The sequence below is a fragment of the Barbatula barbatula genome, assembly GCF_947034865.1.
Source record: "Barbatula barbatula genome assembly, chromosome: 7".
NCBI lineage: Eukaryota > Metazoa > Chordata > Actinopteri > Cypriniformes > Nemacheilidae > Barbatula > Barbatula barbatula.
In genome coordinates this window covers 14,504,753-14,715,587 of record NC_136770.1, presented here as the reverse complement: position 1 = coordinate 14,715,587, position 210,835 = coordinate 14,504,753, and the positions used below count along the sequence as shown (strand labels likewise).

The 210,835-nt window shown below is 39.3% G+C and overlaps 15 protein-coding genes across 19 annotated transcripts; 8 read left to right on the top strand and 7 right to left on the bottom strand.

The window, feature by feature from the left end:
- The first annotated feature begins 4,948 nt into the window (after positions 1 to 4,948).
- eif4bb (eukaryotic translation initiation factor 4Bb) lies at positions 4,949 to 14,123 on the top strand. 4 transcript variants are annotated; one of them, XM_079460185.1, is made up of 13 exons: positions 4,949 to 5,036; positions 5,920 to 6,060; positions 6,175 to 6,380; positions 6,471 to 6,587; positions 6,707 to 6,761; positions 6,847 to 6,999; positions 8,145 to 8,306; positions 8,435 to 8,542; positions 8,679 to 8,931; positions 9,042 to 9,115; positions 9,671 to 9,911; positions 11,458 to 11,530; positions 11,913 to 14,123. In XM_079460185.1, the coding sequence occupies exons 1-13, from the start codon at positions 5,024 to 5,026 to the stop codon at positions 11,988 to 11,990; spliced, it is 1,674 nt and encodes a 557-aa protein (XP_079316311.1). In that variant the 5' UTR covers positions 4,949 to 5,023; the 3' UTR covers positions 11,991 to 14,123. The 4 variants fall into 4 exon arrangements, with proteins under 4 accessions (XP_079316311.1, XP_079316313.1, XP_079316312.1 ...); XM_079460184.1 differs by having other exon boundaries at positions 4,977 to 5,036; positions 8,435 to 8,560; positions 11,913 to 12,375; XM_079460187.1 differs by lacking the exon at positions 11,458 to 11,530.
- Positions 14,124 to 15,537: 1,414 nt separating this feature from the next.
- On the top strand, positions 15,538 to 31,747 carry tns2b (tensin 2b; the record flags this gene model as incomplete). The annotated part of the gene is made up of 26 exons (XM_079461027.1): positions 15,538 to 15,651; positions 18,339 to 18,444; positions 18,689 to 18,726; positions 20,684 to 20,716; positions 20,851 to 20,885; positions 21,216 to 21,399; positions 21,484 to 21,534; positions 21,644 to 21,766; positions 21,999 to 22,063; positions 22,348 to 22,431; positions 22,514 to 22,626; positions 22,875 to 22,971; positions 23,396 to 23,471; positions 23,693 to 23,822; positions 24,256 to 24,321; positions 24,409 to 24,519; positions 26,368 to 27,612; positions 27,681 to 27,741; positions 27,829 to 28,685; positions 29,008 to 29,232; positions 29,317 to 29,394; positions 29,486 to 29,563; positions 29,721 to 29,889; positions 30,213 to 30,281; positions 30,566 to 30,595; positions 30,785 to 31,747. 26 exons carry the CDS (start codon positions 15,538 to 15,540, stop codon positions 30,927 to 30,929), a joined length of 4,383 nt encoding a protein of 1,460 aa, XP_079317153.1. The 3' UTR covers positions 30,930 to 31,747.
- Positions 31,748 to 34,820: 3,073 nt separating this feature from the next.
- On the top strand, positions 34,821 to 55,020 carry vdrb (vitamin D receptor b). The gene is made up of 9 exons (XM_079460854.1): positions 34,821 to 35,333; positions 42,547 to 42,694; positions 42,819 to 42,949; positions 43,450 to 43,634; positions 44,232 to 44,331; positions 46,186 to 46,372; positions 46,770 to 46,921; positions 49,456 to 49,572; positions 50,050 to 55,020. Exons 2-9 carry the CDS (start codon positions 42,549 to 42,551, stop codon positions 50,301 to 50,303), a joined length of 1,272 nt encoding a protein of 423 aa, XP_079316980.1. The 5' UTR covers positions 34,821 to 35,333; positions 42,547 to 42,548; the 3' UTR covers positions 50,304 to 55,020.
- A 12,828-nt stretch (positions 55,021 to 67,848) lies between these two features.
- Positions 67,849 to 70,820, top strand: gpr84 (G protein-coupled receptor 84). The gene is made up of 2 exons (XM_079460726.1): positions 67,849 to 67,910; positions 68,540 to 70,820. Exon 2 carries the CDS (start codon positions 68,541 to 68,543, stop codon positions 69,777 to 69,779), a length of 1,239 nt encoding a protein of 412 aa, XP_079316852.1. The 5' UTR covers positions 67,849 to 67,910; position 68,540; the 3' UTR covers positions 69,780 to 70,820.
- Positions 70,821 to 71,158: 338 nt separating this feature from the next.
- Positions 71,159 to 84,408, bottom strand: stat2 (signal transducer and activator of transcription 2). Its single transcript, XM_079460724.1, has 24 exons — positions 84,239 to 84,408; positions 83,492 to 83,623; positions 83,192 to 83,339; positions 83,009 to 83,104; positions 82,833 to 82,925; positions 82,677 to 82,755; positions 82,485 to 82,561; positions 81,859 to 82,010; positions 81,608 to 81,766; positions 81,444 to 81,533; positions 80,940 to 80,999; positions 80,588 to 80,608; positions 79,996 to 80,089; positions 79,679 to 79,726; positions 79,244 to 79,327; positions 79,062 to 79,160; positions 78,814 to 78,949; positions 78,660 to 78,712; positions 78,486 to 78,580; positions 78,220 to 78,359; positions 77,912 to 78,100; positions 77,008 to 77,062; positions 75,176 to 75,228; positions 71,159 to 74,597 (listed from the first exon to the last, which is right to left on the bottom strand). The coding sequence occupies exons 1-24, from the start codon at positions 84,292 to 84,294 to the stop codon at positions 74,218 to 74,220; spliced, it is 2,589 nt and encodes an 862-aa protein (XP_079316850.1). The 5' UTR covers positions 84,295 to 84,408; the 3' UTR covers positions 71,159 to 74,217.
- Positions 84,239 to 87,157, bottom strand: apof (apolipoprotein F). Its single transcript, XM_079460725.1, has 2 exons — positions 87,041 to 87,157; positions 84,239 to 86,546 (listed from the first exon to the last, which is right to left on the bottom strand). Exon 2 carries the CDS (start codon positions 86,505 to 86,507, stop codon positions 85,260 to 85,262), a length of 1,248 nt encoding a protein of 415 aa, XP_079316851.1. The 5' UTR covers positions 86,508 to 86,546; positions 87,041 to 87,157; the 3' UTR covers positions 84,239 to 85,259.
- Positions 87,158 to 96,058: 8,901 nt separating this feature from the next.
- On the top strand, positions 96,059 to 99,101 carry tac3b (tachykinin precursor 3b). The gene is made up of 7 exons (XM_079460790.1): positions 96,059 to 96,204; positions 96,312 to 96,430; positions 97,041 to 97,134; positions 97,722 to 97,754; positions 97,844 to 97,897; positions 98,109 to 98,169; positions 98,577 to 99,101. Exons 2-7 carry the CDS (start codon positions 96,338 to 96,340, stop codon positions 98,593 to 98,595), a joined length of 354 nt encoding a protein of 117 aa, XP_079316916.1. The 5' UTR covers positions 96,059 to 96,204; positions 96,312 to 96,337; the 3' UTR covers positions 98,596 to 99,101.
- On the bottom strand, positions 98,999 to 104,409 carry c1galt1lb (core 1 synthase, glycoprotein-N-acetylgalactosamine 3-beta-galactosyltransferase 1, like b). 2 transcript variants are annotated; one of them, XM_079460788.1, is made up of 4 exons: positions 103,917 to 104,409; positions 103,330 to 103,585; positions 101,818 to 102,482; positions 98,999 to 101,328 (listed from the first exon to the last, which is right to left on the bottom strand). In XM_079460788.1, the coding sequence occupies exons 2-4, from the start codon at positions 103,547 to 103,549 to the stop codon at positions 101,074 to 101,076; spliced, it is 1,140 nt and encodes a 379-aa protein (XP_079316914.1). In that variant the 5' UTR covers positions 103,550 to 103,585; positions 103,917 to 104,409; the 3' UTR covers positions 98,999 to 101,073. The 2 variants fall into 2 exon arrangements, with proteins under 2 accessions (XP_079316914.1, XP_079316915.1); XM_079460789.1 differs by lacking the exon at positions 103,917 to 104,409 and having other exon boundaries at positions 103,330 to 103,700.
- A 658-nt stretch (positions 104,410 to 105,067) lies between these two features.
- os9 (OS9 endoplasmic reticulum lectin) lies at positions 105,068 to 117,805 on the bottom strand. Its single transcript, XM_079460787.1, has 15 exons — positions 117,607 to 117,805; positions 117,035 to 117,211; positions 115,122 to 115,185; positions 113,731 to 113,807; positions 113,474 to 113,572; positions 113,094 to 113,295; positions 112,614 to 112,766; positions 111,779 to 111,885; positions 111,650 to 111,689; positions 111,413 to 111,504; positions 108,836 to 109,060; positions 108,528 to 108,762; positions 107,677 to 107,883; positions 106,884 to 106,993; positions 105,068 to 106,595 (listed from the first exon to the last, which is right to left on the bottom strand). The coding sequence occupies exons 1-15, from the start codon at positions 117,754 to 117,756 to the stop codon at positions 106,458 to 106,460; spliced, it is 2,076 nt and encodes a 691-aa protein (XP_079316913.1). The 5' UTR covers positions 117,757 to 117,805; the 3' UTR covers positions 105,068 to 106,457.
- An 833-nt stretch (positions 117,806 to 118,638) lies between these two features.
- Positions 118,639 to 133,618, top strand: b4galnt1b (beta-1,4-N-acetyl-galactosaminyl transferase 1b). The gene is made up of 12 exons (XM_079461342.1): positions 118,639 to 118,849; positions 120,336 to 120,464; positions 120,649 to 120,871; positions 121,116 to 121,292; positions 121,519 to 121,625; positions 122,201 to 122,238; positions 122,435 to 122,615; positions 122,770 to 122,868; positions 123,245 to 123,432; positions 123,528 to 123,668; positions 128,777 to 129,014; positions 131,669 to 133,618. Exons 3-12 carry the CDS (start codon positions 120,657 to 120,659, stop codon positions 131,881 to 131,883), a joined length of 1,599 nt encoding a protein of 532 aa, XP_079317468.1. The 5' UTR covers positions 118,639 to 118,849; positions 120,336 to 120,464; positions 120,649 to 120,656; the 3' UTR covers positions 131,884 to 133,618.
- A 4,036-nt stretch (positions 133,619 to 137,654) lies between these two features.
- Positions 137,655 to 147,979, bottom strand: arhgef25b (Rho guanine nucleotide exchange factor (GEF) 25b; the record flags this gene model as incomplete). The annotated part of the gene is made up of 14 exons (XM_079461026.1): positions 137,655 to 138,776; positions 138,870 to 139,050; positions 139,162 to 139,353; positions 140,193 to 140,270; positions 141,004 to 141,054; positions 141,179 to 141,271; positions 141,346 to 141,435; positions 141,555 to 141,624; positions 141,724 to 141,827; positions 142,371 to 142,437; positions 142,590 to 142,714; positions 146,627 to 146,701; positions 146,820 to 147,163; positions 147,973 to 147,979. 14 exons carry the CDS (start codon positions 147,977 to 147,979, stop codon positions 138,595 to 138,597), a joined length of 1,659 nt encoding a protein of 552 aa, XP_079317152.1. The 3' UTR covers positions 137,655 to 138,594.
- Positions 147,980 to 168,624: 20,645 nt separating this feature from the next.
- Positions 168,625 to 173,566, top strand: ankrd33ab (ankyrin repeat domain 33Ab). Its single transcript, XM_079460585.1, has 5 exons — positions 168,625 to 168,858; positions 169,416 to 169,822; positions 170,936 to 171,065; positions 171,144 to 171,284; positions 171,475 to 173,566. Exons 2-5 carry the CDS (start codon positions 169,544 to 169,546, stop codon positions 172,308 to 172,310), a joined length of 1,386 nt encoding a protein of 461 aa, XP_079316711.1. The 5' UTR covers positions 168,625 to 168,858; positions 169,416 to 169,543; the 3' UTR covers positions 172,311 to 173,566.
- Positions 173,231 to 181,121, top strand: LOC306896507 (uncharacterized protein). The gene is made up of 8 exons (XM_079460584.1): positions 173,231 to 173,284; positions 176,324 to 176,374; positions 176,620 to 176,940; positions 177,032 to 177,346; positions 178,094 to 178,432; positions 178,515 to 178,642; positions 178,751 to 178,922; positions 180,428 to 181,121. The coding sequence occupies exons 1-8, from the start codon at positions 173,263 to 173,265 to the stop codon at positions 180,628 to 180,630; spliced, it is 1,551 nt and encodes a 516-aa protein (XP_079316710.1). The 5' UTR covers positions 173,231 to 173,262; the 3' UTR covers positions 180,631 to 181,121.
- On the bottom strand, positions 181,041 to 186,070 carry krt4 (keratin 4). Its single transcript, XM_079460582.1, has 9 exons — positions 185,233 to 186,070; positions 183,550 to 183,758; positions 183,403 to 183,463; positions 183,210 to 183,305; positions 182,950 to 183,114; positions 182,712 to 182,837; positions 182,404 to 182,624; positions 182,268 to 182,326; positions 181,041 to 182,177 (listed from the first exon to the last, which is right to left on the bottom strand). Exons 1-9 carry the CDS (start codon positions 185,704 to 185,706, stop codon positions 181,978 to 181,980), a joined length of 1,611 nt encoding a protein of 536 aa, XP_079316708.1. The 5' UTR covers positions 185,707 to 186,070; the 3' UTR covers positions 181,041 to 181,977.
- An 11,635-nt stretch (positions 186,071 to 197,705) lies between these two features.
- On the bottom strand, positions 197,706 to 210,272 carry LOC306896506 (keratin, type II cytoskeletal 8). The gene is made up of 9 exons (XM_079460583.1): positions 209,856 to 210,272; positions 203,038 to 203,246; positions 202,860 to 202,920; positions 202,655 to 202,750; positions 202,331 to 202,495; positions 201,984 to 202,109; positions 200,440 to 200,660; positions 200,279 to 200,322; positions 197,706 to 200,182 (listed from the first exon to the last, which is right to left on the bottom strand). The coding sequence occupies exons 1-9, from the start codon at positions 210,216 to 210,218 to the stop codon at positions 199,917 to 199,919; spliced, it is 1,551 nt and encodes a 516-aa protein (XP_079316709.1). The 5' UTR covers positions 210,219 to 210,272; the 3' UTR covers positions 197,706 to 199,916.
- Between the last annotated feature and the right edge of the window lie 563 nt (positions 210,273 to 210,835).

Below are 210,835 nucleotides of genomic sequence, written 5' to 3'. Positions count from 1 at the left end.
GCTATTTGTGGCCTTTCAATTGTCGAGTGTCGGAGCGTGCATAGCTTTTGCTGCCTGAAGTTGTCGCTGCAACAAGAGCTTTTTTATTTAATATTTAACTTCAATCGTTTAAGTTTTCATTATTTACTGATGTTTATTTAAATGTGTTATATGCTGTAGTGAAATTTTTTTAAGCAGTCCTTGGTGGGCCATGAGTTGCAAAAGGTTGAGAACCCCTAGCCTAGGCCATCTTTACGTAGAGCAGGGCTGTCCAAAGTCGGTCCTGGAGGGCCGGTGTCCTGCAAAGTTTAGCTTCAACCTTAATCAAACACACCTGAACCAGCTAATCAAGGTCTCGGTAGGCAGACTAGAAACTTCAAGACAGGCTGTTGAGCCAAGTTAGAGCTAAACTCTGCAGGACACCAGCCCTCCAGGACCGACTTTGGACACCCCTGATGTAGAGCAACAATTCTTTTTTTTCAGATGCTCAGAGAGTTCTTTGCCATGTTGAACTTCCAGTGACCAGTATGAGAGCGATAACACCAAACACACCTGCTCCCCATTCACACCTGAGACCTTGTAACACTAACGAATCACGTGACACCGTGGAGGGAAAATGGCTAATTGGGCCCAATTTGGATATTTTCACTGAGGGGTGTACTCACTTTTGTTGCCAACAGGTAAGACATTAATGGCTGTGTTGAGTTATTTTGAGGGTACAGCAAATTTACACTTTTATTCAAGCTGCACACTCACTACTTTACATTGTAGCAAAGTGTCATTTCTTCAGTGTTGTCACATGAAAAGATATAATAAAATATGTACTAAAATGTGAGGGGTGTACTCACTTCTGTGAGACACTGTATGTAGTCATGTTTTGCTGTAATTTGTAATGTGCCTTACAAGCACAATGGGCCCTAGACATATTAAACTATTCTACTATCATCTGGGAAAAACCAAACCTCATTCTCGCTAATAATGGAGATTAATCAAGATCATGTTGCATTCTCCAGCTCTTCCTCAGTGACCAGAGGTCTACGCCTTGGTGCCACCACCCTTACATTAATCATTCATTACATTAATCAGTGGACCCACTCTTCCCCCCAGTGAGCCTCCTTGCACAGGTCCTGTGCAGGGTCAGGGAAGAGGGGCATCAGGTTCTGGTAGTGGCGCCATACTGGCCCAACCAGACCTGGCTCTCGGATCGAATAGATCTGACGACTGCCCCCCCCTGGCCCATTCCCCGACGAAGGAACTTTTGTCGCAGGGGAAGGGCACGGTTTGGCCCCCCAACCCGGGCCTCTGGAACCTCCATGCCTGGCCCCTGGACGGGACGAAGAGACCCTAAGGGGCTTGTCAGTAGCGGTCTGGGAGACCGTCTTGCAGGCTAGAGCCCCTGCCACTAGGCGGCTGTACGCCTATAAGTGGCGCCTCTTTTCGTCCTGGTGTTCTCCCCGGGAGGAGAACCCACGGAGTTGCCTGATCGGGTCAGTGCTTGCTTTTCTACAGCAGAGACTTGAGAGTAATCTCTGCCCTTCCACGTTGAGAGTGTATGTTGCGGCTATTGCCGCGCATCACGATCTCGTAGAGGGTAAGTCTCTCGGGCAGCACGACCTGGTCACCAGGTTCCTCAGGGGCGCGAGAAGGGTGAATCCACCTCGACCACGCTCCGTACCCTCTTGGGACCTGTCGATGAAAGCTCCATCAAGAGGGTGGGGGACCTACAGGCATTCTCCGTGTCCCAAGGGTGCCTAGAGTTCGGGGCTGCCGATTCTCACGTTGTCTTGAGACCCCGTCCCGGTTACGTGCCCAAGGTTCCCACCACTCCCTTCCGGGACTAGGTGGTGAACCTGCAGGCGCTCCCCTCAGGGGAGGAAGACCCAACCTCCAATGTGTTGTGTCCAGTACGCGCGCTGCGTCTCTATCTGGACCGCACACGGAGCCTAAGAAGCTCCGAGCAGCTCTTTGTCTGTTACGGAGGACAGCACCCCGGGAGGGCTGTCTCCAAACAGAGATTGGCGCACTGGATTGTGGATGCCATCACGGTGGCATACCAGTCCCAAGATCGCCCGTGCCCGCTTGCAGTGAGGGCCCACTCCACTCGGAGTGTGGCCTCCTCGTGGGCACTGGCACAGGGCGCCTCTCTGGCAGACGTCTGCAGTGCTGCGGGTTGGGGCTACGCCCAGTACCTTCGCGAGATTTTACAATCTCCGCGTGGAACCAGTTGCAGCCCATGTCCTTAATGTCCCAGGCTTATAGGACGGACTCCTGGTTTGGGCGTATGCCTGCGAAAGCGCCTTCTCCCCTCACCAGGTGAGACTAGCGCGCTATTCTAGCCTCCCTACTTTCCCCTCTCGTGGCGAAGTATAGGCATTCCATCCATCACTAAGCATTTGCCATTTGGTAACAGATGGGGCGGAGCCATCTGTTGGAACCAGGTCCAGTATAGGTAGAGTCATCCCTACTCAAGTAGACCCCTGTACTAGGGCTAGTGCCCCATACGTAGGACTCCCCTCTGGGTCGTCCCGTGTGTTGTATTCCTCACTCCTGATTTCCCGATTGGTGAATCTGTGACCTCCCTGCCGGTGGTTTCCCACCTGTATTTATCCCCCTACTCGGGCTGACACCTTTTTTCGCATGTTGTTCTCCCCACCGGTGAGACCATGTTAGTGTCTCCACATGTAACCTCCCCTCTGGGTAGAATGTGGCCTCCGTAACACACTCTTCAAAGAGGAGAGCAGTGTTTCCCCAGGATTCGGCTCCCGACAGCTCCTCGCTACTAGAGGCGTCTGCCACTGTCCGTGTTGCCGTCAGTACAGGCTTCTCAGTATGACCAATACTATGTGACTGGAAGATTACATCTCGTGGTAGCACTCTTGTGACTCGCTAGCCTAGTCAGGGTCGCTCCGCTGGAGGTCGTGATATCGGTGCAAGCGCTGGGGCGTTTTAGATAGATCCCCAGTCAGTCTCTCACAATGTCGAGAGACCGACTGAATGGGAACGTCTCGGTTACGTCTGTAACCTCCGTTCCCTGATGGAGGGAACGAGACGTTGTGTCTTCATGCCCCAACACTGCGCCGAATCACTGCAGTGACCGGGATGCCCTCTCAGGTTCCTCAGTACAAAGGGTGAGTGAATGACCGCCGCCATCTTCCTTTATACCCGTATGTACGGGGCGGAGACTGGCGTGCGCGTGCCATTCGCCAAGCCCATTGGCGTTTTATAATTAATTATCTCGGAGAAGGTAGGTTCTCAAGATCAAACCCCAGTCAGTCTCTCACAACGTCTCGTTCCCTCCATCAGGGAACAGAGGTTACAGACATAACCGAGACGTTCTGTGCTGCCAGACAGTCGGGTTTAATGTAGTCATTAAAGGTGATTGGGGTGGACAGGTGAAGTAAAGCTATGTCGTTGTCATAGGAGTCGTCGCTGAAGGAGGGGTGATTAATGATCTCTGAAACAGTTCTGATGATTTCATGGGCATTAACTCCAAAGAGCAAGTTAACTCCCTTCCCAAAGTAAACGTGTAGGTTGGCCGTGGTAATCCTAAAGACAGCAATGAAAGAAGATAATGAAGAAAAAAAATGAAACCATGATGAATTTGGCTGGCTGGATGAGCTGTCCTTACCCAGGAAAGCAGTGAGCTGCTCATAGCACCCATTCGCTGTTGATCAGGAAGCCTCCGCAAAAATTACCTTCGTAGATTGGGCTGTGCAGACTGACCTGCCATGGCCAATCCCCCTCAGATGCATTTGCACCACCCACAATTTGAATGGGGTAAAGTGTGGCTTGTCCACTAACTGTGATAATTAAAGAGATGGTTAACATAAGCCTTTCTATTCTAAAAGTATGTAACTTAATATCAACATCTGAATTAAAAGAGCTCTTACCATTGAACTGAGAGAGGAAACCTGCCAACGGAGGAGACATTAAAATGAAATATTTCTAATAAAGAACAACAGATGTAATTTTATACACGATTAATATCAAGAAAAGCACGTCGAGAAAAGTTCAATTGTTGTACTTTTTTGTTCTGTAAAAATGTTTGTATCCATATATATTATGAGACTAAAAACGTACCTTTAACACAAATGAGCAGGGTCAAAGCGATACACGTTAACCTCCACATTGTCAAACAAACTACCTCTCTGATAGCAAAATGGAAATTGTTTGGTTTCTTTCTGCTGCTCACCATCCCTTTTTATATTCATTTGTCCAATCTTATCGTGTCACTTATCTCACTCTTAAGTCACAATAAACACTGCTTAAGAACTAAGGAATTTCTTAAATTTTCTGAATCCCTGTTTTAGGGTTTTCCAGTTTTAGCTGTTTTAAGTGTTAGATAATGATTAGTTAAACATTTTTTAACATGTTAATAGTCACTCTCTAGGATGCCTTACATGAAGCCAAATATCTTAAAAACACGCAAAACATTTTTTTATGAAACGCATATCTAAAGTAACTAGTTTTAGTTTGATTTTATTCTGTTTCAAGTCCCTTTTAGGAGACTGGCTTAAGGAAAAAGATTACATTACACCAGTAGTAATTATGTGATACTATTTTACATTTTTTAAGACGGCCTAAAATGACACTCTTGATATAAGAATTTCCCTTGTGTATGTATATTTACTCTTATGCTTAATATGTTATATTTATTTGTTTTGTGTGTTTTTGTCTTATTTCTATTTGACATTTTTGTAAAAACTCCTCCAAGTGGATTTAAGCAAAACACAACCAGCTGATATTAGTCAGATAAGATCAGATAAGTATTCACATCTACATCATTTCACAAAAAAAGTTTATAAATATCAACACACAATAGTGTAAATGTAATAAATAAGATATGTTTTGAAAAGGTTATTTGGGCGGGTTCTCTGGATAAAAGAAACTTTTGCATTTTCAAGTTGTTTCGCATATTTTTATATATATTAAATATATATTTTTGCCAGTTATTTTCTAAACTGATTTCATGGGCTGTTGAGGCTGTCCGTGACAAGTCTCTGACGCCCTCATCCGGGACTCTTCCAACACATCACTCTTCAACATGGCGGCGTCAGGTAAGAATAATGCGCTCTCGCGCTCTGCCTATATTTCTAGAATTCAAGTTTGTAGAAACCCGTCGCGTTTATTGATAGTTATAATCGCCGTCACTGTATGATATTTTCAACCATTATGCGCGTAAATTAATTGAGAAGATACATTGAAAACAGGAAGGATTAGTTGAACGTTGGAGCGTTATGCTCAGACGAATTAGCCACTTTGCTAGCGGCCAAATCATGTGCCTCGCATGTACTGTTGTTCTACGTCAATTTACGACCGGACATTCTTTTATTTACAAGAGTTTATTATGGATTGGCGTATTTTGATATCTTATGAAATTAACGCTAGGCCACTTGGGGTATTTAAAAAAATGTTCCTGCTTGAAGTTGTGGACGGCGCTAATAACCCGTGTTTACTGCGCTTGCGCAGTAGGGTCCAGAGGAGGGACGGAAGGGTCACCACGTGTGTAGAAATGGAGCTGGGTCGTCTAGTTTATTTTAAACGACGGATCCAATATGTTAGCGGTCAGGAATCTGTGTTGCTAAGTTTAATCAAATTTTTTCTTGGGCGAGACCCAGTAACGTAGTGTCACCTAAGAGGGCCTCCCCAACAATCCCCCGTTGTCTTCAACTGGTCAATTTAAACTCACCAACGCCCTTAGTCCTTATGGCATTTCATGAGTGTTATGAAAACGTTTACCAACGTATCTAGAGTAGAACATTTTAAACAATCCTGATCATTATTGCTTAGTCATCCTATATCTCCTTTCTGATCTGTGTCGCCATATTGCACAGTGAAGTTTAAGGGGGGAGGGGAGTCATTACATTATGTCTTTATCCTAAATGTAAAGTTGTTTTAGGTGAGAAATGCATTATTGTGCTTTTGCTCCTTATCATGTAGCTAAGAAGAAAAATAAGAAGGGCAAGACCCTCACCCTAAATGACTTCCTTGCGGATGATAAGGGTGGCAATGCACCCCCCAGTTACCCCAGCACAAAGACCACCAGCTGGGCAGATGAGACTGATGACTTGGATGGAGATGGTGAGTAGGAGGCCAAAATGTATTATTATCTACATCAAAATTTCTCCATGGGCCTTAAAAAATGGAAATCTCTTGAGTTAAACCTGTTTTCTGATGTTCTTTTTCACTCTTCAGTCTCGACCTCCTGGCATACCGAGGAAGATTCATATCGAGCTCCTCCAATTGATCGCTCCATCTTGCCAACTGCTCCTCGTGCAGCACGGGAACCGAACATCGACCGCTCTCGGCTGCCACGTGGCCCACCCTACACAGCCTTCCTGGGTAATCTACCCTATGATGTCAGTGAGGAATCCATTAAAGAATTCTTCAGGGGGCTTGCGGTCAGTGGTGGTATTTATATGTTCAGCTACAAATGCCAAATTAAAAGTGCTTAGTTATTTGCAACTGTACATTTTTGTGCATGTTTTCAGATCAGTGCTGTGCGTTTGCCAAGGGAAGCTAGCAACCCAGAGAGGCTCAAGGGGTTTGGTTATGCTGAATTTGATGATGTGGATTCGATCTTGCGTGCACTCACTCTGAATGAAGAGGTGAGTTGATGGTGAAACACTGAGCAAAGGTTTGGCACAGTAGTGAGCTTTGTGCGTTGTGTTTGTCCTTTGAAAAATTATTTAGACGATTAACGTAACCAAGTAACCTTTGTGTGTAGAACCTTGGAAACAGGCGGATCCGGGTGGATATTGCAGATCAATCCAATGACAAAGGTAAATGGATGACATCCCTTTCGTGCTCTCTGTCCATACCATGAAAGTGTGTTGAATCACCTGTTTCTATTTCACATTCCTATAGAGAGAGATAATGGTTCAATGATGGGACGGGACAGGAATCGAGACCGTGGTGGTGGAATGGACAGCGGCCCTGATAAGACCGATTCTGACTGGAGGGCACGACCGAGTGGGGAGCAGGATGAGGGACCTCGCAAAGATGATAGTTATGGAGACAGTAAGTTCAGCACCAGAATAATGTTTCAAATCCTGTATTAAAGTTTAAAATACGATTGCATTTATTTTAACTGCATTTTATGCACGTTTTCTTCATAAAATTCTTATATCGGCTTATGTTAGCGGATATCATCTTAAGGGATGCACCGAAATGAAAATTCTTGGCCGAAACCGAAAAAGAGCAAACAAAGGCCGAAAACCGAAATAAATTATGCGAATCAAGGTATTACAATTGCATAAATTAATATTAAAGTTTCAAAGAATTAATCAATTACAAATTATGCAAATATTTATTTAGCGCATTGCAACAATGCACAGTATAAAATACATTTCAAACTTAAATGTTTAACTTGACCCTACTCATTAAATAATAATGTACAGCACTTCTGCTGGGGACTTCAGATAGACAACGCTGAGCGGTTGAGCTTGTCATCTGCATGACATTTTAGAAAGATTTGAGCTAGTGTATTTAAATAGGGCCAGTGCATAAACATTTTTATCAAAAAATATATATCTAGCAGAAATATGGCTACAATCTCATAGTCACATATATAGAAGCCTAAGAACAGAATAGACTACCTATTATTTGAGGCATTTTCTTGCAGGATTTCACTGAACATATCAGACAACGAGGGTGCATGTCCCTCATCTGGTGCAGAGAGACAAGTCTTTTTTTCTCCGCTATGATCTCCTCCGTCTGCACGCGGGTTCTCCGCATACATCGCGGCCCGGATCGCGATGACCTACCCTTGAAAATTTGCACCGCATTAACCAATCAGTACCTCCCATGACGCGAATCCGCGAATTTCACACACGAATGATGCGAGTAAACACAAAGTGTACAAGCGTCCATTAAAAGCGTTTGGTGTGAACACTCTATAAGAGTATATACGAGATTTACTGAAATACGTCCACACCACAGACTTGTCGCTTCAGACAAGCACGTGCAGGTCGCGGTTTCTGTTTGCGTCATCACATCATTTCGGCCGTATTGTTTCGGTGATAAGTCTTTTGGGCTGAAACCGAAAATGCCCATTTGGGCCATTTTCGGACGAAAATTTTCGGTGGCCGAATGTTCGGTGCATCCCTAATCATCTTGTGTGTAGATATATGGTGTGGCCCATTTTTTAAATTCACTTTTCGCAGGGTCTCGAGATCGTTTCGAGTCGGATCGATTCAGAGATGCTCCAAGGCGAGATGATCGCTATGACAGTGGTCGAGATCGCTATGGTGGTAGGGATTCCCATGATGATAGGGACCGTCGAGATCGATATGGTGATAGAGGTAGCAGAGACTACGATCGTGGAGGTTGGTTTCATATACAGTTTAAAAAGTTCAAGTAAATCTCTCTTTGGTCCTACATACTTTGGGTGTGTTACCTGTAAGTTCTTGCCATTTTTCTTTTAAAATATGCTGTGACCATGTGGTTGATTTAGGTTTTGAGTCGCGTGGTGGAGGCCAGTGGAGGAGCACTAGCTTCAAACGAGATGATGACCGAAAGGATGGCGATCAAGAAAAAAGGGATGATAGACTAGAAGAGAGAGGTACTCATGAAGTGATTGGTAAACGTTATGTCAATTTGTTTCAAATTTATTGAATAATCCTTGTTAATATTTGCTTTAGTTTTTTACTTGTGTGTTATACTAAAGGATGTCAAAATTGTCGTCATTGTGTTTGCAGCCCCTCTTCAGAGACCCAAGCTAAACCTGAAGCCACGTAGCGTCCCAAAAGAGGAGGAACAGAGTGGAAGCTTGCCCCCACCGAGCAGCACCACAAGTTCCAGCAGGGCCTCTATATTCGGGGCCGCTAAACCTGTGGACACAGCTGCCAAGGAGCGGGAAATGGAGGAGAGGCTGAAGAAAGAGCAAGAACGACTCCAGAAGCAGTTGGAGGAAGATAAGAACAGGGGCTCAGAAAGGAGACCAAGGGACCGGTAAGGGGGGAGGCCAGAATAGTGGGATTTGAGTGTCAGAATTAAGCACAGTTTAAATGGTGATGTAAAAGACATAGGATGCTTAGTAGAGCCTTGTTGTGTTTGTTCAGAGACCCAAGTTGGCGGAGTGAGGGCCCGTCTAAGGAGCGTGAGCTCACAGGAAGTGAATCCTCTCATGCTAAAGGTAATTTATGCATTTGTGTTCTTTACATCAAAATTACCTGTATTTGAGATGTAATTATTGTAAATGAGAAGAAATTGTGGATCTGTTGCTCTTTGCTAAATTAATGGGAAGGCATGTTGCTTGAAGTTTATAAAACAGTCATACAGTTGCTACAGAAAAGGAATTTGGGTATAGTAAAATTCTCATCATTTACTCACCTTTCGTCATTTCAAACCTGTATGACTTTTTCCACAGAACACAAAATATATTTTGAAGAACTTTGGTAACAAAACAAAGGCGGTACCCATTGACTTTCATTTAGTTTGGTTTCCATACCATGGAAGTGAATGGGTGCTATCGCTGTTTGTTTACAAACTTTCTTCAAATTATCTCCTTTTCTGTTCTATGGATGAATGTGAGTCATAGATTTTGAAATGACAAGAGTAAATGATGACAGAATCTTAATTTTTTGATTAAGATTCACTTTAAGTGAATTATTCCAGCTGCACAGTTAATACAGATTTTCATCTAAAAGACCTCTTAAAACTGAACCAAATCATTATCTGTGTTGTTTAGGATCGAGATCTAGAGATGGTAATCATTCCGAGAATGAAATCTTGAGTGGGCAAGAGGATGAGCCCATCCCTCCTGCATCTCAATCACCTTCCAATCAAGGAGTTCTCCCACCAAAAGTTATGCCGGCCCCTCCCCCTAAAGAAAATGCCTGGGCTAAACGTAGTACAGGGGCCGGTGCTAATGAAGGCGAAGTGCCACCCTTAGTGTCTCCAACCAGCAGAAGTGCTCCCTCACTCGGCAGGTGCGATTTTGTCTCATTAAGTTACAGAGAAAGACTATCACATAAAACTTATATTGTAGGGCTGGGGTAAACGATTATTTATTAAACGATGAATTGGTTGATCATTTTAACAATTAGTTACGATTAGGTGACTAATCTAACGACTAGTTTGGCGATTAATCTAGAGGTTGTTTTTCTGTTGCTCGATTAATAAATATCATATTTTATCTAAAAAAATTCTTACTATACTTTATTAAACAACAGTTTTGCAAAGCAAAAACATTCTGCTTTACACAAAATAAAATAATTTTACTGTTATACAAAATGAAAGACCAGCCTGTTGGTCAAATGAGACCATCTCCCATGATAGGACGCCAAGGTTCTTTGCTTTGTCCTAGAAAACAAAAGCAAAGCATATTAGAACAACAGCTATGACAGTGGGGCATTTTAAATATTCTCTGAACCTCATTGCAGTGCTATGCTGTGATTAGTTTATTTGAATGATAACGTGGCTATCAAGCAGATGTGCACTTTGGTGGTGCTAGGCTAACCAAGTAACCAATGCATCTTGGCTCTCTGTGTAGTTTGTTCGTGCTAGGTTAGTAGTTGACGTTCACGTTAGCTAACGTCAGCTTCTATAGATAGCTGTGTTCTGCATCCGTAAGCTAGCTTCCATTCAAGCCAACATTAGATGATAACTAAACAAAGCTGTCTAGGTGCCAGTAGCTACCTAGCACGAACAAACTGCACGGAGAGCTAAGATAGTTAGCTAGCACCACTGAAGTGTGCAGAGCTCAAGCTACTCAACACACTACACAAACATGAAATTAATTTAGCCAACCTTAGTACTTATTTGTTAATGTCTCCTTCACGAGTGACAATGGGGTACTTCCGTTTCGGATGCTCCAACATTGCTGTTGTGCTGGTGTGGTATTCCAACTATTTTTGGCAAAGCGTGCAAATAACGACACCTTTACGTTTGTGACTTAATTTGAAGGGTTTCCATACCTTTGAAGATTTAGGGCGAGCAGTTTTTTTAGGATTCTTTCTTTTATTGGGCCTTTGTGCGGAATTATGTGAGGAGATTGCTGTTTCGTCCTCCATTCTGCAATGTTTTGGTGGTGAGCTGTGGCGAAGCATGGACGTCATTGATGGGTCGCTACAGGACTAATGTATAGGCAAACATACGATAGTATAGTGACATAGACATTACATTTCCAATTGCTCTACTAGATCAACAGATAAGAGAGTATCAAACAAAGGTAAAATACTTACAGCAAAACTTTACAGACCAGGTTTTGACTAGACTGTGGATTCACTACTGTCTCGGGTAGATGAAAATCGGGTTGATATGGGGTTCGAAGGTAAGGTGGGAAGAGGAGGATAAGGTGCAGTTGGGAGAGGAGGGGGCTGGGTCGAGGTCGAGGAATTGAACCGGCAGATAGGTGAGAGCCATTGCTCTAATGTAGTGATATGAATTAGTGCAGTGATAACACAATATGTGACTTAAGATTAGTCTGCTATTAGATTGTTCTAATGTTAATTTAAAAGTTGTGTGGATTTACAGGAAAGAGGTCAGGGGAGAGAGAGAGCCCAGATTAGCGTCAGAACCAAAGAAAAATGAAGAGACTGCTCCTCCTGTGAGTATTGTACCTGGTTCTCAAGCCATAGCTTTTTAATGAGATATTGCTGTTCATCATTTGATTGAGCTTTCCATAAATTGAGCAAACCTCATGGATTTGATTCCCATGAAACATACACCCTGGTAAACTATATGTAATTGTAAAATGCTTTGTTTAGATGGTTAACTTCCGTGTTTGGTTATAACAATTTTCTATACTTAATTTACATTATGCTGTCAATATACAATAAAATATCAGATATAAATTACAATCTATATTATGTTATGTCTATAAGAGCAAAATTTATGCCAAATGAGTTAAATTAAATTCCTTACAATACACTGTGTTACTATCACTGTGATTTGCAAACCTTGAGACTTTAAACTTTTTGTCCCTACAGCAATTCAGTTCAGCCAGTAAGTATGCTGCCCTACTGACGGATGGAGACCAAGGAGATGACAACAACCAAGAAGAATGAAGCTGATGAGGATCAGCTAAATACATTGAAACAAAACAGAGGAAAAGAGTACATTTCGATGATCAAGGGGGTCAATTAGGGGGAAAAAAGCCGTTTTGTGTTGGGAGAATGGCATGGGTTAAGGGGGAGCAATTTTGGCTATGGTATCCACAATGTTGGTATGTCATGTTTATGAATTTATGATATTCCCAAAACAGGGCTGTTTTAAAAAGTTAAAATCAGTGCAGTGAGTAGCTAAACAATGTCACATGTAGACATTTGAAAATCATTAATTTGAAAGCCATTGTTATAAATAAAAAGTATGTAAGATACTGTAACTTGTCTTTGAATCTGTTTTGTTCAATTTATTTATACGCAGTGATGCAATTATATAATTTAAATGCTCAGTATTGTGTTGTCAAGCTTTATACAAGTTGCTCCATTTGAAGGTGTTGAACCAGACAATCTGACTGTAAAGCAGAATAGGCCCTGATAGAAAGGTTCTGTACTTTCAATCACATCCTTCAATGCCTTCTACAAATGCATATTCTGTTTATTCTTTTAAGCAGAACTGTGTTGCATTATGTTCCAAGATTAGGAAATCGGTCTGAATGCTTTTAAATCGCTGTCATGGTCCGAAATCATGACGCTATGTGGACCCTCCCGCTCCCCTGCTGATTCAGTATTGAACTCGGCTGTCCAAAGCCATGCATAGTTTGGTAATCATTCATGAGGAATAGATTTATTTTATTGGGTTATTGACAGTCTTCCCGGCAGTTAAAATATGTCCCAAAATTGTTTGCTAACATTGACATCAAGTTTCTGTATGTTTTAAGATTTCCTCCAACAACGTAAGAACAACCGTTTCATACCAATGTTTTAGAACGTTTAGCAATAAACATAAAATACAGCAAGAATGTATTTTATGATTTTGGGAGATCTTAAATGTTCCAAATTTAGCAGATCATAGCATAGTTGACAGAATCGTTAATATAGAATTCGATCAGCATCAGGTTCACACTCCAACAAGATAGGTGGTGGTTTTGCAACCATTTAAAATGTTTGAGCTTTAATGGTTGCAAACTCTCTTCCCTTCCATACACTCAGAATTGGAATGTTGATTCGTTGGTCAAAATATAAGTGCAAAATCAAAGATGACAATTAGACAGTATTTGTGTAGCCTGCTTAAGGTCTGATATCCTCTCAGCCCCTTTCTCAAGATATTTACCTAAAATATTTTATAGAGTGGGCTTAATGTGCTATTGCCCCAAGTTCTTTCAGCTGCCCTATCTGAAACCTTTAGGTGTGTATTAAACCTGATGTGAAGGTGCACAAAACTGGTTAGTTCTACATAACACACTATCCATTATGTTAGTTAGTGATATTGCTTTAACTAAGGCATTGCGAATGTTTCCACATGGAAATATTGAAGAATAGCGTCAATTAAGAACATTCCATGGTCCCTGTGGTATCTTATTTGCAAGAGCTCAATGGTTTAATGTTATCCTGATGGCTTAGATTAACAGGCCAAGTATTTGTTTTGGCTTCAGATGCACATACAATAGAAAATACAGAATGTTCAAAATTGTTTTTAAAAATGCATGTGCATAAATGTTGAAAAGCTTTAGAGTTCTTGGTTGTAAAAGCATCAGAGATAAAGTTATTAAGATTAGATTAGTCCGATATGGCAAAAACTATAGGCTTCTATGGTAAAGTTGTAGTTTATCAGATGCATGTTGTCCTGGAATTCTCAGCGATAAACAAAGGAACTTGCCATAGCATGCGACAAAAACATGTCACCAGAAAAAGCTGAAATAATGAACTGCACAGTATTTTATGATCCATTGATATGTGATTTTAACAGCTTTGAGCATCACAGCATGTTTTAAACATGAGACTGCAGCTCACTGTGATTTCAGCCTCCAGTGACAGATGCAACTCTGTGTGTTTAGAGTTTGTTTCTGCTGTGTCAGGTGTATGTGTGTGTTGTTTCTGTTGTCTGTAAAGTGACAGTTGGTGTTAACTGGTGGTCTCCGAACACAGAAACTACTAGAATGTTGAGTGTAACAGCATTTGTAATGCATGGTAAATGCTAGATTCTGAAAATGCATTTTAACTGACTAATATACTATATGTATAAACTGGTCTAAGATCAAAATGATTTGTATTGTAATTAATTGAAGTGATTTATAAAATAATTCAGACATTCCTTAAGGGATGTTGTGAGGACAGGGGCTATATAACAAGCTCTGTAATACAGACATTTTATTGTGAATGGGGTTTTATTCATGGAAGAATTATCGCCCTTGGCTTGTGTTCTCCATCGGCTCTTTATTCTGTATGTATTACACCCACTCATGCAGATGGAGTACAAGCACTGCTTGGAAACCAGCAGATGTAGAGTAAGAGAACAAAAACTTTGTTGTATCATTCTGTCAATGAAAGATGGAAATGAGGAAGAACAGACGACCTTATGCTTTTCTCTGTTGTAAGGTTTTGGTGAGAGCGCATGCATGGCGACTGTAGGATTGGGTGGTGCAGGGATGTTTGAATACAAGCTTTAGTTTGCACATGAAACACTTTTGTCGGTCCTTGTGGGCCAGATACTTTTAAAATGTTCTCACAAATAGTGCAGGGACACATACATTTACAAATTAAAATCAAATGCGTACAGGAAATTGATATAAGAAAAGAGCAGAGTATTTCTTATTAATTTTATGTCATATTTATTTGATAAATATTTTATTTGTCATAATCCTAAAGCTTCTAGGCAGGGCTGAAGGCAATGTGGTTTAATGTGAGTGATTTCAGTTTTGCCTTTTTAAAGGTAAAGGACACAGCATTTCAAGCTCTGTGCACAAAAAAATAGATAATTTCACAATTATGAGTGGCCTTTAGTTTCTAAATTGGGACGTATGTGCAAAACTGGCCATCCATTATGTTATCTCATTACAGTCTGAGAACGTACCAAAGAGCATCTATTGTGGAGAAAATGTATGTTGACTTTTGTTGCCAAGTTTCTTCAATCATTCTGTGCTATTATGTTTCTTTAAATTCTTAACATTACAATTTCATATCAAGACCCCGAATAACATTTTGTATGCACGATTTTTAATGTGTGCTCAGAATAAATGGCATTGGATTGTGTGTGAATCTATGGTCTCTCTCAGTGGGTGAGCAGAGTTTGAGTGCCAGAGAAGAGGAAGGGTCTGACGTAAACCTGCCAAAAACAGCTGCGGGAGAGACGCAGGAAGGCGTTACATAGAGAGCATGTGAGGGGGCAAGAGCCAAATAGAGGGAGGACACCCCAAGAGAGACTAAGAAGGAGAGAATGTATGTGAAGGAAAGTGGAGGAGACATGATTCTGGGCTGGAAGTGAAGAGCAAAGCATTGAGGAACACATCTGAAGAGGAGAGGTCCTGGAGAAATAAACTAAAAAGGAATAACATTAAAGGAAAAAGTTTCTTGGTGCAACCTGGAGTGGAAACTGAAGGACACGAGGACTAAGCAAGTGATAGAAAGGGACAGGATTTCCAAGCAAAAAAAATAAGGGACGGAAAGACAAAACATGGGTTGTGTATTCAGTAAACAACGGTGGGGTGAAGAGAGGGATCCCCAATCCTTGGAGCCTCTGAAGACACGGGACTGCACAGAGGATGCAGAGATTCTCAGCTTAACAGAGGTATGCATGTGTACGTCTACATTAGGTCAAATAAATACAGTGGTCTCTGTTTCCCAACCTTTAGATAAATCATAAAACTATTAGAGGACTAAATATCTTAAGAAGCTACGAACTAAGAATTTTTAGACAGGAGGAAGACTACATAGGAAACGTAACGTGTGATGCAACTGAAGTGACTTTTAATCATTTAATAATATAATATTTACATAAATTATTTATATATATAAGTATTTATAAATTTAGATGAAGTATAAACATGCCACACCAACAGACTTGCGGCTGCTGTCACCTGTTGAAACTTCATGTCTGCTACCCAAATGCCATTTGAGATAGTGAAAGAATAAGCAATTTAGTTTTGATTTAAATGTTCATTATATGCATCAATCATGAATATCAAATCCTTTTATTGTCACTCAACCATATGCACAAGCGCAACAGTAGGTGAAAAGCTTGTGTGCAGTTCTGGTCGACAAGGCAGTATATAGAGATCGAATATTTAAGAATATTAGCTTAAATGATCACCATTGAAATGTGTTCTCATACCCTCCACACACATAGCATGGGACACTATGGTAGCATTGCCCTGTCACTCATACAGTGGCAAGCTGTCTCTTTCAGGATTGGACCGCTTTAATATGTTGTGTAGAATGGAAAATTAAAACCATTCGAACTTTACATAAATAGACTAAGTGAACATTTCCACTCCACACGCCTACTCTTTGTAACAAACCCTTATATGTGGTATGCACGGTGTGTTAGTGACCAAAAAAACAGTTGTCATTGCCAAATTACCAAATTATCACACACATGCAAGTATACACACAAACACGTACGTTTCCTAGTGGTCAGAAAGACTGGATAAAAATAGACTGGAATTCTGGGACAGTGGAAGCATACCTCGGCCTTCCCACCTGCTCCTGTCTGCTCCTGCCTGGATTGTAAATGTGCCTGTATTGCAGTAAGAACAAGAGATTGACGGCCAAAACCCCTTAAATGTCATAATATGGCAGAGAAAAACGTTTTGTTGTTCCTCTGTCACTGTGTTGCACTGTCATAGTGCATATTTGTGCCACATTGATATTTCCTGTAATCTCATCCTGCACTCTTCAAAGTGAAAAGCATTACAATTCTGCTGTGTGTGTTGGATATGTGGTGAAATGCTTGGTCTATGGCCAAACACAGAGAGAGAGACAGAAAGTCTGGTTGGCTGAATCATTGAAAAGTGTTTTGTAAAGAATTGTTAGTACCCAAAGTTACAAATCTGATTTACATTTAATGTTTTGATGTCAGTGGCATGCAAGTATGTAAATATAACCAAGTCATAGGAACCTTTGGACTGGTCGATGAATGAACAGCAGTATTATGAAACAATCTCTGTGCTTAAGTGCATACATTACACAGACGGCATACATTTAATTCAGAAATAAATGGCATAACCGGCAATGAGTAAAGGTTGTTAAATAACTTCAGCAATTCCTTTGCTCTTTTTTGTCGACTACATTTCATTTACATTTATTTGCACAATATTGAAACAATAATTTGCTTCAAAATAAGCCTGTAGATGGCAGCATTTTAACATCATAATAAATATTCTCATATTAAGGCCATTGCTGGAGTGTTAAATAGGTTGACTGTGAAATATATCAGTATTTACACTATATTAGTGTATAAATGAGTGTTGTTGTAGTAAAACCTGAGATCACATTGTGGCAACCATGGCCCACATGAGGTCAATGTAAAAATGGAGAAATGTTTCTGTGAGGGTTAGGTTTAGGGGTGTTCTTGAGGGTAGAAAATACCATTAGGACAGTATAAATGACCATACCCGTCTATGACCAGTCCCCACAAAAAGATCAAAACAAACGTTTGTGAGTGGTCTTGGTTAACCCTGCAGTCCCCACAAATATAGTAATACAGTAGTTTTTTACCTTGCTCATGAAGAAAAAAGCTAGCATTTAAATCAATATATATATATATATATATATATACACTAGTAGATTATAATAAAATATCATATAATTATTAGGTTTAGGGTAGTGTGAAAAAATCTATCCCCATAAAACACAGAAACATACTGTACCTGTGTTTGTATGTCATTTCTTGAATGAATGGATGTAGCTTTAAAAAGAGTTCTGTCATCATAGAGTTATCCTCTAATACAAACATGCTCTTCTTCTTCATATCCCGTATGAATGATTGATTTATGGTCATATCACAGCGACTGGGGGTGTATGGACATGTGTACTTATTGTTCTTTAATATCTAGACACACAAGAGCAGATGTGTTTTACAAACAATGGCTTAATACACAAATGAAATGACTTAGCCACACATGTCACAATATAACAACATATGTAACCATAAATAACATATAATAGCATATGTATCAAAAGTTTCCATTATCCAACAAGGTAATTATAGATTGATTTTGTCAAGCAAACATGTTAATGTGTTTAGGAATATTGTTGCTCACTTATTCATGTAACTCACATGTTTTTTAGAACTCAATGATTACAATGAAAAGGATTGGTTCTGTTGAGCTTGTGCAAGTAGTTTTGGAGGATATTGATTATCCCCAACATTTGATTTGGCATTAACAAAATGTCTGTCACCTCACTGCGATAGAATTTCGCCACTGTATAATTTATAAGTATTAATATAAACTGTATTATTGCTATTCTGAGCAGCTGGGGAAAATGGGTTCACACGCGTTTAAAGAAAGGACCTTCAAGAAGAAGCATCACTGTGCTGTCTGCAAACAAACGCTCGACAGCCATGGCATGTATTGCAGAGGTGAATTTGATTTTCATAACATCATTGTTTCACATCTTAAGTAAGCCATTATTCCTGCGATGGCCATTGGCTGGTCCAAGCAATGCAGGTGATTTTGACATCTTATGTTAGTCCCCTCAATGTTGTAAATTGGTATTGAAACATGTAGCAGGTATGCATTATTACATATAATATTGTATCAATTTAATTCAACATATATTTATACAATATGTATTTAACACAATACTTATTTTTTTCATCGCAGAATGTAAAACCGCTGTACATAAGATATGTGAGGAAAAGGTAAGATATTGCTTAATAATCTCTCTCTCTTTCTCTCTCTCTCTCTCTCTTCTCTTCTCTTCTCTTCTATTTCTCGCTCTCTCAAATGTTATTATCTCTATTCATGTTACTACTATGAAGTACAGTGGATCACTTTACACGTTGGCTGAACTTCCATTTTGACTGTAACCACACTGGACATGTGTTGGAAAGATCAATATTCTCTTTGTCTGTGTCAGTGTGTTTCTAGTAGCCTCGTAGTAGCCTGTAATACTTAGCTCATGGATTCAATCTCAGGCATGTGTCTGGCAAATTTCTAAATGTAAATGTTTTTGTCTTTCCTTGGATTTTGGCCTTACGCGTGAGGTATTGAACTCTGGTTATCTTTGGTATTAATAGAAATTGCATTCAGTCACCGGATGCCAGTATACCATCATACTGGATATAAACCAGTATATCTGCATGCTACACACCGCAGCTGTTCTCCTCTCTCTCTTCTCCTCTTTCTCACTCCATCTTTCTTTTTCTATTTTATATCAGGGTTCTCTGTTTTTTTTTGTCACCACACAAACCAGAGGTAGCGAGTGGAAGGTCTTTCTGAGAGAGAGAGAGAGAGAGAGAGAGAGAGAGATACAGTGAGCGGGAGAAAGAGTCAGACAGTTAAAAGTGAGAGAGATGCAGACAGAAAGAGAGAACGCTTGTTACATGCATGCTACAGGAACTATAGAAAATTGAACTTTCATCTCGGACAGGTATTGATGCTTTTAGTTTTTGAATAAAGCATGAAAATTTGATTTCATTCTGCTTTCGTAGAAGTTTTTGTGTAGCCTGCTTTTGATTTTGGAATGAATAATTAAATTGTATTTGTAGCAAGATAATCATTCATGCCGTTTGTCATGAAATGTAATAGAAACCATAGAAAACTATTTACAGGATGAAAGTGGATCACGACTTTAAGAGGCAGTAAATAAAACATTGTTATGATCATTGTTAGATGTTTGTTTAGTTTAGATGTGTGTGTGTCTGGCAGTCAGTTGCTACCTGGCAGAACAGGATGTAGTTAATAGACCCCTATGTGTTCCCTTATCCTTGATATCCTAGGGTTTGTTTTTCTAAAAGAAAAATCGTAAACTTCAGTGTAATGTGTGGTGAATATTTGCATCGTATTTGTGAAAATTGCTCTTACACCCTGTTGTTGAGATTATTAGATTTATAGTAAACATGATGTGACCTATTTGTAAGCGCCTATTAAAATATCCAATTTCACTTTGTTGGTGAGAATGTTTTTAAAAATGTGTACTCACAAATAGAACTACACACACACACAACAGAATCAAAAGAGGCACAGGCCAGCTGTTCATCTGAAATAGAGTTGGAGTGGAAATAGTTCATAAAGCCAGTAGGCATGTCACCTATCCTGTGATTTAAGGTCAACTGCTTTAGTTCCTCTTAATACTTCATATTTGGTTTCACATTTTATGAATAGTTTCTGTCCACATTAACCTCTATGCATGCAAAGAAAACATGAAATATTTGATCAAATGTTCAAGTCAAAGTTAATCTACTGTACATGCAGATCAGTATTTTTGCAAGAAACACGACCTATAGTAAATGCGTCCTCAAAATCTCAAGTGTGTAGACATGTATGCTCCCAAAATTTAGGCAAGACAAGTCTGTACGTTAAAATGTGAGCTAGTTACTGCAAAGGAAGCTAAATAAACATGTGCAATACACACACTGTGTTAAACAGTACCAGATGTTCCCTGGTGTGATAATAACCTAATGAGGACAGAGAGGATGTATTTAAATGGAGAGTCACCCAGTCGCCCCAAAGTATGTGGACGTAAGAGACTGTTGTGTGACTCTGCTGTCTAAACCTTTTAAATTATTCATTCAAGATTTCGTGTTTTTGGTTGTCCGATTTACCATCTCATATACTACCTACAGTATGATCGTTTTGTTTCTTACTCTATTTCAGGTGTCTTTCCCCTGTGAATCAATTGCAGATCCAGTAAGAATTGGCACTGTATACATACAGTATCAACATCTTTTGACTAACAATCAGCAGTGAAAGTGTAATCTTTTAGTTACAATTCAGCAATCATTTTTGTGGAATGTCAGGTTTCCTGTCCTTTTCTCTTATAGCCCCCATTTCCAAACCAGATGGACATCCCTCCCAGGTAAGAAAAGAGAAATGTTCTCCGAACATTTTATCAGTCAGTGTCCTAAAAGATTGAATTGTTCCGCCAAATAGAAAAGGGCTACTTTTTTAATAAAATGTTGGTTTTGTCACTTATGAAACCAATATTGTTTGCACAATTTTAGTTTTTGTCTACAAAACTAATTTCAGACATTTAAGCATGGCTTTTTAAAAACAGGTCAAGAGAAAATTTCACTCTAGTTAAACTGTATGAGTTGTATTTTATTATAAATATTGTGTTAACTACGTTCAAGTTTGGATGTTTTTGTATACGAGTTTAACTTTTCTTGATGTTTTGTTTGGATTGCAGTAGAAACAGCATAGAGAGTGTTATGGAGAGGGTGATGGACAACCAGTATGACTTTGACTTGACCTACATCACTGAGCGCATCATCTCTGTCCTCTACCTGCCCAACCTGGAAGAGCAACGGTACAACGTCAACATGATGGAAGTGGCGGCCATGTTGAAATCTAAACATCAAGATAAATTCTTGGTCAGTTGCACAGCCGTTTGTAATGTTAATGCATTGTTGAGTTCTAATACCATATGAATCATCACTCTTATTCCTCTTTCTTAGCTTATAAACCTGTCAGAAAAACGACATGACATCTGCAGGCTCAATCCAAAGGTACCAAAACATTATTTTATTAAATCACATCTGTATATAATTTCATGCACCAGATTGAAGATTGCAGATTGCAGATTGAATTCTGTTTATGCGTTATTTTATGTCTCAGGTTGAGGAGTTTGCCTGGCCTGATCTGCATGCTCCGCCGCTCGATAAGATATGTGCTATGTGCAAGACCATGGAGAGCTGGCTTACCTCTGACGCCCAAAACGTGGTGGTACTGCACTGCAAGGTTAGAAGTCAGACATTGTTTGATATTTCATATCGCAGCTGTTGGACGGAAATCTTTTATCAACAGATTTTGTCCTTATTTTTGTTTTTATATTTTTATTATTGTCAGTAAAACCTCATAACTCAACTGCACCTTTATTGTGATTGAGTTATCTGCGACAAATGCCTAAGTGTTTTCACCGGTGAATAATTCTTTTCTTTTCTGACTCTCTCCTTGCATATCACTTCTTCAGGGAAACAAAGGGAAAGCCGGAGTGATTGTAGCCGCTTACATGCACTACAGCAAGATATCAGCTGGGTACTTACACACAAGCACATTTACCAATTAAGGAGATTGAAAATGTGTACACCACCGCAGATAGCAAATCATCACCCAAAGACAGATCTTGTTCCTCTCAAGAAATAAAGCTAGTATGCATTAATAGTCCTAGTGCTAGTAACACCAAGATCCTAGATTTGATTCCCAATATTGTAAGTCAGTTGGTTAAAGATGAAATGCACAAATACTGCATCTTTTAGAAGCATTTTATTGTTGTTCATTATTTAAATGTGTTGACAATGGATGCTTGTGTTTGTGTGCAGTGCCGAACAGGCTCTCTCGACCGTTGCTATGAGGAAATTCTGTGAGGATAAAATCTCTCCCTTTCTACAGCCCTCTCAAAACAGGTACAACCAAGTGTTCTATCTGCATTTTCCAGGACAACTTGTTCTAGCTTCATGATGCTCTCTATTTGTCTGTCTGTCACAGGTACATACATTATTTTGCCGGCCTTCTCTCGGGTACAATAAAGATGAACAGCTCACCCCTGTTCCTCCATCAGGTTTATATTCCAGCTTTGCTAAACTACCAGTCAGAACAAGGTACAACATCAATTTCGCATGAATACACACACTCACAAACTACACAAATCGACAGACTTACAGTACATGCAATCTGCACATGCAGTGTCCTACTGACTCAAAATGTTCACAAGTTATTTTTGTCAAACTTTTCATTCATGGCTATGCTCTAAACAGCCATGTTTTAACCCATTATTTCAAATAGAAAAAGTCCCTGCAGATTTCACGTGGGCCTATTATATCTGTAAATATTGCACAGTTCTGTTGAGGTACAGCATCAGCATATATCCCACTGCAATTCGCAGGTTACTCTCCTTTCCTGAAGATCTATCAGTCATTACAGTTGGTCTATTCTTCCAGAAAATAGTAAGTGTCTATTAAATCAAAATATTAGGTTGGGATTTTTGTCAGAGTTGCCTTTGCCTGACTGTTGGCACATTTGATAGTTGCTCTGGATACAGTAAGGTTAAACAAAATAAAAAAAATTAAATGCTCTGCTATATTGAGCTGGTAAGCTAGCGGGCCTGGCTATGTCCCAGGCCTGTTTTTTTCTTCTTACCATTAATTTTGGTTGTCAATATTAATATACTATATAAAGTATATATAAATATCATTTGTAACTGGTAAGGAAAGTTGCTGGCTGAGGCCATGGGTTCCATTCACACAAATGTAATTCGGATAAATGCATCTGGCAAATGCTTAAATGCGTAAATGCATTTAAAGTTTTGTTACTTTGTCTGATTCTTGTACATCTTTGTTTACTGACTGTTGATCGATATGTATGTTGCAGTGATATTCAGGGTCCTAATGGTAAGATGCTCTGTGTGAAAATTGAACCAGCTCTACTGCTGAAGGGAGACATCCTGGTAAGCAACCCTCATAAATTCATTCTTGTATTAGAAACCCAATTTCTACATCATCCTGCCAATGGCATTCTTAAATAAACATTTTAAACTATAGGGCCTATGTCTTCGAGTTGGTTGCAAAGGCATTAATAGGTAGTTGCAATGATGTTCTGGTTAAGTACTGACCACAAGACATCAGTATTACCCCAAACTGACCTTTCTCTCTTTCTGTCTGTACATAGATTAAGGGTTTTCAACACCATTCGGGTGCGTGTAAGAGGGAATGCGTATTTAGGGTTCAGTTTCACACCTGCAGTGTTCATGGATCTCAGCTTACCTTTGCAAAAGGGGAACTAGACCAAGCTTGCACAGGTAAACACAAACATACAGTCAGTGGTGCAAATTTCTATTTAACTTTGTAGGGACACACACTTTGGGTTTCAGATATGTCTATATCTCAAAATACTAATCATATTATTATTCACATTTGCTTACAATGCAACCATGTCACAAGCTGAATGTAGCCTATACGAAGAATATCGCTGTATGTATAAATACTTGATGTTTCATGTGCTGTGATGCAATGTAGATATTTTCGTTCTTAGTCATGGTCAATACTGAATTTACTAACATTTAATAGCAAGTTATTTTATACATTGAGTAATAAATACAAATGTATGATTGTATGGGACGATTTATTCCCTTTCAAGCAAACCCCACAAATCTTCAGTATACATCTTAATCAGAACTTTAAAAAATTATGTTTTCTGTATTATGTTGTTGATTTGTGTGTAAATATTTGTAGATGACAGTTTCCCGGTAGATGCCAGGGTGGAGTTTCTGTTCTCTTCTGGGCCGCAGAGGGTGAGAGGTACAGATCTATCTGTTACACTTTTCACCATAACTCCTACCATTAGCACGTTCTTAATACTCCATCTGGGTGTGTTGTGGGCAACAGAGGTGCAGGGGAATGAGACAGGAGTTTCTGTGGATTACGGCAATGCAGACCCTGTTGTGCGATGGGACTCGTATGAAAACTTTAACCTTCATCATCAGGATAGTATTGAAAGTATGTATGCTTATTTCTCAACCTAAACATGAAACACATACAGTATATCCAGATATAATAAAATACAATGCTGCTCACTAAAGTTCCTTTTCCAATGTTGGGCCAAATGTAATACATTACATTTATTATACACTCACCTAAAGGATTATTAGAACACCTGTTCAATTTCTCATTAATGCAATTATCTAATCAACCAATCACATGGCAGTTGCTTCAATGCATTTAGGGGTGTGGTCCTGGACAAGACAATCTCCTGAACTCCAAACTGAATGTCAGAATGGAAAAGAAAGGTGATTAAAGTCATTTTGAGCGTGGCATGGTTGTTGGTGCCAGACGGGCCGGTCTGAGTATTTCACAATCTGCTCAATTACTGGGATTTTCACGTACAACCATTTCTAGGGTTTACAAAGAATGGTGTGAAAAGGGAAAAACATCCAGTATGCAGAAGTCATGTGGGCGAAAATGCCTTGTTGATGCAAGAGGTCATTGGAGAATGGGCCGACTGATTCAAGCTGATAGAAGAGCAACTTTGAACAACTTTTTCGTTACAACCGAGGTATGCAGCAAAGCATTTGTGAAGCCACAACACGCACAACCTTGAGGCGGATGGGCTACAACAGCAGAAGACCCCACCGGGTACCAGTCATCTTCACTACAAATAAGAAAAAGAGGCTACAATTTGCACGAGCTCACCAAAATTGGACAGTTGAAGACTGGAAAAATGTTGCCTGGTCTGATGAGTCTCGATTTCTGTTGAGACATTCAGATGGTATAGTCAGAATTTGGCATAAACAAAATGAGAACATGGATCCATCATGCCTTGTTACCACTGTGCACTGTGGTGGTGGTGTAATGGTGTGGGGGATGTTTTCTTGGCACACTTTAGGCCTCTTTGTGCCAATTGGGCATTGTTTAAATGCCACGGCCTACCTGACCATGTCCATCCCTTTATGACCACCATGTACCCGTCCTCTGATGGCTACTTCCAGCAGGATAATGCACCATGTCACAAGGCTCGAATCATTTCAAATTGGTTTCTTGAACATGACAATGAGTTCACTATACTAAAATGTCCCCCACAGTCACCAGATCTCCACCCAATAGAGCATCTTTGGGATGTGGTGGAACGGGAGCTTCGTGCCCTGGATGTGCATCCCACAAATCTCCATCAACTGCAAGATGCTATCCTATCAATATGGGCCAACATTTCTAAAGAATGCTTTCAGCACCTTGTTGAATCAATGCCATGTAGAATTAAGGCAGTTCTGAAGGCGAAAGAGGGTCAAACACAGTATTAGTATGGTGTTCCTAATAATCCTTTAGGTGAGTGTATGTACACTTGTAATAAAGTAATACATTTACAGACAGAATGAGATGTTCATTGCGACTGTGTTATGAAGGATGATCAGATATTTATTTTTATAGGACTAACTTTTTACTTGATTTGTGTTTACTTTGCTCAAATAGCACACTTGTACAGTGAGACAGAAATTGGAATCAAAAAAACAAACCAGTGACAAATTGTGAGTGGCAACATGCATTCTGCCATTAGACAACAGGGCTGAAAATTCCCAGCCTATAACTGTTTGTAAACCGTACCATGCCGAACCAGGCTCAAGTTGAAATATAACTGTAACCTCTCCTTACTGTTCGGCCCTACTGTGGAAACGTTACTTAAGTATGTGCATTCAATACACTATGTGGTCAAAGTACATTGACACCTAAATTCTTTAGGAGAGGGTGTCCACATCCTTTTGGCCATGTGGTTAACATGCATTCAACACAGCTAATGTATTCAAAACAAAAGTAACCTGGTTGTCTCTGTGTATTTATTCCTGTAACACACAGATATCTGTCACACACGTGGGCCTTTGGATGGTAGTCTGTACGCTCAGGTGAAAAAGCGGCGTGCGCCAGGGTCCAGTCCCAGCAGTTGCCTTGCCTCCATCACAAACTTCACACACTCGCCCAGCCATTCCACTTCTGCTCCTATGCCACTCAGCCCAAACACAACTCACTCCTCTCCACTTCCTTCCCGTGCTGAAAGGGATAAAAGTGAGAAGGACAGACACAGAGAAACAGCAATACTGGATGATGGCGACTGCTCTCCTCTCAGACAAGAACGTTCAGCTCAACCCTGTTACGGTCGCCCATATTCCCACACTCATTCATTCTGTGGCCCGGATCTGACCAATCCACATGCGCATGCACAAACACACCAACCCAAACACCATACACTTCCCTGCAATCGAACCACCCAAGTGCCCATTCGAGATCTTTGTGTATCCCAACAGGATCTTTTATGGGAGAGAGGGCGCTGTTTGCGCCACCATCCCTGCACTGAAGCAATCAGACAACTGTACTCATACCCTCTTGAAGAATCCCTCTTACACTCACCACTTTCCCACCCACTGTCTTCCCATTCCCACACACTTCCTCCACAAACATGCACATTTTTTTCTGGGGAGGCATGTCCTTTGATCCATTGCTCCGCCCTCTCTCATGGCCACACCCACATGTTTCCGTCTCTCCCCACCAACCAGTCACTGCTTCCTAGCCCCTACCGAGAGCTACATTTTAGCTCAACTCCACCAACATCGTGTTCCTGCCGGGACTGTTCTCGCCTGCGGGAGGATGTTGCTCTCCACTCCTTACGAGAAAGAGAATTTGAGGGTCTTCCATGGTCTCGAGAGTGTGGATTTAGGAGGGAGGCGCCTGTGCACTGGAGGGATAGAAGGGCAGAGAACCATTGGGAGGGCGTACAGGAGGCTGATTTCTGGCGACGCAAAACAATGATGTCTCCAGTGATGTCATCATATGGACACTGCCAGACCATCCCAAAACACGACCCCGCATTGTGTGTTGCAGACACCCAACCTGAACATATTACCCCAATAAGTCCATTTCCCAGCCCCCAAAGCAGTGGCTACCACAGCCCTTATCTGCCCTGTCCCTGCTCTCCACAAGTGCTCAGAGAAAGTCCCAGTTACGCATCTATCAATCATTCTCCAGACTCCGCCCCCTTTGCTCTCATTCCATCCCCACAACAAGCCAATCACAACAATGCTGAAAAGAGTAAGCATATTCTCAATGGTAATCACACAATTACATTGTTAGAATCTGATAAAAAACTCCTTAACTCTTTTTTGTGTGTTTTATAGGTGGTGGTATTAAGGTTTCAGAAGCTGATAAAAGTCACATTAAGGCCCTTACACAGGACAGGTACATTTTCTTTCTTCATGTGCATTAATTTCATGGCATGAGCTTTCCTGCACCCATTAACTCAAATCCATCTGTGTATTTTAACAGTGGACCATTAGAAGTAGGAGATCCAGTAAGAAGTACTGGTGCAGAGGGTGCAATTCTTGAAGGGTCTCTAATCACTGTTGTCTCTGCTGTTAATGGTGCAAAAGAAAATACCGAACCAGAGTGCTCTCAGGTCAACAAGACACCTAGCAGGAAGTCTACCACAGAATCTACCACAGCTCTCATCATTGACCCACCATCATGCCCAAACCCAGACCTCACATCCAAGCTGGTGGAGGTACAGGTACAAACAGAAAAACACAGCCAGCTCAGCAACAGTCTCCTAGAGACTGACAAGGATACAATAGAGATCCAAGACTTGTGTCACATCATAACTTCAAACTCAACAAGTTCTCAACCTACTGTTTGCTCTTCAGAGAGGAGCTCCATCAGTGTTGAAGGGCAAAGCTTGACACCCTTGACTGACTGTAATTCATCCAATGAGGAAAGCAGCAACAGTGACCTGAGAGCTTCGTCTCCTGACCCTGATGGCTATGTCACACCCTCATTTCCTATAGGGTCATACAACTACACTCTACTGACTGTGCCTCATGTGCCATATACAGGCTACACCGCTATCACCATTCCTGCCTCCTTGCTTCAACCTCCTCTTCCAGAAAAACAACGCACATTGGCCCTTCAAAGCGTAGCTGATTGCACTGGTGTCGTCTCATTGAAATCTGATGCTAAAATTTCTTCTTTGACTGGCCAGTTACCTGTCATCAATGAACTGCTTCCTGCAACTAAATGCAAGGTTCCTCCCTCTAATGGAGTGGAGGAACCAGAAAGCCGCCTAAGCTCTAAGTTTGTCCAAGATAGCTCCAAGTACTGGTACAAACCAGGCATCTCTAGAGACCAGGGTGAGAGCATCTGAATTTGCATCCTTACTATTCCTTACTTCAATTCCATTTCTAGGGTTAGGAATGCCATTCCCCTCAATTTGCGAAAAAGTCCACTCATGCTATGGACATAACTTCTGATAATTCTCTTGATAAGAAAACAAGTATGCCATTTAATTTCCAAGCCATCAGAATAACAATACACCACCTAGCGGACATCCACTTCAATATATTATATTCTAAGCATTCCTTAAGACCTGTTCTACACTGAATCACACACGTTTTGCTGCAGTTGACAGAGGTACAGTTAACAGTATATTTCTCTCCTACTCTCCTATTTTAGCTATTGCAGTATTAAGGGATAAAGAGCCTGGCTGCTTCCTCATTAGGGATAGTAATTCTTTCCAGGGCGCATATGGATTGGCCCTCAAAGTCGCCAAACCTCCAGCCCATGCAAGTAATCGCGGTGAGACAGGCAACACTCAGGAGCAGCTGGTTAGGCACTTCCTGATTGAGAGTGGAGCTAAAGGAGTGAAGATCAAAGGCTGCCAAAATGAAACATATTTTGGTGAGAAAAATAACTTGTACTAATCAGTGCCCAAAATAGCGCCTTCTTCTGGTTTTATTCAGATTATTCGTTTTCTACTCACAGGCTCCCTCTCTGCTTTGGTGTATCAGCACTCCATCACACCCGTGTCTCTTCCATGTGTACTGCATATCCCAGATAAAGGTCATACACACAGTTAGCCACATAACAATGCATAGAAGGCACATTTTTTTGATGATGAGTGGGTAAGAACTGTCTGATGTGCGTGTTTTAGATCTTGTTGGAGAATTACAGGAGCTGCAAAGTGGAACGAACACCAGCACAGCTGCGGACCTGTTAAAACAGGGGGCAGGTAAAAACATGCTATGCGTTAACATTGAGATGTTACGTTGAGATGTTACGTACATGCACTTTGTAAAGGTGGTGGGAAAAAGAACGTTTTTGCATACTGTCTGACTCCTTCCCCATCTAATGTTTTTTTTATTTTCTTTCTTCTCCCTTTTTGCCAGCTTGTAATGTTTTGTACCTAAACTCAGTGGAAACGGAATCTTTGACTGGCCCGCAAGCCGTCTCCAAGGCAACCAAGTGTACTTTGACCCAGGAGCGTCATTCTTTGTCAACAGTTGTCCACTTCAAAGTGTCCACACAAGGGATTACCCTCACTGATAATCAGCGCCGGTACGCAGACAAAAACACACATACACTCAATAACACTTACAAATAGTTAATCAACTTGCATTGTTAACTGATGCCCTAATTATTATCATTCTCCAAACAAATATTCAGCATTATCCTACAAATATGTGATTACTTTATTCTTTAGTCATTCAAGTAAACTTCATGCCTTCCAGGCTCATGTCTAAGACAATCTGATACTGCCCATTTAGACATTGAAAAGGGATTAAAACAGTCCTTCTTGTTCTTTCCGTGTCTTTGAAAGAAAAACACATGCACATGCACATCTAATCTATATTCTCTCTTTTTTATGTCTCGCTCTTTAGCTTGTTTTTCAGGCGACATTACCCTATTCACAGTGTGACTTTCAGCAGTGTGGATCCTCTGGATCAAAGGTATATGTAAAGCTTATACAAACATGAAAAAGCTGAAAATATGAATACATACAAAATGCTGATGTCATTGTATGACCCACAAGCACTCGTTTTGTATTGTTTTGTCAGTTTCTAAATGTTTTTAGACCAATGGTTTTGCCTCTCATGCTGATCTAAGACCGCCAATGTTGCCTTCAGATGTTTTTGTGCACGGGCTCTCATGCCTTCTTTTATGTTCCTATCTTGCTTGCTTTGCTTGTACACATTGCTTAGTCAGTATGTGTGTTTGTATTTGTGTGCGCCAGGTGGATTGATGCTGATAACACATCCCACAAGTAAGTATACAAAATCATATTCTCTTACGTCACAGGCAGGTATTTCCAAATTCATTTTAAAGCAAGGCAAGGGTATATTTGTTTCTATCGAGAACAAGCAAATACCAAAGTGATTTTTAAATAAAGCAAAATAAAGTTAAATTAATGATGTATCATAAGCTCTAACCCTTTACTTCTTGTGTTGTATAGGATGTTTGGATTCGTAGCACGGCGCAGTGGTGCTTTGGGAAATGTGTGTCACTTGTTTGCAGAGCTTGACCCAGAGCAACCAGCCACAGCCATTGTGAACTTCATCAATAAAGTCATGCTGGGACTTCAACATCTGCGAAAATGAATGCAGCATAGGGAAGGTAAAGAGAAAAATAGAGAGGAAAACTGACATTTATAGAGAGCAGTAGTGGGTAATTTCAGTGTTAGGTTTACAGCATAAGATACATTTTTATAAGGTATACAGAAATGTATTTTTTATTACAACTTTTTCCAATTCTCTTTTGTTCTGATTTTTTTTTGTAATTTTAATTATTGAAATGGAGTTCATTATAAAGTAAAAAATCTGTGTAATTTTATAAAACAAACAACAATGAACAAGATAGATAGTGAAGAAAATGTAAATGATTAAAAATTAATGAGAGAGAGAGTTTTACCACAAAAATCAATTATTAATTATTTTTGTGAAATAACAAGCTTTATTTCATTTTCCATTGTTTTGTTTTAAAATGTTCTGCTGCCCTTATGCATTTGAGTAAAAGGTCAGAATTTATTTGTATGTTTTGGTTGTTTGTTTTATACTTACAGTGGCTGTTTTGCCTTTTTACTTGCTTTTTTGTATTTATGTCATTTTAATTCTTCATTGTTCTGTTTTAAAATGTTCTGCTGCCCTAATGCATTTGTGTAAAAGGTCAGAATTTATGTATATTTTTTGATTGTTTGTTTTATATTTACAGTGGCTGTTTTGCATTTTTACTTGCTTTTTGGTATTTATTTGATTTTTCTATTGTTCTGTTTTAAAATGTGCTGCTGCTCTAATGCATTTGTGTAAAAGGTTAGAATTTATTTATGTTTTGGTTGTTTGTTTTATATTTACAGTGGCTGTTTTGCATACTTGCTTTTTTGCTATATGTTGGTTGTTGATCAAAATAAATAAAGTCTCATTTTTACATCCTGATTACAGTTATTTAATAAAGGTTTGCAGTAATAATGAGTGCATTTCTCTGTTATTAAAGCAATATTTTATTGAAAAAGAGAAAGGTTATTACAATACACTGATCTGTAACATTATTTCCCTATAGCCTTTGTCTCTAGGATGCCCTTTGCAGATTTTTCTTCTGTCCATCAAGTAATAAACCTGCTTACTTGAATGAACATGTTGAAATTTTAGGTCTCTAGATTAAGGTTCTAAATTGTGAATCACCTCATGGAAACTCCTTTAAATTAGGCAATGACAAGAAAAGCAGTACTAGTCTTTGCTTGTTGTCGGTTAAGCATATTTTGCCTAGGTGTGGTTTGCCATCACAATAGTGTTCAGAATAGATGCATTTTTGTTGTAACATTTATGAAGTGTTAGAAATCTGAAACACGACGTGCTTCTGCACCAATGTTGTTGTTGTCTTTAAAAAGTGCATATTATTTGGGTTATAAATTTATAATAATTTAAATAATTATACAAAATAATAATTGTTATTACAAATTATTGTTGATTGTTGTAAACTGTTAGGTTAAAGATCTGAAAAAGAAGAATAAATTGTTAACAACTTTACTATGTTTCTATTTGAAAAGAAATACTGTTTCAATAGCAATTGAGATGTGGTGTTTTGACAGCATTTTTGTGGAGGAACACTAGATTGTTGACAGTAATTGTGAACACATCAAACTGTCGGATCTTGATTGTGTTACACCCGGATATTACTGACATGTGTTGTCTAATCTGGATTTAGCTGTCACAAATTGTAAGGACTTGACGATATCAAAACCATCTCCCATCATATAAATAAATAATAATGTTCTAATATGAAAGAACTATAACATCATTAACCTAATCCCTCTCCTTTGAATGACTCCGTCTGCGAGGTTGAACATTCGCTCTTTAATTATTTGTTCATTTTTCAACACAACAGTTTTTAACTTCAATTAAATTTTCGATTACAGTGGGGATTTTTTAACATTCTCAAAAGGACGAGGTCCCACCGAGATTTGAACTCGGATCGCTGGATTCAAAGTCCAGAGTGCTAACCATTACACCATGGGACCGGGATGCCATACCTCTGAACAAAGGGGAGTTGTTTGTCTGTACACGTGTGCAAAATCGCTATCGTTATTTTTAAATTATTGTTGTATACATTGTAGGAGTATAATTGCATGCGTGTTAAATAGATACTTTCAGTCAGGGATGGTGCTAAACCTAGCTAGCTTCAATTAGCTAAATCCACGCATGTACCCACGCGGCTCTGACAAATTTACAGCAGTAAATAATCTCACGATTGTGTATTTATGTTTGTAAGCGTATAGCATATTAGCCTTCAGTGTTGTTTAATGGTTATCATGGCATGTTTTCATTTTTTCGTAGGTTTCCTTACTGCTTCATTGTGTCTTTGTTCGTTTATTAACTACTGCTGATTATTTGTAATGATTTATTTTAATGCCAACAAACCTGTTTAGCGGATGACCGCGACGCTCTACAAAAGCACTGCAACGGCTCTAGTTCTCGGATACTTATCATGTGACAACAGATCCACTTTTGATATACGAATCTCCAACTTCTCACAAGGAATATTTGATCACTGCATTCAGCTGTAACAACAATCCACAGTTGTAGACTGTCATTTTGAGCTAAAACATAATATCCTAATTTTGGCTTTCCCCTTTTTAGCTTTTACTAACATTATAACCAATCTATTTATACAGCTGGTACAATAAGTTTTTAAAAATAGTCCTAAAGCACAACTATCTGCTTCACTTTGGATGATGCAATTCAATTGTTTTTGTTGTGCATTTGTAGCTGTTATTTTCTGCTCATTAGATTGCAAAATACCGATTATTTTTTAACTTTGACCTACTATGAACACATTCCATAATGATCTTTGTGAGGTTATGACCTATTACACAATGTCCCCATCGGAACACTTTGTACATAGGAAACGGGAGAGATGAAAAGGAGAACATTTACAAAAATTTAAACTGTATGAAAAAAGTAGTCAGCTGTGAGAGGAATTGGGGTAAACACGATGACAGAGCGAAAGTTACCATATCTGTTTTTAAGCAAATGTATCTTTATCTTTTCTACTTTGCGTTCCTGTTTCTATAGTGGATGTACGACAAATACACAATACCCTATAGGGTGCCCCTACATAATTACAGACATAGCCCAAATAATCCAGCGCGAGTGCTACGGAAACATGGACTGATCAGAGCAGACATCTCTTCCAGCCCCGCTTGCTAGCGTTTTTTTGACGCATAATGCGCAATTTCCCCCCACATATGGACGCAAGCAGTACAAACGCACTACACAGCATTCTACTCACAGCTAGTGCCGCAAGGCCGACCATCATGTGATCGAGTCTCGCACAATCAAACTTGTTCCGTATCTCATTTTTTACGTATGCACACACAATACAGCGTTTAGGACATAAAATCAGACGCCTCTGCTAAAGGCCTACAGGCAGACACACCCGAGTAAACCATGAACTCATAACCCAAAATATTATATTTTAAAAGGCTGCCCGTCGCAGGCGATTGAACATTTCCATTACTCACTGGCGACCGGAAAACGCCTACTGCTATTAAGTTAAGTAGGTTGTTGGCTCGGTCATTGTTTGTTTTGTATTAATAACGTTTTTCTTAGTGTCGAGGCTGCCGCGTGGACCAGCCTAACAATGCTGAATTAAGTGCCTGACACGTTTCACCTTATTTATAGACTAATGTGATGCTCGACCTCATGCGGACAAACTGTTTACATCTTAGGCGTCTCTGACGTCATGACACACCCCTCGTGCGCGTGAGTGAGTATGTGTATGTGCGCGCGCGATTGCTCGCCTCTGAATGCAGAGGGGGCCGTGCGTCTGCGTGTGTTTTGCTTGTGGAATGTGGGAGTTGTCCCCACGCGCGTTACGAACAACCGACCTGTCCAAACAGTGCGCGCGTGGCAGAGGATGTCACACCAACCAAAACAGAGGACGCACCGTTACAGAGTCTATGATCCGTTATTGGAGGAAAATCGGCCGTGTAGGGTAGAGTCGGGGCGGGGCATACTTACACGGAGTCCCATCCATTTAGGGTGAAGTGCAACATTTTTACAGTTCTAAAGCTAGCGTGAGTTCAAAGTTTGCTTTGTACCCGGAAACCCATCGCGGCGAGTCGCTCAGATAGGGCGATATATCTGTGTTCAGATTCGATTTGGTTTTTATTGTTCTCTTGTTAAGACGCAGGCTCGTGATAAATCGGCACGTGATGGATATCGAAGCAGTCCTAATAGCCAGTGTAATTCGTTAGCATCGCACGGACTACCTCGATCACAGGCTCGTCCGTGTGTAAGGGGCTGCGATACGCTGGACGTGGAACGCGGCGACCCTCTGCGGGCTGCGCTGTCGAGGCAGTGGGCGTGTTTTCTCTCCGTGTCTCGGCGTGCTAGCATGTGAGCTGGCGCCAAGTTCTAGGCGTGAAAAAAGAAACAAGATTTACAAGTTACGGGCAGAAGTAAACCAGGAGAAGTCACGTCACGCTTGATCGGAAAAGTTACACGCAGGTATGAAGCGACCAGTTGACTCCTGCACGCATATTATCAAAGTGAACATTGTGCACACTAATGCAATTCAAAACAAAGCTGCTAGTCTGCTAATGTTAGGTAACCTACTCAAGTGACTGTTTTTTTTTGTCAGCATCAACTTGGCACATGATACCCGAAGCGTGGTAGTTTTTGACTGTGAATGTATGTTATCGGGTTGTTTATCTCACACGCTTCTTATACAAAAGGGGTTGAGCGTCGATTTGAGTTTTTTACAATTCTCGTTGCACTGATTGAAAGCAATTTAAAGACCGACCTTGAGTTATTCAACGTGGAAAACTTCGCGCATGTCCCTGAATACAGCTAACGTTACTATCGAAAAATACTCCAAAGCAGCCTATTTTTTTTAATGAATCATTCAGTCATTATATTTAGAGCAATGTTAAAATGCGAGTTCATTAGTATAGCTGCGCATCGGCTCATCTGTTGCAGTAATTTCCAACTGCGACATCATCCAGTCACAGCGACAATAACCCCTGTATAATTTTTATATACACACACACACAAATACTTTAAAAACGTAGTTTTCCCTTCGAGTTCCGTGGCTCAAGAAATATTTGTAACTAATTAACACCAGAAGATTATGAATCTGCTGAATCGGGTTTTTTCGGAAACATTTAATTATTTAACATTTAAATAGTAATTCCAACACACGATTGCATTATGTAATCGCCAATAGATCATTCATTAATGTACAGTGTCATTGTTATGATGTCAATTTTTCAGTGTACGTAAACAACTTGCCTGTTCGGTATTTGGTTTATGTTTTACAACCCAAGTTGCAGTTATTGTATTATTTAAGTATTTGAATAACGGTTTGTACTGTATTTGTTAGTCATGTCTCTGTAATAATTCACTTCTGCCATTCACCTTAAATGCAGTTAAGTCATAACTGCATGTTTGTGGCGTTTTTATAATGTGTTATGAAAATAAAATCTTTTTTTTTTTTTACGAAAAGTCATAACAGCCTTGACAGTATTGTTTAACATAATGCCCTTGTGGACTCTATGGCAGAAAAAGCGTGTGGCTCTTTGACATGGAAGCATATTGTGCTTTTGGTATGTTGAGAATCTGTAGTAGTGTGCATTGTTTGTTAAACATGTCTGTTGAACTGGGCTTTGGAGTTAGTGGCTAACACAACCAGTTTGTGCATGTCACATAAATTTGACTTACCACAAAAAAGTCCATATTTTTTTGTTAAATGGACACTATTAATGTCAGTTTCCCAATGTTGATAGATTTGTTTTGCCTATAGAACTATTACTACTATGTGGTTTTAATCAATTAGCGGTACTTGTTTTGTGAACTCCGCTTCATTGTGCAAATTCAACACTTAGATGTGCTCATTTGAGAGGAAATAGTCTGACATTGTGTATCCGGACAAATTTCTAAACCCTTCCTCTGTTTTGTTTGGGATCACCAGCTTTCAAAGGTACTATATTAAATATATATATATATAAGCAACATGTTTATCTAATTTCTAAAGTAATGTTTTTCTTTCTCATCTTGCTGACCTGATCAACTATCAAAGTCACTTGTCTAATTTATACTTAGAACAAGGCTCATATGCATGCCATGGACAATGACCACATTTGTTATCTGTCAAATCTGTCAAACTTGTTAATTTACTTAAACTTGGTACTTTACAAATATTGTGTATATACTATATATAAGTAATACAGTTAAATAGTAAAAGGTCAATTGAAAGTGAATTAAAGTGTGTAAACAACAACGGTCTGACGGTAATGGAACAGGCGCACAGAGAAACCCCCTGAGGTGCCGTATTGCAATAATTTGTAAATGGTCTCATCAGATGTAAGAGTACAATAAAGTGACTTGCTGTTTAATTCCAATGCAAATGTAAATAAACCTGTAAACCGAAGTGTTTATTAGTATTAATAATAAACAAAGTGAATTTCTGTATTTCACTATGCTAGTTCTAGTATGTCTTTCTCAGCATGTATATAAGTCCACACTCCTACTGGAAATGTATATGTTCTATGACGTCTTGAGAAACCCACGCACCTGTACATTTAGCTCATAATCTCATAGTCTTTAGTGCCGCCCGCGTATATGTGCACATCTCACTTTGTATAGGTTGCATTTGTGTTACGTGTTTTTTGTTTAAAGGAACTGGATTGTGATGTTTTGGTTGTTATTGTGGCGGTGCTCATTTTACAGGCTGGAATGTTTGTGCCTGTGTGTAGTTTCTGTTACTCCAGGCAGAAGCTGTGAGGCTTTGACTGTAGAGAGGCCCGTTGAAGGGGAAGTTGGCTGTATGTGTGTGTGCGTGTATGCAGACCTCTGGGATTGGACACAGGGTAGAAAGACCCCCTGTACGGAAGGAGGGAAAAGGGAGGAAAGAGGAAGGAGGAGTCAATTACACTTCTGGTCATGTGCGTCTGTATGAAGAGAGCGGAGTGGTCGCGTTACGGAAAGGGTAACCAAAGATGAGCACGTAAAGAAACTATTCACAGTTTTCTGGTTTGTAAACAACCTGATTTTGACTTCAGGCTGTTTTGCAACATATGCATTGTTGGTTGATGTTTGTTTATTTAGTGTGGCAAATCCTTACCTTAGAAAGTAATGTTTGTTTGCCTAAGATGAATTTAACAGTTCAGAAATAATTCATGTTTTTCAGGAGGGTTTTCGGCAGGATGGAATGATGAATGATTAATGTGTCTTTCCATAGCATATCTACAGCCACTGATGTGCATTGCTTCTGTTAACTCAATGCTATAAATTGCTCTATATATCTACTTCAAAGCTTCTTTGAGTATTAAAAATGACTTATGTTTAGATGCTGTTGACATTCTTTATTGTACTACACTGTGTGAGGGTCTTTACGTTGGCGTCCTGATCGAACAGTCAGGTTTTAGGCCTATTTGGTGAGATAATGACTGGTTTATTTTATTATCATACTTATATCTTCCAAATAAATTATTGCATTTAATTATCTGAAAAGTTAAATATTGCGGAATCATATGTGAGTAGTAAAGAGTAGCTATGTAGGATATCACAGGTGACAATAGTCAAATATATTGAATTAAGCATTTTTTATTTAATTAAATCTAAATAAATTAAAAATATAGTATGTATTATGCTGATATAGTGTCAATGTTCTGTGTGTTTTTTTAGCGTGTATATGTTTTATGTAAAGAATGAAATTTAGATGAGATTTCTAGAGTGTTTTTAAGATACACTCAAATGGAAAACAACTTGGGCTTTTCAGGAAATTCACATTTGATGCATAAATCATTTTATATGGTTCGCATTGCATTCCTTCTATAATATGCCGATGTTTAAGTAAGAAAAAAGCTGCGACGTTATGGCCTTCTCTACTCCATAAGCTGTGTTTATGTTAAAGAGTGACTTGTGAGGTTGGCCTACATGGATCAAATTTGCCCTGCTCCACAAATGTATCTTATTTCTTGAGTTTAAAACTAAACCAGTTTGATTGCTACGAGTTCCTCATTCGTTCCTGCCCCCCGAGAGGTCCGTTAATGTAAAGGCCTCTTGTGGCAAACATCAAGCATAGATAATTACTTATAAGCAGGACCACACAGAATCTGCTCTGCCTGAACCCCGCAGTAAGTTCTGCAGATATCCGCAGAATTGGAATGCCGTCGTTCACAAGCGCCTGCGTTTGTCTATATATTTGTTTTTTTACAATGTGGAATTCCAAAGATTTTGTCGTCTTCTATAGATGTAAGCAAGGTGTGTAAAAGTTTCTAGCCTATGCAAATGGAAATTTCTGATCTTTTTTGAAGGAGTTGTCTGAAAACAATGACTTTACCATGTCTTCATAGAGTGTTGTCTGGCACGGGAATTGGTTTGTCTGTGGAATTTTTGTGCGTTGTTTGCGCTTAAAAGAAAGTGAGACGGCGAGAGTTGTGTGTGTTTGAGCATGTGGCCGTGTGTTTCCAGTACGGTTCGTTTGAGGACAGCAGAATTTTCTGTGTGTCCTGGACCCGGACTGACCCTTCTGGCTCCGCGCTACATATTTCACGTGGATACACATTGCCCTGTTTTGTGGGCATGTGCGTTGGAAACTCTATTGTCTCTCTTTGTATTTTTGTATTGTTTTATAGCCCCGCTGATCGGTCGCGTGTTACAGCCATTAAATCCAGTTTCCTTCAAGTTTGGGAACGGTTCTTTGGATCTTTAGTATGTGCTTTTCTAGGTTTTTCTGTGTTTTCCACATGGTTTCTATGCCAAGCTTGGCATTCCTGCAGCGTGACTGTCTCTGTCTGTCGTAGCTAATGAAGGTTTATGAAACCCTGACAGCATTTCTATCCCATCTCCACATCTATAAAGACCAATGAGCTTTTCTCTGTTTACCCAAATTTGTGATACTTTAATGCCACACTAGTTACAAAGTCCAAATGAACTCGGGTATTCAGATACTTTAAGTATTTATTGCAGCGATACCATTGTTACGTATGACAAGTTACGCATCTCCGTAGCTACAAAGAGTTAGAACGTACTGTAGAGTTACTATAGCACGAATGTATGTTACACAATAACCATGGCAGAATGTTATTGAATGTTAATCTGCTTTTATCTAACCAATCACATTTTTTTACTCGCAATACAAAAACGACCTGACCATGTTATTTCAAGGTCAACCACCTCCTTTGCTCTAGTCATAAGTTGGCCTACATATATTTGCAATCACAACCAGTTCATACCGCTCAAGATGGAAGCGCTTTCTCATACACCTTGGCCTACATAGTCATCAGAGCTATGTGATGCTTCGGTCAGTTTAATCATTAACTCTGAAGTACCTTAAAGGGCATCATGATCACACATATATAGCGAAACGGAGCCATTGCTGCCCATGCTGTCCTCACGTGTTAAGACCTAAATTATCCCAGTGTGCCCTTAAGGTTTAAAGATTTCCTTGGACGCTATGTGGTATGGCATAAAACATTAACCTAAGCACACAGTTAAGGCACATTTCACATGTCTGAAAATCTCTTATCTCCTTTACGCTATGTGTGTGTTGATAAGAGGAGCTATATACTAAACTGGTGAGTCGACGTCACCTTCACAGTCCAAAAGCCTTTAGAAAACACACAGCATCCGCCGTTAATGATTTTGGAGGCTTGTGAAAGCTAATTTCTTGTAATGGTCCTACAAAGGTCTGAGATTTGCAGTTTGCAGCCCTTTTTAAATGAATGTATTTAATCAGTCATAGCTACTCTACTGTTAATCAGTCATAGCTACTCTACTCTACTACTCTAAAGATTTGTTCTGCAGGCTAAGAAGTCAGATAAAATCCAAAATAATCAAACTTACTTAACGTGTTTACTTACTTACTTGATGCATTTCACTGCTTTGATATGTAAGTTAATATATTAATTGTGTAAGTTAAAATCACTTAGCAATCCATAATTGACAACGTATCAATTGCAGCATCTGCAAACAAATGATGCTAGTTCTTTACTCTGAAGAAGGGGAATTATTTTTGTTAATCCAAAGGACATTATTTGGTATCATTTAAGCCTTTCTTCTTTTTTAAGGCTGCCAGGGTGTCTTATAAATTTGAATTGGGAAAAAATAGAAATTTATGAAGTAATTGTAATTTCCATCTGAAGTTTACTCTCCAAAGGATGCACATAAGTAGTGCCATGTTTACGGCTTCCAGCCAACCAAATCTTCACAAAACAGACTGCAAATGTGTCTCACATTTTGAATAGTTAAATAAACGAAGGGTCCCGTTTAGATAAATGCATCATTATGCGGTGAAGTCTTATGAAATACTTTTATTGGCGTTATTTGTTTTGTGTGCAGTAATCTGAGAACCTTTATTCAAAAAAGGGTCATATTTTGTGTCTGTTCCTGATCTGCTATTTCTTTAGGGAAACTAAACGAACGTTCTGCATATTTTCCCAATTAAAGAGTGTATGTTTATTTTATAGAGGCCACAAAAAAGACAATTTTCCCTTTTGTTGGAATTTCCTTAGAACTTGGGAAACAGGAAGACCATGACATCACTTTCTATGCCGAGGTGTGTTTATTTGGTTCGTGCTGTTCCTGTTTGTACCTACAGTGTGCTGATGTCCCTTTGGCAAATATGTTCACAAGGAACGAAATGTTCTCAATCTTTTTTTACCACTTTATTGAGGATCACCCTTTGCACGGTAGTGAATGGGTTATTCATGTGTATATATATGTTACCTTGTAATCCAGCTCATCAGGTTCTTTATAAACTCATTTATTGTCACAATATTCTTATCATCTGACGTTTTTAAATGTTTTACTTGCATGTCACCGTGAACCTGACTAATGTCAGCATGACAAACATTTGTCGTCAGACCACTCACATGGGTTATAATGATTTTAAATGCCTACATGTTTGCTAACCTTGTTCTTTTTTTTTAATGCATAAAAAGCATTCTGATGGCTTCAATGTGCTATTTAAGTTCACAGCGGTTTGTTTTGATTGTCACTCATCTTGCCTCTGACAGTACAGCTTTTCTTTAACTGTGAAGCACCGATATAGCTAATTTATATTCTCATCTATCTTGTGCCGTGCGCTCTTTATCGATGCGCATACATTAGTGAAGCTTATATAAAGAACCTTTTTTCGCCATTCTGTTGGTGATACTGGCCTCATGGCTTTAATCCGAATGATTTACTGTTCTATTAAAGGATTGTTAATTATTCAAAGCTTGCAAAAGAATGTCATTTATGATTTGTGGGTCTGTTATGCTGTCGGTCAGTGTTAGAAGAAATGCGTAACTCACTTTAGTTTTTTCTGCTTGGACATGTGGCCTGTCGGTCAGTTCCTTATTTCAAAAATCAGGATGGTACCACAAGTACACGCTAGACAGTCATGCAAATTAAATCCAGCAAACTTTTTTAACGGTTGCGTTAATATGTAATAGAATTGTTCTACGAACAGTCGTAAACCAAACAAATAACAAAAAGAAAGCCAGTCGTTGATATACCAGTGACTTTTTCCTGTTTATTGAGGCCATTGGGACTCGTAGTCCCTGTCTGTGCTCGAATTTGTGTGTGCGACAGACTGCTTCACGATCTAGGGATGTGATTAACACACACCTGTTTTCTTTTCCCTGTAATGGTACCCACAAATGCACTACTTTGTACATATGACAACATCTGTGTCTCTTCCTCTCTCTCTCTTGCTCTTCTTCGGTGTATCCAGTAATGATGGAGTCTGCTGTTAGTACATCCACTCAAGTGCCAGATGAGTTTGACCGGAATGTTCCTCGGATATGTGGTGTGTGTGGGGACAAAGCTTCTGGCTTTCACTTTAATGCGATGACCTGCGAGGGCTGCAAAGGCTTCTTCAGGTACACAGACCCAGAATTGCATTCACGCATTAACACGTATAATCTGTTACCAGTATGATACTGCCAGGTTATTTATAGTTCCGTGTGTGCTTGTGTGTAAATGTGTGTGGGGGATGTTCATTAGACGCAGCATGAAGCGGAAAGCCAGTTTTACCTGTCCATTTAATGGAAGCTGCACCATCACTAAAGACAACCGTCGACACTGCCAGGCCTGCAGACTCAAGCGTTGCCTGGATATTGGCATGATGAAAGAGTGTGAGTTACTAGCCTACATGCATCTGAGTGGCACCACAGATCAGCATCAGCTAAGAAATCCATCATTTCACTTTAATTCTAGATTTAAATCATTCTTGTTTGAGAGATTAAAATAATGTCTTATTAATTGCTAACGTCTTTGCTGTGACCTCAGTGGACACTTGCAGGAAGCGAATGCTATTTGTAGAGTTGTCTCAAACATAAGAAAGTAATGTGATCTGTTCACAAAAGTCCTATACACAAAGCTGCTGGCAAAGGCTTCAGAGGATGATTCAAGTCATTTTTCGGTTTGTGATCACATGATCCTTAGAGACAATTCCTTGCAATTGATTCTGAAACTGTGAATTGCTTTAGGTCTTGCCTAGGATTTCAAACCGCTTTACTCCCTTCAAATAAAAAAATGCATTCAGAACCAATTTTCTTTTTTTGCCAACCTATTGAACATGTAATGCACCTGTTGTCACAGAGAAGATGCACTTGTAAATGTATTTGCTTTTTAGTTATTTTGACAGATGAGGAGGTTCAGAGAAAAAAGGAACTGATCCAGAGGAGGAAGGAGGAGGAGGCGCAGAAAGAGGCCCAGAAGCCCCGCCTCACGGAGGAGGAGCGCAACATCATCAGCACGCTGGTGGAGGCGCACCACAAAACTTACGATGATTCTTACTCCGACTTCTCGCGCTTCAGAGTAAATAATAACATTTTCTCGTACTATCCATCTCTTCTGCATAACAGTTTTTAAATACACTTAAAGTGATAGTTCACCCAGAAATGAAAATTATGTCATTTCCTCTCCCTCATGTCATTTCAAACCTTTATGACTTTATATCGTCCATAGAACACAAAAAGGGGATTTTGGTAACCGAAAAGCACTGGCCCCCATTCACTTCTGTTGTATGGACACAAAACCAATGCAAGTGAATGGGGGCCAGTTAACGTTCTTCAAAATATCTTCTTTTGTGTTCTGCAGAAGAAACTTAAGTTGCGTAAATGACAACAGTATTTTTTATCTTTCAGTTCAAGGCTTGTTCACACACAGACAAATGTTCGTCGTGAGATTTAACGTTCAGATCTATGTGAAAAAACAACTGGGCAAACAACTGGGCTGGATGAAATTGCAGTACCCCAGAACACATTGTGCCACAACAATGCTTGTCTTAACAGACAACCATTGATTTAACATGACTATAGTGCAAAATGTACTTGTTGGAAATGAGTCTTTGTGTGAATAGGCTATTTTTGCACCATACATCATGTGAATGCGTTTTTGCGTGTTGTGTTGCAGCCTCCGGTTAGAGAGGGTCCAGTTACACGTAGTGCAAGCCGTGCCGCGTCTCTCCACTCACTATCAGATGCCTCCTCGGACTCCTTTAGCCACTCTCCAGGTGACACACATACATATTAATACATATAACATATTAAATGCATGTATACACACCCACACACTTAAACTCATCCGTGTGAATCATCCATAAAGTTTATTCCGAGAAATGTTTTTCGGTTTGGTGGTGGCATGTGTGTGTGTTAGGTGGTTGTGTGTCTAATCTGCGCAGCAGGCGCCGTCCATCCCACCATGTCTGACGTCACAGGAGAGCCTCTTTAATGACAAATAGATTATTCACATGCACACACGAACACATATAAATAACTCATCCTGGAAGCAGCAGTTTGTTTATATGTCAAACGCTATATATAATCTAAATTGTCGGTAATTTGTTTAAATTATACATCATTTCTGATCATGTTATGTATATAATATTTTTAATACATTTATATTGCCTCTTGAACTCTTATGTAAATTCCATAATAAGGGATTTACCTGCTATGAAATCAATATGAGCAGAAACATAATTCAAGGCTCATAAGATTAACATTTTTGTTAAACTTCACAGTGTTTTTAAAAATATCAAGCCAAATAGCAAGACATATGACGCAAGAGCATAAAATGTCATTCTAGATGTGTTCATTAACGAAAAATAAAAAATGTCCAAATGGGCTGTGTTTGGTCTCAATCTACTTCAGATGGATTGATGAACCTGATTTTTAAATGGATTGCTGGACTGTAGGTCAGTAAATGGCTGCTGTTGAGATTTTTTCAAAATGATACAAATATATGGACTTTTAAAGCCACTTTTTGTCATGCCAGTTCAGTTCCGCCACAATGATGTAACATCGTTTGGGCTTTTCACAGCAATGACTGTGATGTATTAATTAATTGCATTAACACATAATAAATTAGTTTGACAGAGCTTATTTCTTTCCTAGATCCTTGTGTCAGAATTAAATCCAAACCATACCCATATGTCACACCCCTTTCCCCTTAACATCTAACTCCGTTTGACTAGTTTGGGACACAATGTACTTTAACTTCCACATGTTAAAGGGAAAGTTCACCCAAAAATAATTCTGTTATCATTTACTCACTTTTAAGTTGTTTCAAATCTGTATAAATGTCCTTGTTCTAATCGATACATAGAAAGATATTTGGAGGAATACTTATAACCAAACCGTCCTTGGACCCCATTTACTACAATAACCTTATAGTTTCTTATTTTATTGAACACAAAAGAAGATATTTTGAAGAATGTAGGAAAGCAAACCGTTCTGGGGCACTTTTGACTACCATTGTAATTTTTCCTACTATGGAAGTCAATGGGGTCCAAGAACTGTTTGGCTAAAATGTCTTTGAATATTCTTTATTTATACAGGTTTTGGAACAACTAGTGTTAATTTTTGGGTGAACCATGCCTTCAATAACAACTTATAGATATATATAGTGAGAGTTGAACGGTATAGCTGAACTACTGGTTGAAACATTTTCAATATAACAATCAAAATGTCCATAATTTCAGTATGATGACGATACTTTCTTCCTTAAAGCAATATTTAAATAAACAAATAGTAAAAAATAGATGTTCAGGCAGGTCATCAAATTGTTTCTGAGAATAGGTTGGAACTTCCCTGTTAGATAACATTATCTAAAGAGCATGGAAGCCAGTAAGCTTATACCTGTATAATGCTGATTTATACTTCCTGTATTCACTTACTTATCATTATTGTCCAAATTGCGTACTTATAAAAACAATTTTTTAAAGATATTTGCAAAACCCAGTGACAAACATAAAGGGTGAATAATAATAATGATTTAGGGCAAAAGTGATGAAACAAGATATAAGGTTTCAGAAGGACAGTACCAATATGCTGATTTTTTTACTGACTCTCTCTCTCCACTTTTATAGAGTCAGGAGATCGCAAGTTGAATCTGAGCAACATATTCATGATGTATCAGGAGCAGGGTTTAAACTCCAGTCCTGATTCAAAGAAGGATGAGGGTTCTAGTCTCTCTATGCTTCCTCACCTGGCTGATCTGGTTTCCTACAGCATTCAGAAAGTCATCGGCTTTGCCAAGATGATTCCTGGATTCAGGTATGGCGATGTGTATGTAGGGAAGGGTAGCAGCATTACTTTATTTAAATGGAAGAAAAGATCCACAGTTGTTCACAACTACACCCCTAAAAGCCTTTGAGCTAAGGTTGTTCCGTCCATTTATTTTATCCACTTAGTGAAAGACATGACTGTTTGTGTAGCCTTCCACCTTTTACTCAACCCGCATATGATGACTTGAAAATCATCAATTATATTTTTTCAGGAACATGTTTCTTGCCTTCCTATGTGTTCTTATAAATGTTTTCAGCAGCTTTCATAATGCTCGTACACACATGCGTCACGGACCTCATGTTGCTATGGTAACCCATAGGAATGTCACATCTGCCATTCACAGAATCATGAGTTGATGTCTTTTTTTGGTTCATGTTTGTCTCAGGGATCTTACAGCTGAAGATCAGATCGCTCTGCTGAAGTCTAGTGCTATAGAAGTGATCATGCTGAGGTCCAACCAGTCCTTCAATCTAGAGGATATGAGCTGGAGCTGCGGAGGACCAGACTTCAAATACGGTGTCAATGATGTCACAAAAGGTGTGCTCAAACTCAAGCATACACGTGTTTTACTGCAAAATTTACTGTGATTTGTTCCGTGACTTCTTTTTTAAAAATGCTGTCTTGTGAGAGCCATTTGTTGGTTGACTTGAAGGCATAGTTCACCCAAAAATGAAAATTCTGTCTTCATTTAGTTGTTCCAAATCTGTATAAATTTCTTTGTTCTGATGAACCGTACCCACTGTATATATATATATATATATATATATATATATATATATATATATATATATATATACAGACAATATCTCGCAGAAGTGAGTACACCCCCTTTGTAAATATTTTATTGTATCTTTTCATGTGACAACACTGAAGAAATGACACTTTGCTACAATGTAAAGTAGTGAGTGTACAGCTTTATAACAGTGTAAATTTGCTGTCCCCTCAAAATAATTTAACACAGCCATTAATGTCTTAACCGTTGGCAACAAAAGTGAGTACACCCCTTAGTGAAAATATCCTAATTGGGCCCAATTAGCCATTTTCTCTCCACGGTGTCACATGATTCGTTAGTGTTACAAGGTCTCAGGTGTGAATGAGGTGTGTTATATTTGGTGTTATGCTCTCACCCTCTCATACTGGTCACTGAAAGTTCAACATGGCAAAGAACTCTCTGAGGGTCAGAATTTTTTTTGTTGCTCTACATAAAGATGGCCTAGGCTATGTGAAGATTACCAAGACCCTATAACTGAGCTGCAGCACAGTGTCAAGACAATACGGCGGGGATGACAGGTTCCACTCAGAACAGGCCTTGCCATGGTCGACCAAAGAAGTTGAGTGAACATGTTCAGCTTCCTTTCCAGAGGTTGTCTTTGGGAAATAGACGTATGAGTACTGCCAGCATTGCTGCACAGGTTGAAGGGGTGGGGGGGTCAGGCTGTCAGTGCTCATACCATACACTGCATCATATAGATCCTAGAAGCAACATTCTTCTAAAGATGATGCACGAGAAAGCCTGAGGACAGTTTGCTGAAGACAAGCAGACCAAGGACATGGATTTCTGGAACCATGTCCTGTGGTCTGATGAGACCAAGATAAACTTATTTGGTTGAGATGGTGTCAAGCGTGTGTGGCGGCAACCTGGTGAGGAGTACAAAGACAAGTGTGTCTTGCCATCAGTCAAGCATGCTGGTGAGTGTCATGGTCTGGGACTGCATAAGTGCCGGAGCAACAGTCCATTGAGGGAACCATGAATGCCAACATGTACACAACTGTGACATACTGAAGCAGAGCATGATCCCCTCCCTTCGGAGATAACAACTCCAAACACACCTCCAAGACGACCACTGTCTTGATAAAGAAGCTGAGGGTAAAGGTGAGGGTCTGGCCAAGCATGTGTCCAGACCTAAACCCTATTGAGCATCTGTGGGGCATCGTCAAACGGAAGGTGGAGGGGCGTAAGGACGTCGTCATGGAGGAGTGGAAGAGGACTCCAGTGGCCACCTGCGTAGCTCTGGTGAACTCCATGCCCAAGAGGGTTCAGGCGATGCTGGAAAATAATGGTGGCCAACAAAATATTGACACTGAGCCCAATTTGGACATTAGTTATTTTGAGGAGACAGCAAATTTACACTATTATACAAGCTATATAAAATATATTAAAAGAAGCAAAACATACCTGTATATGACAGATTGAGATCAATAGATCAGATTATAAATTTAACAAGCCTGCTTTTAAAAAACATCAATTACCACAAATTAATGGTTTCCATTGAAATAGCTTTTTGCATTATAAACCATTACAAAATTGTAGTGTTTTGGGCATTTTTTCAAAGGGATTTATCTGCCAGATCGCGAAAACCGTGTGCGTTTAATTAACACGAGGAAGAGTTTATTCGCAGTTTATAATACAGACGCAACGTGGTGTCATTTGCCCGTGAAAATAGCGGTTTACATCTTTAATAACTGTCAGCAGCTTTAAACAGCTGTCCAAGTTCATAAATATTTGAAAATGCACTTGATTTACACGCCACTCCCTTCATGCACACTCTGAACTCATCGGGAGAGAGACTTGCGCTTATTCTGAAATTACAGTCTGAAAGACAAACATACTTACATGATCTAGATGATGTAGAGGTAATTGCTGCTGCTTCCTGAGTGAACGTTTGCCTTCTTTGTAGATATTAAGCTTTTGTCCACAGCCTTAAATTGCACTGCGGAGGACCTACATATAGGGAATTTCAAAATACCTTTATTCGTGTACAGAATAAAGAAAGACATGGTTTGGAATGACATAAGGGTGAGAAAAGTGTTCTCGCAGGTCAGTTTGACCTGTTCTGTACTTTAACACAGAGTTCCTGCAACTTCATATGTTCTCAGCCTACCTTACAAACTATGGCGCAAAGAGGGGAGTTTGGGAAACCTGTTTGTCAACTTTCACAATTTTTTATGAAAAGTTATTTTACTCTCACACATAGAGATGGTTTGTAGGTGTTTTTACAAACATAAATGGCTTCTCTGTTAATTATGAGTAATGAAAACCTCATGTTTTTGTGCATGTCTGGGCTTTACAGCTGGACACACTGTGGACCTGCTGGAGCCTCTGGTGAAATTTCAGGTGGGATTGAAAAAGCTCAACCTACAAGAGGAGGAACATGTGCTGCTGATGGCTATCTGCCTGCTGTCTCCAGGTCAGCACCTACTCTCTGTACAGCAAGGAATTAAAAATATTATATCTGTAGCTGAGTTACAATACAGTTATTGGGATTCTTGTTTTGTGTATTATGATTTAAAACCGTTCTCCATTTTGATATTTTCACTCGTTTCTTATTTTTCCCCACTGGAATTTAGTCTGTAGTTATTTTGTTAGCTCAATTTGATCTAGTCCAATAGGAATAAAGTGCAATGTGATTTATTTTAAAAAATTTCCCCTCCACATTTAGTCTATGGCGAACAGTCCACTGCTACGTTCCTTCAAAACAGTCACATATAAAAAAAAGAATGCAAGCTTACTGAAATACTAACATCAGTCAGTAAACGCGATGGAGCGGATGTTAACATCAACTTCCATTCCGTCCTGCTCTGCTCATGTGCTCCGCCCACAGTACGTGTCACAGACTCATGTGGTGGCTGGTAATCTAATTTCGCCTGTGTTCGTGTGATCATAGACCGACCAGGAGTGCAGGACCACGAGCGAGTGGAAGCTCTGCAGGACAAACTGTCTGAAGTTCTGCAGGCACACATCCGTGCACATCACCCGGGGGGCCATCTGCTCTACGCTAAGATGATACAAAAGCTGGCAGACCTCCGCAGCCTCAATGAAGAACACTCAAAACAGTACCGCTCACTCTCTTTCCAGCCCGAACACAGCATGCAGCTGACTCCCCTCGTGCTGGAAGTCTTCGGCGGACAGGTTACTTAGTGGCCGTGCCCGAGTCAGGTCAAGATGAATGGGTCAGACGGCGTGACCCATAGGGGCGTTGTGAGGGTGGAGTGAATGTACGGACAATCACCTTAAAACATACATACAGAGTTTTCAGGACGACGTTTGTGAGTGCTTGAGGGTGTCTGCGCGTGTGTGAGCGTTTTCCTCCTATTAAGGCCCAGATGGAAAGTGCTGGTTTATTTCACACTTTTGGGGGAAAGTCTGCAATGGCTTTAAACATTATAAAATGTGTTAAAAAAAGCATTAAGCGCTTATTACTCAAATAAGCCAAATTATTTTAAAGACCGTAATGCCTGTAGAAAAGTGCAGAACTTTTAAATAGAGAATGGCCAATTTTTCTGTTGAGGCCACAGATTCAATGTGTGCCTACTATACAGTTCCGGCTAGTGAGCTTCGTAGATATTCCATTTTCTAAATGTAATATGGTCATGGTGTTTTTTTTCCATCTGGCAAGTAAATATAGTATATCTTATATATCTGTATTTTCAATAGCCAACAGTATTACACTGCATGTGTAGCCCTTAACAGGATGAGTGTGTGTACGTGTGTTTGGTCCTGGTCTAAACGTCTGTACGCTTCCCCAATCGCGCTGTCCACCTCTGCTGATCTCTCCTGTCTCTTCACCTCCTTGCCTTTAAATGCACAGGGTTGAAAGTACTAATGCAAGCACATAGCTCTAACTCACTCCTTACCTAGCCACTTCACCAATTACATGGCAGCTCCGCCCGCTCTCCTCTGCATCCAGGGCTGTAAATTTAGTGGTTCCCAACCTTTTCCTTCGAGTCCCCCAGTACATTTACAACAAATTTGAAATGTTTATTTTAAATTATTAAAAGAATTCAATGAAACAAATGTCTTGACTGCATTATCGTGACATTGATAGCAAACAAATAACATATATTTATATAAACCTATTAGGCATCTATGTCTGACCTCAAAGCATTAAGGGGGCTGAGGAGGACCCCCAGGTTGGGAACCACTGCTGCTGAACCGATGGCTGTCTTCTTTACTGTTCTTCGCCTGTGCTGTGATTGGTCAATTACCCTGACGCCTGCGCAAGTGGCCAGTGCTGCATTAGCACGCATCACACAGTAAACCTGTAAATATTAGTAACTAGATTCTTACTTTCTCGAAAAGGTGTAAATACAGTTTGATATAAGCTTACAGAGGGAGACCCTGCAGCCCTGGCTAGTTATAATGAATATGTTATGATGAATATCAAGTACTACAGTAACTGTGTTAAATCAAACGTATAGGGATTGGATTCATTCATTGTTTATAATGAAACTTGAGAGCTTTACCTCCAAACTTTACATTGTTGTATATCATATATAGTCCTTTAGGTGTAGGTCATCATTCTAAGTTTGTCTAGTGCGTTCCCTCTCTTGCATTCCATTATTAATTTTTCTCATGGACAGACTTTTCTCAATCATGACCTTTCTGAGAAAGACTGAAGGCTATTTATCATTTATATTGATTGTTTTTTATTTTACTTGCTGCTTCACTTCCAAAACAGATTGATAAAGATACAATAGAATAAACGCATACAATTTCTGGGACACATTTCACTTCTAAATGAAAAAAAAAAACATTTATAATTCAAGAATGTTTTTTTCTGAACTTTTCTTATATTGGGGTGAAATGTGATCCAGACCTGTTGACGGGTTTGTGATATAACTGTTCAGTTACACAACAATGGTTGTTTGCGCCACACAGTCGAGGAAGCTCGACTGACTGAGAAAATAAGTCACGCTATCAGAATCTCTTTCTCTTCTTATTTAAGGTTTCTTTAATAGCAGTGTGTGAGAATTGATGATTGTCTGTAACTACAGTGTTACATGGTACCTGTTGCCACAGGCTGGTTTTTCAAAGCATAATTTAAGTACTGCATAACACAGCTCGGCACATTCATTTCTTAGGCTGGCTGTTATTACCTAAACAAGTGGTCCTCAAACTTTTTCGTTGTAAGGCCCCCTTTGTGTAGAGTGTATTGCTTCACGGCCCCCTCAAATAAAAACGTATAGTCTTAAACGTAGAAATGTAATAAAACCAAAAACATATTCATATACAATACAATCAATATTTATCGTGCATGGTCTTATTTTTCTGATTGATTGCATAAAAGCTATGATAGAAATCTATATTTAAAAAAATGCCACAAACTCTGTGGTCCCCTTGGATCCATCTTGGGGCCCCTCCTGTTTGAGGACCACTGACCAAAACACAATATTTAGACTCGCACGAAGCCATTTTGGCCATGTCTACGCAACTGTATCAGTCTCACAATAGCCACTGCCCGTGTTGAAACACATCTGCCTCAGTTTTTACACGGATAATGTAAATAATAATGTAAAAAATACCTGTACAATTACAGAAAATAGACCACAAATTTAAAGAAAAACACAACCGCTGCTGCCAGAAAATTACAATTCTTTACAGGATTTTTTTTAAATAGTCAAAAGCTGTAAAATTACAGAAAAAACTACAAATTTGCAAAGAATATTTTTATGGTTTATCTCTGGCGCCCCAGCTGCCAGAAAATGTAGTTTTTTTAACGTGATTTTTTTACAGTGGTATTGTTAGCTGTTCATTGGTAATTTTAATTTATCTTTACCTTATGCATTTAAAGTGCGCTAAGTTTTTCAGTCTGGGGTGTTTGTAGGGAGCGATGTTCTTTACTCCGCCGTATGTAATAGCTCTACGTGATATTTGTGGGACTGACGTCAAGGCCTCTCGAGTCAAATTAGAGGGCTGAACTTTCTGATTCCTCTGAATCTGATCCACTTCTCTGTCAGGGCTCAGGGTGATTTAGAAAACATTTCTGTGGTATGGGAGTTAAATATAGAAAATGAAGATTGTCTTTAGCGTTGAGATTCGTCTTGCAACCGGGTTGATGATTTATTGATCACGTAGGCTGAATTTAACTACCTGGAAACCTCTCTCGCTCTGTAGAGCGATGCTGGTTCGCGTGTCTGTAGTTGTGAGCGTTTATATATCGAGCGAGATGTATAGCATTTATCTTTACACCAAGTATATTCATAAATGACCGGGCATTGTATATTTGGCCCAGTCCGAGATGGATTGTGTGGGTGGGTGTGTGTGTGTGAAGGAGTGAGGTGTGAAGAAAGTCATTTCCTCAGTACACACTTGTTATTACTAATAAATAACTTAGTCATGACACTTAAAATGTAATGATAACGAAGGTTTGTGATATATATATACACGAGTATTTCTTTGAAACTGAAGAGATTTAAGATATTTTCTTATAGACTAGTTTTGATATTATGGTATTAGTGTACAGGTGGTGGCACAGGGCAGAGGTTATGTATGTATGCGTGGATATGCAAACTATAGGAAAACAAGTGGAATGCTAACTTCCTGCCCAGTGTAGGATATATATCCTTACTTTCACCTTTTTTCGCTCTTCGACTGTCTATTTTGTTGTCTTTATGCCTTTTCTCCATACTAAGCTACTCAGTTCTTTGTAGAATGAGGGCTTTGATTGAATTTTAAACTGGAAAACACTGAAATCTTCCAGTCTTCAGTAATGTAGTAATCATACACGACTTGTTTTGTACTGATTTACTGATACAAGATGATATCCCTGCAACATCTGGCATAAACACAGATCAGATGAACCAATAAACGAATGCACAAGTTGCATTTTAAATGACGAATAGGGCGAGGCATGAAAAAGACAGAGATGAAAATGATGTTGGTCTCTTTTCTGAGTCCAAAATGTAACCATAGCAAACTACCTCTCTGGGGAACAGACACATATGATTTGTATTTTTTTATGATTCATGTTTGTATTTATTGCTGTGCAGTGGCTCACATGGACAACACAGTACCTCATTTATGAATCTCACTTAACAACAACAGACGCCTTAACAGTTTTTTTAAACTGTTATTATCTTTGTGTACAGTATTTGTATCCGTAGCTTTCTTCAACATTTTCATGCACAGATTTACAGACAAACTCCTATACATACTCATTCACAAACAAAGCTGAGCTGTTTAAGTCACTTCCATGATTGACAGTGTTCAGTTGCTGCTGGGATTGGTTGGCCCCTCCTCAGGCCCCTCCCCCTTTCGTTCTGACTGCTCGGTTGGATTTTGCTGCTCCACAAAAATATTTACACAAATGAACATAACCATGACAGAGCATGACCTCGCTCTTTCTCTTTTTGAAAGGTTGTATTATGTCATCTTTTGTACACTTCAAAACACACATACTCAAACCGTACCTCATGCGAAAGCCTAGTTCCTCTACCATCAATACCTCAAGCCAGGTCAATCCTAAAATGTAGTCGATGGATGACAGATGTACCCGTAAGAAAGAGAAAGAATGTGACATGCTCTTTACCTCCTCTCTTCTGTTTCACCGAAAGACTGGAGACCAATTGTGGCACTAAATGGCTTATAAGTGCTGGTAGCACTTCTGTCTCTCAGTGAATGGGAACCGTAAGAGAACTGTAATACAAATATGCTAGCTGTTTACAGGCAAACGCAAGTATGCCTGCTCACCAGTACAAAACCTCTTGAATATTACCATTCATCAAAGTCAATGGTTGAAATTGCCTGTTTTTTTCCTTTTAGTTTTCTTTTTCATTATAAGGTATTGTAAATTCATGTTCACGATTTCATGTAATATTGGTCAAATGTTTTACAAATCAATAAAAGAATATAATACTAAACGATGTTGGTTTTCCTGAAATTTAGGGGAGGAATATTATTTTATGACACTGACGTGTTGATTATTTCAGAATATGACTAACCGTTTTGAGAAATAGGTTCAGAATGTGTGTCCTAAGTAATTAGAGCATTAAGACTTCACGATGAGAGACTAGATCATAATATTGAATTTAATACAATACATTTTTACAATGGCTTCTGTAAGGAGACGTAATATTACATAAAAATGATAAACCCTTTGAATTTCAGATAAGAGAATATATCAAAGTAATAATATCAATATTAATACTTATATTACGGAATGTAATTTTACAGTTGGCCTACTCTTTATATTGCTCCAGTTCTTTAAGGACAGTTTCTGTCAGGAATTTCTTTAACACAAAAGTATGAGCTACTTCATCATCATTTAAAATTCATTACTTTCTTTCAAGTAAAACATATAAGTCATGACAATTGAAGAACATGGCGAGGCTTCAAATAAAATAAAATTGTTCATTACCATTTGTAACCAATAAATTTCAACGCTCTGTTTCTGTTGCCTAACTTATTGCCCTGGCCTCATAGCAGAGCATATCTGTGAAAGCCACCAAAAGATACCAAAATACCTTAAATATATACATTTTTTGACGTGCTCACATATCTCACTAGGATTGTAGGTCGCTAGGATGTATCACTTTAAGTCTCTTTATAATAAAGGTCTGTGTTGATTAAAATCTTGCAACTTGAAAGGTTAATCATGATGTGTCATGGCTGATAAACAACGTTTTTGAACATTTTATCGAAATATTTGTCATTGTCTTTAAAGGATTTCATCTGAAGGTGTATTCTTAAATGTCTGCCATTAGTGCAAATGTAAACATTTTTCATTATCAACCAATCAAATTTAATTGAATCAAAAATGACTTTGAAATTAATGACTTTGACTAAATAATGTAAAAAGATCAGCCAGTAAGCGCACAGAATATATGGGAACTCCTTTAATATTATAGTAAGTAGATGCTTGAGAAAATGAGAACATTGCTGCAAATTGTAGGCAAAAGATGACTACATTGAAGATGCTTAATAGTTATAGTTTAGTTTTTTGTTCAGATTATTTTGTTGAAACATAAGCCTGATAATCGCGTCTTTGTTATTCTACAGTTTACTATTTTTCTTAAATGTGGAAAAAATATGAATAAGTGAGTGAGTACGTGTTCAAAAACGTTTGACCGGTGGTGTACGCTTTAAATTGTTTGTGAATTATTATTCACTTATTATGCAGTGAAAAATCTATTTCACTTGCGTCTCATATATTTGGTCGCTAGATGGCGACGTTTTACATATAAAGCAACTTTCTCAATCACTGACCCATAATTCATGAAACAATTCACAATTTTCTCAACTTTTTGAACAACTATAAACACATTCTCAGAACTTGTACAAACCTCAAACTTCCCGGTCAAAATCAAACATATCCTGTTCTGTCAAAATCAAACTTTTGGTCTCAAATGATAAAATAAATCTACAAATACATAGATTCTGTCTAGTAACCACTAGTGAGATCAATTCAAAACACTGTCACAAAAACCTCTCATTGGAATTGAAGAAATAAACGTACAGCTCTGTGTCTATTACAATATACAACATAAAAGAGTGCTGATAGAGCGATATTCAACAAGCTTTAGGAAAATAAATCTTCATTAGGCTATACTACTCTAGATGAAAATAGAGGAAGAAGATGATCTTACAAGACAAGTTAAAAAACTAAAGAACAATATGAACTGGGTATGCAACACATTACAGTATACTCTCAATTACTCAAATAAATAAAGCATCATCTTCACCTTTGACCCAATTTCGTAAAAGTAAACTATAGCAGTTCCTTGTTCTTCTGACAAAAGATTTTCTTTAATTCAATACAATTTATAAATATAGCGCTTTTCACAATGTGCATTGTTCCACAGCAGCTTTCAAGGAGAAAATACGAAAAACAGAAAAACACAGAAATGGTATAACACAGCCCATGCATGGTGTTTATGGAACAAGCAGGATCATTCTAGCAAATAATATCTAATAAATGCAGTCTCCTGGTGAGCCCTCCATCACGGCCCTGTGGCGAGGAACCCCAACGCCAATGATAAATAAATGGTGAAAAAGTGACTCTGATTAAAAGTAACAGAGTATTTTTTTATGAAAAATAGGGAGAGTTAATTGTAACAGTGCTGCTGCGAAAATACAGAACGTGTAAAAAAGGCTACACATACAAATTTGTACATTTGACAACCTCAGATGTGAGGATGCAGACAGATGTGCTACTGTTTGCTGGAAACAGAATAGTGAAATGTATCTTATATAAAGTTATGTTATGGTGTACTGTAATTACACATTTACATTAAGTAATTTAGCAGACGCTTTTATCCAAAGCGACTTACAAAGAGTTCAGGGTGCAATAAAGAGATAAGTCATACAGGAGCTATAATACAATAGGTACTAATACAAAGTTACTAGTTTCAACAAAAGCTAGACTAATACCTGTTGAGAGAAACAGAGTGGGTTAGTATTTTTTCTCTCATTTGTCTGTCAAGTATTCACTGAAGAGATGGGTTTTAAGTAGTTTTTTGAATATTGATCGAGATGTGGTTGGGGTGGCCATTTCCATAACACCAAAAAGGAGGACACTTGGCGGCATTTAGTGAGGCTAGAATAACTGCATCTAGTGTACTCGCAAATACAATACAATTTTGTCTATCATATCGATGGTATCATGATACAGTGATTCTGAAATAGCCTACTCTATTCATTGCCAGACAATTTGATCTAGGACATATCTTGATGTAGACCTATGTGTGTTTGTTCACAGTATTTGTATTTATTCAAGACATTTATGATAGACTTTACAAAGCTCTGCTGCAGAGATTTTGTGATCCTGAGGTGATGCCTCTCGAAAATAAGACCTAAGGGAAGACGTACCAGCAGCTCGTCAGTTACCTTTATGTTTTTCAGCGCTGGCATGTCGGTCAATGACGGCTTTCCCTTTAATACTAACGTCTACTTCACAGCGACATAGTGTGCAAAATCCATGGAAAGCATCTCTACTGCTTTTTTTATATAAATTTGTGCTCTTTTGTCCATTCCGGACTAAATGATGTCTGACGTTTCGGCATGTTAACGTTATGATGTGAGGTAACCAGTACGTGGACTCCACCTCCACGTCGTGGAGGCTTGTTTACGTTTTTAACCAATGATATATCAGATATTTATTTGACATCTCTTTCAGCCAATCGTTTGTTTGATCTTACGGCGTCAGATGCTATGCTGTTGCGTCCCAATAAAGGTTTTACAGCGCGTTTTTAAAGGCCGATTCAGCGCAACTCCGAAAAGGAGAACAAATGAGTGTCCGGCTTGAAGCTGCGCCGGAGAGAGGGCTTAAAATCCGGACTGTCCGGCCGAAATCCGGACGTATGGCCACCCTACTTCAACCGGATGAAAGAGAGATGAAAAGGGGTGTCAATTATACTATGATGATTCTAGGATGCGATTCTGTTTGGCGTGTTAGTACACAATGTAAATGTGTGTTATTCAGCTGTGCCCTAGTGGTTAGAGCGTTGGGCTTGTGAGCAGAAGGTTGCCTGTTGGAATCTCAGTGCCAGCAGGTCATGACTGAAGGGCCCTTGAGCAAGACACCTTACCCCTGATTGCTCTGCAGTAATGTGCCACTGTAAAAAAACTACTTCTAAGTCGCTTTGGATTCAAGCATCTGCCAAATGAATAAATGTAAATGTTATTCGAGTTTACATTGTGACACTTCAGTAACTTACAGTATATATATTGTGTATTTGTGTTTTCTGAAAATGGATATATTATACTGTGGAGTTTTGCAGAAATCACTAATGAAATTGATATGTGAGTGAAAACAAGTGAAATGTGATAAATGTTTTCAGAGATGTGTCCTTTTTGAGAACTGAATGAATGGTTTGCGGTTATTGTAACTTCTACTAACTGTGTGCTGAAACTGTTAATGTCAATAGTTTTACTTTTCACAACATCAAGAAGAGAACCTAATGATCTTGTTTAAAATACTCATGTTAGCTCCCCATTAGTATAATGCAACAGTTACACCTGCTTATTCTAACACCAGTCCAATGTCATCGCATAAATATGAAGTTAAATAATCAATAATCTATATAATGATATGTTCTGTACCTGAACCAGTATTAAATGGATAATATATTTATAACAGACATTATTGTTTCCAATCACAATAGTACCTTTGTTTCATCAGAGTGTGAAAGAATAAAAAGAATGGTTGATGATTTTCATGTGTGTTTTTAGCCTCAAGCTCTTGTCATAGGAGATGTAATGAGATTATTAGATTGCACAGTCTAAGGGTGAATGTTAGTACGGCGCATGCTCTTTATCTTTCAGGCTGTTCAGACTGATAACATTTAAATTACACTAGAAAATCACCTAAAGCACATTGTAAACGCACACAAAGGCTAAATAAACATAACACATTTTCAGAGAATTTTGGTTCCCTTCATCAAAGTAAAAGTTTCTTTATTACAAAGAATATTAACCTACACTGTAAAACGTTTTGCAGCAGACTGCCAGTAACTTAGTGTAAATGAATCAATTTTTTGAAAAACATAAACTTACCTAGTTTTTTATATTTTCTTTCATAAAATAGTATACTCGGTCTGGTCAACCACATCACTCACAATCTTCAAAAAACTACTTAAAACCCATCTCTTCTGTGAATACTTGACAGACAAATGAAAATATTTTTTTTATGTATACCAACCCTCTCCTTTTCTCTCAACAGGTAGTGATCTAGCTTTTGCTTAAACTATTAACTTTGTTTTAGCACCTATTGTATTATAGCTCCTGTATGACATATCACTTATTTCTCCCTGAAGTCTTTGTAAATCACTTTGGATAAAAGCGTCTGCTAAATTAAGAATGATAAATAAGTTTGAGGAAAATTTTAAAATCTGCAAATCTATAATACAAAATCCTTATTTAAGACAGAAACCATAAAGTCTTATCGTCATTAGCCATATCGTCATGGTCTTGCTTGTAACATGTAGATTCAATATTCTCAAATATTTTGTTCTTGGTGTTTACAACATGTCATGCTGCTTGGCAAATACTGTGGAATGTAGCCCCAAGGGGACGATTGTTTAAAACTTTGAGTGATTTCATCCTCATGTACCTTCGCAAGTACCCATAGGGCGTTCACATTTTATAGGTTTATATTTCATTTAAATCGCATTATCACTGTGAACACAAGGTAGGTCAATCCCCTGGTCAGATAAAAGCATGCTTGTTTAAATTCTAATGGACTACAAAATTAAACAGTAGTTTACAGTACAAAAAACATTCTAAAACACAATGTTTGGACATTTTTAAGCTTTTTTTCTATGAATTCTACACACAAAACATTCATACAACATGTTAAATGTCTCGCACATCTCTTTCAGAAGCAAACACTTACAATTGAACATTTTTAACTGGGAATATTAAAGGGATATTCTGTCATCATTTACGCTCATCATCACTAACTCACAAACAGTTGTAGCACAAGTATAAAACGTCTGTTATATTAGAATGTTAAAATATTTATGTTTAGTTTATCCTAAGTAATTAGAGCATTAAGACTTCATGATGAGCGACTAGATCATAATATTGAATTTAATACAATACATTTTTACAATGGCTTCTGTAAGGAGCAGTAACATTACATAAAAAATGATAAACCCTTTGAATTTCAGATAAGAGAATATATCAAAGTAATAATATCAATATTAATACTTATATTACGGAATGTAATTTTACAGTTGGCCTACTCCTTATATTGCTCCAGTTCTTTAAGGACAGTTTCTGTCAGGAATTTCTTTAACACAAAAGTATGAGCTACTTCATCATCATTTAAAATTCATTACTTTCTTTCAAGTAAAACATAAGTCATGACAATTGAAGAAAATGGCGAGGCTTCAAATAAAATTGTTCATTACCATTTGTAACCAATAAATTTCAAAGCTGGTACTGTTGCCTAATTTATTGCCCTGGCCTCATAGCAGAGCATATCTGTGAAAGCCACCAAAAGATACCAAAATACCTTAAAAATATACATATTTTTGACGTGCTCACATATCTCACTAGGATTGTAGGTCGCTAGGATGTATCACTTTAAGTCTCTTTATAATAAAGGTCTGTGTTGATCAAATCTGGGAACTTGAAAGGTTAATCATGATGTGTCATGGCTGATAAACAACGTTTTTGAACATTTTATCGAAATATTTTTCATTGTCTTTAAAGGATTTCATCTGAAGGTGTATTCTTAAATGTCTGCCATTAGTGCAAATGTAAACATAGTATATCAAATGTTACAGTTATAATTGAGTTTTTCTGTTAAATTTTATCTGAGTTCTGTGTTTTCAATAATTTTTCCTATGCAACATATATATATAAAATATTAATATATTATATATTAAACATAAATTACATTTGCACTGAACTATTTCCCCTATCTCCCACCCGTGGCAGACACACTCGCTAGATGCATTTTTGCCTCGACTTTGATGTCCGACCATTTCTTTTTTATTTCGGCCACGGTCCGAGGATGTGAGGCTACAGCATTTACGGCGTCTGCAACCTTTTGACTCTCAAGTAGTAATGCCCACACTGTGCCCTCCAAACAACATTTTTCTCCTCTTTTCCACTTCGCCAAAGATAATTTCTACTTCACATTGAGTGAAGTTACGTTTTTTTGATTTCCTCTCTGTGTTTGCCATGATTTCGCAATCGATGAATATGAACTTGTGGCGTTTCACGGACTATTTATGGGCAACTATGTGCGTGACATGAAGCCGCAAAAGCTGCGCTACATTTAGAATTGATTGTGTCAATGCCTATGTTTCATCCGTACGCCACCTCTGACGCAAATCCTACGCAAAGTTTTATAAATGAGACCACTGGTCCTTATTAATATATAAGCACAACTTTTCTCCGCACCAAATTATTTGTGGATTAATAAGGATATTCTTTATAAGAATAAATCCATTTTCTTTTACAACTGGTTCAAAAACAGCCCAATCTAGTTGGACTATTTTTTTACTCGCAAGGCAGCCTTTATAATTATTCAGAATTCTTGCAGAAATACAATATTCCTGTATCTGCTGAGGAATATTCTGTTTCAAAGCCATTCCTTCTGGTGTGTCTTTTCTTTTGCAAGGCACCACCTTTCCATGGCCAACTTATTCTCTCTCTTTAATTGACACAATCATCGGAAGTGTGTGCTTTTCTAGACCAACAAAAGAATAACTATAAAATCAAAGCTCTCTTTCAGAAAGAGTAAACAACAACACCTTATATAATACCACATTGGAGTAATATTGTGGAGAATATTGGGAGAAAGTATGGACTTTACCTCATACATATCTGCTTACCAATAAAATAAAATAAATAACATTTAAACTGACTCATAAATATTACCCGACTAAAGCCTTTCTCTGGAAATATAAGTCAGACATTGAAGTTGACTGCACTTTTATCAATCTGATAAATCTGATGAAGAAGACTTCATTAATTTGTTTTGGCAATGCACCTACTCAAAAAGATTTTGGTCATACTTTCTAGTGTTTTCCAATCTTATTTTGTAAGCGACTTTTCTTTTTGTTTCTTTTTTATTCACTTTGTGGCTCTCAGATCAGTGTAGCACACGGTCACAGAGGAACAACGACTAGTGATACCATCCCAAAAAGGAAAAAAGTCACTCTCGCGTACCTTCTCTGGATCTGTTCCACATTGGTGGAATGATCTACCTGCTGCTACAAGATCAGCAGACTCTGTTGCCATCTTTAAAATACCCCTGAAAAAAAAACACTAACCTCACTATTCTTAGCTTTGTATACTGTGCTAGGCTTTAATGGACTAGTTTGATGCACTTATGTATTTTGTTTCCTATGTTGTTATAATTGCTTCCAATGTTTCCTCATCTGTAAGTCGCTTTGGATAAAAGCGTCTGCTTAATGACTAAATGTAAATGTTCTATTCAATTTGGAATAAACAATGTTGGATGCCAATTACATTAGTCAGTTTCAAGTTATTTCAGAGAATACTTTGCGTTCTTCATTTTTTGTGGAGGGGTACCAATATATTTGAGCATGTCTATACAAAGAAAAGTTTGAAAATATGCATAATTTTCCATTGAACACAATGTTAAGATCAGTCGTCAGTTAACTGCCAAAGCACAGAAACAACAGTAACGCGCTTCACTCTGGCAACATTCCTTTTGGATAAGTGCCTACTGGTACACTAGAAGACTTTTATTTGTCACATGTATCGGTTGAGCAGTTCCTTTATCATGTTGTGGTACATTGAGTCAATATACTGTACTCTCTATTGTCCTGATTTAAAAGGTTTCAGGATCACTGGGGAGATCCAGAGGTCATACCCAGCTCCTTGGTTTTGTGGACATTCATGGAAACACATGGTGTCAGTTTCTCAAGGCCAGGACTGTTTTCATCCACATTTACTATTATAAGTTTTCTATCAACATTGCACTGGTAACCTATTAAGCAACGCATTATTTTAAAATCTTCCTGATTACCTATAAAGCCCTTCATGGTTTAGCTCCTCATTTCCTGAGTGAGCTTCTCTTGTATTACAGTCCTTCATACGCTCTCGGGGCTCCGGTCAGTTGGTTATACCTAGAGTTTCAAAATCAAGTGCAGGCGGTAGATCCTTTTCCTATAGCGTCTAAACTTTGGCACAGTCTTTCCTGTACTGCCCATTTGGCAGACACACACAGTTTAAATCTAGATTTAAGACACATATTTTCAACCTTGCATATACACTTCCACAATACAAATCCTCTAAGGGTTTAGGTTGCAATAGCAACCAGGAAAACTTCCCATAACAACCGATGTACTTGTTGCATCAAAGAGTGTAGAACAGTACTCAACTCTCACCACGGGGAGCCAGACATGATGGTGGAGTTGACAGAGGGAACCGAAGACCCTTCCGCACTAAAAATAGGATATTAATGATCATTTTAAACCTATTATCTACCTTTTTACCATGTTTGCAAGTGTGCAAGCACTGTCGAGTTTTGGATTCCTCGTTTGCATACTGTTTTCCACTGTTTGCATGAGGGGTTGCTGACATCAGCTTTCAGTTTTTGTATTTATTAATATCACTTTAAATGTAGCTTCATTTTTTATTATTAGATATAGGAATTTGTAGTCCATATAATATTCGACCTGTGTTTCTCTCTCCGTAATCATAAATGCTTCTCTGTGATAACCACGTTGTGTGTGCGCATACCTGCATTGTCAGCGCGTTTGTATTTGTGTTCTGTGAGTGTGGTGTGTCCGTGTTTTATCCATTCCGTGTGTTCACTTTTTTTGTTTTTACTTGAATGTTTTGCTTATATTCAATATGTTTCATGGACAGCTGCTTTGTAACAATGAAAAAAGCCCTATTTAAATAAAGTTGAGTTGAGTGTTAGGCCTATTTCATCAATCTGCCTATTGTATGCAGGTATCGATCAATGTAAATTATAACAACAAAACTTTCTGTGATACTTCAGTTTAGGCAATTCACACTATTAACCATTCGCATGGCTATTAATGGCCAATTGGCTGTCTATTAGCACATTCTCTAGATGATGATACTCTACATCCCTAATCCTAGTCAATACCTAAACCTAACAACTACCTTACTAACTCTCACTAGGCAACAAGTGAAGAGTTATTGAGGAAAAATTCATAGTCAATGGTTTGTTAATAGCGAGAATTTCCCCCTATACTGAAGTGTGACCCTTTCGGTATCGTGAATGCAGCCATTGGCATTGAAGCTAAGCTAGAATGAGTTTTACAATTACTCAAAAATGTTATTTAGATATACATTATAGTGTAGATATATATATTAAAGATGTAATAGAGATTTGTATATAAAAAACAGTTGACCACTGAGCAATGTGTTTTTCCACTGAGCAATGTGTTTTTCGGTTTCTATTTTCCCCGTAAACGCGGCTTTGGAACAATGCACATTGTGAAAAGCGCTACATAAATAAAATTGAATTGAATTGAATCAATGTTCCATGATAGAGAAGAAAGCTTACAGAAACCTAATCTTTTGTTATATTACCTTAAAAGAAATAACTTTGTAAATCATGTTGTATTTTCTGGGTTGATCTGTGATGTATATAGACGTCTTGTATTTCTAATTGATTGAATAAAAGCTATGATGACAATCTATATTTCATAAAATGCCACAAAATATGTGGTCCCCCTGATCCATCTTGGGGTCCCCCAAGTTTGAGAACCATTGATCTAAACACAATATTTAGACTCCCATGAAGCCATTTTGGCCATGTCTAGGCAACGGCATTCATCTCACAATTGAAACACATTTGCCTTCACTGTGAAATACAAAATTCTTTACAGTTTTCTACGTACAATGTAAAAAACCCTTGTAAAATACAGAAAATGTAAGAAAATTTTAAAGAAAAACTGACACTCAAAATGGTACAATTACAGAAACAGGAAAATACAATTTTACGGGAAAAATTATCTTTTTGTGGGTTCTTTCTGGCACCCCAGCTGCCAGAAATGTCAGTGTTTTAACAGGATTTTTTGACAGTGGTATTGTTAGCTGTTCATTGGTAATTTTTATTTATCTTTACCATATGCATTTAAAGTGCGCTAAGTTTTTCGGGGTGTTTGTAGGGAGCTATGTCCTTTACTTCTCTGCATGTAATAGCTGTACATGATATTTGTAGGACTGACGTCAAGGCCTCTGGAGTCAAACTAGAGGGCTGAACTTTCTGATTCCTATGAATCTGATCCATTTACATTTCATTTTAGGCATTTGGCAGAAGCTTTTATCCAAAGCGGTTCACAGCATAATCCTATACATTTATACATAGGTATGTATCCACTTCTCTGTCAGGGCTCAGGGTCATTAGGAAAACCTCAGGAGTTAAATATAGTAGCTTAAAATGTAATGATATGAAAAGTTTGTGATATATATATATATACACAAGTATTTCTTAGAAACTGAAGAGATTTAAGATATTTTCTTATAGACTAGTTTTGATATTATGGTATTAGTGTACAGGTGGTGGCACAGGGCAGAGGTTATGTATGTATGCGTGGATATGCAAACTATAGGAAAACAAGTGGAATGCTAACTTCCTGCCCAGTGTAGGATATATATCCTTACTTTCACCTTTTTTCGCTCTTCGACTGTCTATTTTGTTGTCTTTATGCCTTTTCTCCATACTAAGCTGCTCAGTTCTTTGTAGAATAAGGGCTTTGATTACATTTAAAACTAGATACACTCCACTTCCATAATACAAATCCTCTCAGGGTTTAGGCTGCATTATTTAGATCAACCATAACCAGGACACTTGCCATAACAACAGATGTACTTGTTGCATCATAGAGTGTAGAACAATACAGTAGAGGCAAACAAAGCTGGTTCAACACTGGTCCAGTTTTGGACTTTTTTACGTTACACAAGCGTTTGAACAAAATACAACCAGCAGAACATTCATACCTGAATCAGAATGTTAAATTCATATTTCTAAGATTTGACAATGTACATGTATGTAAGATTTAAAAAAAAAATATGAAGCCAGTAAATTATTTATATATTATAAGTCAATACTGTCAACATATATGACATCTATTCTTTCACCATTTAGTGTGATGTTGTGAACACCTTCTTTTTTAAATTAAAGGTGTCATAAGCAATTTCAGAAAATTCTTTAAAGGTGTATTTTTTGAAGGATCTAATGCAATATAATATACATAACTATGTATTCAGAGATGTATAAAGACCTTACATAATGACATGTTTGAATGACCTATATCTGTCTACATACACTGCCGGTCCCCTTACATGGAATTCGCCATGTTGTGTCTACAATAGGCCTAAACGGACAAACTGCTGTACAGAGCAATGTTTCATTAATACATTATCTTCCCCCGGAAAAGTATGAAAATGTGACAACAGTCCTGTGTCAGCCACAGCAGTGCTTCGAAAGGGAGGGGTGGAGTGAGCCGCTGGTTGCAATTCGCAACCTCACCGCTAGATGCCGCAACATTTCATACACTGGACCTTTAAGTAAATTTCAACTGTTTCTAACATATTGCAATTGTGGTATACAATTTTTAACAGCTGCTGCTAATTTATGTTTAGAAATAGACTGACTTGCGGCTGTTCAATCTGAACCATTTTTCTGTATCTGACAGTATAGTTCAGTAATCTAGCTTTCTGTGTTCTGTGTTCAGGTGCCGGTGCTAATTTATGCTACCCTGTCAAATTTTGCTCCCTCCTTACAAAACAGGACTAACCCCCCCCTACCCTTACACCTAAATTATGTACTATCATGCCCCAACAAAGCTGTTCAAAATAGTTTGAACATTCTTATCCTTTACAACCTCTCGCACAAAAGACAAACATGATACAGAACAATTACTGAGTGACTATATTTGAAATTTATAAAAGCAAACATTAAATATCAAAGGAAGACTATCAGCACAGTTGCCTTTATTTCTTCACTGGCTTCCCCTGTTGTATTTCATATCTATTAGCAAAATACCCATGCTGCGTACATTTCTTCCAGGATTGTGAAACTCTCTCAGTGACTTCACATCTGAGCAAACTTTAAACACACCCATACCTTAAAATATCAGAACCAGAAGTGAGGCTGAAGGAGAGAATTGGGGTGTGGCAAGAGAGTCTCTTCCATAAAAGAAAAAGAAAAGAAACATACACAGGCGGGGTCAAAGGTAAACTGCGTTAGAAGGGGAACAGGAGGAGGATATAAAAGCAGACCAAAACTCAGAATAGCAGAAGAAACACAGCAGAAAGACACCAGAGATTTTTGGCTGAAAGGTAAAACATTCTTGTTCATTCATACAAGTTTAATTTTCAGTGGTTCAGACTTACTTAAAACTGTATTTAACTTTCTTTAACTTTTAGTGTATTGGATAAATGTCACAAATAATTTCTAGTTGAATTAACATTAAGGTGTTTAAACAAATTGTATTGTTTTATAAATTGTGAGATGTTTCTTGCAGTTAGAGGACCTTTTACCTAATGATTGTACTATTTCATGTTTTTCAGGTTCCATATATTTTAATATAAATGTTTTTAAAAAACATAATTATCAACCTAGTTGAGATTGGTCTCTCTGTATTGTATTTAGTACAGAGGCACATATAGGCATTTTTATTATGACAGCTATTAGTTAATTTACCAAACGACAAATCGCTTTTTTATTATTTAAAATATCTATTTCAAATGTATTATATTTCATTTTACATTCAAGTTAGTCCAAGTTGTGTAATGGCTAAAAGAAGTAGGATATTTCAAAAACAGGATGTGGTCGTATTACCTTATATGTTACTGCTTCCAGTTCAACTTACCTAATTATAGGCGTGCAAGTAAAACTGCTATCTATTGATCTGGACTACACACAGTTTCCAAAATGCTTAATCTTTTTTTTTTCAATTTAATTGCAGAATGTGGAACGACACGGATCTTCTGAGAAATGATACGTTATCTTGTGCCTCCCCCTCTGTGGAGGGCTACCGTTATTTTGGTGTCCTGTTGGGATCAGCGGTCACCATAGTGGGAACGATTGGAAATATTCTGACAGTGCTAGCCTTTGCTACTGACGTCAACCTGAGGACGCGTTTCAACGTTCTTATTGTAAACCTAGCTTTTGCCGACATCCTCTACTGCACTATGCTTCAGCCAGTCAGCGTCGACTCATACCTGCACCTGCAGTGGAGGGGCGGAGCCACGTGGTGCCGGATGTTTGGACTCCTTCTGTTCCTGTCAAACAGTGTGTCAATTATTACATTATGTCTCATCGCTATGAGTCGCTACCTGGTTGTTGCTCATCGCACATCGCGCTGCGCCCGTCTGTTACTGTCTCACCGTGGTGTGGCTGCGCTCGTTGTCTCATCCTGGGTACTGGGTCTGGCCAGTTTCGGTCCACTTTGGCCAGTCTACGTGTTTGCACCGCAGGTCTGCACTTGCAGTTTCCACCGCACTAAGGGACGACCTTACACCACCGTGCTGCTTTTCCTCTATTTCTTTTTGGGCTTGGGCTTCGTTGGGCTTTTCTACTTTCTGATCTACCGCAAGGTCCGAGTAGCTTCAAAGGCGTTTCTTAAGTACAGGCCAAGTCGACAATCATCAAAACGTAAGCCTGCAGAAGCTGAGGGTACCACGGATGATAGTGGGATTAGCGGGGGCACCTCAACAACTCAAAGCTGTGAGATCAGCAATGATGCGACGGGAACAGAACAGGACAAGACCAAAGCACTTGAAGGCAATTCTAAGGTTCCTGAGGTCAGCAAAACCACACAAGAGTCACCAAACGTTTCAAATGAGGTGAAGGTATCTTCAAAGCCATTTCCAGCACAAATTCAGACCACAACCCCTGCATCTACCACAGGAGAGGATAGTGAATTCAAACGTGTGACTCGAATGTGTTTCACAGTTTTCCTGTGCTTTGTTGGGTGTTTTGCGCCATTTCTGTTATTGAATGTGGCTGATAAGGCAAACCGTGCTCCTCAGGTGGTTCACATGTTCTGCGCAAACCTTACCTGGTTAAACAGTTGCATTAACCCCTTGTTGTACGCAGCCATGAACCGGCAGTTCAATCAGGCTTATAAAGACCTACTACAGAAAGCCGTACAACCACTGACCAAGATTTGGAGATCCAAACGATACACAACAGGATTCAAATGAAGGGTGAAAAGTTGGCAAAATGAACTATGGAACTGTGAACCACAGCAAGCACATTTTTAAGGCTTTCGATGAACCCATTTCTTTCCGTATTATACTAAATGAATATATATAAGATGAATGAAGATGGTGACTTTTCATTCATTGTGTGGTCAAGATCACAGTTAATTTCCATTAATATCTGACAGATGCAGGTTTTATATGATAAGCACAGACAAAGTATATAGTAGTAACTTAAATCATATTTACAAGCTCATTATTTGTCATATACACATGTTTTGTATATTCTCTGTGTTGAAACAACACTGTAATTTTTTAAATGATTACATGGTGTGTTTGTCAAAGTTGACACACACTTTAGACATTTGCAAACACCAGTGACAAACATAAAGGGTGATTAATAATAATTATTTATTGCAAAAAAGAAATATCAGGAAATATGGAGATACAAAGCTTCAGAAGGAGAGACAGGTCATTTTTTATTAGACAGACATTACAGTGTCAAACCTTGTGGGAATGTTCTGTAAAAAGAATATAAAGAATATCCGCCGGATAAAATCTTTATTGATTGGGTTGTTTCATTTGTACAAATCCAATGTTTCTATAGTGTAAGCATTTCTTTTTTAAAGCTGTGGGATATTCCAGCTTTACCAAAGATGTAAAGGGCTTTATAATGTGCACACACAAAAACTTTCTCCTTGAATCAGTTCCTCTTTGGATTGATTACATAAGGCAGAGGAACTGTTGTGTGCAATAACCGGAATGAATCATAATGACATACAGATCATATTTGTAACCAACAAATGAACATGGAAGTTTAAAGTGGTGCAATATAGACAATCAAGAACAAACTGATGTGCATAACCGCTTCATAATTTCACACATAAAACCACCATACAGTATTTACCTACTTTTGGCGTTTCTGATTTCATTTGCTAACTGTTTTGTACTGGGCCCATAAAGCCCTTTTTTACTCAAATAATATTTGCACAAATGTTAATGAATGTCAATATGTACTTTGTGTATTAAACAATTTTTTTCTCCAAATTGACAACATTTTCTCAATCTTAAATGACAAGCAATAAAGATTTAACTTAAAATAAGCAAAGTTAAAAAAAATATGTCATTCGCCATAATGCTTGGCTTGTGTTTGACAGCTAGTTCTTCTATAAAATATGAAATAGCAGCTTCATCCAATTTCCATATAGTGCTTGACACACAAAACTGAAAATGTGCAGTACTGCCAGTAAACCAAGCATTTCACAAGCTTAGACGTGTTTATGACTGCGTAACCAGTACACAAATTCTTAACATCGCAACAAAGGAACAGGCACATGAGTGAAGGCAAAGATGGAGTGTGATGAAAATGAGAAACTATGATGTCACCAGAAATACACAATTTTATTAATTTTAAACAAGACAGGAGTTTCCGGATTACAAATACAGAATTGGTGTGCATATTATTAACAGATAAACTGAATATACATCATAGTGGAAAATGTGACAAATCAAACAAAAAATTAGAATTTTGGCTAACTGTAATAGAATGGATACTGACTGGTTGTACATTCTAGCTTCGTAACTGTTGAGAGACAACACATTTCTGACTATATACACATGGCATGGAATTCAATCCATTTATCACATAAACAAATAAAACCGAAAAGACACACAAAAACATGCTCTATTAATATAAATGAATGAATAAATGTCTGCAAAGCTATGAAGAACAAAAACTAGAGTAAATATAATTTAGTTAAGCAAGGAATCAAAAGCATTCTATGCTTTCAAATTCCCACTGAAGTGCATTTCTTTGCCACTCTGCCAATGGCAGTATTTTCAAGCATACATTCTGACTCAAATTCATGTATAGTAAAGGATTACTAACATTGACAATTTCAAAGTCAATGACGGGATAAAAGTACATTACCAGTTTACACATACAGAAAATTCTTAATCAAGTCTTTCATTATGGGAAAATAAACAGACTGACAAATCAACACAACTGAGACCAAAAATCACCATTGACAATATTAAAAAAAAAATTGAAAGTGCATATAAATGTCCTGAATAAAAGTGCCACTTCCTGTTTTACCAACGCTATAAATGGTTTCTGACTAATCATGATATTGTATATGATGGTCAGTTCAGGAAACAGGAACATTTTATATTTGTATTTTCGTGAGCTTGTGCAATTTAGTAAAAGTCATCGAATGCTTTTTTTAAATTATAAAAAAATTCAGTGGACTTGCAATAAAAGTGCTGTATTTCAAAAATATGCGCAATAGACCCCTTTATGGTCAAGGTCATAATTATGGTCACGGCACCAGCTGGACGCAAAACAAAGGGAAACAAACCAGTACACACCAGCACAGATTCGGCTGCATGCAGAGTTTAAAATATCATCTTGTTGTGCTGTTTAGTGCTACAATCGATAGAATACAGTCTCCAATTTTATATTTGAACACATAACTTTACCTGCTGCCTAACAAAAACACTGATGACAGCTTTAGGTAACATGGATTATGGCGTGGGTGTGTCTTTAGACTTATCGTGTTTTCCCACCTAATCACAACAACAGGGAAACAAGTTAAGTTATTTTCCCGTATTAGCGCATATTTAAGCTAACTCTGTAAGCAGTTTGCCAGAGACCAGAGACTAATCATAAAGGAAACTGTTTGACGTTGCTGTTTCTAGAGTATTCATAAGTGCATTAGTAGAATTGGGGAGAGAACAGTGAGTAGGTTCACGTTATGTGTCAAGTGTGTTAAGTAAAGTTAGTTGCATTTGGTACTGTTTGCCACTGTGAGTACATATAAGCTTTTAAAGATGTATACGCTCTCAGTTTATCTTTAGTATACACGCTTGGTTTCTTTGTATGGTATGTGTGGATGTCAGACAACTAAATTGGCGTGGCAGGTTATCCAGACAGTTTGTCCATCTATTACGTGGGTGTATACAGGTTGGCCAATTTGGTTCCTTCCGTTAAAGTTCACATTTTAAGCAACAGTCCCAGTCCCAGACAGTTACTGACCGTACACATTCCAATTAAATCAGAGCTATCAAAACATGCTTGCCAACGTTACTAAAGTGTCCAGGGGAATCTTTCTGATTCACAAAACACTCGCAAAACGCGCCACAATGTTTACTTACAAAAAACGGCCTATAGTGATTAAAAAAAGGAAAACTAGAGGTTCATGTTCTAACAGAAGGCAAGAGAAAACGTTGATTGTCACTAGACATTCACAACTTCACAAGCAAGGTTAAAGATCACTGCTATAGTTTTTCATTGAAAAATATCATGATTTGCAGAAATATTAAGCCTCATCTTACTATTAGAAGATTAGCATCATATACATATTACCTCTTGTTACAAAAGAAACATTGTGAAATAAAGAACCAAGCATCTGTTTAGGGTATTCCCACAAATATATTAAGTGTTAAAAATGGATGGAGACAAATGTGTTTTACAATTCACTTTTTCAATTAAGTAAGTCCACTTGTGAGTTTATTCTATATTATTAAACAGCGTTCTTGAATACTATATTCTGACGGGCTAGCCATGAAATTTCTAGGTCTGTTATTCCTTGATAACAAGTGCTCAAATCTAATAACAAAGGGTCATCCGGGGACTGTGTGTCAGTTTAATATTACACATAAATTCACTAGTTCGCCCTCGCCAATAAACAGCTCCTTGTTGGGATAGATGGTAAAGCTTGGGAATGCAGGTTATGCGTATTTGGCGTGTTGTACAGGGAGTGGGCTCCGAGCTCGCCGGATCTATCCGAACCCGGAGCACTCTGCCCTGCTCAGAGCAAGTGCTCCGGGCTCAGAACCGGCTCGAGCCCAGAACACACCCCCCCCCCCGAGGGTCCTGCGGGACTTAGAGAAAATGAGAGGAGCTGGGGTGGAGGAGGGATGCTTATCTGGCAAGATGCAACAGGTAAGATTGTTTGTCTATTAATGATAGAGCTTGCTGGAGCTGATAGGGTAGATACAGTGATTGCTGATGGTGAACCAGCCTAGATAATTAAGTAGAGATTGCGTGCTCGGCTGATAGGTGATTGCTGCTGGAACATCGGGCTGATTTATATGCTTAGGTTCCTCCCGAACTTTGTTAATAAAACATCATTTCAATATGCACAATTAATAAGTGGAAGCACGTAAAGCTGGCTGCTTAGTACATAATATACCACGATGGGGTGATAAGAAGCCAACGTGAAGCGATTTAACAAATAACGATCTGACAGATATCACCACAGAAACATCTGTGCTATGATATTCTCACAATTCCCAATGTCCGATTTACATAGCAGGTGTTAACACATGACTAGTAATTCAATAAAGTGTATAGTTTTCAGTAAGCCATATGTTTGTGTAATTATATGTGAACGTAAAATTAAAATAAGCCTGTCATTGGTTATGAATTAAAAGCAAAAATTCAGGGGGTAAGTGGATTGCTGAGAGAATAGTTAAGTTCCTCCACAAAATGATCTAAAATAAGTTCCTCTTGATCTTCCTGCAAGAAGCGATGGTTTACTTCACTCAGCATGTTTGGACTGTTTAGAAAATTTCGCAATGCATCACTAACATCTGTGTCTGGTGACAGTGCATCCGGAAAAAGGTCTTCCACATTAATCTGAGGAGCAGCATCTTGGAGGCCTGAAGATGAAAAGTGGCTAACTGTATCTGTACCGCTGCTAAAATCGTGTTCCAATATGCTGTTGATTAAATCGTTATCATTGGGAAAGCTGGGGAACATTGGTGAGTTTTCGGACCCTGGGAGCACGTCATCACTGTCCACCTCAGGACCAGGAGAGTCTTTAAAAAAGAAAATAAGAGAAAAGATGGAAAGAGTTGTTTTAGATCAGTGCGGTAATAAAACAATATCGACTTCTAAATGACCCAACAAAAAGGTTTGTACCAAATTTTGACTGGCAATGTCCTTTTTGGTTGAATTTAGTAACTGGTCTCGTGCAATAGGCTTTAATCAGAATATCAGTGTATGTAAAAGGCATTCAACCCGAAGGGTAAACTCAAGTCGTGCACCCATGCTCAAAAATCTCTTACATTCGTTATTGAATGATTATGTGTGTTGTATCGAAGCAGAGAAGGATAAATGCCCACAGACACAAAACAGTCAAAGCCCATTAAACAATGTCAAGATTCCCTAATGCAATCTACATCACAAGCACTTGGATGGGTAGGATGAGATCAGAGAGACTGTAAACAAGTTGCCAAGAAAGAGGACTTTCTGAAGAAATTTTATTTGGTCTATTCGTTCGTATATTCATTTGAAGGTAACAGACAGTAAGAATCCAGCCATTGATCATGCAAAGAGTAAGACTCATGACAGGGACGTGCTGATTGGCTAGATGGGCCGTGGAGGCGGGACTCACCATTGTGCTGTGGGTCAGAAACTGGCTCTTCTCTGGAGCTTGTACATCCGTTCCTGCAGCAACCAAGCATAGAGCACTCAGTTTACTATGGAGATCAGCAATCCAAGAAACTATGACTATTTTACCAGAACACAACTGTCTAGCCCTGAATTTCTTAAAATCAAATATGTGGTACAGAAATGTTTAAAGTAACAAAATATTGTGCAAAAGTCTAAAGACACAATTGTCAAAAATTAAACGTATAGAAGTGATTTATCTATGAAAGTCAGTATGCACCTGCATGTGTGCAAAACATCGACACTAATTCAAATAAATGCCGTTTGTCACACAAAGCATCAATAATATTAAACAGCTTTTTTGTTATTTGCTTTAACATCAATGCACCGTATGACCTTTATACTGAATAGACACAGTCCTTATAATAACCATATATTCAGGAAGGCCAAAGGAGGCACACACGACCCCATCCACATTAATGGGATGGCTGTTGAACGTGTTTCTAGTTTTAAGTTCCTGGGGACTCATATTTCGGAGGACCTGTCCTGGACCACCAACACCTCATGCCTGGTCAAGAAGGCTCACCAGCGTCTCTTCTTTCTGAGGACACTGAAGAAGAACCAACTGTCTTCAACTATCCTGGTGAACTTCTATCGCTGCACGATAGAGAGCATCCTGACCAACTGTGTCACAGTTTGGTACGGGATCTGTTCTGTTGCTGAGCGCATGGCACTGCAGCGGGTGGTGAAAACAGCCCAGCGCATCACAGGGACTACACTTTCTCCCATTGAGGACATCCAGAAGAAACGCTGTCTGCGTCGACTATAGTATATAGTCATCTGTATATATTGTTCATAGTACATACCTACTGTCATATTTTAATATAACATACCTACTGTAAAATATTTTCATAACTGTATAATATTTTATCAATATTGTATTCTGTATTTATTCTAACTGTATATCCTGCACTTGCTAATTGCACTTCTGGTTAGAACAACTACATTTCGTTACACTGTACTTGTATATGTGTAATGACAATAAAGTTGAATCTAATCTAAAAAAAAAAATGATTCAACTTTTTTTGCTCCTTTCACTTCTCATTTACTTCCTCTGTATTTATACAGTCATTGCAGACCTGTTATCTATACTGCATTATCACTGTACATAGCACCTTTCCTATTTACATCTCCTGTCAACTGCACTATACTGTTCACCTGTTTCTATACAAAGAGCATTTGCATTTACACCCTTTCAGTTTTTGTATCAATCGAAGATGCGTTTACACAGAAGGCACTCCGGCAATGTTTAGGCAATTTTCTGGTCTGTGTGATGGGGTATAAGTGTGGGGTTTTTCTTTTGCTCCAAGTCTCTTTACTCTCCTGTCTTTCACAGAACTCGACCCTGTCTAAGAAAAGGCACCAAGGATATAAATGAAACTTTAAAACCTTTAGGGAAGCTTTCTGCTGTTCTTGTGATGTTCCTTTGTTATTTCCACTAGTTTGTTCTCTGAATTGCGTTGTGCCTTAATGTACACACCTGTCATTTTTGTGTATAAATAAAAGTGATTTCCAACTTTGGCAACGGACGTCTCTGCCCATTATACAGTACATTTTTACATGCATGTACCAGATGAGTGTTGTTTGTGTACACAAGGCTTTATCTAGATTATGCAGTAGATAGGGAGATTTTCTTATCAAGGTTTGTGTTATCTCTGTTGTTTATCTATTTACGCAACTACTAAAATATTCTAGGTGAATATGCAAACACCTTCCATGCATCATCTGAAATGCACATACCACAGCAAAAAAAGGCAAAAAATAAAACAAACTTACTCTTTAGAGACAAATACCAGTTTGGTTCTGAGGTACTTCAGGTAAGGATTCTCTTCTGAAACAGGATAGAGATTAAGGTGAGATTTGGGCATGTAGTTTAATGGTAATGCTTGCTAAACCTCAGACTGAAAGCAAAAGAAATGTCTTTGACTGTCCATTGAACGTAAACAAAGACAAAAAGGTCTTGTTGTATTTATATAGGTCAGGAGTATTCATATCTTATTTTGCCCCTTTAGTTGCAAGAGGGTCTCAAATCATATTTTCATCAAATGTTTTGAAAGCTGGTCACGGTTAAAGGGATAGTTCCCCCAAAAATGACAATTCTGTCATCATTTACACTTTTTTACTCACTCTCAGGTTGTTTCAAACCTGTATACGTTTATTTGTTGAACACAATAAAATATATTTAGAAGAATGTTAGCAATTTAATGTTCTGGGACATCATTGACTACCAAAGTAGGAAAAAGGTATCTTTTTGGTTCTGTGGCAGAATTGTTTTGGGGTGATTTATTCCTTTAAACTCTGCCTTTTATATGACAGAAGACCAGAGTCAAGCCCCGTTCAGACCGCCAGCAATGAAGCTATACCATTCACTGGTAGCCTAGTGACACAAGCGACAGTGACCACTGGAAACAGGAAGTGGGCATGTCTAGTGACTCGACAAAGTTGAGATTGGCTCAATTTTATGCAAATGATGAGCGACTTTCGGAAGCGACTACCAATAGGAGTACAGTATCGGAGCTCAAATCATCAGTCTCTCATCTGTTACTGCAGGGTTTGTGAATATATGTTTCTAGGACAACAAAAGCTAGGAAGGCCTTCTAACAACCTGGTGGCGAGAGACTGGCGACAGTCGCTGGCGGTCTGAACCTTTGAGTTTTGGTGTGTAGTTGACAACACTCACCTCCAGTCTTTTCGCTGTAATACTTCCCGAACGCCTGGTCTTTATGAGTGTTGGGGTATAGGTAACAGAGCGGGTTGACCGGAACATTTTCTGCTTGCATGATCTGAAAGGTGCGAATAATGTCGGGCAAAGAAATCTGCTTCAGGTCTGTGCCTGTGAACGGCTGAACTGCACGCACATTTGGAGTGCCTGAATGATAAAGAAGAGAGCATCGAAAAGATTAGTTTTTGACAGAATTGCAATGTTAACAAAACGAAGAGCAGCATGTCCTATGTCCTGTTTCTAGAACAGTATGTTTAAAGGTTTACCGTTGTCGGAATTCTCCACCCAGCTGAATGTGATTCCACCATCTCTGATACTCTCACTAAAACGCAGCAGGAAAGTGCCATGCTGTTTCTTCTTCAATAAAACTTTTTCCTTCCCCTTACTCACGAATCCCATTATTGACCTATTGGCACAAGCATACGGGAAATAAAAACACAATCCTATAAATCCCTCCCCACCATCTATCCGTTCATCCCTTCTATCCCCTATCTAACTCCAGTAAGGATGTTTCTAATGTATCCATCCTTACCCATCACTCCACAGCTCAGACAGGTAGGTTTTAACCAGGTTGAGAACACCATCCAGCCACACCCACAGGGTAAAGTTTGTACCAGGGATGTTCTCCTAAAACAAACACCGGAGTAAAACAAACATATATATGCTATGGACATTTAAAAAGTAGCTTGTGTTAATCTGTTTTTACCTTACTGAACCTTGCCCAGGATATTGTACAGTTGTCATAGCTGCTTTGTTTACCTGATTTATACAGACATTTGCATTATTATCAAAGAGAAGAATACTGGTCTCCATTTGCGAAGTTGTACATTTGGTTGATCAAAAATGTTTTGCAAGCTTACCGAAGAGTTTGATGGCGAGGGTTTCCAACTGATCGCTGTCCAGACCAAGGTTCCCACATGAATGAAACTGCCAACTCAACATCTCGCCGAACTGTGGCCACGTGGCGACAGGACAGCTTTCAAAAAATGTAACATTCTAGACACATACACAAATTCAACAGTTACGTTATGTTTAACTTTCTTATTGCCATGATCATTTGCAAATAATCCAAACAAACCATAAACCATGTATAACTATTGCTTCTAACCTTGGGATCTGAGCACAGCATGTTAAACCACAAAACAGATGCAGAGGCGCTTTGCTGTTGACTGGAGTTTGAAATGACCACAAGAGGAAGAGAAGAGGTCTAAGAGACAGAAAGGAGATAATATAAGAACATATTTGTGCCAGGTCTCGGCAACAGGAATACTTTGAATGAGGATGATTCACCTCCAAGGACACGGAAAGGCCTTGATACTCAAACTGTGTCTCAAAATGTATTTTGTGCAGTTCCTCTGTCACACTCAATGAAAGCTGTAAGAACAGACAAAAAAGATATAATACAAAACACATACAGAACAACACCTATTGCCTTTCCATTCAATTTTAAACTTAAATTAGATCAAAATCTAAACAAAATGTATTTCATATTAAGTTAATTTCAATTAGCCATTAAATGCAATATTTCGTATAATAAGCGTTCAAACTAACCATAAATTGTACTAAACAATTGTTCATCACAAGAAACATACCTATTATATTGTATTTTCACAGTTGTTATGTAACGCGTTTTATTTGGGGTTTATTTGAACCTGCATTGAATCCAGATCTGTTGGCTTGTTTAAAATGAATTGTTTTTATTTTTAATGACATCCGTAAACTTACATCACTGATTCCTTTTCCTCCACCACCTACTTTCTGATCTTTCAAAGTCTGAAAACAAACACAAACATACAGTTATTCTATGTTAACGTTATCATACAGTATGTACATGTATGACTACAATATTAGCAGTTTCTCATAGTACAAGACAACTGGACAGGACATGATGAGTTATATAAAATGATCAAGCAAGCAGATTAGCACCCAAACCCCACAGCAGTAACTCAAGATACAGGATTTCGTCACTACTGTCGTATAACTGTTTTTATAATGGCAATCATGCTGAAAACTGATCCATTTATTTCTCTTTTATCACTTACCAAATGTCTGAAATCAGCCACCATACCCCCACTCAAACTTTCAGTCATGTTAAGGGCTTTACTTATAGTTCCCAGAACGTTAAACCTTCGAAACCTACGAGAAACACACACGGTAGGGTGGAATAGTCAGGATAGTCTGAATCTCTTCATGCGGTGAAACTCTACATTATTACTTATATCATTATCATTTCATTTCAACAAACTAGGGCAAAGTGATTAGAAAACGTATTTTTCGGTCCTAACTTTTTTCTCTGTATTGTACTGTTCTTCTCCAAATGTTTTGCTTGTTTATCATATGTTGTTAAACACTATGGCATGCTGCTGGATTGAGAGATCATACGACAAAGTAGCGAGTTCAATGTTTGTGAGGGTGTGCCAGAACAAGCTTCATATTTTATGGGTTGCACAACAGCACCGTTGACGTGGATCCTGCATATTTCACCTGGCAGCTATTTTTATGGTTTAAATGCATGCTCTAAAATGTTCCATTGTAGACTAATGCAGCTGATTCACATGATTGTGAATCTTTCTGTTTTCAGTTACAGTGCAAGTTGACAAAGAACAAGTATTTATATAGTAAAGAGACACTTACCCATTTACTTTTGCAGCAGCCCTTTATTAAAGTACAGGGAGAAGAGAACAAGAGAGACAAAGAAAGATTTATTGAAAAGTTGCACACCTTTTGCACACGCTTGATTATAGTAGCTTACTTGCTTATAAGCAACAAATCTGTTTAAACAAGGTGTTGAAATATCACTTGTTGTCATTGTTAACATAGATTGTTTCTTCCTCATGAAACTCTGAGCTATTAGCCGCCAAAACACTTTCTAACAAATCTAACCAGCAAACACAATACATTTAACTCTTAGAGTATTAGACTCTTGGGTCTGAAAAAGAAACATTTGAATAAACAAAAAGAGAAGGAAAACAGGCAGATATCTTACTTATCAACGAAGACGTTCACTTTCATAACATGGTTGAGCTCAGGAACTTTATACAAGAATCTGCACAGAATATAAAATTTCAGACCGTTTTCTGTGTTCCTGTCTTTACATAAACAAATTAAAAAAGGTGTGTTTTGAAGTGTTTTGAATAAAAGGACAGTGTTTTCAGACATGCTTGTGATTTCTGCTGTTATTAGAAGAATTAAAATTAAAATTTTACAATTGTTATTACAATGTTGGCCACACTAATTCAGAATTCTTAAGGACTGAGTAATTCCACACACCCTAGGAAGTGGGCACATTGACAAGAATGGAAAAAAACGGATTTATTCACATGAACAAAAATAAAAAATAAGCCAAAAAAGCACTGTTCCTTAAAACTAGTAGGGGTGTGTACACCTATGACGACAACTAACCATTAGTGTTTTAAATATGTAGCTATGGGCAAAACTGTTATTTTACACTTAATGTGTTATGTGTTTTGTACTGCTGTTAGAACCTCACCTGACTTTTACTGAGAACTGGGAATTTGTGCGTAGCAACAGTGGCCCTCGACCTTGAGATATGTTTGGCTGAGACTCCACCACAAATGCGCTGAAAAATGACACATAAATAATGCAACATACACGCATCAAAGCAGAATATGCCCTGTATGTGATGGCGTATACCTCTTCAGCAAACGAGTCAGGAGACCTTCTGTTGCTTCCTTTAAGGGTGTTTTTTGGACAACGATGGGGTCATTTACGTAGGTCATCTTCTCCCCCAGCTCATCAAGCTTCTGTAAGAACTTCAGAAGCTGAAACATACACTCTATTGTCTGAGTGAACCTTAAAAAAAGACCAGAAAGAGATTCAAAATGCATTCAAACGGGCCTTACAACTGTGAAAATAGCTGTGCTGCTATGGAATTTCTGGTTTACCATTTCTCTAATTGTTCCAGACTTGTATCATCTGGAGCACCAATGCAAGATATCTGTTGCCTTCGCTTCCAATCCACCAGTTCCTCGTCTACGAGCACCGAGCACAGACAATTCGCAGAGTTCATCATAGTCGAAATATCAGACAGGAATTTCTGAGACAAGAATAAAAAAACGGGAACATAGAAAAGACATGGATGTTAACAGTGCAGACAGTTATCAGGGAAACTAGAATAGAATATTTTCCATGGCAACAACTTCCTGTAGATCTCTGCAAATATTCTATAATATAATATACACCAAAATATAAATTAAACATAAAATAAATGGTTATATTATAGCCAAAACCCAGACCGGAACTCTAGGCCAGGCGCGTGTCCGATGAAACAGTCTATATATTTAATTCAGATATATATACAGTTTATATACACGTTTTATTATATATTATGTCATGAATGTGGTGCTATGTTGGGAAACATGTCAGGTTTCCTGTTTGCATTATATTACCTTATTCACTGTAGTGTATTCACTTTTTGTCATTTAATTCTGTAATAAATCCAAATTCTGCAATCTAAACCTTAATATAATCCTATAATAAATAACGTAACATACACAATAAATGCTCTCACCCTTCTGGATTTATCAAGTGCATTGAGCATATTTTGCAGTACATGCTCTTGCGCCTTCTTTTCCTCTGCTGGGCCAGCTAAAAAAAGCCACATTGACATGAACACACAAATCACTCTTTTCAGATGACCATATACTGTGCAATAAGATTGACAAAAAGGGAAAGTGTAAAAATATATAGTGTGTGATCTCACAGTCCATTTTGTTTGTCTGATATTTAAAATCAAACTCGTCCTGCTGCTCCTCCAAACATCTAATGTAGTGCTCCATCACCTGTCAAAAAAAATCATCATCTTTCTCTGGAACAAACACACACAAACATGCACATAGAATTATAATCAAACACTCACCTCTGCTTTGAGTTTAAGCTCCGTCACTTTTTTTTCTATTTTTCTCTGACTCTCCATCTCCATCGCAGCTGGCTGAACCTGCAACATCTGCACCTGAGATGACAGAATCAGATGATAATGATGAGTCGCCAATCACGATGATGATGATGATGATAAAGAGGCTTTTAATAACTCACTTTCTGTGCAAGCTCTGCATCATTCAAGATCTCCTTCTCCTTTGTCAAGAACCAGTGAATAATAGTAGCCAGATTATAAGGCTCCTCTTGATACATCTGGAGGCCAACAAACATCGTCACACATCTGTGATGGCTCAAACTCGATCAGCCTTAACAAAGGCGATATTTGCGAGGTTAACATACCTGAAAATTTTGTTTGTAGCGTCTGAAATTACGCTGCAGTAGGAAACTCTCTCTCTCTTGAGCGAAGCGGCTGAACTGGTTATCCAGATTCTCCAAAAGCACCTGAAACAAAAGCACTGCTAGGGAAGGGTCCCGGGACGCACGTTCCCTATAACACAAACACATGATGATTGGTATAGAGTGTGAATAAATACCGACTAATACAATTCTGATTATGAAGCGTTTTTAGTATAAACAGGTGATCACATTTCAGGTAGTTCTGCAGGTTCTACTAGTTTCTCATGCAGATAAACTGCTTACCAGTCCTGGCCTTCAATCCAGGGGGCCAGGTAATGTCTCACATCCATAGGGAATTCATCTCTGTTGTACAGATCAGAAACTCTCTTCTGATACACTGTATCCAGCTGCCGCAAGTTTTGCCACTGTGACATTCTAAAAACATAACAAAAAAGCACGCATGTATAATAACGTATATTAGAAAGACCATTGGCATAATATGCACCCATTGACAACTAGTCTCACAGGTTCAAATGACAACGTGTGGCTTGTAAAGCAAATAACATTTTCAATGCTATCATATGACTTCATTATAGTGCACGAGTGTGGACTAAATATTGACAACTTTTATGGGGGTTTCACGGAGTTAGCTATTATAAAAAGTGTTTGAAAGAACTGGATGCATATTTTTTTCTAAACACGTCTGTTTATTATATTAGGATTTAAACACACACGAGGCTGAATAGAAATGTAAAAATCTTTCATTTTCAAGGAAAGAACACCCACAACATGCACCGTGCGCTTCAGTCCTCTCCTTGCTCACAGCACCCCCCGAAGAACAACGGTGGAAAAAATAAAGCTTAAAATGCGTCACTGCTCTACTAACATACACAAATATGTTAAAGAAGACCTCTCATGACAGTCATATACAGCAGAAGCACTGCGTAATACATCTCTTACAAGGTAACACGCATAACCTCAATTCGTAGTCGCAGACAACTTATGGCTGTTGTCATCTGACACAAAATATTCTATCCATTACTGACTTACCTGGAACAATCGACTGGACGTTTAGAGAAGTGATCGTCAAACGCTCTTTTGCACATATACTGGCAAGACAATAACACCGCACGCTCACGGGGCGAGCATCGTCGTTTTACGAATAAGTAAACACACTTCTCAGGAAACCCTTGGCTTTTTAGTCAACCTCCCTCTGCTGTGTCTTCTCCGCTGGGACTCCTGCCTGCCCACTAAACGCTTGGTCCCGCCCCATTTAGGTACGTACATTTAGCAAGCGCTTCCGCTATTTGTCGTCGGATAGCGTTTGCGTTTGTTCATTGGTGCAAGCGGAGCAGTTGCTCTACGGAATTGGTTAAAGCAGCCGTCAGTCATATCTCTCAAGGCGGAGGGGTGTTGACGCAACAGCGGTAGAAACGAAACTTAAGGCTTGTCTGTTTTCACTTTCCAAGAAATGACGAAGCGAAAGAGGTGTGTTGTGGGAAGCGGCAATTTAAATAGTCGCGGACTTCGAAATCAACACGGGCAAGATGTAACGGGTGTATTCCACTGGAATGTTTATTCTTTATTTCAATCTGTGCATATAAAATGATGGCATGCATCTACAAGAACAGTCAAATCTAAAAGTGTCAGATACATTCTCGATATGACTGTTGTGCTATTAACTTTTATATTCATTGTCAAATAACTCAAATTAACTTACTATGATTAAAACGAGAAGATCTTTTACTGTTTGTTTTCCGTTTATCCGTCTACCATTTGATTCGATATGGATCATTTTGATGTATGACGTTACGAGATCAGGACTCCAGTCAATCATATCAGTGAGCTGACAATGAGTCGCAAGTATACAAATAATACAATTATTGCTTTTACTATACATACCATGTCTGACATTGTAAATTGTCAATGCGCATGTTATCTAATTTGTCCATAAGCAAATAGAGTTTCCTAAACATAATGTACATAATGTACTGCAGGTGTTTACTGGAGCAGTTCTGCCATCCTCTAGTCTCATCTTTCTGTCAATGGCCATCATTCCTCTGTACATTTCTTATTGGACGTATAGGGTTCCATCCTCCCAGCTATTCAGATTCATCAACAGGTCATCATCTTCTTTCATGCTGTTTAGCAGGTATTTAACCCCTGCCCTCACCCCTGTTTTCAGACCTGCTCCAAACGCGTATCCAGCAACCCCTGCGGTTCCTCCAGTCACAGCCATGAGGGCGTCTGTGCCCATATCCACAGTACTGAGGATTGCTCTTTCTTTTGCGATGTCATAGCAGTTAACCGATGCATAGTAAACAGCCGTTCCCAGATTATAAAGAGTAGAGACCCCAGGGATCCACTCCACCACAGTATACACTTGCTTCTCTTTTTTGTTCGTGCAGTTATTCTGAGGAACTGTATTTCTACGCCAGCGTACAGGTGCCATCTTGCAGTTCTGGATCCAGCTCAGCGAGGATGATGAAGGCACTACTCGACTGCCAGTCCTTAAGATAACACGATAATATTCAGGATTGTAACTACCGTCTTGGGTCACACCTGCACAGCGGAGTCCCAAGCGTCGACAGGCCTTCTGCGCCCTGTCAAGGCGCAATGGTTCCATCTGTTCTGCAGCCACCCCCAATAATTGTGTGCCCTTCACCCTAACCCAGCCCTTGCATTGTCCCCCGGGTCCATCTTCACCTTCATAAATATCTACGCCTTTTCCCAGTTCGGCCAGCTGGTTAATGTTAAAAATCAAAGCTTGCAGATGGTGCTGTGACTCTTGTCTTAGTATTGTGTGAGAGGAGGTGCTGTGGCTAGTGTTTCTAAATGTGTGATTAGCGGCATTTGTCGAATCTTTCTCTTTGCCTCTTTTGATTAAAATCAGCACGTCCTGCACAAGTTCACGCGTATCCTCCTGGCCCAGCACGGTGTAGAGTTTCATGACCAATTCCTGGGCTTTAACCAAACATCCCGCCGATACCAACACAGGCACCATTGCCAACCCCAGCAGCTCCTGAGAGAAACCATTTCCTCTCCAGCTTCCATTAGCGAGCTCCACACAGCTTGCATTGCTGTGAAGATGCAGTTGACCTTTTAGAGAGTCAGAGAGGTTTAAGACCAGCTTATAGGCAGGATGGACATCACCACCTTCTAAATGGATTTGAGACTCTGGCAAACTCGATTGGGATGAAGTGATTGGCCCCAGGTTGCTTTGGGGTCTCTGTGGAAGGGGACCTCTAGAATAAACCACATCAGACAGTAAAATGTTGACCAGAAGGAACCATTTGAGCTTTGAGTTCCATTTAGCCATGCTGAGTTGTGAATACCCACACGCGCAAAAACACAGGCTCTGAACAAACAAGGGAGGAATGGAGAAAAATTAGTAATGTGTGTGTGCAGTGCTTGTAGAGCTTTTTTTATGCATGTTACTACATAAATATCTGCAGCTGTAGCCATACCACAGGGGGTTATGTACATGAGATTCCTAAAAGTGTTATTGTTTGCTCGTGTGTGTATTTGTGGATAAAATTAAGATTTAATTTTACACAGATCTATTTTCTACCCCTTTGAGAATACTGTACTTTGTAGCTTTTCTGCATACACTGATTTTCTTATGTTACAGATATATCATGTACAATATTAAATTCAACGTCATTTGTATAATTGACAATTTTAACTAGAATAACATTATTTCTTCTAACAAGATTTCAACCTATGCAATTTCTAAAATGTGGTTTTATGTTTTTTGTTCAAGTTATAGGGGGAATGCTTTACCAGCTCATTTAAATAACAGTTAATTTAATAATATCGGTATTTAGATTAGGAAGATAATAATGCTCTTACCTTCTTACAATCCAGATAATACCACAGTGGTACAATCCAATGTTCACAAATACGTATACATCCTCTCTCTCTCTCTCTCTTTCTCTCTCTCTCTCTCTCTCTCTCTCTCTCTCTCTCTCTCTCCCCCCCCCGTCTTTTAATCACTTGCTCATTTCTGGCCCCACTGAAAAACATGTCATCACGTGGAGTGGGTCGATGTGTTCTATTGGTGGTTTGTTTGTTTATCCTCATGCCCCCTGATTTCCTCTCATTCTATCTCTCCTTTCTCTCTTGAAGACCGGAGGGGCTGCTTTGTGTTTGACCCAGATAAAATGCAGCACACTTGTTTTATGTCTGGGAAGACATAGAAAAAGAGAGAAAGAAGGAGAGGGAGGGCAGGATTGTGCATTCGTGGATGTGTTTTTATTGATACAAATAATCGAGGATTTTATCATTTGTTTACAGGTCATAACCTAATACAATGACCCAGTCAGATCAGTCATGTTAAACATTACTGCACTGCTCAAAGATCACATTTTCATCAATGCAAAGTTTTCAAAATCTGTTCACAGTTGAGAAAAAACGGACAAAAAGAATCGATCACAAAACTTTCATCAGCTTTAAGGTACTTGAAAAGAATTGGTCTTGTATCATTTTGTATGAATATTATAATTCTTATAATAATGTCTGAACTGCACACAAAGTAGAATTATTTTACTCTGATTTTAGAAGTAAATCGTTTTCAAAGAGCAAATTCGATCATTCAAAGACATCAAAACATTTAATGTTTTTTAAGTTCTTTTAACCATCAATCTTTCTGCTGGTATATTGTATATTTGCAAAACTGGCCATTAGAGGGCATTATAGCTTTTCAAAAACTTCTCTCTGATGTTTCCAGGCTCAGTGACAGGGTTGTAAGTAATAAAAAGAAGTTTGTCTTCACAAAACGGAAAAAACATTAGTTTAAAAGTTTAGCAACTGTATGCTGTGTTGGCGGCACAGATTTGTTTTACAGATTTCTATTTGAGTCATGACAAATCGGTCACGTGTCATAGCATGTTTAGCCAGACAAAACCTTTTCAATTGATGATTTTAGTGGATTGATATCAGAACAAGAAAAGTAGCAAATCGTCTCTGATCTTCATTATAAAAGGTCCAACCATCGGTTTTCATCTTTGGGATGACCTTTGATGCTTTTAAGAAACTATATTCTGCTAAAAAATAAAATTAACCTTAGCCTTTCTCCTTTATTCTTCCTTCACCCGTGACCGTGGGTGCCCTTCATTTTAATGCTGATAAATAACTGGAGGCAACGTACTGATTAAACACACACACACACACACAAAGAACATAAGAAACTCCTACAAGCTTAGATGCATTATGACCCAACAAATGTGCCATCAGTTGTTTGAGAACCACATCGATCTGATTAAAAAGGCTGTTCAAACTTACATAAATCAATGGGACCTGACAACCAGGAATTGAGGAACAGCTCCAACAAATTAATTTGAAAACATGTGTGAACCTGTGTGAACCATTTCTTATGGGTCACTTTTTCGAATTTTAGATTTTTACATCACCTGAAAGCTGAATAATAATAAAGCTGAACCTAAAGCTTTCTTTTGATGTATGGTTTGGAATCTGAGGTTGCAAGAAAATCTAAATATTGAGAAAATTATATTTATATAAGTTTTTATATATATTATTAGGGTAGAAAATTTACTTCATGGAACATGATCTTTATTTAATATCCTCATGATTTTTGGCATAAAAGAAACAACAATAATTTTGACGCATAAAATATATTTTTTGGCTTTTACTGGTTTTGTGAAACAGGGTCACATATTAAGGTATAAAAATCTTATATTGTGAATCTAAAAAAATATTTTGCACAACACTTGCCTAATCTTACACCTGATTTCTTGAAAGGTTACAATTTAAAAAGTTAATTTCCTCCCAAAAAAGCATTTATATTTTAATGAATCTAATGGGACTTACTGACAAAGGGACAGGCACTAAAAGAGTGAAAAGTGAACTGAATAAATACTCAAAAACATACCACATACCCACTGACCAACAGTGTGCCGTCGTGTTTGGGTAAATGGTGCTTATTAAATCCCACTGACAGCTCCACGTCAATGCCGTCAATTCTCATTGAAGTGAGAAAGAGAGGAACATGTGGGAGGAGTGAGATACAAGCAGAAATATGGACAAGTGTGATTCTCATTTTCACATTATAATTGGCCCAAAACACAAATGGGATTTTTGCACATTCAAGTCACATGTAAGACATGCTATGACCATACACACAGTGCCATTTCAGGTGATAATAACCACCTTTAGGGGAATTAAATATATCACAGATTTAAAAAAGCTTCAGGTTATTTTGTGTGTGGATAAATGATGTCACATTAAATTGAATTTGATTTAGTTGTAATTGATTAGTAATATACCTGTGAGAATCCAGAATTCTCTGTGTCCCAGCTGTTCCAACATGCAAGGACAGATATATGTTTTGTCTAAGGGATCTCTATTATGACGGCGTGCTCCGTTGACCTAACAAATGTCAGATTTATTGTGTTAACTTGTTATTGTGTGAGATGTTCAGAGATAAGTGATGTGTTCATCACTTCCTCATTTACGCATATATTTATACTGAACCCATTTTTAGTAAACTTTGACTTTGAGTGAACTACACGTCTGTGTCATTCTTGGTCCCCGGATCCGGTTCCTCTGATTGCTCCGTCAACTAGACCCTCCAACTCATAAAAGCTGTACAGCTAGACAAAGTAATAAACTTACAATCTGGGTAACAGTGCAGTGTACATGCTGTTATCACCATAGCCCTAATAGGGCATCCACAGGCCAATGATGAGCAAATTAATCGAACATATTTCAGAAATTAAATTTTGTGTCTTTAATGTTACCTTAGTGTCTCGGATTTATTATTTGAATTTTGTATAAACTGTTACAGAACACCGTAATTTACGTAAAACCCAAGATAAGCTTTCATGTGTGCTTGTGGGTTTTTAGTTGGATTGATCTGTATCAGAACATTGTGTGTTCTGTCACACTTTTTCAGTAGATGCTTTGATTTGTAAGGGACGGACAGTGAAACTGTCTCTATTTGATTGTGTCAGATGCCTGCCTATATTAATGTGAAATATAGGGGGAATATGCCTATATAGTACACTTTACAGCAATGCCGTAGAAGAACCATTTTTGGTTCCACAAAGAACTATTCAGTTAAAGATCTCTTTCTTACCTTTTGAAGAAAGTTTTTTTTTTTGCCACAAAGAGTGAAACAGAAAAGTTTTTCGGATTTTAATGGTTCTTTATGTAACCATTTAGACAAAAAAGGTTCAATATGAAGCACATCATTTATTTTTAAGAAGGTAGATTCTCAGATGCCACGCCTCTTATGAACATTGGCTGAATGTTGAATGGTTATGGTTATGGTTATCTTTCTTACAAAATAACAACATGCACGAAAAATTTCAGTCAGGCTTTAGATCGCATCATAGCACTGAAACTGCGCTCGTTAAAATTACAAACGACCTGCTTATAGCATCAGATAAAGGTCACATCTCACTCCTGGTCCTGCTTGACCTTAGTGCTGCGTTCGATACCGTAGACCATAACATACTTCTAGATCGCTTACACAATTATACCGGTATTGAGGGACAGGCACTACAGTGGTTTAGATCCTACTTGTCAGACAGACATCAATTTGTCCATTTAATGTGTAACAAGCTTAACGTGAGACTTTTCTTATTGCCGGAATAAGTGCTTGTTCTTTTAACAGCTAGTGTTTGTTACAATCAAGGTTCAATAGAAATTTGTTTTTTAGTGGTCTTTGTTTCAGTACGTTAAGCTGTTTCATTATAATGGACTTATATGGGCGAGATTTGGCTGATACCTCTTTGTATACTGTGTTAGGCTTTAATGGACTAGTTTGATGCACTTATGTATTTTGTTGCCTATGTTGTTATAATTGCTTCCAATGTTTCCTCATCTGTAAGTCGCTTTGGATAAAAGCGTCTGCCAAATGACTAAATGTAAATGTAAATTTATCACTTTGTACGTTTAATCAGAACTCGATCTTTGCAGTGCCATGACAAAGTAAATTTGAGCTCATATGGTCATTGTTTAGGTACATTAAACCTCGTGCCAACCACAGATTCAGGTTTACAAGCCACCTTAGTCTCAGTTTCCCAGTCAATAGTGCCATTTTACCCCTTCATGAACATCAACTTCTGCTACACAATAAAAACACCTCTCATGGTTTGATCGATTTGAACATTCAAAAACGATGCAAAACACAGGTGTTTGGAGTTTGTTACTGAACCCTCCATCGGCACTTCGCACATGCTGTGACGTTATGTGCAAACAACCTGTTTTACCTATCAGACTGACTTCCGAAATCCTCTAGTGTTTCCAGTGTTGTGTGCCTGTCCCATTCAATTCAATTGTATTTATATAGGGCTTTTCACAATTTGCATTGTTCCAAAGCAGCTTTACAGGGGAAAGAAAGGGTAAAACACACTACATGGTGTGTTAAATAATAAATCCAATTATTCTAGTAAATAATATCTAATGTCAGCATCTCCTGGTGGTTTATTTAGCATATTTGCTTTAAGTGAATGCTTGGCTGAAAAGATGTGTCTTTAATCTAGATTTAAATTGGGCGAGTGTGTCTGATCCTCGAATAGTATCAGGAAGGCTATTCCAGAGTTTAGGTGCTACGTATGAGAAAGCTCGACCCCCTTTGGTGGATTTAGTTATTCTAGGTATTATCAAAAGTCCTGCATTTTGAGATCTTAGACAGCGTGATGGGTTGTAGTGTGATAGAAGCTCTGTTAGGTAGGTAGGGGCTAAACCCTTTAAGGCTTTATAAGTGATTAAAAGAACTTTAAAGTCAATACGATACTTAATGGGTAGCCAGTGAAGGGTTGATAAAATTGGGGTAATGTGATCGTATTTTCTGGACCTGGTTAGAACTCTGGCAGCTGGGTTCTGAACTAACTGTAGTTTGTTTATTGATGATGTAGGACAACCACTAAGTAGTGCATTACAGTAGTCAAGTCTTGAGGTCATAAATGCATGAATAAGCTTCTCCACGTCAGCAACACACAGAATATTTCGTAACTTGGCAACATTTCTTAGGTGGAAAAAGGCTGTTTTTGTGACATTTGAGATGTGATTTCGAAATGACAGGTTGCTGTCTAATATAACGCCTAGATCTTTTACTGTATTTGTTGGAGTAACAGTACATTCAACTTGCAACTTGCAGTTTATAATCAGAAATATTTGTTTTGCGTGTCTTTGGTCCGATAAGTAATATTTCAGTTTTATTAGAATTTAAAAGAAGGAAATTACAGGTCATCCAATGTTGTATATCTTTAATGCACTCTGCCAATTTGGATAGCTGGGAGGAATCATCTGGTCTTGATGAGATATATAGCTGAGTATCATCTGCATAGCAATGGAAGCTAATTCCCTGTTTTTTAATAATGTTTCCGAGGGGAAGCATGTATATGGAGAACAGCACTGGTCCCAGAACCGATCCCTGAGGTAATCCATAATTTACTTGCGTTAGGTTGGATGATTCCCCATTTAAAGTTCATTATAAAGAAACCACATGATGTGGCTCAAGGCAGCGACAAACTGAGAACATAAAACTTTTTTCTTATCATGTTTATGTTTATGACACCAGCGCATTTACAGTAGGCTACGGATAAACAAGGAGTTTCATACTGCCATTGTTTTAACTGAAATGCACCACAACAGCCAAGTGACCCAGGTGACCCACCTTATTCCTCTGTGCTACCCACTTGAGGGGCGCAATCCACAGTTTGGGAACCCAAATCTCTGATCTAAAGGCCATGCATCGCAAATCATGGACACTCTGCAGAGGTAAGGGATGTTTTACTTATCCTTACAGAAAACCACAGGTGGTGCACAGCATGTTGTATTTCTAGCTCTACTTTTAACATTTTCTATTTAAAGTGTTGCAATATATCGCAAATGTGTATTGTATCGAAATACATAGCAATATATTGCATCGTGACCCATCTATACACAGCCCTCATCAGTGATAAACAAATGTATTTATTTTTTTAGTTTTCCGTGGTGGATGTTTCCTTATAATGCACTTCTATAGGAAAGATTTTTCACTTTCTCCATTTAAAAAGGACTCGTTTTTTTAATGGAAGCTAGTATTTATTACAAGTAAGGGTTGACAGGGCTTACCTGGTCGTTGTTCAGGTCGTTAAACATAGGTACTTTGAGTTTGTGAATTCCTATGGAAGAAAATCACAAGGTTGTGGGTTCAATCCCAGGGGGTTGCACATACCTATGTATAAATGTATAGGATAATGCTATGTAAGTTGCTTTGGATAAAAGCTGAACTGTAATTGGTGGCGTTACATGTCAAAGAGATGGCCTCTTGGCCAATGAAAGCCACAATGAAGATCAGGCAATAGTGAGACTACCCCTTAGACTAGAGTCTACCTGGGGCTACACTAGTAGGCTGTGGTATGCCTCCTAGGCATGTCAAAAAGAGGTCATATGACACAGTTAAAACTTGTTTTAGATGGAATGCAATGTGTATACACTATTTAAGGTTTAAAAAGTGCTGTATTTTCCATACCTTGCATGTTTCTATCTCCTCTTTGCCCCGCCTCTATGAAACGCACAGAGTTTTCACAAAGCTCGTCGCTCTGAAAAGCGAGGTGTGCTATGATTGGTCAGTTAACCAGTGTGTAGTGATTGGTCGAGTACTGCAAGCGTGTGACAGAAATGTAACGCCTCTTTGGAACAAATATTCCAAATATTCCATATTTGGAACATCAGGTTCCAAAGCAATTGTACAGACAGGTACGCCCACCTTACTCGCATATACAGTTGGGTGGTCTTAGTCCAATCATACCACGAACTGATGTAGATTTGTGGGGGTGTGGTTCCCCAAGCGTTTCAGGCAGGTCTAGCATTCTCTTTCGATAGAATGTCTAATGCATGTGCGGGCAGCTTATAACACACCAAAGACACAGAAAAACACGTATTCACGCTATATGACCACTTTAAAATTATTTTTAATTAGTTGGATCGACTTGTGTGTAGATAGTTTAGTTATTTCCATGAACATTGCCTTAGATGCTAGAATGGTGTTAAGAATGAAACAATAAAATCAATTTATTTATTGAATAAATAAATCAATTGAAATATGTTGAGTAAAAAATTTACTTTGAGGGACCTTGTAGATAGAAAGGTAAAGACAACTCCCCTCTGTATCATTTTGAATACTTTCCTAAATCAATCCAATTTATTTTAAATGAAGACATTTTTTTCAATGCCATTTATGCCATCCTACATACCATTCAAGTGACACATGCTGTTTTCAGACAATGAAGTGACCTTGAATTAAAATAAAATGGCTGCAAATACTAGCCTACAGTACATAGTAACAACTGCTGACCATAACACATGAATAATAAGCCTTCTTTTCAAAAAGCATTTCACATTTTATTTTGTTATTAGTACTGAAATCTGGCAACTCAATCTATAAGAATGTAGTTGACCACTAAATAACTGACACACACACAAAGTGTATGGTTTAGCAGTGTTGCATTTTCAGCCATTTCTGTCGTTTAATTTCCATATTTCCTTTACATTGTACCATACGATTTCATATTATTGCATAAAAACACATTTAAATATTGATTTAAATTACTGTATAAATTGAGAGATCTCTTCCCTCCCAACACATTATGAAATTACTGCTGTTATTTGCATTAGTGACATTACATCAGTCACAACAATGTACAGAGAGAAAATGAGAAACAGAGAGAGGGTGAAGAGTTTGTGAAAGTTTGTTTGCGTAAGTGCTAGGTGCCATTCACCATTGAGAAACACTGACAGAACTGGAGTAGGCCTGCTTCTGAACCTTTCTAATATTTCACATCCACTTCAACAGGCACATGCGCACTTTCGCATAAATACAAAAACAAATAAGTCAGAGCACATTATTCAGGACTTCTTATTTCCATTGACATATCAGTTGTTCTGATGGTAACGTAATTATGTATTTATAACTAGGACTTTGTTTACAATTCAGGTTTAATCGCTCAAATTTCAATTTATATTTATGACATATACTGTATTTCATATATTGTTCTGTTCAGCTCATGCTTCTTGTTTACAGAAAATCCATCAAAAGGAAGGGGGAGTTCACTGGGTTTTTATATGGACACTGGTGCTTTGATGTACCACTAAGAGCTTCCCTGCATGCTGTGGAAACAAAAGAGAGAAATTATAGTCGTTTAAAAAACCAATTAAATTCTAACATGTTCAGGGCTAAGTTATGTAAATGAGTTGAGTTGACTTTCATATTGTGGAAAAACCTGGAGAACAATCAAATCAAGTGCAATAAGGCAATAAGGTACGAGAACGTGTTTGTGTGTGAAGGAGATAAAGAGATTATGGGAGAGCATACAAGACTGGAAAGAAAGCAAGAAAGACACGAGTTTATCTTGTGATTTAGATCGTAAATGTTAAATCTAAGCCATAAATTCAATCAGGTTTCCTGGATTTTATTCATAGTGCTGCCCTTTCTATAGCTACTGACAGCTCGGATGAAAGACATCAATTATGAGATAAAGTAAATGGAAGGACCAGTGTGACTCATAATCCCACAGGGTAATGAACATTGACCCCCGATCCACACACACATGTTCATCTGAATTAAAAGGTGCTAAGCCTTACAGACCCCTTAAAAGACTTAATGCCAAAAACCTTGACCGTGTTGTCAGAGGTGAAAACTCTATATTGTTCTTTGCATACTGACTTCTGCTTTATTTCCAATAAGACATTTTTACCGAGAATTAAAAAAGGATCCGATTGAATCAGATTTAGCCGTGATGTGAAGCTCAAGAGACAAGTTGGAGGTGGGAGTTTGACCGCACAAAAACGTCAAGGCTCTAGTGTTAATGACTTTGCGTCACTAGAATATGTTATCATCATTATATGGTCCGTATTGGAGAGTCATCTGGCCCGAGCTTGTGTGAGCGGAGCGCGCAAACGCTGCACATAAAGGAACACGCACACCTGCAAGTCTCAGAGAATAGCTGCAACGCATCTTTCTCCTAAGACAAACTGAATACCGGCTTATTCTGTTTATTTATAAGGTATTGTCTTGTGTGTTTGTAATATTTAAATATGCATTGTATATTTAGACGTCGTTCTGAAGGCATGGTCTGCAATTCAAGTTCCTGAAGGAGGTTTTATTCAACAGGCGTGTGCTGAGCAGCGGGTTCGAGGATGTCTTGCGGTTGGGTTTTGCTGCTGGTCTCTCAGGTATTTTTGCTGCTCCTGTGCCCTGGACGCTCGCGCTGTGCCCTCGATTATCCGCACGTGAGTATCCTTTTTGAGAAGTGTGCGATAAAAAGCGCGTTAAACAACATGCAAAAACGTTTTGCTATGCCTCGTTGTTTAGCTAAACTTTATTTTTGTTTATACAAATGAAACAAAAGAATTTCACTCTTTTTGAATAACATATAGAGATATATAACAGAGATATTAGCTTGTTGTCTTTTAGCATTATTCTCTGCTTCTTTGTTGGTTGGAGAAAATACAGCTAAAATCCATTTGATGTGGCGAAGACAATGAAACGATAGTTGGGAAGGGGGAAGGATGATTCTATTAAATCCTTAATGATTCCATTAATGTGGTGTCTAACTGTTAAATGGGCTCACACCGATGTTCAGTCATGTGTTTACTGTATCTTCTTGCCCTTGGGTGACTAAGAAACTTTTTTATTGCTAGATCACGAACAAACAACATACAGTATAGATATACGTACATACAATTTGTTTATTAACATTTGTTCTTAATTTGTGGCCAGTTTATGTTATCTTTTATCATGTGAGTTTAATGATCATCACAGTGTTGATGGTATTGAGTCATTCACCTTAATGAGTCAGACATGAGTTCTTGAATCAGCCTGTTTTTGTATTGTGTACAGGATGGCAGCGAGGCTCAGCCTAAACACTTTGAGAAGCGTTATGATGATGTTGATAATGACAGTTTCATCGGCCTGATGGGGAGGAGGAGTACAGGTGAGACAGAATGAGAAAATATAAAATAAAAAATGTATTAAATTCTAAAAGAAAGTTCTTAGACAGCCAATGTCTGTTATCAAAATGAAAATAAACATTTCACAATTCAATTCTTCCAACATAAAACGATCAACACTCTTTAAAATGGTGCTTCAGACGGTTCTTCGATGCCATAGATAGAAGAACCTTTTGGTTCCAAGAACTGTTGACATCTGAAGAACTTTTCTGTTTCACAAAAGGTTCTTTATGGCGAAATAAGATTTTTCAGATTATGACAAGTCGATCCAGAGGGTTCTTTAAAGAACCTTCGACTAAATAGTTCTTTATGGAACCAAAAATGGTTCTTATGGCATTACTGTGTAGAGCCTTTTGAGCACCTGAGTGTATTGCAGGTTTGTTGGCTTTTTACATTATAGATCTGTGTGCTATAATAATTTTGTAACAAGTTTAAGATGAAATGCTAAGACAATATATATATAGTAGTACTGAAAAAAAGACCCATGAAATAAGTAGCCCTATCATCTAAGGTAATAAATATCAATTTTAAGGATTTTGTATATCAGGTTTATTATTTTTCTTCTTCACAGGTCCAAATCATTCCAAAAATTCACCATTTAGACGTAAGTGCCTATTGTTATTTTGTTTCAATATTTGCAGCGTGTGAATTAAGATGAACCAGATGACAGCTTTGTCACTTTGTCCCCTTTAGATAATATGAATGATATTTTTGTTGGACTGTTAGGACGCAGAAACACTTTGTCCGGTAAGTCTGTGTGATGGTGTGTAATGTCATTTGTAGTAGGAGATAAATGACAAATAGTTCTGCAGCATAACAGCTTTGATGTGTAGACTGAAACAGAGACTTGTATATGGACATCTAGTGGTCAGTATGGAGAGTTTTGTAATATTGCTTCTAGTAGCTTGAATAATGCTAAAATAATAGTTTTCCATTGTTTTTCTGTCTTGACAAACAGCTGTTCCTGCTTGGAAAGGGGAAAGGAAATGTAACTTTTTCTTGAAAGACAGAAAGCTGAGGTGAGTTTTGTTGGAATCCAAATAAGCATCATTTTAACAAGCAATAAGATCAGTGCCTTCATGTGATTCCTTAGAAAGACCTTTCATTAAGATCACGTGGCAAATACATTTGGCCCTTTCCAAGTATTCAAGATATAAATTATTATAAAAAATTATCATAAGCTTTATAAATGTTAAAAAAGGATTGCAATGCAATGAATGTTTCTTTGGATAAAAGTGTCTAACAAATGCATTAATGTACAATAAATGTGTCTTTACATTGTGAAATACTTTATTGTGGATGAAATCACTGAAAATTGCTGTAGAGTAAGAAAATTACCATGATTACAATATCGGCAAAATCTGTTTGTCCGTTTCCTTTTTAAAGGTTTCTGTGTAATTTATTGCTGTGCTTTTTTCTCATGAAGGTTTTGCTGTGCTGTCTGAAGCATATCTTTTTGATGTAAAACTCCATGGAATTATGCCATTCAGAAGAAAGAAACTCTTTTTTTGTCACAGAACCATTGAGTTGTATGATTTTTCATTTTGATATGGTGAAATTTATTTTAGTGTATTTTATGTGGAATATGAGTTCTTACATCTACCCCATTTTTCATAGAATGCACCTGTCTCAGATTTACTAGGTCATGATGAGAAATACAAAAATGATCCAATTGTGAGATATGATGCAATATAATAACTTGAATTGCTGCTTATACTTTATGCTACTTTATTTATGTGTTGTAAAAAACACCCAACCTGAATATAAAATATGTACTGAAATAAACTATTTTAGTAGGATCACAAATTACATTTTCTAACTTTCATAGAGACCAGACAAAAATCATTTAATGTAAAATACTTATTTAATATGCTGGTTATTGTTCCTCATTGAATCAGTTCCTTCTTGTCAAACATTTGTCTTAGCCTTTTATAAATAAAATATTGCTATTGAAGTACTGTACAGGATTCCTTCTGTAAATAAAAAATACTACCGAACAATATATATAAGCAAGTATACATTTGGAATGAAGACAAGGGCATGAAACTCAGAAACACAGATTCACTCAAATAACATTGAAAAGGAGCTTTGAAGAAAAACCTCCAGCTGTTTTTGATGTTCGGTTCTGCATCATTTCTGAAATATCTGTCTTATACACACATCACTCCAACAATCTCTGAAAGCTCCAAAGTTAAAAGACCATTAATAAAACATTTCCTTAATTCAGACAACCCGCTATGGACTAGAGAAAAAAGAAGACAAACGTTATATTGAAAATCATATCACATGATAAATGAACATAGATCTTTTTGCCTCAAGTAAAAAAATGTCTCAATAACACTTCATTGATTGTCAATTAATGAATCATATATGTTTAATTACTTGTAGCAAATAATTCTAAACCAGATTACTACTGACAACGACAGTGCTAAACTAATACAAATCTATGATCCTGCTCCTCAAACAACACAATGATTGACAATACAGCAAGTGTCCCTGTGTTTTTGATTTGAACAAATTTGAGATGAACATAGTGTAAATTATGAAATGTGTACACATGGCATTTCAACAGGCTACAAAACACACTAAAATATTTGAGAAACCTGGAAAGAGTAAAAAGAGCAAACAAGTCAAAAGCACTTGATCCAGCATTATGTTACTGAACCACAATAAAAGAAAACATACATTTCCATTACTCTGACACTTATTACTGTAAATAAACCCTGCTGAGGTTAATCAGATAATATGCAGGGAAGTTTTACCCATTCAATCACTTGAATCAAACCCGGTTTCATTGCTTTTCTAAATATTTAAGATAGTTCTTCTTGATAAGTAACTGCTGCAAAAGTGACATTGTGCTGAAAATGGTCAAAGGGCAACAGCGGTATTTATTCAAACTTTTTTATTTCAAGTTCATGGTATAGTTCGACCATTAAAATAAACTTCATTTCAATCCCTTCACATTTGTGCCAAGTGTCGAAACTAAATGGGGCAAATGGTCAAAAAAAAGGGCAGGTAAAAAAAAAAAGATGAAAGACAGAACAACGTTCTTCATTACAGTTTTCATGACAAGGCAATAACAATGGCATTACTTGTCTTGCTGTTAAAGTTAAATGGAAAAAGAGTATCAACCCCACTGTGATTTAGACCTAAAATTGACTTAGGTGGAGGAATAATATACTTCTATTGTGCATTATTTTAATAATGCTTCTGTTTGAATGTTTACCAACACCAGTACATGTATAATTCTTATGGCAATATTTGAGAAATCAAAGCAATTATATTAATTACATGATTCAGTAAACAATTATTGTACGAGGCACACAATGAACAGTATAGTTGCCATACTGAAGGTACACACTCACCCACAACTTTACAATCAGGCCTCCAAAACAAAAGCTCATTTCCAGCTCAGCCAAAAGAATCAGAAAGTTGACCAAGTCAGATTCTGGCAGAGAAAGGAAATTTACGTGGGCATAAGGATGTTTAACTTGGATTACATCAGTAAAAGATCAAAATAAACTCTTAATGACAAGGGATGTAGACACATTCACAGAGTGCAAATCTTGCTTGCAGGAAAAATGACGCCTTGCTGTCAAGGCGGGCTCAGAAACAAAATCCCATCCCATGCACAGCACTCTGGGTCTACATGTTTAAACCTTCATTTAATACAATTCTGTACTGTCAAACGTATATAAATCTAATCATTCACATACAAATTCATTATTAAGAGAAACACCCTTCCAAACGTTACCGGTTCATTAAACCACACATACATGCACACATCTCTGTGCCACAATATTTTTTCTGACATTATTCAAAACAAATAAACAAAAGGAGAAACCTCACAACCAAAGCCATCCCAAAAAGTTAAGTAGGAAGATATTAAATGTCAATTCTTAGAAAAACTAAACAGAAAGCTGCTACAGTTTTTCATTTTGTTCAGGAGATTTATTCTCTTCCTCCTTTGTTTCTACCGCCTGATTTTGCCCCGAGTCCCTGACCTTCACATTGTCTGGGACTGGTGCTTTGTCTTGTGGTACATGGGGCTCAGGGGGTTGATAGCGGTATTCGTAGCCAAAGGCACGCAAGTGGTAGGTGTAGTATTCCAACAGGTACATTTTAGATGGATCCACATAGTGGAAAGAAACAGCCAGATCTGAACAACACTGGGGTCCCTAAGAAAGAGAAGTAAAAAGACAGCATAAAGGTAAATGTGTGTCCCATAACACCTAAAAATAAATTCCATTCTTTCTTTCTTTTGTATGCCACCGATGTTATACAGAATATAAACATTCCTCTTTTTAAACATTATGAAATTAAATGCCAACAAGGGGCTTTCAAGATTTGAATAAATCACCATAACTCATGTGATATACTGCACTGTACAGACCATGTAGTCAATTTAGTTAAATATGCATGCAAGTATTGTTTACGGGACTGCTGAGAAAACCACAGAGAAATACTCACACTTCCTTGGGTCAAAGACGTGGGAATTTGCAAAAAAAATACTCTTATCGACAAACAGTACCCAGCACTTATTCAAAATTACTGTCAACGGAAAACCATTCAATCCAACTGTAATGTCATCGTGGTTTTAAATAACTAAAGTAACACACTTGGATTTTAGCTAACGACAACATTGTCTATGCTGAATTTCCGCTCACCTGCACAATAGGGTAATAACAGTAGTTCCAATACCAGAAGGTCTTGGGAAATGTGCCAGTGAGATGCGAATCGGGTACAAAGGGGTGGAACGTCTCTCTCTGAAGGGTGTCTCTGGAGTCTCCGGCCAAAACGCCCACCTTCTCCATGCACTGTCCCAAAGCCAAGTCCTCCACCGAGGAGGTATGTGTGCAAACTTTTTGGCTAAATCCTTCCACAAACCTCCTCAGAGCCTCTCTACTGAGGACGTATCCAGCCCCACCGCTCATGTAGCCCTGTTTAACATACGGCTTGAACCGGCGACCAAAATATACGGGGTCTTCGGGTGAATGATTGGCCAGGATCCAGCGTAGGTTGTCTACAATCACATAAGTGTCATCGTCTGCTTTCAGAAACCAGTCTGCCTCATCCCCGTGCTTCTCCATGACGTAGTGGAAGGCGCGTATGGTTTTCCAGTACAACTGATCCCGACCCTCCTTGGTGTTTAGGCCAACTGTGGGAAAATCTGGATCATCCACTGAGCTAATGAACACTACGATGTTGCAGTGACGACTCCATGTGGCTTTCACGTGCCGAGCTTTCTTTTCAAGGTTACTGGGACCGGTCATAACCCAACACAGAATACGCACACGTTTGTAGAGATCATCAGCTAACGTGCCATCCTCTCCTAAAATGAATTAAAAGAGAACTGAGAAATATTCGTACAGATAAAAAGACATTCATATTCCACCTAATGTCACAAATCGCAAGTCTATTAATAGAATTTGTCAACTTTGGCAAAGTTTATTGATAAACAGCTGGCATTTAAATGATCTAAGTCTATTTGTGCACTTTTTTTCCAAGGACATCCTGTGAAGCAAGGCTAGAGTCCAAAGGTCATCTCTAGAACACACAGTCGACAAAATTGTATGCAAACAGGGAAAGAACAATAAAGTCACACAACATATGGTCAAAATAAGTCATATTAAAAGACAATATTGTCTAAGAAAATGTACAGAGTGTTATGCAAGCAATAAAGAAACCTGAAACAACAGGTTAACTCTTTGTCAGATGGTATCAGGTACTAAGTCAACAAGTCCTTTGAATTGGAAGTAGTAATACATTGAGTCACTGTGTATATTGTTTTCGACCCTACCTGTCAAACACACCTATTCAGAGAACGCCTCCCCTGTGCAATTGTGAGGATCCAGATTTACTTGTTCATTTAAGATGAATTTTCACGCCACGTCACAACTATGAACAGATCTGTCACCATTTTCATGCCAAGTAGATGTGTGATTAATAGCGAACATTAGAAGTAACCATACTTTTATTAAAGTCAGAATTAAGTTTTTCAACAATTAGGCGTACATGCAGTCTAAAAGAATTTAAGCTGTATGCAAGTTCAGTTTAATATGGTGGTGTGTAACTGAAACGAAGGAAACCAACTTGGTTTACGAATAAAATGGACAACCTTACGTTACATCGTGTACAAAACACTACAAACGTTACTACTAATTCTACTATTACGTTACCTGTATGGTGCGGATGGTTGAGGTTAAAGAGAGCCGACCTCTCCTTCTTCCAGTTCCTGCTTTCCTCTTCGATCATCTCCTCCACGGTTTTCGCGTGTGTCTCCGGCCCATGAGACTCTAGGTTCCGAGTGATCCCGACCTGACGCAGGAACAGGTACAGACTGCACGTGCCCACCAGAAAGCCCACGCAGAACGCGGACCGCGCCACTAGACCTTTCATGGCGACCGGTATAGCCAGACTCCCACCTCAGAGAAACTTCACAGAGCACAGACAGTCATTATAAAAATGGCATTTGTTTCATCTATGCGAATCAGACCTGTTTGACAGCAGCACTGTAATCTTGATTTAAACGACAAAAAACCCTTGAACAAGTAACACCGTCACACCAGGATATCTAACGTTACTGAAAGTTAAACTATCAGCGAATTCTACTCAACTTCCTGGTCGACTTTTATCTTGACTGACAAATATTTGCTTAGCCAATGGAATAAATCATCAATGCCACAGAGATGACATTTACACGCTATTTTGATTTAAGAAAACAATGTACAGATGTAGGCTCCTTTTACACACGGCACAATCTTACCAGACACTCGGTTTCCTCCATAACAGAAGTGTGAAGAAGAATGGCAGGATACTGTTCCGAGCCCATTTCAATTCAAGTAATACCAAACCCAGAGATGTCTGAGCTAAATCAAAAGATTCCGCTGCCAAACAAGATATGGCAGCACCAAAAACATCATTTTAAACGCACGGAAATGTGGGTTAAACAGGTTCGTTTCAAGCTAACCACCAACGTGCTTGCTAACTGGATGTTCTCGCAGTGAAGTTACTTAGTAACGTTAAAGCCGAGGTGGAAGTGGGAGGTTCAGTTCCGTATTTAAACAAATCGTTAAAAGCCAACCCTTTAGGATTTACTCGCTGGTAGTCGATGTGTCACGGACACTGAAAAAATACACACGCCCCACATAAGTCCTGTCGCTTTATTAAACATGTTTTTCGATCGTTCGTTTCCGGAACGTGAAGCAAGGGTCGGTCAACTCTGAACCTGTTGACGTCACGCACATCGTATTTATGCCACGCCCACACCGTTTTCAGATTACTCGATGAGCTCACACGGATCGACTTTTATTGGATGACTCGCATGTCGCTCTTGTGCTTACGAGACACGTCGATAAAACGCGGTTTGTGATTGGACCACAATTGTAGCCTTGATCACATTCCATCAAAATCCACGATACTAGTGTGCGAGCCTGAAGGCTCATACCCCAGTGAATTTAGTTTTGAGATATGCTCATGTCGAGCGAAGATACTTTTTATACGTCGTACTGTTTAGATTGTTTCTAGTGAATTCCTTCCAGTGGATTGCCAAGATTAATATAACCCTTTGTTTAGTAGAACCAAAATCCGTTTATGGAAGTCTTGTCATTTTTGCATGTGCAACGCCTCTGGGCAGCTATTTATGTTATAGCAAGGCGACAGCCCTGTCTTCTTTAATGGGCAAGGGGCGTCTTTCTAAAGTCACTGGAGAAATTGCAGTTAAACAGCATAACTACGATCAGTAATGAAACATGACATTAACAAATGTTTGCATAACTTACATTGCGTCTCAAGTCTTGACTGATTGACAAGTGGCTCGTTTTCGGGAAGGCGGGACACGACCATATTGAGCGTTGCGTTCCTTGCAATTCTGAAAATAAGTGGGCGTGTCCTGCGGTTTTCACCGCGAATTGATTGGATGTGTAAAAACAACTGGAGCGTTGATTTAAAAAGTGAAACTGGCAGCAGACTGACAGTTGAAGGGGAGGAGTCATTTAAAAAGAAAATGACCCACATTGATAAGCTATTTACTATAAACAAAGCAATTATGCTGGCGAACAGCTGCGAAAGTCTCCGATGTTTTATATTTATTTTGTTTTTGCTGTTTATATAGACAAGAATCGTAACAGACAATTGTGATCCCATGACACTTATTTCAGTGTCATTTTAAGGGCAGAAAACAGCATCTTATTCCCTCATAGATCAAATGTGCTTGGATTTTCTAAATTAGGGTATGCTTAAATTATTAACAAACAATTCAGATTATAATGAAACATCATTTACATTATGTCAAATAAACTATTACCTTTTTACAACAAAAACAGCCCTTAAGTGCCAAGAACGCATAGAAATGGTGCCTAAAAGTGGATTACAACATTTTTGAAAGCCTTTCTCAAGAGAACCCTAAAGGGAAAGTGCACCCAAAAATGATGTCATCATTTAACGTTACTCACCGTCAAGTTGTTCCAATCCTGTATAAATATTTTTTTTTCTGCTGGACACAAATACCTTTATACAAGTTTGGACCAACTTGAAGGTGAGTAAATTATGTCATAATTTAAATATTTTGGGTGAACTATCCCTTAAACAGAAAAACAAGAGTATACCTTACAATGAAACTAAAACTGCTTAAAGCCCAGGGCTAGGCTTCGTAATGGATTAAAAAATCTGTCAAAATATTTTCAGTCCAATGGGCAAAATATGTATAAATGTAAGAAAAATAAACTTAATTTTACTCAGTAAAGTGCAAGAAATCATAATTACTACCACCATACGTCACTCCAACCACTTAATGGCGTGTCTGATTTATGCAGATTTCCTTGACCCTCAAAAGCAATATTATTGTGACTGTATTTGTCTGGTCAAGAGAACAGTGTGGTCCATATTGCCTTGAAGCAATGACTACATTTTCAAAACACCAGATAAATTGCAAGTATTTGTGTGATAGGAGGACATTCTATCAAATACTTAAAGAACCTTGGTAAATTATTGGTTGATGTCAAAAACATATTTTTCAAATCTCAATTCAAAGGTGAAGGTGAATGGACACAGAATGAAAGTGATTTGTATATTTGTACATAAATTAAGAGAAAACAGGCAGCACTATGAACAAATCAGCAATGATTACAGAAGATCATCAGAGTTTATGGCAGTGGGCTGAACTCGTCAGGGTTCATATGACCAGAAGGTTCCAGAAGAACAGACGAACCACAATGATAATAACTAAAGGACAATCAATTGCACTCGGTTGAAAAGTGAAGCCTGATCAGCTGTTTGTTCTGGTCAGAGAACAATGTCTGTCGACCTCTTAGAAGTCTGCTTCATCAGAATCACTGTTTACTGTCGACTGGCTCTCATCCTGTTTCTCCCCCCACACAAAACTGTAGTTATTTTCTAACTCTTGCTGCCTCTTCTGTTCTTTATGTACTTCCTCTGTGCCTCCAGTCTGTGTGAAAATAGAGCAAACACAAGAAACACATAACTAACCTTTTTCATCAATGGTGGTCGTTTAAACAAACAGAAAGCGGACAAACAGGTATGTTCAGACATCATGTAAACTGAAGTCTGCATAACAGACCTGTTTAAAGGAAAACATACCAGACAGGCCAAGTTGTGTGTTTCAATATAACAATATGCAAATAAACACATGCAGTTGTTTAACACATCAATAAATGTATTCATTAATGTATATTGGTTTGACTTGTATAACTGCTTGTACTAGTAATTAATATACCAAAAGATTGATGAGAAGTTCTCTAAATGACTTCGTATCCTCCTCTGTAAGCCACTGATCTCCTGCTTCCTCCGCTGTTTTACGGGTTAAAATCTTCACTTCAATCTTGCCTGAAAAACATGCCCAAAATCCTTAGATATTGACACAAATTCATTTAAACAACTGCAGCCACAATGGTTTACCAACAGAAGACCATAGATGATTCATTTTTCTCTCACACACACATACACGCAGCTGAAAGATGTAGAGACAGGACTGATGCATGCAGAGAAGCTAATGAAGTCTGTGGGAAGCGATAAAGATGAGTGGCGTTCATGCTCATAAACCTCCATGTTTTATCGGCATAAACATTATGTCAAATCCAAAACCTGAAAAACTGGAGCAATACCCCGTGGTGACAAATAAGGGGGAACACCATAATAACTTTATTTTTCCTTTTAATATCATTCTTAAGGCAGACAAGGATCGGTTTTCTATAGCCATGCAAAAGCCAGCATCAAGTGGGAAAACACCCAAATCATTGTCAGATTGAAGTTTCCCAATATAGTCTTTAGGCACCCAAGTTTAAAAGTGCCCTGCGAAGACCACACGTGTGAAATAGGTTCAAAGGGCACAAAAATTAAGTATAAAGGTTATGTTTATTTAAGAAAATTACCAATGAACACTTGGAGCAAAGCTAAAGCAGAAGAACGTTTTCAGAAGCAAAAATTTGGTCTTTGCCCCCCGCTCACAAAGACACACACAGGAAAACAGGAACACTTAAGTGTGTGTGCTGGTGTGTGTTCCGGCCTACCTTCGGCCTTGATGCCGGCTCTTTCTAGCTGTTCTTTGACCACTTCCTGAATCTGCTGCCACTGGGGGTCGCCCTCGCCCAGTTCCTGCACCTTCACACCACCCTCATCATCATTGTTGCCCCCGGCAACTGCTCCTGCAGCCACACCTCCGCCCACTTTATACTTAGTCACCCTGACTTTAACCTCACCACTGCTGCCTGTTTCGGCTTGGGTGAGAGACAGAGGGAAGGGGAGGTTACCGCAGATACAGCGGAAATTCTCACTCCCCATTTTACATAATATAGTCTCTCTATTAATGTAATGGCCCAATCAGCAATGAGCAACAGTATGATAGGGTGTAGTGTAAGTGTTAAAGGTGATAATGATACTTTGTCATACAATGAAGAATATAGTGGCCCCCAAAAAACCAGTTGGAACAATTGGATAGCCAAATTACAAAACTAAGGGACATTTGCTTTAAAATAATATGTTCAAATAATAACAAGTTTAGATAAGTTTGAGGAATAGTAACAAATATGGTTGTTCAAGCAGTTAAAGTGTCCATTGTTATGGTCCAGTTTCCATTGGTCACCAGAGTAAATATGAAGGGAACCAACTTTATAAATTTACTAAAAACAGACTAGCATCATTTGTTTGCAGATGGTTAGATATTTTTTGAGGCCACTGTATAAAACCTATGAACACATTTATAGACATGATACAATGCAAATATTGCATAGTGTGCTCGCATGCAAGTTTCTAAATACCTGTGGTGCAAATATGAAAGTTACAAGCAATTTTATGAAGCATCCATTCATGTACTCACACCCGCACCTGTTCACTCAGCATCCATTCATTATATTTACAGTACCTGGTGTTTTAGGAACCAGGTCTGGGCTGCTGGCTGAATTGCCTCGCTCTTTGGTATGTGAAGAATGTAGGTTTTCATGCACGTCTGTGTTTTTTTCTTCTTCTTGCTCAATCTCATGTTCGCTTTTGTCTTCAAGACGATCCAAAAGTTTCCCCAGCGTGTTCTCCAGAGTTTGTGTAGCCTGAGACCGATCAAACTCTCCCTTAAGACCTTCATTCTCCAACTCCTGCTGGGCCTGGAAAACAAACACCTGCTAAATGCAAATTCATGGCCAACTGTAATCTTTATGCAAGCAGTAGATTGCATACTTCCTCTATTATGTTGTCAAACTCTTTCTGCATTTCCTCTTTTATTTCTTCTATTTTAGAGGACGGGATGGGGGACATATCAGCCATCTCCTCTTCAAACTCCTGCAGCAGTCTTTCATCTCCTTCTTCCACTTCCACATCGCTTTCTGTAATCTTTCTTTTTTCCTTCGCCTCTCCCTTTTGAGCTGACTGCTGGCTCTCTTTCTCCAGCTCGGCTTTCCTGTTCTAAACATTTACAATACATTTAGTCATTTAGCAGACGCTTTTATTCAAAGCGATTTACAAAGAGTTCAGGGAGCAATAGGCGATATGTCATACAGGAGCAATAATACAAAGTTACTAGTTTCAACAAAAGCTAGACCACTACCTGTTGAGAGAAAGAGAGATGGTTAGTGTACATTTTCTTTTTCATTTGTCTGTCAATTATTTTCAGAAGAGATGGGTTTTAAGTCGTTTTTTGAAGGCTGTGAGCGATGTGGTTGACCGGACTGTATAAGGAAGAATGTTCCACCAGGAAGGAGTTTTGAAGGAGGATGAGCGGGAAAGTGATTTACTGCCCTTTTGAGAAGAATATAAAATAAGCCGCTGGTTTTCTGAATGCAGGGTTCTTGATAGGGTATAGGAGTGTAGGAGGGTGTGAAAGTGCAGATCCAGTGATAGTCCTGTGGGCAAGAATTAGTGACTTGAATCTGATACGGGCTTCAACTGGTAGCCAGTGGAGAGAGATGAAAAGGTGTGTCACATGAGCCCTAATGTTGAATATCGGCATGATAGCATTTGTCTTTACAATGAGATCATTGAAAGACAGCTGTTCTTCAAATATGGCTCTGAGGTTCCTGGCTGTTTTGGAAGGAGTGATTGTGGTATTCCCAAGTTGGATGGTAAGATCGTGTTGCACCGTGGGGTGTGCAAGAAACACTAGTAGTTCTGTCTTGGCCGGGTTCAGCTGGAGGTGATGCTCTTTCATCCAAGCTGAGATGTCTTCTAGGCAGGCTGTTATGCGAGCTGCTACAGTGGTCTCGTCTGGGTGAAACGAGATGTAGATCTCGGTGTCATCAGCATAAGAGAAGCCGTGTGCCCGTATGATGGGCCCAAGGATTACATATTAAATCAACATTTGTTGACTCTTTGTGCCTATATCAAGAGTCAGGTAGACAATGACAAAAATAATGTACCTAAGAAACATCTGAATAAACAGAAATGACATATTTGTGGCAGAAATAAAATAATAAAAAATGAGGGCGATGGTTTGCATAGTAAGAGAATGCATAAAATAATCAAGGTTGTAAAAGGGGTTTACAATAAACTAACCAAGAAAATAAACACACAGCTACATATTTTGTTCTGAGTCAGTTACCCATTCATTTAAAACAACAAACCTTGGTTCAGTGCAGTACTCAAACAGCTTCGCCCGTCCAAAGACGATACTCAATGCACACTGAATAGGGAGATAAAAGTGGCTGAGAGAAACTACACCAAAAAGCTGGAAAACCAGTTCTCAAGCAACAACCCTACATTAGTGTGGAAGGGCCTGAAAGCCTTCACCAGTTAAAAGTCCCCATCCCCTAGCACCCTGGCGAATCAACTCTAATGCAGTCAACATGGGGCTGCACTACATCCTCCAACATCTGGCCAAACCAGGGACTTATGCAAGGATCCTGTTTGTGGACTTCAGCTCCACTTTCTACCCCACCGTCCTGGATACCCTCCTGTACAAACGGACACAGCTCTAAATGCCCACCTCCCTCTGTCAGTGGATCATCAGCTTCCTGACAGACAGACAGCAGCTACTGAGACTGAGCAACCTTACATCCAACACCCACACCATCAGCACTGGTGCTCCTCAGGGATGTGTGCTCTTCTCCCTCTACAGTAATGACTGCACCTTCTGAAATTCGCATATGACAGCATAGTCATCGTTCTCATCCAGGATGGCGACGAGTCTGCTTACAGACAAGAGGTTGAGCATCTGGCTGTTTGGTGCAGTCAAAACAACCTTGAGCTGAATACGCTCTAAACTGTGGAGATGACAGGGGACTTCAGGAGAAACACCCCTGCACTCACTCCCACTCACCATCACCATCACGAACAGCACTGTGGCAGCGGTGGAGTCATTCAGGTTCCTAGGCACTACCATCTCACAGGACCTGAAGTGGGACATTCACATAGACTCTATTGTGAAAAATGCCCAGCAGAGGTTGTACTTTCTTCGTCAGCGGAAAAAGTTTAACTTGCCACATGCACAGATGACACAGTTTTACTGTGTAAGCTGTCACTGAATCGATTCTGTGGTCTTCTATAATTGTTTGGTTTAGCTCAGCCAGCTAATCAGATAGAAGACTGCAACAGACTGTTAGGACAGCTGAAAGGATAATTGGTGTCAGGACTTGTATAACTCCAAAATGGAGGTAACATCATCAACTCGGCCACAACCAAAAAAACACACACAACAAATTCCTTGTGTGTTTGCACACACTAGGCCAATAAAGCCTAACCAAACATCCACCACAGGATACACTGCCCTCTAGTGGACAGAAAATAAATACTCCCTGTGACTTCAAGAACTGCAATATTTACCTTTTGGTTGCTCTCTCTGAGGTGCTGCACAAACTTCATCAGGTCTGTTGGGTCTGTGATGATTTTAAAATTAAACTTTTCCTCCCCAAATACTGAACAAAAAGAGAAATAATACATAAGAAAGTGGACACTGCATAATTGTTTATTGAATTGTATTAATTGAAATTGAATAAGTACATTTATTTTAATTAATATGTATATTACTTAATTATTTTATGCACTTAAAGGTTTTCTTACCGTCATCATGCGAAGAGCTTTTCTGAGGCTCCTGAGGGGTCTGTAAGATCATTGTTAAAAATTAAACCTTTACCGTTTTAGAGAGATTTAACAACTGCACAGGAGTAAAGCCAACAGGAAGTGTTGTACCTCGGAGTCTAATGTTTCTGACTCTGTGCTGGCTGGTTTAGTAACTCCCTCCCAGAAGTCCTTGTCTTCTGGCTCTTCACTCACAGAGTCCCCCTCAGCTACTTCAGCTTCAACAAAACAAAAAAATAGATGTAATATTGTTTGGCAGAGATTAAAATGTCATGAAGACACCTGGTGGAAAATGACACTATGTACATACATTTAAAGTTAACCAATGTGTTTAATAACAATGTGTGTCAGTAACACAAACATGTTACATGTTGATGTTTAATACTTAGGACGCAAGTATGAGCATCAACAACAGTGCTGCTTGTCTTACTGTGTGTTCACACCAAGTGCGAATGAGGCGTCAAGCGCGAGTGATTTACATGTTAAGTCAATGCAAAGACGCGATAGACGCACTTGAGCGTTATTTGCGCGAGTTGAAAAATCTGAACTTTGGCGGAAATTCGCGCCGTGTTAACCAATCATGAGCCTGCTCTTGTAGTGACGTGCTTATGACATAGCGAGCGGAGGCAGAAATCTGAAACAACAATGAAGGACTGCGCCTCCGAAGGACCCAGACACGGTGCCGAACGAGTCTATGTCTATCTTCAGCCTTCCATAGCACATAATGCGCAGCTACCCTCTCAATAAAATCCATGTCCGCCATTTCACAATCAGACAGGAGCCTGGCAGAAGCCCCTCCCATGACGCGAATTTCACGCGCGAATGGCACGAATTTCACGCATGAATGGCGCGAATTTCACGCGCGAATGAAGCGAGTAAAATCCAAATGTTCAAGCATCCAGCTACTCGCGAATAGCGCGTTGTATATCGCTGTCTGGATGCAAACCTTTGGTCTCTGAAACTGAAGGCTCATCTGAATGGACTGCCGCCGACTCAGTTTTGTCGTCCTGAACTCCCTCATTCTTTTCATCCTTTGACAAAATTTCATCCAGGTTCCTGAGCTCCTCTGAGATTTGCTCCACTTTACGTTTGGTGTCGGCTAAGAACGGAAAGAGAGTGAGTGAGAAAGATAACTGCAAAGACAGATGTCCAAGTGCTAAAAATAATGCATCAATTAGAGTACAGTGTATGATTAAATGTAGGCTGATTGCTTCCCCTCATCTATGGGGGCAACACTTCCGTAACAAAGACATTTGCCATGAATAGAACATGTAGACAAAAGACAGAACAATGTATCTATCATTCAAATCAGACCACTTTTAAGTCTAATTAAAGCTTTCTAGGTCTCCTTTACCTGGGATTTATACGATAATTCGCACAACGCTTCTCTATAGCCTCTAAATGTAGTAAAACTGCTCCAACTTACAGACTTGAGCTTTGACGTAGTCCATATACTGCTGGGCACTGAGTGCGGGTTGGCACACAATGCCTTGCGGCTTGGCAGTTGAGGGAGGGCGGAGGAGGGGGTGCTGGCATGTACGAGAGGTTTGAACTGTCAGTACGTAGCGACAGGACTGAGGTTCATCTACCCGTGCAATATAGTCACTAGAGCCTTCCTCGCAAAGAAACTGTTATTGAGAAAAAGCAGTCACATTTATGGGATGAACAGCTCACTTCTAAAATCTTCATTAATCATTAATGATGGCAGGTTGACCTGAAAAGGATATTTTTGGTAACAACATCTACATGACCTGGAAAGACCAGGTGGGACTATGGGTAGAAGTGTGTGTGGAGGGACTCTCTTACTCTAACTTCTGTTTCTCTGGGATTGCCGTTCAGGTCACATTTGGAGCCGTTGACATAAGACTGACTGTGGTACCTTTTCAGTTTGTGCTGCTTAGATGCCTAAACACAGGAAAATTATGATTTTACAATTTTATCAAAACAGATGTGTGCTTTTTGACTTAAGTTGCCTTCTAAACAAGAAAAAAGGCAATTAAAGAACAACTGAGAGAAAAGAGAATTTGTATATACAAATTTAGCACATTAATCTTAAGCTTTACCTTGGCAGTTTCATTAGTCCAGTCAAACTCTGAATCATAATATCCCAAAAAGAGCACATCTCCCTTGATCTCTGAATCTATAGGCACAGACATGAAATGGCTTTTACTGTAAAATAATTGTGCATACTTTAAACAACTCTGTAAATGTCATGTAAGCAATTTATATAAGTCTAAAGGCCAAGCTAAAAGCCAGATCGAGAAAAAAGTTATATTACATTTAATAACATGAATCCCAGTTATATATTAAAATTAATTATACAACATTATAATGAAAAATACATTTATTTCATGGTAATTATACAGCAACCATTGACGCTTTTTGTACTTCATAAAATACCATGCGACTGTACTTTTGGTATACTAAATTGGTAACTAATTTTGTACTTAATGCACTTTAATTGTGCAGAAGTAGTGCTAAGGTATAATTAAAGCATATTTGATTGTGCTAAAGCGGAACTACTGCAAGTATACTTCAGGTAAACTTTAAATATCTTGCATTCAAATACTGATCTTATAAGAAAATCATACAATCCTTATCAAGTGACATTAAAACACATCTTAGGCTTTAAAGGCTTGTCCACACCCTGACAATAATCGCGCGTGTTTATCGTCCACGTTTAACGGCTCGTAACTAAACAAAGGGCGCCAATGTGAGTGTTCACACGGAAGTAAAAAAACGGCAGGTGTAAAAGCGTCATTTTTAAAAACGGCCTCGGGCTCGTTTTTTGGCCCAACAAATGAGATTGGCTGCTGAAGTTACAGTAAAACATGACTTTGCCGTCTTGCCGAGCACACATTGACGAAGAGGAAGCAAGATGAATAATTTTTCTGTGTGACAAGCATAGGCCGTATCACAATTCCAAGAACGCAAGGGACAGACTTGTGTTCTCGTAGAGACATGTCTTGCGAAGCAGCCTCGGAAGAACAAACTTAAATGGACGTGCCGCAGTGACCTCAAGCGGTTTTCTGTACACGCGCAAGGCTGCATTTGATGCAACCTTGATATCGAGAACACATCCGGACACTTTCATGCGTTCTCTATTCTTGTGTTCTGGAGTTTTGTAACGGACTTTGACGTTTATTGTTGACGTAGAGCGAAAACACAAGGCAGCGGAAGAAAAAATATTGAGAAATGGCCTTAAAGTTGCATAACATAATCATAAATTATTCTTTGGGTAAAGTAATTATAATACTTAAAATTTACTTTGTCATTGGACTGTTAAATGTTAAATAGATTCAAACCACATTCAATGTGCATGTGCATCTATTTTAATAACAAAAGTTCAGTAAGCAAATTATATTTGTATCGGCCAACAGTTGTTCATCTCAAAGACAAAAAGTGTCCGAATCAACCTGAATTCATCCTTCATAACATGAACGATTGAACATACCTTCTAAATGGTATTGCTTAACATGCTGACCATAGCATAACTCATAAGTCCACCAGTCTTTGGTCTAGAAACAGAACAAAAAAAAAGAAGGCAGGTCACTGTGACATGCATTTTATTTTTTTGTATAAAGAATTTTAAGCAATGCATCTCAACCATTTTCATATCAAGGCCCCCCATTGTCCCAAACAAAACCTGTAGGCCAAAGGACCGCACGAGACGGGAATCGATCCCGGGTCGCCGTGAGCCTACTAGCGCTATATATTGGTGCACTAACCACCAGGTTATTGGCGCCGACCCTAGTCATTCATGTCTATCAGAAGTAGTGCACATTCAGTAGTGTAATATTGGCACCCTTGGAAATATGAGCAAATACGGCTGTAAAAATAAATCATCGTTTCTCGTTTTATTTAAAAAGATCTACAAAATTCCTAAATTTAGTTTAAGTAAAACAATTTGAATTGAGGGGAAATATCACAATGTGTTTCCTCTAATACACCCTGGCCACAATTATTGGCACACCTAGAAATTCTTACGAGTAAAATATCTCCCAGGTATATGCCCATTAATATAAAAATTTCCTAAAAACAACAAGGTGACTAGGAACATGATGTTGTCCATGTTGACTTCTTTTTGCACAGGAAAATAATATTAAGTAACAAAAAGCCCAAACCCCCTTAATCATTCATCACAATGGGGGAAACCAAAGAATATAGGTCCGTGTAACACTTCGCAATTCAATTTTCAGACCATACAATGCAAATACAAAAATGAAAAATTGTAACAAAATGTCTGTTTTTATCTTTTTTTTGTCAATGGATTGTTGTCAATTTTCTCTAATTTTTTTATTTTACCTTTACTAAATTGTGACTTAACAAATGATCATTTAAACAAATGAAAAGAGCGTATATACCATTTTGCTTCTTTTTTGTCTTGCCATTTGCGCTGTACCATTAGCACAGGGGTGTGGACTGCAACGGTTTTATATTACTTTACTTTAAAAATAAAGGAAAACTGCACCTCCACCACCACAAGTTGTTTGGGACACTGTTCAAGAAACAAATCTTCTGCTCTCATGCAAAAATAAACCCCACCATATTAGTTTGACAAACAGGACTGGGGTCTATGGCCAGATGAAATTAAAAGAGTTTTTGGCAGCAATAACACAATATAGGTTTGGTGCAAACAGGGATAAAAAGTGTCCACATTTAAATATACTGCAGATGTTAAGTGTTTTGGCCATAATTTCATACCAAAGGTTCTGGACATCTTGTTCAGATACGCTGCTTTATCTATTATATCAAATACCAACAGATAAAAAAAATCTAATTTGACTGGCTCTGCTAGAAATCTTATAATGGGTCAAAAGTTAGATCTTCCCTCAGCACATTGGTTCAAAACAAATATCCAAATGAACACAAAATGGGTCACTAAACACAAAATCAAGGTCCTGCCATAGCCATCGCAGTTCCCTGACCTGTACCCTAGAACCTGACTGGGATGAATTGAAGAAGATTTAGCACCAACATTTGAAGGATCTGGAGAAATTCTTGACGGAGGAATGGACTCGGATGACTCTCAAAACTCATAAAGTTGAGAAGCAATGCAGATTTATTTTGACAATAATCCTCATATTTACCAAAGGTACCAAGTCATCATTTATTTAGCCTTATGTCATTCAAACCTGTATGACGTTTCTTCAGTCAAACACAAAGATATTTTGAGAAATGTCTTGATAGTTTTGTGTGAAAGTCAGTGGGGGACATTACCATAGATATTCCAAATATCGTACCGTGTTCTGCAGAAGAAAGTCATACAGGTATGGAACGACACGAGGGTGAGTAAATGATGATCTTTGGGTGAACTACCCCTTTAATGTTTCTGCGCTAAATTGTTTTGGTTTGCGAGATGTCAACCTTAATCAGGCAGTCGGCGGTCTGCATGGGCGTGAGAAGCTCCGGGACTCCCGGACCATTGTAACCCTGCACGTCAGGCTCTGACACTGGGTCCTGATGGAAGCGAACTGCCTGCGCTGGCAGACGACACTCATACAGCTGCTTGAATTTGTTGGAAACCACCATCACATCTTCTATCTAAAAACAGGAACAGAAAGAGAATGACAGAAACAGAGAAAAGAAAATGAGAACCAGGCAGAAAGATAGCACGTTACATTTAGCTCAATGTAATGCGATATATTATCGTCAGCATATGACTGTTATAAACAGGCACAGATAGATAGAACCGTTCGGAGAGATAATAACCTGCTGTCACATTAGCAGATTAATTCCACCACTTGTTACTTAACCTGCTTTACTAGCCTGTAAAACCAGCAGACAGTGGATTTAATGGGAAACGTCACCATGCTCTCATATATATGCAGTTTACTGTTGGATTCTGCCTACATTCTGTCTAAATGTGATTAAAGATAACAGCTGTATTAGCAAACAAACATCTCGTGCTAACTGGAGCCATTAGCCAAGAGTCTTACCTGTCCCATAATAACAGGATAGGGCAGAATCTGTATTCCATATTTCATTTCATTTAACTCTTCCAAATTTAAAAAAGCAGACGCGGACAAAATAAACGTTAAGAAATAAACATACAATCCTCTTAACCATTTAGTTAAGGAGGGAGCCATGGTCCTCTCATATCGCAAACTAGCGTTGTAAAATGACTTATTTTGGTACGTGCCCAGGCAACGTGGATTGGATAACGTTATAAAAGGTTGAGATTTGATTGGATAGTGGAAACATCAGTCAAGATGAGAGCGTGTGTTCATTGGCTATCTTTCCATTATCAGCCACGAAATTGACGTTCATTGGACCTGCTGTGCTTGAGACAATGTAATGTTGTGCTTTTGCCTCTTGGAGGCACTGTTGAGTCAGAACTGCGTTCTGAAGGCAACCCATGCAACGTCAGTCCCATTTTTGGAACGCATGTGATGGTCGGAAATTGTGAATTAGCATAGGATACTTAAGATAAAATAGCACAATTCATACGGAACATTCAAAGTCTGTTTTACTACATTTGTAATTCACAGATATTTATTCAGACTAGTCATCGACCATTATTGCCGTTTTTCTCCCCAACCCTTTAAAACTATTTTTATGCGAATAAGTCGAAGCAAATGTCGGATAATTAACAAACGCCGCTGAGGCGCAGATTGTAAAAAGCATAGGCCTAAAGCTTGTCTAGAATGCAACAAATAAATACAACTATGTAAATTTGTTAAACATGGCAATGTTTCATGAGATGGATGAAGACATTTTATAAGATCAAAGGTCTATCCACACTTTTGTTGTTAACCGTGTAGAGAAAAAACCTTGGAAATGGCTAAAAGTAGACTGTTTTAGTGGAGACGAAGACGCGTAGATTTCGTTTAGCTGAATTTGTTAATCAAGAGTCTTATTTTAATCTCTAGCAGAATTATTTGACAGACCGAGGCTGTCGGCAAAGAAGAAACATCACGTGCCAGGCGACAGACCTGAGCGCATGTTGTGAAGCATCATCTTTTTTCTCCACCACTCAGAGGAGCGCAGTTGACTGCGCTGCAGCTCCATCGCTATTGCGACAGAGGGGTAGCCCGACTCCTCTCCGCTCCGGTCTTCTCCATTCTGAGGTGTATGTCACGCTCCCGGATTTTCTTCATTTGTCAGACGTTTGCATCAATGTGACAAACGTGCCGGGAGTATTTTAGAGGTAGGAGATCCCTCTCGGTCGAGACATTACAGGTAAGATTTATTTGAACAGATGGTCGCTTATCCGCTCTAGTGTGATTAGCTCTGATATGATTTAACCACCAATTTGCGGCGCATTTGTTTGTTTTTAGTGCATATTTAGGTCAATACAATTAAATAAGCGGCGCCAAATGAATTGATAAGAAACCCGATACTGCCGATTGCCCATAAAGCGTTGTTTTTCAAACACGGAGAGCATTTTCTGATAAAACGGTGTTTCTGCATAGCCTAATGGTATTTTATGTGGATGCTGTGACATAGGGCGAAAACAGGCCATGGCTTTCCGGAGATACGACTGACTAGATTTGAAACAGTGGAAATGATGAGTACGCCAGTTCATATACCTCTTAATGGCTATCGACTATTTGCCAAGATTTTAAAAGGCTTATGTCTCGAACAGCCACCCTTGCCAGCTTTGCGGCCTTTCTGACTATATAGTTTACATTGCACTAAGAATCACCGCACATTGGCCTCTGCTATATAACATATAGAATCAATGTTAGAAGAAGGGAAGTCGCATCATCTGGGCGTTCACACTAAACGAGGCATATGTTTTTCTGCATGGCAGGAATGGCTAATTCACTGCTTTAATCGCACAATATTCAGTTTTAGTTGTATTCCTCAGAATTGTTGAAATGATGGTCACACTTCGTGTATATATGCAACACCAATGAACTGCAATGTAACATCTGTGCAGCATGCTTGTATGTAGCCTACGGTATCACGCACACATTTGTTATTAGTTGAATCAAGTGCTATAGCTTTTTGTAACTTGGACTCTTCAGGAGGGTGTTAGGAACTAGCAGATCTACTAAACATATAGCGGACACTTGTTTGTACTCTTACAAACATGTGAAGTTTATGCCATGGCACTAGCCATTCTTAATTTTAGAACACGTCGCATTTGTTGGAAGAGTATGAATCCAAAAGAGTTGCTGGCCCTGATGTGTTATAGCTCTCAAGACCTAAGGTGACAGTAGCATGAAATGAAAACTCCAGTGGAGAAAGAAGCATTGTGAGAAATAGTTCTCCAACAGAATTTTCATTCTTGGGTGAACTATCCCTTTAATCTAGATTTAAGCTATAGACCCATTGCCCAACATCAGCGCATGCCATTACTGATGTGCTTGTGTCTGATAGGGAACAAATCCCTGGAGGCTGCAGCCATGTTTCAGCATCTTGTGGTAAACCTCATCAGGATTGAAAGCTTTTATGGAGTAGCAATTAAAGGCAATGTTTTTTTAAAATAAAAGTGCTCACAAATCACGTACGGGTGTGATGTTTGGATGTCCACATGCTTTTATTATTTACATCTTATTACATATTTTTTTTGATTATCCTTTGTGTTATTTAAACATATATCTTCAGTGTTATAAGCACCTAAAAACCTTCTTTGCTCAAAATGTAGAAATACTGATATTCAGTAAGAAATCGTGTTCTAAATCAACTACAATTTATTTATAATGTGTTTTTTTACTAGCAGATGGAGAACGCTCTCCATCATTCTCTTTAACTGCTGTCAGCCAAATCCAGATTTAGCCATTCAGTGCCATGGACCTTTAGGAGCAGTAATGGCAATTTACAGTACCCGTCGCTCTGATTGGATAGAGTAAGTCTTACAATAAATTAATTGTTTTTTAAATGAAAAGTAATAACATGGAGACATTTGAAAGTTACAATAGCTTCATTACAGTATATAACAAAATACAAAGCTTTAACTAATCCTGTTGCATAGTCAAACTAAATTAGTTTTTAACACACTTACCGTTAATGTGTGTGTGTGTGTTTTTTAGCTTGTAGCATGCGTTCCCTACGTAAAACTGTGCTGTTAGCTCTGGTAGCATCAGTGGTGCTGGTATTGGCAGTGCTCCATTCCTGGCCCACTCGGGTCTACAGCACTGTGGATGTCCGGTACAGGCCAGGCCCTGGAGCTGAACGGCTGCTGGAGGAGAGACTTCCTGATCCGGATCCCAGCCCTATCACCATCCCGTACCGTGTGAGAGAGCGTGTGGCCAGGTCAGTTAGTCTTTACCAGATGACAAAAGAGTTGTACTACAACAAACCTTTGAAAACGTTAGAGTAAAACAGAAAAGAAAAACAATTCTGGGATTTAAAAAAATGAATCTAGTGTGTAAATACCAAGACTAAAGTTTATTTGGTTGGTTTTAATTTAGTTGGATAAACGATTCCTTGCCACAGAATCGGAAAATGCAATTTGTCACAGATTGCCTGTGCGATATCCCCTCTCATTTTCTGCAAGGCTCCTGGCTCGTAACGGGTGTGTGTGTGAAGGAGAGAGCAAAGGCGTCAACTTGCCCTTTGCACAACTGTTGTTCCCTAGAGTGTCTGCCCACCCCCTGCACACTGCCTTCCAGCCCTCCCAGCTCCATGAGATGAAGAGACGGCGTGCCAAAGAGTACCAGAGCTTCCAAATTAGGTGCTTTGCATCATGCTATGCCAGTAAAATTAGGTTTATGTTTCACATAGAGACGGGAGATAACTTGCAAATGATATGTTTAGGCACTTTTATTACAAAGTATAATTTTGCTAAAGTAGGCATTTTAGTCAATAGTTATTTATAGCGCATGCTTACATTTTGTTGAATAGATATAAGTAAATATGAAAACAGCATGTAAGATATGCATATTTATTTTTGTGTAAAGGTCACAGACCCCGGCTGATCTTCTGATTGTAGCTGAAGCTAACAGTCCCCTGCAGTACCCAACACAGGGTGTGGAGGTTCGGCCACTTAAAACCATCATTATACTAGGTATTGCTTTTAATAACCGTTTGAACTTTTGTGAACATCTTTCCAGTAATTTGCTACTATAAATCATACAGTACTAAATTGTTTTTAATGTAAAAATTACAAATTGTGAGGTGAGGGGTTAGAACCCACAGTTTGTTCAGTATAAAAATCTTTATGTTTATGGTTAGTCACAATAAAACATGGAAACACTATATGTGAGTGTGTGAATATAATTTTTTTATTTACTGTCTTTTTAACTAACCTGCTTATTTACTTTTAGTAACCAAACATTTTTCTATAAAAAGAATACTTCAGTGTTTCAGGAATAACAATGCAGTCCCAATACCAGCATGACATTTAAAATGTGTTGTTTAATGATTCCTTTGACGTATTTGTTCAAGAATTAAAATTAGAAAATTAAATCATGAAGTCTGACAGCATGTTTCACTGTACAGAATAATAATGTGATGTTCATAAATGACATCTGGAAAGAGCTTGTTATTAGATTATGTAATGGACAGTGTTGGTAATAGAGGCTAGTTAGATTTAGTCACAGACAATGGACATTAACAGTACATGACTGTAATGTGTTGTAGGTTTGGCCTTAAAAGATCTGCCCAGAGATGTCTACAGTGTAAGTGAAATTACATATAAGTCTTGGTTGTTTATTTATATATTTTTCATATGTCTTACGAATTTTACTGTAGTCATTTTTAAGACCAGGCATATATTAATGACATTATATATCACTACAAATAGATATATTTAATGTGAATGATTATAATTAAATTGTATATAATTTGATTGTGTCTCTTTCTGTTTTACTGTAGGTGAACTTCTCAGCATCTTTGGGCACATTTAATGTGGCAGCAGAGGTGGAGGGGGTGAAAATTAGGGGCGATGGTGAAATGCACATGACCCTGAGCAGCAGCATTTTGCCAAGTCTAAATCGACAGCTTCAGTTTATCACCTACACCAACACTCTGTTCCACCCTAGCACTGCTGACACAGGTATGCAGCATCTGGGTAATTTCTACAGAAAAATCAAAACCCGTAAAATTGCTTTACAAAATCAAGAGCATTATTGAATCCAAATAAACACATAAACACTACATGACTGCATAACCTGTATTTTATATGGTGTTTTTATGTGCATGTGATTCAGTGCAGTTCGAAACAGAAGGACATCAGGCCCTTTTCACCATCAAGATCCGGCATGGAGTGACACCCAAACTCTACAATACAGGCTCTGATACAGATCAAGGTAAACAATATCCAACACTCATGTACAATAAAGCAATAATGCTGTTACATTATGCATCAGTAGATTTAGAATCGATTCAAACAAAAAATGTAAGTCTTTTGCATGATTATTCATAATTTCTGCACACTGAATTTGTGGTAAATTAAATGATTTTCAACATAGGAAAAAGTGAAAAATATAGCTGAGAGTATTGAAAAAATACTTCATGAACCGAAGGGTGAAGGATTAGTATATGAATGACATGTGTTCCACTTATGCAGAAAATGCAGATGTTTTCACACAGTTCTGTCTAAGAATATCCATCTGGGCCTTCACACGAGTAAATTATAACCATGTGTTTTCTCTCACAATTATCATTTCATGTGTTTATTCTCAGAGTACAACATCAGTGCTCTTGTGACCATAGCAACCAAAACTTTCCTGCGGTATGACAAGCTCCAGGATTTAATTGACAGCATTAGACGGTACTACCCAACAGTTACAATAGTCATAGCAGATGACAGTGAGCATCCCAAAACGGTGTCTGGTCCGTATATTGAACACTACATTATGCCCTTTGGAAAGGTAAGTCTTGGTGTTTCTATCACCTGTTTCTAAAGTGCTTCTAATGTGTTGATGACCATTGTGATGGGATCTGTGTATGAATGTTCATGTCTCAGGGCTGGTTTGCTGGTCGTAACCTGGCAGTGTCACAGGTGACCACCAAGTATGTACTGTGGGTGGATGATGATTTTATATTCACTGCCAACACAAAGCTGGAGAAGCTGGTGGACGTGCTGGAAAAAACCACACTTGATCTGGTGAGAAGCTACAGTGTTACAGATACCTGTACATTTAACTCATTGCCTGGAAATGCCATAGTTAACATGAAACTGAAAAACACACTACCAGTCAAAAGTTGGAAACATTTAAAGGTATAGTTCACCCAAAAATAAAAATAATGTCATCATTTATTCACCGTCTTGTAATTTCAAACCTGTATGCCTTCCTTCTGCAGAACACCTAGGTAGATACTTGGAAGAATGTTGGTAATTGAACAATGGTGGTATCCATTGACTTGCATTGGTGTTGTGTCCATACATTAAAAGTTAATGGGTACTGCCACTGTTCGATAGCCAACATTCTTCTTTTGTGTTCTAAAGAAGAAAGAAAGTCATACAGGCTTGAAATGACAAGAGGGTGACTAAATAATGAGAGAATGTTCATTCTTGGGTGAACTAACTATGTTATATTGTAAAATATATTATACTGGACCTTATTGGCAGGTTTTTATTCATCATTTGGTCCGTTTTCAATTTAAATAAATTAAAATGTTGGCACAGGTATTTTTGTTACATTTATTTATTTGACAGACGCTTTCATCCAGAAGACAACTTTTGTTGTCTACAAAAGTAATTTTAATCATTACAAATTCAGACTAAAAGATTTCACATTAAGTTTACGCAAAAGATTTTTGTGTGTCTTATTTTTTGACTGGTACTGTAGATGAAGCATTCAATTCAATTCAATTTAATTTTTATAGCGCTTTTCGCAATTTGCATTGTTCCAAAGCAGCTTTACAGGGGGAAATAACACAAAAAAGGTAAAACACAGTACATGAATTTTGTATTAAAAGAAAGTGCCTTTATGCTCTTACAAGAGTTAACGCCAACATGTACTGATTTACAGTAAATGTGCAAAATATATTCAGAGATGCAGAATGAAGATAAAATCAGCTGGTATTTTCCAACTACATGGAGTTTAGGTGTTTTTATGATCTGTATAGGAAGGTTGTTCCAGAATTGCTTTGACCTGGGAAGTAGATAGTGAATTATCTCAGGGAATGGATAACTGGGTGCTGGGTAACTCACTGAAGTGCTGTACTGAGATTCTGTTGGCAGTGCGTTAGAAAAAATATTTGGCAACTCAAAATAGGCAATTGTAATTTCTAAAATCTGTGCTGTGATGTTTGTTAGTTCGAGAGCAATTACAGTTTGAGTAAGAAGACTTCTACTTTTGAGTAAGAATTCTTGTTTGTGCCAATTGTAGAGAAAAAATGGTCTGGGGCACTGTCTTGAAATAAGATGTGATTTTCACCCCATATACAATCTTCAGCACCGTTAAAGGATTTCGCTTTTAAACTTATCTGTGTAAAGTATATAATCATGTGAAAAGAAATCGTCGGATTTCCCACAAGGATATTTTCCATTCCACATGAAGAAAGGTGTTTCTTCTAGTCTCTCCTGTGGTGAGGAACCTACACCTTTGCAACTCACCGAAGTCCCCAATTAAACTTTAATCCAGAGTCTGCCTATTGTCCCACCTCCCAATATCCACAGCAACGGTCTCTAGTCTTTGCTAATTAAAACTCTCATGTCGCATGACATCTTGTTATTCTTTCAGCCTTTGCCGTGGTTAAAAATAGAGTATATCCCGATATATTGTATTTGTTTTTGATGTACAGACATTGTTATCATGTTTTTTACAGCAACCGCTCTCAATGTTGTTGTATCAGGACAGGTGGAATTCTAAAGAGAGGAATGTTTTGATAGTTTCACAGTGGCGCATTTAGGATTTTTATAAAGCAGGGGCAACATTGAGGCCATAATTTACAGAGGGGGGCCAAGTATAGTGCACAATTCTTTAAAATTTTTCAATTGCTGCTGGCACTACCAGATTTCTGAACAAAACACTGGAGATGAATTAGAGAATGATGCAGGTTTATTAATGATAAAGGGTAAGCAAGCCATGTTATTATAAAGAGTCAGCTGAGTGGTGTGATTTGCTAAACTGCAAAAGTGGACTCTTTGGACATTTAACTTTGAATCTTGTACTTGTGTCTTCTTACTTCATTGTCATTTATTCTTTTTAATGTGATTAATGCGATATAAAGTGCTGTAATTTTCATGTAAGGGTTATATAAAGTGGTTTACTTTTCATGTGGTGTATACATGTGTGCTCTTTCATACACTTGTTTATTCAGACATCTTCATATGTTGTTTCAGAGTTGTCAAGCAATGAGCTAGAGAGCAGAGTATGATTATATTAGTGATACGCTATAAGTTAATAAACACTATGTAGTGAGGTAGGCGGGACTAGAGCTGGGAGTCAAGGCCCATGCGTGAGTAATAACGAGTGTCAGCTGTACGTGCACCGGTCTCGTATCACGGAGGAGTCCGGGAGCATAAGAGGACGAGGGACCGGACCAATAGTGAGAGAGGACCAGGCCTGGCTTTTAGTAATTGTTTCTGTGTGTCGCCCCGTGAGGGGGCTGCCGGTTGTCTATTTACGTTTACATTTATTTATTAATTAAAGATGTTTAGATGTTTGCCGGTTCCCGTCTCCTTCTCGACTATTGTTTTCAGTATATCTGTTTTTCACATGTTTTGTAAATGTGCCTGTGCACTGTCCTTGGGGTCACAACTCTGAATCCAACATAGCGCATGTTTTGTGCTTATTTAGAAAGTCTTCAATTTAAATGCAAGCTGTACTTATTGTAAGAAAGAACAGTACTTTAGATACAATTGTGAAAGTTTATATATTATTAGTAGTAGTATTAGGGGCCAAGCAACAAAAGCCGCTTCAATTTTGCATTAAAGCTGATTGAGCAAGTCACAGATCAATCTCGAGCGTCTTTCACACCGGCTATCCGGCACTCGCCCCGCCCCACATCTAAAGACCGCTAAGTGCAGGATATTCGTTGACAAGACTGCTTGATTGGCGTCGCTCTGGTGAAGCGGATAAAGTTTAAATTCTGTCTGGCTAGATCGCGGAGAGTACGGTCTTTTGTGGCTGCTCGAATACCTCCAACCACATGAGTGTCTACACCACAAACACTATCCGGTCTAATGCATTTTCGACTTCTGGCATTGGTAGAAAGTTGACAAGCTCAAAAGGTTTCACACTTGTATTTTACTTCGTCCCCTTGCGATCTGATCGACTAAAATGCATATCAGGAGAAGGCTACATAGGCCCTAAGAGGACTGGGGCACTCCAGGGGCCAATAAGATTTCAACTGGGGCCAGATCCGCCAGTGGTTTCACATTGTTTTGTGAAAGTTTTGTCCATAAATTGCTACTTATTATTATGGGATCAGATAGAACTGAATAACAAACATATAAGCATTTTAAGTTTTGCTGCCTTTCCATTGAGGAATTTCCGTTTTATTGACAATTGATAAATTTATACATTTAAAAAAAATATATACACTGGCTGGCCACTTTATGAGGTACACCTGTTCAACTGGTCGTTAACGCAAATTTCTAATCAGCCAATCACATGGCAGCAACTCAATGCATTTAGGCATGTAAACATGGTCAAGACGATCTGCTGCAGTTTAAACCGAGCGTCAGAATGGGGAAGAAAGGCGATTTAAGTGACTTTGAACGTGGCATGGTTGTTGGTGCCAGACGGGCTGGTCTGAGTATTTCAGAAACTGCTGGACTACTGGGATTTTCACGCACAACCATCTCTAGGGTTTACAGAGAATGGTCCAGAAAATAACCAGTGACCAGCAGTCCTGTGGGCGCAAATGACTTGTTGATGCCAGAGGTCAGAGGAGAATGGCCAGACTGGTTCGAGATGATAGAAAGGCAACAGTAACTGAAATAACCACTATTTACAACCGAGGTATGCAGAAGAGCATACAATTGAGGCTACAATTCGCACAGGCTCACCAAAATTGGACAATAGAAGATTGGAAAAACGTTGCCTGGTCTGATGAGTCTCGATTTCTGCTGCGACATTCGGATGGTAGGGTCAGAATTTGGCATCATCAACATGAAAGCATGGATCCATCTTGCCTTGTATCAACGGTTCAGGCTGGTGGTGGTGGTGTAATGGTGTTGGGGATATTTTCTTGGCACACTTTTGGCCCATTAGTACCAATTGAGCATCAAGTCAACACCACAGCCTACCTGAGTATTGTTGCTGACCATGTCCATCCTTTTATGACCACAGTGTACCCATCTTCTGAAGGCTACTTCCAGCAGGATAACGTGCCATGTCATAAAGCGCAAATCTTCTCAGACTGGTTTCTTGAACATGAGTTCCCTGTACTCAAATGGCCTCCACAGTCACCAGATCTCAATCCAATAGAGCACCTTTGGAATGTGGTGGAATGGGAGATTCGCATCATGGATGTGCAGCCGACAAATCTGCAGCAACTGCATGATGCTATCATGTCAATATGGACCAAAATCTCCGAGGAATGTTTCCAGTACCTTGTTGAATATCTGCCACGAAGGATTAAGGCAGTTCTGAAGGCAAAAGGGGGTCCAACCCGGTACTAGTAAGGTGTACCTAATAAAGTGGCCAGTGAGTGTGTATATATATATATATATATATAATGAATCTAACATAATCATGTTTTATACAGCCAATTCAAGTTAAACCCATCATCGATAAATATTTAGATAAACAAACTAAAGAATGTTTCCCCATTTCCATGTGCAATACTTTTTAACACAGATTTCTACAACACATTCTTTAGTGAATCTAAATTTAGTGAATTTATAAATGTTCCTTTCAGGATTTCAGGTCACCCCACTCTCTTCCACCGGCAGTGATCACTGGAGAATTAAAAAAGGTTTACAATTGTCCATGTCTGTAGGACTCAAAATTATAAAAATGAAAGCTATAACTGGACCATCAAACTATTGTGTACATAATCTTTTTACTGTCCACAGATTATGGGTGTATAGTGGGTCAGTTATGTGACCTTTCCAGACAAAGAGGCTTCTGTGTGCACAACCAGCATAGTTTGATTCATACCCTGAATAAATGGTGATGTTATAAATCGAAAGAGACAAACTGTAGATGGAAGACATTTTTTTTGTCATTCTCAAAGGAAATACTATTCACAAAAAATGTTCTTCATTTCCAGTTACCCTCCTTGCTTTAAGTGTTTGACTGCTTTGTGTGCCTTTAGGTTGGAGGAGCAGTACGTGAAGCTACAGGCTACACTGCCACCTACAGGCAGACGATATCAATTGAAGCTGGAGAGGAAGACGGGGACTGTCTGCACATGAGACGTGGCTTTCACCACATTATTCAGGGTTTTCCTCGTTGCGTTGTCACAGACGGAGTCATTAATTTCTTTTTAGCTAGGACAGACAAGGTGCAGCAGGTTGGCTTTGACCCCCGGCTGGCACGTGTTGCACATCTAGGTGAGTGTGAAATGTGTGGTAATTGCACTAATTTCTAGTGCCAAGTCTTGTCAACCTTATTTATATAGCGCTTTTTACAATTTTCATTGTTACAAAGCAGCTGTACATGAAACATACTGACTATAAGCAAAAAATTTGAATTTATATTTTTTTGTAAAAACAAAAAAGGTGAAAACACATAAGACAGATACACACACACCGATTCAAACACACCCACATAAAAAACACACAATATCCACGCATACGAACACATAGACACACACACAACACGCAGGTACACACACGCAAAGTGGTAATCACTGAGAAGCACACATTTAAGATAAAGGAGAGAGGTCAAACATTAGTCAAATATTAAACAGACAATAAATTCCTATGTACAATATGAATTAAGTAAAACTTAAAACTTCTCATTCTCAAGCAGCCTTACCGGCCAGGCAAACAGTGCAAAACAGTATGCAAACGGTGGCGAGGACCCCAAAACTCCATTGGAATAAAAACCCTCAGGAGAACCAGAGGATTCCAGTTCCCATCTGGTAAAAGCTGCAGCCTCAGCAAAAGCTTGATAGTGCTTGCACAACTAGGCTAAATAAAAAAGAATAAATAAACTTAGCAATAAGGTTATTATAGATTTAAGATCATCATTAATAATCTAATCGCAGTTGAAATTCTGTAATGAAGACGTGTCAAGTTACCGCATCCTTCTTTATCCAGCTCTATCAGGTCGCCGCTTCCCATTCTCCGCTCTACCATCAGGTCTCGGCATGAACTGCATCCTACCCGCTATGGTAACCACCTTGGAACCTGGCTGAGAGTAGAGTACTGTTCTGCACTCTTTGATGCAACAAGTACATCAGTTGTTATAGGAAGATCTCCTGGTTCCGGTTGATCTAACTAATGCAGCCTAAACCCTGAGATGATTTATATTATGGAAGTGGAAGCTGCATGCAGGATTAAAAAGATGTGTCTTTAGTCCAGATTTAAACTGACAGTGTGTCTGCCTTCCGCTCACTATTCAGAAGACTGTTTCAGAGTTGCCTAGCGCCCTGCACTGTAATGAACTTACAGTATATGTATAAATGTACTTGATTTTAACCTATAGGTATTACCGACTGCCCAGAGCCCAAAGAGCGTAGTGAACGTGAGGGTCTGTATAGTAATAGAATCTCACTCTGGTACTGTGGAGCTAAACCGTGCAGGGCCTTATAGGTAGTTGGTAAGATTTTAAATTGAATAAATTGCTTAATAGGTAACCAGTGCAATCTTGACAGGACCAGGCTTATATGTTAATACTTATTTGTTTGTGTAAGAACTCTCGCTACCGCGTTTTGATCTACATGGAGTTTTTGTAATAATCCTACTGTCAGAACCGGGACTTGCACTCTGGTCTCTGGTCCTTAACCTGGATGCCACCACACATAAGGACTTGAGATGTAGAAGCTGGTGGTTTTAATATAACTAAAAAAATACAAGAAAAACAACCCACAAGAGAAAAAAACACTCGGGAGCAAAACAACTCAGTATAATCCGTCTGCAAACAAGGAATTTCAAAAGTCCAACAAAAGATAATCCACAAAGCAAAAGGGCACAAAGAAACACGCAGAAGTAGATGCAAGAGCTCTAGTTAACTAGACTAGGTAAAACTTGAGAGACTGGCTACACAACGTTAAACACAAAGCAACAAAACCGGGGCCAAAAGGCTATATAAATACACAGGGCAAACAAGGCAAATGTGGAAACAAATGACAGTGATGAGGGGCAATGGGGGGTGAACACAGTGACCCCCTTTAGGTGTCAAACCAAAATTGACAGCCAAAAATGCTGATTACTACAGGGCAACCACCTAACAGTGCATAACAATAATCTAGTTTTGACTTCATAAATATGTGAAGGAAGTTTTCCGCATTTGAAAGTGACAGCATATGACGTAATTTAGATATATTCTTAAAATGAAGAAACAACATGGCAACAAGAACATTAAACATGGCAATGACAGATTACCATCTAATAAAATGCCCAGATTCCTAGCTGACGCCAAGGGTTTTATTAAGCATCAGTCAATAGTTATGCAGTATTCTTGGTGGTTACGTATTGCACTTTTCGGTCCAATAAGTAACACTTCTGTTTTGTCCAACAATAAAAAGGTGCTACTCATCCAGTTTTTTATATCAACTATGCATTCCAAAACTACTCTGTTTCGTGAGGCCTGTAGAGTTGTAGAGGAAATGTAGAGTTGAGTAGCATCAGCATTTACTCTGAGTCTCTTCATTATACCTCCTACATGTAGCATGTGCAGTGCGAAGAGCAGAGTCTCTAAGACTGAGCCCTGTGGCACGCCGTACTGGAGTAGTGATTTGCGTGACATTGTTACCTATAAACTGAAAACTATTAGATAGGTATGATCAAAGCATTTTTAATGCTATTCTACTAACGCCAACATAAAGTCTACGTAAAAATATGCTGTGGTTGATGGTGTAAAAAGCGGCACTAAGATCTAATAGCACAAGTAAAGAGACGCAGCCAAAATATGTTTGTATGTACAGCAAAACGTTTATTGAAAATTGTAAATGTTTTTGAAATGTATAAATATAATTTTAGTAAATTGTATTGTGATTGTTTTTATGTTGCAATGTCTTTGCTCTATTTTGTATTTTTAGAGTTTTTTATAGATGGTCTCGGCTCCCTGCATGTTGGGTCATGCGATGATGTCATTGTGAACCACGCCACCAAGATCAAACTACCGTGGGGCCAGTCGGAAAGCGATAAAACCTATACGAAGTTCCGTTACCCTCCTGCTTCATCTGATGCGACACACACCAAAAATGGCCTCTTGTACTTCAAAAACCGCTTTCAGTGTTTAACACACAACTGAACACACCTTGACTCTCTCCATTTTATTTTTCTCTTATTCTCCTTCAAACAGACTTTCTCTCCCTGAGTAGCTAAAGGGGCGAGTGAAGGCTCCCGGACATGGTACAGTATATACCACACATGGTCCTATGTATGTACTGGAGAGTTCAAATTGAAATAATTTTGGAAGGGATCCTCACGTGATCAATCTCGACTGTTTTATTGACCGCACAGTTTGGCTGATTAATATTTTTTTGACAATTGAGAAAGTGATGTCATATTTTTCTACTTTCTTTACTTTAGTTAAGGAGAATCTTTAGATACAAATCAAACCATTGCGCAAATTATGCATATCAGTGTTCTCCTTAGCCAATCATATTTAAGTATCTCATTTAACTGACAGGTATACAGAAGAATTTTTCTTTTGATACCGAAGAATAAATAAGACTGCAGAGGTGCAATTTTCAAATCCGGTTAAAGGGACACTCCTTCCCATTGGACATTCTGCTGAAATGTCACTTCAGCTCCCTGCCTGGCATTAATTGTGTGTGTACCTGTGTATGTGCGTGTTGTATTGAGGGTCATCTCTCTGTACGTTTGCACTAAAACAAATGGATTTCACATTGGAGAGACCAGACCCTTAGCATTTCTTAGCGAAAGATGGTGGGGTCTTTGTGGTTTTTTTAAACTATTTAAATTTATTTATTTATTTATTTCAAGAGTGACTGTGCCAAAGGCTTTTAATTAATGTCCTAGTCTGACTCATTTAATGTTTTGTATGTATGTTTTTCTTTCCTTACAACCCACAGCATAAAAGCATGCGGCCTCATTTTAATAGCAGTACAGTTGTCCGCAGTTGTTTGTCCACTTTAACTTCCAATCAGTTATTTTATTGTGCAGAATGACCTTACTTAAACCAAAATCAACATTATTACTCTCTGGCACTAACACAGCTGTGCAAACATTAAAGAAATTACAGCCAAATAAAGAAATGTACTGTAATTTTGATGATTCAATAGTACCATTCAAAAGTTCAGACATTTTGTTATACATTCTTTATGGTGTCCTCTTTTTAAAGTAACAGTAAAGTCATGTAATGTCCAGTCAACTTCTAAATGGGCACTTGTTTAGTTGTTTTTTTCACTTGCTGGTCAAGCTCATTGGAAGGATACTTAAAATAATTATTTTGTAAAGAAATGTATACATATGTTCAATACATATTTGTTTACACAACTAGCATTTAAGCATCAGTCTTTAAAAGGTCTTTTTGCTATCAAAATTCAACTGGTACTGCATATGATAGCTGTGATGGAGATTTTTAGAAAATAATAATGAAAAAAAGGCTGCCATCTGAACAGTATAAGCATGTCACATGCGGGTTTGATAACTATCTGTTCCAATGTACTGTATTCTTTCGCATAATTTTATGTGTATCATGTTTTGTTTGCATATCGCTTATGTGTGTGTGCGCATGCAAGAGAGAGAAAGAGATGAGCAGATGTTTTTCAGCTAGCTTGTATAAAGTGGGCTTTAGATTGTCTCTCTCAAATAGAAGGCCCAATGACTGTTTGCTGCATTACACATATGTGCATATTCTTTGAATAATGTTGAACATTATTGCATATTATTGTTAAAGATTTCCCCTCTCTGTTTGTGTGTGTGCATGGTCATCTTCTTCACCTTCCGTTATATCTGGTCTAAAATGGTGCCATACAGAAGTAGATAATTGCATGGCTGTCCAAGAAGCCTTAAAAGTGAAGAAAATAAAACAATAAAAAAAGTGTTTAATGAGTATCCAGTCAGGTTAATAGTAGCAAAATTCTGTACTTGCGTAAAAAATACAAACCTATAACGTGGGCATTTTACTGTAAATTCATTTTAGTTTAGAAACCGATTGCCCATTATTTTTTCAAGTCGAATTTAGAGGTAAAATTGAATTAGTAATAAGCTATGATGAGTAATTTGTTGTCACATTTCTGAGTAATTTAACTACTAAATACCAAGTAAGTTTAATATGTCAATTTCAGTTAAAATACTAGTACTCTTGATACAGATTTACATTTTAAGGTATGAGCAATAACTAAAAACTATGTGCAATTGGTTTCCAAAGTTTGTTAAAGTAAAGTGAACATGTTAAGACACTAAACTGTTTATTTGGTGTGTGTACCCACAGTGTACCTAAGAAAGTACTGGGTAGTATGAGGTTCAGGGTACCTTATGATATAAGGTTCAGGGTTAGTACCTAGTCATTACCCAGTTAATATATATATACTGTAATAAGTACACAGTATGTGCATGGAAAACAGGACTGTAAAATTGTAGATTTCTTCTGTCTAAACAGATCTCATGTGACTCATTAAGAAGCACTGTAACAAATTACAATTTACAGCTCTGTACAGAAAAATATAAGCATTTGACATGTAGACATTTAGCTTTTACTAAAATATAGACATTTGGCTTTAGAACGGTTCAGTAATAACTAAAAACATAACTGAGCCAACTGTAGTAAGTAAAGCCAACCAGAAGTAAAACCAGTACTCACTTGAAATTAGTGCAATATTACAAAATAAGCCTGTAATACAGACATTTTACTCATCTATACATTAACATAAGTATAAAATGTGTGCAAACTTGAAATGAGTGAAATTACAAAATATGCCAAACTATTTACAGGCAGAAAGACTTTAAAGACAAAGTTTAGCTTAAAGGCTGATATTAAGGGTTTGAAGTTTAGGTTTGATTTTCTTACCTCCCAACAACAGAAATTCCCTCTGGAAATAAATATTTTTAATATGACATCTTCAGGTGAAACTGTGAGCAGGCCAACATCATTCCACTGAAGTCTACATTTGAGTCCTAAACATAACAAAAAATAGGAAAGCGTGAGTTTTTCTCTACATTACCTCAGAGCTTTGGGCAAGCAAGAAACATAATGACATATAACCAAGATTTAAATCACAACTGGCAAAGACGGATGATAAAATATATAGTGAAAGAGCTACAAAACATTTTTTAAGTTAACCTAAAAATTAAAGACCTGAATTGAAAGAGCTACAAAACATTTGTAAAATTCACCTAAAAATGAAAATTCTGTCATCATTTACTCACCATTAGGTTGTTTCAATCACGTTTACATTTCTTTGTTCTGTTAAACACACAACCAGTTTAGATCACCTTTGAATACAATACATCATGAGGCTGAATACATTTTTACAGAATTTTCATTCCTGTGGCTCAGTGGTTAAAGCATGCGCTAACAACGACCAAGGTCATGGGTTTGATCCCAGGGGATTGCACATAGTCAGAAACAAATGTATAATGCAATGCAATGTAAGTCACTTTGGACAAGCATCTGATAAATGTAAATGTAAACATTTGACAGAAGTACTCCTTTCAATTTTCACTATAACATGAATGAGATAACTTGGAACATTAAACATAAACTTTATTTATATAAATATATTAATATATAAATAACAAAACAAACACCCACGATGGGGGAAAACACTGACAAAACTGAAATACAAATAAACACTTCCCACAAGGGGGGAAAAAAGAAACTAACTGACACGACACGACGTCAGACAAACAGGATCGGGTTGGTGCAGGACAGTGCAAGACGAGACGAGGTAAGGTACATAAGCAAGACGAAGGTAAATACCACAACGAAAAAAGGTAGTTTGTACAAGGACAAGGTAACTAATACAACGAACAAGCCAGGAAAACAGAAATGAGGGCAAATTAAGGTCAACACCACTTCATAAATTTAAATCACAATTGTTTTAAGTCAAGAGACAAATGTAGCATCGGTATACTCTTTACCTAATCCATTACTCTAATTGAACTAAACAAAACAGAAATACAAACATCAATTACTTACAAAGCATATCTTGAATTCTCTGAGTCATCCCCCAGGAAGACTGATAAATACTGCGACGCGCAGACACGTTGCGTCAGATGACAATGCAAAAGCAAAAAATAGACAGAGAATACGTTTAACAATCATATTAAAATAATGACTCAAAGATTACAACAGTCAACCTAAAGAAATACCTTTGAGTCAACCTGACGCAAAATTTCATCAAGCATTTTTCCCGGATTTCCTCAGTTCTTTCAGAAAATCAATCAAACATGCACACTGCAGGAAAAACTGTGGAAATCAGGGAAAAATGCTTGATGAAATTTTGCGTCAGGTTGATTCAAAGGTATTTCTTTAGGTTGACTGTTGTCATCTTTGAGTCATTATTTTATGTCCAAAGCTGCGTAGAACTTGGATCTCAGAATATATATATATTTTTTAATTCTGCAGAGATCTATGCAAATACACAAAGTTAAAACAAAAAATCCATTTGGGGTGTAAAGAGAAACAGAAAACGAACCTGGCTTTCAGTAAAAACTGCTGGGTGGCTACTTCTGTAATATCTCACAAACAGGAGGTTCAGAATGAACGATTTCCTTTCTCCTCAGGGTAAATTAGCTGTCTTAATATTGAATATTGACTGAAATAATATGAGACTTACAGCTTCGCATGGCACATGCTTCAAGGCATCAAGGGGAAATTCTCAAATAAAAACGAAAAACAAGTCAAACACACACAATAATAAAAAAACACAATCATGTAATTCAGCAACAGATCTAATGCTATAACCGGACAGAGAATTGGCAGACAATGGGAATTGACTATTTAGATCAGAAGGCAGAATAACTTGCAGTGAATGCGCAAATGTTCAACGTATTTCTGGAGTTTGCAGAGAATATGTTTAATGGTTTATGCAATCATTTTTAATGGAATAACTGACCCAAAAATCATGACATCATTTGCTCATCTTCTAGCTGTTACAAACTTACATTTCTTTTCTGTATTGAACACAAATGAAGATATTTTGTATTTAAGTCATTTGGGGTCGCCATGGACTTAAATACAAAATATTATTAAATATCTTAATTTGTGTTCCATACAAAAACGAAAGGTATAGGGCAGGAGCATGCAGCAAAGAAATTTACACTGTATAACATTTTAACCGTTAAATATATGACATCGCCTACTTGAAATTATATATGACAACACATTCTAATAATCAACGTTTGTGACGATAAATAACTGGAATTACAGCCCATACTGTATTTAGAATTCAGGAAAGTCATGTACTGCATTATAATTAATGAGCACTAAAGTGAATAAAATCTGCCATTTTGTATAGTAATTGCAGGCATTCTGTCTGCTGATTTTACACTTATAAAGTAGTGGACAATAGCTAAGAAACAACTCAAGTACCAAACCACCCAAAAATTGTCAAAGACACATTTTAAGGTCTTAATATGTTCGACAAGATAATATCCACCCATACAAGGGTCCTAAATACAAATAAGAATCAATAAAAATCTTCCTCTCAGTCAATTGCACTTTTCTATCTCATCTCTGGGTTTCTCACTGTGTCTGCTGCATGAAAAGAAACATCCTGGTTTTGTATGTCTGTGAATAGGTAGCTTATCATATGTCCCAAAAATAAGAGAAAATAAAGAGAAAAAGTGTGTCTGCATTTTGATCATTTTATAAACCTAATGCAGTATGCCAAAGCCCTTGGAATATAGAAGTGAAATGAAGTTTTTTGCCTAATTACTTATTTATTTGGCAAATGTAAGGATTTGTTTAAGCATTTGTTGTGGTATGGAATGAGATAAAAGCTTTGATGATCATTTCTTGTGACATGTCTTCTGCGTTCCTCATGACTACAAATATTTGCCATGATTAGTTGTTAAAAAATATTTATATTTACTACATCACACAGTAGTCACAGTTTGAGATTATTTTAATTTACAGATTTTGCATTCATCAAAATCTCAAATTATTCAATATACCTTGGAAATAACTGTACTAAAAGGTTCAAATTACACATTAAAACATTTCATTTTACAAGAGAATAAAAAACACCTCAAAGTTACAGTTCCCTTTTTTTAACATGATACAACAATTACACTGAAATAAAGTTTACCACCCCGTTCATAAGTCAACATTAAATCCACCTCTGACTGCTTTTAGTCAAAACTCTCAATATCTTACCATCATGTAATCTTTCTCAATGCATGCATGAATATAAAGATGAAACCAATTTAAGCCGCTATAAAACCCAATATATCCAAATGAAAAAAGGAAAGTGTAAAGTCTTAAATGTTCAAAATACTCAATAGACCACTTCGGATGACGTAAAAGACGCTGATCCAACACTTTTGCAAAGGAACTTTCTGTTTCAGTTTTTTTACATTACACAAATGTTTGAACAAAATGCAACCAAATGGAGGTTAGTTATGTATGTAAAAATTAAAAATAAAATAAATTAAATTAAAATGAAAGTGCATCTGGATTAGTGTTTACATCTTGCAAAATGGTCTATTCGTTTCAATGTTTCATAAAGACTTCAAGTAAAAAATGTGATCGAGAAATGAAATTAAACTAAAGGTTTTGATCAAATTGGTGGTGGTGTACTTTCCTACAAAAAATAAATTATTATTACAAAAAATTATTGAATGCTCATAAGAAAATTATATTTGTGTGTGACACGTGAAAGGATATTGTTCAGGTCAGCAGAGGAAAATGAGGAGGTAGACATAAATCTTTAAGCAAAAAGGATTGAGTGAATTTATATGATACAAATTATTAAATTCCATCAAAACCTCTTCCAATGTTACAAGGTGATTGGAACGTCATTGTTACAATCATGCAAACATTAACCATTTAATGAGGCAAAGAGGGATATGAAGAATTCCAGGAGTGCAGACAGTGCAGACGCTGGCGGTCGATGGAGCCAGAGCTATAGGGTTGCAGGCCGTAATCCAGAGACTGTGCTTCTGTCATGTTCTTTCCCAGACTAAGAGATTTAATTGTTTGCCTCTGATATTCAATAGGAGACTGCAGGGCTGAAAAAAAGGTAATTCAGAATGGAGGGTTGGTAGAATGATCAACACCAAGATCAGGAAAATGTCAGAAAAGCTATGGTGATAATGATATACCATTTAAGAAGTTGCGTTGGGATTCCAAAATCTGTTTGATGTCATTTGCCCAACATAATCTGATTTCTGGGGACGATGCATACAGGATAAATGGGAGCATGCTTCCATCAACATTACGAGACGTCAATACCAACCGACATGGGTCGTCAGGGCAACGTTCCTCAATGCCTAAACAACTGACCTATACGAGATATAATTGGGACAATCATACAGTATGTATCAAACATGTTGTCTAGCTTTCTTATAGATATGTGTAGTAGGCCTGGCCGTTTCAGTTCACACAGTGTCTTACCTTGATGCTATTTTTATAGATGTATCCTGGCAGGGAAAAGCCTTTCCTGCGGTCGATTGGTTCACTAAGGATGACAAGCTGCTCGAAGAGGTAGACTCGTCTCTCTTTGGGACGGGAGAGAATGCTGTTCTCATTTTCAATTAAGCTGAAGGTGTCCTGCTGCAACAACTTTCCTTGTCCATTCAGCTGGCCCTGGGGACCCAATGAATCATGGGATGTTCAATTAAAGGAGGTGATGAACTTCAGACATTTCAAACATTTACCTCATTACCAACCTCAAGGTGTCAAAGTATATTATAAAATATACCACCTACAGTATTAAGTTAAATTCAATTCAAGTTTTGCATTTAGCGCTTTTGTTTCAAAGCAGCTTTATATGAAAACACAAAAGTAATTTAGAGTATAAACAGAGAGGACCATCCTTTTAAAACCAACTGTAGTGAGGTAGGCGGGACGAGAGCCGGATTTCGGGCCGTATCATCAGAGGACGAGCGACCTGACCGTCAGGGAGAGAGGACCAGGCCTGGACTTTATGTTATGGTTTGTGTGTGTCGCCGGCAGTCGGCCGTGAGGGGGCTGCCGGCTGTCTAGTTATGTTTGATTTAGTTAATTCAAAGTCTATTTTATGTTCGCCGATTCCCGTCTCCTTCCTTCCCTTATATTGATCATGTTACATCAACATTACTGTAACTTGCAGAAGTTACGTAATACATTATCAGCAGTCTCTGGGTGAGCAAGCCAACATGGCAAAAGTCTCTAGGAACTAAAACTTCAATAATGTATAAATGGAGAAAAAACTGGGGAGAAACCAGTCTCAGCCAGAAGGGCCAGATTCCTCTGAAACATTACAACTGCAGTCAGTGACTTTTGTGTAGGCCTAATAGTTAAATGTTTAGACAGGGATGATACAGAATAGAGGCATAATGTAACTAAATGTTAAATTAATAAACATACAGTCATTAAAGATGTTGTGATCATGAAGAGAGAAAATATACCATTGTGAAACAGTCTATGTGATCTTGCTACTGTACCTCAAAACCTTGAAGTCTTCCAACATTCATCATGTCGTTACATCTCTTTGGAACAAAACACATCACCTCCACTGCCCTCTGTGATGAGAAAGAATAATTCAATATATCACCCGATAATTTGTGTTTATAACTAGGGTTGGGTATCGTTTGCCATATAATTTATTTTAAACGGGACTATTGCTTAAGCGGTGCCTAAATCGAAGAGCCACAAAACACTGGTGGATGACATTAAAGGACAATATATTCAATTAAAAAACATTAATTAAAAATTAAAAATTAAAAATAGGCCTAATTAAAAAAATATTTCACAACAAATTCACAATTAAAGTTTTATGTGAATGTGAAATGAGCATGGACACCAACATTGAAAGATGTTATAGTGTTTACTGTTCACCTTGTTTTACCCTCCAGCTGCATCTAAATGTCTCCATAGTTTCATTAATAATGGGCAGAGAATGCGTTGAATATATATACAGGTTAAGTCCATTTACAGAGGCAACATTATAAGTTTTAAAAACAGACAGAATTTATATTGAATATGTGTTATTATATGCCTAAACATGCGTAAAAAGCTTAAAAGACTGATGTCAAGAGATCAAAAGAGGGCAAAATGTCCCAATTGACGGCTCAGTCAGCATTTAAGTGGCACCAAAATGAGGCACCGAAATCTGTGTTTTTATTCGGTCCAGTGACATACCGGATATAAACTGTATGTACCGGTTTCGGTATCCAACCCTATTCCTTACCTCTACTTACTTTTCTTGTAGTTGCCTGTAGTAAACCTCTTGCTACTGTAAAAAAATGCACTAACCTCAAGCTCTTCCGTCTGCCTGCCTGCTTTTGTGTAGTACTTCAAAAAGTCCTGTAAACAAACACACACATTCACAAATATCCCATTAATATAACATTTAGTTAACACTATATCTGGATTAACAAGTACATATTCAGGCTTATACCTATATATTTTAGATCATTGTTAAGCACACCTTAAGCAGCAGCTGATATTTCATGATTCTCTGAACTGGTTTGATAAGCAGGTCATTTAACTGCAGCCTGTGACCCAGCTGTTGTCTCATTTCCTGCAAAAAATGAGAACAATACAGTCATATGCCCTTAACTCATATACCAGTTAGTAAACTGTAGGCTAAATTACCTCAAAATAGGTCTCAATATACTCTGAAACAATGTGCTCAGACTTTGGCTTATTTTGACAGTAGATCACATACATGTTAAGCCTCCGCTCCTGTGAAACACATATTGCTTGTTTATTTGCTAATTTGGCAAACTAGAAACTTCATTAAAATTGCTTTAATTTTACAGGAGTTCCTCCAGATGAAAACACAGACTCTTAACTGTACTTACATGTTTGATAAAGAGATGAGCCAGCAAATCAGGTTCACGCACACATTTCTCCAACTCACCAAGGAAATAGCTGCTCAATGCCACAAACAAACATCAAAGGGTTGGAAATACAATGGTATTAAAAATAAACAAACATCAATGCAAAAGACTGATCATTTAGGTGACCTACTCCTTGTGCCAGCCATAGATCTGATGAATATTCCCGAATACAATTTTATCCTTTCCCTCCATATACTCAGGTACCCCAACATTGTTCATTGTGGCCATATAACCCTGGAGGAGTCAGAGAGCAACTTCTAGATTAACAATTACATTTTAGAATTTGACCAATGCTTTTAATGTGACTTAAAGGTATACAGTTTATAGACAGTGTATGTAGGTGAGGCAATTTATGTTTGTTTTTCTTTATTTACAATTTATGAATTTTTACTTAATTTATGTATATACTGTTTAAATTGATTTAAAATCTATTTACTCATGCCCCTTACGCTTACAAAAAGGTAGTATGCATATTGGTATACTTTGCTATTAGAACAGTATATAAGTATACTTCTTTCAAACTAAAATTGAGAAAGTATTCTTTCAGTCTACTTTTATGTACAGTCTTTTAATGTACAAAAAAATACTTAAAATGGCACTTTACTGTGCCTGGCTTGTATACTTAGCTTGTGTTTACATTTTTGAGTAGCCAATAAATATTTCCCACTTTTTTAGTATTGCTATTACATGAAGTACAGTATATTCGACCAACACTTAAAAGTAAAAAAAAAAAAACATTTATTTTTGAAGGATTTCTGTAAGATATCCATACGTCACCTCCACTACAAGCCCCAGATCTTCCACATAGAGCTTCTCTGTCTCAACCAGCTCATTCAACACATATCTACATGAGAGATACAGGATAAAGAGATATGTCAGATTTTGAGTTGGTTTCTAATATTTTATGCCAGATAACATTTATTTATCGAGGAGGGAGGTCAATGTTAAATATCTGAATTTCCATGGTAAAGTTCAAAATTCACTTGAAATACCTACATGCTTTTCTCCAAGGCAGTGTTTCTGGCTTCGTCATCACTCTCTGAACCCTGTGATTGTGAATGTTCGTCAGTAGTCATGGATGGAGCATTGTCCCCATGAAGCAAGTTGTGACGACTCTGAAACTGCACACAGATCAGGTTTAAAATACAAATATTGATTAAAAAATAAAAAGCATAGCGAGAAAACAGAAATTAGCAATAATTAACATGGTAATTATATAGGCTATGTGTTACGTAAGGGATAATACACAGCTAGCCGTGCGTTAAAGGGCTTTAATGCACGACGTGGTGGCCTCCGCAAAGTGCATTAAAATCCTTTAACGCACGGCTAGCTGTGCATTATCGCGCTCATACCGTGGTCATTTGCCAAGTTAAAGCTGTTATTAATGTTTACATTGTAATTTTAGCTCAAACAGGTGAAAATTACAGTTCTTTTTGATAGTTTATTTGTAATGTAATCAAACTGACTGGAGCTTTCTGTGCGTAGGGTTTTAATGCACACCTAATTAATGCGCCCTTTGTGCTGAGGAACCTGAGAGGTCACTCCCGGTTGCTGCAGCGGTTCGGAGACTGACTGGGGATATATCTACATGCCACGGCACTGCACCATATCACAACCTCCAGCGGAGCGACACTGACCAGACTAGCGAGTCACAAGAGTGCTACCGCAAGACGTAATCTTCCAGTTACATAGTAGTGGTCATACTGAGAAGCCTGTACTGTCAGTCATCACAGACAGTGGAGAACGCCTTTATTAGCGAGGTGCTGTCCGGAGCTGAATACTGGGGAGACACTGCTCTTCTCGTCAAAGAGTGTGTTACGAAGGCCACATCCTACCCAGAAGGGAGGTTACATTTGGAGACACTAACATGGTATCACCGGTGGGGAGAACAACATGCGACAAACGGTGTCAGCCCGAGTAAAAATCCAGGTGGGACAACCACCGGCAGGGAGGTCCCAGATTCACCAATAGGGAAATCAGGAGTGAGGAATTCAACATACGGAACGACCCATAGGGGAGTCACAACGTATGGGGCACTAGTCCTAGTATAGGGGTCCACCTGAGTATGGATGACTCTACCAATACTGGACCTGGTTCCAACAGACTGCTCCGCCCAGTCCGTTACCAAATGCCAATGCTTAGTGATGGATGGAATGCCTGTACTTCGCACTGAGAGGGGGGAAAGTAGGGAGGCTAAATAGCGTGCTAGACTCACCTGGGGGAGAGAGAAGGCGCTTTCGCAGGCGTATGCCCAAACCAGGAGCCCGTCCTATACGAGGAGCCTCTCACTGCCAGCGGAAACGGTCGACTTGGAACTGGTATGCCACCGTAATGGCAACCACAATCCAGTGTGCCAATCTCTGTTTGGAGACAGCCCCCCCGGGTGCTGTCCTCCATAACAGACAAAGAGGCTCCGTATTGCGTCCAAAGAAGGTGCGGCATGCGTACTGGAGACAACACTAAAGAGTCTATACCACCCTGGCGATTGATGTACGCCCCTGCAGTGGTGCTGTCTGACTGGACTAGCACGTGTTTGTCCTGCAAGAGGGGCTCGAGCCTCCTCAGTGCCAGAACTAGTAACTCTAGGCAGTTGATGTGCCACGGTAGTCGTGGACCCATCCACCAACCCGATACTTTGTGCCCGTTGCACACAGCACCCCACCCTTGCCGGGAGGCGTCTGTCATCACCACAACACGCCTCGAAAGCTGTCCGAGCGGAACCCCCGCTCAGAGAAAGGTCAAATCTGACCAGGATCTGAGAGTGCGAAGGCACTGAGGCGTTACCGTAATCCGCCTTGTGCCGGTGTGCCACGCTGTTCAGGGAACTCGACTATGTAGCCAGTGAGGGATTACCCCTGTCGAGGACGCCATGTGCCCCAGGAGCCTCTGAAAGTTTTTTCAGTAGAGTCAAGGGATTCTGCCTGACCAACCTCAGACAGTTCAGCCCTGACTGTGAATGCACGTTGGTGAGACGTGCTGATATACGGACAGAGTCTAGTTCCAAGGCCCAGATGGTCTAGGTGCCTGAGCACAAGGTTTTTTGGGCACGATGAAGTACAGGCTGTAAAACCCGGTCAACATCTCAGGTTCGACCACACCCTTCGCCAGAAGGGCAGTAACCTCCTTCCGAAGCACGGGGGAACTCTCTCCTCGCACCGAGGTGTAAAGAATGCCCCGAAACTTGGGCGGGCGCCTGGGGAACTGGATCGCGTAACCGAGACTGATCGTCCTCTCCAGCCAGCGTGACAGGCTGGTGCTCTGCCAAGCGCCCAAGAACCGCGACAGTGGGACCAGAGGGACGATCTGCTTCACCATGCCTGGGGAGGCTGGTTCGGTGGCTGACAGTGCGGTCACCTCGCACAGGGGGGACCCCAGGGAGTTGACTAACCTGCTTTTGGCTGCCCAACGCAACGTCCAGTGGAGATTGGGGTCCGCAGCTCGGTCCATCCCAGACACCAAGTGCTGTGGAGGAAAACCCAGGGCAAACGTGTCTCTTTGTCTCTTTGCATGTGGGCACAGGCAGCAGGTAGCGTCCCTCTGCGGCTCAGCGTTGGTAAGGCCCGTGTCGGGCCCGATGTAGTTTCCACCGGGTTCGCCCAGTCAGGGCCTCTTAGAGGACCTCCTGCTGGCTTGCTGAAGGGGGACAGATGCCCTCTTCCGCGGGGGTCTGCGTCTCGGGTGGGCCATCCTCTGGGAGGGCCCTGGAAGCGAAGGAGCCACCGCAGGGGGGGGGGGGGGCTGCTGGGAAGCAGGCTGCGCTCGGGACCATGACGACCTGCGGGTGGCCTAATCGCGCAGCAGGATCTGTTTGATCGCCTCAGTCTGCTTCTGTACCGCGGATAACTGCTGTGCCATGTCCTCCACGGTATCACCGAATAGCTCGGCTTGCGAGATGGGCACGTCCAGAAGCTCATGATTGAGCCACAGATGCCTCCCTTGGACCACAATAGTGGACATCGACTGACCCAAGGCACGTGCCGTGGCCTTCGTCGCCCGTATCGGGTTGGGTCATGTGGGTTGGGTCTGATTTCCCGCCGTCCAGATCCTTCAGGACTTTAGCCTGAAAGACCTGGAGGACTGCCATGGCATGGAGAGTGGAAGCGACTCGTCCAGTGGCATTATAAGACACGAGTGTCGAAGAGAGTTTACATGCCCTGGACGGAAGTCTTGGTTGACCCCTCCAGGTGCCAGCTGTCTGCGGGCACAGGTGTCCCGAGACTGCACGTTCCACCTGGGGAACGTCAACGTAGCCTCTAGCCGCCCCACCATCCAGGGAAGTCACAGCTACCGAGCCCTCAAGCCTGGAATGCGCCGAGAAGGGTCCTCATGCACCTCTGGGAAGAATGGTACCGGGGCGGCGCGTGGCTTTTGACCATGTCCCGTCCTCAGAAAACACGAATCCATTAGCAATTAGCTCTTTTAGGTCTGTAGCTCTTGGCCGAAATGCCCAAGGGAAGTCCGCTCAAGAAGGAGAAGTCAGCTGCTCCACGTCATAATCCAGCAGGAAAGAAGTCTCGAAGATGATATAGCTTGACAGCATGTGCCAAACAGGTTCCGAAGAACAAAGGATAAATGAATGACCGCCGCCATCTTCCTTTTATACCCGTATGAACAGGGCGGAGACTGGCGTGCGCGTGCCATTCGCAAAGCCCATTGGCGTTTTAAATTTAATCTCGGCGATGAAAGGTTCTCAAGATCAACACAACGTCGAGAGACCGACTGAAGGGGAACAGTATTTACAATAAATGTGTTAAAACATTTAATATCATTAAATAAGCATGATTATTGATATTGTGTTTATGATAATGTTCTAACTAATTCAGTGCCATGCAGTGTGTGGTTGACACTAGACAAAGTAGGTTGTGGTACTGTAATACACCTATTTAACAGTTTGCCTTAAGAGCCACAATAATGGTAACAAATTTCTCATATTTTATAGTCCCCATAAAAACAAAATGAAAGTTTTTTTTGTAGACGAAGTGGACACTGTGGAAAGACACATGCGATGATGTGTGATCTGCATCATGTACTACCTGCAGTAGATCATTTAGGTATCTGGGGTAATAGGGGCTGTCTGGAGAGGCTAGTACTGAAAGCTCATCACAGTCCTATTTACAGGGAAAGACACTGTATATGGTAAATTATTTTACATCAATATTACATATAAAAAAGTACACCATGCTGACTGTAAGCAATAGTTCAATATACAGTATATTGTATCCATACCAGAGATCTGTAGGAGTGGGGAAGTTTCTCAGACCTCTCTCCTAGATTCAGTGGGCTTTGGGTAGGTGAGAGAGGGACAAACGTGTAGGCTGATTCTTCTGGGCTCTGAATCGACTTTGAGCTGTGACCTTTGCCTCTTCCTCCCAGACTCAGCCGTCGAACTGGGCTGCTCAGCCATCTCTTGAGGGCTTTAACAGTGCGTTGGGAAGCTGAGGAGGGCCGTTCGGAGGAAAGAGGCTGATGGTTGCTGGGTGAGTTTGGAGAGAGGTCATCATTGGAAATGGCCGTTGAAGGTGCATCAGGAGGTAAGGAGACATCACTGAGCTCAGTTAATATGTATGACTCTAGAGAGAGCAAAATTTTTTTAACAATTAGTTGCCTTAGAATTATAAGGTTCTACCTGTTGGTCAAAATTGAGTTATTCACACACTGTATTCTATGACAATTTATTATTATTATACCACATTTTTTTTTAAATGTGTAAGTTTTGGGGTGATTCTTCGGAAATATGTGTTTTTCTTTGTCGTTGGTGTGTTATAAGTTGCCCATGCATGTATTAGACACGTAAAATTGCAAACATTTAAGTGTTGGAACAAAAATTTATTTTATCTAGAAGTGAATGCTCACCCAGACCTGCCTGAAATGCCTTGTGTAACCACACCACGGCAAATCTACGTAAGTTCATAACACGATTTGACAATAACCGCCCAAATCTAAATGCTAGTAAGGTAGGCATCTCATACCATCGCCGGCGCAGCCATGTCACGGAGATGATGTGTGTTTCGTTGCGAAACGAAAACCTCTTTGTTTGCCCTTCCAAAGGACGAGGCTGTAGTGTTTAAGTTTTGCAGTATGAGGTTTACGACAGTGATGTTTTACGTCATGACGTGTGGGAGTTCGCCTGCCGTATTACGTGGTACAACAACGGAGGTCTAGCATTTAAGCCCATGAGTGATGACGGCTGTCTCTGTAATAACTGTCTGATATCACAGTAAAGTATACTGAATGCAAACGTCTGTTTCTTGTCAAACATCAACACAAGAACATCACATTGGCGATGAGGATAAACAGCAACACACACAAAAAGAGATGTCACTGGGAAACACCGTCACTTTGCACGCATTCGATACCGAAACAGATCCGAGCTTATTACTGCACATGGCGGGAGCGCGAATGCATGACATCTATGACACGCTAGCAGCAGAGGAAGATAAGTTTGCTGACGTTAAGCTGAAGCTAAGCACGTATTTTACGCCCAAAAAGAACGTCCAGTATCGAGTATACATATTCCAAAAGGCAGTACAGCAGCCGGGCGAGAACCTCGACACATACTGTACCAGACTACGCATACTAGCAAAGAATTGCGAGTTTGCCGACGTGAGCCACGAAACAAAAGCACAGCTGATCCAAAGCTGCAGTTCAACCAGGCTGCGTAGAAGCTAGAGAAGACTCGTCTAGTAGTGATCAAGCTTACATATTTGCTGCCAGTAGCAACAAAAATACCACTCAACCACGCACACACATTTGGCTAAATGGTGTGAAAATTGCAGCAATGATTGATTCCGGGGCTGCAGTGAACATTATTAGTGAATCAGTCCTCCGTACGCTGAGACCATGCCCACAGCTCAGCCCAGCTGATATACAGATATTCCCATATGGTAACACTGAACCACTGCCCATCACCGGTGCATTCACATGTTGCACAGAGACAGATAATAGGAAGACCACAGCCGAGTTCTATGTAATGAAGGGTGATAGCTGCTCTTTGCTAGGCTACAACACAGCTAAGGAGCTAGGCCTCATCAAGATCATCAACACTGTGTCTGCTCCAACCGGTCAAACAGTAGCAGATGAGTTGGTACAGAAACACCAGGAGCTGTTCGAGGGCATTGGCATGCTGAAAGACTTCCAGGTAAAGCTTCACATCAACACTGACATTCACCCAACCTGTCAGCCACATAGGCGAGTGCCATTCCACATCCGACAAAAGGTCTGTTAGGACTCTGTCCTTCCTGTCTCGAGCTTTCTAGCTCCCTGGGCAGAGTCATGACATTGCCACGTCTTTCGGGTTTCTGTTGTGTTATGTGTGGAGACATGTGGCTTTATGTTGTTACTTGATGCCACGTGTCTTCCTGTTATGTCTCTCAGCCCCACCCTCGTGTCTCCTGTAATTTCATTAGGGTTTCATTCCCATCGTCTGTTTGGTGTTTTACTTTAATTAGGGTTTTATTCCCATCAGCTGTCACCACTCTCCCCATGTAATCACTCCTCGTTAGTGTCTCCCTTTATATAGTCTTAGTTTCCCTCTGTTCAGTGTCGGTGCATTGTCTTTATCTACTATCTATTGTCTTATGTCTATTGTCTGTTGTAGCACTAGATGTTTTGCGCTCACGCTATTGGATAACCTGTTGTTCCTGTTTACAGTTTGTAAACTTATTTTCACTTTTCTAGAGACTTTGTTTTCTAGTGTTTGTTTTGGAAGTGTTTTCTTTGTGCTGGTTTTCCCCATTGCGGGTGTTTTATTTAATAAACATTTATTGTTAAACCTTCGTCTGCCTGCATCTGGGTTCTGTCCACACCATTTCGTGACAGAATGCACCAAACCATAAGAACCCAGCAGGCGGCGATTTTCCCTGCAAGGCCTCGCCAGCCTGGTCCCCTCTCCAGCATTCGCCAGGGGAACTTGGACCGGGACGAGTACCTGGACAGGTTCCTGGAAGCCGCAGTGGAGCTCTTCGGGGAGGAAGAGGTGACGGCGGCGTTCAACAGCGGACTGAGGGTCCCCCTATCGCCTGCGGAGATGAGGAGGCTGAGACCGCTTGGCTTCGAGGGTGTGCTCCAGTTCGCCATGAGCCGACCGGAGCCCAGTGTCTCCGTCTGTCCGAGGTTGTCTTCTCCGTTGGGCCCCATCCCCGAGGATCACACCCTGGAGCTTGGGGTGGTGACCACCACCGCACCATCAGCCTCGGACCCTGCAACCTCTTCACCACCTACCAGTCTTCAGGGCAAGTGTGGAAGGAGAGAGTCCTGGGGGTCCTCTTCGGAGGCCTCCAACGCGGAGCCAGCCCCGTCCTTCACCTCATTCCTCCAGCCAACTACCAGGAAATTGGCTCGGCAGAAGAGGAAGAGGCAACGGAGGGGGGCACGTAAACCAGCCCAGCCGGTTCTCCTGCCGGTTCTTCACCCGGTTTCACAGCCGGCCTTCCAGTGGGCGATCCAGCAGGCATCCAGTCCTGCCCTTCAGCAGGCATCCGGACCTGCCCATCCGCAGGCGGCCGGACCTGTCCTTCAGCAGGCGGCCGGACCTGTCCTTCAGCAGGCTTCAGGACCTGCCTTTCCGCAGGCATCAGGACCTGGCTTTCCGCAGGCTTCAGGACCTGCCCTTCCGCAGGCTTCAGGACCTGCCCTTCCGCAGGCGTCAGGACCTGCCTCTCCGCAGGCGTCAGGACCTGCCCTTCAGCAGGCGGCAGGACCTGCCCTTCAGCAGGCATCCGGACCTGCCCTTCCGCAGGCGGCCTTCCAGCCGGTGCCTAAGCCAGTTCTCCGGTCGGCATCACTTCAAGCTTTTTTCCCCCTTGGACACTCACCTCTCCCTAGCCCCTTCAAGTCCCCGCCGGTCTCGTCCGGTTGTCTCAAGTCCCCGCCGGTCTCGTCCAGTTGTCTCAAGTCCCCGCCGGTCTCGTCCGGTTGTCTCAAGTCCCTGTCGGTCTCGTCCGGTTGTCTCAAGTCCCCGCCGGTCTCGTCCGGTTGTCTCAAGTCCCCGCCGGTCTCGTCCGGTTGTCTCAAGTCCCCGCCGGTCTCGTCCGGTTGTCTCAAGTCCCCGCCGGTCTCGTCCGGTTGTTTCAAGTCTCCTCAACCTGTCCCACCCTTTTCTGGTGTCCCCAAGGTTTGGCCTCCCATTCCCACCCCCCCCCCTCCCATGTTTGTTCTTTTTGTTGACCCACCCGAACCCCTTCATAGCCTCCCTTATGTTCCCTTTAGTTTGTTCTGTGTTGTGCTTGTGGTGTTTGTCTTGGTGTTTTGGCCCGCTGAGGTTTCTCCCTTGAGACGCCATGGGGCGTTTCTGGGGGCGGGGGTAATGTTAGGACTCTGTCCTTCCTGTCTCGAGCTTTCTAGCTCCCTGGGCAGAGTCATGACATTGCCACGTCTTTCGGGTTTCTGTTGTGTTATGTGTGGAGACATGTGGCTTTATGTTGTTACTTGATGCCACGTGTCTTCCTGTTATGTCTCTCAGCCCCACCCTCGTGTCTCCTGTAATTTCATTAGGGTTTCATTCCCATCGTCTGTTTGGTGTTTTACTTTAATTAGGGTTTTATTCCCATCAGCTGTCACCACTCTCCCCATGTAATCACTCCTCGTTAGTGTCTCCCTTTATATAGTCTTAGTTTCCCTCTGTTCAGTGTCGGTGCATTGTCTTTATCTACTATCTATTGTCTTATGTCTATTGTCAGTTGTAGCACTAGATGTTTTGCGCTCACGCTATTGGATAACCTGTTGTTCCTGTTTACAGTTTGTAAACTTATTATTTTCACTTTTCTAGAGACTTTGTTTTCTAGTGTTTGTTTTGGAAGTGTTTTCTTTGTGCTGGTTTTCCCCATTGCGGGTGTTTTATTTAATAAACATTTATTGTTAAACCTTCGTCTGCCTGCATCTGGGTTCTGTCCACACCATTTCGTAACAAGGTCGAAGAGGAGCTGAAACGGCTTGAGGATGACGACGTCATCGAGACAGTCACAGGCCCAACGCCATGGGTCTCCCCATTGTGACACCACCCAAGCCAAAGGATCCAGACAAGGTTAGAATCTGCGTCGACATGAGACAGGCCAACACCGCCATTCAACGTGAACACACTCCCACCATGGATGACGTAATCCACGAGTTGAATGGAGCCACAGTTTTCTCCAAGCTTGACCTGACTGCCGGGTACCACCAGTTAGAACACCACCCTGACAGCAGGTACATCACAACTTTTACCACACACCTTGGTTTGAGACGATACAAGCGCCTGAATTTTGGGATATCTTCAGCTGCAGAGGTGTTCCAGAATGCGATCTGCCAGACGCTGCAGGGCATCAACGGAGTAAAAAATCTGAGCGACGACATCATTGTATATGGCAAAACACAGAAAGACCATGATGACAGCCTCAGAGCTGTGTTCCAGAGACTGAAGGATAGAGGGCTCACACTCAATAAAAAGAAATGTGAGTTTAACAAGAGTAAACTTGAATTCTTTGGATTTATTTTTTCAGCTGGTGGAATCTCAGCTGACCCGAAAAAAATTGCTGCCATCCAGCAGGCAAGTGATCCACAAGACCAGACTGAAGTCAGGAGTCTGCTGGGCATGGCGAACTACAGTGCTCGTTTTATTAAAGACTTTGCTTCCATCTCTGCACCACTACGCGAGCAGACCAGAAAAGACACACCATGGCACTGGACCCCTGAGCACGCCAGGGCACTACAGACGATCAAAGACAGCCTGACCAGCAACATGGTAATGTCATACTTCGATCCAGCCAAAGACACAGAGCTTGTAGTAGATGCCAGAGAGGCATACCATAGCATACGCCAGCCGTGCTCTCAGTGACGTAGAAAGACGCTACTCACAAACGGAAAAGGAGGCACTGGCCATTGTGTGGAGTTGCGAACATTTTCACTTATACCTGAATGGCAACCCGTTTATCCTTGTCACTGACCACAAAGCTCTAGAGGTCATATGGAACAACCCTCGCTCAAAACCACCTGCAAGGATCGAGAGATGGGGACTGAGACTACAGCCCTACAACTTCAGGGTAGAATACAGAAAAGGTGCAGACAACCCTGCCGATTACATCTCCCGTCACCCCATCCTGATGCAGATGAGCGAGAACTGTTTAGCATGTCAAGCCAACACGCCTATTACACAGTCCGAGCCACTGAGAATGTCCGAGTTGCCAGAGGCCCCCTGGTTTAACGTCAGTGCAGATTTCTTCAGTGCCACTTCCAACTGGAGAATATTAACTAGTTGTCATAGATGAATACTCTCGCTACCCAGTTGTTGAAATTGTAAGATCTGTCTCAGCCAACACAGTCATCCCAATCATCGACAAAGTGTTCTCGATGTTCGGAATTCCCAGAGCTCTAAAAACGGACAACGGGCCCCCTTTTAACAGTGAGCAGTTTTCCAAATTCGCAGGCCATCTAGGTTTCCACCATCGGAAAATAACACCTCTCTGGCCTCAAGCAAATGCAACAGCAGAACGTTTTATGCGCACGCTTGGAAAAGCAATCTGTTTGGCAGAGACACAGAACACCCCGTGGAAACAGAGACTCAACACGTTTCTCCGCGAGTATCGCGCCACACCACACAGCACCACAGAAGCGTCACCTGCTGAATTGTTGTTTAATCGCAAAATTCACACTAAGATCCCGTTGATCACCACAACCTGCGAATACAAAAATGATCACATCATCAGGGAGCGGGACACCAATGCAAAAGTAAAAATGAAGTCCAACTCTGATGCGCGCCGTCGTGCTAAAGGTTAGAAAAGGTTCTATCTACAAAATTGAATAATAATTTGGTTCTATATGTGAGCCAATCAGCACTTTGAACACATGCAAGAGGACAATTAGGATCAGCTTTCTTTGTCATGTGGCCAGACTCCTCAATGACAGTGGAAAATATCTGAGGAAACAGGCCAATGCAAAACAATGTTTAAAGGAAACCTCAATGTTGACTGTTTTATCGATACTCCTGTCAAGGAGAGCAGCTCAAACTACAGTATTTTTATTTTAAGAGAATACTCTGATTAAGAACGGACCAGAGCTTCTTGATTAGCTTAATCCGTCTAAACCAGGGGTCGGCAACCAGTGGCTCTCAAGCCGCATATGGCTCTTCTGACCCCCTGCCGTGGCTGCCTGCAGTGTTTATAAGGCCCGGTGTTTATGCCTGTTATCGAAATACTCATTTACTGTGATACATCTATTTTGTCCACTTTTGACCACTTCTGTCCTGATTTCTCTAACAAAAATCTGAAAAGTATACACATTTCCCCAACCATACACCCTGGCTTGGTATATTTATTAGCTTTTTCAGATATTTCATTCGAATAGATGAAATAAGTGAATGCAATGTACATATGTGCGCGACCGGAGATGACAGAAAAAGAGAGCACAGGTTTTATTTCTGCTTTGACAGATGTGAGACAGCCCTGAACACTGTATGCGTGTGTTAAATGGAATGGTGAAAAACACTCTGCTTGGTACGTTTCTTGTCTTTAAACCAAACATTTAGGTCTTTAGCTGGCATAGTTAAAATCCTGTCTGGCTAGCACACTTTTCATAATGTTAATGCATTAGGTCCGTATGCGGAGAGTATGCAGTCTCTTGTGGCTGTTCATCAAAGGTATATTCTTAAAGCAACTCATGTAAACACCTTAATCGTAATATTAGCATACTCAGAATAAGGAAAATAATTTGGTTACTGATGTCCATGTAAACGTGGTCAATTGCTACCGTCCATTTGAACTTACTCCAATTCTTAGGAAGGTATTCGAACAGCTAGTCATGCACATCATCAAGTCTGTCCTCCCCCCTCCCTGGACCCCTTCCAATTTGCATATTGGTCTAAGCGCTCGACCGATAACGCCATGGCCACTGCCCTCCACGCTGCACTCATCTAGAAAACTCGTACGTCAGAATGCTGTTCATAGACTTCAGTTCAGCATTCTACACAATCATCCCTCAACAGCTCACTCGCAAATGGGTCCAGTTGGGACAAAAAACTCTTCGCTGTGCAACTGGCCATTGGATATACTGACAGGGAGACCTCAGGTAGTAAGCAGAAAGTGATTTTTCTGAATTAAAAGGTTCTATCTGCGTTTGACCTGTTCCAAAAATCCCCATTTACAAATTTAAATAAAAAGTTTATATTGTACATTTAGTATACATTCAGGGTTTCTGTTTTTTCATGTATGAAAAATATTTCTTCCTCAGATAATTTTTGCTATATGAAATGCAAAAACTTTGAAGCTCAATGTCTCAAAACTACGCAGAACGCAGATAAACCCTTACAATTCCGAGGTGACGAATTGTAAACAACTGTACTTTTTTGTTCAATAGAAGCGCCCTCTCTCAGCTACTATACAATGTAAAAAACTGCCTGTAATATTCTGGCAGCTTGGTGGCAGAAGGAGCCGTAACATACTTTGTTTTGCAAAGTAAAGTAACAAGTTTTATTAAAATAACCAATTCGATGTAAAGAATAATGAATTTAACATTTATTCAACATTGAATCAATAAAAATAAATCGATAATTGCTTTTAGCAATAATGCAGACGAATGTTGTAAATGCAGCTAACTGTAGATTTTTGTGACAGTATATCAACCCTACTCAAGTGACCCTGGACTCTTGCATGCAATAATTTTTTTAACAGCGTTTTGTATATTTAATTTCATTTAAATATACAGTATTTCTATTTGGCAAAGCAGCTTTACAGTAAATACATTGCAATACACATACTGTAATAGTGAGAAGTAAAGAATGTATACCATGAAATGTATGGAAAACAATACATAGTGTTATTGCAATTTTTAAAATATAGATATATATGTTTTATAATTTAAAACAAATTATATGTAAATATAGTATATATTATTATTTATATAATTGATATATTTAAGTAGGTAACATTCGTATGTTGTCTAGTGCCAGAGGTGGGAAGTAATAAGGCAGATACTTTTCCAGGGAATTAAAAAAAAACTTTCCATTTGTACCACAATTATAAATGAGAGTTGTTTTTTATCAAATTGTCCACACAGCTGTCATGATTCTGCCTCCTTTGGTCATGACTTGTCCAGTGGCAAGATCATGACAGAACCATGTGTTTGGTGTAGAGAGAGACATGATATTGTTCTGACCTGTCATGCACTCTCTGTGGTCTCATTGGCCCCGTCCCCTCGTTTCCTCATTTAGCTTCCATGTGTCTCATTATCCACACCTGCCCAATGTTATATACCCTTGTTAGTTCCCTTATAATGCCCTCATGTTTGCTGTCCTGTACGGTTTGGTTGATTGCTTCCCGGCATACCATGTGTGTAGCATGCTCTGGATTTATACCGTGCCATGTGATAGTCTTGTCTTGATGCTTCGTAGTCCTAGTCTCGTCTAAGTTTGCATAGTTAAATTTGCTGTTCTCCTGTGTTTTGCCCCCACATGGGAAGTTTTTTGTTTCTGTTTTGTATTCGTGCCATTCTTGTTTAACCCCCCATTGTGGGTTTTTGTTTTATTATAATACATTTAAGTAGTGTTCACGCACTGCTGCCATCATGTGGGTTCCCTTCCCAGTTCCTGTAACACAGCTATGAAAGGTGAAGAAAAATAAATTTAACTGGAAGCACATGGAGGAGATTCTGCCTTATAAGCAGAAAAATATGCAAGGATGACACCACAGTGGGACAATGAGAGACACATTTTCTGCGCAGGATATGGATTTGCTGTTCCTAAAGCACGCAACCATAATCCTGCAGTAACCTACAAAACAACTTTTCTCTCATATATACACACTCTGTACAAGCTACCGAACATTTATATTTATAATCACCTTATAATAAAGAAGAAATGACAATAATATGAAATTGACAACGATGCTTCGTTCCTACAGAGTGGTTAAAAATAAAACATTTGGTTTACATTCAGGCGTGCATATGGCTGAAAGAGCATGGTGACTAGACACTCTAGCCATTGTTTTAAATTTCCCAGATCAAATTCATATTTTATGTATGTAAAGAATAAAAGTAGTGTAGAATAAAAACTTCACAGTGGTCTTTTGAGCATAGTGGTAAAAAACACCCACAAACACATGCAACACATCTGTACTTGTGCTAATGTATCTCTTAAATATTATATTTGGATTATGACCTTATATACTCCCATATATATATTATTTTGATTTGATACATTTTTTCACATTTGCTGACGTTCAAAAATGTCCTCCTAAAATCTAGCGACACCTGCAAACACACAGAAAGACAAATCTGACATTAGAATTTAATGTAGATCAATCTCCTACCTTGCGGTCCGATGACACAACACTCACACCTGGTAAAAACCTTCTGACAGAGGTGTGCACAGCCATAACCCCCTGCGGCCCCCATCACACCAACTGAGTAAACACTGCCATACCAACCTGCAGCATGGCAGTATGATCACGTTTACATGCAGACAAATACGCTAACGCTCTGAGTTTGGAGGTAATCCCTGAGCTCTGAATTCAAGCACATCTGTATAATCCTCTAGCTGTCATACACATATTGCACACATCACCAATACCCAGAATTCATAGAGATCATCTTTCAATAGTTCTCTTTGCCTTCAGGAAGAACTGAAGAGGGAGTGAAAAAAGGATAGGGTATACTGTATATAGAAAGTAAGAAAAAATGATCCTACGTTTATTAATTTCTAGCTGTACTGTCTGGACTGTCAAAGTGTGTGTGGGGCAAGCGGAGAGAAATGGGGTGTGGTTATAATGTCTTTGGCCTCTCTCTGGAGTAAAACAGTATGCAGCTAGCTCAAAAGTCAACTACTACATTGGCTATATGCAAGAAAGAGTACACCATTTTAAAATAGTTCAGATCTGCTTTCAACAAATATTGTCTGCAGAGGGTTCTTAAATACATGTGTTAAATAATTCCTGTGTTCATTGTAAACACTCTGAGGTGCCTGAACATTATGAGAGAGAATGTTGTTTGACCCCTCACCTTTGCTCTCAGGTATGTATTTGGCTCTTGGGCTTCTCCTTTGTTCTCCATTCTCCCGTTCTTCACCCTTTGAACAAGTCTGTTTTTCTTCCAGTAAAAGATGCCCTTCACTGCTCTCTTCAATCTGAAACGGGTCATAAAAGTTAGTTCCCCCCGGGTTAGAGCGGGAAGCCGTAACCAACTCTACTATCACACCTGCAATGAAATACAAGTCTACAAGTTCATAACTGAGCTATTTCTTCTAGCCTAAAATCATAGCCATAATTTATGGGTGGGACAGGTACTACTTTTTGGAAGAAATTAAGATATGCTTGCGGAAGGTGTGTATTGTTTATTGTAAGTGTTATTGTTAGTCATAGGAATAAACTATAAGTCAAGCCAAGTGACATTGCCCAAATTACATTTTGGGAACCACATAATGTGAGAGGGTGGAGTCGATAAGCGGAGTAGTAAATGGAAGGACCGCCCACTATATATGATCAATACCAATAGTTTTTGTCATCTCTATCCCCACCACTTTTCCAAACAAAGTTACGCCACTGTCTAAAATAAAGTTCACCTCAAACTGTCACCGGACAGAAGGACTCAAATGCAGGGGTTTCTCAAAAGCAAAGAGTTTATTAACAGAAACAAAATAAAGTAAAAAAACAAACAGCACAGCTGAACAGAAAGTCTGTAGAAATGTCAGAACTGAAAATATGACTTTTGCGCTCCCTGCGTCAACGTCCGCTGTAAAGGCAGGTGGCTGAGCAGCTGAGAGAAGTGATGTGCTCTCCTTCTAGCGACACTTTCCGAAGCCGAGTAGGCAAAATCCTGGCCTGTGAATCCTGGACAGAGTGTGAGAGTTTTAAAACGCAGGAAATCAGGCGGAATACAAACATCACATAAAACGAACCCACAAAGAACGAAGGCAGGGAACAGGACTAAATCGGAGGGAGAAAACATGTGGCAGGTGTGGGCAGATGAGTGCAATGCCGCGAGTGAGGTTGATTGCTGTCGCGAGGGAGGGGTGACGGGGCCAAAACAAAGTACCACCTGTCGCAGACAGTGAAAGCATACTGGAGAGTGGAGGAAGAAAAAAAAACAATGGGTGCAAGAGACAGAATGTGACAAAATCCCCCCTCCAGGATGCCTCCTGGCATCTCTGAGGGAATGCCCATGGGATCGGTGGAATTGGTCTATGAGAGCACGGTCCAGTATTTTACGAGCCGGAACTCAGCATTTCTCCCAGTCGACCAAATACTGATGTCCCCTATCCCGTCGCCTAACATGGAGGAGTCGGCTTACAGTGTAGGCGGGCGACCTCTTGCTGACTCGGCGAGGCGTTAGAGTGGGGAGTGGATGACAGGTTTGACCTTAGAAAAGTGGCAAACCAGGTGAATGCACATTAGCCTAGGGGGTAGGTTGAGACGAATCGTTACCGGGTTAAGCATCTTGGTGACAGGGTTCGGACAGATGAATTTGGGCCAACGTTTATGAGGCAGGCAGTCTATGGGGTTGGTCCGAGGTGGACAACCAGACCCTATGCCTGGTGACAGACGTGGGGGTTTAGAACCTTGTCAGAACCTTGTTGCGTTCACTGGTACTAATGAGGGCTCGTCTGGCGATCCTTCAAGTGCAGAGGCATCTGCGAATGAAAGCGTGTGATGATGGAACAATGGCGTCCGCTTCTTGCGAGGTTAATAGAGGGGGCTGGTCACCTAGGCAGCACTGGAAGTGCGATAACCCCGTAGACAAGACCTGGAGGAAGTTGTTTGCCTACTCGATCATGGCTAGTCTGTGACTCCCCGACAACGGTCTGCTGACATGACGCAGCGCAGGACTCACTCTGTTCGGTGGTAACCGGAGGACAGGATGGCATTTGCCCCAGAACTCTGTCCAAAATCTGGAGATTAATTGGGGACCCCTGTCTGAGACCACGTCCACCGGGAGGCCGTGAATCTGGAAGACGTGGTCCAAGACAATGGCTGTTGTCTCCCTTGCTGACAGTAATTTGGGGAGGGGAATAAAATGAACCGCCCTGGAGAAGTAAGGACTACCACAGTAAGGACCCGGTGTTGACACGGGACGGGGGTAACCCTGTGACGAAGTCCATGGCGATGTGGGACCAGCGGTGGAGAAGCCCAGAGGACTTTTAGAGCTCTTACTCACCGTGCAGACCGGGAAAGCCGAGACAAACTTTCAAGTGTCCCGGTCCATGTACGGCCACCAAAACCGTTGTCTGACTAGCGAATGGGTAAGCGCAAGCTAGTGCAGAGGAGTATCCCCACTGGAGAGCGCTGGTTTGGACTGACCCGTGAATGAATAGCAAGTCTACTGAGCACTCCACTGGGACGGTGACGCTGTCTAGCGACTCACGGACCTTGGACTCCACCTCCCAGGGGGTTTGGGATGCACAATGGGTACCACGGAGGGGGAGGCGGTTAGGGCCTTGAACTACCTCAAGAGCACATTGGATTTGTCGTTCTTATTACCTGGACAGTAGGAAATGTAAAAATTTAAATGGACGAAAAAGAGCTCCCAGTGGGCCTGCCGAGAATTTAGGCTCTTAACAGAGCAAATGTATTGTAAATTGTTATGGTCGGTCCAAACCAAATTAGGAACCATTGCACCCTCTAACCAGTGGCGCCACTCATCTAGCGCCAGCTTGAAGGCCAGCAACTTCTAATTCCCAATGTCGTAATTCCCTTCCGAAAGAGTTACCCGACGGGAGGTAAAGGCACAGGGGTGTACCCTGTAGTCAGTTCCACCCTCCACCTCTATGCAACTTGGTAACCCAATTCGAAGTCGCACATTAACCGTGTGTGCACAGAAATTATTTCCTGCATTCCATTCCAAAATGCCCTTCTCTCAATGTGTAAACTCCAAAGGGAAAAACGCAATAGTACGTATTTACTTGGCAAAAGGAGCAATAAAAACAACGTACATTTCTCTTTATTTTGTGTGACGATTTGTATCCTTCGGAGGGAGATATATTCAGTTTGGAGCGCACTGCTTTCTACAGTGCCCAGCCAGTAACAGTTGTAGGCATGACGCACGGCGTCGCTTCTCGTCCGGTGCGCACTGTTGTTTTAATGTTTCAAGTCATAATGAGCTGTTTGTGAAGAAAGGTTTGACATCCAAATGATGTAATTTTAATGTATTTAAGCATTTAAAGCAGTTTTTTCATGGTATGTGCGGCAGCAACAATGCACAAGTTTATGGGTTATCTCAATCATTGTGAATGTTTTATGAAGTTTTGACAGAAAAGTACTGTAAATACACAGGTCATAGATACAATTCTATGGACATTAATAAATTAAGATATTTGACACAAGGAAAGGGGCCTATAGAAAGATTTTATTCTTATCACATGTAGTTTTGTATACTGCTGGCATCTAGAATGACTTTGATCAGAATTTTAATGTTCTCTCTCAACTTATATTTTACAGTTTGTCAATTAATAATATTATAAGCTTCGTATACACACCCCTCAAAATCCCCCACAGAGCCCCATCACATAACAAATCCCAATTTAGTCCCTGTAACCAAACTGTTCTTGGACCCCATTGACTACCATATTATGATAAACGACTTTATAATTTTTTTGTTCTGTTGAACACAAAAGAAGATATTTTGAAAAATGTAGAACAGGGCATTTTTGACTACCATTATAATTTTTCCTACTATGGTCAAGGGGGTCCAAGAATTGTTTGGTTACAAGCATTCGTCCAAATATCATTCCCTTTGTTCAACCAAACAAAGAAATGTATACACGTTTGAAACAACTAGAGAATGAGAAATTTTTGGGTGAACTATCCCTTTAAGACAAATTGTATTTTACACTCTAGTCTGTCTTTTAATGAACACAACTTGTCAAGGACAACACATTTTGTGGTACTTTTAACTCAGCCTTGTGTTGTCCCTTTTTATTTAATACTCAATCAACACAAATTGACTCCAAATGTGCTAAAATATAAATAATTATATTGAATTCCATAACACAAAAAAATATTATTGACACATCCTTTTTGACTGACCACCAAGTTTTTTTCACCATCATTTATTGTCTTGTTTAATTTTGGTATGACATAAAAGTACCTTTATTTACAACATTTGTCAAGTTGTTGTAGCTGGAGGCATCTCAAGATACTTACTACTTGTTGTGACAAGTCTAGCAAATACCGAATTCTGTGTTATTCTTCTGTTTAGAATAAGCAAAAAGAAAGGCCAGGTGTTATGTCAGCCTTTTAAAGAGTCAGTAACTGAAATTAGTTGCTTAAAAACAGTAGTAGACATTTGTGTTTCTTTCATGTCCTTGTCATTTTTTAAGGCATTTTAGTGTTTTGACAACAGGACCAGAGAATAAGCACCCCTGAGGCATGAGTTAAGACACAACAGACAGACATTCAGAGTGTGCATGGGTGTTTGTCTGTCTTTTCAAGTTAACAAAAAGCATTGTTGGCATGATTGTAAACAATATTGCTAAAGCATTTAAGCTACTTTCACAGCATAACAGATCCACTAATTTGGCCCAAAAGAGACTTATGAACTGAATAATACAGTAAAAATACAACTACATTTAGTGAGGTCAGAATCTACTGGTGAAACCTATTTTGACTTATTCGCTGCCAGTGTTTTTGCATGAGATTTATACAATTAATGTGAGCATATATACATGAAATAAATATGTGATGAAATAATACAAATGTCCACTAGTATACTGTAGAGTATATTACACAGATGGAAATAGCAAACAGTGACTTATGAAAATGTGAGAAAAAAAGTATATATAAAAGATAAAACATATTATTAGCTCAATATTAATATATATATATATATATATATATATATATATATATATATATAGTCATTACAGATAAAATAAAAATAAGTGTGTGTGTGCAAGTGTATGTCTGTGACTGCTTACCCTGTGTTGTTTACTCAGAGTGAGGGATGGAAGAGTGTTTGATAAAGATGTTAGCAGCTGCTCTGTGTTGCTGTGAAGTTTGCCCAGACTCTTCATTTTCCTAGTTGTATATCACTAGATGAATGAACAAAATATTTGGCTGTTTGTTTTGTTGTATCTTCTAGACACGTAATGAGTTCATCCCCTCTCAGCTTTCACTTACTCACTGACACACATTCTTATCTTTTCTCATTTCGGCTATCCTCCTCCCCTGTTCCCACCCTGTTCTCCAACACCCTCTTGCTCGATGTTGCCCCTCATGAGCCAAAGAGTTGGAGAGAAAGAGAGATGAATTATAGGAAGCAAGAGGGCTCTACACTAGTGTTGTAGTCGAGAGCTCGAGAGCTTGAGAGATCGAGAACATCAAAACCGAGACCAAGACAAGACCGAGACCAGAGGGTGTCGAGACCAAGACAAGACCAAGACTTTGAGGGGCCCAGATCAAGACAAGACAGAGGCAGGCCGAGACCGAGTCGAGATCAAGACCAGCACTCCCAAAATTCATTCAAAAGATCCGCAAAAAAATTAAAAAGTAATAATAAAATAATAAATGAAGTAACTTGGGTGATTTATTGTGCAGAAATGGATGTGTAGGATGTTTTATGTTCCATGTTTTATCACCAACCTACTGTAACATATTAGAATTCTTGTGCAGGTTACAATTCCAACTACACATAAAAAAACGTCTCGGTTACGTATGTAACCTCCGTTCCCTGATGGAGGGAACGAGACGTTGTGTCGAACCGACAGATGGGGTTTGACTTGAGAACATATCATCTTCTGACTATTTTAACAAGGCCAATGAAATTTGCATGCCGAACTCCGCCCCCGGATATCCGGGTATAAAAGGGAGACGGCTGGTGCATTCATTCACCTTTTGTGCACGAACTGTTTCGTGATGAGCGGCAATTGCGGCTACGTACACTTTCAGTGTGGACGGGGAGAGTTTCCTCTCCAGCCTCTCCTGTAGGAAGGACAGCACGTACCCGATCGAGCATTTCCGTGGGTCTTCTCCGTGAGAAGAACACCAGGACGAGAAGAGGCGCCACTTAAAGGTGTACAGCCGCCTCGTGGCCGCCCTTGCCTGTGTAATGGTCTCTACCACCGCAGGGGGCAGACCACTCAGGGTCTCCTCGTCCCATCCCAGAGGTCCCAGAGGTCTGGTCTCGGATGCCACCACGTGCCCTTCCCCTGCAACGTCAGAGGAATCGGCCAGGGGGGAGTTGTCGTCTATGGTGCACTATGGTATCCGCACCGAGGGGGCCCTCGGTCAGGGAGTACCAAAGCGGGCAATGGGTGGTGTCCAGGGAGGCAAACAGGTCCACCTGTGCCTCCCCGAAGCTGAACTGCGCGGGGGTGGAGTCGCCACTCTCTCTGAGGGGTTGACTGACGAGAGAGCGCATCGGCTGTCTGGTTCAGGTTGCCCGGGATGTGTGTGGCACGCAGGGACTTCGTCACCTGTTGACTCCACAGGAGGAGGCGTCGGGCGAGTTGCGTTAACTGCCGTGATCGAACTGTCCGACCTGACCAGCACCTACTGGCCCTGCACCGGGGGCGCAAGTAGAACAGCTAACAACTCTTGGCAATTGGATGCCAGCGCAGGCGGGGACCCATCCACCACCCGATACTGCGTGCCCGTTGCACACCGCACCCCAACCCTGCGAGGAGGCGTCCTGCCCGTAAAAAGGTCATTGAAGACCAGGGGGTTAGGATGCAATGGCAGAGAGGCGTGATGACGATACGCCTGCTGCCTGTGTGCCACGCTCTCCAGGGACCTCGTCTCTGTAGCCAGTGCTGGAGCAGTCTCATGTGCATCAACCCGAGAGGGACCACCCCCGCCGAGGATGCCATGTGCCCCAGGAGCCTCTGAAATTATTTCAGGGGGACCGCTGGTTGCTGTCTGAGAAGGCTCAAACAGTTCAGCACTGACTGTGCGCGCTCTAGGGTGAGTCGTGCCATCATGGAGACAGAGTCGACTTCCATACCGAGAAAAAAGGGGGCTCTGCGCCGGGGAGAGCTGGCTCTTCTCTCGGTTGACCCATAACCCCAATCGGTCGAGGTGCCGGAGCACCAAGTCCCTGTGTGTACACAAGAGATCTTGCGAGTGTGCCAAGATAAGCCAGTCATCGAGATAGTTGAGTACCTGCACACCGCTCTCCCTGAGGGGTGGAGACAGGGACAGGCCGAATGGGAGGACCATGTACTGAAATGCCCGTCCCTCGAAAGCGAACCATAGGAACGGCCGATGACGAGGGAGAATCGATACATGAAAGTATGCGTCCTTCAGGTCGATGGCTACGAACCAATCCTGACGTCTGCCAGACGTCAAGATGCACCTCTGCGTGAGCATCCTGAACGGCAGCTTCTGCAGGTACTTGTTCAGGGTATGCAGATCGAGAATAAGGCGCAACCCTCCGCATTTCTTGGGGACCAGGAAATACGGGCTGTAAAACCTGCTGGACATCTCGGCCGGGGGGACGGGCAATCTCGGCCCGTAGTACAGGAGCATCTCTGCCTCTGCTGAGGTGAAGAGGATGCGCCGAAACCTGGGCGGAGGCCTGGGGAATTGGATGTCATAGCCGAGACGGACCGTATTCTGTAGCCACCGTGACGGCTTGGAAAGTGCTACCCAAGCACCCAAAGACCGAAACAGGGGGACTAGAGGTACAATCTGCTTCATCGCCCCCGCGGGGGGGGTTCGACGGCCTGCAGTGCCACGGGAAGGGACCAGCTCCGCTGTGTTTCCTGCCTGGTGATGGCGCAGCTCAATGCACCGTCGAGGTGAGAGTGCTGAGGGCTGGCTATGTTTATACTCTGCACTGCGCGTCACCGTGATGCAATGACAAGTCGCCGAACACCGTCCGCAGAGGGTGAGCTTAGAGTCGCGCCCCGCCCCGATGACCAATCGTCCAGCCGCGAGCACCGGGTGGGCGGTGCTGTGCATCGCCTCGGTATGCTTGCGGTGGCACGGCCGACATTTCGACGTCCGTTTCAGAAGGAGCAAAACGGCGAGATGCCGTCTTTTGGGGAGTGGCCAGATGAGCGAGACGGGGCATGAACGGTCCGCGAGCCGGTGGCTGACGGATTAACGCTCACGGTAATCCCCATGTCACCACGCTGCTCGCCATCGCTGACTGCGTGGGAAGAAAACGAGGTGGTGGCAGGCTCTTAAAAGAACACAGCCACCTGTGACTGCAACGTCTGAATAGCCATCCGCCCGCAGTGCGGGCAGGACTTATCCACAACGGCTGCCTCAGCGTGTTGGACCCCCAAGCACGCGAGGCTGACATCGTGTCCCTCCCCCTCCTCAATGAGTGTGTTGCACCCGTGAGGACAGCGAGACATGCTGCCCTGTAGAAATTTGCTCTTTTAGAGAGAAAAACACCTCCGGAACTGCTGAGACGCCATGGGAAGTCACTGATGAGGGACAGTCCGCTGCACCACGTCGAGAAATCAGCTCTTTTAGAAGGATCGTCATCAGATGCGAAGGCTCCGAAGAACAAGAGGTGAATGAATGCAGCATGCCGTCTCCCTTTTATAGCCGGATATCTGGGGGCGGAGTCCGGCATGCAAATTTCATTCGCCAATTTCATTGGCCTTTTCAAAATAGTCAGAAGATGATAGGTTCTCAAGTCAAACCCCATCTGTCGGTTCGACACAACGTCGAGAGACCGACAGAAAGGGAACTGTAAATTCCCAAGATAAATTTAAGCCTGTGACTTTCAACAGAACATTCAGTGAATCGTGAATTAATGAACCCCTTGCTGATACGTCCTTCCCTCGAACGCAAACTGTAGGAACGGCCGGTGTCGAGGGAGAATAGAATCCTGAACAGCAGCTTGTGCAGGTGCTTGTTCAGGAGGAGCAGACCCAAAGATGGGGTGCTGCCCCCCGTTTTATGGGGCACGATGTAGTACGGGCTGCACAATGCCCTGAAACCTGGGTAGGCGCCTGGCGAACTGGATTGTCGTGACCGAGACGAATCGTCCTGTCTAGCCAGCATGCTGGGCTGTTGGGCTACCGAGTGCCCAAGAACCGTGACAGCAGAACCAGAGGGACAATCTGCTTCACCATGCCTGGGGAGGCTGGTTCGGTCGCTGACAGTGACGTCACCTCACACAGGGGGGACCCCAGGGAGGTTGACGGCTCTGTTGACTTACCTGTTTTCGGCTGCCCGACGAAACGTCCAGTGGAGATTGCGGTCGGCAGGTTCGTCCATCCCAGACACCGTCGGGACGAAAGAGCGGTGGAGGAAAACCCAGGGGAAACTTACTTTTTATGACAATGTGAGCGCCAGGCCCTGAAAAGGGCCCGGACTTGATGGTAACGCAGCAGGCAGCATCCCTCTCTGACCCAGTGTTGGTCAGGCTGGTGTCGGGCCCTATGTAGTTTCCCCCGGGTTCGTCCCGTCAAGGATGCTTAGACCGACGGAGAACAGATGCCTTCCCCGCAATGGTCTGCTACTCGGGTGGGCCCCGAAACCCGAGGAGCCGCTGCGGGGGGGTTGATTTGATATGCTGGGAAGTAGACTGCGCTCTGGACCATGACAACCTATGGGCGGCCACGTCGCAGCGCTGCAGGCTACGATAATAGTGCCGTCTTCCGCAGTTCCACCAAACAGCCCAGCTTGCAAGACGGGCGCATTCAGGCCTTCTGGGTGTCACTCTCTTAGACCACAGTAGTGGACATCGACTGACCCAAGGCACGTGCCGTGGCCTTCATCAAGGTCGACCCCCCCAGGTGGCAGCTGTCTGTGGGCACACTCCACCCGCCATCCTAGAATGCCTCCAAAGGGTGCGCTCCAAGACCTAGTAAACCCCTCATGCACCTCTGGAAAGATGCTCCTCTGTTTAACGTCCAGCAACCTGAGGCCCGTGGCTACCCGGGCAAGCATGGCTAACATCTCAGCATCAGTCTCATCTTGAGTTCGACCACCTTCCTTATCTGATGCCAGAAGGTAGCTGTCCGATGCCATGACAGAAAGTTCGTCCTCACCCCACTGTGAGGTCTGCCCGCAATGGGACGGTCTACCGCTGCCCATCGGGGATGAGTCAGGTGAGCGTGCTGGGGTGTGGGTGGTCCGCGAGCCGAAGCTGACGGAGCAACATCCATAGGAACCCCCAAATCACCCCTGCTGCTCGCCAAAACAATTGACCTTGCCGAAGCGGCAGTTGAACTCGCCTGAGAAGCAGCCGGGGTGGCGGCAACATTCACCTGACCGCAAAACCTAGATCGTCATGTTGAAACCTGCCTAAGCATGCTTGACAAGCATGTGATATATTTTTTACTTTTTAGGTCTGCAGCTTGCTGCTGAAACGCTCAGAAGGGAGAAGTCCCCTGCTCCACGTCCTAAATCCAGCAGATTGAAGTGAGTCTCAGAGACGATTTCGCCTTTACAACATGTGCCACGCAGGTTCCGTACAGGGCGGAGACTGGCGTGAAGATCTTTGTCGAGAGACCCACTGAAGGGGAACTATTATTAGACGGCTCATTTGAATGCTTGGTTCTGATTGGCCAGTCGGCTTTTCTTTCGCGGGTCTGCATTCAGTAAAAATTTGCAAAAATAGTTTTTTAAATCACAGTTTTTTTTCACATGTGGCAAGTAGCTAAGCCCCTCCAGTGTGATACAAGACCATTTGCTTCGTGTTGGGTCCTGATCACACTGTCGGGGCTTATTTCTGCAATAACAACCTGCTGCCTGTACATTATATCTTCCTTAATGTACACTACAGAATTTTGTGGTAATAACTAGTGAACAGATAAACTGATGTAAATACTGTTATATAATATATCTCCAGGATTTTATTACTGCTTACTACAGTAAATGCTAAAGTACTAAGCTACAACATCACATGGGAACTAATACCTATCAGTGATTTATTCCCAGCTATGCACATCCTCTCATAATTTATTGCTAACGTATAATACAAAAATCGAATGTGTGACCTGTAACATGGTGATTGTTTGTTAAATGAGATATTACATATTTATATATGTTATTAAGCAAATGTGTTTCTTTTGTGGTATGTTTGGGGAAAATGAGAGCATGTGTGTGTATCTGTGAAAGGTGATTATACTTACAAGTACCCCAGTATTAGTTCCTTTCTGATCCTGAAGGCATTAGTCAGTCTAATGACTTGAGCTGTCAGACAGCATTACAGAGCATGTACTGTGTACACCATTTCACACACACATACACAAAGTACATGCACAGACACACCGTAAAGAGATAAATTTAACAATTTAGTTTTTTGGGGGATTTTAATTTTGGATGTGATATATGTTCCAAATCCTGTTGAAGTACCAACTTTCACTGAAGGATTCACTGAAGGATTTTTGTCTGACAGAAGGACACAGGTGAGTTTATAATACACAATAATAATTTTAATTATTGTTTAAAATGCAAGCATCCCATTATTATAACATTTAATAACAGCCTCATAGACAAACAATGGAGCTAAGAGCATCTGTTTTATTTGTTCAGCAAAGACAAATGTATTTCTTATGTAAATCATTACATTCAATTTCTATTTCATTGCTTCACACAACATACTAAATTATTTTTTAATGAACTTCTGTTTTGAGAAACATAATTGTGTTATGTTTAAGCTATAAGGAAGGTAAATTGTGTTTGTTATATGTGATAAGCTTGTTTACAAGTGTATTTTAAGCCTGCACGACAGATTTAGCTCTGACAATTCAAGTACAGCTATCTCGGGCTAAACCCAGAGCTACTAAAACTCACAACCTTTCAGACACATCCAGATAAAAGAGTGTGGATTGCTTTTTGCCCTCAAGTAAGCCATTTGACAGCTTGATAACATCATGTGTATTTGGCTTTTGCAAAGAATCATCACCACGTTTTTTGATGCTTCATTGACTTGATTGAAGATCCCTGTGTTTTTTTTCTGTAGGTCCTGCTAGCATAAAACTTGGATTTTATTTCTGCCTACCAAGTTGATGACCTATTATAACTGTTTTGTAACAGTGCACAAATGCCATCTAAGATAATGAAGGCAAGACCTGCATTCTGACACATAGCATGGCAGCAGTTGGAAACTCTGACTTGGAGGATTCCTACCTTGGATCAGGGCCAGATGAGGATGCCTCAGAAATCGCATTGTTAGAGGAAGAGTCAGACTCGGGAAGTGTGTTATCTGATGATTCTGTTCTACCGGATTATGATATAGAGGGTGTTAAAAAGGGACCTGCCAACACATTGTATGAGGCTTGTGTCCAAAACGATGCAGAGGCCCTAAAGAGGCTTTTGGAGCATGGTGTGACTCACAACGAAGTTATGGAAGTTGACATTAATGGATGGGTAAGACTTTTAAAAAGATAATTAGACATAACAACCAAGCACAGCATTCAGGTGTAGATATTTTATCATAGTCCTTTATGCCATTTACTATTGCTACTGTTTTAGGAGGAGTAGCATTCTCAATCTAGAGAGCATTTGATTGAACAAAACTTTTTGCTCATTTTTCCCAAAATCAAGAAACGGTAGATTTTAATTATAAATTAATGAATATATATAAAATATACTTTTTTGCCATTTATCATTATTATTAGTCACTTATATTCATCACTGGGGTTTGCAAATATCTAACAAATAAAAAGTATTAAAAAGTGTATCGTAAAACACCAAATTTGGATATACTGTATGAGGTTTCATGGGATGGTTCACCCAGAAAGGACAATTCTGCAATACACACTCTCCTGTTGTTCCAAATCTATATAAATGTATTTGTTTGGTTGAACACAGAGAAGGACATTTGGACAAAGGCTTGTATCCAAACATTTCATGAACTCATCAACAAAACAAAACATGTAACAAAGTAATATTTCCTACAATGAAAGTCAATGGGGTCAAAGAACTGTTTGGATATAAGCATTCTTCCAAATATCATTTTCTGTGTTAATCAGAACATGGGAATTTGAAAAGCTGGTTTCCAAAATGGTCGGTTTTTAAGTCGGTTAAGTCGATTTTTAAAATAAGTCAAAAAAAAATTTTTTTTATTGTGCATTGCATTCCAATTCATATAATTAAAACTGCAGTTGGTTTGTTTTTATTTAAGCCATAATAACAAGAAATATACAGCTAACCAACACAATAAAACACCAGAAAAACATGATTACATAATTAAAAACATGATTTTTGAAATTTTATCTAATTTTGGAACCAAAATCTTAATTTATGCAGATTTGGAACAACTCTTAGGTGAGTAAATGAATTTAAATTAAATAATTTAAATTTTTGGGTGAATTGTCCCTTTCAGAAGGTCAGCAACCTGCTGATTAACTTTCGCTGGTTATCTTTTTGGAGAGATTTAGCATAGCATTTGGTTCTAAAGCTAACATGCATGCAATAACAGCTCGGGTCCATTAAGTATTATTTCGTTTCAGTTCCTTGTGACCTAATTGTCTCTTTCAGAATGGGATTATGTTTGCTTCATACAAAGGCTATCTTTCGATTGTTTATGGGCTTCACAGTTGTGCACATCTGGATATTAATCACCAAGACAATGATGGCAACACTGCTCTCATGATCGCAGCTCAAGCTGGTCAGTTGTCACAACTTTAATGATAGTTTAAATAGCTGCTGTCTGTGTTACAACTTAATTCAGTGTTTTGGTTCATAGGCCACGTCTCCATATGTAATTACATCATGAACTACTTCCCTGGAGCAGACACAGAGATCAGAGACAACAGAGGGTTTACTGCTCTCATTAAAGCGGCCATACAGGGCAGGAATGATGTGGTGGCAGCTCTTATAATGCACGGTCAGTGATGGCCTGAATGGCCTGAATGGTGAACACACACACATGACATGAAGTCACACAGGTTTGAAATGTAAATGAAGATTTGAAGAAAGCTTTCTAATAATCTTCCTCTCGCAGCCTCTCTAATGCAAAATATATCTGCCTGCGATCTAGGAAGATTCTCTTTCTCCTTTTTGCTTATTTGTTTCAGGTGCTGATGTTAACGCTGTAGACTCAAACCGTGGTAAATGTGCACGAGACTGGGCCCTAAAAACAGGTCGTTTTGACACACTGCAGCGTCTGCGTCGCCTTGCACTACGCCCAACCGCGGAACAATTCAGTATGTCCTACATCCCAGAGTGGCCCAATCTTGAGGTGCTGGTCGCCAAAGCAACAACCTATAAGACTGCAAGCCAGAAACTGACTCATCGTCTGAAAAGCACATTTGCTTTTAGCTTCCCACGGGACCCGCAGGACGAAGGCGTCATGGATCACATGGTGCGAATGACCACCAGTATACACAGTCCACTTATAGCCACTGCCACACGCCCGCTGTGTCCAAGCAGCCCTCCGGAGGCAGGCAAACCACGGTTGGCCGTGGCTGAGCTGTTGCTGAAGTATTCAGATAAACAGCTGGAGGAGGGTTCCCTTTGCCATCGAAACAACTCCACCATCTCGATTTCACCATCTATCCACTCATCCACATCCACCTTTGTGCCCTGCTGCGTTGATACCCAGAGGCGAGGCAGCGTGCTGTCCATTGCTCAGTCCGGTATGCGCACCTTCATTCCTCGTAGTGTAGCAGCAAGACGCAACAGCGTGTTTCCCTCAGGCTGCGTTCCACAGATCAGAGTGACAAAATCTTCTGAGCCCACCCCTAAGAAAGGAAAGAAAAAGAAAAAACAGAAGGGTTATCTGGAGCCTCCGAAGTGGAAGTACAAAGAAGCCAAGAATGAGAAGAAGAAGGAGAAGAAGGCAATGAAAGAGAAGGAAGAGAAAGAAAAAAAACGCAAAGACAAGGAAAAAAGGAAAAAATGCGAGGACTGAGGTCACTGTGATACATTCTCAATGTGATGTTATGTGGGGAAATCCTTGCTTGTGGAAAAGAGCTATGAAGCAATGCGGTGAATAACACAAGCACTCTTTAAATAGGAAGTACATTTAGAAAGTTCAGTTGTGCATTCCTGTTTAAAGCAACTGCTTCCTATCTTATTGCAAACCAGCATTGCAATTCTATTTGGAACCCTTAGTGCTGCAAAATACAATGATGTTTGTCTCTATTGGTTACATTTAAATAACAAATGCTACATGTAAATGATAATCTTTTTAATTCATATTTAATTCAGAATTACTAAACATTTCATTTTCCATAGTCCACCCCTAACATTAAAGAAAAAACCTTGTGAAGTTATCTTATAAATGATAAAGATGGGATACTTTATTGGCAGCTACAGGTATCAATAATGGCATAATCGTATTTGTGCATTGTAAGATACTGTAAACATGATTTAATAAATTCTGTATCCTGTGATACACATTGATAGCGTTATTATGTTTATCTCACTTATTCACCTTTGATAGCACTGCAGAGATGCATGGAATGGGTCAGTAATCTGCTGTTTTACAGTTACACAACACATCCTGAAAGGGGCCGTTAAGCCATGCTGGAATTAAGGTCACTTAGGTCAAGCAGAGACCTCTGGTTAAAATGTATGATCCTATCTCGTGCAATTATTTTTAGAATAATTGACTAGTTTAATGATAAGAAATGTATAGACGATGGGAAACTAAAAATAAAAAATACAATATTTTAAATATGTTTGAATTGTATACACATAGGATGTTTACCAATATTGTAACTACGTCAATAAAGGAACTACCCTGTTAGTTGCTTGATAGGAAGTTACAAAAACAATCTTTCAACAATGGGGTATTTCAGTACATTTTAGTTGAAGTTCATCATCATTTGACACAGTCTCATTTACGGTTACCTGTCAGGATGATTGCCAGCAACAGAATAGGTATGTGGTTATTTTCTTATGTTTTTTATGTCAAGATGCACAATTTTGTGGGGCATATTGTCCTCCGAAACCAACTTGCAGTAGAAAGAAGATCCACTTTTCATGCACTGCAAACTTAAACTCTTTCAATAAAGTATAAAAGTTTGTTGAAAGATATGTATTAATTCTAAAAATGTATTAACTGTTTACATATGTGGTCCTCAAAATCTTGTTAAATACACTGAACTAGGTGCTATGTAATTTGGATTTCTATTGAATAAAATATACAGACTAGAGTTGACCAACAAACTCACTTTTGCACTTTACAGAGCGAATACTTTATACATTAAAGCTAAAGTGAGCAAATTTCCAAAAACATGGCACTTTAGAGCATAGCTCAATATGCCCTCTTAAAAACGGTTAAAATAAAAACCCTTTAAACTCTTTCCATTTCACAAAATATATTTTTAGAAAACCATTACATATAAAATGATTACTTCTTACAATGAACGTGAATGGTTCTATTAGGCAATGCAGTTTTGCATCACTGTGAAGAACCTTTTGTCGCAGTTATTTTCAAAGCGTATACACAAACATTTAAGTTCCAATGGTTGATCGAGTAACTATATACAAATATAACACTGTAAATAAATAAAAAATTCTGGCAGCTGCGGTTCCGGAGATAAAATGTAAAATAACAGTTCACCTTCAGTCGGTCTCTCGACGTTGTGTTGAGAGACTGACTGGGGTTTGATCATGAAAACCTATCATCTCCCAGAGGAATTTCGAAACGCCAATGGGCTTGGCTAATGGCACACGCAAGCCAGTCAGTCTCCGCCCGGGTGGCAGCGGCCATTCATTCATCCTTTGTTCTTCGGAAATTGCGAGGCACATGTTGTCAAGCTTTATCGTCTTCAAGACTTATTTCCTGCTGGATTTACAACACAGAGCAGCAGACTTCTCCCTTCTAAGCGGATTTCCCCTGGGCGCTACAGACCTAAAAGAGCTAATTTCTTGCAGCTCTCGTAGCTGTGTCCTTGGGTGTGACAGGCTCATCCTGAGTCAGACGGCCATGATACCGTCACTTGCTTTGGGCTCAAGCATGCTGAGCCAGGTTGCATTGATCCGGCATGTTCTGTCTGCGAGAATATGGCGATCAAGTTGTTGCGCTCACAGCTGGCTTCGTTCTTTGTGAATGTTAACCTCCACTGGACATTGCGTCGGTCAGAGAAAAGCAGGTAAGTCAACAGAGCTGTCAACCTCCCCAGGATTCCCCCTTGTGCGAGCTGACCGCCCTGTCAGACACCAAACCAGCCAACCCAGGCACGGTGAAGCAGATGGTCCCTCTGGGACCGCACTACGTACCCTCTTTGGACCTTAATGTGGTCTTTCAGGGCCTTGGTATGGCCCCTTTTGAACTCCTCAGAGATGCCAGTCTTCCTTATCTGACGATGAAGACCTCACTCTTGGTGGTGCTTGCTTCTATCAAGAGGGTGGGGGACATTCAGGCATTCCTCTGTGTCCCATGGGTGCCTAGAATTCGGGCCCAGTGATTGTCACGTTGTCCTGAGACCCCGGCCCCGTTACATGCCCAAGGTTCCCACCACTCCCTTCCAGGATCAGTTGGTGAACCTGCAGGCGCTCCCCTCTGGGGAGGAATACCCAACCTCCAACGTGTTGTGTCCAGTACACGCGCTGCGCCTCTATCTGGACCACACCCAGAGCCTTAGAAGCTCTGAGCAAATTCTTATTTGTTATGGGGACAACACCTCTGTCCAAACAGAGATTGGCGCACTGGATTGTGGATGCCATTACTGAGGCATACCAGTCCCAGAATCACCCATGCCCACTGGCAGTGAGAGCCCATTCCACTCAGAGTATGGCTTCCTCGTGGGCACTCTCTGGCAGACATTTGTAATGCTACGGGTTGGGCGACGCCCAGTACCTCTGCGAGGTTTTACAACCTCCGAGTGGAACCAGTGTCAGACCATGTCCTAAGTGCTACCGCCGTATAGGACGGGCACCTGGTTTGGGCGTACACCTGCGAAAGTGCCTTCTCCCCTTCACTAGTCTAGTCAGTGTCGCTCCGCTTGAGGTTGTGTTACGGCTCAGCGCCATGACATGTAGAGATAGATCCACAGTCAGTCTCTCAACACAACATCGAGAGACCGACTGAAGGGGAACAGTCTTCATGCCACAATGCTTCGCCAAACCGCTGCAGTGACCGGGATATACCTCTCAGGTTCCTCAGCCCAAAGGGTGAATGAATGATCGACGCCATCTTCCTTTTATACCCGTATGTATAGGGCGGAGACTGGCGTCGCCAAGCCCATTGCCGTTTTGAAATTCCGTTCAGAGATGATAGGTTATCAAGATCAAACCCCAGTCAGTCTCTCAACACAACGGGTTTCCTTGTAAATTACGTTTTCTCAGGTTTTTTTATAAAATTTCAGTCTTTTTCTGTAATTATTTTTTTTACTGTATTTTAATAATACATTTTATGTATAGTTTGCCCACAAAACCTGCCATGATTTATTTAACCTCATGTCTCTTATAACCTGTGTACTGTATAACACCTTCATCTGTAGAACACAAAAATATGTTGAAAGATGTGGTTTTGTGTTTATACAATTTAATTAAATGATGGACAGTGCTGTTTGGTTTCCAACATTCTTCACAACTATCCTTTTTTGTGTTCTGCAGAAGAAAATTATACATGTTTAGAATGACAAGAGGGTGAGTGAATAATACATTTTTGGAGAACTCTCTCTTGAAAAATACTATAATTTGGGAAATGTATATGTTATATAACTTATTACGCGATTAAACCAAATTGCCTGTTCGTGACGTTTGAACATCGTTTCTTACCTTAAAAACGAAAGTAAACTGCTTTTTTCTCTTGTGGCAAGTAGCCCTGTAATAAGCAGGATATTGCAAAATATGCCCCTTCAGTGTGATACAAGACCCTCCGCTTCACCTCCTGATCACACTGTCGGGGTTTATTTCTGCGATAATATCCGGCTGCCTGTAAGGAATAACATAACATATTTTTCCTCACAGCATTAGCTGTCATTTGCTGGATAATGTGTCTAAGACTCATAGCTTCCCAGGGTAAGTGATTTTACATGACATACTGCTATACATCAGTAACATTTCAGTTCTTAGTTATTTTATTTTAAAAAAAAATTGGTGCCTGGGCTGAAGGAATATATTTGTACAGGGAATGTTTTTGCTATAGCTTATATATTGAATAAATAATTAAACAAAGAAAAAAGTTAATTCAATAATATAATTGAAAGGCTGATGCTATCATTATCATTTATTTGTTTCTCTCTCTTGCTGTCTCTCAACTCTAGGTGCTGTGCCGGTTCCCAAACTCAGTTTTTCAAAATACGAGAATGAAAGTAATATTCAGCTAGACTCAAAAGTCAGTTTGGAATGTTTCGTGTCTAGTGCTCCATTTCCTTTAACTATGTATATTGGCAAGTATAAAGGCCCATCACAGACCGTAGAAACCGCAGTGGCATGGCAGATCTCTGAGACTATCAGATATTCAAAGCCATATACTTTCACCATCACTGCCGATTCTTTTACAGAGGATGACATAGTGTGCTGGTACAAATCCACTTATAATGGACAGAATTCTGGATTCAGTAACCCTGTTAAATTAGTCATATGTAAGCAATGTTATTGTATGTGTTACGACTGTTTGTTTGTTTTCTTGAAAAGGCACTATATCTTTTTTATTCTGTTTTATCTCTTTACTAGCACATCTACCTCCTCCCAAAGTGAGTGTGCAGCCCAAATTTTTTAGTATGGGTGGAAATTACACGGTGTACTGCGATTCAACACTCAACCATGCAACAAACTTTTCAATGAGTTTGTATTATCGGACACTCCCTGTTACTCCTCAAACCCCCCTGATCCATCTGGGTTCACTCAATCTAACTGGCAAAGACAATAGGATCCTTATAAAACAGACAAATGCAAACATCCAAGTAGAATATGTCTGCACAATGAAGATGTTGTACAACGGAAAAGTACTACAGTCACTGTTGTCTAATTTTGAGGCAGCTATTCCAGGTACAAAGGAGCAATACATTTTTTGTACAATATGTATGTGGATGTGTGAATTTGTATGTAGGCTTTCATTAATGAATTTCTTCAGTTTTATCTCCCAAACACATATTTTTCAACTTAAAGAAAAAGTGTGTTAGGTTAAGGGGGCTGTATTGATAGAAATGCAATATAAATACGTAACTATGTCTTCAGAGCTGTATAAAGACTTTAAATAATGTAGGGTTATGTTTTTATTAGAATTAGCTATTTCTACATTTAAACACTGGAATTCGCCATGTTGTTTCTACAGGAGCCCTAAACAGACAAACTGCTAAACTGCTCTACAGAGTGCGTTTTGTAAATGCGTTTTCTCCTCCGCCAAGAAGCGAAAACGTGACCACATCTTAGCCCTTTGTCAACCACTGTAGTGCTTCGAAAGAGAGCCTTTAAATAGAAACATGTAATGGTAACAGATAAATTATTTATATACTCTACACACTGTAACAAGACAGCTGTGTTTATAATAATTCTCAGACAGTTTGGTCATGAATTAATTTGGTGGGAAAGGTTTGGCATATATATTGAAAATATTTGACGTTTGTTAGCAGACTATGTATTAATATATAATATTGTTGAGCTCTTCTGAATCTCCAGAAATATTTGTGACAATACTATATTTTTATAAGAAAAAAGAGAAATGTTAAGGATCTTGTTTGTTGTTTTACTTTCTTTCATGCGTTGTTTCAACCTAATATAACCTCTTTTTTTTAGAGGAATTACCAATTCAGCTTGTAAGAAATGGCCGAAGAGGTTACTGTCTGGGAAATCTGAATTTCAAACTCCGGGACAAATGGGAAACTGTTTGTCAGAAACCCATTACTGCAGATTCATCATCTGCAGCTGAAGCTGAAGCTGCAGCGACTGCTATGGTAGCATGCAGGGAATTAGGATGTGGGCCTGCGGTGGACTGGAAGAGGGTTGTGGATAGAAGCATGAGCCTCTTCGAAACTGCAGGGGTTAGATGCAGTGGGAGTGAGAAAAAGATCAGAGAATGTCCAACTGAAGATCTTGTGTGCAGAGATATAAATACTCTCAGCATATTTTGCTCAGGTAAGAGAGAGAAATCATAATGTCAATTTAAAGATACTGTATAGTTCTGTTTTGTCTCATAAATGCTCTTTCAATTTGACAGATGCACTGCCTCCTCCTAAACTTTCAGTAATTACATATGGTCCTGTCTCTACGTTGTATGCCACTGACAAACAGTCTGTGAAAATCACCTGTTCATTCAGCTCACCGTATCTGACATCATCTGACACTGTAACTCACCTCAGTCATACATTTCAATAAAAACATTATTTTATATTGATGCTAATAATTACATCAGTATATAATCATCATATTCAATTTTCTTTTCTGTTTTTTTAGATGGAAATGGTCTTCAGACTCAATGGCAATATTTTGAGAGACCCCTACATTACAATAAACAGCAGCGTCGATTTTGAAATACTTGCCCCAGTGCCTGAAGGAGTGTACGATTGTGTGTTCAGACTTGATAGGACAGCCCTGTCTCACGCCAGCAATGGCGTCGTCATTTACAGTGAGTGCCTGTTAGTGCCATAAAATACATAGATGGCCAAAAAACTCCAATATTAATCATTTAAATATTAATTTGTTCAACACACCAAAAATTCAACATAACAATTTATTTTGCAATAATTAAATGAGACAGAATTTACTTCTTTCGCTCTTAATTCTTTAATATTTCATGAAAATGCAACATTTTAAACATTCCATAATATGCTTTTTGCCATCATACATTCTTTTAGTGTGTAATGCTAGAATTTAAGCAAACACTAGGTGGCAGTGCTGAACTATGCATTTATAAACTTGTTGGCCAACAAGGGTGATCTAAAAAACATGGAGGGGCGGTTTCAAGGACAGGGATAATTTTAAATGGACTAGGCCTTAGCTAAATTTGGATATTTAAGGCATTTTTAAAACATACTTTACAAACAAACATTACTGTGTGCATCTTGAGACAAAACAATCGCACTGATATATTTTAAGATACGCAAGTGCATTTACGCATTTGGCAGATGCTTTTATCCAAAGAGACTTATATTGCATTGTGCTATACATTTATTTCTGACTCTGTGCAATCCCCTGGGATCAAGCCCACGACATTGGCGTTACTAGCGCTATGCTCTAACCACTGAGCCAGTGTTTGCAAGAAGTATGTAATCTTTATTTGAAAACGTACTTTTTAATATGTAATGCCACTCTATGTAACACCTTGCAGCAAACAGGTAAAACATCTATATATATTTAAACAAAACTCCACAAATAAGTCACCGGTTAAATGTCTACTAGAATATACACTAATGAGCAACAACTTTTTGAACAAGTGGCCTTATATAATGTTGGTCCTCCAAGTGCTGCCAAAACAGAGCCGGTGTTCTTGCACCCAGATGTTAGCAGTATAGGTGCTTCATTGAAGAGCTGACAGGATCAAACTTGTTGCTCCACCACATCCAACAGATGCTTAACTGGATCTGAGAGGCAACACACCTTACACTGTTTATCTTGTTTCACAAACCATTCCTCAACAATTTGTAGTGTTGCAGAGGGCATCCTGCTAAAAGAGGACACCCCCACTAGGGAATGCATTTGTCATGAAAGTGTGTACATGGTCTGCAAAAGTGCAATCTCGTTCCCAGATAAACAGTGCATACAAACACATCTGACCACAGACAAACTTCTACTGCTCCAAGACCCATTTCCAATGGACATGGGGCAAAATAGACATTCTGACTCAAATAGACAATCAAAACATTGTATTTTAATAAAACAAATTAATCTTATATAAGTAGCGACATTAAAAATAATCCGATAAATTATAAAATGACAAAAGAATATATTGCTAAAACTTTAACTAAAATTACTACAGAAATCTAAAAATAATTTAAAATAATAAAAAACTAAATAAAACTAAAATCTAAATTATAATAATTAATTTTTTCACTCTGTTTCTCGTAATCATTGTTTGCCCATGACCATATCTCACACCTCTATTTATTGTACTGATGTTCAATCCTTTTGCAGGACACAATCCTCCAGATCCAGTGCCAATCGTCCTAGGCATTCTCACAACTGTAGTAGGGGCAGCAATTCTGCTATATATTTGCGTATTTAGAACAACAAAAGAGTTTGAGGGCAATGAAATTCCAGGAAGCTCCTGTGAGCCCGAAGCAACCAACACTGCACAGCCAGAAATCAACATGAACTACTCACCTCAGCAGCTGTAACCTATAGGAATTGTTACAGGCTTTGTAACTACAAAGCATAGATATACATCATCTTGACAACCTTGCTTATAAAATAAAAAAATGAATGAATGGTGATGTGAAGGTTCAGTTGAATTCGTCAAGCAGTTTTACAAAGAGCTTCTGCAAAAGGTTATCAAAGGGAATGTATGCCAGATTTTTTTTAAGTATGGGTTCATGTGTTCTTTTTTTATTGTTGTTGTTAGAGAAATCCACCTTGCAAGATGCAGGTCAGTTAACTCTTACAACACAATGTAGCCCAATTTATATTTAATTTGTTGGCTGTAATTGAAATTAAATGTTCAAATATTGAATTTTTAAATCATTTATTCTCTTGTATGCTTTCATTCATGTTCAGCTAGATTATGTTGAAACAACAACAAAAGACAAAATATTTGGTCTCAGATTTATTGTATTTAGATTTCAAGTTGTTACAGAGTCAATTGATACAAAATAAACCTGGTTAAACATGGTTTCAGTTTTGTTTTGTTTTTACAAGAGGACCAAATGCTCTGGAAGCCATTTTAATACAGGGGAAATTCTAAGATATTACAGTATGGTTACCACACAATAAACGGAGCTTATAGCTTCCAACTTAGCAAGTACAAGGTTAAGAGAGATGGGCCACAGAAATGCCATTGTCTGTTTTTTGCTGTAACAGTTCTGCCTTGGACAATTCCTTGGACATTGGAAGTCCTCAAGTACTTATTGTCATAAAGGTAAATGAGAGTCATATAACCTTTTTAGCAAATATGTAAAATATTGCTGACAGCCACTGCATAATGAACAATGTAATTTTAGTCAAAATATCTTTTAAATATACCAAGGAGCTTGTAACAGCAAAAACATCCAGTCAGGACTTTCAGGACCTGTATAGCAAATCCCTCATTCAGTGAAACCCTTGTATTGCTTGTGGTCATGATGAGACTTGATATTTAACTCTCATGGAGGCCCGATTGGCTTCAGTGGTTTCTGTGTGTACATACTTCTAATAAAGTCTCTCTTTCCCCATACATATCAGTGCAGAAACAAAACAATTCAGTGTCTGGGAGCAAAAATGTTCCCATTACATTCTTCCTGGTTTCATTTAAGTGAAGTTGTTTGATTTAAAAATGGCAGTGAAACCACCAGACAAAAGATGCACGTTAACTACCATCAACGCACAGAACAACCTAAATTTTGTGTTTAAGAAATTCTTGTCCTCATCTGCTCACTAACAGGGGATAGCTGTCTGGCTAGAATATAGCACCATAGTTGGTTTGAGTTGTAAGAAGGTTGAGAGTGATCTAGCAGGTAAGGAAGGTAAGGAAAGGGATGGGGAGCTTCTCCTTAATAGCGTCTACTGCTGACACTGGTGACGCTGGTTTTGCTGATGGTGCCTCCCCCATATCCGCTTCCACCGCCATATCCACTTCCGCTGCCAAATCCGCCTCCGCCTCCACTGCCAAATCCACTTCCGCCGCCAAAACTACTTCCGCCACCATATCCGTATCCAGAGCCGCCGCCGCCGCCGCCTCCAGCAGAGTAACCTGCAGGAAAAGGAGAGCAGCTTTAGATCCTGATCCAACATCGAATGTAAACATTAATTAAAGGGTTAGGTGGTGGGAACATTGACTTACTGCCTCCAGATGAGGACTGCTGCACGTGAATGGTGGCCTGAGCTCCACCGCTTGACAGTCTATGCAAAGAAAAGAACAAATCAACACCCAGCCAAAGGCTTGTAGGTTAATAAGAGGAAATTTTGACTCTTCCTACCTGCTCTCCTCTCCCTCCAGCAGCTTCCTGTAAGTGGCAATCTCAATGTCCAGAGCGAGTTTGACGTTCATGAGCTCCTGGTATTCACGCACCTGGCGGGCCATGTCCTGCTTGGCTCTCTGGAGGGCATCCTCAAGCTCCTTAATGCGGAGTTTACCCTGAGCGACTGCCTGCTCACCACGCTCCTCAGCCTCAGCGATCTGGGCCTCCAGATTGGCACGCTAAAAAACAGTGACATGCAAAGTTTGTTTTTAAAAGTAAAAAAACTAGTGTGATTTAGTCATGTTTAAACATGTTATCATTGTTACCTGTCCTTTCACGTTATCGATTTCGTTCTGCAGGCGGGCGATCATGCGGTTGAGCTCAGCAATCTCAGCCTTGGTTGAGCGCAGATCTTCACCATACTGACCAGCAGAGGACTGCATCTCCTCAAACTACAATACATTGAGACAAATCAATATCCATGTAGCCACAAATGACTTGTCAGAAGACTATTTGAGTTGTTAAGTTACTATTATAAATTCTGTGTTCATGTGCTTTACCCACCTTCTGTTTGTACCAGCTCTCTGCCTCAGCACGGCTGCGATTGGCGATGTCTTCATACTGAGCACGAACTTCAGCCACAATGGAATCCATGTCCAGGTTTCTGCTGTTGTCCATCTCCACAACAACTGATGTGTCCTTGATCTGACCCTGAAGCTCACGCAGCTCCTGCAAATACAGATCAAGCAATCGGTAAATTATATGCTCTTGCAAAGCAGTGGGACCCCATACTTTCTAGTCTCGGTAACAGGACTTGAACTTACAGCCTCGTAGACTGCCCTGAGGAAGTTGATCTCATCCTGAAGAGCATCAACCTTGGCCTCCAGCTCAACCTTGTTCATGTAGGCGGCATCAACATCCTAAAATGAAAAGGAGCAGGATAAGGACATTTTACCGCATTACGATTTAAAAAATGAGTCAACACAAACAGAAAATTAAATGTTGGATGGTCATTACCTTCTTGAGCAGGACAAACTCATTCTCTACTCCAGCACGCTTGTTGATTTCATCCTCATACCTTTTGAACGGACATGAAATGTTAATCAATTCACATCAGTTCAACACACTTAATTTAATCCCAGTTTACATGACAACTTCACTCACTTGTTCTTGAAGTCCTCAACCAGGCCCTGCATGTTCCTCAGTTCTCCTTCCAGCTTGTTTTTCTCATTACCCAAGCCATCGAGCTGTCTGCGCAGGTTAGCAATGTAGGCCTCGAACATGGCGTCAATGTTTGAGCGGGTAGTGGTCTGTTCCTGGAGAAGACTCCATTTGGTCTCCAGCATCTTGTTTTGCTGTTCCAGGAAGCGCACCTGGGGAAAGACAAAAATAAATTGATGTTAGCCGGAGGATTGTCAATATCAAAATTTTTTGTCAATTGCTCCATACAGTTGCATTAAAATCCCTAAGTAAAAAAAACAGATGGATGACTAATGTGTAAATGAGTGGATAAATGAATAAATAAGTGGTTTGATGGATTTGTGTTAACTTGTATGGATCCTTTGTAATTATGGCTCTTAAGGTCTCTTTGTGACTGCTCTCTGGCACCATTGTTTAAGTGAATACAAATGGGCATGAGTCATTTTACCAGGCATTTTTCTGCAGGGTGGAGTGAGTGGATGGGGGAGGGTAAGGTGAAAGTGGACTGACTGGGTGTGGCAGTGCTCCACACAAGCTATGGAGTCTTCCAAAAAAAAAACTGTCTTCCAAGAATGACCTCGCCCAAACCTGCATTGCTTCACAGATAAAACAGCAGCAACATCAGGGAAAAAGCCATACCTGCCACACCCTAATGCAAGTTTTGTGTTTGGCCACTGGAGACTTATCTAGGTTCTGAGCTACTTAACTAGATGTAGATTTCTAGAGCTATTTGAAAATGATTTAGTGATTCTTAACCTCTCAGAGGGGCTTTTATAGGCATATTGTAGTCTTTCGTCTGTAAAAAAAGTCATGTAATGGAGTTAGTAGGCAAGTGCCAAGTGTCTACAATACAGATGAGTCATCCACAGTGTGTTCTGGACATTCTCCCACAGGCACTACAAAATAAAGGTGTGTGTATGCTGACTCCATGCCCTTTAGGGTGTGTCCTCTGTCCACATTAGCTCAGAAAGTTGTGAAGTATTTGTTTGTTGTCAAATATGGGTGTGTCTGACTCCCAGATGACTTATCCTTTGATGATACAGTAAGAATGAAAATAATCTGCACTGACTCTGATAACATAATGACTTTTAATTTTAAAAAGCTGTGCACTTTTTGTGATGTAATAAAGTCTAGACTTTGGACTAAGCAAACAGCTTTTAATGTGTGTGTGTGTCTATGACTCACATCGTTGCTAGGTTATTACCAAAACTCCACCCATATTTGGACAGCCCCTGTCATGGGTGTATGATAGATTTTTTCCAAGCTAAAGGAATACTCGAAGATCAATTGTGAATAACAGAATTTAGATGAACGCTAAGTGACATGATTGACAGCTGACGCTCTACTTTCCATGTAGTGATGCAACGCACTAGTGAAACTCATCTCAACTTTTACAACTAAGAAAAGACGTAGCTTTTAAATGTTCTTATGCAAAACAAGTCACTTTTAACTGCCAATGTTATTTTACGGCTGCAAGCAATAACTTTTGTGTTAAGAGTCGCTGGTTCAAAGTTCATACTTGGTGTGATAAAAGACACATTTTGCATTTGCGTTCGTGCACGTGAACGCACAAAACCCACTATACATGACGTTATGCCGATCTTTTTGCACAATTTATGAGACATGTTAAGATGCAGAAATACTCACTTTGTCAATGAAGGAGGCGAAGCGGTTGTTGAGTGTCTTCATTTGTTCTTTCTCCTGAGTGCGCACTTGCTGAATATTGGGGTCAATTTCCAAGTTGAGGGGGGCCAGGAGGCTCTGATTCACGGTTACAGCGGTGATGGGAGCCGGGACGAATCCCATACCTCCTCCCATTCCTCCGCCAAAACCTCCTCCCATACCTCCACCATAACCTCCTCCCATACCGCCACCCATGCCTCCACCGAATCCTCCGCCGAAACCTCCACCCATGCCTCCGCTGCTGCTGCTGCTGCTGAAGCCGTAGCTGCCTCCAGATCCACCTCCGAACCCTGAACCGACACCCGACCGCCTGGCGCTGCTGACCCTGTTGGAGCCACCTGAAGAGAAGGCTGACTGACTGGAGAAGCTCTTCTTGACGGAGCCGCCGCCGCCGCCGCCGCCGCCGATGCTGTAACTGAATGACCTGGTGCTTGACATGGTTAGCGTGTGAGGGTCTTGTCTTAAAGTTGACGAGAAAGAGGTTAGAAAGTCTCTGAGCGAAGAGTGGAGTGGAGGAGGTTGCTCACAAAGGAGAGTCGATGTCCCTCTGCGTGCCTCTCCACTGCTGGCTTACCGTTTTTATACGCGCAAGAAGAGGGGGCGGAGCGTCCCTTCACACACACACACTCGCGTACACGATACACTCTCACACACACCCTACCTGTTAGACAGGTACAGAGAGAAAGTGGCAAGATAAATGGTGGCACGCCCAGCTCGAGGCTTGGCCTCAGGCAGAGCGAGAAAAGGAGAACAGGAGAGGTAGAGACTTAAGCACAGACATTCCAGTTGAAATTCAACAAGTGAGAAAAGACAGCAGCTCTCACAGGCTGCCAATGGGTGTGTTTTTGCCTCTGTATCTGGTTGGCTGGGCAGGCTTGAAGTATGAAATAACCTCTGCTCTTTTCAGCAGGGTGGGGCATGCTGAAACTTTCACATTCATGAATTATATCTTTCCATCTGCTTTTGCCAGTGTCTTAAACAGCTTTTTCTCCCCAAGAGCTGAACAGTTGCATTGTTGAGAGTAACTAGGAAAAAATAACACACTTTCCATTCGTAATCGATTCGCATTCCCAGTAGCCTTAACAGCTAACACGGTTTATGTCTTTTATGGCTTTAAACTACATGTGTGCATACAAATACATGTGTGCACACATATTGTGTATGTTTGAGGTGGAGTAGTGAGCAGGTAGTTCCAGAGCCGTCTGTATTAAAACAACGGTGAGAAAAGTTGATCAAAACTTTTTTTAAGCAACAAATGTAAGTCACGCCACACTAATCAAGCATTGTCCCCATCCACCCTGCATAGTCAGACCATTGCTCTAGTACAAGTTGACTGTTGGGTGTTACCGCTGTCAGCACATACAGTATACAGTAGTATGACACAATCCTCTACAACAACATATCATGACTCCATGACAGTATAATGCAGGTGTAAAAATAATGATCTCATGGCGTATAAAACAATGCTTTGTATGAGTGTTTTGTGATGAGCAATAAGCTTTTGCGATGTCTGATCTGAAATACAGAAGTAAAGAGGTCTGGGAAACAATGAAAGGAAAGGCAGGAAAGTGCATGTCCGGGCTGGATCCTCAGGACGTCATGGAGAAGCTTGACTATGGCGAGTTATTACTGTAAACCAGACGTGTTTATCACCCGGGTTAGGCCAGGGTTTGGCCAGAAAGCGTAGGCTGTATAGTGTCTGCAGGACGGTGTGCACACTCAGCCATGACTTTTTGGACATGTGCACGTATTTGCCTGCATTTGTGCAGATGCATGTTTGTGCATGTATGTCTGAACATTGGGTGATCTGATATTAAGGTGTGTTATAAATTGAAGTGTATGCCTTAATTTATCTTTGGTAACATAGTAGGGATTGGCATTTTAGCATTAATGCAATGCAGTAACCAACAGCAGGGTGTGGCATGTTAGCATTAATGCAATGCATTTTTCATAAAGATGTGCATGGCGATATGCATTGTGAAAAAAATAAATTAAAAGTCTAGTTAAAATGTAACTAAAATTAACTAAATAAAATGTTGTTGTGAATGATAATTTTACTATTTAGTCGTATGCACATCCATGCACAGAGAGAATAATAATGTTATAAATAGATTTGGTTAAACATTTACATTAACTTACTATAAAGGAATAACTTAGAATATAGAGATAAAGATCTGGAGCAGGTTACACATTCTTGGGACAAGAACTGGCTAGGTGACAAGTTGGGACACACCCTTGGAATATTGACTTGAAGTATTGCACAACACCTGCATAACCTATAAATGATGGTTTGAAATACTCAATTTGATATGAACATTAACATATACATGCATTTGACAAAACCCACACTTGTAAACTTTTTCCCGTGTTCACCCATTGAATTTGAGCTTACAGGTGTGCTGTTCCACGTTCATCATGAAAAAAACATAAAGCATGTTGCTGGGCCACCTGTCAGTCACGAGGAGGGTGGAATCATTGTCAGATTAGCACCATATATGGAGGTTATAAACATCTCAAACACTGCTTGCCTATGAATCGAATATCTTCACAAATCTACTTTAATGGCACACCCAATAGTTCTGATAGATCTGATGAAATTAGATCTTCCTGTCTCTGTATTTTGTATTTACTCTAATTTATTCACAGTGGTAAGGGGATTAATATATGCAAAACATACAGTGCATCAATAGAACAACAACACAAAAGTCAATTGGAAATGTATCAATTTGAGCTATTAATAATGCATGGGGGAGGAGTGGTTATTACCTTTTTGTAATGTTAACATTTCTGGGTCACACCAATATCAAACAATACTCATTTTAAATGTTCTAAGTTCTATTGAGGTTCTATTGAGTTAACTGTTGCATCAGTTGTGTGTAGTTTACAGACCTATACTTGCTCACGTTATACCTTGTGATATGTATTTTTTGCCTGTTTGAGTGCTTTCGGGCTATGGCTTGTGGTATGTATGCTTTGCATATAAGTAGGAATGATTTCAAGCAACCAATGAGGACTAGCAAGTTTCGTTTTTCAGGGGGGTAAGGAACTTATACATGTTATTATGCAGGCGTTCTGAGCAAAACATTATATGAATAGACAGATTACTGACATATGAATAAAGGTTCAAGTATCATGCTGTAAGAAACAGTTTCTGCAAAAGCATGTTCAGTTGGCAATGATCCCCTTCTCCCATTAAAACTTTTATTGGTTTTGTGAAAATGTTCACTGGGTTACCTAACATTTGCACCCAGTATACCGCTAAAGCATTTTTTTCAAATCTCACATAAAATCGTAGGTTACATTAGCACAGTCTTGTTAATTAAAAAATTAAAGGCTTTATTACATTTGTACTGGTAAGGGGAATGAAACCAGTCTGGTTTGTATTTCCTGAAAATGCACAATGGACTGAAATCCCACCCCCCATGATATGAAACTCCACCATTCCCAGTTAAACAAGTTTGGCCTACCTAGGAAGATTAAATGGCCTTAAATGAAACCGTTTTTTTGTGCTGGACATCTTTTGGTTAAGAATATTTTTCCATGTATTATTCATTTACTTAATATTCCAGATAATTAAAAAGTACTTTTAGCCACATGTACCTTTAACAAAAATAATGAGAAACAGCAGATACCATCATGAAAATGACGTATGTGAACCAGACTTTGCTTAAACTATGTTGCTGTCTACACCAGCATTTAAAGTAAAAGAGATGTTACAATATAAAGGACATAACTATCGCAACCACCATTGACATTTCTGTTTAATCAAGATTTTTCATACAAAACTATTGGGATAATTAATGTGTCTGCAGCATAATAGGTGGATGTAGAAACTTCTTGAAAACATATTATAGTTAATGCACTTTTTAGAAACATTTTAGTTTGTGAATGTCTCAAGCATCTCAGATTTGACATTAAAAGGATCACACTAAACCAGATCATATAGAAAACTCTCTTAATATCTTAATTTATTTGTAATAATAAAGGGCATTGATGTATGCATGTTAAATGCTTTAACATTACCATATTTTTATTTCCTCATTTATTTGATTTTCATTTCACAGGATTAGTAATAGAAGAGTTAAGGTGTTTCTGTCTGTACATGCCCCCTCTCCTACTTCATGACAGGAGTATGCCTTCTTTTGCCTTAGTGGATGGGTGTTGGCTAAAAGAACTGAGGGAATGTACTCACTCTCATTACTCACTGTTAGAAAGAGCTGCCAACTAGTAGAAACTTTGTGAACCAACACAGAATACCTTCAAACAAAAAAGGTACTGTAAACAGCTACAATCAGCTCTTAGCTTGCCAATTCACAGAGATGGGGTTATGCGTGTGAGGCACACCCATCCGCAGAAGATTTATTGCAAAGTGATAAAACAGAGAGTATACACATAGGAGCAACCAGTTCAAACTGTTTTATTATGGCAGATTTTAGTTCAAATGTAAGGGGTTTTGGGATTGATATCTGTAATTTTTGTTTACTATATTACTTAATATAATCATTAATAGTATTATATTGCTAATCATCCACATAGTCTGATATACATTTGATAGACATATACAACACTGATCAAAGGTTTTGGGACCTGAAGGTGCATGCTTAAATGTCTGAAATTAGTTAAGGTGACAAAAATATAATGATTTTTTTCTCATGACTAAACTAACATTTTATCTAATAAAAAATAATTAAGAAAAAGAATGAATAATCAAGAAAGAACAGCCAATAAGAGCACAGAATAGATGGGAACACCTTTAAATAAATTTAAAAAGCATAATAGGGCGAGACCTTAAGACGTTGCATTCTTCAAAATCTTGTCAAAAGGTGAATACACTGAAGATGATAAATTATAATTTAATTAATTATTTTATTTACAATATAATTCCCATAGTTCCCTTTATTTGATTTCATAATTTGGATGAGTTTGTTATTATTTTAAAATGTAAGTGCTGAGTGTCATGTCCCCTGCTGAGTGTCATGTCCCAAAACCTTTGACGCTTTTTAACACTAAAAACAGATTAACATTTAAAGCAGTGTTCAAATGCAATAAACATACTTTACATTTCATAAAATTCTTTCTTTTCATATCATAATAGGAACAATAGAGAACAATAACCCATTGTGACATCTTATAGCATATAGGCCTGGTTTGACAACATGCCCCGCAAAACCATCAAATTTACTTTCAACAGTGAACCTTCCCTCAGAATTTAGAGACTTTTTATGAGCGTTTATGACCTAGACATAATTTCATCAGACCACTCAATTCAAAACAGCTGGAATGATTAGGCAATGAATTTTGACAAATTATATTACATGACAAGGTTCAAATTTTTCACAATGCGTGATTCTCCCTGTAAAAATGTATGATACTGTATGTATGATAAAATGCTAAAGACAGAATTGAGGATTTAAAAGTGCATAATTAAGATTGCTGGTTGTTTTGACATTATGTAGGCAGGGTATAAAATAAAACATTTGTTTGTGGTAGTTATTGCCGGTAGCACATAGTAAATTTACACTTCACAGGAATACCATTACCATGGAAAACAATCACAAACTTGTTTAACATGATATTGGGAAATTACTCAATCATATCTAAAATGTATTTATTTATTTAGGTCCTTTCCAGCATTCAGTTCCAAAGAATAACGGAAACTAGACAAGACTAGACAAACCTCAATATGCACATACAGGTGTAATGCAAAAATCCACTTAAGTGCTGGGCTATTTTTAGCTTTTGATTGAGTAAGAAAGGGACAAACTTTAGAGTGTTTGACCCAAGCATGGGTTGAAAATAACCACTGCCGAGTGTAAAGACTTACACAAAAAAACACAATACCATTTTGGTGTGGTTGACTTATGTGCTCAAGATACTGGCACACAGACAGTCAGTGTTAACAGCAGTTCCCAACAAAACTTCTCAGTTCAACTTCAATTTCCTAAATAATTTTATCTAAGAACTTTTCATGAGATGTAATGAATTTCACTTTTCATGTTGTTCTTTTGCTAAAACATTATTATTCATTTTTGAATATAAATGTGATTATTCACACGTAGGTTTTATTTTATGCATCTACATTTGATTTAAACATTTTTTACAACAACATTTTACATAAACTCTCTGCAATTCTATCACAATCCTCTAGGGACTTGCAAAACCAGGTTGGGAAAGTCTATTTGACACCATAGGAAACTCTGCAGATGAATGATTTTGCCATGATGAAGTTGAATGAAGTTAGGGAAGTGTGGTTAGGTGGTTGGTATTTTATTCAGTGACAAAGTCTGTGGAATGAGGGGATGGTTATTTCTGCACCAGTAGCAGTCATGTTTGCCTTTATAGTATGCTACATTTTCTGTAGTTTCTTCTATAATGCTAGTGTTGATGTTTTTTATTTGGTATTTTTGTGTGGTGCTTAGCAACCCCTGAATTTGTGACGTAGCCCTCCTGTACCAGAGTGAGCTTTGATCCAGTCCTATACTCTTGTTTAACCAATGACATATGCTCCATTCATAGTCAGATCCGAAAGCTTAAAACAGCATTCAGAATGCCACTGCATCAAGTCTGTTTCACACATATTTTTCTTCATTCACCTTTGTACATATGTTGTAGTGAGTCGTGTCATTTCTGTTGTTTCCACAAGGTTTTTGCACTTAGAGAGTCTAGTTATGTAACTCCAGCCTGTGATCTATTCAAGCTCCACCTTTTTCTGTCAAAGGGGTTAGATTCATGTCACTATGTAAGATCTTAAAAGAAAACAGGCTGTATTTCATATGAAGGGGATTTTTCTGTGGCTGGTACATTTAGTGTGGAAAAGAGTTATTTGGCTACTGCGAAGACGAAACATTTCCATGGCAACATACAGTCACAATTAAAGGGCAAAACATGCCAACCCTATCCATGCACTTTCACCATAGCAACCTCACAGCAGAACATACAGTATAACACAAACCCTTGTGATTCTTGCCTAAGCCCAATTTTTTGTTTGTTTTCAGACTGCTTTACTCTGTTTCACTCCCATTTGTGCATACACATTTTTCTTATTAGTTTTCTGAAGTACTCTGTTGTTTACTTAAGGTACTTGGATGTAAACTGCTATGTTAAAGGTTAAAGCTCGTTGGAGAACACAATGGATCTTTCACTCAACACACAAACACAAGAATTCTAAATATGGGTGCATGAAATCCTGTGCAGACTTCATGTGTCAGATGTCAGATCAACTTTTACAAATGTAACTTTAAATCTTTTAATCCCAGGTCTATTTCTTTCTGTTGTGGTTATTACTTTGGACCCATGTCATCTTAATTCTGGTGTGATTTTTTCTAGAATAATTATGTAAAGAATATGGATAGTTGGTTGTGCAGTATTTTACATCGCTGAGAAGGTCTGTCGTAAGAAAATTGCATGCAGGATGTAAGCTTTGACTGATTTAGTATAAATCTTAATGCAACACTGGTCCTTTAACAACAATAGATTATAATTTTAATCTTAAATTATTCTCTATTTTATATATATATAAATTCGCCATACAGTCAATTTAAACTTAATCATGAAAAGTTTTATGAAAAATAATGAAGATAAATAAAAAAAGTTGAAATTGCTAAAAGTATGCATACTAATGATATTTCCGTTTTCTCAATCTGCTTCACACATTTACACACAGTCTTTACAGACACGGGTGAGTTAATGTTTAATCCTTATGGGCCATGAGGGTGTGGATCATGCCAGGCTGAGGCGTTATCACTGTCTCTTTGTGAGTGGTTGGTTTTGGGCAGGGTAGAGTGTTGACTATTTCTGTTGCAGCTTGCAATTTTATCAATCTTTTTGTTCAATTATATTCATTTACTCACAGATTGCTGTATTTTTTATTAGATAAAACAATAGACATTAAAGGCATAACTTTTTTACGCAACTAGTACAAATGCTTGCAGCTGGCTTGGAACTTTGTGCAAAACCTGGTGATTCATATCCTAGCATGACGTCTTTTTAAAGACCATTTTGACTTCTTGTACTAAGAACATTGTGCTAGTTACAAGCTAGCAAACAAGCTAGCTACAACTCTAAAGCTTTTTTGTGATTTCCAGGTTTACATTTCACATTTTCAGTGTGGTAGTAGCCCCAAAACTATCGTCCTTGGATGTGTGCGGACACACACATCTACACACCTAAGGTTTACACCTTCCTGGAACAGTGGAAGTTATAGCCCATTGGCTAACAGGCATTAAACAAAGCTCACACTGTCTGAAAATAGAACATAGTGAGGATTTACCACTTTCCACAGGCTGAGGGAACTGTCCACTGAATAATTGCCTTCAATGTTCAGCATGAGAACTTTTTACAACAGAGAAGACTCTGTTAAGTACATGTCAGTGCATGTTCATTTTAACAACAGCCATGAGACCCTTAATGCACACAACATGTGTGTACTTAGAGGGTGACTTTGTTGTTTTAGATATAATGGGGAAACTGTACATTTTTGACATACTGTAAAGATGAGGTTTCGATCAAAGATGGGTTGTTATGATATAAAATGTAACTTTTTGCACAGGTAACTTGCACTTTTCCTGATTACCAAAAAAACTTTCTTGGATAGAATTGAAATTCTGAAATGCATTTTTAATTCGTCAATGCATATTTTCACTGAAATGTCCTATACATTTTTGCATGGTTTAGTTTATAAAATGAAAATTATTTTCAAGTAAAATGCAAATAAAATACTATACAGTTATACAGTATGTGCAGATTGTTTTAAGATATGCATATCTGTGGCTACTACATTTTTTTAAATGTTGGAAAAAAATAATTGCACATATTATTTGCAAGTATTACTTTAATTGTATATTTGCAATTACATGGGCAGGAGAGGATCAAAATGTATTTAGTTTTATGGAATTTAAAATGTAAAAAATGCTAAAATATAGTGCTAAAACAGGCTTTAAGCTATTGTGTGTTGTTGGTTTCTATAGTTTCATTGCAGTATCGAGAGGACCTTTAACATCTCATGAGCAATTGACTGTGAGCATTGGAGTAGAATAGCTGAAATAGCTGCTTACATTGTTAACCACAGCTTAAAAATGAGACACACCTGTAAAAAATATCCATCAGCTTATGCAAGTAGAGAGAAAGAGAGAGAGAGATAGATAGATAGATATAGAGAGGGAGAGAGAGAGAGAGAGAGAGAGAGAGAAGGGCAAAAGGGGGCATCAGGGGTGTGTCTGCTACTCTCACACTTCAGGAATGCATGCAAACCAAACCTTGCAAACCTGTTTCTCAAGACCCTCTAAAGATGACAAACATATTGTAAGAAAAGGGATTTATATAGTCATTAGGTTTCTGTGGTTAAAATCAAACATTTATAACGAATGCATTGTTTGCATTCAATAACTTATAATAAACGGTGGCTTTTTTGTCAATAAATAATTTTTCAACTTTATGTCATTGGGCAGTAAATAACTAAGGAAGGTGGAGGGTGGGTTGAATTGTCATGACACATCCACTGTCCACTGTGGGTTTTTTTATTTCTCAATTTAATTACATGATGACCTTGTATTCACTCACAGCATGGAACATTTAGAGGTTTACAAATGTAGTTGTCACAGTTTATAATCAATTTAATTTAAATTTAATTTACCAGCAACTATTCAAATAATATTGTTAAAACAACTATTTCATGCATGAGGTGAATAAATTAAATACCAGAATTTCAAAACATTCAAAACATTGCATAACTGGTTTACGTAAAGAAAATGTGTGCATTTCTGTGCAGAGAAATATGAATTCTGACTTTGTTTGCTATACACTGGGGTGTAAAGCAGGTTCTGTCAAAACCTTGATGAGGCCCCCTTGACGCTGAATACCACACCTTCTTGCTGTTTCGGTGTCCACACACACACACATACACACGCACACACGCATGCAACCACACACACACACCCTAACACTGTCTACCACTTTATGCACTGTAATGTAACAACAAACAAATCCTAAACAGTGCATATAGAGTATGTGTTTTCTGTGTTCTGTGTATATGTTTCACTGGTCCACAGAAAGGTAAACGGATTTGGTTTGTTGTCCACAATGAAGAGACTCCAATATGGGATTTAAATGAAGATCCCAACTGGAAATAATCATGCACTGTTAAATTTACAGGATTTTTGAAAGGTTGATTAAATAATTATACTGTCAAAATATTGCATGATCATTTTTGTTGTAACAATAGAATACTGTAATTCTAAATAGCTAATTCATTAGATCCTACAATAGTGGAATTATCGGTAAAATTCATTTGACATCAGTATCAAGGTGAGTCATGTTAAGGTGGTTGGGAGCTCTGATCTTTTTTATCCCTATTAAATATTTAAAAACCAGATGCTACTTTTTTTGACCAATCCTGCATAGTTCTGTTAAACAGATGCAACCAGGCATGCACAGATATGCTTGGCATGCAAAACTTGACAGGGTGACAATAAACACCTCTGACTTTTACACCATCTGCATAAGTAACTAAATTGATCTGACAGTATGCAGCCACAGTTGTAATAAACTGCAAAACTATTTGAACTATTATGTGGATGCACCGAAACTACAGGAATGGACATAATTATGAAAGAATGAGTAAAATTTCTACTCAGTAGTGAATTCTGCATTGCGATGGAAATAAAACATATCACTACAGAACAGAAATGACTAATTGGTGTATTAGCGTATGTGCATGCACATTTTAAGTTAGTGTTTGTCCATAACTTTTCAAAATATGTATTACTTATTATTTTAGCGTGCAAGTTACAAATATCAAGATAGTCTTTTGGAATTAATGCACGCATATGTTCAAATTATATGTTACTTCTTGCAGCTGAACATACAGTACAGGCCAAAAGTTTGGAAATGCTTAACTTGAGAGGCTTGAATGAAGGCCCTTAATACTCTTCCAAAATTTTCCAGGGTGAAGCTGGATGACAAAATGCAAAGAGAACTTTTTTTCGGGGGCAAATATAAAATATACCAGAGTCAAAAATAACATAATTTTGATTCATTTTAAATGCCTTTATTTGCAACATTAACTCCTACAGTTGCATTTGTGATACCCTATGATGAGTTCACTTATATTCTAAATGGTTGAACCGGTAAGTGTTTCCAAACTTTTGACTGGTAGTTTATCATATAAACATACATCCACCACTCCCATTGCAAAATGTATGTTTATATGGGGTCTCACACTCTCAGCAATATGCATTGTAAAAAGCTAGTGCAGAATTAAGAAAAACCTATAACCAGGATGAGAGTACTAGGGGCATTGTTAGAGCATCCGTGCCAGAATATATTCTGCAAACATTAATCCCTCAAGTTTCTACTGGTATTTGCAATTAACTACCAGCTTGTCCAGGCCTGCACGTTAGGAGAGAGGGATCGACTGAACAAGAGAAAGAGCGAGAAAAGGAAGGGTTTTCCAGCTCTATGAAAAGCTATTATAGAACCTTACATGGGAAAAATGATAACGGGGTGGGAAAGGGTCGAACATGGAGAAGCTTGGTTAACAAACTAGCTAACAGGCAAACATTGCAAAAAGTCAAGAAAAATAATGGTTTGTGTATGTGTGTATGTTTTAAGCAGGGGTTAAGGGAGGAAAGATATGAATCTTAGGGGAGGGGCATCAGGGTGTGTTTAAGGTGTGGTCATGAAGGGAACAGGGCTAAACACCTGAGGCAAACGTGTCAGCGTTTGTCAATGCAATCACGTATCAACCCAGCTGTTGCTATGTGTGGTATTTTCTACAAGGGTATACTTTATACTTTACCTTCCTGCACCTTTGGTCCAACAATAACTGCTTTGGCTTCACTTTTTTGTTAATTACAATACAACTTCAACACAGCTGGAGTTAATGGGAGGAGGGCACAAAAAGCAGAACATAATAGCTCTCTGCATGTTGTGGCAAGACCTCACATGGGAGAAATTCCACAGAACTTACCTATTGTAACATGTCCACACCACTGATGACAACTTTTACCACTGTGACTGTGCTTGTTTATACATAAAACGACCGCTCACACTGTATAATAGGGGTGTGAATGAATATGATCGACTAATGACATCAAAGTCATTATTCGAATCTAAAATATGGTCAAGCAATTTAGTAATGGATTAGCTTAATCCGGTCTGAGCAGGTTGTGTTTTATTCCAATTCATAGGTGTGGAGTCTAGATAACTTAAGGACTGTAACCCTTACAGGATAATGCTTGCTAATAGGGGAGGAGACTGTCATAAAAGTGGTTATCACAGTATGTTACAGCTATACTTGGCAGGATATGTATCTTCCGTTTATTTATTTAGGAAGCACTTACAGACTTTCAGACATCACACTCTTTAAGACTATTGTCAATATTAATTTATGCTTATGTATATGTCTGCAATAGTGTGTGAATTAGGGCAGAGACAAGTATGTGAACAAATATTTTATTATTCCTTAATAGTTCTGTTTTAAAAAAAAAATTATTAGAATTTGATGTTCATTTTGTCACAGAAAAATAATTAATCGGGTCTATGAAATAAAGGAGTGCTCAAGTTTTCATGGTTTGGTTCACAAATGCCCAGAAAAACAAGTTTGGGTTGTGCTTGAAACAGCCCTGTCTGCTGTTTATAAATGGTACTGCAGCAGTGAAAAGTCAAATGCACAAAAGTAACAGCTTAAAAAAAAGAACTTTTTTGTTACGTCATAATATGTTTTGTCATAAAGGGATCTAACTTTGTTTCTAAATCATCACTTACTGCAGAACTGGTACTCCAAACATCAAGTGCTTGTAATTGAATTACGTTACATTTTAAAATACTCGTAATCAGAGTACAGTTACTAGTTTATGTTAACAGATTACATTACATAGATTACATGATGTATTACTTTATTTGACATTTATTTACTTATTCTTTTTTGGTAAACCTACCACTTTCATTATTAAGACAACCAACGATAGTGAGCATTTTGAAGTTAGTCAAATGCCTTTATACTGAATGACTCCAAAACAACAGAAAATGTAGTTACAATAAAAATAGTTAAAGAATAGAAAAAAGGCCTTATAGTGTCGATATCACGTGTAGATACCAAATCAAAAATGGGCAAAACAAAAAGAATTCAGACGGCAATCTGACAATAAGTGTAATTCGAAACCACTTTTGTCGACATAATTTAGATTCATAAATACCTACATATATTGTTGCTAATAGCAAATGTAAATGTTCACATCAGAAAGACCGGTCGACAGGTAAAAATGACAGGTACACACAGTCACAAAACAACAAAATCAAGTTGTGTAAAAATATACGTATCACCCACCTGTGCTTGTGATTATCTTATACAACATCCACAATAGAGGATTATTGTTTTTTTAAATAGATGATATATTGTGAATGCTGGGCAATTCAGCAGCAAAAGTTTATTTGGATTTGTGAAGAATGTAGTTTCGCAATGAATGTTGTGATTTGCAATAATCGTTAAGATAAACACTGTTCTTGAACAATACACAGCGAACATAAATGCTTGTAAACAAAAACATGTCAGACTCCCTGTCGCGGGTTGTGGACAAAATGTCTGTAAACAAAAACATTTTAGACTTGCTGTCATGGGTTGGTTGGTTGTTTTAATAGTTAAAGTAGGCTTACCAAAAAATTATATGTAAACATGCCATGTCAAATAAAGTAGTATGTCATGTAATCTATGTAATGTTATATGTAAAACTGTACTCTGATTACATTTACATTTAGTCATTTAGCAGACGCTTTTATCCAAAGCGATTTACAGATGAGGAAACATTGGAAGCAATTATAACAACATAGGCAACAAAATACATAAGTGCATCCAAACTAGTCCATTAAAGCCTAGTACAGTATACAAAGCTATTACGAGTATTTTAAAAAGGAATGTAATTCAGTTTCAAGCAATTGATTTTTGGAATCTGATTACATAATCCAGATTACAAGTAATACATTACTACCAGCTCTGACTGACTTTCAAAAGAAAAAAGTAAACTGACATTATATTCTACATCGTATGTAAAATACGGTTTAAATAATGATCTATTTCTACTGTATTTGAATTAATATATATCCTCTGAATCAGTGTTTTTAACTATAAAATGCACATAATATTGTAGAAGCCCAGCATGTGTGAAATATCAGCCATGAGCAAATACTCATTTGCTAAAATTTGAATTTTGAAGGTAAGCTCAGAATTAAAAAGTAATACAGGTTTGACAGAGCAAAATGACATCTTTCCAAGCGTCCTCTAGGCTACACATACTAATCGCACTGTTCAGAAAGCTTAAGGCTTGAAAATTTTAAATAAGATTAAATTCAAGGTAAATCCGTTTTTATTTCACTTTATTTTAATATACTTTCAGGGAAAACAGTAGAAATCAGGGAAGGGTATAATGGTTTTTGATTGGTCACACTAGACTGTTAATTGTTTTCTACTATAGCGAAAACACACAAACTATAATTTAGGAACTATCTGTCAGATTTGTGCTCAGTGCAACAGAGGATACCATCCTGTGCCCTTATTCTACAGGTACATCAAATGATGTGGTAAACAGCCACCCAATTTGTTGTTGTGCGCCCTGTGAATTCAAGTGACAGCCCTGCCCAACTTGATGAGTTCACAGTTATTTAGAAACCTTCTCATGGACACTTGCAGACTTATGAATGACTTCCACGTGTCCCTCGGAAGCTACAAGGTTCTTTTCTGTCTCACGGGTGACGATGGTGGTCTTTGTGCTTTTTGTAACAGTGGCAGTGCTGCTGACCAAGCCACTGTCACCCTTGGCAACCACGATTTCCTGCTTAACCAGATTTGTGTGAGGAACATATATTCCAGCACTTTGAGATGAGGCTTTTGTAAGGTAGCTGCCTTCAAGGTTATAGTTGAAGGCTAAGAAAAATAATATAATAATATTGTTACTATACTAGTTCAAGCCCAGCTTATTAGCAAAGGTATGCAGAGCAGCAATGCGATGGAAAAACTTACCATTCTGTTTAGAGATGGAGAACGTCTGGAAGTTATTGTACAATCTGTGAAGGAATACAAGTACATATCAGTTATCTTAATTTAATACGTAAAACTTCCTGAGATGCATGATCAATTCAAAATGACCAACACAATATAAGCTGCTAAAGTGTTAGACCCACCTGCTCTCCTCTCCTTCCAGGAGTTTCTTATAGGTGGCAATCTCAATGTCCAGAGCCAGTTTGATGTTCATTAATGACTGATACTCGCGCACCTGACGGGCCATATCCTTTTTCGCTCTCAGCAGAGCCGCCTCAAGCTCCTGGACACGAAGCTTGGCCTCTCTCACAGCCACTTCACCACGCTCTTCGGCGTCAGCCATCTGAGCTTGTTGGTTTTTCTGCTGAAATAATTTGAGGACACTAAAATTAAACTGGTGCCCAAATCTAAAAATGTTTCTTAAAATCAGTTCAAACAACTGAGATCAGTTAATGGGCCTACTGCTTTTTTAAGCTTTATTAACATATCATTACTTTTACAGTCAAATAAATAAATAAATAAATTAGAACCCACCTTACATAATTTCACTCATAACTCTATCATGCTATTTTGCCAAATTGTTAAATCTCTGTATTATAAATTATTATTAATAAATTCTTCTTTCTACCAATGTAACTACAAACCTTCATATGAAATGACATTTCTTTTGCCCATCCATTTAATTCAAATGTTAAATTTGATATATGAATATTTGTCATAAACTTCATTATCACACAGTTTTTACTAGTACTGTCAAGAGAAATTACCGATTTTTTACATACAACTTAAGTTAAGTTTCTTCAATGTGCCCCATAAGGCAAAAACGATTGCCTAAATGTATGTACAGCTGCTTTGCAACAATGTACATTTGTGAAAAGCGGTATAAAAATGCATAAAATTAACATTTATGGATTTGGCAGATGCTTTTATTCAAAGCAACGGTAAACTGTATACATCTTTTCAGTAAGGTGTACCCTGGGGCATAAACCCATAACCAGAGGTCCTGGACCACCAACCTAGAAATACTGTATGTTGGGTAATATATTTGTTTCTTAAAAGCATTTATTTAGCATTTATTAATGTATGTGACATATCATTAATTTCTTTATTACATATTAGCGATGCACTGATATATTAGCTAATGATACGAATTATTAACATTAAGAAAGTTTCAAAATCGGTATCGACATCGACAGATATTGTATCACTTATTATCGCCATCGTGTAAGTGGAGAAATTTGGGATTGGTGAAGCTTCATTATATATTATTTATTATTGTGATATGTCGAAAATCATTCATTTCTCGACATTCGACATAATACACTTTAAAAAAACTTTTCATGCATAATGTCCAAAAAACTTTTTCTGTTTTCCTATCGATTTTCCAGTTTTTTTACTTATTTTTGAAAATCAGAAAAGACTATAAATTTGCAAGAATAACAGGGAAAACATGTAATTTTACAGAAATCCTTTACTGTATATACTGTATATTTCTTGTGCCCCAGCTACCAGCTATTTTTACTATTTTTGAAAATAGTATTTTCTACTTTTGAAATACGGTCAATAACCAACAAATTAGAGAAAAAGGCCACAAATTTACAAGAAACCGGAAGAGTGTAATTTGACAGGAAAATATTGTTTATAAACGTTATTTCACATGTAAGATGGCCCTTTAAAAAGTTCTTACCTGGCGTTTAATCATTTCCATCTCAGACTGTATGTGAGAAATATTATGCTTGTACTCAGCAATCTCAATTTTGGAGCTTTTTAGGTTATCACCATGTTTGGTGGCCGACAACTGCATTTCTTCAAACTAAAATCAAATAAGACATACATCTCACATAATGAAGTCGAGAATTATTAGAAAAGTTGATGCAATGATTTAGATGAATGCAATAAATCAATCATGTCAGCACCACAGTTTAAAAACAGCAACTTTTACGTTACAAACACACAACCTGTACAAGCTCACACACGTCTTGAAACACACATGTCAAGGCAAGAAAAAAAGAATAATAACAAGAGCTCAGAAACCTTCAGTTTGTACCAGCTCTCTGCCTCGGTACGGTTACGGTTGGTAATCTCCTCATACTGGGCACGAACTTCAGCCACAATCGCATCCATGTCTAAATGTCTCCTGTTATCCATCTCCACAACAACTGATGTATCCTTGATCTGACACTGGAGGTCATGAAGTTCCTATACAACACGTAACAAGAAAATCAATGAAGTTTAATTGTATGTGTTATTTTTTATTTTGTATAAGCATTTAAAGGTTATGATGTATTATGCAATAACGGTCATCAGTAAGGGTATTGCATGAGCAACAAATATTTGTTAGGGGGGAGTACATTTTACCTCATCATTAATATCCCTGAGAAAGTTGAGCTCATTTGTAAAGTTATCCATTTTACTTTCCAGCTCCACTTTATTCAAGTATGCAATGTCAGCGTCCTTACACACACAAACAGACACACAATTATCATAATTACGTTAGTTCTAATACGTTGTAATTATCATAATTAGTTTAAGCATGTTTTTTAAAAGCTCTTAATGTGCGGACCTTTTTCAGGAGCACAAATACATTTTCGCTCTCGTTCCGTTTGTTGATTTCCTCCTCGTACCTGAGGAATACAGTTTTATTTTGGAATGATTGTGTGGAATGTCCTTCAACACCTTATTGTGAAAATATGCACATAATGTTTACTAAGACAATAGCCAGAGGCTCCAACGTTTCTCACTTGCTCTTGAAGTCCTCAACCAGGCTGTTTATATCACGTAAGCCAGTCTCCAGGCGGTGTTTCTCATAACCCCGACCTTCCAGCTGTCTGCGCATGCCAGCGATGTAGTTCTCAAACATAACATCAATGCTGGATTGGCTGTTGGTCTTGTCCTGCAGAAGGGACCATTTGGTCTCCAGCATTTTGTTCTGCTGCTCCAAGAAACGCACCTGATGAAAATCCACAAGAAACTAAATTGTCTCTCAATTTAACGAATTTGAGAATACTTTGTCTCAATTAAAATTAGTCAAAAAAATACATTCACTAATACAAATTCTGTCTAAACTTATGTTTAATACTGTTTATGTCATTGTAGAGCCTTACAGCTATTTATGTTCATGCCAAATTCCTAAACACTTTTGATTTGGTTAATACATTTTGTAGGATACTGGGAAAGTGTAAGTTCTTCTCTCATTTTCTTGTATTGAAAGGGTGAGTTCAGTGTGCTTGTGTTTCTACAGTATAAAGGCCTGTTAGGGAGGGGTCCTTGCTCTGGATAACTCTTTATTGCCCACAAACAGTCAAAGGTGTGTTTGTGCCAGTGAACATTGTCCCTTCAGGTGAGTCAGCCAATTATAATAGACATACAAAAGTAATCTATGAATTGCCAAACAATAGTATTTTTCAAAAAACAAGGGATCATATTTTTCACACTGTCATTTTGTTTCCTCAGTTTGCTAAATGTTTCAAGTCTTTGAATAAATATCATGCATTAAAAATGCCATTCTCTGTGATGACAATTTTGTGAGTAATGTTGCTGTAAGAGCATAAATAATATCTTCAAAATGTAAAAGCTCAAAGTTCAATGCCAAGCGAGATATTGTCTTTAACAGAATTCGCTTTTCAAGTGCTCCAGAGAATGGCTGAATCGGAGCCCTTTACTTCCCGGGTATGCCTACATGATGTCACTATTCCGAGTTTGTGAATAACCTCCGCCCAAAGGAATACACACCGAAAAAGGGGCGAGGCCTTCCTTAGAGAAGAGGAAGAGCCGCTGGAGTAGTGTGTGGTTATCAGAGATTGTAAACGTTTGAATGAGATGCGCACTCAGTTACTTGTACTTTCATCACAGTCCTACAGCTGGTAATAAGAATTCAGCTAAACACATTCTAAGATAACCAACGGTCAAATAACAGCTTCCAAGACTTTAACATCGGCAGTTAAAGCTGTTCTGTGTAAACCTTTTTTAAATAAACAATTCAGACATGATAATAACGAAATTCAACTTTGCATACACTACCTTAAATATACCAAAACATCCAATGTCATCTGTACATATAGAAGAGAAGATAAAGATAAATAAAAGATAAATCAAATAAAAAGCAAAAAAAAAACTAAACAAAACAAAACAAGTATTTATCATAGTACATGAAAGATTTTGTCATATCTCTTCAAAAAAGAAATTTTGTTATGAATTACTCTTATTGATTTGATTAAATGTTTTACTTCATATAAGAAGACTATAAAGAATATCTTGCAGAAGGTGCTTATATCAGCTACATAACTAAATTTAGACACAAAAGCATTACAAGGGAATATATTATATTGGATGTTCATAAAACATTAAAAAGTAAACAAAACACCATCGGAGTTTAATAGATCAGCAACAAAAATTATGTTTTTAGTAGACCCTTTCTCAAAAAAACTGATTTATTTCTAATTTTAATATCCAAATTCCATAAAATGAATCTGTGGGGGGTAAAGTTGTAAACCAGTTTCCAGGCTAACCAAGCTTGTTGATGAAATCTTGCCAGTTTAATAGGTTATTTTAACAGTGGAGAAATTGCATTTCATCAAAAAAGAAAGGCTACCTACCCACAATAAAATACCACAATAATTCTGACCTATCAAACATATTTTTAACAAGTTAATTTTAAATGTATTGTTAGTTTCATCAAAATTCGGGACTTCAAGACCCCCATCACCCCTTTTGTTTGCTTAAACATATTTCTTCAATTTGTGAGTTTACTCCAAATACATTTTTTTGTGATTATCTACAGCTAAAGACAGGGAATGCTACATAAATCTGGATAATCCTTCTGCTTCGGATAAGAAACTCTGCCTAAAATTGATAAATCTCTTCGGAGCCAATCGTTAAAGATATATTTTGTTTTCAATAACCGTTGAGAAAAATTCTGATTTTTCGTTATATTAATCCACAAATATTTCACTTCATTTTTAATTGGTATATTTTCAATTTCAGTTTCTACAGTGTCAAATAGGCAAATAATCTCACACTTAGATAAATTAAGTTTGAGCACAGAAGCGTTAGAGAAGGAATTAATTGGAGAAACGTGCACTTTATCCTTGAAGAAAAAAGTAGTATCATCTGCTAATTGTGAGATTCGAATCTCTCTGTGAAAGATATCAAGGCCAGCAAAGTTATTATTGTGCTGTTTTGTGTGATACACTGTTCCCCTTCAGTCGGACTCTCGACGTTGTGAGAGACTGACTGGGGTTTGATCTTGAGAACCTATCATCTCCGAGATGCCAATGGGCTTGGCGAATGGCACGTGCACGCCAGTCTCCGCCCCGTAGATACGGGTATAAAAGGAAGATTTACGGTGGTCATTCACTTATCCTTTGTTCTTCAGAACCTGTGCGACACATGCTGTCATACTTTTACATGTGTGGCACTCTCCCCGAAACACTCGCGGCTGGATGCATGGTTTCTGGGGTCGGGCGTGGTCAAAAGCCACGCGCCGCTCCGATGCCATTCTTCCCGGAGGTGCATGATGAGCTCACCAAGTCCTGGAATGCACCCTTCTCGGCGCGTTCCAGGATGGAGGGCTCAGTAGCTGTGACTTCCCTGGATGGTGGGGCGGCTAGAGGCTATGTTGACGTCCCCCAGGTGGAACGTGCAGTCACGGGACACCTGTGCCTGTAGACAGCTGCCACCTTGAGGGGTCAATCTAGTTTTCTGTCCAGGGCATGTAAGCTCTCTTCGACACTCGGCCACGGCATGTGCTCTGGGTCGGTCGATGTCCACACTGGTGGTCTCTCCGGTTTACAGGATCCCCGCGGAAGAGGGCATCTGTCCCCCGTCAGCCAAGAGGTCCTCTAAGTGGCCCTGACGGGACGAACCCAGGGGAGATTATATCGGGCCCGATCCTTACCAACGCTGGATCGGAAAAGGATGCTGCCTGCTGCATTCCATCAAGTATTGGCCCAACCAGACTTGGCTCTCAGATCTGGTAGATCTGACAACGTCCCACCCCCTGGCGGAGGACCTTCTGTCGCAGAGGAAGGGCACGGTTCGGCCCTACGAAGAGACCTTGAGGGGCTTGCCGGTAGCGTTCCGGGAGACCGTCTTGCAGGCTAGAGCCCCCGCCACTAGGCGGCTATATGCCTATAAGTGGCGCCTCTTTTCATCCTGGTGTTCTCCTCGGGAGGAGAACCCGTGGAGTTGCCCGATCGGGTCAGTGCTGACCTTTCTGCAGCAGTGACTAGAGAGTATTCTCTCGTCATCCACGCTGAGAGTGTATGTACCCGCTATTGCCACACATCACGATCTCGTGGAGGGTAAGTCTCTCTGGGCGCGAGAAGGGTGAACCCACCTCGACCGTGCTCCGTACCCTCTTGGGACCTTAACGTGGTCCGGCAGGGCCTTGGTACAGCCCCGTTTGAACCCCTCGGAGATGCTAATCTTTCTAATCTGTTGATGAAGACTGCACTCTTGACGGCACTCACCTCCATCAAGAGGGTGGGGCATTCTTCGTGTCCCAAAGGTGCCTAGAGTTCGGGCCCGGCAATTCTCACATTGTCCTGAGAACCCGTCCCGGTTACATGCCCAAGGTTCCCACCACTCCCTTCCAGGACCAGGTGGTGAACCTGCAGGTGCTCCCCTCCGGGGAGGAAGACCCAACCTCCTATGTATTGTGTCCAGTACACGTGCTGCGCCTCTATCTGGGTATGGACTTGTCCTCACTGTACCACGTGAACACCACTAGAGACAAAACGACTGCTTACAATATCAGGAAACGCAATTGTCCAGGAACACCTGATTCCTTTAGGAATTCCTTTAAGTCATAGGGAAATTGTAAATGAGTCCAACTGCTTGTAATTTCAGCAAATAATTGCGTGCTTTAGTCCCGGTTTCTTTGTTTCTCCTATTCTCCGCAACCATTTTGCTGCATCTACCACTTAGGGGAACGTGTCCTGGCCCTCAACAGAGGTGTGTCCCGGCGTCTTCATGTGGGAAATTGACGTCAATGCATACCCTCTATTGTGTGTGTTCGCGCATACCTCTAAAACACTTCTATGAAATGTCCTTTGAAGTCCTGCTTGCAAATGTCTCCTGGTCAATCTGCTTGTTTTATTATCCAACTTAGGTCCAATATGAAAAGGCAAAACTAACGCTTCTGTTATTAGTGTTAATTAAAATAAACTCTCTGACGTCAATCTGTCCTGTCTCATTTCCCTCGCCATAGTAGTAAAACAATCACGATCTCTAACTAAGATTGATGATTGCACTTGAGCATGTTTTTAACAAATTGAGGGAAGTTGACGCCATTGTTACTGTTTATTGCTAAAACGGTGCACTGAGAGGGGGGCCGACCAATCACAACAGCCTGAGAAGCGGAAGCTAGTTGATAAATATAGGGGACTGATATTTTTCTTAAATAACTTAGTAACTTATCAAAATATGTTTAAAAAATAGGCACATGTCTATATTTTTATGAACTTTACTGTTTTTAGAGTCTGAAAGGGCCTGAATGTACTGTTCAGTTTCATTTTTAAAAGCAATATGGCTTTTGATGAGAAAATTTGCATCGATGGAAATTAAATTTAGCAAGTAACAGTAAAAGATTGACTCTAAAATATAATTTATTTTTTGTATTACTTATTGCAAAGAAAACAAAAAATACATCTTTGAACAACAGATACAAATTTACAAAAAATCAACCCAAAAACGTATGTACACGACATAAGTATTCTTTGGCTGGGTAAAATGTATTTAATAATTTAAATGATACTTCCCTTACCTTAATAGTTATTATATATTTAAAAGGCAAAGTCCAAACTTTTTTCCAATCAACACTGTCAACAGTTTCCAGAAAATAACACGACAGCTCACAGGAAGTTCACTGATATGGTATGGGTGGGACATCTTCAGACACGCTGTAAGCAGGGAACCAATCACGACAGACTGTGTCAGCTTTACCAATCAGAGCGTTTCAGAAGGAGGGACTTCGATCGTTTCGTTAGAATACGGACATCGATGAAAAATAGACTTCAAATATGTGAAATATAAAGCATTTTTGGAAACTAGAAACATGACCTTCCATTGTTAAACACCCAAAAAACATAATCAAAGCTTTGAAAACACAGAAAGAATGGCCGCTGTAAAGTTCAGAAATTCTGACATAATTTACTCACCCTCACGTTCCAAAATCTCCATTCTGTCATGATTTACTCACCCTCTAGTTGTTCCAAATCTGTATATATTTCTTTTTTCTGATGAACACAGAGAACAATATTTGGAAGAATTTTAGCAATCTCCAGTTCTGGGACATCATTGACTACCATAGAAGGAAAGATTAATAAAAAGCAAATCAAAGGTCCTACAGAACTGTTTGCTTTCCTAAATTCTTCAGAATATCTCACGATGGTAGTGAATTATGTCACGGAACTGAAGATTGCTAACACTCTTCCAAATAAATTTCTCTGTGTTCAACAGAACAAAGAAATGTAAACAGGTTTGGAATAACACGAGGGTGAGTAAATCATGACAGAATTGAGATTTCTAGATTAACTAACCTTTTAAAGGCACAAAATGTAACTTTTGCCGCAAAGACTTTCCACGCTTGGAACTGTTAACCCTGGGTTACTCTAAAGCCCAGGTAAACATAATCCTGGGTTTTACTAGGTTTCACATTTCACACTGCTTATAATTCACAAGAGGTTAAGAGATAACACTGGGTATCCATGACCTAACACTTCACACTGTACATCAGTAAACCCTGGGTTAACATTCTGGTTTGCAACTTTTTAGCCCTGTGTTAGCCACCGTAGTGCTTCGAAAGAGAGGGGGAAGAGGGGAGTGAGCAGTTGGTAGCAATTCGCAACCTCACTGCTAGATGCTGCTACATTTCATACACTGGGCCTTTAAATCACTGACTACCTTGTTGTTCAGCCTCTGAGAAACAATTACACCTCGCCAATCCATATTTTGCTCTTTTAAGCCTCCTTGAATGTTATTTATTCAAATAAATAAAATGCTGAAAGGATTGTTTACACAGCATGCAGAGGTTCTGCGAATGTACACAGATTGTGATATGAGGTAAGAGCTGTTCAGATTTTGATTGGGTGTCTGTTGCTTTGTGTCTGGTCGTAGACAAAGACAAATGTATTGTACAACACAATCCACACATTTTTGCCTTATATGTAACCTCATACAGTGGGATACTGTAAGTACACAGGTAAACATATTGCATATTGTGGCTTTAAGTACTGTATGTGTTGCTCTAAACCTAAAGAAATACTGTATATCACAAATCTTGCAACTTTATAGTGTTCTGAATATAAACATACGGAGAACAACTTCACATATGCAACAGTTTATCAGTGACAATTTCGATTCAATGTTTTATATTTCAGTTTTCATGTGTTATGTGTGATGTTCTTTTTCTATTGGAACACTGATGACTTTTGAGCCAATAAAATAGACATATGGCTGTGGACCTACTTGTTTCTCTCACCATAACATCACAAGCTTACTCAAAAATAAAAAACCCAATACAAAGCCCAAAACCATCCAGAGCAGAAGACTCACTTACTTTCTCAATCAATGAAGCAAAGCGGTTGTTGAGAGTCTTGATCTCTTCTTTCTCCTGCGTCCTGATGTCATGGATGCTGGGATCAATCTCTAGGTTCAGAGGTGCAAGGAGACTTTCATTGACCGTTACAGCTTTGATTGGAGGGCAAACAGTTGGAGCAGAACCCCAACCTGGTCTTGAGACAATCCCTACACCATATCCAAACTCAAAGCTACCTGCACCTCCATATAGCCCAGAACCTGATTTGTATCCAACAACCTTAAACCCCCCAACTGCACCTGTCGCTCCACTGGAGATGGATCCGAATGAGCCATGGGATGACTGACTGCTATAGGACCTCACACTTTTCTTTATGTTTATCATTTCTAATTTGGCACAAGGAGAGCTGGGAGTCGAGAGTTTAGAAGCTGAAAAGCAAAGAGATGAGAATTGGTCTTTCTCAAACTCTTATATGAAGGTCAGGGAGTGGCTTGAGGCTGGTTTATTGGACAAGAAACAATGTTAAAGATATGTTTAGGTGGTCAAAGGGTTATATGTGGGAAGAACCATCAAGCTGTTATACATTAACTGTTTCTCTAAACACAGGACACATGCATGGAATATTCCAAAAGCGACATAATCAATTCCGTTCGATTTCATTTTCGATAGTAGCATACTTCTGCAATGTGCAAAAGGGGGTAAACATGAAAATTATATAACACACGAATATAAAAATTATAAACACTGACCAATAAACTACTTTCATTGGGTAGTGTAAACATGCTGAGATTTTGTATGTTACATTTGGACAGTAGATCAAGGTCCAGGATGCTGAAGGTCTAAAACTACTTGAAGATTTTTTTCTTTTAAAATAATTATGTAAAATATTACTAGGGGTTTAAAAAAGAGGCTGAATTCCAGGCCTATGTGTGACTGCTATTATATTATACTATTTGTGCAATACAACATCCTTACCTTCACCCCTTTCCGAATGACCTCTT

Bases quoted from the DNA above. Each gene is read 5' to 3' on its own strand.
- os9 (XM_079460787.1), bottom strand. From the start codon at position 117,756: ATGGCTCCCTCCTTAACTAAATGGTTAAGAGGATTGTATGTTTATTTC. The intron at 113,573-113,730 runs GTAAAGCTTAAG...TCCTGTGTTTAG, and splicing joins GGACTAATGAAACTGCCAAG to GCATCTAAGCAGCACAAACT. The intron at 107,884-108,527 runs GTACTGTAAATA...CTCTCACCCAAG, and splicing joins CCTGGTTCCTAAAACACCAG to CCGAAACAGGCAGCAGTGGT.
- stat2 (XM_079460724.1), bottom strand. From the start codon at position 84,294: ATGTGCAAAAGAGCGTTTGACGATCACTTCTCTAAACGTCCAGTCGAT. The intron at 79,328-79,678 runs GTAAGTTTACGG...CTGTTCTTACAG, and splicing joins GAGGAAAAGGAATCAGTGAT to CTTTCATTGAGTGTGACAGA. The intron at 74,598-75,175 runs GTGAGTCCCGCC...TCTTTTTTAAAG, and splicing joins TTCTGACCCACAGCACAATG to ACTCTCCTGGTCCTGAGGTG.
- vdrb (XM_079460854.1), top strand. From the start codon at position 42,549: ATGATGGAGTCTGCTGTTAGTACATCCACTCAAGTGCCAGATGAGTTT. The intron at 44,332-46,185 runs GTGACACACATA...CCACTTTTATAG, and splicing joins CTCCTTTAGCCACTCTCCAG to AGTCAGGAGATCGCAAGTTG. The intron at 49,573-50,049 runs GTCAGCACCTAC...GTGTGATCATAG, and splicing joins TATCTGCCTGCTGTCTCCAG to ACCGACCAGGAGTGCAGGAC.
- apof (XM_079460725.1), bottom strand. From the start codon at position 86,507: ATGGCTAAATGGAACTCAAAGCTCAAATGGTTCCTTCTGGTCAACATT.
- c1galt1lb (XM_079460788.1), bottom strand. From the start codon at position 103,549: ATGAAAGGTCTAGTGGCGCGGTCCGCGTTCTGCGTGGGCTTTCTGGTG. The intron at 102,483-103,329 runs GTAACGTAATAG...AATTCATTTTAG, and splicing joins CAACCATCCGCACCATACAG to GAGAGGATGGCACGTTAGCT. The intron at 101,329-101,817 runs GTGAGCGGAAAT...TCTCTTTCTTAG, and splicing joins GTTATTACCCTATTGTGCAG to GGACCCCAGTGTTGTTCAGA.
- b4galnt1b (XM_079461342.1), top strand. From the start codon at position 120,657: ATGCGTTCCCTACGTAAAACTGTGCTGTTAGCTCTGGTAGCATCAGTG. The intron at 122,616-122,769 runs GTATGCAGCATC...CATGTGATTCAG, and splicing joins CCCTAGCACTGCTGACACAG to TGCAGTTCGAAACAGAAGGA. The intron at 123,669-128,776 runs GTGAGAAGCTAC...GTGTGCCTTTAG, and splicing joins AAAAAACCACACTTGATCTG to GTTGGAGGAGCAGTACGTGA.
- tac3b (XM_079460790.1), top strand. From the start codon at position 96,338: ATGTCTTGCGGTTGGGTTTTGCTGCTGGTCTCTCAGGTATTTTTGCTG. The intron at 97,135-97,721 runs GTGAGACAGAAT...TCTTCTTCACAG, and splicing joins GATGGGGAGGAGGAGTACAG to GTCCAAATCATTCCAAAAAT. The intron at 97,898-98,108 runs GTAAGTCTGTGT...CTTGACAAACAG, and splicing joins ACGCAGAAACACTTTGTCCG to CTGTTCCTGCTTGGAAAGGG.
- ankrd33ab (XM_079460585.1), top strand. From the start codon at position 169,544: ATGGCAGCAGTTGGAAACTCTGACTTGGAGGATTCCTACCTTGGATCA. The intron at 169,823-170,935 runs GTAAGACTTTTA...TGTCTCTTTCAG, and splicing joins AAGTTGACATTAATGGATGG to AATGGGATTATGTTTGCTTC. The intron at 171,285-171,474 runs GTCAGTGATGGC...TATTTGTTTCAG, and splicing joins GGCAGCTCTTATAATGCACG to GTGCTGATGTTAACGCTGTA.
- LOC306896507 (XM_079460584.1), top strand. From the start codon at position 173,263: ATGATTGCCAGCAACAGAATAG. The intron at 176,941-177,031 runs GTAAGCAATGTT...TCTCTTTACTAG, and splicing joins CCCTGTTAAATTAGTCATAT to CACATCTACCTCCTCCCAAA. The intron at 178,923-180,427 runs GTGAGTGCCTGT...ATCCTTTTGCAG, and splicing joins CAATGGCGTCGTCATTTACA to GACACAATCCTCCAGATCCA.
- gpr84 (XM_079460726.1), top strand. From the start codon at position 68,541: ATGTGGAACGACACGGATCTTCTGAGAAATGATACGTTATCTTGTGCC.
- eif4bb (XM_079460184.1), top strand. The intron at 6,381-6,470 runs GTCAGTGGTGGT...GCATGTTTTCAG, and splicing joins AATTCTTCAGGGGGCTTGCG to ATCAGTGCTGTGCGTTTGCC. The intron at 7,000-8,144 runs GTAAGTTCAGCA...CACTTTTCGCAG, and splicing joins AGATGATAGTTATGGAGACA to GGTCTCGAGATCGTTTCGAG.
- krt4 (XM_079460582.1), bottom strand. From the start codon at position 185,706: ATGTCAAGCACCAGGTCATTCAGTTACAGCATCGGCGGCGGCGGCGGC. The intron at 183,306-183,402 runs GTAATGACCATC...TTTTCATTTTAG, and splicing joins AGTTTGTCCTGCTCAAGAAG to GATGTTGATGCCGCCTACAT. The intron at 182,327-182,403 runs GTAGGAAGAGTC...TTCTTTGCATAG, and splicing joins CTGGAGGGAGAGGAGAGCAG to ACTGTCAAGCGGTGGAGCTC.
- LOC306896506 (XM_079460583.1), bottom strand. From the start codon at position 210,218: ATGATAAACATAAAGAAAAGTGTGAGGTCCTATAGCAGTCAGTCATCC. The intron at 202,110-202,330 runs GTTTCTGAGCTC...ATTTGATTTTAG, and splicing joins AGAGCTGGTACAAACTGAAG to TTTGAAGAAATGCAGTTGTC. The intron at 200,661-201,983 runs GTAAGAACTTTT...AAATTATTTCAG, and splicing joins TGGAAATGATTAAACGCCAG to CAGAAAAACCAACAAGCTCA.